This window comes from Homo sapiens, chromosome 11 (genome assembly GCF_000001405.40).
Source record: "Homo sapiens chromosome 11, GRCh38.p14 Primary Assembly".
NCBI classification, from domain to species: domain Eukaryota; kingdom Metazoa; phylum Chordata; class Mammalia; order Primates; family Hominidae; genus Homo; species Homo sapiens.
Genome location: NC_000011.10, coordinates 93,765,631 through 94,016,320, shown reverse-complemented (window position 1 = coordinate 94,016,320; position 250,690 = coordinate 93,765,631). Strand labels below are relative to the sequence as shown.

At 41.9% G+C, this 250,690-nt stretch overlaps 2 protein-coding genes, 1 non-coding gene and 3 pseudogenes across 4 annotated transcripts, besides 8 other annotated features; 3 read left to right on the top strand and 3 right to left on the bottom strand.

Moving 5' to 3' along the window:
• On the top strand, positions 17,089-17,678 carry HPRT1P3 (hypoxanthine phosphoribosyltransferase 1 pseudogene 3; annotated as a pseudogene).
• On the top strand, positions 48,475-152,325 carry LOC101060084 (uncharacterized; annotated as a pseudogene).
• Positions 107,839-108,024: a silencer, noted in NCBI's record as "fragment chr11:93641463-93641648 (GRCh37/hg19 assembly coordinates)". NCBI's record gives its function as "represses an EF-1alpha promoter that drives an FKBP-Casp9 reporter gene in an ReSE screen in HepG2 liver carcinoma cells {active_cell/tissue: HepG2}" and the evidence as "EXISTENCE:reporter gene assay evidence [ECO:0000049][PMID:32094911]".
• A 13,377-nt stretch (positions 152,326-165,702) lies between the features above and the next one.
• VSTM5 (V-set and transmembrane domain containing 5) lies at positions 165,703-198,089 on the top strand. 2 transcript variants are annotated; one of them, XR_001747865.2, is made up of 5 exons: positions 165,703-165,909; positions 194,998-195,324; positions 195,438-195,578; positions 195,709-196,034; positions 197,469-198,089. XR_001747865.2 is itself a non-coding variant. In NM_001144871.2 (4 exons), the coding sequence occupies exons 1-4, from the start codon at positions 165,819-165,821 to the stop codon at positions 195,750-195,752; spliced, it is 603 nt and encodes a 200-aa protein (NP_001138343.1). In that variant the 5' UTR covers positions 165,703-165,818; the 3' UTR covers positions 195,753-198,089. The 2 variants fall into 2 exon arrangements, 1 of the variants encoding a protein (NP_001138343.1); NM_001144871.2 differs by having other exon boundaries at positions 195,709-198,089.
• Positions 176,558-177,058: an enhancer, noted in NCBI's record as "H3K4me1 hESC enhancer chr11:93572429-93572929 (GRCh37/hg19 assembly coordinates)". NCBI's record gives its function as "activates a minimal SCP1, AML or CMV promoter by ChIP-STARR-seq in naive H9 embryonic stem cells {active_cell/tissue: H9 hESC(naive)}" and the evidence as "EXISTENCE:reporter gene assay evidence [ECO:0000049][PMID:30033119]".
• On the bottom strand, positions 201,358-232,039 carry MED17 (mediator complex subunit 17). Its single transcript, NM_004268.5, has 12 exons — positions 231,558-232,039; positions 228,154-228,320; positions 225,528-225,747; positions 222,457-222,593; positions 222,286-222,370; positions 221,261-221,413; positions 219,781-219,911; positions 218,602-218,786; positions 214,349-214,486; positions 208,686-208,803; positions 206,445-206,604; positions 201,358-204,468 (listed from the first exon to the last, which is right to left on the bottom strand). The coding sequence occupies exons 1-12, from the start codon at positions 231,805-231,807 to the stop codon at positions 204,257-204,259; spliced, it is 1,956 nt and encodes a 651-aa protein (NP_004259.3). The 5' UTR covers positions 231,808-232,039; the 3' UTR covers positions 201,358-204,256.
• On the bottom strand, positions 219,008-219,108 carry LOC124902836 (small nucleolar RNA U13). The gene has a single exon (XR_007063021.1). It is a non-coding gene; the product is annotated as a small nucleolar RNA U13 (small nucleolar RNA).
• LOC124902851 (uncharacterized) lies at positions 221,549-221,747 on the bottom strand (annotated as a pseudogene).
• Positions 229,255-229,754: an enhancer, noted in NCBI's record as "H3K4me1 hESC enhancer chr11:93519733-93520232 (GRCh37/hg19 assembly coordinates)". NCBI's record gives its function as "activates a minimal SCP1, AML or CMV promoter by ChIP-STARR-seq in naive H9 embryonic stem cells {active_cell/tissue: H9 hESC(naive)}" and the evidence as "EXISTENCE:reporter gene assay evidence [ECO:0000049][PMID:30033119]".
• Positions 231,307-231,501: a silencer, noted in NCBI's record as "fragment chr11:93517986-93518180 (GRCh37/hg19 assembly coordinates)". NCBI's record gives its function as "represses an EF-1alpha promoter that drives an FKBP-Casp9 reporter gene in an ReSE screen in K562 erythroleukemia cells {active_cell/tissue: K562}" and the evidence as "EXISTENCE:reporter gene assay evidence [ECO:0000049][PMID:32094911]".
• Positions 231,503-231,632: a silencer, noted in NCBI's record as "silent region_3840". NCBI's record gives its function as "represses an Ori minimal core promoter by ATAC-STARR-seq in GM12878 lymphoblastoid cells {active_cell/tissue: GM12878}" and the evidence as "EXISTENCE:reporter gene assay evidence [ECO:0000049][PMID:35858748]".
• Positions 231,763-231,982: an enhancer, noted in NCBI's record as "active region_5400". NCBI's record gives its function as "activates an Ori minimal core promoter by ATAC-STARR-seq in GM12878 lymphoblastoid cells {active_cell/tissue: GM12878}" and the evidence as "EXISTENCE:reporter gene assay evidence [ECO:0000049][PMID:35858748]".
• Positions 231,763-232,218: a biological region, named in NCBI's record as "Sharpr-MPRA regulatory region 5970".
• Positions 231,924-232,218: an enhancer, noted in NCBI's record as "tiled region #5970; HepG2 Activating DNase unmatched - State 1:Tss, and K562 Activating DNase unmatched - State 1:Tss". NCBI's record gives its function as "activates a minimal TATA promoter and a strong SV40 promoter by Sharpr-MPRA in HepG2 and K562 cells {active_cell/tissue: HepG2 | K562}" and the evidence as "EXISTENCE:reporter gene assay evidence [ECO:0000049][PMID:27701403]".

The window sequence follows — 250,690 nt, the reverse complement described above, 5'->3', positions numbered from 1 at the left end:
AGGTAGGCAGATCACTTGAAGTCAGGAGTTTGAGACCAGCCTGGCCAACACAGTGAAACCCATCTCTACCAAAAAATACAAAAATTCGCCAAGCGTGGTGGCACATGCCTATAATCTCAGCTACTCCAGAGGCTGAGCTGGGAGAATCACTTGAACCCAGGAGGCTGAGATTGCAGTAAGCTGAGATCCTGCCACTGCACCCAGCCTGGGAGGCAGAGTGAGACCCTGTCTCAAAGAAAGAAAAAAAAAAAAGAAAAGAAAAGAAAGAAAAAAAAATGTATTGTTTAGTGTAGTCACCTTCATCAGTTATCTTAGCTAGACCTTTCAGAAAACTTACTGCCGCTTCTCCATCAGCACTCACTGCCTCATCTTCACTTCTGTGTTATGGAGATGGCTTCTTTCCTTAACCCTCATGAATCAACCTCTGCTAGCTTCAGACTTTTCTTCTACTACTTCTTCATCTCTCTCAGTCTTCAAAGAATTGAAAAGAGTTAGGGCCTCACTCTGAATTGGGCTTTGGCTTAAAGGAATGTTGTGGCTGATTTGGTCTTCTACCCAGATAGCTAAAACTTTCTCCATATCATCAATAAGGCTATTTCACTTTCTTAGCATCCGTGTGTTCACTGAAGTAGCACTTTTAATTTCCTTCAAGAACATTTCTTGCATTTGCAACTTTGCTAACTGTTGGGCACAAGAGGCCTAGCTTTCAGCCTGTCTCAACTTTCACCATGACTTTCTCACGATGTTTAATCATTTCTAGCTTTTGATTTAAAATAAGAGATGTGTGACTCTTTCTCTTGAACAGGTAGAGGGCTTTGTAGAGTTATTAAATTGGCCTAATTTCGACATTGTTGTGTCTCTGGGAATAGAGACGCCCAAGGAGAGAAAGTGATGGGAGAATGGCAGTCAGTGGAGTGCCAAGACCAGCTCGGTCGTGGAGATGCTAACTCAGTGGTGCTAGAGGAATTAAAGGCACACACACAGAAATATAGAGTGTGGAGTGGGAAATCAGGGGTCTCATAACTTTCAGAGCTGAGAGCCTTGAACAGAGATTTACCCACATATTTATTGATAGCAAGCCAGTGATAAGCATTGTTTCTATAGATTATAGGTTAACTAAAAGTATTCCTTATGGGAAATAGAGGGATGGGCCAAAGTAAAGGGATGGGTCTGGCTAGTTATCTGCAGCAGGAGCATGTCCTTAAGGCACAGATCACTCATGCTATTATTTGTGGTTTAAGAATGCCTTTAAGCAGCTTTCTGCCCTGGGTGGGCCAGGTGTTCCTTGCCCTCATTCTGGTAAACCCACAACCTTCCAGCATGGGCATCATGGCCATCACGAACATGTCACAGTGCTGCAAAGATTTTATTTATGGGCAGTTTTGGGGCCAGTTTATGGCCAGATTTGGGGGCCTGTTCCCAATAGTGGAGCAGTCATCACACACGCATTTATCAATTAAGTTTGCTGTTGTATATGAGCATGGCTTGTGGTGCCCCCAAACAATTACAGTGGTAACATCGAAGATTACTGATCACAGATCACCATAACAGATATAATAGTAATGAAAAGTTTAAAATATTATGAGAATTACCAAAATGTGACACAGAGATATGAAGTAAGCACATGCTGTTGGAAATATGGCACAAATAGACTGAGAAATACATTTTGAGAGATCCCCAACTCTGACTGCAAACTTCTGTCAGCTCATGCTTGATGCAGGGTTGCCTCAAACCTTCAATTTCCAAAAGGCCCAGTATCTGTGAAGTGCAATGACATGAAGTTCACTTGCTATTTCCACCACATCTGCAGTTACTTCCACCATTGAAGTCTTGAACCTCTCAAAGTCATCCATGAGGGTTTGAATCAACTTCTTCCAAACTCCTGTTAATGTTGATAGGACAAGGTGGGCCTGTATGGGCTATATTTTTTAATTAACTTCTATTTTTATTTCAACAGTTTTGGGGGTACAGGTGTTTTTTGGTTACAAGGATATGTTTTTAGTGGTGATTTCTGAGATTTTACTGCACCCATCACCCAAGCAGTGCACACTGTACTGAATATGTAGTCTTTTATTTCTCACCTTCCTCCCAACCTTCTGGCCCCAATTCCCTAAGTCCATTATATCATTCTTATGTTTTTGCATCTCATAGGCTAGCTCCCACTTATAAGTGAGAACACACTGTATTTGGTTTTCCATTCCTGAGTTACTTCACTGAGAATAATGGCCTCCAGCGCTACCCAAGTTGCTGCAAAAGACATTACTTCATTCCTTTTTATGGCTGAGTAGTATTCCATGGTGTATATACACCACACTTTCTTTAACCACTCAGTTGATGCACACTTAGGTTGGTTCCATATCTTTGCAATTGTGAATTGCACTGCTCTAAATATGCATACACCTGTGTCTTTTTCACATAATGATTTCTTTTCCTCTGGGTAGATACCCAGTAGTGAGATTGCTGGATCAAATGGTGGCTCTGCTTTTAGTTCTTTAAGGAATTTCCTTTCTGTTTTCCGTAGAGGTTGTACTAATTTACATTCCTATCAGCAGTGTATAAATGTTCTTTTACCACATTCACACCAGCATCTTTTTTTTTTAACTTTTTAATTATGGCCATTCTTGCAGGAGTAAGGTGGTATCTCACTGTGGTTTTAATTTGCATTTCCCTGGTAATTAGTGAGGTAGAGCACTTTTTCATATGTTTGTTGGCTGTCTGTATCTCTTCTTTTCAGAATTATCTATTCATGTTCTTTGCCCTCTTTTTGATAGGATTATTTGGTTTTACCTTGCTGATTTGTTTGACTTCCTTGTAGATTCTAGACATTAGTCCTTTGACAGATGCATAGATTAAAAATATTTTCTCCCATTCTGTGGGTTGTCTGTTTATTCTGCTGATTATTTACTTTTTTGTGCAGAAGTTTTTTAGTTTCATTAGGTCCCATTTGTTTACTTTTGTTTTCGTTGCTCTTGCTTTTGGGGTCTTATTCATGAATTCTTTGCCTAAGCCAATGTCTAGAAGAGTTTTTCCAATGTTATCTTCTAGAATTTTTATGGTTTCAGGTCTTAGATTTAAGTCTTTGATCCATCTTGAGTTGATTTTTATATAAGGTGAGAGATGAAGATCCAGTTTCATTCTTCTACATGTGGCTTTCCAGTTTTCCCAGCACCATTGAATGGATAGGGTGTCATTTCCCCAATTTATTTATATACAGGCTATTTAAATAAAAAATTATCTTAGCTAGATCTGGGAGAAGTCAATTCAGATGAATAATATTCTACCTAGCCTTAGCTGAAGTGTCATTTTTAAAAATAAGTAAAATGGGAGGGACAAAATTGATTCTCCCATTCTTTAATGTTTTCCTTTTTTGAGAAATACATTGAATTCTCCTTAAAAGACTTCTGATATCCCAAACCGTGACTGCAAGCTTCCATCAGCCCAGCACTCTCCCTGCCCTGCTACAGTAAATCATGGCTCTCAAACCTCACTAGGGTCCCTAGTCCCTTGATAGTAACTTGTTATTCCCCACCTGGAGCCCTGTGGCTTCTCTACTGCTCTGACTGGTGCTAGAATGACCTTACCGATTGCAGACAGGACCAGGTCTCTCCACTGCTTGAGAGTTTTCAATAGTTTTCTATGGCCTTTAGGGTAAGGACTAATGGTCTTGACTTGACTTTTAGAGCTGGTCCTGATTTGTCTTCTGGGAACTGGGGTCACTCCTCAACATTTAGTCATCATCATGGTTGTGCCCTTCCTCTGAGCTCCCACCAGTGCTGTGCATGCCTCTGCCATAGCCTGTCACACAGTACAGTGACCACCTCTTCATCTGCTCTCCCCTACACACTCAATACAGGCTTCTCATAGATGGGGGCTGGGTCTTGTTCACCCCTGCGTCCCCAAGGTCTGACACATCATAGGCACTGGAGAAATGGCGAACTAAGGCATGTGCAAATGAATGAATGAATGAACAAATGAATAAGAGATGCTTGCAAATGTACATTGGCTCTATGTTATGTAGCAGTCTCTGCACTAGATCTTTTATATGAATTATTTAATTTCCTTATTACAACAGCCCTTTCAGGGTGTGCACAAGTTTTACCCCTGTCTTACAAATCAGGAAGCTGAGATTTAGAAAATTCAGATTATTTTCTCAGTACCCCACAACTGGCAAATAGTGGAGGTCTGGAAGACTCCAAAACCAGCATCCCTACAGAGCCCATCCAGACGAGGAGAATGGGGAGTGGTGGGGGGCCCAGAGACCATGGTCGCCTGCTTCATGCTGCAGAGTGGGACCCATGCTCTGCAAAGAAATATGGGCCAGGGCTGTTGAAGGACTGGGCCACTGGAGGAGTATTCCAAAATGCCCCTCCAGCTTAGCCCATCCACCCAGACAGTCCAGATAAAACCCTAATCATTACAGAACCTTAAAGACACCCAAACATACCATTCTGTTTCATTTCTTCATTTTATGTCCCAACCCTCCACCCCCACCTCACCTTCCCCCAGTCTCCACCCCCACTAAATTCCATCTCATCCTCCCAAATCATCCTGGGCTTTTCTTCTCTGAAGTTTTCCTTGGTTCCTCCACACCTACCACACCCTCCACCCAGCCCCTGGCAATTAGTCATTCTCTTCTCTGTGCTTCCTCTGTACTCTGCCCATACGCCTATCCCTGTTTATGTTATTGTTTGCTTACATGTTAGTCTCCTTTAAAAGATCCCGAACTCCTTGAGAATAGCATCTGACCAGGTCTCCACACCGCCCTCCCACTATATCTGTCTCAAGAATTTATTAAAGGAATCTGCAGCTCAGGGGCTGCTCCAGCCTCCCCTGCCTGTAGCCTGGATCCCCAGTTTTTAGACTCTTGCTCTTACCAAGAGACTCTGCTCCAAGATTTGAGGTCTGAAGGCCAGGTTTCCTCACCCTCACACCCAGGTCTGGTGCTTAAGCCATTTCTTATCTAGATCAGGGGATTATCTTGTTCTTCTTTGTGTAGTGGTTATTATAGAACCAGGTGCTCAGCAGGACCTGAGGAAATAATATTAACAATTGTAGCATTTACAGTATGTCAGCCAGTATGCTGTTTTACACATAGTATCACTTTTACTCTGTGCAACCAGAATACCCTATGAAGTAGATGTTATTGTCCTTGTTTTACAGATGAGGAAACTAAGGTTTGGGAAGGTTAATAACTTGCCTGAAGTCATGGCTAGCAAATGGCCAGGCCAGGATTCAAACCCAGGTCTTTCTGACTCCAAAGCCTACACACCAAAGCTCCACAGTCAGTGGGTATTAGTGGAACTGGGCTAACCGGAAAGCCAATGCCAGCTCAGGAGACCCTTTCAGGGAAGGAAACATTAGCATCATACGAGAGGTTTCCTCCAACATAACCAGGACCTAAGAATTTTAAAGGCATAGCATAGAGACTGCACATGGGCAAACACCCCAACAAATAAAAGTGCTGTGATGAAATAATTTATTTAATTGTTTGAGAATATTTACCAAGCATCTGCCTTGTGCCAAACACTGTTCTAGTCAACTGGGAATGAGGCAGACAGTCCCTGTCCTTGAAGAGTTCATAATCTAGTGAAGAAAATAAATTGTAAACCACAAATAGGTTTTCTAGATTAATTAAATATTGTGATGAGTGCAGCAAAGTTCAAAGGTGAATGGTGTGGAGAGAACCTCAAGACTGCACTCAGGAGGTGTCTGGGGAGGTGGCCCAGCAGCCTGTTCTGAAGCATGCTTATAGTTTACAGGGTGAAATAGAGCGTATAGAAGTCCCATCCCTAGAAACCTCACCCATCATCATCAACAGCAACAACAAAAAACAGGACAACTCAGGGTGGTCCTGAAACACACTTTGGTTGAGTTCCCTGAGGAAAGTTAAGAAGCCACGTCCCTGCCCAGTGGGTACATCCACTCTCAGGCATTCATTTTTTTCCTCCACTTGGAAAGTACCTGATGATGTCTCACCTCCCACAAGCCTGAGGCAAACTCTGGTGTCAGAGACTCAGAAAAGCCAGCCTTCAATCATGGACACAGTGAAAAGAAGAACAGAGGAAATTGGCTTCCCTCCACTCTCTCCTCAAGCTCCTCTGTCTACCCCTCCCTTCCCAGCCCAGGAGTTGATTCAAGCCCCCAGTGCTCTTTGATCTGTGGATCTTGATCTGTGGATCTTGATCTTGGGGCCACCTCTAGGAGTGGGAGGTGAATATAAACAACATGAGCACAGTTCTGGTAGCCCAATCTTACAAAAGAAATATCATGCCTGCCAGTAGGAATATTCCGCCAACAAGGCCACCATCCTGAAACTGGAGCTGCCAAAGGGCCCTTGAACAACCCCATAACTCAAGTACTAGAACTCCTAGGACATCTGGATGACCACCTCCCCATGCACAAGCTAGAGGGTTACAAAGCACCCCAAAGGGGGAAAATGGGACTGGAGATCTTCAAAGGCCTAGGAAAGTTGCTGTCTTGTCTCAGAGTAACCTGCCCAGAGGAGCCCAGACAGTCCCAGAGCCCAGAGGGAAACCATCTTTCAGGGCAGCACTTTAAACAAAAGACCGTCTGAGGGCTGTGGCTTGGCACAGGGGCCCCATTGCCCAGATGTAAGGACAATACTGGGTACAGGCATCTAGCTCTCCTCTTGGCTCCAGTGTTTGGGGGTTTTGTTGGGGGAGAAATGGGAGACGTGGGCACAATCTGGCCACTGTGGTTGAGACATAGGATTTTCCCATAGCATTTCATGGGTGACACTTCTGGACGCTTTAGGATGGCACTCTGTGTTTCTCATTCAAAAAGAGAAACAAGAGCAAAGGGCAGGAAAGATCTCAGAGACTCACACCTGCCTCTTTCCATAACTAAAGGGTTAGGCATTCATTCACTCCTCCACAGGACAGGGATCCCCTTCACAATCCCCCTCATACCCTAAATATGCCCTGCTACCCTCCGTGCTCAAACCTCACAACCAGCTGTGTTGTTGCTTGGGTACATGACATATGGTCATAACTTCTCCTAAATCCAGTCACCAAAAGTTTTCGAGATGACCAGGAGTGGTGGCTCATGCCTGTCATCCCAGCACTTTGGGATGCTGAGACAGGAAGATCACTTGAGGCCAGGACTTGGAGAACCCTATCTAAAAAAAAAAAAAAAAAAACTGCTCCCAAGACTTCCTATCAGAAACAAAGAAGGCAATGGCAATGGGCTGACAACTATGTGGGTGATCAGTACAAGTCAAATTCCATTGCGTTAGAACTCTCAGAATTCTTTTGTTGAACCTAGAATTTTTTGTGTGTATCCAATACTCTATTAAAATAAGTGGGTCTTCCCTGATCCTTGAAGCTTGTTTTGTATTGACCTTGGTTGTAATCACAGTCATTTATACTAGTAGAGACATCTCCATTTCCACTTATCATTAGTGACCAGAGAAAAAGTCTTAAAGACAAAGTGACTTCTCTTGTTTGAGGCCTGCAGGTTTCAGCGTGATGTCTGTGTGGAGGCATTTGGCAAATCAGGGCACTCTCTAGAACTGGTTGGTTGAAGGTCAATCCAAACTCTAGATCATCCCTTCTTTGAAGATGAAAGAGCCCCCCTTCTTTCTCCCACTCTTCTATGGTTCTTTTACTAATTTGGCTCAATAGGGCTGTCTTTAGTATACCTCTGTGACCTAGGCTGACAGAATGCAGATGAGCTGGACAGGGAACCCAGGAAGGAGTTTACAGACTCCCAACCTGTTTTCTGGGAAGGTACCAGGTTGCTCACCAGCACTTTTTAAAATATCCCACCCTGAGGAGCAGAGCTCTTTGGGAAATCTTGTTATATGGCATCAATGATGCTGATTAACTGTAGCAAATTTCTGGGTGTGGGTAGCTGCAGGAGGTGAATTCCTGTTAGAAATGAGGTCTCTGGCTCCAGGTGGGAGCTGCTCAGGTGAGACTTCCCTGGGACATAGATTCCCAGAAGCAATGCTTCTGACGATAAAAGCACACAGCCATGCTACAGAGAAGAGCTTTATAGGTAGGGCTTCAGCTCCCAGGTTTAGGCACGTACACATGTAGTATGGATTTTGGAGCATGGCCAAGGCTCCTTGCTCTGACCTGATCCCTGATGCCTGAATTCTGCTGTCAGAGCTTCCTAATTTTGGCTTAAGACTAACCCTGTAAAAATGCAAGTATCTCATGGCATCGGTCTCATCGGTTGCAGCTGCCTTCAATGGATGAGTTTATTAGGTGCTTTCCCATGAATAGGTGAAGACTGGAAGGAGGAACAGAGGGAGCATGAGACACCTGGTCTTCCAGGAAGAGGTACCAGTAAGACTCTGCTACACGTCAGAGGGAATCCAAGCAACTACCTAGTTCAGAAGTTCCAATTTACACCCCACAGGCCAATTCTAGCCTGTTTTGTTGGTCTAAAGTAGTATCTAATTTAAAAAATCTGAATTTGATTTCCTTAATAAGACTATGATCCCTCCAGTTCATCGCAGACCCTATCAGTCCACAGTCTCACATCAGTCTGCTTCATTTGTTCAGGGCACCTGGCCTGCAGGTATGTGAGTTGTTGACATCTGCATTCTAGTCCAGTTTTCCATTACATGCAAAAGCCCTTTCAACAACATTATGTATTCTTTATTTATTCATACATTCATTAAAAAAATATGTGCTGAACAGGTACTACAAGTAGGCTCATAAATGCACAGAATTTTAGAGCAGGAAGAGAGCTTGGAGTTGTTCTAGTCTGACCTGCTCCTGAATGACTGACTACTGAGTAAATAACAAAATGAAGGCAGAAACAAAGATGTTCTTTGAAACCAATGAGAATGAAGACACAACATACTAGAATCTCTGGGACACATTTAAAGCAGTGTGTAGAGGGAAATTTATAGCACTAAATGCCCACAAGAGAAAGCAGGAAAGATCTAAAATTGGCACCCTAACATTAAAAGAACTAGAGAAGCAACAGTAAACAAATTCAAAATCTAGCAGAAGACAAGAAATTACTAAGATCAGAGAGGAACTGAAGGAGATAGAGACACGAGAAGCCCTTCAAAAAATCAATGAATCCAGGAGCTGGTTTTTTGAAAAGATCAAAAAAATAGATAGACGGCTAGCCAGACTAATAAAGAAGAAAAGAAAGAAGAATCAAATAGACATAATAAAAAATGATATGGGGGTATCACCACTGATCCCACAGAAATACAAACTACCATCAGAGAATACAATAAACACCTCTACATAAATAAACTAGAAAATCTAGAAGAAATGGATAAATTCCTGTACACATACACCCTCTCAAGTCTAAACCAGGAAGAAGTTGAATCCCTGAATAAACAAAAAGTTCTGAAATTGAGGCAGTAATTAATAGCCTACCAATGAAAAAAAGTCCAGGACCAGACAAATTCACAGCCGAATTCTACTGGAGGTACAAAGAGGAGCTGGTACCATTCCTTCTGAAACTATTCCAAACAATAGAAAAAGAGGGACTCCTCCCTAACTAATTTTATGAGGCCAGCATCATGCTGATACCAAAGCCTGGCAGAGACACAACAAAAAAAAGAAAATTTCAGACCAATATCCCTGATGAACATTGATGCGAAAATTCTTAATAAAATACTGGCAAACTGAATCCAGCAGCACATCAAAAAGCTTACCTACCACGATCAAGTCGGCTTTATACCTGGGATACAAGGCTGGTTCAACATACGCAAATCAATAAACGTAATCCATCACATAAATAGAACGAACAAAAACCATATGATCATGTCAATAGATGCAGAAAAGGCCTTTAACAAAATTCAACATCCCTTCATGCTATAAACTCTCAATAAACTAGGTATCGATGGAAAGTATCTCAAAATAATAAAGGCTATTTATAACAAACCCACAGCCAATATCATACTGAATGGGCAAAAGCTGGAAGCATTCCCTTTGAAAACTGCCACAAGACAAGGATGCCCTCTGTCACCACTCCTATTCAACATAGTATAGGCAGTTCTGGCCAGGGCAATCAGGCAAGAGAAAGAAATAAAGAGTATTCAAATAGGAAGAGAGGAAGTCAAATTGTATATATATATTGTGTGTGTATATGTATATATACTATATATACAATCTAAATATACAATCATGTCTTCTTCAAACAGGGAATACAGCTTAAAAGGGATGTGAAGGATCTCTTCAAAGAGAACTACAAACCAGTGCTCAAGGAAATAAGAGAGGACACAAACAAATGGAAAAACATTCCATGCTCATGGATAGGAAGAATCAATATCGTAAAATTGCCATACTGCCCAAAGTAATTTATAGATTCAATGCTATCCCCATCAAGCTACCACTGACTTTCTTCACAGTATTGGGAAAAACCACTTTAAACTTCATATGGAACCAAAAAAGAGCCCACATATCCAAGACAATCCTGGGCAAGAAGAACAAAGCTGGAGGCATCACGCTACCTGACTTCAATTTATACTACAAGGCTACAGTAACCAAAACAGCATGGTACTGGTACCAAAACAGAGATATAGATCAATGGAACAGAACAGAACAGAGGCCTCAGAAATAACACCACACATGTACAACCATCTGATCTCTGACAAACCTGACACAAACAAGCAATGGGGAAATGATTCCCTATTTAATAAATGGTGTTGGGAAAACTGGCTAGCCATATGCAGAAAACTGACACTGGACCCCTTCCTAACACCTTACACAAAAGTTAACTCAAGATGGATCAAAGACTTAAACATAAGACCTAGGACCATAAAAATCCTAGAAGAAAACCTGGGCAATACCATTCAGGACATAGGCATGGGCAAAGACTTCATGTCTAAAACACCAAAAGCAATGGCAACAAAAGCCAAAATTGACAAATGGGATGTAATTAAACTAAAGAGCTTCTGCACAACAAAAGAAACTAGCATCAGAGTGAACAGGCAACCTACAGAATGGGAGAAAATTTTTGCAATCTATCCATCTGCCAAAGGGCTAATATCCACAATCTATAAAGAACTTAAACAAATTTACAAGAAAATAAAAAAACAACCCCATCAACAAGTGGGCAAAAGATATGAACAGACACTTCTCAAAAGAAGACATTTATGCAGCCAACAGACACAGAAAAAATGCTCATCACTGGTCATTAGAGAAATGCAAATCAAAACTACAATGAGATACCATCTCACACCAGTTAGAATGGTGATCATTAAAAAGTCAGGAAAGAGATGCTGGAGAGGATGTGGACAAATAGGAATGCTTTTACCCTGTTGGTGGGAGTGTAAATTAGTTCAACCATTGTGGAATACAGTGTGGTGATTTCTCAAGGATCTAGAACCAGAAATACCATTTGACCCAGCAATCCCATTACTGGGTATATACCCAAAGGATTATAAGTCATTCTACTGTAAAGACACATGCACACATATGTTTACTGAAGCACTGTTCAGAATAGCAAAGACTTGGAAGCAACCCAAATGCCCATCAATGATAGACTGGATAAAGAAAATGTGGCACATATACACCATGGAATACTACACAGCCATAAAAAACGATGAGTTCATGTCCTTTGCAGGAACATGGATGAAGCTGAAAACCATCATTCTCAGCAAACTATCACAGGAACAGAAAACCAAACACTGTATGTTCTTACTCATAAGTAGGAGTTGAACAACGAGAACACATGGACACAGGGAGGGAAACATCACACACTGGGGCCTGTTGGGGGGTGGGGGGCTAGGGGAGGGATAATATTAGGAGAAGTATCTAATGTAGGTGATCGGTTGATGGATACAGCAAACCACCATGGCACTTGTATACATATGTAACACAACTGCACGTTCTGCACATGTACCCCAGAACTTAAAGTATAATAAAAAAAAAGGAAAAAATAAAAATAAAATTAAAAATGTTAGTTATGTTAACATTTAATGGGTTTTATGTTAACATTATTCTTCTTTTAAAATGAATTAATAAGTATTTTTTAAACTTCTCAATTTTAACTTCTAATGTGGTAAATATCAATAGCTGTATATAAACTAAAGTTCTTTGGGGTCTCCAGTAATTTTTAAGTGTATAAAGAGGTCCTGAGTTCAAAAGTTTGAGAATTTCTAATTTAATAAACCAAGCAAGGGTAAATTATATTACTTGAATTTTTCCAACAAGCATATAGTCATGTATAAGTTGTGTAATTAAAAAAGAAAAAAGTGAATGGGCACCATTTATTCATTAGAAAAAATTGTAAAGTGGGGCCTTGAGATGTGACTACTTCATATCGCATCAAGGATTGGTCTGACTTGAATTGTTCCACCACCAAAGACTGGCATGAGTAACACTAGCACTGGGGTTATCAAAGAGTGACATTGAGGCTCATGTTACCTAAATTAGTATCTCAGTTCCCAAACCTGCTCCTTCTGTGTCCATCTTAGTGATGGGTACCACCGCCAGGAGCCTAGGCTGGAAACCTGGCTTCCTCTTACATGCCCTCCCCTTAATTTCTGCCAGATTTACTGTTGCTAGCTCCTTTGACAGCTCTGGCTCCATTCCTCTTTACTGCAACAGCCGCTGATCAGGACAGCCATTATCTCATGTGTGGAGATGGCCCCCATGTCTTCACTGGTCTCATGGCCCCTCCAGTCCCCTCCATCATGGCTCCGTGCTGCTCCTGAGTAATCTTTCTCTTACACAAATCTGGTGATGATCCACCTCCTTCAGCCTTCTTTGTGCCATAAATGACCCTTCCTAATACAGCCCCTGAGGACCTAACCAGCCTCACACCTCTCCAACTTTATCCTCCACCATGAAGCGCTCTTTGTATGTTTCCAAACCCACCATGTACAGTGGGGCTTAGGGGCTTTTCCACATGGGGGTTGAAGATCCCTCAGCCTGGAATGCATTTCCTTCCACTTGTCTATCTGATAAACTCCATACTTTGTCTCAAAACAAAAACTTTCTTCTTCTGAAGGAAACCTCAACTCCTAGAAAGGCCAGGTACAGAGTTAAGCACAGAATAAATATTTTTTAAGTAAATAAATGAATCCCTTATTTGAACAAAGAAAAATCATTTGTGGTGTCTGTTAAATGTCCTCACATAATGAACTTAACCAATAATCACCGTCCTAAAGGACGAATGGTTTCACTCTAGGACCAGGCCTTATAGTATGCTCTGTAGGGTAGAGATGAGGACTAGGATGAATGTTCATTGAGCTCAGTTCTTGACCTAGAAGTTATTTCTCTCCTACTATATCTCTAATATCAACTGTTTTCTTGTCTTTTTCTTATTTTTCTTAAAAATGGAATTATAGGACAAGATTGAGATAATTTGTGGTTCTAATAAATTGGTATCTGGTTCATCGGTTCTGTCATTTTAAGATTAACAATACAATATTTATAAAGCTTTTATCTGGTATAAATAATGCATGAATATTATTCTCATCACTTTCTCATTAAAAATAGTACTTCTTTATAACATTAATTCTGGCAGCATCTTCTTTGTAGTGTCAATATAAAATAGGATGGGTTGTCCATAGAGTCTTTGCCTGATTAAAATAGACTGTGATCCTTATTTTTTATTAATAGAGGAAACTTTACAGAAAGAAGAAAATATATTGAAATAAACCATGTCAAGCACCTAAATCAGGATGTGTCTCATGGTAGTGAACAATAAATGCTGTCCTTCTTCCTTCTACCATTAAAGCTAAATTCAGCAAGACTAAGCCTAGAGCTTTCAGCATGGCAAGTAAGTCCCTACAGATTTGATCCCTGCCCACATCTGAAATCTGCAACTCTCTCTGTGAAACTTTACATTGCAGCAATATAATCTGCCAGTAGTTCTTGGATAAATGGTTTTATGCTGTTTCTCATTTATTTGTCTTTACTCATCTGATTCCCCTGCTGGGAATGCTCTTGGCTCATCTAACTCCTTCCCGTCCTGCCTGACTCAGAGCGGGTGTCACCTTCTCTGGAAACACCTCCAATCCTTCTCAGCTTGGATCAGCTGTTCCACCTTGGAACTCCCACAGGACCTTTGGCTTATCTCTATCATGGCCATTTGACCCTGCACAGAACCTGACCTTGCATATCTTAGTTTCCTCATCTGTAAAATGGAATAATAATAGTCTCAACTACACAAGGCTATCAGGATAATTACTCAAGATAAATGCAAAGTGCTTAGGATAGTGCTTGTGTTATATTAATCACACCCTACATTTCTAGCTCTTGTATTTATTTTGGTAGCACTTACCGCATTGAAAATGCCTGTGCTCTTATCACAGTATATGACTATGTCATTTCTCTGTTTCTAAGAAACTACCAGACCTCCTGGTTACTAGCAAGAGCTCTGTAAACTGAACAAATGCTTTATATCATTCAGAAATCTATTGTCTATTAATGTACATGCATAGATTTATATCATAGTAGTCATCAGAGAACAGTATTCCACATTTTGATTTTACTTTACATCAACAACACTTGTTATTTTTAGCAGCTCTATTTATATTTATTTATTTTTTCTTTATATTTTTACAATTGGTTGTATTATAAACATATTTGGCATTAATAAATAAATGTTTCCTTTGGGAGGCTGAGGCGGGTGGATCACTTGAGGTCAGGACTTCAAGACGTGCCTGGCCAACATGGTGAAACCCCGTCTCTACTAAAAATACAAAAAATTAGCCAGGCATGGTGTCATGTGCCTGTAGTCCTAGCTACTCAGGAGGCTGAGGCAGGAGAATTGCTTGAACCTGGGAGATGGAGGTTGCAGTGAGCTGAGATTGCACCACTGCACTCCAGCCTGGGCTACAGAGCAAGACTTCATCTCAAATACATGCATACATACATACATAAAATGTTTCCTTATGGCAGCAAGAATGGTTTGGTCAAAATATATAAACACCTTGAAAGAGATCAATACATTGACCTCCAAAGAGACTAGGCTGATACACGATTTCTCATGAACCTATTTCTTCACAGACTTGTCATCATTGGATGTTATCACTATTTGGTTACTTTAATGGAGATATAATGGTACTTCTGAGTTATTTGCCTTTTTAAATTAGTAGCAAGGGTGGACATTTTATCATGTGATGAGGTACTTTGTTTTTTCCCATCAGCAACAAGACACCTATTCATTTTTTACTACATTCAAAGTGGAAAACAAATAGTAACGTTATATATTTCCATCAAGCCTTTACACTTCTTTGATATAAAATTTCCCCAATCTTTCCCCTTTCTCTTTACTGTGTATCTTACAGCATTTTCTACTCCCATTGATTTCTGTTCATGAATAGTAGTACCCTTGGAGTCATGCAACACAGAAACCCAGACTTTCAAGCTGCCATATGACGGTCCTCAGTAGTATTTGATTATGCTAATTTGTGTATTTCAAGCTTATTTTTGACAGATTGTTTTTAAACAGTTCATTCCTTGACTCATCATGAATCTATTCTAGTGTACAGCTCAAAGTTCATTCTTTTCCCTAGTGATATCCAATTTCCTCAAAATGCTGATTGAATAGTCATTCTTTTCCCTATTGTGATGCTGTTTCTGGAACGTTATAAAGTTCTTACACAATTTGGAATTTCCATCATTTCTGTTCTAGTGCACTGATGAATCTTTTAAATTTCAAGCCATATGATTTTTGACCACAGTTACTTTTTATCATGCTTTGCAGTCTGTTTACAGTGAAAAGGGCATTATTACTAATCTAAAATGGTTTTAGTTTCAATGTTTATTTCCCCCATTTCATCCTTCGAGGGTGAAGAAGTGAGAACCGAGAGCTGGAGAAGTTAGGGAACCTTAACGTTCCTTCCCATCCTAAGAATTAGGAAGCCTGTGATGGTACGGAGCAGACATCAGAAGCTGGCTGCCTGATCTGGCTTACAGTCTTGTTCTGTTTGTCCTACACAGCTGCTATTATTTTGGTTTGCTTTGACTGTGAATGTCTTTGGGTAAAACATGCCTGTTGCAGCTTTCTACAATCCCCACCAATTTCTGTGATCTTACACTTGGGCTGCTTATCTCAGTTTGGTTACCTGCCTGATACCTGGATTTATTTGAGCTTGCAACCCCTGGCATAGTGTGTCTTAATGCTTCCTTAGTTGTAAAATTGGAATAATACCATATCTCATCAGGTTGTTGAAAGGATTACATGAGCTAACCTATAACCATTGCCCACTGGGAGAAATGTTTTACTCCAACAAATTTCCTGTCTTTCTCTACTCGCCCCTGCAGAACAATGATAACTTTGGGTTCTCTGAAGGCAGTGGACGGATCTTGGTGATATTTTCACTCTCACCCATTGCACAGTGCCTGGTACACAGCAGGGGCTCACTAAATATTGGCTAAAATCTGTTGGAATAACTATTACCAGTAGCATCATCTCTGCTTTCAAAATGATTTTTTGTAAAAAAAAAAAAAAAATAGAATGTTAAGAATATGGATATATGCATGTCAAGTGCCCAGGGACCAAACTGTACATATAAGGACCTCGAGTCCCACTTTAAAAGGGCCCACACTCAAGGTCGCCATACCCCAAATACCTGCCCAGATTCTTATGGCCAGTCCCTTGTCATTGGTCAAGGATCTGTTAGAGTATATTGAATTGCTAGCCATGACAGTGCTCATGATAAACTGGTTTCTGCTTTAACTTGGCCTTAATTAACAAATACACTCATTAAATAATGCCTGCTCACCCTATATTCACCTGTATTTAGTCCACCTGGCTCCAGTAGCTATGTCTCCTGTTCAGATAGAAGAACTCATTGTCAAATGAGGATCTAAGTTGTAAAAATGCTCTGCTTTCTAAATTATAAGTAGAGTCAGATCACTAGAATCATCAACAGATATTAAGCTCTATCCATCTATATCTATTTTAAATGATGCCCAAGAAGCCAGGATTTACCTCATATCCTGAGGCAATGCTGCTAAAATGTTTTCGGTCGATTAAATAATACAAATATAGAGAAGTCTTTATTTTACTTAATGAAGAAAGCATTTTAAGATTTATAATATACTGAATTGAACTAACCCATTATTAGCAGTCCTATTACATGAAGCATTATAAAAACGGTCAATAGATATTAGACAAAAATAACAAATAAAGTCCATTATTGTTACCCACAGCCCCAGCATCATGATTAGTGATGATGAACCAGGTTATAACCTAGATTTATATCATATACCTCATCATTACACTGAGGATTTGCAAAAGGTTTTATTCCTCATGGACTGATTGTGAACAGGACCAAACGACTTGCCTGAGATGTGATGAAGGAGATAGGAGCCTCTCACATTGTAGCCTTCTGTTTGTTCAAGGGGGGTTGTACTTTTTTTGCTGACCTGCTAGATAACATCAAAGCACCTGAATAGAAATAGTCATAGAGCCATTCCTATGATAGAGCCAATACAGAGCAAGGAGCTACTGTAATGACCAGTCAACAGGGGATATAAAGGTAATTGGTGGCGATGATCCTTCAACTTTAACTAGAAAGAATGTCTTGATTTTTGAAGATGTAATTGACACTGGCAAAACAATGCCAACCTTGCCTTCTGGGTCAAGTACTATAATCTAAAAATGGTCAAGGTTTGCAAGCTCGCTAGTGAGAAAGCACCCTTCAGAGTGTTAGAAATAGGCCAGACTTTGTTGGATTTGAAATTCCAGACAAACTTGTTGCAGGATATGCCCTTTTCTATTGTCAACCAAAATTAAGGCTGTCGAGGCAAAAATAATTTGATTAAGGTTTAATGGAAGCCAAACGTGAGGATCAACCCGGGAAGATACAGCGAAAAAGTTGGGCATATTCCAAAGTTTGTTTACAAGTTAGAACGCTTCTATAAGAAAGTTTAGGAGAAGGGAAGGGGACTCCTCACATTAGAATTGTCTTTTTTCACTGGAGGATACAATACAGAGGTTTCAATCATTGGCTACATGTTACAACATAAAGGCAAAAATGTTCTATGTGTAAGTCAATCAATATAACTTCATGATTTGGAACAAATCAGTGTCCTCTTATTATCAGTAGTCCTGTACATATTAATCAGTTCATCAACAGTTTGAGGAACTCATGATAAGATTTGAGTGACTCACAATAAGACTTTTATACTTAGGGACACGATGTAAGCAATGAAACATTAGAACTTCCCCAGGCCATTAATTTGTGATCTATAGGTTATCATTTCCCCCTTTTGATACATGAAAACATGGAAGATTAGTCTCTGTTTAGAGTGATAGACATTCTTTATCCCCCAGTGCTGAAAAGGCTCATTTCCAGGAAGTCATGTCTCTCAGTGAAGGAAGAGAACTTGTTATTACAGGTGGATCACATTGTTAGCAGCATTTGGTAGGTCATAATATGAGAAAAATATGTTGTTTTTGTGGATAATGAATCATCTCCAGTCACTGGGTGATATGATTAGGTTTCTGTCCCCACCCAAATCTCATCTTGAATTGTAATCCTTAGGTGTCAAGGGAGAGGGCAGACGGAAGGTGATTAAATCATGGAGGTTGTTTCCCCCATGCTGCTCTTTTGATAGTGAGTGAGCTCCCACAAGATCTGATGGTTTTATAAGGGGCTCTTCCCGCTTTGCTTCGGTCACATGCTCACTCTCACCTGCTGCCATGTAAGATGTGCCTGCTTTCCCTTCTGCCATGATTGTAAGTTTCCTGAGGCCTCCCCAGCCAACCAGAACTGTGAGTCAATTCAACCTCCTTTATTTATAAATTACCCAGTCTTGGGTGGTATATTTATAGCAGTGGGAGAATGGACTAACACACTGGGTGACCATTATTTTGGCCTCAGCCATTGAAGAAAAGTTTTTAAATTCTGGAACAGTTAGTTAGCTTAAGAGAAAGGTAAATGTTATTTTTGTTTACAAATGTATACTTCACTCAATTGTTCTAAGATATAAATAGTATAAGGGAGAAGAATTTTTTTTTACTTTGGAAAACAGAATATAAAAATAATTAGCATTGTTTTCAACAAAAGTAATAAAAATGATTTTAGTTCTCCATTCATTCAGTCCCATGTAATTTTTGCTCTGTTTAATGCTGTGTTGGAATTTTTTAATTTTTTTTGGCAAAGTCTCACTCTGTTGCCCAGGCTGGAGTACAGTGGCAGGATCTCGGCTCTCTGCAACCTCTGTCTCCCGGGTTCAAGTGATTCTCATGCCTTAGCCTCCTGAGTAGCTGGGATTACAGGCATGTGCCACCACACCCAGCTAATTTTTGTATTTTTAGTAGAAACAGGGTTTCGCCATGGTGGCCAGGATGGTCTCAAACTCCTGACCTCAAGTGATCTACCCACCTTGGCCTCCCAAAGTGCTGGGATTACAAATGTAAGCCACTGTGCCTGGCCTGTGTTGGTAATCTTTATGTATCAGTTTTTATTAGAGTTATGGAAGTATTTATTTAGTCCACTTATCTTAAATTATTAGAAATCTGTGTTTAAGAGTATTTATTAGTTTTTCCATGGAAAGCAGTTTCAGATTATAATTAATTATAAATTTTTAGAGAAGAATTTATAACAATAACTGTAAATGACAAAAACTTAAAAGAGTCATGATAAAATGTGATAAAAGTTTCCAACTCACAAGAAAATTTAGTTATTTTTATTACATGTAGCATTTTAAGATAATAACCAGAATTATGACTGACAGTGTCACATCAGAATCACCAGACTTTTACAAATTTTATATTATCTTTAGAATATTCACATTAATAACAGATCCATATAAATATAACTTTAGAAAAGTTAACATAACAATTGAAATTATGACTAATGACACATTATATTTTTATGAACTTATATAATTTTTGGAATAGTTACATCAATAACATACCCATAAATGTAACTGAAAGAAGATCTGGTATCATTTAGCATTTGACAATGTCTCCCATACAATTTAACCAAATCTAATCATTTAATATTTTTACAAGATGAGAAATTTTTTGAGGCTTTCCAGGGCCCAACTAGAAAATCTCAAAGTTAATTTTAGGCCAAGAAGACTTAATTTAAGATTTGGATCCTGGGGAAAACCATCAAAGATGTTCAAATGTTTAAACCATTTGTGTAAAACAGAATCACAGGTCATTGTAAAATAATTGTTATTGATTTGATGAGAGTAACAGTCATAGGGACCTTAAAAGCAATATAGAAGGTAACCTGTATGCAAAAACTTTCACTCTTTTAAGACTCAGTTTTCTTAAGGATTCAAAAATCTTTTAAAAATACAACACAGGAATTATCTTGAGAAAACACCAAATCTTTGTTTTTTAGGCCAGTTACCAAAAGGTAAAGAAAAACTTCCTGTACTGTGATTGTTTTTCCTTCTGGGAAGTGCATTTAGATAATCTGGAAGTCAAATATGATGAAAAGGGTACTTGAATTTAATCAGACACAGAAAAATTGTGTCCAGGGTTATGAGTGAACACTGTATTATAGAGGAATGAAAATAACAAAAAAAATCAAATGAACTTTGATATTAAAAATACACTAATACAAAACTGAAAATCTTAGTCTCCTATGTTAGAACAACAAGATTTTCTCAAAGTTTTGATTTACTCTTAATAAAATTACAAAGAGTTTTGATTTTTTTTTTTTAAGACAGGTTCTCACTCTGTTACCCAGCCTGGAGTGCAGTGGTGCACTCCTGGTACCTTGAGCAGGAAAACGCATGGCTCTTAGTAACAACATAGGAGATTTCCTTATTACATTGAACTATTTAGACATATCAAGAAAAGCCAAAGGTACAGAATCAAGTTATGCTAAAGGAAAACATTGTTTTTTAGAGCTTTAAAATAAAACATTTAGTGTCGGGCCATGATAGTAAAGTTAGAACCAGAGAAAACATTACAGGAGTTTATAAAAAGTTTGAAGAAGAGAGTTAACATTTCACCCAATAAAAAGATAAACCTTTTTACAGGAAAAAGAAACAGAAGGCAATGATATATGTAGAATTAAAAAGTGAATGGCCAGGCATGGTGGCTCATACCTGTAATCCCAGCAATTTGGGAGGCTGAGGCAGGCAGACCACTTGAACCAGGAGTTTGAGACCAGCCGTGGTGACATGGTAAAACCCCATCTCTACAAAAAATTTAAAAATTAGCCAGGTGTGGTGAGTCAGAACTGTGGTCTCAGCTACTCAGGAGTTGGGAGGATAGCTTGAGCCCAGGAGGTGGAGGTTGCGGTGGGCTGAGATTGCACCACTGCACTCCAGGCTGGGTAACAGAGTGAGACCCTGTCTTAAAAAAAAAAAAAATCAAAACTCTTTGTAATTTTATTAAGAGTAAATCAAAACTTTGAGAAAATCTTGTTGTTCTAACATAGGAGACTAAGATTTTCAGTTTTGTATTAGTGTATTTTTAATATCAAAGTTCATTTGATATTTAGAAAGACTGTTAAGTAATTTCTTTTATATAGTCAACTTGATCATGTACAAAATTTCTTTCATAAATTCCTGTTTTATGAGCCATATCGTTGTGGCTTACACAGACTATTTACCACATTTTTGGACTTTTTGTTTTGTCCTATACTTTTTAAAATAAACAGTGGTTTTATTTTAGAACAAAAACTTACCATATAATATTTTTCATACAATATTATTCTCTTTTTTAAACTATTTTTATTAAAAAATATATCTTTATATCCATAACTTTTCTACATCTCTCTCTCTCTCTTGCTTACTGGTTTAGTTCTATCTTGTTTTATAAATAACCTTTACATAACCCCTGAAGTAGATAAAATTACTTTTAATAAAAAACACATTGCTATGTATTTTGTATGCTTTTTATTTTAAAACATATCCTATTTTTGGTATACTTTATATAAAAAATTATATATATATCAGTGAGAATTTAAATTTTTAGTGAAAACCTGGGAAGCAAGAAATCTTGACTTCTCTATCACATACTGGTATTTATAGATGAGAACCATTTTATAATTTTTAGAAACATATTTCCTTATAACATAATTTTTAATTGGAAATGACCCAGACATTTAATGAGTATCTTATTTAACATAACTCTAAGATTTAAAATTACATTAAAATTTATAAACATTTGCTCCATTTATATTTACCTAATTTATTTAATTATTTAATTTATTTAATTTATTTAATAACTAGATTACTTATAAGAACTGAGGTATTAGACAAAGTTAGTCATTATTTTATTTTTCTGTTAACCAATTTTATAGCCTGTAAATATCAGGTGTTTACTTAAGTACGAACTTTAAATATGCAGGCATGTTGTCAATGACTTAGAAAATACAGCTGTTTTTATTAAACCAACAATACTAAATAAGTCTTACCTACCAAAAAATTACACAAAGATTATTTTGTTATTTTCTGGGTTTATGATTTTGTAACTTTTATGTTAAACCCTGACACCTTAAAATATCTATCAGAGACAAACATAAAACTGTCTGACTAATAAATCCAGGCAAAAATATAGGTCAACAATTTTAAAGTTATTTTTATTTTACCAAAAGTTTTATAATTAGTTTAGTAAAGATTTAAGTCATGTGAACCTGGAAAATATTTGGGCTTACTAGTTTCTGAGCATTTATTTATTCATTCATTCATTCATTTAATTAGTATTATTGTTTTTAGAGGCAGGGTCTTGCTTTGTCACCTAGGCTGGAATGCAGTGGTGTGATCATAGCTCAATGCAGGTTTGAGCTCCTGGGCTCAAGAGATCTACCTACCTTAGCCTCCTAAGTAGCTGACACTACAGTTGCACACTACAACCCCCAGCTAATTTTTAAATATTTTGTAGATACAGGGTCTCACCATCTTGCCTAGGCTAGGGTCAAACTCTTGGGCTGAAGTGATTCTCCCATTTGGCCTCCCAAAGTGCTGGGATTATAACATGAACCTAGTCAACTTGCTACCATATAGACATGACATATAACATAATGCATATTGTATTAGTCCATTCTTGCATTGCTATAAAGAACTACTTGAGATTGGGTAATTTATAAAGAAAAGAGGTTTAATTGACTCACAGTTTCACAAGCTTTACAGGAAGCTTGGCTGGGAAGGCCTCAGGAAACTTAAAATCATGGCGAACAGGGAAAAGGAGGGAGGCACATTTTACATAGCAGGAGGAAGAAAAAGAAGGAAGAGGTACTACACACTTTTAAACAACCAGATATTATGAGAACTCACTCACTATCATGAGAACAGCAAGGAGAAAGTCCACCCCCCATGATCCAATCATCTCCCACCAGGCCATTTTTCCAACACTGGCGGTTACAATTTGACAAGAGATTTTTGTTCTCTTTGTTCATTTTGTTTTAAATTTAAATGTGCTTTGCCATTTTCAGAGAAGAAAATGTGTGCATTGTGAAATTTCAAAGTTTCTGCCTAAGAGGTGTATAGGAGCCAAGGGAATAAGCAGAAAGGAATGAGTTTAGATAATAGGTAGAAGGAGTGGGAACAGTTGGAACTTTAGAGGCTTTTGGGTGCTATTGGAAATAAGTCTCGCATTTAATTTGTGTTGTTCTAAAACCAATTTTTTTTCAATTTTGTATGTAAAGATGTTGTTTTAGCCACGTCTAAAACATCCCCACTCTGGCTATTATTGCTTATAACCATCCCAGTTTAGGTTAGTCCACTTATTTAAGTAGAAGGACTGTATATATTTTATGTAAACCCAGCTGGTGCATCCTCAGCCTTAGATGACCCATTTTCTGTTTTGGTTGTTTTGAGTGAGACAAGCTATGTAGTGGAGCAAAAGTGTCCTCATGTGACCATTAAGGAAAAGGTATCTTGCCCCAAGCCTCCTGGAAAACAATTTACAGACTATTTTAACCTGTCTTAGAATTCAACAAAAACCCTTAGGTTGAATTCGTAGCAGTAACTCTCATTCCAGGAGAGTCATTGTACTTCATAGCCAAACAGGAGACTAGCTTCAATAAACCAGGGCTTTGGCTAAGACAGGACATTCATTAATTTTGGGAAGAACTCATCTGTAGCATCCAGCAAGGGAATCCAAGTTTGGAAATGCAATGAATTCATTTCTGTTACCTGCACAAAGGTTGGAAATTGGCTGGGTTGTCCGGGGAGGTCATTCCAAAATCCTGCCCATGACACCATTTTGTTGACCAAAATTAAGGCTTTTAAGGCATAAATAATATGATTAAGGTTTATTGGAAGCCAAATGTGTAGATCAACTCAGGAAGTCACACCAACAAAGTTAAGGATGCTTTGAAGTCTATTACAACTTGGCTTTTTTTTTTTTTTTTTTTGAAACAGGGTCTTGCTCTGTTACCCAGGCTGGAGTACAGTGGTGTGATCTTGGCTCACTGCAACCTCCACCTCCAGGGTTCAAGCAATTCTCGTGCCTCAGCCTCCTGAGTAGCTGAGATTACAGGTACACACCACCACACCTGGCTAATGCCCAGCTAACTTTTATATTTAGTGGTGATGGGGTTTCACCATGTTGGCCAGGCTCATCTTGAACTCCTGACCTCAAGCTATCTGCCCGCCTCAGCCTTCCAAAATGCTGGGATTACAGGCATGAGCCACAGCACCCAGCCCAACAACTTGAAATGTTTTAATAAGAAAGTTTAGGAGAAGCGGGTCTCCTCATATCAGAGTTGTCCTTTTTCATTGGAAGGTATAATTCAGAGGTTACGTTCATTGGTTACAGATGACAACACATAGGCTAAAATGTTCTATGTGGAATGGAGGACATTCACATAGAATCGTGAAGTTTACACTCAGTAAAACTTCATAATTTAGAAAGAAGTAAGTGTCCTTTTCCATGTCAGTAGGTTATGTATTAATCAGTACACCAACAGTTTGAGAAAATTATAAGATATTTTACCTGGGGACAGGATGTAAGCCATGAATCATAAGACCTTCCCCAGCAGTAAATCTGGAACTGTTTTAAGTGTGATCTGTAGGTTATCACTATAATGAGTATTTCAGGGATTTGGATCATGTTTGTGTCATTAATGAAATGGAAAAAGCAGAATACGAAGCCTAAAATGAGAGTTCAAATTCAGTTTGAAAACATCTAGAGTCCCATTGATATCACCAGTAAAATTATCAAACATTCTAGTTCTGTGTCTATCTGCTTAGTAAAGCTTTTGTTGTACCTCCTAAGAATTTTATATTTTTTTGTATTTTAGAAATGTCCATTGCTGCATTCCCAGACACTTTACTTGCACCACGAGTCTATCACTTATCATTTCCTTTGGGTGGATTGTCATTTAACTTGTGAATGAAAAAAATCTCTTAAACTATACTATTATTGAATGAAAATATTAAAGTTGTATCTGTAAGAAACATTTAAGGAGAAGATATATTAGTTTTTAATGGTATCTTATATATTTATATATATGAAAGAACAGAAGTGATTAAATATCATTAATTATACCACCATGTGTTTAGAAAAGTAAGAAGCAGTTAAGTGTTCACATCAATGACAGCATCTAAGAGGTTTTGCTTTGTGGAGTAAATGTATGTCCTGGAATCATTTTGGTAGTGTTTCAGTAGTGTCAACTGTATTTTCCTACCTGTTCAGATTATTACCGTGAACCTTTTCCTGCAGTTCATTTTATTTATTTATTTTTCTGAAAGTCGCCTATAAAATACACTAAAACTTATTCTGACTCCCTCAGCAGTTCTTTTTAAACACAAATTAATAAATTCCAAAAAAATTACCACCTAAAAAAAGAAAGAAAATATATACAACATGAGAGACACAGTCACTTTCTACAAAAACAAGTATTGCTGCCATTACCTTAATAAGTACTAACTGCAGTTTTAAACCCTAAGAGAAAAGACAGAAGAGCAGACAATGGCAAGCCTCCATTTCTTGTAACAGGAAAGCAGTCAGGATCTACCTATGTTCCCCAAAAGTCATATGTAAGAATGCTCATGGCAGTACCAGAAACAACCCAAATGCTCTTTATACAATGGGTAAAAACATGGAGGTAGAGTTGTACAATGAAATGTGACACAGCAATAGAACATACACAATAACAAGCGTATTGTTGAGTACAAAAAAGCCAGAAACAATGTTCAGTTTCCATTACACATGAATAAAAAAACAGGCTAAACAAATATATAGTGTCGGAAGTCAGAGTGGTGCTTATCCTGGTGGAAGTGGGTGAGAAGTGACCTGAGAAGTGACCAGTAATGAACATGAGGGACTCTTCTGGGCTGTGGGTAATTTTCTGTTTCTTCATCTTAGAGCTGATTACACAGGTGTGTTTGTGAAAATTCAAGTTGCACACTCATGGTTTGTGCTGTTCTCTGCATGCATGTTATACGTCAGTAAAAAGTTTATTAAAACAAACCAATAGAATCACTAGGAAATGTCTGAGGTCTGAGCTCTAACTTCTTAGAATCCTGCTCATAGCTTCTCCGTGGAATCTAGAGAAGGCAGGATCTAGAGCTTCTCTGTCCAGTATGGTAGCCACTGGCCACATGTGGTTTAGAGCACTGGAAATGTACCTAGTCTGAACTGAGATGTGCTGTAAGTATAAAATGTAAAGGCTCAGTATGAAAAAAGAATATAAAATATCTACTTTGCAACCGTGATGTGCTGAAAAATTTTTTAAATAATAAAAATGATTTTTTAAAAAATCTTGATAATTTTACATTGGTTACATATTGAAATGATAATATTTTAGCTATATTATGTTAAAGAACACATACTAGTAAAATTAAAATTAACTTTGTTTCTTTTTACTTTTTTAATGTGACTACTAAACTTTTATATATGTGGCTGACATTTGTGGTTCTAGAGCCTCCACTCCTTCTGAGACTTGAAATTGTGACTTTATCATATGCTTACAGACAGGAATGAAGTTAACCCACAAAATAACGCTAAATCTATGGTTATAACTTTTGTCACACTCTAATATGGTTCACAAAATATTCCTGGCCCCATTTTAAGCTTGAAAGCTAAGGATAAATTATTTGCCTTGGAATGTGGAGTCCTTAAAACGTAAGAGTTAGACTCCTAGAAGCTGAGGCTGTTATTCTCTGCTTGCCCACACCAAATTCATTCTCCACTCTTCATACTCAGTCCCAGCTCTTCCTGGGCTCCAGTAATTATTTTTTTCTACCATCTCTTTGGCTCTGACAGAGGTCATTGCTTCTCATGTTGCTAGTCTTTGGTGCCTCAACTTCTCTAGTTTGTTCCTTGTTTTGCCATGCCGCTGTAAGTAGTCCTTTCATTAAAGTCTCTGCATGCAAACCCTCTGCCAGGATCCAACCAGGCTGATAGGACCTTTTCGTCATTTCACCCTGTGCAGTAAACCTACTCCAGTATCTCTGATAGATGGCCGTTTGGCCTCTGCTTAAACATTTGACAAACCCAGCACAACAGCAGTCCCTTTTCCTTATTCTCCCATCCACAAAATGGGGTGGGAGTGATGGGAGGAGTTCTCTTTTGTCTTTTTTCCCACTTTATACAATTTTTATGTTACTGTCTACGGTTCTACCTACATGCTTCTCATCTAGCCATAGTCTACTTAGAGGAGGAATATATTCTTTTTAAAATCCTCTTGGTCATTTTTAAAAATTGTGATAATAACACAACATGAGATCTACTCTCTTAAGTTTGTAAGCACAAAATGCAGTACTATTAACCATAGGCATAATGTTGTAGAGCAGATCTCCAGAACTTATTCAATAATCTTATCTGTTTGAAACCTTATGCCTGCTGTACAGCAACTTCCCGTTTTCCCTTGCCCCCAGCCCCTGGCAACCATCATTCTGCTCTGTGTCTATGAGTCTGACTATTTTGATACCTCATGTAAGTGGGCTTATGTAGTATTTGTCCTTCTGTGAGTGGCTTATTTTATTTCATATAATGTCATTTTACATATAATTCATTTTACAGTTTTCTTACAGTGGCCATGCATAGATTTTTATATTCCCAGGCCAATATTCTCATATAATGAAAGTTATTTCCTGTGATGAAAGTTATTTGCTGGCAAATTTCTATAATTTGGTGTTTGTGAAAATAAAATCCATGGAAAATAATATTAAAATGTTATTAAAGTTCCCTTGAGAAGAGATTTCTTTTTGCCAAATTAAGTGACATCAAAGATTCCTGTTAAGAATACCTTATTGGTATCAGAATAGACATATACATAGAGACAGAAAATATAATAGCTGTTACTAGAGGATACAGATAGGGGAGAGTGAGGAATTATTTTTAAAGAACACAGGGTTTCTATTTGGGATGATAAAAAAAATGTTCTGGAAAAGGATAGTGGTGATTGTTGTACAACATTGTGAATATATTTAATGCCACTGAATTCTGAATTGTACACTTAAAGATGGTTAAAATGGTCAATTTTTATTTTATGAATATTTTATCACAATGAAAAAATTTAATACAAAACTATTCAATTACATTTGAAATTCAAATAAGCAACAAATAATTTTTAGCATAAGAATGTCCCATACAATATTTGGGACATATACTAAAAAATTATTTTTCTGAAATTAACATGTAACTAGGCATCTTGTATTTTATTTGACAACCCTGACAAGAGATGACCAGAGTCTCAACATAGGAAGGGACAAAAAAAAAAAATGAGGATTCCACACACGTATTAGGATTAGAATAGATAGGACTTGGTGACTAGAATGAGCACATGCAGAAGAGGGAAGAAGTAAGAATAGCATTGAGACTTCTGTTTCACAAGGGGTGCCATTGATGGAGATAGAGAGCAACCACAACCATTCAGTCCATTCATTTATTCAACTAATCTGTATACTTTGCCTGGTCTTGATGTAGGGACTGACAAGAACTCAGTGAGTAAGTAAGGAACTTACAGTGCAGTGAGGATGATGAGCAAGTGAGGAGACAGTTGCAATCAGTACAATAAGCTCCATGATGGGGGGAGTACCTACTGCCAGGGGCATATAGGGGAGGCACGGAGAAGGGATCAGATGGTGGCTCACTGGAATCTGGAATGGGGGCGGAACATCATCAGAGGAGCTCTTGGATGAGAACCAAGAACAGTCTTGGCCTCCTTGACAGTCACCAGGGGCGGCCCTGCAGACCATGGGGAATCCTGCTTTATCATTTTCTTCCAAAGACCAATGCCCTTCTACAGAAGGGCTTCACCACTCCTAACCACAGAAGCACCTGTTGTCAGCAAATTCAGATACAATTTGGCAAGCTGGAATGATTACTACGACCTTCCTGGAACAATGATTTTAAAGATTTTTTAAAAAGGAAATAAAATGTATCATTAGGGCTCTTCCCAACCAACCATAGGTTTCCCAGTGCCCAGCATGCTGCAGTTAGCCGAGCCAGGCCTGGGAAACGTGCAGCTTCTAAATCAGGTCAATGTCTGGCTTGGCTTTGGTGCTTGCCAAACTGGCCCCTGCTGTTGCCTCATATACTTTGTACATCCACAAATTATCACTTCATTAGACATATTGTAGCACCACTAAAATTGTGTACACAAAACGCTCCATTAAAGAACTTAGGTTTGTTCAGGAGGAATGAGTCATGAAGATTAAACAAAGGCCATTTCTAAAATCCTGAATTCCCTGGGGCAGCTCAGCAGGAAATTAAATTGCCCTGTTAGTGAGTTGAATTCTTTGTAACTTTCTGAACCTAGAGACATAGCTTCTCATCTCCTTCTGGGTCTTTCTACTGGAGAGGCAGGGTAGATTTCCTGTCAAGTTTGGTGAAGATTTAGTGGTGTCTGGGTAATAAGTCAGCCAAGGTCCTGTGGTGGGGCAAGGTAACCTAAATATATGCTAGACTTTGATTTCAATCCAAGTGAGTGTAACCTTCCTTTATTATTGCATGGGCAGGGGAGGCAAGGAGACAGAGCAAGACAACAAAGGGGCTGCAGACCGATTTTTAGGGCAGCGAGAAGTTCTATATGCTACTATAATGGTGGATACATTATATATTTGTCAAAATCCTCAGAATGTACAACACAAAGAATGCAAATGTAAACTATGGACTTTAGGTAATAATAATGCAGCAATATTGACTCATCATTTGCAACAAATGTGCCACCACTAATGCAAGATGTTAATAATAGGAGAAGCTGAGTAGAGAGTGAAGGAGAATATGGGAACTCTCTATTCTTTCTGCTCAATTTTTCTGTGAACCTAAAACTTCTCCAAAAAATAAAGTCTATTAATGTAAGGGAAAAAGGGGGCTGCAGAGCCCTCACAGGGTAGGAGTGGCATGGAGGCAGGACAGGCAAGAATTGGACAAATTCATAAATGAGTAAGGCTGAAGCAAGCAGGACTGTGAGGTCCATAAGCAGGTTAGGAACTGTTTTATTAATCTCTATGTGTACAGGACATCATAATACATTTGCTGTGTAAATGAATGTTTTAATGAATGAATGAAAGAAACTGATTTTATTATATTTTAAGGCAGTTATCAGCAGGCAAATGAATTAGAAACACAAAGGAATCTTTCTTGAAATATAATGCACACGTGCATACACACACACACACACACACACACACACACACACACAGCTGCCTTACCCCCAACCCCATCCCCTGAATTGACAGCTACAATTTTTAGAGCTCTTCCTTATCTTTCATGTACACAGCCATAGGATAAATGTATTATTGCCCCATGCCACCTGCAGGAGACCCAGGCTAGGAAAGAATCCTATCTTTGCCAAATTAATCTTGCATATAACAAAGTACTGCACACAGGCAGAGAATATGGCTGCCTAGCAGCACAAGAATGGAATTATTTGCTTCGTTGCCCACTGCTTCTTTCTACTCGTACAGAAGCCTTCCTTGAAGTACTTACTGGACTTCATTAAGCGTTCAAAAAGCCTCTAATAAAACACCTGTGTTCTTATTCAAACCCTCTTTTATGCTGTCTACATAGCACCTAAGAGTGATGTATTCATCTGGTGAATTCTGGCTGGTACCTTTCTCCCTGCAAAGAAGGGAGAGAATGAGAGGCCAGCCTGGATTATAAGAAGGAGCAGAGGAGACTAGCAGTGCAAGACTGATCAGAAGTTCATGCCCTAGAAAGTCAGCTTAGAAGGGTGCTGAAGGCCTGGGGTGAGCTTTGGATTCAGGGCCTCACAAGAGAGTTGGCTTTTAGGTTGAGTTTAAAGATAAATAGAACTTTGCATGCAGGGATAGAAGGCAGGAAGAAATTAAAATCAGAATTTTTGACAGTTTCAGAGATGGGCAAGAATTGGCACATTGCCCACAGCCCAAATCTGGCAGCAAGAGATACGCAGTTTGAAGTTACTTAAGCATAGAGCCCAGAGCTTCACTAGCTTTATGCAAAGGGTTGGCCTCAGAGCAGGGCAACTGCCCAGTGAGTTCCATCTCTGAACAGTTTGGGAATTTCTGGCCCAGGTCTCACTCTGGCTAGATGAACTCGGCCAGCCTGCCTGCTTCCTTCTCTTCTTTATTTCTTTTTCTTTTGTCTCTGTCTCTTCTTTTCTTTTTCTTTCTTGCATCTTTCTGTTATTACAAATACCAAAAGCATGTTCCAGTTGTCCAATTTCTTAGCTTGTTAAAGAGATAAAGCAGGCAGGCATAGTGGCTTATGCCTGTAGCCCCAGCACTTTGGGGAGGCTGAGGCATGAAAATCGCTTGAGACCAGCAGTTTGAGACCATCCTGAGAAAATGGTGAGACTATTCTCTACAAAAAAATTAAAAATTAGTCATCCCAACTGCTGCTTGGGAGGCTGAGGTGGGAGGATCACTTGAGCCTGGGAGGTCAAGGCTGCAGTGAGCCATGATCGTGCCACTGTACTCCAGCCTGAATGACAGAGCAAGATCCTGTCTCAGAGAGAGAGAGACAGAGAGAGAAAGAAAGAGAGAGAGAGAGCAGGATGAGCTTATACCATGGGAACTCAAACAAAATTTTCCTAAACCAGGAAATAGCACAGTGTGTCTCATGTAAAGCTTGTGACACTAGCTGAGTAAAGCCTTAACTTTGTGAATTACACTAATGCTTTTCGAACTTTAACATGCATGCAAATCACACAGGGATCTTGTTAAATTGCAGGTTCTGATTCAGGGAAGCTGGACTGGAGCCTGAAATTCTGCCTTTCTAGCAAGCTCCCAGATGTTGCTGATTAATGGAATTCACTCTGAGTAGCAAAGCATACACCATACCAATGTATGGAGGAGTATTTCTTACACTCCTTGGTGGAGTATATGAAATTAATTCTAGACATTATTAATCAAGTACCAATTTCTTAGACCTTGGGAGACATGTTTTGGTCTGACTTATTGGTTTAGGATATACCCATATACACTTATCCCCACCCCCAGAGAGTAGGCATCACTCTGTACTAGATTTCAATAAGTGTATTTCAACTGTGCTACGTATGAACAAAGCAAGATGAGAAAGGCAAAAACGAGGGATAAGGAGTAGAGAGCAATCTACACATCCACAGGCCAACTCGACCAGATACTCAGACAGTCTTCTCAGCATCCCAATGCAGTAAATACAAACTCACTGTCCCTGACACCTAACCTGTCTCCTTCTCCTCCTGGACCCACAGCAAGATTACATGTATCAGCCTCCCTCAAAGTTCTGGCCAACAGAATCTGAACAGAATCATTATCACCATTTCCAGGACTGGCCTATAAAACCCTCCCTAGTGAGATTGTTACACTCTCTCCTCTGTTATCAGAGCAAAAGAGAGAGTTCCAAGGCCCTAAAGGAAAGCAGAGTCACAATGACAAGGATCATGGGCCCTGAACCATGTAGAAGGCTGCCCAATGAACACAAAAAACAAACCTGTATTGTACTAAGCCCTTGAAACTTGGGTACTTAATTTATATTAGTCAGGTCAATCTAACCAGGAAAGAGAAGCAACTCTAAGTGAAGTCTTTCAACAGAGGGATTTAATACAAGGAATTGGTTATACGAAAGATGAAAGAGCTTGGAAACCAACCATGAGATGGTTGAGGCAGCCCGGTGATTAGCAACAGAATACTGTTCCCTCCCTACACCCTGATAGACAACAGGAGAAGGTGGTGTTGTCAGAACTAAAACACAAGCATGGTCTGGCTGGAGCTACAACCATAGTGGGAGCTGCCAGTCAGAGTTGGGATCACAAAGTGAGAGGTAATCTTGCAGAAGTTGGGGCCCAGAGGAGACATCCACTGCCAGAAGTGCCACCCAAAGCTAATCAGGAGAGGCAGAAATATCTTGGCCAATGCATCCTACTGGGCTTGACACCCAGAAGCCAGTCGACAAGATATTTGGGGAAATGTAGTTCTCTACAATATGTAAAAGGGCAAGGGGAAGGTAAAGTATGGTAAAGTGAACAAAGAATTTGTCTCTCCAGCCTGTTACCACAGCAGTGTTACTATTCTTATTATAATAATATATGCGGCATGCTTACAATTGGCCCCCTGGATTGACCCCTGGCTCAATAGTGCCACAAAGATTGTTCAACTTTTGCTTGGCTATTTCCTCAGTGTACCTTTGTCTGTGCTTGTCCAGTTACCCTCCTGTGCCAATGGAAGCAAACCTGTGGAATGCCCATACACCCTAAAATCTCCAGCATACAGGCAAAAATAACAACTAGCCACAAGAAGGTGCAAAGAATGCTTTAGCCTAAGCTTTAATACTTGACAAATATGTTAGCCTCAGCAAGTTATTTAAATAGCAGTCGACCCACCAGTAGAATGGGGCTTAACAAATACTCCCATATTACTGTGAGAAGAAATTGAGATAAATTATGTAAAGAACCTAATGCATACTCTATACACAATATATGATTATTATTATCATTATTCACTCATTCACACACATGCATGTGCTTCATTATTTATTAATAGAAATAATAAACTACTATGTCTGGCTCTCTGCTGATTTGCCTAGATTTTTTTTTAAAAGCCTTCAACCAGGTGCAGTAGCTTACACCTGTAATCCCAGCATTTTGGGAGGCTGGGGTGGGAGGATTTCTTTAGCCTAGGAGTCAGAGGCAGCCTAGGCAACACAATGAGACCCTGTCTCTATTAAAAAAAAAAAAACTTTCTATGTTCATTTCAGAAACTAATCCTAAAATATGTGCCTAACTCTAGTCCAGGGTAGGTATTGTGAGTAAAGTCATGAACAAAAGACAAAATCTCATCCTCCTGAAGCTTATATTTTAGTGAATGTTAATGCATCTTTTGGTCACATGAAAAAAAACGAGTTGAAGTTTTCTAGCAGGCACTTTTCAGCCCTGAAATACATAATTTTTACTTCAGTTTCACTCAAAATACAGCAGAATAACCAACATTTACAAATGTTCAACACTAGACATAAATTAATCCATGAGTTTCATATCACTGGTCACAGACCACATTAACGTAAATGGCACTTGCCAAGGCAATTGTAGCAAGAATTTTTTCATCAGATAAGAAAATTGCAACAGACAGCCTCAAAAATTCCTCCTAAATAATTTACAAGACATATAAGCTAGGCTTGAAAGCTCTTTAAGATCTGTCTTGCCTCACCATCGTATTCCCAACACCCAGCATAGTGCCTGGCATTCAACAGGTACCTACTAAATATTAATACTTGTTAAATAAATGACAGATGGCTCTATGATTTTGGATTTATGATTCCATTACCTGGTACATGAGCCTTATTATAGCACCTACCACATTGTGTTACAGCTGTTATTTATTCTGCCTGTTATCCACACTCATTTCTGACCTCCCCAAGGTCTGGGGCTGCTTTTTGCCTCTCTGCTACCCAGCTCTGCACACAGCAAAAAGCCAATACTAAAAAACTGTCAAAGGGAGGGAGGGACAATATATGAACAAATTAATGAATTATTTGAGCCAAAATATTATGATTTATGAACATATAAACTACACACCTCTTGTTAGAGACTCATTAAAAAAAATCAAGACATAAGGGATAAAGACCCATCAGCAAAGTGGCAGAAGAGATTCTAGGACTACAGGAGAAAACTGGTTATGGAAATAACTGCTAACATTTCCGAGGGGACACTGTATCTTAAATCAATCAGAATAGAGTAGAAACTTACTATGTCCAAATCCCCTTGGTAAGTGCTGAGAGGTGACAACTAGAACTTTCCAGAACTTACAGTCTAGATCATTAGCTCTGTCCCTCAAGAGAACCCTGACAAATACACTGAGAAAGGAGTTAGAGGGCCCTTCTGCAGGGTCAGGAGCTTACTGTCGTCCTCTCATAGAGCAGTGGTCAAGGCTCTCTGCAGAAATAATAGGATAAGATCAGAAGTTCTCCAATTTCTATAAAGCTGTGAGACAATTTTATGCATTTATTGCAGAAATTAATCATAATGCAAAGGAGGAAGAAACAGGGTAGTAATGTAAGAAGGACTAGAAGAGGCAAAAAGGAGAGAACATACAACTCAAGCTCCGTTTGGCCTGCTTTTCTGAAACTGCACAACGTTCTCTAATTTAGGGCCCTTCAGAGTCAGGCAGAAACTCTGAAATCAAATATACTTTCATACCTGCTCTGCAATCAGATGCTGACAATGACTAGAAGATAAACATGGATTTGTAAATTCAGACACATATGAACAAACTAGTGTGTTCTGAGAAGGCTGAAAAGAATTCAAGAGTTAAGTTGAAATGGTTTCCTTAGGTTAGTTAGTATCTTACAAGCATTTCAAGTGCTGTGCTCGGTAAAGATTAAAACACTGTGAGCAGAACTGTGTCTGTGTCTTCAGGAAACTTATAACCTTTTAAGACACAAAAGACTGTCTTTATTCTCTCTCTGACTGAATTTACTCCCTCTGCTCTTGAGTGCATCAAGATAGGCATAATTCTGATTGGAAACTTCCTCCATTTAAGCACTTATTCCTGGCTAACACCCCAAAACAAGCTTCTAAATCTGAGTGTTCAGTATGGTGACCACTGGCCACATGAGGCTAGATGAGCTCTTAAAATATGGCTAGTATAATGGAGAAACTGAATTTTTGTCTCTAATTAATTTAAATTTAATAACTGATACTCAATTCAATTATTGGGAAATGTTCCGGTATGTTTGATACAACCTAAGTATGTGAATCTGCTTTTTCAACTGTAAATTTTATAAATTTTATCTAAACACATATCAAGCATTTCCATCAAAAATTTAAAATCCAAGTTGAGATGTGTTGTAAGTATAAATACACACTGGAATTCAAAGACTTCCTATGAAATCATGTTAAATATTTTATTAATAATTTGTATATTGATTACATGTTTAACTTTTATTTTTAATCATTGGGATAAAACTGGGATATGATAACAAATATGTTATTTAAATGAACTTCATTTTTTCTCTTTGACTATTTCAACTTTTATTATAAGAAAATCTATAATTATACATGTGGCCTGCATTATATTTCTATTGGACAGCACTGCTCTAAAATGATCACAACTTCCAAATTGGTCTCCAAACTCCAGTATTCCCAAGTTTTGCTCTTTTTTCTTTCTGTGCCAGGAAGATCCTTCTTAACCTCTATTTTTCACGTGGCAGTTTTCCACTTAGTGCCTCCCAGTTACCTGTTGTAACCCATCTAAGCTTCTCAGTTTGTAATCAAGACTCTCCAACTATGCAGGCCACACCTCTGCACAGCCCACACCTCTGTAATCTCATATATATTTCCTACCATGCTGCCTATGTTCTAGCCAAACAGATGTTTTGTCAGTTCCATATTAGTGTTCTATACTTCTGTTCCTTTCCCCAACAGAGTTTCCTCAAATTCCATCATTTTTCTTCTCTGCACCTTCCACCTTTTTCAAGGAATGTATCTAAATCCAGCTCTTCTACAAATATTTCCCATAATATCAGCTCTGCCTCCCTTTTTTCCAGATCCCAAATTACTTGGCCCTCAATTTTTTCCACAGAATGTTGCTCTTGTCAATGTGTCAACTCCTGTGCAATCGTTTGTGTGTGAGCTGCCCTGTGCCCAAGACTTGTGTCCCCAACTCTCCAGCAAGCTCCTGCAGAACAGGTGTCATGCCTGCTTAATGTTTTATATCCCCCAGCAACACCTCTGCAGTGCTTAATAAATGTCTGTGAATAAACTGTCAATACCACAATAAACCCTAATGAAAGAGGCATATAGACAGAGAACAGAGTTTTCACATGTGGATACTTCTTCCTACACATTTTTCATGTGGTCTGAGATCTCATCTGGCATGTCATCTTTCACATCATTTGTGGAAGGGTCACACCTTCATCAAAGTGTTCATTTGCCCAAAGCATTTTATAATAAAGTCCTCTTGGTTTTAAAGAAGCCATTTGTACAGGCAGAGCTGTTAGCATTCTGTCTAAAAGATTACTTAGCATTTCTCCATGTCAAAAGCAACCCTTTACTACATAGCATTAGCAATTTCTCAAAATTATTAGTTTTTACTATTGGAATTATTCTTTGTAATTTGTTTTTTAATGGAAGTACTGGGTTAATATGGTGTTAGAAGAAAAAATTCTTATAAATTGCAGTTCAAAGGCATTCTTCCTTATTCATTTATTTAAGAAAGAGGTATTGAGTCTCATCAATGTGTCAGGTTCTGTTCTAGGGACAGAGGATACAGCAAGGAGGAAAACTGATGTGACCTCTCTTCTCACAGAGCTCCCAGTCTAGTGGAGAATAAAGAAATTGAGCAGGAACCAGCTCTTATCACAACTCAGCTTGATTAGAACAATGTTAATGGAAATAAGGGATACTAAGTGGTAAGGAGGCCTCATGAACAAAGACACAGGACCTCAAGCATGGTGTTACTGGATTATTTCCTGGTATCAGGCAGCTTAGTGCAAGAAAATTTTCCTCACACCCCAGGACACATCCTGATACTCATCCTGAAGACCCACTACAAAACAAACCCTAGGATCCAGAAGTTGAATGAAGGTAGAACCCCTCTGAATTCTATTCAAAGGGTTTTTATCCCATGAATGACAAAAACTTTGTTTTACAAACTGCCCTGTCCTGGGCATGAGAAGAGCAAGACTACACCAGACTTAGCATAGAGAAGTTTTACCAGTCTAAGGATGAAACAGAGAGAGGAAAAGGATAGCAGTTGGAGTATGTAGGATGCTCAGTGTTCTGGTGATACCAGTGATGACCTTGATAATCTTTTGTCACCACCTAGGGCATCCATCAGAAAAACCCCTACATGCAAGAACCATCCCAGAAAGCAAAAGTCATTCAACATTTTGGTCTCAGGATCTCTTCACACTCAAAAAGTATCGATGACTCCAAGGGGCTCTTCTTTATGTGGTTTTAATCTATTTAATAATTTTTAATATTGACCTATTAAAAATTAAAACTGATACTTTTAAAGATATTATTAATTCATTTAAAAATAAGTAAATCCATACATGTCATTATAGATAGCACATGTTTAAGAAAATAACCATGATTTCCAAACAAAACAATTAGTGAAAAGGTTAGCATTTTGTATTTTTATAAATCTCTTTAATGTCTGGCTTAAATATATGATATGTGGATTCTTATATCTGCTTCTACATTCAATTTGTTGTGTGTGGAACAATAGTAAATAAATATTTGGCTAGGCATGGTGGTTCACGCCTGTAATCCCAGCACTTTGGAGACTGAAGTGGGCAGATCACTTGTGGTCAGGAGTTCGAGACCAGGCTGGCCAACATGGTGAAACCCCAATTCTACTAAAAATACAAAAATCATCCAGGTACGGTGGCACACACCTGTAATCTCACCTACTCAGGAGGCTGAGGCAGGAGAATCACTTGAACCTGGGAGGAAAAGGTTGCAATGAGCCAAGATTGTGCCACTGCATTCCAGCCGGGGCAACAGAACAAGATTCAGTCTCAGTAAAACAAAAAAAATAGTAAATAAATATTTGGTCTTTGTCCCCCCAGTTCCTGGCACACAGCTCCTAAAACTCTTGGAATCTCTGAAGTGATAAGTGCCTTTTACATGTTAATGAGAAGACTTGTAGCTGGGGGACCCTGGAGAGTTTTAGGATGGGGACTCATCACCAGAAAGATCAAGGATAATTAGAGGGTTGGAACTTTCAGTACCACACTCCAACCCCTGGAAAGGGGACAGGGGCTGGAGATTGAGTTAATCACCAATGGCCAATGATTTATTGAATCATATCTATGTGAGGAAATCTTCATAAAAACCCCTAAATGAAGGGGTTTGGAGAGCTTCAGGGGTGGTGAACACATCAAACTGCTAGGAGGGTAGTGTGCCTGGAGAGGGCATAGACGCTCTGTGTGACCTTTCCTCCACCGTGTCCCATGCATCTCTTCCCTTCAGCTATTCCTAAGTTGTGTATCCTTCATAATAAACTGGTAACAACATGTCAAGTTCTTTCTTGGGTTTTATGAGTCATTCTAGCAAATTATCAAACCCGAGGTGGGGGTTGTGGGAATCCAAATCTCTAGCCAAGTCAGACAAAAGTGTAAGTAACCCAGGCACCAATCCTCATGACTAGCATCTGAAGTGAGGGCAGTCTTGTGGGACTGAGCCCTCAAACCTATGGAGTCTGACACTCACCACCCAAGTCTGACATGAATGCTGGGTAGTTAGTGTCACAATTGAATGCAGGACACTCAGTTGGTGTCTGGAGAGTTGGAGAGCTGGCCACATAAATGTCTTCTTTTAAGAAGTGTCTGTTCATATCCTTCACCCACTTTTTGATGGGGTTGTTTTTTTCTTGTAAATTTGTTTAAGTTCTATGTAGATTCTGGATATTAGCCCTTTCTCAGATGGATAGATTGCAAAAATTTTCTCCCATTCTGTAAGTTGCCTGTTCACTCTAATGATAGTTTCTTTTGCTGTGCAGAAGCTCTTTAGTGTAATTAGACCCTATATGTCAATTTTGGCTTTTGTTGCCATTGCTTTTGGTGTTTTAATCACGAAGTCTTTGCCTATGCCTATGTCTTGAATGGTATTGCTTAGGTTTTCTTCTAGGGCTTTTATGGTTTTAGGTCTTACAGTTAGGTCTTTAATCCATCTTGAGTTAATTTATATATAAGGTGTAAGGAGGGGATCCAGTTTCAGTTTTCTGCATATGGCTAGCCAGTTATCCCAGCACCATTTATTGAATAGAGAGTGCTTTCTCCATTGCTTTTGTCACTTTTGTCAAAGATCAGATGGTTGTAGGTGTCAGGCATATTTATGAGCTCTCTAATCTGTTCCACTGGGCTATGTGTCTGTTTTGGTACCAGTACCATGCTGTTTTGGTTTCTGTAGCCTTGTAGTATAGTTTTAAGTCAGGTAGTGTGATGCCTCCAGCTTTGCTCTTTTTTATTGCCTTGGCTATTCAGGTTCTTTTTGGTCCCATATGAATTTTAAAATAGTTTCTTAAAGGTTAATTTCAATGTGGAATCTGAAACCATATTAGTGAACTTTTCATACTCTCTTATATTAAAATTCATTAATCTACCTTCAAATTTAGATGGAACTTTTGCCTATGCATGATTTTCTAATATCACATTAGTCATTTGGAAAATACCAGTTCACTCAGTTTTGAAGATATTCCAAATATTCACATATTTCATAATACAATATCAAAAATACATTTGCTAATACCATGATTCATCTCACCAGAAAAGTCTTTAATTATTGAAAAGCTGTCAAGTTTATGATGGTGAATACCAATTTTCCAAAATTCTAATTTTCACTTGACAGCTTAAGTTTATCATTGGCAAAAATAATACTGTTATTTTCCTTGAAGTGCTCACTTTGTTCATTTTTAAGAAAAATGCCTGCTAAGTATGCAAGTCGGCATAATTATATTTTGCCAATAATTCTTTTAAATAAAAAAGTATTTCATAAACCAAAGTAGCTCATTTGACTTGAAGCTTAAATAATCACACAAGTGTTTTTCTTTGAGCCAACCAAGTGCTTTTCTTTGTGTCCGTGTGTGTGTATGTGTGTGTGTGCCCCTGGTTGTGTGGGTGTGTGTGTGTGTTCCTGGTCATGTGTGTGTGTGTGTGTGTGTGTGCCCCTGGTGCCTCTCTTTGTGGGTCCAAATTTCCTCTTATAAAGATACCAATCAAATTGGATTAGGTCTTACTCTAATGGCCTCATTTTAACTTAATCACCTCTTTTAAGGCTCTGTCTCCAAATACAGTCACATACTGAGGTTAGGGCTTCAACAGATGAATTTGGGGTTGCAGAGAGGACACATTCATCCAATAATAACCAGTAAGAATTAGAAGGTTAGCTCAGAAAAACAAACAGAAGAAAATAATAAAAGAAGCTATATGAAAGCATTCACCAGGGACAAAAGATATACATTTCTAAATCTAAAGGTCCCACCAAGTCTGTAGCACAATAAAATAGAACCTCATGTGGATATGTCATTATGAAGTTTCAAAATAATAAGAAAAAGAAGAAAACCCTGAATAATTTAAAGTGGAAAAAACCATGTTACCCACAAGAAATAATAATCAGACTAACATCAGACTTCTCACCAGCAACACTGGAAGCTAGAAGACAGTGGAATAATGCCTTCAAAGTTCTAGAAACAGAAAAAAAGATATTTTGAACTATAAATTCTCTACTTAGACAAATTTCTACTTAAATTGAGGGTGGTTTAAAAATATTTCTGGACATTCAAAACACAGAATTTATTTATCTATTTATTAATTTATATTTGAGACAGGGTCTCACTCTGTTGCCCAGGCAAGAGTGCAGTGGTGTGATCACAACTCACTGCAGCCTTGACCTCCCCAGGCTCAAGTGATCCTCCCACCTCAGCCTCCTGAGTAGCTGGGACCACAGGCATGTGCCACCATGCCCAGGTAATTTTTGTATTTTTTCCAGAAACAGGGTTTCTCCACATTTCCCAGCCTGGTCTTAAACTCCTCAGCTCAAGCAATCTGCCTTCCTTGGCCTCCAAAAGTGCTAGGATCACAGGCATGAGCCACCACATCTGGCCCAGAATTTATTTTTAATAAACATTTTTGGTGGGAAAGCAATTGAAAATGTGCCTAGCAAATCAAAGGAGTAAAACAATAACAAGGAAGATGCAGTTCCCAAAATTGAAAGCAGTGAGGAAGGCCCAGAATGATTACTGTGCAGCCTGTGGACAGCAGTTGTTCAGAGGATGCACAGCTCCGGGAGAGAGGGATCTGAGGGAAATGGAGGGAGGGTATTTAATAGAATGCCTATTTCAACCAAGTATTTGAAAAAAAGTTAAGGATGTAATAAAAGCAAACACCACCAGAATAAAAAAGGAATTTGAGACCAAAAGAAAAACTTAAAAGCTTTACAAGGAGAAAATATAATCATAGTATAAAATCAGGCTCTGCACAAAACAGTTAATGCCGGCTCTGACCCACAGATGAAACAGGAATTAAAAGAAATTAAAGAATGTGTAAGCAAAAACTCAGTTGTAAGTAAGAAAACCCAATTCCACCTGAGGAGGAAAAAGAGGTGGCGTCCTTTAAAAATTAACTGCCTGTTTTTCTGTCTGTGGCTAGTGAGCCTTATCTCTCCCTTTCCCAGGCATTGTGAAGACGCTGTTTCTCTAACTGTGCAGCTGCAAGGTCACTAGGCAGATAAACTCAAGTGGTAAAACATGTTTTTCCTTGAAAAGTAAGAAATGATGTAATGCATGTCTCAGTTGAATAACTGTCTTTGTTTCTCATTTCTGTAATATGCTTCCCCCTGCACAGATCTCCCTCCACCCCATGAAATGCTTAAAAGGTAACCTGACTCTTTGTTCAGGGCTCAGTCTTTTTGGATGTTAATCTGACTGGGCTGGTGCACCTAAATAACAATAATAATAATAAATCCTCCTCAACCCCTCAGTCTCTCTGATTCCTAAATTATCCCACTGCACAGACCCTGGCCAAACGATGGATGAAAAAATGTATGCTGACACAGGTATTTTGCCTGACAGCGTGACTAGGGGACTTCACTGCTCAGCACCGCAGGTGAGTCCAGCAGCCGAGACTGAAGCCCCAATAAGCCAGTGATGTTTGTATTTATTTAGTACAGAGGCTTTGAGTCAATACTACTTATGGGTAATTAACATGGTGGCGCCCTTCAGCCAAATTATCTTTCAAAGCTTTTGCAAAACCTCCTGGCCTTCCAAGAAGGTTTGCTTCTTTCTACAATTTTTATAATTTTTCCCACCACCCTGACCAAACTCCTACAAGTTAAAATAATTTTCAGCTCTTAGACTAACCCCATAGAACAGCAGTTCCCAACCTTTTTGGCACCAGGGACCAGTTTCATGGAAGACAATTTTTCCATAACTAGGGTGGGAAGATGGGGGCAGCATTAGTTTAAGTCTCATAAGGAGGATGCAACCTAGATCTCTCACATGAGCAGTTAACAATAGGGTTTGTGCTCCTATGAGAATCTAATGCTGCCACTGATCTGACAGGAGGTGGAGCTCAGGTGGTAATGCTCGCAGCCACTCACCTCCTGCTGTGCAGCCGGGTTCCTAACAGGCCATGGACTCATACTGGTCCACAGCCCAGGGACTGGGGACCCCTGCCATAGACAAAGCACAGAAGAGAGTTATGGTTTCAGAACAGAATGTAAATATTATCAATCTTAACAATATAAAAGTTCAAATGATAGAAATTGGGAAGTGGAAGGCAGGAAGGAGAGCTAAAAGGAAGGATAGAAGTGCAAATGTTCCCATCTTTCAAGGCGGAGAGTGAAAAAATACTATTATTGAACAAGAAATAAAGTGATTAGTTTATGACTTAAAGTTTCAAATGATACTGATTTTTAAAATGAAAGCATGATATAACTACATGAAAAGGTTGAGGGAAGGGGGATGTAGGATGGTAAAACCTTAGATCAATGGCAGAAATTCAATAACTAATATCTAAAATTGATCAATCAAAAAACAGAAATGGAAACATCTTATTCAGAGATATGGAAATTAACACCAAAATAAATAGTAAAAAGATTAAAAGTGGCTATCCTAGGGAAAAGGACAGGAGTTAGGAAAGAGTGAGGCAAGAAACTGTGGCTTTGTATCACAAAAGTTCTACAGTATTTTGACTTGTTAACCAGGATAAGTTATTTTATAAATTTTTTTTTAAATTTTAGTGGATTTTTAAGCTGTCTCTGGGATCACTGACACATTTCTTTTGGCCCTTGTTTCACGTACAGATCCCAGTTCTCATGGGCAACTTCCAGATCCCAACACCAAGAAGTCCTTGGGCACAAGGACTTCTTTTTATCTACCACCTTTTTATCTACCTTGTTGTGAACCCCATAAGCAGTGATGTTTCCATGATCTTCCGTGGGTCAAGGGCCTTTAATAACATGTGGTATTTATATGGTACCTTTCATCCGAAGACTACAGTGCAAGGCATGACATTCTCTCACTATGTTCCTATGGGGAAGGCAGAAGACAGGGGCGATTAACCCTATGATACATACAGGAAAACTGAGACAAAGAGCTCTTATAACCAATCTAGTAGGTTGGTTCTATTACTCAGAATTAAGGGGATAACTGCTGAGCCTTAAGGATTATGGAAGACTTAACCTGCAAATGATTCTTTCTGAAGACATGTGTCAGTTGGCTAATTATGGGCTTCATCTTCTCCCTTTTTTAGTTGAATGATCCAGGGGCCAGGGTGAAGCTCTGGGAAAAGGGAAGTAAGTCCCAGAGAGTGAGTAACGATGGGAGAAGTGAGAAAGAAAGGCCTAGTTAATTGTGGGCTGTGTCTTACTCACTCACTAAATTGATCAGAAATTATTTACGAAGCCCTCTCTTAGGCTTTCAGTTCCATGCCTGGTGCCAGGAAGAATACAAGGAAGGAGCATAGAATGAGTGCCATTTTGTCAGTAGCTTACAATTTCCTTGGATCCACAAGAAATACGTACATTGAACAAGACGAAAACTAATGCTGGGAGGTAGAAACAGAACAGTCAGTGTAATAAGATCCTAGGGGAAAGTAAGGTGAGCAAGGGCTTCGACGGACACTTTTTCTACCTGTGTTTCTTCATTGAGCACCCATAGTCGCTGGGTGTGGTGTTAGAGGCTGCAGATTTGACACTCAGTCCCTGTTCCTATGGGCTCATAGGCCAACGTAGCTGAGAGAAATAGTGCAGCGGGACGGGGTGGTCTGGAAAACCTCCCAGAGCAAGTAACCTCGATAAATGGAGCCTAACTACAGAATGGATGCTGTGCCTGTGAAGTCAAAGGAGAGCTCTGCACAGAGGGAGGGGGCTGCAGATATAGGGGAGGGTAGCAGAGAAAAGAACTCCAAGAAGGAAGGAAGGCTTGGGCTCAATTTAAAAATACTTTTCTGAGGTCCCCCAGATGCTTCTCCTAGGCCAGGACTCTTCCCTTCACTAATACTGTTTTTGCCTAATTGAAGTTAAGGAAAGCACTCCTCCTCCATTTCCTCCATATTTTCTTTCCACTTTCCTTTTCTATCTTTCTCTTCCTGACTTTTGACAGTAGCATCAAGAGAATGTCTATTACCTAAAAAATCTGCCAGTCTTTCCATTTTTTGGTCATTTGTTTAAAAACAGTATTCCTTATTAAGAATATTTTCATTTGTGTGTGACTTCATTGCCCACAAACTGCTTCTATCACCACAAAATTACATCTTAGATATGACAAGAGACACAATGTCAGGTCAAGGGCTTACTTGCAAATCAACAGAGGGACTCCAGGTGAAACTCCAGTTAAATCAGGCAATGGAGCTGTCCAACTACCCAGATGACCCAGGAGAGCAAAAGTCCACGTGGCCTTGGGTTTCAGCAAGGAAGGAGTGTGCAGCATTCCCAGACCCCTTGGTGCCCATGACAGAGGCCAGGAGTCAGAGGGTTGGGACAGCAACTCAGCTTGATTGCTAAGCAGGAATACTCTTCACCTGCCTATGGCCAGGACTCCGGGCCAGAGAAAAGGAAATCACACAGAGTAATGCCTGTCATCAACTGCAATCACATTCTCCACATAGCAAAAGAAATGGGTCCCCAGTCTCTCTTTTCCCAGAACAAGAACAGGTGGCACCTGGCAGCATAACTCGGTGGTTTCTACATGATGGCCTGGTCCTAAAAACCTTTGACATCCCCAGCTTCTCAATGCCCTCCCTCTACTCCCTTATTCTGCCCGTTCCTTGCCCATTCATTCATGCTAAAGATCCAAACTCAGGTATGCTCTCCTCATTACTCAAGACAGGGCTGACCACGTAAACAGAAGCAGATCCCCAGTCTGTGCAGAGCTCGTGCCGAATGCTGGAGCCCAGCCACACACCACCGCAGACCTGACGCCAGCCCCCAGCGGGGCAGCTGTGCTGAGGTTGGCTCCTCAGGGCCACCTCTTGTCTTTACTGCAAGATATATTCTGATTCTTCTAGTGTGCCCAGTGGTAGCTTGTTACATGACTCTGCTCTCCTAGAGAGTTACATGAGTCTCTGCTCTCCTAGAAATAGATGACTGATGTTACTACTCACAGTAAATAAGTTATTATCAATAAATATTTTATCAGTTGTAACTGATATTATCAAAATCATAAATACTTATATTGTAGTCATTACTAATGGTAGTAAATTTAATTGTTTCATAACAATCCTTGTAGAGTTAATGCATATGTCCCTGAGCCCTCAGGATATCAAAATGTTGTTTCTCAGGCATAATATTGTCTTAAGTAATAAAATTAGAAACCATAAATCTATGTCTTGCTGCTCTTTTCATCCAGTTCTCCTTACTTTGCCAGGGTTTTAAGTTCTCACAAGGTTTAGGCTCCCTTTAATGGTCATATTTGGTTACAAAGAAGTTCCTCAGGTTCACCCAGAAATCGGATCTGATCTGCCCCTTGTGGGGCATTTAGTAGCCATGAACAGGGTGTGGTCTATCAGAGGCGGTGCCTCCTATTAGAGGGAACTAGAACCTGAAAAGGTAAAACTCAACCCAAATTCCTCTCGAATCTTTGGAAAAGGAGTGAACATTTAAAAATTTTTAAAACGTGAAAGTTGTTTCAGTAACTTATTAGAGAGGTCGAGGTGATGAGATTTTCATGCTTGATCCAGAAGAGCAATGAAATCATAACTTAACATGAGACAGATCACTAGAGCCTTGGGATAGCAGGGGTGGGAGAGGACCCACGGTCCATCTAATTCATCCGCCCACTTCATCTTCTTTTCCGTCCACCACATCCACCAGGGGAGAACGCCGCCTCCCCAGTCAAAGAAGACAGCAAACAAGCCAACTGTGCTTGGGGCAAAACTGGAGAAGAAGGTCCTATCTATCTATTCTTTCTCTGTTTAAAGTATTATATATATTCTTAATTTTCTATTTAATTATCTAATTTATTAAAGGCAAGCGAATTACACATATGCAGCAAAACTGTAACTAATAAAAGCAAAATCACTATTTCTGAAGTTATTTTCCAGACTGCATCTTCAGTGTCAATCCTGAAAATGATCCAACAGGACTGCCGTTTAAAACATAAGAGACTGTCCACGTGTTTGTCTCTGCTTGTTCCTGGATACTTCCTCCAAAAACAGAGTAAATTAATTTAAAAAGGCAAAAGGAGGGAAAATGAGATCCCAGAGTAGGAAGATGTCAATGTATTTGGGGAAGATGAAAAGTAAATGAAAGTGTGGTACCTAACTTAGAAGGGGAAAGGTGAGTTCTGAACACCTGCAGAGGACACCAATGTGACTCCATGGAGTCCAGACACACAGTCTGGAAAAGCTTAGGAACTAGAAATAATTTGTAAGGTCAGAGTGAAGGACAGAGCTGAAAACATCTTGTGACTCCAGCATCGACTAGGACATCTGCATCCAGTCAGCAGACAAAAAAAAAGAGGGTGTAGAATCGCACATGAGAAATTTCTATGGGCCAAGAAGTAGCACACATCACATCAGCCTATATTCTACTGGCCAGAATTTAATCACATGGCCACACTTACCTCCAAGGGAAGCTGGGAAAGGTGATCTAGCTCTGTGTCCAGAACAAAAAGGAAACAGGTTTTGGTAATCATGTACCAGTTTCTGCCACAGGCTAATTCTAATTGCTAGAGCAAATCATAAAGTTCAAACAAGGAACATACCACTTTCATATCACTTATATCTTCTCCGTGCTCTATTACGGGGTGCTCACTGAATACTGAGTCATAAACCAAAATACCTCTGAGAGGTTGCTTTGTGTGCTTAACAATAATATTGTATAGTGTTTACTCTGTGCCAGGCATGGTTTTAAGTACGCTACATACACAAACTCATTTAATCCTCCCAACAACCCTGTGAAGGAGATATTATCCTCCTCATCCCCATTTTACAGATGAGAAAACTGAGGCCCATTGAGGCTGCATAACTGGCCCTGATCACTTAGCAATTCAGCAGCGGAGCTGAGATGAGAAATCAGCCAATCCAGTTCGAGTCCACGCTTTTAACCTAAATTCTTCTACTCCAAACTGACTCTATACAAGATCAATAGGAATTCCCCAAGTTGAAAGCAGGTGTTTAACGTGCCTCTCAGGATCAGGAGTTGTCCTGATATTCGTGGCTCCTTACAGTGCAGGACCATTTTCAGCTTGGGCCTTAGCCAGGAGGTTCTTCTCCCACCATAGAGCAGCAGTGAATGCGACCATGACACCAATCACTCAGACTAAAGAGCTACGTTTGTGGGGCCCGTATTCAGGCTCTGGCATGGCTCAGGGCACACTGAAGGAAAGCCAGCCACGTGGCAATGCCCTGGGCAGAGGCAATCATAACCATTTGCTCCGAGAGCAACATTAAGGACTCAGGAGTCAGCTCTTTTTAGCGTGATATGAGCGGGTAGCATTTATTGAGCATTTAACCCACCTGAGGCCCTTTCACGCTAGTTTGTGACCAGCATCTTTCTGTTGATAAACATGACTTGCATGTACCAGGAACCTTTAATCCTCACCACAATCTTATGGGCTATGAAATAATCCTGCTATTATGATGATCCCTACTTTAGAGATAAGGACACTGGGGACCGAGAAGTTACGTAACTCACCCAAAGACATACAGCTAGTAAGTAGCAGTGGCAGAGCAAGGCCACTCATGTCCAAAGACTTTTTTTTTTTTTTTTTTTTTGAGACAGAGTTTCACTCTTGTTGCCCAGGCTGGAGTGCAAATGGTACAATCTCAGCTCACTGCAACCTCCGCCTCCTGGGTTCAAGCAATTCTCCTGCCTCAGCCTCCCAAGTAGCTGGGATTACAGGCGCCCGCCACCATGCCCAGCTAAATTTTGTATTTTTAGTAGAGACAGGGCTTCATCATGTTGGCCAGGCTGGTCTCGAACTCCTGACTTCAGGTGATCCACCCTCCTTGGCCTCCCAAGTGCTGGGATTACAGACATGAGCCACTGTGCCCGGCCTGTCCAAAGACTTCTTGCTGTTCAGCAGCAAAAAAACATGAGCTGTGTGGAAAGTGTAGAAAAGGATCAAGGGGGCCTGGGAGAAGGGGAACTCAGACTGGACCCCAGGGAAATGTCCCTAGCTATGAATTTATGTTTTTTTAATTGTTGTTTTGTTTTGTTTTGAGACAGGGTCTGGCTCTATCACCCAGGCTGGAATGCAGTGGCATAATGTCAGCTCACTGCAACCTCTGCCTCCCCGGCTCAAGTGATCCTCCCATCTCAGTCTCCTGAGTTGCTGGGACTACAGGCACACACCACCACGCCAGGCTAATTTTTGTATTTTTTGAAGAGATAGGGTTTCACCACATTGTCCCCGGGCTCAAGCAATCCACCCGCCTTGGCTTCCTAAAAGGGGATTACAGGTGTGAGCCACCACACCTGGCCTGTGCTACTTCTTGAGTGAGATGGAACTGGAAATGTAGAAGTCTATATGGAACTCAGGTCTGGTTATGCACATATTTTGTGTTTATGCAAATAATTATACCACCTAAATCTCTCTGTTATGTCTATAAAATGCCTCCTTGTATTGGATCAATGTCTGGAGAGGGAGGACCTGGACCATTGAAGTCAGAGAGAAGCAGACCTGATAAGCCCATCACCCCCAGTGATGTTTTAACAAGTCGGATGTTTATGGGTGTTCTTTGTGTTTCATATGCCAACGTGTATAATCATGAGTACACATGAATGTGTAATTATGTGTGCAACACTTGCATGTGAGTGAAACAAACATATCCACAACTGGGTTAAAGTGCCACATCTTTCATCTATTAATTATAAGATCTAGTGCAAATTATTTATTCCATCTGAAGCTCAGGTTTCCCCTCTATAAAAGAATAACTTACCAGATTGCTGTATTAAATGTAACTAAAATCTCTATAAATCAAAAAACTTGATTCAAGCATGTACGTTATTATAGGTATATGGATCCGTGTATAAAATGCATCCTTTTTTTGAGACAGGGTCTTGCTGTGTCACCAGGCTGGAGTGCAGTGGTGCAATCACTGCAACTTCAACCTCCTGGGCTCAAGCAAGCCTCCGCCTCAGCCTCCCCAAGTGCTGGAATTGTGTGAACCACCACACCTGGCTAAAATGCCTACTTTAATGGCCTGCTTGAAATTTTATCTTGTTACTTCTGTCCATGGTTTTACAAACACCAGTGAGACTTCTCTGTCTCTCCTTGTGATATGGTTTGGGTGTTTGTCCCTTTCAAATCTCATGTTGAAATGTAATCCCCCATTATCCTTAGCAAACTAATGCAGGAAAAGAAAATGAAATGCCACATGTTCTCACTTATAAGTGGGAACTAAATGACGAGAACACATGGACTCAAAGAGGGGAACAACAGACACTGGGACCCACTCGAGGGTGGAGGATGAGAGGAGAGAGGAACAGAAAAAATAACTATTGGGTAGTAGGCTTAGTATCTAGTGATGAAATCATCTGTACAACAAACCCGCATGACGCAAGTTTACCTATATAACAAATCTGCATGCATATACCTTTGAACCTGAAATAAAAGTTTTTAAAAAAATAAATGAAATCCTCAGTGTTAGAGGTGGGGCCTGGTGGGAGGTGATTTGATCATGGGGGTTGATCCCTCATGAATGGTTTAGCACGATCCCCTTGGTGATAAGTGAGTTCTTGCTCAGTTAGTTCACAAGAACTTTGGTTGTTTAAAAGTCTGGGACCTCCCCTTTCTCCGAGTCTCTTGCTCCCACTCCCTCCATGTGACATGCTGGCTCCCCGTCACCTTCCGCCATGATTGCATGCTTCCCGAGACCTTCACCAGAAGCAGATGATGGCACCACACTTCCTGTAAAACCTGCAGACCGTTGAGCCAAAATAAAACCTCTTTTCTTTATAAATATCAACCTCAGGTATTTATTTAAAGCAATGCAAAAATGGCCTAATATGCCTTTTCTGCTCCTAGAAGCACAATCATTGGAGAATGATGTTAATGCTACTATTTGAAGAAGGTTTGCACTATTTTTGATCCTGAGGAACTGTGCACTCTTGAGGAGAACCATCAAACAGTATAAAGAGATATTTGGTACATCAGGCACCACAGAACAAATCACAGAGTCTCAGCTGGGGGACTTGTGTTTAAATAAACTCATTCAAAGGGCCAGCAACCAAAGATGTGCAGGCAGTGGGTCTAATTATCTGCTGGGTTCACAGTCTACTGTTCCACGATGGGGGAAAAGGCCTCGAAATTACAGCTGGTTCTGTAGCTGCACTCAAAATCACTCGCAGGGAAAGAGAGGCTGCAGGGCCAGAACCTTAGCACAGGTGGGGAGCACAGACCAGCTCAGGGGTGCATGCCTCCCAACCGAGGACCCACTTAGACACGTTGAGGGCTTGACGGAGCAAATAACCAGTGTCCTCTAAAATATGTGTTCACTATTAGATAAAGTGTTATTTCTACTTTATAGACAAAGAAACTGCAACCAGAAGAAGTTCAAGAATTTACCCTCAATCACACAGATAAAGCACCTAGCACAGGGCCTCTACATTGGCAGGTGTGCCAATTATTTCTTCGGCAAATAATCACAGCTCAACAAATGACACTGTGAGAGAAAGGGTCTTTGGCAAGATTGAGAAGAGAGTCTGAGATTCTGTTGGCAAAATCATGCCCAGATACACCATGCAGAGGTGCCCAATATTAGTGATCTCAACTACAGAGACCAAAAGACTTAAGAGTTCTCATCATCAGCATCACTGCCCACTCTGTCCACTTGGTTGCTGCCACTGGTCCAAGGCTTCATCAATGAACAAAATGAATGGAACCATTGACTGAGAGGCAGGGCCCTGGGAGGAGGTTGGGGAAGGATGGTCACAAATAAAAGAATCTTGGGCCAGGCGCGGTGGTTCATGCCTGTAATCCCAGAACTTTGGGAGGCCGAGGCGGGCAGATCACAAGGTCAGGAGATTAAGACCATCCTGGCTAACACAGTGAAACCCCATCTCTACTAAAAATACAAAAAAATTAGCTGGGCGTGGTGGCGGGCACCTGTAGTCCCAGCTACTCAGGAGGCTGAGGCAGGAGAATGGCGTGAACCCGGGACACGGAGCTTGCAGTGAACCGAGATCGTGCCACTGCACTCCAGTCTGGGCCACAGAGCAAGACTCCATCTCAAAAAATAATTAAAAAATAAAGGAATCTGAAGGAAAAGGAATGAAGAAGAAAATATATGCTCACCCTGGGTGAGCTGCGTTGACCAATAGGCATCAAAATGGAAAAAGAAGTGATTTACACCATTAACCTCTTGCAGAGGAAAGCAACTTCAGTAAAAAAGGAAGTTTAAAATTATGATACAAGGCCAGGTGCGGTGGCTCACGCCTGTAATCCCAGTACTTTGGGAGGCTGAGGTGGGCGGGTTACCTGAGGTCAGGAGTTCAAGACCAGCCTGACCAACATGAAGAAATCCCATCTCTACCAAAACCACAAAAATTAGCCAGGCATGGTGATGCACGCCTGTAATCCCAGCTACTCAGGAGGCTGAGGCAGGAGAATTGCTTGAATCCGGGAGGCGAAGGTTGCAACGAGCTGAGATCGCGTCATCGTACCTCAGCCTGGACAAGAAGAGCGAAACTCCATCTCAAAAAAAATCTATATATGTATGATACAGCCAGGCCTCTGGAGCTACATATCTGATTATAGAATCACATGGTTCCATTTTCTCAAAGGTTTTAGCAATATACTCATTGTCAGTGCACAGAAAACATTCAACTTGGTAGATTAAAGGAAAATATGTTCTCTGGGGTAGGAAAGGATTGCTGCAAGACCAAAGACAAAGGAGGCATTGTCCCACAGCCACCAAGATAGAGGAGGAAGCAGAGTCACGGAGGATCACCCCCCTGGGTGATTGGGTGGCCAGACTCCTGGCAAAGTGCTCACTGTGGCTGCTCTCTATCCATCACTCAACACTAGTATCACAGCTTCAGGGGGCAGGGGGACAGGTGATATGGGAGAGAGGGTTCCGTGGACAATCTACTTTTCTTCCTTGGCTGGTTGAGAGACCAAATGCAACAAGAAAACCAAAGCCCAGCCAGGACGCCCCACTGCCCACAGCGTTGTGAAGTGTAGTCATCAACCGTTCCAGACCCTGAGCAGGGGAACTGCAAGATGACAAGATGAAAGATGACAAGGTGATGCTCCAGCCCTCTCAAGCCAATCGTGTGGGTGGTTTACACAGACATTTGCACAGGGCTGGGGACCCACCCAGCCGCCAACATCTGGAGCAGACACAGTGGAAACTCATCCACTGGGAGAACTCCTCTGAGGTTATCAGGAGTGACCCAGAGACCCAGTGACCCAGAGTAAACACAGCACCTCTGCAGCTGAGTTGGCTGGACCCCCTGCCCTGGGACACCTAGCAGAGGAGGCAGTGTTGGCTCTTGCTGAAGGAATCTGAGCCACTTTTTCCACACTGGGAAGAACAGGAGGGAGGTCAGAGCCAGACAGGAAGAGGGAGCCCCGTGCTTCAGAACCCAGGCAAATCTTTGCACTGAGGGGCCACAGAGGAACCTGAAAAGACCTCGGGTTTCAGCCTCTAAAGAGACAAGGGGCCTCCTCCGCAAGGGGGCTTTGGGGAAGACTAAATAGCTGTGGTTAGTTGCTTAAACTGTCCTGTAAGGTGGGTGCCTGGGACTTACTGCTGTTGAACTTACTGTTGTTAGTCTTTCAAGTGGTCACCTCTTGCCTTCTGAAAGGTAGAAGGAACCAGAGCCTGCCCAGAACCCCCAAGATAGCTGATGCATTCTCTGGGACTACACCCCAGCCTGCAGGGCCCCCTCCACTGCCTCTGGGCCATCTGCCGGGGACACTTTGCCCAGGAGAGGCTGCCCAGTGTGCCTGTGCCTGCAGGCCCTGGGTACTGGATACTGGTACTTTCCCAGCTGGTCTAAAACCTTAGTGTAGTGACCATGCTGTCCAAACTCAAACTGAGAGTATAATAATCTAACGGATATGAAGATGATTATATGGGGAGCACTGAGCAGACTATATGAAAGGGAGTCTATAATTAAAGAACTGAGGGGCTTGTGATTATCCTGCCTGTGGAGCATGTTGAGGCCAAAAGATGTGGGATCTGGACAGACTCCAAAGAAAACTGCCCCATTGAAAGTTATGTGACCTCAGGCAAGTTCCCTAGCCTCTCTGGGCCTCAGAATGTTCCTCAGCAGATGCATAAAATAGGTGTAATAACGATGTCTCTGTCACTAGACTATTGAGGAACCAAATGAGATAATACCTGCGAGCACGACTGTTACTATTTTTGCTGTTATTTCTAACTATCTAGCCAGAGAACCTTGAACAAATAATTTCAACTCTTTGGGGCTATGTTTCCTAGAAAATGAAGGAATTAGATTTCCCAGATTCCTTCACAGCTCTTAACATTCTTGGCCATCATCCATGAGAGTAATTGCCTTCCCATAGTTTTATTAAGTGCCAACCTTCAGGGCTGCATGGTCCTCCTTTCCAAATGTGGCCCCAGTCTCTACCCATCCCCTCTTTCCTCTTGAAAAGATCTACAGTTTTCCTGTAGTGAAGTGAGCACGCTGTATTCATTGCAGCAGTAGTCAGAACATCTAGGAAGCAACAGGAGGCTGCTGGCTTTGCAAGTGCCCTCCAGGCACAACCCTGAGAATGGGGGGAAAAGCCCCTTTCACAGACTGAAAGGTTCCACAGCCCTGGATTCTCAGTGCTTCCAGTTTCTAATCACAAGCCCTAACTGGGCATAATTGGAGGTGGAAATGAGCAGACCTACATTTGAGTGTCAGTTCTGTCATTAATCAGCTGGGAGACCCTGGGATCTTATTTAATTTCTATAAACTTGTTTGCTCATAAAGCTATGGAGCTATCACCTCATTGAGTTGCTCTGAGGATTAAATGAAATAATGTCTATAATGTGCCTGGAGCAAGTAGCAATAATTTTATGTGTTTTTGCACATCATAAAGTGTTATTCCCCATTAAGTGTTGTTGTTTTGTTTTTGTTTTGTTTTGTTTGAGAAGGAGTCACACTCTGTCCCCCAGGCTAGAGTGCAGTGGTGTAATCTCGTCTCACTGCAACCTCTGCCTTCCAGATTCAAGTGATTCTCCTGCCTCAGCCTCCCAAGTAGCTTGAATTACAGGTGCACACTGCCACACCCAGCTAATTTTTTGTATTTTTAGTAGAGATGGGGTTTCACCATGTTGGCCAGGTTGGTCTTGAACTCCTGACCTCAAGTGATCCACCTGCCTCAGCCTCCCAAAGTGTTGGGATTACAAGCATGAGTCACTGCACCTGGCCCCCATTAAGTGTTAAATTTTCATTATCACTACTGTTGGTGATCATAATGGGGAATGATGTCACTAGTTTCAACCTCCTTCATCCACAGAAGCCAGAGGCAGGCAGCACCCCACTCAGGCATCAGCTTTCTACAGCCCTGAATTTGGATATTAGATAGAAATAAGACCCCAGGCATTATCAACCTGCTTAAACCATTGTTCATGAATAACTTTAAATCTTCTGTGAGCATAAAAAGCTGATGCTGGACATTTTTCCATTTTATTCCCAAAGAGAGAGAGGTTCCTGGCTCTTCAAATGACTGCAGGTTTCCCCTGTGGGAAGGGCCATTCATTGCACCAGGCCTCCATGTCTAGGGACCTGAGTGGTGAATGGGCAGCCTTGCAGGGAGCACCAGCACCTCATGCTCCCATGGCAGCCTCCACTCAGAAAATGCAATACTGACTTTACTCCAATCTGACTTAAGTTCAGAAAGAGCAAGCACAGAGAAGAAAGCAAGATAGGAAATCTTCCCTTCTCTCCAAGTGCCTCCGTTCTGGCTTCTCTGAAATCTCCAGGCTCAGTACACTCAATCGATGAAGAGAGTGAGAAAGGAAATTTTCCACATGAATAAAATGAGAGGACAAGATGATTCAGATTCCCTTGGCTTTTTATTTCTCCAGCTGTCAAGCATCGAGAGACTTTTTAATGCATTCTCTTATTTTCCCCCTCTAAACAATCCCACAGGTGGGTGCCATGGTAAACTCCATTTTGCAGATGAGGAAATTAAAGTGAAAGAAGTTAAATAACTTGCCCAAGCTCACACATGGAGGCAGGGTTTGGACCCAGGTTTGGGTGGTCCAGGGCCAAGTTCATAATCACTATGGGAATTGCTCTGGGAAAGAACCAGAATAGGCCAGGTGCAGTGGCTCATTCTTGTAATCCCAGCGCTTTTGGAAGCCAAGGCCGGCAGATCATTTGAGGTCAGGAGTTTGAAACCAGCCTGGCCAACATGGTGAAACCCCATCTCTACTGAAAATACAAAAATTAGCCAGTTGTGATGGCGTCGCCTGTAGTCCCAGCTACTCGGGAGGCTGAGGCATGAGAATCACTTGAACCTGGGAGGCAGAGTTTGCAGTGAGCCGAAATCATGCCACTGCACTTCACAGAGCAAAACTCCAGCTCAGAAAAAAAAAAAAGAACCAGAATAACAGTGATTTCCTAAACATTACCTCAGTTCCCCCTGTAGTAGATGTTCAGTAGACTCTCTTTAAAAGATTCCCCATAATCTTTAAAAGAGATAGCTACTATAAGCCAGGTGCTTCCATATTTATTAGACTTCTTTAGTCTATGCACCACTATCCATGAGGTCAGTATTTTCTCTGCATGACAGAAGAAACTGAGGCTCAGAGAGGAAAGTGGCTTCCCAGGTCATCTTGCCTACCAGTGGCACAGCTGGGCTTGATGCATTGCTCGTGCAGGTGTGAGGTTGGAGCACTCTCTCCTGATTCTGCAATGGCTGGAGTGGGGCAGCTTCCTGGTATCAGCTGTTTTCTCTTTCTCTTCCAGGGAAGTTTCACATGTGCTCTGACAATGGCTCCAGGTGCGTGGGCATACTGAGCTTGGCCTTGGCTACCGCAGTCATCATTGCCAACCTCCTGCTATACTTTCCCAGTGGGCAGGTGCTGGAGCCTGCCAAGATCACAGACTTGGTCTGGGTTTTCCATGGCTTTATAGGAGCTAGACTCTTGGTAACAATGAGATTTATCTATTTCTCCTCCCTCAGATGAAGTGTGTCCCTAAGGACTTGTCCAGTCACAAAGCAATAATTTCATCTGGGGGCCACCTTACCTATGCCCCCAGAGCATGGCCGGCTGCTCTTCCTCTGTATCCCACAACATGCTATAAATAAACACACTCCACATTGGCACCTGGCACACTGTATTGCAAGCATCTATTTATTTGTGTGCTCCCCCATTAGGCTGTGAGATCCATAAGAACAGAGCCCAAGTATCATTCACCTTTGCCCTCTAAGTGCCTGCCTAGCAAAGTGCCTGGCTTAGATTAGAGCTCAATAAATAAATTGTTGTTAATTGCATGAAAGATACACTTTAATCAAAAGCACAATAATAGGATATTTGTCAGGTTCATCAAAGATGACCATCTTTAAAAAGTTATGTAGCTATCATCAAGGCTTTCCTAGGTACAAGTAAGGTGTTAGCAAATCTTTTCTGTAAAAGATAAGACAGTAAATACATCCATCTTGGTGGACTATGGGGTCTCTTTTTTTTAACTGCTCAACTTTGCCATAGCCGGGCAAAAGCAGCCATAGAAAATATATAAGCAGATGAGCATGACTATGTTCCAACAAAGCTTTAGCTATAAAAACAGGTAACCTGCCAGAGCTGGTCCACAGCCCATAGTTTGCTGCCCACTGAGATAGGCATGGGGTGTTTTCCTTCCTTTCTACCTTTTGTTTTCATTTGGCTCCTCCTCTTCAAGGTATCCAGTGGTCACTTACGAAAAGACAATTTATTTGTGTGAAATCCCAGTGCCAAGCACTGAGTGCTCAGCAAATGGGTGAATAAATGGATAGGGCATAAGGAATTCTCTCAAAAACAAGGTGACCACCTCCCCTCTGGGTTTTTCTTCACCCTAGTAGGCACAGTGATGTTGCGAATTGCATCCAGTGACCACCAGCCCCTCCCCTACATGGCAGAGGCTGGGGCTTCCTGTGCAAGAGTCTATCTAAATCAGCAAAACTTTGGGAAAAACTGTCTGTGTCTCAGCTCAGCGCCCTTCCTCACAGGCAGCACAGACCTAGGAGTCCAACAGACGCTGCTCAAATCATGAGTCTGTGTCTGGCCTGCTCTGCAATTTCCCTGTGCTTCAGTAAAAAGAATCAAACTATCTTACAACTAGGCGGAGGACACTGAATTAAATAACATACATAAAGTGACTGGCACACACACAGCGGCCAGTAAACATGCATCGGTCCCCTTTCCTGGCCCAGATGACCAGCTCTACCACCTCTGGGGATCCAGCCAAGCACCTGTCTCCTGCTTCTTATCCACCCTATTTTTGAAGGACAGATTTGCATTTCTCAGCTCCACTGCCAAGCAAATTACACAAATCCTTCTAAGCCTCATTCTCATCATCTGGAGAATTTACAAGAACATCACCACCCAACTTCTTTCAATATGTAAATGAACAAATACAGTGCAAACAGCTTGTGGTCACGTAGGTTTCCTAATAGCAGAATCCCAGAGTGTTTACTAAAAAAGAGTGACCCATAGAAAAATATTCTGTGGTCCAGAGGGATGCAGAGTACAGCCTGGCTCACTCATGGACCAGACACTCTGTCTCCATAGCATCCCTTAATACCAACTGGCTTGTCCAGCTCTCACTCCAGCTTTCCAGCAAAACCTCCCCCAGCTGTCCCAGAGAGTGACATGGGAATAATGCAAATAGGACCAAACCAGGCCATGAAGCTCAATAACATAAAATCCAACAAACCAAGCCAGTCTCTCTTTCTCTTTTCCTCCTTCTCTCTCTTTTCTCTTCCTTCCTTTCTTAGTTCATTCAGTCATTAGTATACACTCTATACCCTGACAGGCACCCAGCTAAAGCAAACTAAGGCAGCGGCCATGGAAGTGGAGAGGGGAGGGCATATTTGAGCAATGTTAAAAGATCAGATTGGCAGGACCTGAAGACGTATGGGGTGTGGGGAAGGGGAGCAGTCCAGGTTGGCTCTGGCATTCTGGCCTGGGTGCTAGGGGAAATGATGGTAGCTTTCTCCGAGGCAGGGACCTCAGGGGTGAGCTTGGAGGGAGGGCAGAGGACCCTATTTTGCTCTAGTTTACATCTACACCAAGGGATCAGAGGATGGTTGGGCTGGGACTGAAGACCAGGAAACAAGACGAGATTAAGAGGCACTGCAGAGAGGTGATATGGGAGCCTCCATAGTAGAAGGTGTGTCTGGAGCTGGTGCATAGAATGAGAGGTGAAAAGAACTCAGGTTAAAACCTTAGGAAGCATCAGAAACTGAGGTATACAGAGGAAGAGAAGCCTGTGAGGAAGACTGAAAAATAACTAGAAAGTCAAAGGCAAAGCAGAAAAGAGGAAAATTAGGAAAGCTGAGGAAGGAGAAAGTTTCAAGGAGTGAGAAACTGCAATGTCAATTGCAACAGGGGGAACATAAGCTGGGCCCTGAAAAGCATCCAGTGCACAGCAAGGTGTCCAGTGGATCTGGGCTGGAGCAGTCCTGGGGGAGTGGCTGGAAACAAGATTGCAGAGGACTGAGGAATGAATGGAGGTGAGGTGCTAGGGGCCTGGTATAGCACTAATCTCCCCAGTGGCTCAACTCTGAATAGAGGAAGAAGGGGCAGGAGATTGAGCTGCCCTTTATAATATAAGGAAAGCTAGAACAAGATCTCAAAAGCCACAAGGGACACTCTGAAGACAAAAACAGGCACAGCCATTTATTTAGCATCAGCTTTATGCTTAACATGGTTTAAGGATTGACGGAATAAAACCAGAATTCACAGTTACTGCCCTTTAATAATAATTGTAGCAGGCATTTTCACAAAGGTTTAGACCGTATTAAATCTTGCACACAAATCGTTTATTTCCTTCTCACAACAATTTTGTGAAGTGGGTATCATTATCTCCATCTTATGGGTGTGGAAATGAGGCCCAGGCAGATTAAGTAGTTAGATTATGGCCACACAGCTGGTGCAAGACAGAACTGAGACTCAGACACCCATCTGACTCTGAAGCCTGTGATCTCTCCATTTCTCCACTATTTGACCCATGCACTCACGTAAGATAAGACACAGGGAAAGATGGCATGCATGAAGTTCATGCCAGCAGAGGCCCCGCTCCACATCCACAGTTCTGCAAAATAGCATGTGGAGTGCTTGGGAGGGCTCTCCAGCTAGCTAAGGGTTGGTCCAAGTTTGTTTGGCACAATGTCTATCAGGTGGAATAACACACCTGAGTAGGAAACAGCCATCTTTAGCACCAATCACACGTCAATAATACATGCCCAAGGATATGTCTTCCTCACCATCATGAGAACTGGGGGTTTCCCAGATGTTCACATCTGCAAACACATTTACCAACCATCACACAGGGGGAAGTGATTTTTTTCATGAAGCCAATTCATCCATTGTAGTTAGTTCTTGTTCCTCACCTGTGGCCCTATTGTTCTGCTCTTTCTCCTACCCCACTGCTAGAAGAAACCTGTGGAAATGTGAGCACAAATTTTATCACCTCATCATTGGCTTCTGATTCTGTGCCAGGCACTGTGGTAAAATCTGCTGGTCCACGAGTTCAAAGCCCACCTGAGCAAAGGAGAATGTCATGTGCTCAGTGCAATAGTTGAGGTTAACCTGAAGGAAGGACCTAATAGTTCTGCCTGGCAGGGGTCACTGAAAGCTACAGAGAGGATTTGCATTTGTTTTCTATTGCTGCTGTAACCAATTATCATAAAGTTGGTGGCTTAAAACACCAGAAATTTATTCTCTCACAATTCTGAGGGCCAGCAGTCCAAACTCAAGGTGTCAGCAGGGCCACACTCCCTCTGGTGCTCTGGGGAAAATTTGTTCCTCGTCCTTTCCAGCTTCTCATGGCCGCTGGCATTCCTTGGCTTGTGGCCACATCACTCCAGTCTCTGCCTCCATCTTTCCACGACATTCTCCCTGCCCTCACAACTCCTTATGCTTCACTCATAAGGATACAGGTCATTGCATTTAGGACCCATCCAGATAAACCCAAGACAAGCAACTCCTCTCAAGATCTCTAACCCAATTCTATCTTTTGCCCTATAAAGTAATATTCTCAAGTTCCAAGGATTAGGAAATGAATATATCTTTACAGGAGAGTGCATTTTTTCAAACTATCACAGGAGATAGTATCACCCTCAATGGGGCCCTTTTAGAGTGAGTAGTGGTTTGCCTGATGGCAAAGGGTGAAGAGCGTATTCAAAGGCACACGGGCAGGAAAGTCCTGGGCCATCCTGGGAGCCCACAAGCTGGTGTGTCAGGAGGTCTCAATGAAGGAGAAGTGAAACTCTGACAGCAGGGCAAGACCAGGGCATGAGGGCTCATGTACTGTGTCCAGGGCCTGAGTTTATCCCATAAACAGTGAGGAATTGTTAGACGTTGTTAAATAGGAATAAAAACAAAACAAACTTTGCTCCAAAAAGCTCACATCCCCTTCATTACGAGAGCATTTTTGTGACCACACTAATGTTGCCCTCCCTAATGTTGTTGAGAGGAGGTAAAGAGGGCTACTGCTTTCACAGATGTGCGCTAAGTACAGTGGGGTCTATAGAATTTTTAACCACTCCCAAGATCTACCCCAAAAGGCTTTATTTCCTAGGCTGTGGGCTTTCCCTCTTTTGAAGGGTAGACTATTGACCATCTCCTAGTACTTGTAATTCCTTCCTTTTAAAGCACAGGAGTGTATGCAGGACTCTAGCCAACAGAAATGGGTTGTGCTCCACAAGGCACCAGGAAAAATGAGCCTGGAAGGAGGCTTTGAAGAGAGTCATTGCAGTGGACCCAAACACTTATCAGTGCTGGGAGGCCAGCCTGCTGAGGTATTGTTGTTTGTTTGTGCTTCTGTTGTCTGTGGAGATGTCTAGAACCTTCTCCTCCCTTGGCTTTCTTATTTCCTCAGTAACCAGTGAGATAACACATCATAAAACTGGTATTCCAGCAAGAAGGAACATTGGAGATTGTACAGTCAAAAACTTTCACAGATGGTCCCTCTCAATGGCCCACAAAGAATAAAAAGAGAAAAAAAAAAAAAGGTTCGTCCATGATGTATTTATTTCTCATTTCCAGCCCATGGCCCTATCATGCTACTGCTCTTTCTCCTACCTGGTACTGCTAGAGGAAACCTGTGGAAATGTCACTACAAATTCTACAAACGTATCCCACATTTGACAAACAAGAAAGGAAAAACCCTGAGAGACTGAGTGGCTGCCCAAATTCACATAGCTCTCATTTTAGAGCTGGAGGGCATGTTTAGGATGACAGCTGACCCTTGAACAACACAGGGATTGGAGCACCTATCCTCCTCACAGTCAGAAATTTGCCTATAACTTTTGATTCCCCCAAAACTTAACTACTAATAGCCTACTGTTGACCAGAAGCCTTACCAATAAAAAATATAGTCAATTAACACATATTTTGTATGTTGTGTCTATTATATATTGCATTCTTATTGTAAGAATACAGTATAAGTACAATTAGAATACAGTATATAGTACCCACATCATATAATAAACTAGACAAAACTAGTTTATTGTACTAGTTTTGTCTAGTTTATTGTATGAATACAGTATATAACACACATAACATACAATAAACTAGAGAAAGAAAATGCTATTAAGAATCATGAGGAAGAGGAAATATGTTTACTATTCATTTAGTGGACATGGATCATCATAAAGGTCTTCATCCTTGTCTTCACATAGAGTAGTCTGAGGAGGAGGAGAAAGAGGAGGGTTTGGTTTTGTTGTCTCAAGGATGATAGAGGCAGAAGAAAATTCACATATAAGTGGACCCATGCATTTCAAATCCTTGTTGGTCAACTGCATTTACTCATCCCCAGGTAGATTACAAAGCTCCTTGCTTGGGGACAATCTTATCATCTCTGGACCCCCCCCCCTCCAGACCCTCCACAGATCCTGACAAACAGTGGAGAGCCTGGGGGGTCCAGAGATGATAAGGGCACCCTGAATGAGCGTGTGGCTGACAGGGCTGGGACTCAGTCTAGGTCTCCTGACTCCCAGCATCATGCTCTTTCCTGCACATAAAACTGCCCATGTCTCTGATCACAGTTCTGACAGTTTTTGTTCATACATCTTTTTCCTCCCTTAAAGAACAGAAAAAACTCAAATAGCCAGAGATCATCCTGCTCCAAAGATTCTGTGCCCCAACCCTTGCAGCCCCCAGTCAGAGCCTCCCCAGAGACCTTGGACTCCACATCACCTAGGGCCAGCTGCCTGAGTCATTCCATTCAGCTCCCCCAACCCTCCCTGTGGTGAGAAAGACACAGCATGGATGTGTCAGGAATCAAAGCTCATGCTTTGAAGCAAACGCGTCCTTCAGCTTTGCCCCACTTCAGCAATGCACTAATATGCAGGAAGGGTCACTGGTCTTCCCATGGCCTCACCGTCATACTCACCCATCCAGTCAACAAGTATTTATGGACTTTGTACACTATACAGGCCCTGTTTTGGTCACTGGCTCAGGCATTAGGTAAGTAAGGTAAGTAATTATTCATTTACTCACCCAATCATACAACATTTACTGAACACCCACCACCAGGATGGCAAATAGGCTTCATTTAGAGCTCCAGTACTGATCGATTGGCCACTCTGTTTTGAGAACTGTGAGGCCTTGTCCAGGCTTGATGGGGAAGAGTGCAGGAATCCATTACTGATGTCTGTCATGAGTGCGGATGAGAGGACTGGCAGCACACTTACTTCTATGTGCCAGGTGGCTCACGGCCCCAGGAGTCAACCATGGATAAGTTTCACTTCCTGCTCACAATTTTGTAGCAGATGATTTCATTCTTTCAAATTGCAACTGGGACAAAGGGTTTCTCAGCTCTAGTGCCCCATTTTTACCTACTTGGGAAACAAAACAAGGACACCTACCTAGTCTAGCATCTGGAAGAGAAGATTTGGGCCCTCTTCAATTTACCAGAAAACTCAGTGGATGGATCTTTAAAAAGATAAGTTCCCATCACCTCCCTCACCATTGTTGCACTGAATTTCTGGCTCTTTCCCATTTCTGATGCTGTTCCATGTGCTTTAGGACACACAGGGCACTATGGGGGCAGGTACTGTGTGGCCATTTCTTCACTGGGTTTGCTCAGCGGCCCCTTCTGTGACACAGATAGTGGAAACTATCCCCTTTCAGGAAAGACACTCTGGAGTGAGTAGCATTCACAGTCTTGGAGCAGTGTCTCACATCTGAAGAGGATACAGCTGATGACCACAAAGGGCATATTCTCTTGGTATTGACCGTCCAGTAATGGGGCCAGGTACTTCCATTCATACCTCCTATCTTGTTCCTCTCTCCCTACTTTCTCCCAAATCAACAATGTCTGAGAGATGATTGGTCTAGGAAGCAGCCCTGCATGGGCCCATGAATTAAGCAGTCCACCCAAGGTATTCAACCCAATACCTTGATTTCATTAGCTCCAATTCATGAACTCCACCAAGTAGGTGTCGAGGGAAGGGGTACAAAAGAAGGATAAGACAATTTTACCTGTTTGCAAGAAGCACACAATCTAACTGGGGAGATTTAACTACTAAATTTGGGGTTGCACAAATATTCTGAAGTGGCTGGACCCTGTGATGCACATTTATTTTCCTAAAGGAGTGCAGGAAGAAACCCAGCGGCAGTTGATTTAAAAAGACCCTGCTTCTTTTGTCATTTCATGTTCTCTCCCTTGCAGATTTCATCATCCCCATGGCTTTCAGAGCCATCCATCCATTTATGTATAATCATGACTATGAGTATTCCTCAAGTGTCTCTCTCCAGCCCAGATATTTATTCTACATTTCTGAGCCAAATAACTAATTGCCTCTCTGAAGTTTCCTCTTGAATGTCTCACAGCATTTCAATATGAATATGCCCCAAACCCTTGATGTTCACCCCAAATCCCTTCAGTCCATGCCCTAGATGGCATCTAAAACCTGTGAGTCATCTTTGATTCTTCTCTCTTCTCACTTCCCACATTCAATCCCCTGTGGATTCTACCTCCACAATACATCTTGAATCTGACCACTGCTCCCACCCAGTCTATTGTCACTTTCTTCTAAATGTCCATCACCCTTCGCCTCTGCCCCTACAACAGCCCTCCAAGTATCTCAGTCTCATTTTGCTCTTCAATCCTTTGGCCATAGATCAGCCAAAGAGATTTCTGTAAAATGTAAAGGTGCTGGTGAGCCCCAGAAGTCTTTAATTTAAGGAACTTACAATCTCACTTGGAATTCAGTAGGTACAGATATGGACAGCAGTGAAGGTAGAGATAGAGACAGAGATATCAAAAGATATAGAGGCCTATGAAATATGGCCTGAAAACCTATTTCATATTCTCTTTGTCCAACTAGGGTACTCTGACTCTGCATCCCTTAGGGTTTTTACTTCCACGCTGTTTCTCTGCTGCTAGCCTCTTTCAAGGCCAGGGAACCCCACTTTTCCCCGTGAAGCTTTCTCCAGCTACTCTAGGCCTCTCAGACCTTTCCTTATACTATGTTAATAATTATGACATAACTGAAATAGATGCCTACTCCATGACAGACACTGTGCTAATTATTATCTTACTGATCCTCACAACCATTCTATGCCGTTGATGCTGTTTTAACCCCATTTTAGGCGTAAAGAATCTGAGGTGCAGAAACATTTAGGAAACTTATCTATTTAACAGAACTTCTTAGCGAGAGAGCTGGAATCAAGACCTGGGTCTGTGGGACTTCAGAGTCATTGCTCTTTACCACCCCCACTTGTATCACATGCCTTTCTATCTCCTCCTATGCCCTGTTGAGTGGCTATGTCTGTATTCACAATGCCTTGCTGAGATGTTGTGCTATTAGAGGGAAAGATGTCTGTTCAGCCCTCTCTCTGATGGACACATAATAGGTCTGCTGTCTCTATGAAGGTGAGAGCAATAAAGACCCATAGATCTGTAACCCCCTGTACTAGACTAGTGCTTTTCTGATGCTTGTAAGTGGCAGCTCCCTCCCTTTACTGTCTTTGTTACAGTAACAAATAATAATAGAGCCCTATGAAATATGGCCTGAAATCATATTTGAATTTTCAAATAACTATTTGGAAGTTCTCTAATATAGAGCCCTATGAAATATGGCCTGAAAACCTATTCCATGTTCTGAATTTTCTCCCTTGTACTAGCAGGGACAACTATTCAACCAACCCACCTGGGCAGTCACCAAGAGTCTGTGCATATCATTCTCTGGAATGCGGTCTTACTTTCCATCCTCCTGAGGACTGGTGCTGTGGAAGCTGTGCTTTGCCTTAGCCAAGTTGTCAGTGGACTCTGCAGCCACTGCAGACTCTTCTGTGGTACATGCATCTAAAAAGGACACATCGGTGCTTCTCGGGAATTTCCTATCATTTCCCCTTGCCCTATCCCTTGCTGTCTCTCTGCTGCCCTAACTCCACACTCCCAGAGGTAAGCCAGTAACTGTGAAATGTCTTTTGAAATGGAGAATTTCACTGGCCACTTTTGGCTTAATTGGGTAAACTTAATAGCTTATGGCCAGCCTGAAGAAATTATTGACAGATGCGAAACAGTTTCCCATGGTTCAGAATAACTGGATTTAGTAAATGTCAATTTCCAGAGTTCTTAGAAGCTGAGAAAAAAATCAACTTTCTTACCAGGGCTGATTTTTATAAAGGTCAACAGCTTTTCAACTTCATCTTCTTTGTTAGACTCAAGATCATCATTCCCCCCAAATGATCTCTAAACATGACATAAGAAGTCATTGGCTTTATGATAATTAAAATAATAATTATGATGATGATAATGATAGACACTCACATTTATTGAGTTGTTACTATACCCCAGGCCCTGTGCTAAACACTTTATCTATAGTATTTCAGTTAATCCTCTGAAGCAAGTAGCATTATATTGCTGTCTCACAGATGAGGAAATTCAGGCTCAGAGAGGCTTAGTTACTTATTCAAAGTCAACAAATCTAAGTCTTGAGCCTGATTCTGGCATTTATATTCTTGACCGCTCTCCAGTGGTTCTCCAAGTTTATTGCTTAGACACTAGTTCTATGAATTGTATTTCAATTCATCCTATGAAACAAGGATGAACTGAAATATAACTGAGACAATGGGTTTCTCAGCTGTAGTGCCCCATTTTTTGTCTACTTGGGTAACAAAGCAGGGACACCTACCTAGTCCAGCAGCCCATCATGCTACTGGGCCTATCATGCTACTGCTCTTTCTTCCACCTGGTACTACTAGAGGAAACCTGTGGAAATGTCACCACGAACTTTAGAAATGTATCTCCCATTTGACAAACAAGAAAAGAAAAACCCAGAGAGACTGAGTGGCTGCCCAAATTCATGTAGCTCTCACTTTAGAGCTGGAAGGCATGTTTAGGATGGCAGCTGATCCTTGAACAACACAGGGATTCAGGCACAAACCTAATAATAGATGTTACTCATTTATCAAAGAAAAAAGGAGGGGAGGCTTTAGCCAAATAAATTTGGGGTCACTGGATTAAAACAAAGTTAATAGGTTTCTCTACTGTGAGAGTTGGGAACTTTTACAAAGCGGGTACATTACTAATCTCCAGGAAAAGAAAAGCAAATACAATTCCCCAGTCTTGTTTAACCACAAAAACCATGTTCTCCTGGGACAGTTTTTATGGGGCTAACATCCCATGGGCACACTTGAGAAATATTGCATGACTCACAGTAATGGGGTAGAACCTACCACATTTAACCCTTAGGAATCCAACAGGCGCTCTCCCTCTCCCTCTCCCTCTCACTCTCCCCACGGTCTCCCTCTCATGCGGAGCCGAAGCTGGACTGTACTGCTGCCATCTCGGCTCACTGCAACCTCCCTGCCTGATTCTCCTGCCTCAGCCTGCCGAGTGCCTGCAATTGCAGGCACGCGCCGCCACGCCTGACTGGTCTTGGTGGAGACGGGGTTTCGCTGTGTTGGCCGGGCCGGTCTCCAGCCCCTAACCGCGAGTGATCTGCCAGCCTTGGCCTCCCGAGGTGCCGGGATTGCAGACGGAGTCTCGTTCACTCAGTGTTCAATGGTGCCCAGGCTGGAGTGCAGTGGCGTGATCTCGGCTCGCTACAACCTACACCTCCCAGCCGCCTGCCTTGGCCTCCCAGGGTGCCGAGATTGCAGCCTCTGCCCGGCCGCCACCCCGTCTGGGAAGTGAGGAGTGTCTCTGCCTGGCCGCCCATCGTCTGGGATGTGAGGAGCCCCTCTGCCTGGCTGCCCAGTCTGGAAAGTGAGGAGCGTCTGCGCCCGGCCGCCATCCCATCTAGGAAGTGAGGAGCGCCTCTTCCCAGCCGCCATCACATCTAGGAAGTGAGGAGCGTCTCTGCCCGGCCGCCCATCGTCTGAGATGTGGGGAGCGCCTCTGCCCCGCCGCCCCATCTGGGATGTGAGGAGCGCCTCTGCCCGGCCGAGACCCCGTCTGGGAGGTGAGGAGCGTCTCTGCCCGGCCGCCACGTCTGAGAAGTGAGGAGACCCTCTGCCTGGCAACCACCCCGTCTGAGAAGTGAGGAGCCCCTCCGCCCGGCAGCTGCCCCGTCTGAGAAGTGAGGAGCCTCTCCGCCCGGCAGCCACCCAATCTGGGAAGTGAGGAGCGTCTCCGCCCGGCAGCCACCCCATCCGGGAGGGAGGTGGGGGGTCAGCCCCCCCGCCCGGCCAGCCGTGCCGTCCGGGAGGGAGGTGGGGGGGTCAGCCCCCCGCCCGGCCAGCCGCCCCGTCCGGGAGGTGAGGGGCGCCTCTGCCCGGCCGCCCCTACTGGGAAGTGAGGAGCCCCTCAGCCTGGCCAGCCACCCCGTCCGGGAGGGAGATGGGGGGGTCAGCCCCCCCACCCGGCCAGCCGCCCCGTCCGGGAGGGAGGTGGGGGGGTCAGCCCCCCGCCTGGCCAGCCGCCCCGTCCGGGAGGGAGGTGGGGGGGTCAGCCCTCCGCCCGGCCAGCCGCCCCGTCTGGGAGGTGAGGGGCGCCTCTGCCCGGCCGCCCCTACTGGGAAGTGAGGAGCCCCTCTGCCCGGCCAGCCGCCCGGTCCGGGAGGGAGGTTGGGGGGTCAGCCCCCCGCCCAGCCAGCCGCCCTGTCCGGGAGGGAGGTGGGGGGGTCAGCCCCCCGCCCGGCCAGCCGCCCCGTCCGGGAGGTGAGGGGCGCCTCTGCCCGGCCGCCCCTACTGGGAAGTGAGGAGCCCCTCTGCCCGGCCAGCCACCCCGTCCGGGAGGGAGGTGGGGGGGTCAGCCCCCTGCCCGGCCAGCCGCCCCGTCCGGGAGGGAGGTGGGGGGGTCAGCCCCCCCGCCCGGCCAGCCGCCCCGTCCGGGAGGTGAGGGGCGCCTCTGCCCCGCCGCCCCTACTGGGAAGTGAGGAGCCCCTCTGCCCGGCCACCACCCCGTCTGGGAGGTGTGCCCAACAGCTCATTGAGAACGGGCCAGGATGACAATGGCGGCTTTGTGGAATAGAAAGGCGGGAAAGGTGGGGAAAAGATTGAGAAATCGGATGGTTGCCGTGTCTGTGTGGAAAGAAGTAGACATGGGAGACTTTTCATTTTGTTCTGCACTAAGAAACATTCTTCTGCCTTGGGATCCTGTTGATCTGTGACCTTACCCCCAACCCTGTGCTCTCTGAAACATGTGCTGTGTCCACTCAGGGTTAAATGGATTAAGGGCGGTGCAAGATGTGCTTTGTTAAACAGATGCTTGAAGGCAGCATGCTCGTTAAGAGTCATCACCAATCCCTAATCTCAAGTAATCAGGGACACAGACACTGCGGAAGGCCGCAGGGTCCTCTGCCTAGGAAAACCAGAGACCTTTGTTGACTTGTTTATCTGCTGACCTTCCCTCCACTGTTGTCCCATGACCCTGCCAAATCCCCCTCTGTGAGAAACACCCAAGAATTATCAATAAAAAAATTAAAAAAAAAAAAAAAAAAAAAGAATCCAACAGCCTTTTTTAAACCACCAAAGAAGCAGAGAATAATGGGATAAAACAGGTTAAAAGCTACTCATCTATGTTTTTTAAAAAATAAAAAAGCTTTGCTGTAATAGCCGGAATCAGAAGGGCCTTTCCAGATTTTTTTCATAATTATTTGCCATGATTGCAACAAACATTTTTGAGAATTTAATGGATGGGTAGAAGCTATGGCAGTTCTTAAAGAGTTACCAGACAAGGTCCCTGCTTCAAGAAGCTTGTAAACTAATATGTCTTGCAGTGCTGACTGCTTCCAAAGCAAAATCTAGGGTTTCCGCTAGCCAAAATAGCACCTTTGTTCAAATTAGAGGAAAAAAATTGTGGAGAACACAGCTTGGCAAGCAGACAGAACCACTGGCAACTTTTTAGAGGTGCCTTTTCCTTCAGGCTGATGCAGCCCATACTGGGTTGAGGAGTGTCCCCTAAAAATTCTGTTCAAACAGAACCTTGGAATGTGACCTTGTTTAGAAATTGGGTCTTTGTGGAGGTAATTAGTTAAAATGAGATCATTCTGGATTAGGGACGGCCCCAAGTCTAATATGACTGGCATCGTTATAAGAAGAGGAAAAGAAATACACACAGGCACAAAAGAAGGTCCTGTGAAAACAAAGGCAGAGATTAAAGTGCTGCTGCCACAACCAAGGAATGCTAAAGATTTCTGGTAGCCGCCAGAAGCTAAGAACAGATTCTCCCTCTGAGCCTCCAGAACCCAGATGACACCTTGATTTCAGACTTCTGGCCTCCAAAACTGTGAGAGAAGAAATGTGTTGTTTTAAGGCACCCAGCTGGTGACAGTTCATCACAGTAGCCACAGGAAACTAATACCCAGCCCCATGGCAGGCATAGGTCAAGCCTGGCACAGTCTGGATCTCAGTCCCTGACTCAGACCCTGGATGCTCGCTGCCTTGTACAGAAACAACCTGCTCAACCAAACAGGGTGACCCTGCTGAAGCCGCAAATGTCCAACAGTCCTGCCAACCGTGGATGCTTCTGTAGCTTCCCTTTAGCTCTCACTCCTGGCATGAAACCAGACACAGACTACCCAGAAGATGAACTGAGCACTCTGCAATGGGCCCAGCACACTGCTGCATCTGAGACCATCTTCTCGGCCCTAACAACCCTGGCGGGCTCTTCTCTCTGGTGGGGAAATTGGGCTTAGGGAAAGGACATCTTTAGGACAGTCATCCCACCAAGTAGAATGACTCTATGCAGCCTGAATACTGTTTCCCTGGGAGGAAAAAAATCCAAAGCATAAACTTTTATAAGCTGTTTTAATTAAAACACTCTTTGTAAAGTGATGGATTTGAAGCAAGGGAGGAGAAAGGTTTTCTGGCAAAAGTGTCTTTTGTGGTGTTTCTTTGGTGAGCAAAAGGAACTCAACTGATGAAAACACAAAAGCACAAACATTCTGTGGCCAGTAAAGTGGGTGGAGGGGGCAATGGAGACAACCTCAGGTGGGGCCCAGCTTGTAACGCTGGCAGGGCTCTGTTAATGTGCTCCATAAAGGGCTTTGGAGGGCGGGAGGAGCACCACCAACATTTTAAATGTGAGGCCAACCATAAAACGATTCATGATTAGTCCACTAAAATGTGTTTATTGGCAAATAGGAAAGAGATCCCTGAAAATAAGCAGGAACAGGTGATTTTCAAGGCTGACTTAGGTCTCCTATTCAGCTACTCAACAATTATATCCGAGCTACGTGCAGTGGCTCACCCTGTAATCCCAGCACTTTGGAGGCTGAGGCAAGAGGCGAAAAGTTCGAGACCAGCCTGGGCAACCTAGCGAGACACCATCTCTATGAAAAATTTAAAAATTAGCCTAGCATGTGTCTTGTGCCTGTGGTCCCAGCTACTCAGGAGGCTGAGGTGAGAGGATCACTTGAGCCCCAGAGGTTGAGGTTACAGTGAGCTGTGATCACACCACTGCACTCCAGTCTGGGTGACAGAGTGAGACACTGTCTCAAGAAAAAACAAAAATTAAAACAAACAATAACAACAAAAACACAATTGTTTCCTGAGTTCCTACTATTTGCAAAGCAAAAGTGTCTGGAGAAAGGAGGGATCAAGGGGCTCTCAGTTATAAAAGAAAGGGTTTAAGTGGAGTGAAAAGTCTCAGAACACAACACCCAGACATAAGGCAGAAATGGAGGAGGTGGAATTTCCACTTCAATCTCTGTGTCTTTAAGCATATCTCATCTTTTAAAATTCCTTACTCTCATTAAAAAGACAAAATTTAAAGATCTTAATTCATCATTCTAGAATCAGGCAGCTCTCAGAACCAGAACAAGTTCAAAGGACTCCAACCTGCCACGTGATCAGACAGCACTGACGAACAGAAAATACAAATGAGGTACAGAAATGGAAGTGAGGTATAGAGACAGCCTGATTGGTTACTGCTTGGGGTTTGCCTTATTTGAACTTGGTCTGAACAATTGACCGCCTGTGATTGAATGAAGCTCTCAGCTGCTATGATTGGCTGAGACTCAGCTATATGTTACAAAAGTATATTCCTAAATTAGGCTTCCAGTTAGTTTATGTATGAAGTTAGGCTGCAGTTTGTTATGTGAAGACTCCTGTATGGAGACATCCTCAGGTCAAATTTAGTTTAATTTAACACTCAAAAGAAACCACATGTTTTCCAGACCAGAGTTGACTGATATTGTTTTCCAACTCTCATTCTGTATGTTTATAACAATTTTATATCGGGATACAACAGTGTGCCTATAATGTGATACATGTGCTGTTGGAAGTGTTAAGAATATCTTTCATTAGTGCATTTGAAAAATCTTTCCATTTTACCCTATACACTGTGTGCATAGTATAAAAATTCCCATGTTGTCTAGAATAAGCAAAAATGACTTTTATAAACATATGATTTTTCTAATTAAGCAAAATTATCTAAAAGATTCATCTGTCTGCCAAGCCTGGTGAAAGGCTCTTACAGTCGTGACACTGACTTGAGGGAAATATCATGGTTCAAAGGCGCATTGACAAACCAACATCCAGTATTTCTTTCAAGCCAAGTGGGTAGAAAATAATTTTAAAAGAGGCAGATGCACAGTAGGGAGTGGGGGGAAAATTAAAGCTAATATAAGTAGCTTTAGAAAATTTGGAAAATTATGTTTTGGCTTTGAAAATTTGGAAAATGTTGGAAATTGTAAGGCTAGAGACAAAGGAAATTGTATACAAACACTGTACTTTAAAGTTGCTTCTCACAGGGGTATAAGTTAAGAATTATGAAATTGCTATACATGTATACTAGGGTTGAATGATGGATGGTGAGAGCCAGTGTTCTCACTGTTAGAAGAAGAAGTTACAGATAAGCAGAGACAAGGCTAGAAGGAGTCCATGTGGTGATAGATCAGAGTCAGAGACATCAATCTAAACTCACATTTAGCTTAACATAGATACAGATGGATAGATATAGAAATATATATATGTGTGTATGCATGATTATACATACATACCTATATTTCCTAGCTCTGTCTGCTGCAAAAACTAGAAACAGTTATACCTCAGTACCAATGAGCATACCCAGAGCCAAAATCTTGAACTCTACTGCCATTCTCCAAAAAAAAAAAAAAAAAAACCAGGACTCCTTGAAGAACACAATCTTGATTCTAGCGATGGTGTAATATTGTGACATAATAAGAAATATATATTTGGCCTTCATCCCAGGTTCCTAGCACAGAGCTCCTAAACCCTTAAAGTTTCCTAAGTGATGGGGTGAGAAGAGTGCCTTTTTAAATAATATTTGGTATTTGTTCCTGGTTCCTGACACAAGAGAGTCTAAAACGCTTGGAATTTCCTGAGTGACAGGAGTGAGAGGAGCATCATTTACTTTTCCTCAGAAGCCCCTTTTAACCATACTTGAGTTTATGCTGATGAGGTATCTCTTGGTGGGCCCATACATAGCTTCAGGATGGGAACTGGTTACCAGAAGATCAGCCAGTGATTAGATGGTTGAAATTTTCAGCCACACCCTCTGACCTCCAGGGCTGGAGATTGATTAATCACCAGTGACCAATGATGTAATAGATCATGCCTACAAAATAGAGACTGCAGAAAAAACCTGGGTTGAAAAAAAACAGTTTTTTCAACTGGGTTCAGAGAGCTCCTGGGCTGGTGAACACATCAAGGTGCAGCTTGGGGAGTGCATGGAAGCCTCGCACCCCCATCTTCATGCCTTGCCTTCTGCATCTATGCTGCTCTTCCTGAGTTGTAGCCTTTATAATAAACTGACAATAGTGAGTAAACTGTTTTCCCGGAGGTCTGTCCAGGGATAAGTTCCATTTGGTTATGGTACATAACCCTTTTTATATAGTTCTAGACTTGGCCAGTGCTTTTTCACCAGCCACAGCTACATCTCATAGACTCTTTCCCAAAGCAAATCTCCTGTGGTGGCACTAGATCATATCTCTGATCTTAAAAACTGCTAAGTGGCAAATAATAACCAAAAAGCTGAACACTATTCAGCTGGATTCCTCAGGAGGCCCTCAGAAGCTTAATGAGACAAGCCGTGAAGGTGGCTCAGAGGACAGAGTGGTGGGAACCCCCAATTTATAGCAGGTTAGTCAGAAGTACAGGAGGCCTGGACTTGCAATTGGTGTTTGAAGTGGAGGAAGCCTTGTGGACTGAGCCTTGAACTTCAGAATCTGACTCTAACTCCAAGTAGATAGTGTCAGAACCGAACTGAATTGTGGGGCACCTTTGCTAGTGTTAGAGAACTGGTTAGAGTAGGGAAGAAAAAAACACACAGTTGGTGTCAGAAATGTCATGGGAGTGAAAAACAGATCTTTGTAGATGGGGATGAAGAATACAAGATGAGCTTGAAGCATCTTGTGTCTGAAAGTAAGGAAGTGCTCAAAAACCAAAAGGGTGGGGGCATGCCAAAAGGAAACAGAGGTCAACCTAAAGTATCTCCCCATGGCCAAAGCAGAAACCATTTGAGCAACAAAACAGATAAAGCAATGTTATGTGTAAATAAATATAAAATAAATATTTATAACTGCATACTGATATAAGTACATAATTACATAAATAATAAATGGGAAGGCTAATCTTCCTCACAGAAGAATTCCAAATAATTTATGTAGATTCCTAGGAAATAGAATTTAATTCCCCCATCCCTTTGAGTATGGAGTGCACCTAATGACTCACTTCTAAAGAATGAGAGTATAGAAAGTGGGAGGAAAGTCATTTTACAGTGACAAAAACTAGAAAGGTCCACCTAGGCCAGGTGATAAAGATTAACATCCGTAGCAATGCCATGTTGATAGCATGTACCACTGAAATGATGTGAATGGAATACAACTATGTTAGCTTCACCTCTGTGGTCTTCCTCCCAAAACCCATGACCCCAGTCTAGCTATGAGAAAAACATCAGACAAACCCAATGGAGGGACATTCTACAAAACATCTGACCAGCACTCCTCAAAACTGTCAAGGTCATCAAAAACAAGGACAAGCTGGGAAACTGTCATAGCCTAAAGGAACCTAAGGAGACATGACAATTAAGCATAATGTGATATCCTGGATGGGATCCTGGAACAGGAAAGAACATTAGTGGGAAAACTGGTGAAATGTGAATAAAATGTGGAATTCAGGTAATAGAAATATTCCAACGCTGATTTCTTAGTTGTGACAAGTGGTAATGTCTGATGCTCACAGTAAGGGAAAACTGGGTGAGGGGTATATGGAAACTCCCTGTGCTATCTTTGCAACATTTTTGTAATTCTAAAATAAAAAGCTAATTAAAAAAGAAAAAGAAAAAAAATTGGTTTCCTTGACTAAGGCTTTGAGTTTCCCAGTCTACTCAAGCAGAAGTCTAGGAAACCTGAAATCATTCAAAAATAGAGAGAGACTCAACCAAGTCTTCCTGTGTCTGAGTATCACTGTCTGAGCAGTGGCCCTACCCACAGATGGCTAGAGTGAGCAAAACACAGTGGAGAAACACAGGGCCCTTTATGTGAGGGACACTGATTTGGCCCCTTCCTCCAAGGCAGTATGCTGAGAGTGGTCTAAAGAAATTACGTCATGGAAACGCACCACGCCATCAGACCCCTGACAGGCTAATATTTGGCTGTAGAGTGGCTGAGAACATGAGTTCAGGAATACAGCCATGTCATCTAATGGATTCCTTTGTATTGGATGTTTTCTTACCCTACTACATGCAGTCATATGCCCAGTGTATGCCGTCTTACCTTCCATGCAAACAATGCCCTGAGAATAATTGCTGGTCCCTGGTTTGAGCTAGGTGCCCCTTCTGTTCCCTAGACATATCTTAATTGCTGCATCCATCTTGTTGGTCACATGCCAGCTCCCTCAACCTGGCTGGGTTGCAGGCATGTGCCTTATTCATCTCCTTATTCATCTCTGTATCCACAGTGCCCAGGGCATAATAAACTCTCAATAAATGTTCAGTGGATGACTAAACGTAAGAACAAATGACTGAATGTTCCAAACCCACAAAGGCAATCAGGAAATGTGATTATCCAAAGTAGCTTACACAAACTGAATGCACAGCTCTGTAAAACGTCAGCTTCCTTCTTTTTCTCTTCCTCTCTTTGATCACCCTTTCCCAAATGTGGAAATCCCAAAAGGGAACAAAGCCAGTTCTGAGCAGGATTTCATTTTGCAACTGTAGTTAAAATGTACTCTGTCACTTGCCACCAGCATCACTGGGATTTATATGTTCTTAGTAAGGGCCACGCTGTTCTAGATGAAGCATAAAAAATCCTATAATGATTATGTCTGGGATCTTTGCATACGCTGAATCATCTCCAAAGCTTATTTCCTACATGATCATACCTGACCCTGAAACGGCCTTGTCATGTCTTCCAAGTGCAAATAGTTGTCAGAATTTACTGAGGAGGAAATTGAGGCTCAGAGATGGCTGTCTGATATGAGGCAGATACAAGGCTCAAATCTGAACTTTTGACTCCAAGTCAAAGGTTTCTTCTGTGGAATTTCACTGCTGGTCACTTAGATGAAGAGAGAAAGACCAGTACAGAGAAAGGAATTCGAGGGTACCGTGATGTGGTTGGAGCAGTAAGGGAAGGGCTTTGGACAACAGGGACTTGAACTGGATACGTGGGAAAGAGAGGTTGTCCAGGCAGAAGGAACAGCAGGGGCAAAGGGAGGAAGCAGGAGCTGGCAGGGCCTCTGAGAGCCACCCTAAGGGGGCCAGTGACTGGGACAGTGGGGTAACACAGGCAGACCTGGGAGTAGAGAAGCCCTTCTACCTGTGAATTTCAATGGATGAACACTCACACAAAGCTAAGCTGAACCCTGGTGCCAAAGTGCCCTTGACCCAAACATGGTATGAGCATCCTTTTGCCCTCCACCATATTGTAAGGGCACATTCCCTACGCTAGGATGGTTGTAAGGATTTACCATAACTAATTTTTTTTTCCTGGAGACAGGGTCTTGCTCTGTCACCCAGGCTGGAGTCCAGTGGCACAACCATGGCTCACTGTAGCCTTGACCTCCCAGACTCAAGCGCTCCTCCTGCCTCAGCCACCTACTAACTGGGACTACAGAAATGCACCATGATGACCAGCTAATTTTTTAAATTTTTAGCAGAGATGAGGTCTGACTATGTTGCCCAGGCTGGTCTCGAACTCCTGGGCTCCTGTGATCCTCTGCCTTGACCTCCCAAAATGCTACTACAACAATTAAGAAGAGCATCCTTACAATGGAAACAAAAGTAGCCATTAAAAAGGAGGTTGAAAGTGATAAGGAAAGAACAAATACTATACATCCTAATGTCTGAGGCATTTGACAATACAAATGATTCTCAAAATCAAAGAAAATTCTGCCACATGTGAGAAGTGCTATAACTTTGCAATGTACAGCAGTCAGCTAGATATGAGAAAGAGATGAGTAAAATGCAAAGATTTTGAGTATGCAACTTGAGGATCAGCATGAACTCTAAATACACATTAGACTATTGTTGGAAATAGACTAGGAGTTTACTTATTCAATCATTCCATAAATATTTGTTGAGCATCTACTATGTGCCAAGAACCATTCTAGATACTGAGCATAGAGCAGTGAACAAAATCAAGTCCCTGCCCCCATGTAGTTTTTATTTTATAAGGAGAAATGGATGACAAACAACATATTTATTAGGTGCTGATATGTGTCCTGAAGAAAAATCAATAAGGACAACTGAGTTAAAGAGTACTGGTGTGAGAAGGCCCAAGGAATATTGGTGCTTGTGTTCAGTGGTCAGGAAGACCTCTCAAATAAGGTGGCTTTGATCAGACACCTAACTTCTTTGAGATCCGGAAGTTTAAACATGATGAAAACGCCATCAATGAAACTTTTTGTAAGTTTTAATTTTTTTAATTTTAATTTTAATTTTTTATTCTTTTATTTTTTGAGACAGGATCTCACTCTGTCACCCAGGCTGGAGTGCAGTGACACGATATTGGCTCACTGCAACCTCCACCTCTCGATCTCAAGCAATTCTCCCACATCAGCTTCCCAAGTAGCTGGGACCACAGGTGCACACCACCATGCCCAGCTAATTTTTTTTTCTTTTTACTTTTTGTAGAGATGGGGTCTCTCTGTGTTGCTCAGGCTGGTCTCAAACTCCTGAGCTCAAGCAATCCTCCCGCCTCAGCCTCCCAAAGTGCTGGGATTACAGGCATGAGCCACTGCACCCTGTCAAGTTTTAAATTTTAACTATTTATTTAACTTTTATTTAGTTAGAGAGGCAGTGAACTTATGCTGCAAGACACAGCAAATCCAGTAGGTTCTAGAAGGTAGGTCCCAAAAATGTCATCACGCTCAAGAGACCTGCATGTCAGTCGCGTGCACACCAGAACTGCCAAAGCTTTCTCAGACAGTTGCAGGAATCCTCAAAGAGCAAGGTTACCTGCTTGCCTTGCTCCTGCCTCATTCGACTGCAAAAGGAATAGAAATGCATCTCTTTTGACAAACAATGTGTAATAAAATAGTCACCCCTAATAGGCAATGAGTGTGTCTAAGTTTAAAGCTTACAATTAACTCACATTTCTATTAGGTAGAAATGATCTGGGAGATACAAACTTGAACTCTTTTTGTTCCTTTGCCTTTAAAACCTACGTTGTTGGTGAGCAGGTAAGGCATGGGAACTCATTTTCCTCTCACATAGCCCTTCACAGGACAGACACAGAGGCATCTGCTTTGCTTTACAGAGAACGCTGGTAAATCTCTGAATGCTGGGATTTTCAGGATCTGCCAATGAGCAACATGTGCTCTCAGCTTAGCCCAGAAGGAAAATTCTTTCCAATTTGGAGAGTGTTTTTCACGCATCATGCTGGCATCAGCCTGCCAGTCACTCTCATAATTCAAATCCAGCAGAGCAAAGCAAGCAAAGCTCAGAGGAAACAAACCAGCCCAGCCACAGCCCTCATGGCCTGACTTACGTGCTCTATCCCCAGGGAAGGTGGGTTGGCCCCTAATGAATCTCCCACAAGCCAAACTAAGGACTCTGAGCTAGACTGTTCTGGGAGGGAAATGAGATCTTATCCTTTAATTACTTAATGTCCCTAAACACTCTAAAATCCATCCTCTGTGCTGTTTGGACCACAAGCTCTGGGGTCATTACCTGAATTTCTGACTCAGCTTCACCACTCACTGTGTGACTGTGGGCAAACTGCTCAGTTTCTCCACCTCATAGGAATGTTAGGATAAAATGAAATTAAACAAAATGAGAACCTACTATGTGCCTGGCACATAGCTCAAAATAATGTTAGCTAGTGGTATTATTTCTGCCCTTTGTCTCTTGCCTGGACTATTGCAGTGGTCTCCTAATGGTTTTCTACCTCCAGTCCCCCGCTAAAGCCATCCAAAAAATTGTTGCCAAAGTATTCTTGAAGCACATAAATCTGATTCTAAAACCCTGCAGTGATTCCTCACTGCCCTCAGAATATATCTAGATTCACCTGCAGGGCATATAAAACCCTGTCATCTGACACCTCTGTACACCTGCACTATGCTGTTTGTTCAGCCCAGAATGCCGGTTTCTCACCTTGACCACCTGCTAAGCTCCTGCTCATCCCTTAAGGTTTGCCGTGAGCATCATTTCCTCCAACGTCTCCCTGCCAATCATAGTCAAGCATCTTTTTCTTTGCTTCCTGTGGAACATTCAGTATTGACTTTACGATGGCACTTAGTACACTGTACTGTCATTGTTAGCCTGGATTTCTTCCTTTATAGAATGTTCAGTTTAGCCATAAGAGGCCAAAGGACAAGAGAGAATGACAACCCACAGTCAATGGGATGCCTTTACTCTGTTTTTCCATCACCTCAGCCAGCTAGCAATACACAGAATACATGCAAAGCCATGCCATCCTATGCTTGTGATGTTAAGGATGTCAGACTTTATTGTGAAGAGGCAATAGTTGTAAGTAGGGAAGTAAAGTGGTTGGTTTTGGAGAGACTGACAGATCTTACAGAAGCAGAACTGGCAAGGGTGATGGCTGACTGGAAAGCAAGATAAAGAAGGAGTTGGCTGGAGATGCTACTAATACAGGTAAGCCAGAAAGAGTAGAAGTCTAGGAGAAGGAAATAAATTCAGTTTTAAAACACACACACACACACACACACACACACACAAATTCTGGTGGCATTTACTAGAAATTTAGGTAACGTAAATGTTTAGCCTTACCCAAAGAAAACTAAATATTGTTTTATATTCATTCAATCACGCAATAAGTGTTTCTGAGTGCACATTACATACAGTACATGTCAAACAAATACATATCAAAGAGATTTACAATCTAATGACTAAATGCTATGAATAAGAAAAAATAGCAGGAGGGAATTAAGATTGACAGATGGTGATAATTTTATATATCAGAGAAGGCTTCTCTAAGGAAAATATTTGAATAGATACTCAAATGAATTGAGGTGTTGTGCAGACAGACATCTGAGGGAAGAGAGTTCTCAGCTGAGAGAAGACCAAATACAAAGGCCCTAAAAGAGCTCTGGTTCACATTTTCCTATTTTTGGCACGTCTAGTAGTTTTCATCTGGAAGCTAGATTGTTGAGTGTTGAATTTTGCTCTATAAAAAGAGTCATTATTTTCCTGGCAGGTAGGCAAGTCACTTGAAGTCCAGCCTCATCCTTTTGAGTCTTGTTGTTAAGTTTTGTTAGAGGGTATTGAAAGGAACCTATACTCTAGGGCTGGGACAGCCCCACAACTAAGGCATCGTACTTTTGAAGTCTTCACTGAACGCACCAGGAATTCAATAGTACTTGCCCTTTGCTGATTAGAACACAACCATCTTCTAGCCCTATGTAAGCTCTGGAAATTATTCAGATTCTAGGACTCCAGTCATTCTTTGCCTGGCCTCTTGGAATTATATTCTGTGAGGGCATAGTTTGTTATTCAGCAACACACTCAAGGAGACCACTATGCAATTTCTTGCTCTGTGTGGCTTAATTCTCCTCCTCATTAGTCTGCCTTGCAAATTGTAGCTGCTTCAGCCTCTTCAAACTTCAATCTCTCCTCAGCTCAGTAAGACTGCTTGGATTCTCCCTTCCCACACTATAGTTCAGAAAGTGCTCCCAGGCAGCAGTCTGGGGTAACCATAGGGTTCACCATGTTTGTTTCTACTTCTCTGATTTACAGTTTTAAAAGCCCAGTCTGGCTATTCTGTGGAGAATAGAATGAAGGATGCCAACAGTGGAAACACAAGACCAGTTAGGACACTACTAAAGTAATCCAGGTAAGGTAGGGTGGAGCAATGGAGGAGGTGAGAAAACGTTAGGTTCTGGATATACTTTGAAGGTAGAACCCATAGGGTTTACAGATGATTTAGATGTGAGAGGTGAAGGTCAAGGATGATTCCAAGGCTTTTTGACATGGGCATCTAGACGAATTGCGGCACCATTTAAAGAGATGGAGGATCGTGGAGGAGAAGCAGGCTTAGAGATTGGGAGAGTGATGAAAAGTTGGGTTTCAGGAATGTCAAGTCTGAGATCCTATTGCATCCATGGAGAAATGATACATAGGCAGTTGGTAATGTGTGTCTGGAAAGTAGGGGAAAGGTTGGGATGGAAATGTAAATCTGGATTATAGAATAAATTTAAAGTCAAAACTAGAAGAGATCACCTGGTGAGTGACTGTAAATAGACAGAAAATATTCAAGGCCTAAGGCATGGGTGACTTCAACATTTAGAAGGTGTATTCGTCCATTTTCACACTGTTGATAAAGACACACCTGAGACTGGGCAATTTATAAAAGAAAGAGGTTTAATGGACTCACAGTTGCGCATGGCTGGGGAGGCCTCACAATTATGGTGGAAGGTGAAAGGCACATCTGACATGGCAGTAGAGAAAAGAAAAGAAATTGTGCAGGGAAACTCCTGTTTATAAAACCATCAGATCTCATGAGACTTATTCACTATCACGAGAATAGCATGAGAAAGACCCATTCCTGTGATTCAATTACCTCCCACTGGGTCCCTCCCACAACATGTGGGAATTGTGGGAGCTACAATTCAAGATGAGATTTGGATGGGGATACAGCCAAACCATATCAGAAGGCAAGAAGCCAAGCAAAGCAAATTTATATATTCTCCACAGAGTCATGACATCATTTCTCAGCAGCATCTAAGACGTGAGGTTTCTGGGAAAAAAATACAAGATACACGTCACAATCCAGCCCTGAAGAGCCATATCCTATGCTTAGTAAACCCAGAAAGTACAACCACCCCCTCATGGCCAGTGTCGCCTGAAGATAAGATTGTGTCTGAGATCTGATTTGAAAACAACCCATGCAGAGCCAAGGTGAATTTATAACTAAAGTACAGTGTGTTGAGGTGACAAATGCACAGAAACAAGCATCAAGGGACATGAGTTCCAGTCCAGATAATGACTTTAACTAACTGAACTCAAGCAAACACTAACCTCCCTGAACTTTGGTTTTTTCCCTTGCAAAATGAAGACATTGAATGAAGTGGGCTTTGAAGTTTCTTCCAGTTTTTTATCCTAAAAACCCTGGAGAAACCCTTCGAAAGATTAGAAAAGAGATATTTTCTAATTCCATCCTCCACTGAAAGCTCTTCCCCCTAATTTACCTATGAGATCTCTCCAAATATTCTAGAACAAGCAGTGCCTCTTCAAATATCTATCTGCTCCATGCAACCTGTGCCTTCCTTCGAGAAATCTGGATACCTAGAGAGGAGCCACCAGCTTCTAAAAAGGGAGCAACTTATTATTAGAGCTCTCAGGATTTTCTAAGACTCAGGGTATCAGTCAGAGTGCAAACATCTATGCCACACCAACTACCACATCAGGGATTTTTTAATAGACATTATCTTTAATACACATTTACATTCACAGCAAAATTAAGCAGAAGATACAAAGATTTCCTATATGCCCCCTGCCCCTATACACACACAGCCTCCCCCATTATCAGCTTCCCCTGCCAGAGTGCCACATTTGTTACAATTAATGACACATCATTATCATCCAAAGCCCATAGTTTACATTAGGGTTTGCTCTTGGTGTTGTACATTCTGTGAATTTAAACAAATGCATTAGGACATGTATTCATTATAGTACCATACAAAATAGCTTCATTGCCCTGAAAGTCCCCTGTGCTCCATCTGTTAAACCCCTTGCAACCATTGATTATTTTCCTGTTTCCATAGTTTTGCCTTTTCTAGAATGCCATACAATTAGAATCGTATGTAGACTTTTCAAATTGGCTTCCTTCATTTATTAATGTGCCTTTACATTTCCTGCATGTCTTTTCGTGGCTTGGTAGATCATTTCTTTCTTTCCTTTTTTTTTCTGAGACAGAGTCTCGCTTTGTCACCCAGGCTGGAGCGCAGTGGCACGATCTCGGCTCACTGCGAGCTCTGCCTCCTGAGTTCACACCATTCTCCTGCCTCAGCCTCCAGAGTAGCTGGGACTACAGGCGCCCGCCACCTCACCCGGCTAATTTTTTGTATTTTTAGTAGAGACAGGGTTTCATTGTGTTAGCCAGGATGGTCTCGATCTCCTGACCTCGTGATCCGCCCGCCTCAGCCTCCCAAAGTGCTGGGATTACAGGTGTGAACCACCGCGCCCAGCCCAGCTCATTCCTTTTTAGCACTGAATAATATTCCACCATCTGGATATATCACAGTTTATTTATCCATTAACACTGAAAAACATCTTGGTTTCTTCCAAGTTTAGGCAATTATTAACAGAGCTATGATAAACATCCACGTGCAGGTTTTTAATTTGGACATAGTTTTTAACTCTTTGTGTAAATCCCAAGGAGTATAATTGCTGGATTCTTTGGTAGGGATATGTTTAGTTTTGTAAAAAACTGCCAAACATGTCTTCCAAATTGACTGTACCATTTTGTATTCCCATCAACAATGAATGAGAATTCCTATTTCTCCACGTACTTGCCTGCATTTGGTCTTGTAAGTATTCTGGATTTTGGCCACTCAAATAGGTGTGTACTGGTATCTCATTGTTTTTTAACTTATATTTCTCTGATGACATGATGTGGAGCATCTTTTCATATGCTTATTGCTATCTATAACTCTTCTTTGATGAGGTATATGTTACAATCTTTGGCCCATTTTTTAATTGGTTGTTTTCTTATTATTGAGCTTTAAGAATTCCTTGTATACTTTAAATAACAGTACTCTTTCAGATATATCTTTTGTAAATATTTTTTCCTACCCTGTAGCTTGTCTTCTCATTCTTCTGACATTGTCTTTCACGGAGTAGAAGTTCTTAGTTTTAATGAAGTCTAGCTTATCAATTCGTTCTTTCAAGGATCATGCCTTTGGTGGTTTTTTTTATTTTTTTTATTTTTTATTTTTTATTTTAATTTTTGAGACGGAGTCTCACTCTGTCGCCCAGGCTGGAGTGCAGTGGCACGATCTTGGTTCACTGCAAGCTCTGCCTCCCGGGTTCACGCCATTCTCCTGCCTCAGCCTCCCAAGTACCTGCGACTACAGGCGCCCGCCACCACACCCGGCTAATTTTTTTTTTATTTTTAGTAGAGACAGGGTTTCTCCGTGTTAACCACCAGGAGATGGTCTCGATCTCCTGACCTCATGATCCGCCCGCCTTGGCCTCCCAAAGTGCTGGGATTACAGGCGTGAGCCACCGTGCCTGGCCACCTTTGGTGTTTTATCTAAAAGTCATTGCTATAATCAATGTCATCTAGATTTTCTCCTATGCCATTTTCTGTGAGTTTTATGATTTTGCACTTTACATCTAGGACTGTGATCCATTTTTAATTAATTTCCATAAAGGGTATAAGATCTGTGTCTAGATTTACTTTTTTGTATGTGGATGTTGTTCCAGCCCCATTTGTTGAATGAGCTATCTTTGCTCCATTTTATTGCCTTTGCTCCTTTGTGAGAGAGTTATATTTTACTGTATTTATGTGGATCTATTTCTGGGCTCTCTATTTCGTTCCACTGAACTACTTGTCTATTCTTTTGACAGTATCACACTGTCTTGACCACTGTAGCTTTATAGTAGTCTTAAAGTCAGGTATTGTCAATCTTCCAACTTTGTTTTTCTCCTTCAGTATTGAGTTGGCTATTCGGGGTTTTTTGCATTTACGTATAAACTTTAGAATTGGTTTGTCAATATCCACAAAATCTGGCATTTTGATTAGGATTTCATCAATAGATGCAATAGAATTGCGTTGTGATTGAAACTATAATAGCTAAAGTTGGTGCCGAAAGAAATCATAGATGACACAAACAAATGGGAACACACTCCAAGCTCGTGGATTAGCAGAATCAATATTGTAAAAATGACCTAATTGCCAAAAGCAATCTACAGAGTAAATGCAATTCACATCAAAATACCAACATCATTTTTCACAGAATTGGAAAAAAATCCTAAAATTAATACAAAACAAAAAAGTGCCTGAATTGACAAAGCAATCCTAAGCAAAAAGAACAAATCTGGAGACATCACATTACTGGACCGCAAATTATGCCACAAGGCTATATTTACCAAAACAACATGGTACTGGTATAAAAGCAGGCACATAGACCAATGGAACAGAATATAAAACACAGAAATAAAGCCAGATACGTACAACCAACTGATCTTCAACAAAGCATACGAAAACATAAATTGGGGAAAGGACATCCTACTTAATAAATGGTGCTGGGAAAACCAGCTAGCCACATGCAGAAGAATGAAACTGGATCCCTATCTCTCACCTTATACAAAAATCAAATCAAGATGGATCAAAGACTTAAATCTGAGGCTTGAAACCATAAAAAATTCTAGAAAAATACCTTGGGAAAACATTTCTGGACATTGGCCTAGGCAAATAATTCATGACTAGGACCCCAAAAGCAAACGCAACTAAAACAAAAATAAATAAATGGGATCTAATAAAACTAAAATGCTTCTGCATAGCAAAAGAAATAATCATCAGAGTAAACAAACAACCCACAGAATAGGATAAAACATTTGCAAACTTGCATGTGACAAAGGACTATTATCCAGAATCTACAAGGAACTCAAACAAATCAGCAAGAAAAAAATAATAATAATCCCATCAAAAAGTAGGCAAGTGGCATGAATACACATTTCTCAAAAGAAGATATACAAATGGCCCACAAACATATGAAAAAATGCTCAACATTGCTAATCATCAGGAAAATGCAAACTAAAATCACAATGAGATATCACCTTACTCCTGCAAGAATGGCCATTATTAAAAAGTCAAAGAAAAATAGATGTTGAAATGAATGTGGTAAAAGGGGAATATTTATACACTGCTGGTGGGAATGTAAATTAGTACAACCTCTATTAAAGAAAACAGTATGGGCCGGGTGCGGTGGCTCACGCCTGTAATCCCAGCACTTTGGGAGGCCGAGGCGGGTGGATCATGAGGTCAGGAGATCGAGACCATCCTGGCTAACAAGGTGAAACCCCGTCTCTACTAAAAATACAAAAAATTAGCCGGGCGTGGTGGCAGGTGCCTGTAGTCCCAGCTACTCGGGAGGCTGAGGCAGGAGAATGGCGTGAACCCGGGAAGCGGAGCTTTGCAGTGAGCCGAGATTGCGCCACTGCAGTCCGCAGTCCGGCCTGGGCGACAGAGCGAGACTCCGTCTCAAAAAAAAAAAAAAAAAAAAAAAAAAAAAAAAAAAACAGTATGGAGATTCCTTAAAGAACTAAAAGTAGATCTGCCATTTGATCTAGCAATCTTACTAACTGGGTATCTACTCAAAGGAAAAGAAGTCACTGTGTGAAAAAGACACATGCACATGTACATTTATTGCAGCACAATTCACAATTACAAAAATATGAAACCAACCTAAGTACCCATCGACCAATGACTGGATAAAGAAAACGTGGTATATATACAACATGGAACACTACTCACCATAAAAAGCAACAAAATAATGTCTTTTGCAGCAACTTGGATAGAGCTGGGCGCCATTATTCTAAGTGAAGTAATTCAGGAATGAAAAACCAAATACCATATAGTCTCACTTATAAGTGGGAGCTAAGCTATGAGTATGCAGAGGCATACAGAGTGATATAACTTTGGAGACTCAGAAGGGGGACAGCAGAAGGGGGATATAAAATAAAAAACTAAATATTGGGTACAACACACACTTTGCTGATGCATGCACTAATTTCTCAGAATTCACTGCTATATAATTTATCCATGTAACAAAAAAACACACACATGTATCCCAAAAGCTATTAAAATTAAAAAATTAAAGAAGAAAAAGAAAAAAAAATCATAATAGATCAAATTGGAAAGAACTGACATCTTGTCAAAATTGGGTGTTCCTATCCATGGACATGGAATATCTCTCCATTTATTTAGTTCTTCTTTGATATCTTTCATCATAATTTTGTAGTTGTCCTCATATAGATATTATTCATATTTTGTTAGATTTATGCCTAAGTATTTCATTTGTGTGTGTGCTAATTTAAAGGCATTGGGTTTTTAATTTCAAATTTTGCTTTCTCATTGCCAGTATATATGAAAGCAATTGACTTTGCGTATTAATCATGTATCCTGCAGCCTTGCTATATGTAGGAAACCAATTGATTCTTATATGTTAACCTTGCATTCTGCAGCCATGCTATAATAATTTACTAGTTTCAGAAGTTGTTTTTTGTTTTTGTTATTTTTTTGTCAGTTCTTTATGATTACTTACACAGAGGATTATATCATTTGCAAACAAAGATAGTTTTATTTCTTCCATCTTATTCAGTGTAACTTTTATTTTCTTCTCTTGTCTTACTGCATTAGCTAGGACTTCCAGTATGATGTTGAAAAGGAGTAGTGAGAGGGGGTATCCTTGCCTGTTCCTGGACTTAGTGGGAAAGTTTTTAGTAGGTTGTTACCATTAAGGATGATATTAGCTGTAGGATTTTTCTTAGATATTATTTATCAAGTTGAGAAAGTTCCCCTCAATTGCTAGTTTACTGAGAATTTTTATTATAAATGAGTGTTGGATTTTGTCCAGTAATTATTCTGCATCTATTGATATGATCATGCAATTCTTCTTCTTTAGCCTGTTGATATGATAAATTATATCAATTAATTTTGATATTTTGAATCAGCCTTGCATAACTAGGATAAATCCCATTTGGTGGCGATATATAATTCTTTTTATATATTGATGGATTTGATTTGCTAATATTTTGTTGAGGATTTTTGCATCCAGACTTATGAGAGATATTGGTCTGTAGTTTTCTTTTCTTGTAATGTCCTTGACTGTTTTCATATCATAGAAATGCTAGCCTCACAGAATGAGTGAGGAAGTATTTTCTCTTTTTCTATCTTCTGAAAGAGATGATACAGAATTGGCATAATTTCTTACTTAAATTTTTAGTAGAATTCACCAGTTAACCCATCTGGGCCTGGTGCTTTCTGTTTGAGAAGGTTATTAATTATTTATTCAATTTTTTAATAGATACAGACCAATTTGAATTGTCTGTTTCTTCTTTTATGAGTTTTGGCAGATTGTGTCTTTCAAGGAATTGGTCCATTTCATCTAGGTTATCAAATCTGTGGCCACAGAGCTGTTGATAGGATTCACTAATTATTTTTTTTTATATTTTTGAGACAGTGTCTCCCTCTATCACTCAAGGTGGAGTGCAGTGGTGTGATATCGGCTCACTGCAACCTCCATCTCCTGGGTTAAAGTGATTTTCATGCCTCAGCCTCCCAAGTAGCTGGGATTACAGGTGTGCACCACCATGCCCGGCTAATTTTTGTATTTTTGGTAGAGATGTAGTTTCACCATGTTGGCCAGGCTGATTTCAAACTCCTGGCCTCAAGTGATCTGCCTGTCTCGGGCTCCCAAAGTGCTAGGATTACAGGTGTGAGCCACAGTGCCCAGCCTGATTATTCTTTTTTGTTTCTTTATATATATATTTTTTTATTATACTTTAAGTTCTAGGGTACATGTGCACAACATGCAGGTTTGTTACATATGTATACATGTGTCATGTTGGTGTGCTGCACCCATTAACTCATCATTTACATTAGGTATATCTCCTAATGCTATCCCTCCCCCCTCCCCCCACCCCACAACCGTCCCCAGTGTGTGATGTTTCCCTTCCTGTGTTCAAGTGTTCTCATTGTTCAATTCCCACCTATGAGTGAGAACATGCAGTGTTTGGTTTTTTGTCCTTGTGATAGTTTGCTGAGAATGATGGTTTCCAGCTTCATCCATGTCCCTGCGAAGGACATGAACTCATCCTTTTTTATGGCTGCATAGTATTCCATGTACATGTGCCACATTTTTTTAATCCAGTGTATCATTGTTGGACATTTGGGTCTTTTCACATTCATGGGATCTGTAGCAATTTTCTCTCTTTCATTTCTGTTATTAGTAATTATTGTCTCTCTCTCTCACTCACCTCTCTTATTCATTCTAGCTAGAGGCTTATCAACTTTATTGATATTTTCAAAGAACCAACTTTTGGTTTATTTTCTTTATTGCTTTTCTGTTTTTAATTTTTGGATTTAATTTGCTCTTGTTTTTCTCTTTTCCTATGGTGGAAACTTAAATGATTGACTTTAGATCTTTCATATTTTCTAATATATGTAGTCAATACCATAAATTTTCCTCTAAGAACTGCTTTCTCTGCATCTTACAAATTTTGATAAGTTGAATTTTCATTTTCATTTAGTTCAGAATGTTTTTAAATTGATCTTGAGTTTTTTTTCTCTGGCCCATGTGTTATTTAAAAGTGTGTTGTTTAATCTCCAAGTATTTTGAGATTTTTCTAGCTATCTTTCTGTTATTGATTTCTGGTTTAATTCCATTTGTTCTGAGACCAAATATTGTACAACCGCTATACTTTTACATTTGTTAAGGTGTGTTTTATGGCCCAGAATGTGGTCTATCTTGGTGAATATTACATGTGAACTTGAAAAGAACGTGTATTCTGCTGTTGTTCGATGAAGTAGTCTGAAGATTTTATTTATATCCTGTTGATTGATGATGTTGTTGAGGTTAGCTATATATTTACTGATTTTCTGCCTACTGAATCTGTTCATTTCTAATAGAGGAGTGTCAAAGTCTTCAATTATAATAGTGGAATCATGTTTCTCCTTGCAATTCTATCAGTTTTGCCTCATGTATGTTGACATTCTGTTGTTAGGTGCATACATTTTAAAGACTGTTAAATTGTCTTGGAGAATTGATTCCTTTATCATTATGCAGTGCCCCCTTTATTTTTGATAACTTTCCTGCTCTGAAGTCTGCTGTGTCTGAAATTAATATATTTACTCCTACTTTCTTTCGATTAGTGTTAGCATGATCTTTTATGCTATATTTCTTTCATGCCATTTACTTTTAATCTATATGTTTCTTTATATTCAAAGTGGGTTTGGGGTTTTTGCATACAACAGTACAGTTGAGTCTTGCTTTTTGATCCCCTCTGAAAACTTCTGTCATTAATTGACATTTGGACCATTAATGTTCAAAGTGATTATTGATATCACTGAATTAATATCTACCATATTTATACTATTTTCCATGTTGTTGCCCTTGTTTCTTGTTCTTATTTTTTCCTTTCATGCTTTTTCTGCCTTCCGTGGTTTTTGTTTTTATTTTTTTTAACCACAACTTTTTGTCCAAACCTTCAGTAGTTTTAGTTGGGTATTTTATTATTCCATTTTATGTCCTTTCCTAGTATATCAGTTATACTTTTTTTTTAGTGGTGGCCCTAAATTTACAATATACATTTCAACTAATACAAGTCCCACTTTCAAATAACACAATACTACTTCACGGGTAATGTGAATATCTTATAATAACAAAGTAATCCTAATTCCTTCCTCCTGTGCTTAGTATTATTGCTGTCATTCATTTCATTTATACATAAACCTTCATAAGAATCTACTCTCTTTATAGATGAGAGATAGGGGCCGGGCACACTGGCTCATTCCTGTAATCCCAGCACTTTGGGAGGCCAAGGCGGGTAGATCACTTGAAGCCAGGAATTCAAGACCAGCCTGGCCAACATGGTGAAACCTCATTTTTACCAAAAAATACAAAAATTAGCTGGGTGTGGTGGTGCATGCCTGTAATCTCAGCTACTCGGGAGGCTGAGGCACGAGAATCACTTGAGCCTGGAAGGCACAGGTTGTAGCAAGCTGAGATTGCACCACTGCACTCCAGCCTGGGAGACAGAGGGAGACTCTGTCTCAAAAAAAAGAAAGATAAGCAGGTATTTATAATTGAATATATTGTTGATATTATTACTTTGAATGAGCTATTATCTGTTAGAACCGCTAAGAATAAGAAAAATAAAAGATTTTACTTTAAATAGTTTTTTTCTCTGATGTGACTCCTTTCTTTATGTATATCTGAGTTTTTTACCCATATCGTTTTCCTTCCCTCTAATGAACTCCTTTAACATTTCTTATAAGGCAAGTCTACTAGAAACAAATGCCCTCAATTTTTTTGTCTGAAACATTATTTATTTCTCCTTCACTTTTGAAGTATAATTTTACAGAGTCCAGAATTCTAGGTTGGCGGGGAGTTCGTGCTCAAAACTTTAAATATTTCACTTTACTCTCTTCTTGCTTGCTTGGTTTCTGAGAAGTTGTATGTAATTCTAATCTTTGTTCCTTTATAGGTAAGTTTTTTTTTTTGCCTCTGGTTTCTTTCAGGATTCTTTATCTTTGATTTTTTGTAGTTTGAATATGATATGCCTAGGCATTGTTTTGGGGTTTTTGTTGTTGTTGTTGTTTTTTAATTGTTTGAGGTTTTTGTTTTCGTTTTGTTTTGCACTTATTCTGCTCTATGTTCTCTAAGCTTCCTAGATCTGTAGTTTGGTGTCTGGCATTAATTTTGGAATAATTCTCAATCATCATCATTCCAAATATTTCTATTCCTTTCTCTATTTTCCTTCTGGTATTTTTATTACATGTATGTCACACCTTTTGTAATTTTCCCACAGGTATTGGATATACTGGGGATTTTTTTTGTCTTTTTTCTCTTTGATTTTTAGTTTTAGTTTGATTTTCGTTTTAGATCTCTTTGATCTTCAAGCTCAGAGATTCTTTCCTTAGTTGTGTACAGTATACTAATAAGCCTATCAAAAACATTCTTCATTTCTGTTATAATGTTTTTCATCTCTAGCATTTCTCTTTGGTTCTGCTTGAAATTTCCATCTCCTTGCTTACATTGCCCATCTGTTCTTGCATGGTGTCTACTTTATCCATTAGAGCTTTTAGCATATTAACCATAGTTTTTAAATTCTGGTCTGATAATTCTGACATCTCTGCCATATCTGAGTCTGGTTTTGATGCTTGCTCTGTCTCTTCAAACTGTGTTATTTGCCTTGTAACTTTTTCCTGGTAGGCAGACATGATGTTCTGAGTAAAAGGAACTACTGTAAATAGGCCATTAGCAAGGTGGTAGTATCGTGTGGGGGAAAGGGAAGCATGCTATAGTCCTGTGACTAGGTTCAGTCATTTAGTGAGCCTGTGCCTCTGGACTATGAACTTCACACGTCTCTGCATTCCTCTCTCCCCTTTATGTGGAACAGGATGGCTAGAGTGAACTGGAGGTGGGTATTTCCCTTCTCCCACGTGGAAGGCCAGAAGCAGTTAGAGTTGGATGTTTCCCTTCCCCCAGGTCAGTAAGGCGCTGGAAAACAAAACAAAACAAAAAAAATAACAACAACAACAACAAAAACAACAGGTAAATATTTTACCTGATTAAATAGTTTCTCCTGAAGGCAGACCTTGTTAAGAAGAATGGAAGGCTCTGGTATATTTCAAATGATTCTTTTTTTTCCTCTCCCTGCTGGAAGCCAAAGGGGATTTTTCTCCCATATTCACTGAGAGAACCTGATAGAGCTCCAAGAAGCAAAACTCAAAAAAGCATGGGGGACCCTGCTAACTTGGTCCCTGGAGTTTTTATCTATCAGGCTTGTCCACACTAAGCCTCCAGCAATTGGTCAATTATGATTCAAGTTTTCCTACATTGGCAGTGGTTCCACAGAGGTTTCTGCTAGTGGGTTTCTGCTCCTATAAGTTGTGATTCTGTGTATTTGCCTGTCTGTCTCCAGTTTGGGAAGCACAATTTTCCCAGTGACCTCACTTCTCTTGTGGATCTAAGAAGAGTTAATTTTTTTTTAGTTTGCTCAGCTTTTTACTTGTTAGGATGGAGTGTGACTTCTAGGATTCTAACGTGCCAAACCAGAAATCATAAGTCTCCATGCTAGCTATTTTAACAGAGAGAATTTCATATAAAGAATGGTTAGTAGATTTGGAGGAACTGAAACAGCAAAAGGAGAACACTGAAATTTATCACAAAGGTAGCAAGTGCAGGATGTAGTTCCCATCCCTAGGACTGGGGAAACAAAGGGAAGAGGCTGGAATTATTGAAACCTAGACACTTAGAGGAGAAATTTTGTGGGGCCTAGGACCCTTCTGAGGAAGGGCACCTCTGAGAAAGAGGCACTGGCCACTGGAGCTGGTGGCCCAGGTTAGGCAGAGAGCAACATTGCTGTGAGGCTGATTCTGCAATTGTTGGGGAAACCACTAACTGGATTCAGCTGATGCCACTGAAACAAACTGGCCCTGCCAAGGTGAAGAAGCATTGCTGGGGTATCTGAGAGGCACAATAAGCCAATGAGAAGAGTCATGTTTCTTTCTCTTCCTCCAGCCTTCCTCTAGCACCCTCTACTGGCAGAGTCAACGAGTGAGCAGTTGGTAAAGGAGAAAGGTGATTTGCAGCGTCCCAGCCCCAAAGCCCAAGTATAGAAAGCTGAGAACCCAGCATTTTGAGAGGCTGAGGCGGGTGGATCACGAGGTCAGGAAATCGAGACCATCCTGGCTAACACAGTGAAACTCCGTCTCTACTAAAAATACAAAAAAATTAGCCGGGCGTGGTGGCACACGCCTGTAGTCCCAGCTACTCGGGAGGCTGAGGCATGAGAATCGCTTGAACCCAGGAGGCGGAGGTTGCAGTGAGCCGAGATTGCGCCACTGCACTCCAGCCTGGGCAACAGAGCGAGACTGTCTCAAAAAAAAAAAAAAAAGAAAAAAAAAAAAAAGAAAGAAAGCTGGGAACCAAGAGTTTAATCATTGAAGCTGGCAACCAAGAGTTTAATAATTGACACACTCAATTATTTTGAAATTACTAGAGACAATACTGAATTTATAATCTGTAATAAGCAATGCAGCATTTTAAAAAACTCTCTACTGAGCAACCTAGAGCTTCCTTTGTTTATTCTTTATGGCATCCAAATTCTGTATCTATAGGTACCCTTTTTATGCCCAGTAAATAAATCCTCCCCACAATATCCAGTAGGTGTATACTTAATCACATTCCATTACACACCCAATCATTCTGTCATCCAGTCAACCAATGTTCGATTGCTTATTCTATGCCACATGTTATTTTAGGCCCTGAGTTCTTAGCTATGTTACTTGAGAGTGACCTGAAATGGAGTTTCATCTGAGCATGACAATAAAGGAAGAGTATGGTCTTTAGAAAGCTTAATTAAAATGCAGACATTACCTGGCATGTTGGTTAGACCTGTAACTATATCCCAGCACTTTTTATAAATCCCTTCCTCCATATGGCCCCCTACCATTCACATTCATTATCCAACTGATCCCCAAAACAACTCATGTAGAAATAGTGAGATATCAATGTACTTATGTCACTAAGCAAAAAAGGCAAGATTCAGAGAGGTTGTCAGTCGATGCACAGTTTTGTATGTAATCACATACAAGCAAGCACTCAAACCCAAATCTTCCGATTCAAAATCCAAAGCTCTACCCATCACACGAGGCTGACCTTTGTATGAATTAGCTTATCAGAATGGCTAGTGCTATAGATCTGGGAAAAATTCAGAAACTATTTCATACTCTTCCCCAAGCAGGCAGACAGATCACCTGCAGCCCCACATCATTACATCAAACCATCTTAGCCTCCTCACCTGAGGGAACACAGATAGCCCCTTATCTGAAATGCTCCAAGGAGGAAATGCTGGGGCAGTCTGGCAACTCAATGGGCAAACTAAGGATAATGGAGAGATTCACCATGTTCATGACTCTTTCACCAAGAAAACCCAAGAACTGCCAGAAATGATGGCCTGGAACATACAGGGGTTTTTCTATCAACAATGACATTTCTCGGCCAGTGGAAACAGAAAAAAAAAATTATAATTGGTCTAACCTGAGGCAAATCTTGGGTGAGCAAGCACCATGACTTCTGAGAGACACATACAAGCCTCTAGGCATTGCCTCAGAGGTGCAGTAACCATTCCCAGACCTGGTTTCTTGAGAATAAAACTCTGGCCCAAACGCCTAGCTAAAATTCACTGGCCCTCCCGGACAACTTTCACTGTAGCAATAAATTCTGATTTTCTTAGAGTTGGACATTTTGTTGTTGCTCTACATTTGGTATTCATTACACTTTCACAAACACATACACTCATATCCTTAATGCTAGGAGCTCCTACGCATTGACCCTTCTACACTCTGACTGACATGCAAAAGAAGTAAAAGAAGAGTGCTTCATTCCTCTCCATTTCACCACCCTCCATCCTCCCACCACTCCCCATGTAAACATGCATGGCACCTCATAATTACATATCCAGTAGTTAGAAGAAGGGATTGTCTGAATGAAGAACATCAGAGCCAATAAAGAAAACCAGATCAGAGCCCTCCTCACCTCCATTAATGAAAACAGACATTTAAAGAGCTCCATTATACAGAGGGAACACTGAATTAGGCAGTGAGGATACAAAGAGGCGTATTACATGTCTGATGTGCACAAATTATTTAATTGCCCTCCATCTCCAATAGTAGACAAACAGATCAATGAGAACTAGTAAAACTCCTTAAGAAATAGAGCATAGCCTTTTATCTCAGGGATTTCAAAGAACCTTTGCAAACACTCATTAGGCCCAACCCATTCCATAGTCAGTGGTTAGAAAATCCAACATTGGCCATAAACTGGTCTCTACCTCTGTCTCTTCCAGTTCATTCTCACACAATTACCTCTCGAATAGAGCCCAATTAACTGACCATTTTGCTTTACTCATTTGCTTCTTTTATTCAGCCCTCGGGGAGCTAGCCAGGTACGTTCCTTATGAAAAAGCAGCTATATGGCTGCAGGGTGGCCTTCTCTCTTGGTGAATATCCGAGGAGTACAGGATGATCACTAGGAGAGCATATTCAGCAAGAGAGAGTGGGAGGGACTGAGGCAGTCTCTGGCTTCCATCCTCAGGGCATTTGGTTATCCCCCAAAGCTGAAGAAGTATCAACCCTACCACACTCCATGTATTATATTTATCATGGGTAATAGCTTATCATGAGTGTTTACTTTGTTCTTAGTGCTTGCACATGCCTTCTCATTACAGGGCTGAGAGGCTACCTCTGGAGTCAGAAAGATGTGGGTGTCATATAATAACTATGTGACCTTGGAGCATCAGTTTCCTCATCTGTATAATGAAAATCATAATATTAGTATCAATATCATGGAGTTGGTGTGAGAATCCAATGAAGAAATTCCTATAAAGCACATAACATAATGCCAAGCACCGATTAAAAGCTCAATAAATATTTTCCAATATTAAAGCTCACCACAAGCCCATGAAGCAAGTATTAGATATTATTGTTCCCTTTTTATAGGTGAGAAAATGAAGATTTAGAGATAATATCATTTACCAAGGTCACCAGCTGTAAATGATAGCCTAGACTTCATGGAGGTGTAACTGACCCAAGATCCCATGCTGACAACCACCACAGAATGTACAGAATGGGTAACTGTGCCACAGTGAAGGGAGCTTGTGGTCACCATCTCAACCTGGCCACAGTCCAGTCATCCCAGGAGAAGAGTGCAAAGAGCACTCCAGGCAACACAGAGGTGGGGAAGGCAAAAGATTGGAAGGCTCCGTCATCATGGGCAGGAAGCTGGAACCTTCATATGTAAGTACTAGAGAGACAGCAAGCAAAGACACACCTGACTCTGAAATACTATTGTCATTCATTTCATTAAAATGAGAAAATTGAGGCTCAGAGAGGTAAGCTGACCTTCACTAAGCCACATAGCTAGTAAGTAGTAGAGGCAGGATTAAAATTCAGGCTTTCTGGTGCCAGAGTCCATGCTCTGAACCTCTTCACGTGGCCCTGCTTGGTTTCATGGCTACAACCCCACAGCCACCACTCTGTTGACTCTTCTCTGGATCAGTGGCTGCAGAGTGTGTTTTTGACTCAAATGAAGGAAAAAAGGAATAAAATCAGCATGTATTGAGCACCTCCTGTGTGCTCACATGCTTGATAAATGCCTCACAGACATTAACTTAATCATCACAGCAACCCAGGAGGTAAATTCAATTTTAGAGAGAAGGAAACAGAGGTCCAGTCTCCAATTCAAGTAAATCTCCCCAGGGGACCACCTCGTAAGAGACTGAGAACTTGAAACTCCACTTTTGCCTACCCTCCCTCCCACATTGCACTACCTCTGGGGAAGCCTTTGGGAGAGCACCTTTTATTCCTGAGCATAGCAGGTTCTGGACATCCTTAGCCATTTGGAGGTTTTCCTCTAGAACTGGTGCAGGAACATCTCGGACTGTTGGGAAAAGTAGACTCAAACCACCATTTTGTGCCCAAATGTGAAGCTGTCATCAAACTCATTAGAAAGATAAATAAAACCTGCCACATAACACCAGCCTCTTGGACACTTGAAGCGGAGAGATAAGGTGTCAGGGCTGATATATGACAGCCCCCAAACCCGTAAATTTTTACAGAGAACTCAGGATTTTTATCCTCCTTCCTTTATCTAGCAAATAAGACCAATACATAATGATGGTGTTTACTACGGAAAGCCATGAACTCAGAGAAGTCGACTGACTTAATTCCAAACCTAAAACCACATTTCAGCTGTGATTTTATCTATTATTTTGCTCCAAGATGATTTCCTGACTTTTTCCCCCTTTACTGCAGATGTATCTTTGGCCGTGTGCTATAATTGGAGTCATTAATATGCAGCAGAAATTGGCTATAATAAATTTTTATCCCTTTGGTTTCTGAGTCTTTTCTCTTGAATTATTTGTATTATTTAAAAAGCAAACAAAACAGATAAGCAGAACCAGGTAGAAAAATTGAGAGTCTGAAGTGGGGGAATCTGCTTTAAGCTAGACCCTTCCCCAAGTCATAGCATGGATAATGATCCACATTACAGAATGTTGCTGTGATTTGGGCTTGAGATCTAGACAGCCTGGCTACAATGACAAACAGAGAACCTGTTTTCTAGGCTAAAAAACAGGGCATGTAGTCTGATTTCAGACTACAGAAATTTGAAAATAGGATTGATATAGGAGATTTGGAACACTGGCTCACTAAACTCAAATGCAATTCATGAACATGGCTCTCTTACACACTGGAAGAGAAATAGCAGCAGCATCTCAGTGCTTCCCCTGAGCCACTTTTGTGGCTGGTCTCATCAAGCTTCTGGGGCCTCCTGAGGAATCCAGCTGAATAGTGTTCAGTTTTTCGTTATCATTTGCCACTTAGCAGTTTTTAGATCAGAGATATGATCTAGTACCACCACAGGAGATTTGCTTTGGGAAAGAGTCTATGAGATGTAGCTGTGGCTGGTGAAAAAGCACTGGCCAAGTCTAGAACTACATAAAAAGGGTTATATACCATAACCAAATGGAACTTATCCCAGGAATGCAGGGTTGGTTTAACATCCAGAAATCAATCACTGTAATATACCATATTAATGGAATAAAAGAAGAAACACATGGTCATCTCAGTGGATAGAGAAAAGGCATCTGACAAAATCCAATATCCTTCTATTATAAAAAATATTCAACAAACTAGAAATAAAGGGAACTTCCTCAACTTGATAAAGGGCATCTATCAAAAACCCATGGTTAACAACTTGCTTAATGGTGAAAAGACTGAATGCTATCCCCCTAAGGTCAGGAAGAGGACAAGGATAGCCATTTTTACCACTTCTATTCAACATTGCACAAGTGGTTCTAACCAAGGCAATTAGGCAAGCAAAAGAAATAAAGTCTTCCAGATTAGAAAGGAAGAAGTAAAATTATCTTTATTTGCAGTTGACATTATCTTGTCCATAGAAAATTCCAAGTAATCCCTTAATAAACTGTTAGAACTATTAACTGAATTCAGCAAGATTGTAGGATACAAGAAAATACATTTTAAAATTGTATTTCTATACTCTAGCAATGGGCAATCAAAAATACAATTAAGAAAGCAATTTCATTTATAATAGTATTCTAAAGGATGAAACACTTAGGGATAAATTTAACAAAAGAAGTACAAGAATCATACACCGAAAACTACAAAATATTGTTTAAAAAATTATAGGCCCACAGAAGAAAGAGAAGACCACAAAACAACCAGAAAACAAAAAACAAAATGGCAGGAGTAGTCTTTATTTATCAATAATGATACTGAATACAAATAGACAAAACTTTTCAATCAAAAGACAGAGAGTCTAAACAGATTTAAAAAAAAAACAAGACCTAATGATATGTTGCTTAAGAAATACACTTCACCTATAAAGAAACACATAGGCTGAAAACAAAGGGATGGAAAAAAGATATTCCATGCAAATGAAAACCAAAATATAGCAGAAGTAGCTATACTTGTATCAGAAAAATTAGATTTCAAGACAAAAACTATAAAAAGAGAAAAAGTTGATTATTATATAATGACAAAGTGGTCAATTCAGCAAGAGGATACAACAATTATAGCTATATATTCACCCAACACTGGAGCAGCCAGATCTATAAAACAAATATTATTACAGCTAAAGAGAGAGATAGACCCCAAAACATAATAGCTGGAGACCCCATCACCCCACTTTCAGCATTGTACAGCTCTTCCAGACAGAAAATCAACAAAGACACATTGGGCTTAATCTCCACTATAAACCAAAGGGACCTAATAGATATTTGCAGAACATTTCATCCAGCAGCTACAGAATACACAGTCTTCTCCTCAGCATATGGATAATTCTCAAGGATAGACCCTATGTTAGGCCACAAAACAAGTCTTAAGAAATTTTTTAAAAATTGAAATCATATCATGTATCTTCTCTGACCACAGTGGAATAATACTAGAAATCAATAACAAGAGGAACATTGGAAACTATACAAATACATAGTAATTAAACAATATGCTCCTGAATAACCAGTGGGTCAATGAAGAAATTAAGAAGAAAATCAAAAAATTTCTTGAAACAAATGAAAATGGAAACACAACATACCAAAATCTATGGGTTACAGTTAAAGTAGTACTAAGGAAAGTTTATAGCAATAAGCATCTACTTTAAAAAAAATAGAAAAACTTCAAAAAAACAACCTAATGATGCATCTTAAAGAACTAGAAAAGCAAGAACAAATTAAACCCAAAATTAGTAAAAGAAAAGAAATAATAAAAATCAGAGCTCAAATAAATAAAAGTGAAACAAAAAAAACACACAAAACGTCAACAGAACAAGAAGTTGTTTTTTGAAAAGATAAATAAAATCAACAAACTTTAGCCAGACCAAGAAAAAAAGAGAGAAATCTCAAATAAATAAAATTAAAGATGAAAAAGAAGACATTACAACCAATACTGCAAAATTCAAAGAATCCTTAAAGACATAATCAGAAAAAATGTGAACAACTATGTGCCAATAAATTGGAAAACGTAGAAGAAATAGATAAATTTCTAGATCCACATATCGTACAAAGATTGAACCATGAAGAAATCCAAAACCTGAATAGACTAATAAACAAGTGATGAAATCAAAGCCATAATAAAAAGTCTCCCAGCAAAGAAAAACCCAGGACCTAATAACTTCAATGCTGAATTTTACCAAACATTTAAAGAAGAACTAATATGAATTCTACTCAAATTGTCCTGAAAAATAGAGAAGAGAACACTTCCAAGCTCATTCTATGGGGCCGGTATTACCCTGATACCAAAACCAAACAAAGACACATCAGAAAAAAAGAAAACCTATGGGCCAATATCCCCTATGAATATTGATGCAAAAATTCTCAACGAAATACTAGCAAACCAAATTCAGCAACACATTAAAAAGATCATTCATCATGACCAAGTGGGATTTATTCCAGGAATGCAAGAGTGGTTCAACACATGTAAATCAACTAATTTGATACATTATATCAACAAAATAAAGGACAAAAAAACGTGATCGCTTCAATTGAGGCTGGAAAAGCATTTGATAAAATTCAACATTGCTTCATGATAAAAACCCTCAAAAAAACTGTGTATAGAAGAAACATACCTCAACACAAAAAAAGCCATATACAACAGACCCACAGCTAGTATACTAAATGGGGAAAAACTGAAAGCTTTTCCTCTAAGATATGGAACACGACAAGAATGTCCACTTTCAACACAGTTATTCAACATAATACTGGAAGTCCTAGCTAGAGCAATCAGGCAAGAGAAAGAAAGAGCACCCAAATCAGAAAGGAAGAAGTAAATTATCCTTGTTTGCAGACAATATTATCTTATATCTGGAAAAACCTAAAGATTCCACCAAAAAAACATTAGAACTGATAAACAAATTCAGTAAATTTGCAGGATACAAAATCAACATACAAAAACCAGTAGAATTTCTATATGCCAATAGCAAACAGTCTGAAAAAGAAAATAATCCCATTTACAATAGCTACAAATGAGATTAAAAAGTGAAAGATTTCCACAAAGAAAACTAGAAAGCACTGATGCAACAAATTGAAGAAGACACAAACAAATAGAAAGATATTCTGTGTTCAGGGATTTGAAAAATCAATATTGTTAAAATGTTCATACTACCCAAAGCAATCAATAGATTCAATGCAATGCCTATAAAAATACTAATGACATACTTCAAAGAAATAGAAAAAATAATCCTAAAATGTATATGAACCACAAAAGACCCAGAGTAGCCAAACCATCCTGAGCAAACAATAATAATTAAAGGCCTAAATAAATGGAAAGATATCCCATGCTCATGGATTGGAAGACTTAATAATGTTAAAATGATAATGCTATCCAAATCAATTAACAGATCCCACACTATCCCTATCAAAATCTCACCTGTCTTTTTTGCAGAAATTAGCAGGCTGGTCCTAAAATTAACATGAAAATACAAGGAACCCAGAATACCCCAAATGATCTTGAAAAAGAAAAACAAGCTTGGATGACTCACACTTTCTAATTTTAAAACTTACTACAAAATTATAATAACTTGGCGTAAGGATACACACACAGATTAATGGAATAGAATTGACAATTCAGAAATAAACTCTTATATTTACTGTATAGCCAATTAATTTTGACAAGGGTGCCAAGACAATTCAATGAGAAAAGAATATATTTTTCAATGAAAGGTGCTGGAACAACTAGATGACTGTAAGAGAAAAAATGAACCTGGAACCCTATCTCACATAATATACAAAAATTAAATCAAAAGGAATTATAGACCTAAATGTAAGAGCTAAAACTAGGAAGTTTTAGACGAAAGTATAGAAGCAAATATTTGTAACCTTGGATTAGGCAATGGTCTCCCTACATAAGGGACCAAAAGCACAAGCAACAAAAGAAAAAGTAAATAAATTATACTTCATCAAAATTGAACAATTTTGTGCTTCCAAGGACACTGTCAAGAAAGTGAAAGGACAAGCCCCAGAATGGGAGAAAATATTTGCAAATCATATATCTGATAAGGAATTTGTAACCAGAAATCAAATACAGTTCTTTAACTCTTACAACAATAAAAAGACAAATAATCCAATTTTTAAAAATGCAAAGGAAATAGACATTTCTCTCAAAAAAAAAAAAAAAAGATATACAAGTGGCCAGTTACCATATTAAAAGATGCTCAATATCATCAACCATTAGGGAAATAAAAATCACAACTGCAATGAGATAATACTTCATATCCTCCAGGATGGCTAAAATCAAAATGACAGACAATGACAAATGTTAGCAAGAATTCAGAGAAATCGGGACTTTCACACACTGCTGATGGAAAACTTTGAAAAACAGTTTGGAAGTTTCTCAAAATAAAAGTGGCAATTCCACTCCTAGGTATCTATGCAAGATAAATAAAAACATATGTTTACACAGGAACTTGTACACAAATGTTCATAGAAGCATTATTCTTAATAGCCAAAAAGCAGAAACAACTCAAATGTTCATCAATTGATGAATACATTTTTAAATGTGATATATTCATACAATAAAATATTATTCAGCAATAAAAGGGAGTAAAGCACTCGAAAGAAAGAAAGAAAGAAAAGAAAAGGAAAGAAAGAAGGAAGGAAGGAAGGAAGGAAGGAAGGAAGGAAGGAAGGAAGGAAGGAAAAAGAAAGAAAGAAAGAAAGAAAGAAAGAAAGAAAGAAAGAAAGAAAGAAAGAAAGAAAGAAAGAAAAGAAAAGAAAAGAAAAAGAAAGAAAGGTTGCCAGATGCTCGGGGGATGGAGATTGATTGCTAACAAGTATGGGGTTTTTTTTAGGGTGAGGAAAATATTCTAAAGTTAGTGATAATAGTTGCATAAAATTATTAATACACTAAAAACTACTGAATTGTATCCTTTTTCATTTTCACTTTTTTTAGAGACAGGGTCTGCTCTGTTGTTGGAGTGCAGTAGCCCAATCATAGCTCACCACAGCCTTGAATTCTAAGGCTCAAGTGATCCTCCTGCCTCAGCCACCTGAATAGCTGGGATCACAGGCACAAACCACAAAGCTCAGCTCTGCAATGTATATTTTAAAGAATGCATTTTCTGCTATGCAATAAAACTGTTATTGTGGGGGATGGGGGGAGGAAAGGAAAAGCACTGGACTAGGAGTCAGACACGAGTTCAAATCCCAGCTCTGTACTTTCAACCTTGGGCAAGTCACACTGCCATTCTAAGTTCCTCCTCAGCCCCTTATATATGACACTAGATCCTTTGTAGGAGAGTGTGTGCCGAGGCCTAACTCAGAGAGGTTACTCAGTGCATCTTATTTTCTCTCTTCCATCTTCTGTCATCTGAACCCAATCTTCCCTCCTGGATAACAGAAAAAGGCGTCCCATCTCCCCAGAGCATGGACGATCTTTATAACCATTCACCCAGGCTTGGCACTTACTAGTAGCCATTCAAAACTAAAGATAAGAGAGATAAAAAATTAACTAAAAGACAAATTCATAGAGACATAAAGTAGAATAGTGATTACCAAGGCCTGGGGAAGGAAGGCAATGGGGAGTTGCCATTTAATAGGTACAGAGTTTCAATTTGGGATGATGAAAAATTTTGGGAGATAGATGGCGGTAATGTTTGTACAACAATGTGAATATAATTCATGTTACTGAATTGCATACTTAAAATAGTTAAAATGGTAAATTTTATGTATATTTTACCACAATAAATATTCATTAATTTAAAATGTGTCTTTAGGCCAGGCACAGTGGCTCACACCTGTAATCCCAGCACTTTGGGAGGCTGAGGCAGGAGGATCACTTGAGGTCAGAAGTACCAGACCAGCCTGGCCAACATGGTGAAACCCTGTTTCTACTAAAAATTCAAAAATTAGTCAGGCATTGTGACATGCGCCTGTAATCCCAGCTACACGGGAAGCTGAGGCAGGAGAATTGCTTGAACCCAGTAGGCGGAGGTTGCAGTGAGCCAAGATCATACCACTGCACTCCATCCCAAAAAATTTAAAAAATTTAAAAATTAAAATTAAAATAAGTAAAATGTATCTTTAATTAAAATACACTATTAATCAAAAATAATTTTATTCAAGTCAGCCCCACCTAGTGAGAGAATGTAGCTGAATGAGTAACAGGTAGGCTACCTGGCTCTTAGGAAGGAATAAGGCAACGAGAGAGAAGCCTCTGGATTCGCAGGTTACAAGCTGGGGAAGTGGGTGAGGGCAGAGGTGATTCTGCTTTGATGAACAGAAATTGGGGAGAAACACTATAAAAAGAGTTCAGGTCCTTGTCATAGACTGTGCTATCATAGTACATATCATTTCATCCTGTTAGCATGACAAATTGAATCTCAATACTCTTTCTCCAGTTTTCCTGGGAGATAAAATATGCTAACCTATCCAAAAAAAATACTCTCCAGGAAAATCCACTAACACCGAGTCCCCCATAAACCACATCCAATGCAAAGGGAAGCATGAAAAAACCCGTAACAGCCTTCTACCCAAGGACTAGGGTGGGCAAACAGAAGCTGGCCAATCTCTCCTTTGTTGATAACCCAATAAACACCCTTCTTATCCTTTTAAAACTGGTATTCAGTTTAGGAAGAGATCATTTGGGTTGAAGCTTGCAGATGGGCCAGAGGAGGACTGAAATGGGCTGTGTGAATTTTTACAGTAGACCTGCATGGATGTCTTTGGGGCTTCCCTCATTCTTGGAGCACCAAAATATTTGCAACTTTTTTAAAAATTAGAAAAAGCTGCCTTATTTATTCTCGATGCATTTTTCCAGGAAGTTTCCAAAGCAGTCTTCCATTCATTCATTTATGTAATAAATATTTACCGAGTGCCTGTGGGCATTAGACTCTGTGCTAAGCACTGGGCAATAGTGAGCAAGCCAGCTCAGGTCCTTGCCCTTGTGTTGATTACAATCTAAGAGTGCTCAAAATCTCTAATCCTCCGAATCATTGGCCTTGAAGCTCCCCAATGGATTCTCAGTATTCATCTAAAGCATTAGAGTGTGGTGGTACAGGTATGGGATTTAGAGCAAATAAGACCTGAGTTCAAACCCCAGCACTCTCTTCCCAGCTGTGCTACCTTGAAAAAATGTTTTAACCTCTTGAGTTTTAGTTTGTTGTCTGTGAAGTGTGACTGATAATCTCATCTGCTACACGGGGTTGTTGGAAGAACTGAATGAGGTAATATATGCAGAGTATTTCCAATATCTCCTGGCCAGGTGTGGTGGCTCACTCCTGTAATCCCAGCATTTTGGGAGGTCACTTGAGCCCAGGAATTGGAGACCAGCCTGGGCAATATGGCAAAACCCCATCTCTACCAAAAATACAAAAATTAGTCAGGTGTGGTGGCTCATCCTTGTAGTCCCAGCTACTTAGGAGGCTGAAGTGGAAGGATCATCTGAACCTGGGGAGGCTGAGGTTGTAGCGAGCTATGACTGTGCCACTGCACTCCAGCCTGGGCAGCAGAGTGAGACCCTGTCTCAAAAAAAAAAAAAAAGAAGAAGAATTTTGATGCTGCAACTTTCTTCAGAAGAAGCAAGGCCTGATAGGAGACACAGACTTAGGTGTCAGGGAGTCCAGGGTTTGGTCTCCATCCACATCTTCAAAGGTGTCACAAATTTACCACCTCAGTCTTACCAGACATTAAATGGTAATAACACCCACTGCCTCCTTGCTCTGTTGTAAGGATATTTTAATTACTTCTTGCAGAGCACTTTGAAGCTGAAAGTGCTGAGTAAGTATCCCAAAATAAAAATAAAAAAGTGCATCACTTGTTAGAAAAACACCAAACTGGTGCCTGTCCCTTTGTCATTAGAGATGTGGCCCCCACAACACCAGCTTCTTTTCTTTGACCCACACCAAGTGAGATCAGTTTAAATAACACCACGTGTTATTTCATGTGCATTCCTAAGATGCCAGTGGCCACATCCCAAGGAGTATAGCATTAGTCAGGGTGCTCCAGAGAAGCAGAATGAACAGGATGCTATATATGGACAGAAAGATTTGTTTTAAGGAACTGGCTCATGCAGTTGTGGAGGTACAGCGAGCCCACAATCTGATGATATAGGCCAGCAGGCTGGAGACTCTGAGAAGAGTTGTGGTTCAAGTCCAAAGGCAGTTCACTGGCAGAATTCCCTCTTCTTCTGGGGACATGCCTTTTTCTCTGAAGGCCTTCCACTGATTGCATGAGGCCTACCCACATCATGCAAGGTAATCTGCATTATGCAATCTACTGATTCAAATGGTAGTCTCATCTCAACAACAACAAGAAAAAAGACCTTCATTGAAACATCTAAAATAATGTTTGACCAAAGATCTAGGTATCATGGCCTCGCTAGACCATAAGATCAACCATCACAACTGCATGTTCTCAGACGTGTTGCCAGAACCTGCCTTGGAGGGTCACCATCTTTGCTGCTAGGTCCACCTCTGGGGCCCTGGGTTGCTTGCTCCCACTAGCCATCCACATTGGTGCCTCATGCCTTCGGGAGTTTCTTGCCCTATGTTATCGCCTACCCACAGCCTGCCTGTGCGTGGAGAAGAGCCTGCTCTGGCCCAGCCTCCTGATCTTCTCCCTCCCCAGAGAAGATAGGATGAGTGGAAGACCAGACCAGCTTCCTCCATTTGTTCCCCAAAAACAGTTGGTCTCAAAATGTAGTCCCCAGTCCATCAGCAATCACTTCACCTGGGAACTTGTTAGAAAGGCAAATTCAGGGGCCTCTCCTCAGCCCTACTGAGTCAGACACACTGGAGTTGGACCTCACAATCTGGTTTTAATAAGCCCTCCAAGAGACTCTGATACACACTCGAGTTTGAGGACCACTGGCTTAAGAGAAGTACAAAAAATGCTGCCTGAAAGCAACTTCTAGGAAACTAGTTTTCTTTCTTTCTTTCTTTCTTTTTTTTTCAGAGTCTCATTCTGTCACCCTGTCTGGAGTGCAATGGCACAATCTTGGCTCACTAACCTCCGCCTCCTGGGTTCCAGCAAGTACTTCCGGCTAATTTTTTGTATTTTTTAGTAGAGATGAGGTTTCACCATGTTGGCCAGGCTCATCTCGAATTCCTGACCTCAGGTGATTCGCCCGTCTTGGCCTCCCAAAGTGCTGGGATTACAGGCGTGAGCAACCGCGCCCAGCAGGAACCTAGTTTTATTATCTCCTTTCTCTATCTTTCTTTTCTCCTTTCTGTATCCTTTCTCTGTCTTTCTCCTTTCTACTATCTTGACACTATCTAGTGAACACCTTCCCTTTGCGAGATTTCAGGACTGGCTTCTCAGCACACAAGAGTTTCCTAAAGTGTGAATCGCACTATGGACTAGGCTCTTTTCTAAAGTGCTTTAATTACATTCAATTGATTTCATTTAAAATGATGTTTTTTCTAAGTTTGTGTGTTTATCCTTCTGAAGGGCATATGGCTTAAAACTACACTAAGACATTGGAACATCCCTATCAGTTCCTTTAATCCTCACAAAAATCCCATAAGCCAAGTACTAATACTATTGTCTTTATTTCACAGATCAGGAAACTGACATGCAAAGAAGTTAAGTCATTTGCCAAGGAATCTGATTCCAGAATAACATCTCTAACCATGATACTCTCTTGCATGGGACCCCTCTCTTCACTTCTGAGGTGTGTGTACCTTAGCCTTGAAGGCTGGTTAGACCTTACAGTGGACAAGATAGCCTCCATCCAATGTCACCCACATCTAACCTCGGGCCTCCACTAGCTTGTGGCTTGCTGGGTGTACCTGCTTCTAGAGCATTTCCCAAAGGGTCTGTGAATTCCCTCCAAGGTGTGTTGCCTGCATCAGTAAATCATGTAATTTGTTCAAACTCTTTCAGCAGCTCCTGCCTACAGTGACCAAGGTGGTCAAGGGGAGTGTGGAATTGCTAAAAAGAGTTTGCAACGTGGCCCACTTACCAACTCTGTAGGACCTGGGAGAATAGCTAAATACAAAAGCTCAAGCTCACATGTTTAGCAGTATTTAGTACAAGCAGAAGTTTATGTACTCAGAACTTTAAAAGGTACAAAAAACCCTTCATTACAAGCAATGCCAAGGACTGTTTCATTAAGCAAACATTCTGATTAATAGAAAGCTGCCATATGTTCTATACATGCCTTGTTAATTTAGACAGATTCCAGAATCATAAATCATACATTTTGGAGAGTTGAAAGAGATGTTAGGATTTAAGTCAACATACCTTCTCAGTGTCTATATCCCGCAGTCACCATCCCTGCCTTGTTTATCTGACATTACTTCATGGGAATCCATCCCCAAGGCTGTCCATTCCACATCGGGCAGCCCAGAGAGTTAAAAATGTCTTCCTTCCAATGAGCCAAGATCTTTCTCTCTGCAGCCTCCTACTTTGACCCCTGGGTCTAATCCATCTTCCAGTTACCTTCAAATACTTAAAGACAGTGTTCCTGTCTTCCCCAAGTCTTCCCATGAGCTCTCAGCTCTGTGATTCCTTTCACCAGTTGAGCATCAGCTCCAACTCTCTCCAGTTTTGTCTATATCCCTCTCAAAGTATGGTATCCAGAACTGACCTCCATACTCCAAGGGATGTTCTGATCAAGAAAAAGAACAAAGCAATCCTCCCAATAATGAATTGGGATACAGATGTATCTGATGCCACCTGATATGTCTTTGTGGATACAGATGTGAAGTCCATTTCTGAGTGCACGCATATAAATAAACTCCAGATATTTACACAACACATTGCTGATTCCCACCATTCCTGAGCTCTTTTATGCTTTCTTCTTTCTTTCTTTTCTATTTTTTTGGAGATGAGGTCTTGCTCCAGCCCAGCCTGGAGTGCAGTAGCATGATCATAGCTCACTGCAGCCTCAAACTGCTGGGCTCAAGTGATCCTCCCCGCTCAGCCTCCCGAGTAGCTGGGACTATGAGCATGCACCACTACCTCCTGGCTAATTTTTATGCCTTCCATTTCTATTAGTGTCATGAACACTGAACAGTGGTTGGAAAATTCTGGAATCAGAGGGTTGGAGGGCCACCGCAGGAGCTGCCCCAGGTCTTCCCAACTTGAGTACTGGATTACTGGGTTGGGAGGTACATCTGCCCCACTTCACAATATATAGTCATGCCCTTGGACGGATGAGGCAGCAACAGGACGCATCCTCCCTGGGAAGCCTGTCTTGTGGTCAGGCAAGCTGGACATTTTCCAGCAGCTTTATAAAAGTGGATACAGCTTTCTTCAGGCCCTCTGTGGGGAAAGGGAGGGAAAATGTGTAGAGGACCTATTACATGCCAGGCATGATGGAATTTTACACATTCTCTCTTTTTATAAGGGACATGTGTTGTCCTCAGGGAGTACAGAGTGGTTGTGTAACCTGCCCAAGGCCACATAGATAAGAAGCAGGTGGGAATGAGCCTCCAGGAGGGCAGCCCAGGCTGACACGTCCCTCTGGCAGGCTCCACCTGGGAAGCCATGTGGGTCATCACTCATAATCAAAGCCTGCACTAAACACTGCACTCTGTGAGATGAGCTGGAGGGGTCTGAATGGGAACCACAAATCAGGTCCCTTTTCAGGAGCAGGGATCTGGGCTCTCAGGAACCTCAGGACCCAGTTGGGTCTTAGCTTTGCCCCAAAATGAGTCACTTTGGTTCTACCTTGGGAAATCAGTCCCGCACTGATACACAGATGTCTGGGTTTTCTCTGTGGTCTGGGAAAAGCAAGAGCTGGTGCTGGGGATAGTCAGTACATATTAATTAATGATGATGAACACTGTTCTCCCCTCCCTTCAAAACTGGTGAAATGCTTCGAATTAAACAGATTATTCATAATATATAAAAACTGCCACTTTTCAAGTCAGATCATTTTGGAAGAATGTCAAAAGAGAGGGGTAAGACAGAGATTAAAATCACTTTCAGGATGGCTGTACATTTTCAGGGCTTTAAAGGTTTACTGTGTGGCCAGCCTGGAGGCTGTAATGTCTCTTGTGTGATTGAGGAGCTGAGAGGTGATTAAAGGACTTAAGCCAAAAGGGCTGCCTCCCAGTGTGTTCGAAGAAGAAAAATACCATTAATCATAATAATGATGTGTGTTTATAGAAGGCCTTTCATCTGTGCCTCTCAAAGTGCTTTAACCACCATTAATTATACCTCCCAGTGCACCTCTGAGGTAGATAAAAATTATTATACCCATTTTACAAGTGAATAAAGGCCTACAGGGCGAGTAGGAGTGAATTATTTGGGGTCACACATAAACCAGTGGCAAAGGAAGCAATTCCTGTCCCGGGTCAGGACTGAGATTACCCTATTCTTGGGTGCCCTCCTCTCTGAAGGATCGGGCTTTGAGAGAGAACCAAAGATGCTTTTGTGATGCCACCTCTAAGGGCTAATGGAATTGATCACTCTTAGCCCAGGCTCTTAAAAACAGAAAGTGGCCTGTTGAGAGAGAGCATGAAGGCAGGATCTTCTCATTAATTGGGGCATTGCCCCTTAGGATTCATGTGGCCAGTGATCAACAGGACGTTTCGGACCCGTCTGCCCCAGCTGCCTGGGACGTATGACCCAGCTGCCTGGGTCTCTCCAAGGTGTTCATTTCAGGAGAGTCACTGACATGGTTCCCAAAGTCAGTCTGAGCAAACAGATTACCTGCACAGCAGCTCCTCCCTGTGATGAGCATGCACATCTCTCTGTGGCTCCCCCTTTGCTCTTGCCTTTTGTTCCTGTCACTCACACCACAGGAGCACCTAGCAGAGGCACTAAGCTTGTCTTGGAAGCTTCGGGAGAAGAGCATGAGTAGGTCAGGCTCTTCATGGGGAAAGAAAACATTGTATCTGAGGTAACAATAGGCAAAGGTCCAGCTTTCCAGAGGTGAGAGACAGCCTGGGTGGGAGGAACTCCACCGAGTCCTTTACAGTTGACACCAGTATGCATGAGGAGGAGTGAGTGGCAAGAGCCAAGATAAGGAATTTTATACAGGGGCATCGGTGGAGAGTGGTGAGCTGTGGAAATACGCAATTAAGTCTGTATTTTCAGAATAGGAAGCCCAGGAGGAGGTGCAGGTGCAGGGTGCAGCAGAGATGCTGATTCAGTTGGCACTGTTCACTTTGAGGTGCCTGCAGAGCACCCAGGTGTAGATGTGAAGATGTCCGCTGGACTTTGGGTACTGGAGCCCAGAAGTCAGAATCTGGAATACAGATGGAAATTTATAGCTGGGCGTGGTGGCGTGCACCTGTAGTCCCAGCTACTCAGCTGGACAGGAGAATCGCTTGAACCCAGGAGACAGAGGTTGCAGTGAGCTGAGATTGCCCCACTGCACTCCAGCCTGGGCAACAGAACAAGACTCTCTCTCTCTCTTATATTTATATAATATAAATATGTTCATATATATGTTTATATTATATAAAGTATAAATATATATTTATATTACATACAAATATTATATAAATATACATTAGCCCAAAGCAGAGAATTGTAATATATATTATAAAATGTATAATACTGTATATGTATATATAATAAATATATAAAATAAAAATATATTCTATATAAATATATATATAATAAATAAATAAATATATTTATTTTTGGTATGTATGTTGGACCATTTTCCTCTTCTGCTGGGAACCCTCCAAAGGCTTCCATTTCACTAGGAGTGAAAACCAGAGCCCCACTCGCCTCTAAGCCTGGCCCCTGCATTCTGACCTTCCCTCCCGCTCTTCCCCATATCAGCCTTTTTGCCAGTCTTACTCATGCAAGCTCTGCTCCCGCCTCAGGGCGTTCATCCTTCTGTTTCCTCTGCCTGCAAGTTCTTGCCCCAATAGACATTGGTTGCTCCCTGGCCTCTCCATGCCTATGCTCAGGCATCTCGCCTGGCACATGACCACCTATTTAAAACTTCAGCTTCCTCCTGCCTTTTCATGTACCCCAATCCCTTTGCCAGCCATGTTCTTCTCTCTCACCATGGTACTTCATGTATTTAGTCCCACATACCATTTCCTCATGTATTTTGTTTGCTGTCTTCCTCTACTCTCTACTGTCTCCTGAGCCACTCTCTGTCTCTCTCTATAGCTCTAGAATATAAGCTAGACATGAAGGCAGGGATTTTTACCAATCTTATTCACTGGTAAACAGTGAAAAATAGAACAGTGCCTAGTACACATAAGGTACTCAATAAATACTTGTCAAAAAAATCACTTAACTAAAATTGATCCAACAAAAAAAAGTACAAAGATTATTATTGGAAAAACTGGGAAATTCTAAACATGGATTATAGATTAGATAATACTACTGTTATTACACACACGCCAGTATTAAATGTCTTGAATGTGATGTAGATTATGCAGAATATCCCTGTCTGGGGGAGATACCAGCTATAGTACTTAAAGGGAAAGTGCCATGATATTTACAACTTGCATTCCAATGTTTTAGCAACAAATAAAAATATTTGGGAGTGGATAACACAAAATAATTGATGAATCCAGTGGAAGGGCATATAAATGTCCATTAAACTATTTTTTCAAATTATCTTTAATTTGAAATTCTTTTCTTCAATTGTGGTAAAACACATATAACATAAAACTATGCTTATCATTTCAGCCAGTTTTAAGTGTAAAGCCCTTACAGTTCAGTAGTGCTAAGTACATTCACCCTGCTGTGCCATCTCCAGACCTCTTTTCATCTGGCAAAACTGAAACTCTGTACCCATTAAATAACAACTCATTCCTTCATCTCCACAGCCCCTGGCAGCTGCCATTCTACTTTCTGCCTCTATGAATTTGACTACTCTAGGTATTTCACATAAGTGGAATCATACAGTATTTGTCTTTTTGTTTCTAGCCTAGTTCACTTAGCAAAATGCCCTCAAGTTTTATCCATGTTGTAGCATGTGTCACATTTCCTTCCTTTTTAAGGCTGAATAATACATTGTTGTCTTTCAATGCTTATTAATTCCATTGTGTGCGCATGTGTGTGTGCAAATGTGTGTGTGCTTCTGTGTGTATTTACATATATTTATATATACATACCACATTTTTGTTTATCCGTTCAATCATTGATGAACACTTGGATTGCTTCCACCCTTTGGCTATTGTGAATAATACTGCAATGAACAAAGATATACAAATATATCTTCAAGACCCTGCTTTCAATTTTTGGGGGGTGGTATATGTCCAGTGTGGAATTGTTGGATTATACAGTGGTTCTATTTTTAACTTTTTTTCTTTTTTTATTATACTTTAAGTCCTGGAATACATGTGCAGAATGTACAGGTTTGTTACATAGGTATACACATGACATGGTGGTTTGCTGCACCCGTCAACCCATCATCTACATTAGATCTTTCTCCTAATGTTATCCGTCCCCTAGCCCCCCATCCCCTGGCAGGCCCCAGTGTGTAATGTTCCCCTCCCTGTGTCCATGTGTCCTCATTGTTCAGCTCCCACCTATGAGTGAGAACATGCGGTGTTTGGTTTTCTGTTCCTGTGATAATTTCCTGAGAATGATGGTTTCCAGCTTCATCCATGTTCCTACAAAGGACATGAACTCATCCTTTTTTATGGCTGCATAGCATTCCATGGTGTATATGTGCCACATTTTCTTTATCCAGTCTATCATTGATGGGCATTTGGGTTGCTTCCAAGTCTTTGCTATTCTGAACGATGCTGCAATAAACATACGTGTGCATGTGTCTTTACAGTGGAATGATTTATAATAATGTGGGTATATACCCAGTAATGGGATTGCTGGTTTGAATGGTATTTCTGGTTCTAGATCCTTGAGAAATCGCCACACTGTCTTCCACAAAGGTTGAGCTAATTTACACTCCCACCAACGGTGTAAAAGCATTCCTATTTCTCCATATCCTCTCCAGCATCTGTTGTTTCCTGACTTTTTAATGATTGCCATTCTAACTGGCATGAGATGGTATCTCATTGTGGTTTTTATTTGCATTTCTCTGATGACTAGTGATGATGAGCTTTTTCCATATGTTTGTTGGCCATATAAATGTCTTCTTTTGAGAAGTGTCTGTTCATATCCTTTGCCCACTTTTTGATGGGGTTGTTTTTTTCTTGTAAATTTGCTTAAGTTCTTTGTAGATTCTGGATATTAGCCCTTTGTCAGATGGATATATTGCAAAAATTTTCTCCCATTCTGAAGGTTGCCTGTTCACTCTGATGCTAGTTTCTTTTGCTGTGCAGAAGCTCTTTAGTTTAATCAGATCCCATTTGTCTATTTTTGGCTTTTGTTGCCATTGCTTTTGGTGTTTTATTCATGAAGTCTTTGCCCATGCCTATGTCCTGAATGGTATTGCCTAGGTTTTCCTCTAGGGTTTTTATGGTTTTAGGTCTCTTGTTTAAGTCTTTAATCCATCTTGAGTTAATTTTTGTATAAGGTGTTAGGAAGGGGTCCAGTTTCAGTTTTCTGCATATGGCTAGCCAGTTTTCCCAACACTATTTATTAAATAGGGAATCCTTTCCCCATTGCTTGTTTTTGTCAGGTTTGTCAAAGATCAGATAGTTGTAGATGCGTGGTGTTATTTCTGAGGCCTCTGTTCTGTTCCATTGGTCTATATCTCTGTTTTGGTACCAGTACCATGCTGTTTTGGTTACTGTAGCCTTGCAGTATAGTTTGAAGTAAGGTAGCATGATGCCTCCAGCTTTGTTCTTTTTGCTTAGAATTGTCCTTGCTATATGGGCTCTTTTTTGGCTCCATATGAACTTTAAAGTAGTTTTTTTCTAATTCTGTGAAAAAAGTCAATGGTAGCTTGATGGGGATAGCATTGAATCTATAAATTACTTTGGGAAGTATGGCCATTTTCATGATATTGATTCTTCCTATCCATGAGCATGGAATGTTTTACAATTTGTTTGTGTCCTCTCTTATTTCCTTGAGCAGTGGTTTGTAATTCTCTTTGAAGAGGTCCTTCACATCCCTTGTAAGTTGGATTCCCAGGTATTTTATTCTCTATGTAACAATTGTGAATGGGAGTTCACTCATGATTTGGCTCTCTGTTTGTCTATTATTAGTGTATAGGAATGCTTGTGATTTTTGCACATCGATTTTGTATTCTGAGACTTTGCTGAAGTTGCTTATGAGTTTAAGGAGATTTTGGGCTGAGACAGTGGGGTTTTCTAAATACACAATCATGTCATCTGCAAGCAGAGACAATTTGACTTTCTCTGTTCCTATTTGAATACCCTTTATTTCTTTCTCTTGCCTGATTGCCCTGGCCAGAACTTCCAATACAATGTTGAATAGGAGTGGTGAGAGAGGGCATCCTTGTCTTGTGGCGATTTTCAAAGGGAATGCTTCCAGCTTTTGCCCATTCAGTATGATATTGGCTGTGGGTTTGTCATAAATAGCTCTTTTTATTTCCAGATATGTTCCATCGATACCTAGTTTATTGAGAGTTTTTAGCATGAAGGGGTGTTGAATTTTATCGAAGGCCTTTTCTGCATCTATTGAGATAATCATGTGGTTTTTCTCATTAGTTCTGTTTGTGTGATGGATTACGATTATTGATTTGTGTATGCTGAACCAGCCTTGCATCCCAGGGATAAAGCCAACTTGATCATGGGGCATAAGCTTTTTGATGTGCTGCTGGATTCAGTTTGCCAATATTTTATTGAGGATTTCCACATTGATGTTCATCAGGGATATTGGCCTGAAATTTTTGTTGTTGTTGTTGTGTCTCTGCCAGATTTTGGTATCAGGATGATGCTGGCCTCATAAAATGAGTTAGGAAGGAGTCTCTCTTTTTCCATTGTTTGGAATGGTTTCAGAAGGAATGGTACCAGCTCTTGTTTGTAACTCTGGTAGAATTTGACTGTGAATCCATCTGATCCTGGGCTTTTTTTTTTTTTTTTTTTTTGGTTGGTAGGCTATTAATTACTGCCTCAATTTCAGAACTTGTTACTGGTCTATTCAGGGATTTGACTTCTTCCTGGTTTAGTTTTGGGAGGGTATATGTGTCCAGGAATTTATCCATGTCTTCTAGATTTTCTAGTTTATTTGCAGAGAGGTGTTTATAGTATTCTCTGATAAAACAGACTTTAAACCAACAAAGATCAAAAAAGACAAAGAAGGGTAATACATAATGATAAAGGGATCAATGCAACAAGAAGAGCTAACTATCCTAAATATATATGCACCCAATACAGGAACACTCATATTCATGAAGCAAGTTCTTAAAGAACCACAAAGAGACTTACACTCCCACACAATAATAGTGGGAGACTTTAACACCCCACTGTCCATATTAGACAGATCAATGAGACAGAAAATTAACAAGGATATTCAGGACTTGAACTCAGCTCTGGACCAAGCGAACTAATAGACATATACATAAGTCTCCACTCCAAATCAACAGAATATACATTCTTCTCAGTACCACATCGCACTTATTCTAAAATCGACCACATAATTGGAAGTAAAACACTCCTCAGTAAATGCAAAAGAACAGAAATCATAACAAACAGTCTCTCAGACCACAGTGCAATCAAATTAGAACTCAGGATTAAGAAACTCACTCAAAATTGCACAACTACATGGAAACTGAACAACCTGCTCCTGAATGACTACTGGGTAAATAATGAAATTAAGGCACAAATAAATAAGTTATTTGAAACCAATGAGAACAAAGGCACAATGTACCAGAATCCCTGGGACACAGCTAAAGCAGTGTGTAGAGGGAAATGTATAGCACTAAATGCCCATCGGAGAAAGCAGGAAAGATCTAAAATCAACACCTTAACATCACAACTAGAAGAACTAGAGAAGCAAGAGCAAACAAATTCAAAAGCTAGCAGAAGACAAGAAATAACTAAGATCAGAGCAGAACTGAAGGAGATAGAGACAAGAAAACCCCTTCAAATAAATCAATGAATGCAGGAGGTGGTTTTTTGTAAAGATTAACAAAATAGACCGCTAGCAAGACTAATAAAGAAAGAATCAAATAGACACAATAAAAAACTATAAAGGGAATATCACCACTGATCCCAGAGAAATACAAACTACCAGCAGCTGCTATTTGAATCTGATGGTAGGGATAGAAGAGGTGAGAGGAGCTCCATGTCCCTTCCCTGAGACACTATTTCCCTTTTGATATAGGCTGAAACCTTGAGTCAGAAGAGTAAGGGGCTAATGGTGGAATTTCAGATATGAGTGAGTGACAGGTGACTGAAGAGCTATGAAACAGATTTTTTTTTTTTTTCACATGAAGTTTCACTCTTGTCACCCAGACTGAAGTGCAGTGGCATGATCTCAGCTCGCTGCAACTTCCACCTCCCGGGCTCAAGCGATTCTCCTGCCTCGGCCTCCCAGGTAGCTGGGATTACAGGCACCTGCCACTACACCCGGCTAATTTTTCTGTTTTAGTAGGGATGGGGTTTCACCATGTTGGCCAGGCTGGTCTCGAACTCCTGACCTCAAATGATCCACCTGCCTGGCCTCCCAAAGTGCTGGGATTACAGGTGTGAGCCACCACGTCCAGCCAGCAGATTCTTATTCTTCCAGCTCAGGACCTTCATCCAGGCCTCACCTTCCCAGTGTCTGCTCAGAAACTCCTCACACCTCAAGTTCCCTCCGTTTTGACCCACTTAGCTTTCATCTTAACCTGATTTTCATATAATAGAACCTAGGACTTAATAACCCTGGGCATGGACCTGTCCCAGAAACCCACCAGGTCCTGCCTCCTCTTGTTCCCAGAATCCTCTCCATGTCCTTCTGTGGGTACTGCATGTCCACAACCCTGACCCACCCAGGTATGCTCTGATCCCCCCACACAGGCCATGGGGGGCGCTGACACACAGACACAGGGACAGCATAACATGAGAAATCAGAACTGCCAGCCTGTTGGTGAGCCCTCCTGCCACTGTGCCCTGCAAAGCTCTTCTTTAGGGATCAAGCAGGGCCCCTTCCCATCAGGTACAGGTGATTTATCAGAGGGATTGCCTCCCCAGGTGTGTTTAGTCTGAATCCTTACTCTGAGCCTGAGATACTATTAACTGGCTTGTGAGGAAGAATGGCTTTTGAGGAAGAAATATCAGTTATAGGAACTAAGAAGCTGTGTTGGCCGGGCGCGGTGGCTCATGCTTGTAATCCCAGCAACTGGGAGGCTGAGACAGGCAGACCATTTGAGGTCAGCAGTTTGAGACCAGCCTGGCCAAAATGGCAAAACCCCATCTCTACTAAAAATCCAAAAAAAAATTTAGTTGGGCATGGTGATGTGTGCCTATAATCCTAGCTACTCAGGAGGCTGAGGCAAGAGAATCCCTTGAACCCTGGAGGCAGAAGTTGCAGTAAGCCGAGATTGCGCCACTGCACTCCAGCCTAGGTGACAGAGCGGGACTCCATCTCAAAAACAACAACAACAACAAAAGCTGCATTATCTCAGTACAACTTAGCACAGCATGAGAACATTGACCCCACTTCATCCAGTAGGTTGGTTATTCAATTAACAGCTGTCTCTCCTAGTAGACCTTGTTAGTTGTACTCACTGTTGTATTCCCAGAACCTATCACATAGCAGTGATTAATAAATGTTTGAAGAATGGGTGAATAAATGAACAAATAAATGGAAGACCAGACAGGGGTAGGATTCATGTTGACTACAATCTAAGATACCTCTTCCAGGATCACGGGGAGGGAAACAGAGGACAAATGGGAGTATGGAGTGGTCCAAAGGTGCACTTAGAAAGCTGAGGGAGACTCCACAAGGCGCTTTCCACTTGAAACGTGAATTGGGGCTCAGAGAGTAGAGAGTCACCTCCTGAAACAGCGGGGTGGGATGAGCAAAGAGGGAGGAGGGAGGATTGAGAAGTGAAGGTTTAAAACAACTACTGCAGGTAATGGGACTAGATGCCAACTGGACTCATGGAGAAATTGCTGAGCAGCAGGGTGGCTCTGAAGTTTTAACTCTAATGCTGGGGCCGGCAGACACCATCAACCAAGAAAGGGAATGGAGGAGGAGGAAACTTAATTCAGGGAAGAGTTTATGGGGGTCAGGCTTCCAGATAGAGCTAGCTGTCTCAGTTCAACCAGAATTTATCAATTCTTGTATGGAGTACAAAGTAAAATAGGAGAGCTCTGCCCTAGAGGAGCTAGAAAATGCTCCTCAAATCTGAGGGAATCATAAATGCCTAAGTAAAACCACAGAGGATCTCATACTATGGCTCAACTGTGAATGAAAAGAATGCCAAAACCAAAGGTTTTTCTCATCTCCCTCCCCCTTCTCCTTCTTGCTCCTGTTTTAAACCAAAACGCACAGATTTCAGCTCCTTGGCAGGTGAACAGCATTCTTTTTCACCAAGTGTGAACTACACTAGGCAGTCTTGGAGCACCCCCTGTTGAGTCTTCAAGGTATTAAATAGTTAGCTCTTGGAAGATAAGCTTCTAGATTGTATACGTAGCAGAAAAATGCACTCATTCAGCAAACACTTTTTGCCAAAACATTGTAACAGGCACCATGACTATAAATATATGCCCTCAAGTTTCTTCTGGTCTAATAAGAAAAAAAAATATCACTGTTCATTAGGACTGGCACTCATTTCTAAACAGAAAGCCTGTATCGAAAGCAAATTTAGTGGGAACTGAGATCTGTTGACTGAATTATGGTTCCCCTAAAAAGACAAGTGAGTATAGTATCCTGTTAGGTAGAAAATAGAAAAAATCTAGTCCCTGTAGACTGTTTTTCTTCTAGGTCTACTCTCTAGCTCCCCAAATATTAATCTGATCCGGCACTACAAAACACTGCACGAAGCACTACAAAAACCCACACCTTCAAAGGTGCCAGGTGGTGAGGCAAATGTGGGTCAGGTAAAGAGAACAGACTGAAGTCAATAGTTCTGAACTGGAGCTAAATAAAGCCATGCAAACTTGAGCAAGTCTTTTTTTTTTTTTTACTGTAAATCAACAAATTACAGTTGTTTATATTCATGGAGTACAAAGTGATGTTTTGATATATGTATACAGTGTGGAATAATTAAATTAAGCTAATTAATATATCTATGACCTCAAATACTTACCATGTTTTGTGATGAGAACATTTGAAATTCACTCTCATAACAAGTTTGAAATATGGAATACATTATTACTAATGATAGTCACAACACTGTGCCATGGATATCCAAACACTTATTCCTTCTGTCTAACTAAACTTTTGTACTCTTTGACTAACATCTCCCCATTCCCTACCCCCAAGTTGCTGGTAATCCCCATTCTACTCTCTGCTTCTATGTGTTTGATTGTTTTAGATTCCACATATAAGTAAGATCCGCAGTATTTGTCCTTCTGTGCCTTAGTTCACTTAGCATAATGTCCTCCAGGTCCATCCATGTTGTCTCAAATAGCAGAATTTTCTTCTTTTTCAAGGCAGGCACAATAGTATTTCATTGTGTATATATGCCAAATTTTCTTTATGTGTTTATCCATTGACAGAATGAGCAAGCCTTTTTAGCTCCCTGAAACTGTTTCCTCACTAGTAAGATGGAAATTAAAATGTCTATTTTCAAGATAGTTATAAGGATTAAATAAGATACTAATGTAGGAAACTTTGCTTTTTTTCTGCCCATATGATATACAGGAAAGGGAAACACTTTTTAAACTGCTGATCATGCTATTGAAATGAAATATGGAAAAGAAATTTAAAAAATAAAGTGCTGATCAAGTTTTGGTTATTGCTGTTATTAGTCCATAGAAGGGTACCCTCCATCAAGGAAAAACATGCCTCTGTCTTGCTGGTGAGCCATCACTGACCCAGGTAAATGAGAGGAAGGTGAGGTAAATGCAGAGGTTTTATCAAAGAGTCTTTTTCATTTCACGAATAATCAAAGTTACACAGAAAAATTTTATGTATCTGTGGCAAACAGACTCTACCTTTTTAGCATCTTCAAAAAAAATATGAAGTACCTAGGAATAAGTATGACAAAATTGTGCAGATCTTAATGGTGAAAGTTGTAAAACATATTGAGAGATATTAAAGACAGCTTACTTAAATTAAGAGATATACTATGTTCATAAATTGGAAGACTCAGTATTGTAAACATGCCAATTCTCCCAAATCATTTATAAAATCAATGCAATTCGAGTCAAAATGCTAATCAGTTTTTAGTGGCATTTGAAAAGATGATCCCCAAATTTATGTGAAGATGCAAAGGACAAAGAATAGCCAAGATGCACCAGAAGAAGAAGAAAAAGAAGGAGGAGGAAGAAAAAGAAGAAAAATGTAGGACTGGCACTGTCAAATGTCAAGACTTGATATAAAGTTACAATATTTTAAACAGAATGGATTGGTACATAGATCAACAGACCAATACAATAGAGTCCAGAAAGAGAACTTTGCATTATATGAACACTTGATACATAATAGAGGCAGCACTGCAGGGCAATGGGAAAGAACGGTTTTTAAATAAGTGCTGCTGGGACAATTTGCTATCCATATGGGTTAAACAGAAATCAATTCCAGGTATCCAGTACTTAACAGAAAAGGCAAAACTAGGCCAGGCTCAGTGGCTCATGCCTATAATCCCAGCACTTTGGGAGGCCAAGGCAGATGGATCATTTGAGGTCAGGAGTTCGAGACCAGCCCGGACAACATGGTGAAACCTGTCCCTACTAAAAATACAAAAATTAGCTGGGCATAGTGGCATGCACTTGTAGTTTCAGCTACTTGGGAGGCTGAGGCAGGAGAATCATTTGAACCCAGGAGGCACAGGTTGCAGTGAGCCAAGATAGCACCACTGCACTCCAGCATGGGCAGCAAAGCAAGACTCTGTCAAAAAAAAAAAAAAAAAAAATGAATGAAAGAAAAGGAAAGAAAAGAAAAGAACTATAAAGCCTTCAGAAGATAAAATGGGAGAATATTTTCATGAGCTTGGAGAAGATAGTTTTCTTAAACAGTTACCAAATGGCTGGGCGCGGTGGCTCACCCCTGTAATCCTAGCTCTTTGGGAGGCTGAGGTGGATGGATCACAAGTTCAAGAACAGCCTGGGCAAGATGGTGAAACCCCATCTCTATTAAAAATACAAAAAAATTAGCTGGGCATGGTGGTGGCGCCTGTAATCCCAGCTACTTGGGAGGCTGAGGAAGAGAATTGCTTGAACCTGGGAGGTGGAGGTTGCAGTGAGCTGACATCACGCCACTGCACTCTACCCTGAGTGACAGAGCGAGACTATGTCTCAAAACAAACAAAAAAAATTACCAAATGAACTAACTGTTCAAGAAAATATCAATAAATTTTTACTACATTAAAATTAAGAAGTTCTGCTCATCAAGTCTTCACCATTAAGAGAGTGAAAAGGCAAACTTATATTCACAATACTTATAACTGATTAAAAATTCATATCCAAAATATATAAGGAACTTCTTCAAATCAGTAAGAAAAATGGACATACCAATAGAAAAATAGGAAAGATATTAGAACTGAACCAGTACTTTACAAAAAAAAAAAAGGAAGAAAGAAATATAAATGTCCCACAACCTTTCTTGGTTGCAGGGAAATGCTAAATTAGAACCACGATGATATAACAGTATATAAAAACCAAACATTTGGCCAGGCACGGTGGCTTACATCTGTAATCCCAGCACTTTGGGAGGCCAAGGCGGGCAGATCACTTGAGGTCAGGAGTTCAAGACCAGTCTGGCCAACATGGCGAAACCCTCTCTCTACTAAAAATACAAAAATTAGCCAGGCATGTTGAAGTGCACCTGTAATCCCAGCTACTCAGGAGGCTAAAACAGGAGACTCACTTGAACCCGGGAGGCAAAGGTTGCAGTGGTAGTGAGCCGAGATCATGCCACTGTATTCCAGCCTGGGTGACAGAGCAAGACTCCAACTCAAAAAAAAAGCAAACATTTTTAAAGTTGATAATATTAAGTGTTAGTGAGGATATAGAGCAACTGAAACTCTCACACACTGCTGTTGGGAGTATGATTTATGATTTGTACAACTGCTTTGGAAAACTGTTTGGGGTTGTCTACTAAATTTGAATATGCATATATTAAGTGATCTAGAATTTTTATTTCTAAGTATATACCCTACAAAATACAGGTACATGTGTGCTAGAAAACATGTACAAAAATGTTCAGACCTCCAGCCTGAAGTAGCTTTTGTTAGAAAAAAGAATGTTCACAGCAACATTTCTCAGTACTCAAAAAACTGCAGACCACTCAAATTCCCATCAAGAAGGCAGCAAATAAGTAAATTATGGTGTATTCATATACAGCCAGGGTTGAAAAACTTTTCTTATGAAGGGCCAGATAATAGGATATAGGATTTCGGGTCATATGTAGTCTGCCTCATATTTTGGCCTTTTTTAGGGGGCAGCAGTGGAGAGTTGTTTGTTTTAAAATTTTATAATTGTAAAAAACATTCTTAGTTCACAGGCCATACAAAAACAGCCCACTGGCTGGATTTGGCCCATGGGCCATAGTTTAGCCACTCCTGATATAAAGAGAGTCTACCTATATAGCATCAAAAATGAATGAACTATAGCTACTTAAAACCCTATAGAAGAATCTTACAAACGTAATACTGAGCTAAAGAAGCAAGATATAAACATACACAAATACATAAAAAATCACATATGCAAAAACATCATAAGCAAAAATCACAAAAATATAATTCCATTGATATAAAACAAGTGCAGTGAAACTATGGAGCTTAGGAATGCATAAATAGACCTTAAAACCACAAAGAAAAGCAAGAAAATAGTTACCATACAAATCACAATTATGAATACTTCTGGGTCAGGGAAGGGATTGGAATCTGAAGGGGACCTCTGGGGCACTGGAGACATTCTATTTCTTGACCTGGACAATGGCAATATAGGTATTTGTTTCATAATTATGTAACTTATACATTTGTGTTTATTGTTTATCAAATTGTATGTCTATATTTTATGCATTTTTCTGTGTGTGTCATGTTTAAATGTGTCATCAATTGAATTTACAAAGACAGTGGTACAGATGCAGCCTCGTTGTCTGGGATAACACCCAAGGTTCTTTGTCCCACAGCTATGGAGATCAAGGATGTGGACACACAAAGGGTGAGGTTAAAGCAGAAGTTTAATAGGTGAAAGGAAAAGAATAGCTCTCTGCTTCGGAGAAGGGCCCCAAATGGGTTGCTGTACTGCAGTAAAATGTAAGGGTTTTTATAAGTGAGCTAGTAGGGAGAGGGTACTTTATCTCATAGGGCATGAAAAACCAGTTAGGACCAGGTGCGCCATCTGCATGGAGTGAAACCTCTGGCAGCCCCACCCCACTCTTTTATCATGCAGGCTGGTTCTTACCTTGGACTATTCCATGTTGCTTATCTCCTTCCCACCATGCATGTGCTAAAAAGGGGAGGGGGAGTTTCCATGCCTGGTCCTAGGTACCTCCTTGCAGCTGTAGGCATCTGCCCCACCATGCAAGCTTCCAGCTTCCCTATCTTAGTGTGCTCAAAAAGGGAAAGGAATGTGCTCATTAAGGCCCACTGTTTTTACTGGGATCAATCATATGTATGTGAAGTTTGGTGATTACCCTGGAAGCTCTCCCTTTATGCCAGAGTTGTTTATCTATGTTTTACAGCCCGATCTTCCAGGCTGGTCTTTATTAGAAGAGAAGTGATTTCTTTGAACTGCGAGTGGTTAGAAAGGAAGTAATTTCTCAAGCTGCTTTTTGTTAGAAGAAAAGTTTTGCCGGGGACTCTTTTGCCCTATCTACCCAAATAATTTCCTTCTATCTCCTGTATCAGTACAAAAAAAGAGTTAAAAAGAAAACCATAGGGCAGATAACATAATGCTAAAATAACATGAGAGAGGGTCTGAATGAGAGAGGGTGATACCCCAAGAATGGTGGGAGGCTGGTAATGTTCAAATGTAAGGACAGCAAAGGCAGAGGGGCCGTTGAAACTAGGAAGGGAAGCCTGATTAGAAGCAGCAGCATTCAGTGGAAAGAGGGCTGCCCAGTTCTCATCCCTTTGGGGGTTGGGGCTGCAGAGTTGCTCCCACAGGTTCCACTGGGCACAGACACTGGAGGGGCTGGAAGGGCTGTCCACAGAGGAAGAACAGGTCAGGATGGAACACGTACAAAAGGTGGGAGGTAATAATCAGTTTGTAGCTTCTCTGATGCCTCACCCCTCAGGCACCCTTTCACAGGCACAGGAAAGCAGACAAGGGAGCTGTATACACAGGTGAGAGAAGAAGAGATTTTTAAAAAAGTAGATATTGTTGGCAGGGTATGGTGGCTCATGCCTGTAATCCCAGCACTTTGGGAGGCCGAGGCAGGTGGATCACCTGAGGTCAGGAGTTCGAGACCAGCCTGACCAACATGGTGAAACCTCATCTCTACTAAAAAAATACAAAATTAGCCAGGCATGGTGGCGCATGCCTGTAATCCTAGCTACTTGGGAGGCTGAGGCAGGAGAATCACTTTAACCCTGGAGGCAGAGATTTCAGTGAGCTGAGATCATGTCATTTCACTCCAGCCTGGGTGAGACAGAGTGAGACTAGGCTCCGTCTCATTAAAAATATATATATTTATATTCTTGGGCCGGGTATGGTGGCTCATGCCTGTAATCCTAGCATTTTGAGAGGATGAGGAGGGAGGATCAAGTTTGAGCCCAGGAGTTCAAGACCAGCCTGGGCAACATAGCGAGACCCCATCTCTATTGCTTAAAAAAGGGCATTGTTTATATCTCTGTTACAGATCAAGAAATTAAGAATCAGGGAAGTTAAGACATGTGTCCAAGTTCACAGATTATTAATTAGTAAAGATGGAATGGGACCTAGGTTTGTCAGCCAGGGTTCTCCAGAAAAATAGAACAAATTAAATATATGTAGATTAGGTATTGGTATATATATAGAGAGAGAGAGATTTATTGCAGGCATGAAGTAGAAATCTACCTTGATAATTATGGGCAAAGATTTTCCTTTCCCTTAGAACCTCTCCCCTTTCCTGTCCAACTTAAACTTAATTAGTTAGTTTGTCCCTGAATTTGCCTGGAAGCCCAGCTACCCCAACTAATGAGGACCTTTCACTCTTCCTATCTCTGGGAGGAAAAAAAAAAAAAGCCAGATAAAATCCAGTGTGTTTGCCCCACAGGGAAGAAATCCCAGTGTCCCTGAGGCCTGAAGATGCACAATCTCTACCCTGGCACTCCCACCCCACCCCAGAGCAATCGTGACTTGCTGGAAGGGTCTCAGAAACTTTGATGTTATCACTTTGCTTTTCTCTCTCCAAAATTATTGCAAATTACCATGATGCAATGGAAAGAGTGTGAGCTTTGAAGTGCAACAGATCTGGCTTGAATCCTGGCTCTGACCTTTTTTTGATTCTGTATTTCTTTGACTTTAAAATGGGATAATAATTTTCATCTCATGAGGTGGTTGTGATAGTTAGGTGAAATAGTTTTATAAAGCTACTACATTGGTCCTGGTACGTGGTTCCCACCTCCACCAACATCAATCCTTTCCCACAAAACCCTCAGCTGCTCTCTCCACTGGCCATTACCTAGCCTGAGGGTAGTCATATGGCACAGGGGAACAGGAACTGGATTCGGTATCAGGAGCCCTACATTCTTTAGTACTTCATGTACTAACGTACATGGCTTTAGTACTTCAGTTGGGCGTAACACCCAGCCTGTCTGGCCCTCAATTTCTTCATCTGTAAATGCAGATAATGACTGATGATTATTCCAGCCCTACCCATCTCATAGAATGTATAGGAGATTGAAGAACGCTAGCTAATATGATTTGTAAATACCAGCAAAAATAGACTACATAATTAAGTTCATACTAAAGTACCAGTATGTGACAGCAGCCTGGAGTGCTCCTTCCCTGAGGAGTATTTGCATTTTTCTCTGCAGTGAAATGTAATCAGCCATTCACTTAGAAAAACTGTACTGGGGTCGGGCGCGGTGGCTCACGCCTGTAATCCCAGCACTTTGAGAGGCCGAGGCGGGCAGATGACAAGGTCAGGAGATCGAGACCATCTTGGCTAACACAGTGAAACCCCGTCTCTACTAAAAATACAAAAACAAAATCAGCTGGGCGTGGTGGCAGGCATCTGTAGTCCCAGCTACTCGGGAGGCTGAGGTAGAATGGTGTGAACCTGGGAGGCAGAGCTTGCAGTGAGCTGAGATTGTGCCGCTGCACTCCAGCCTGAGCAACAGAGCGAGACTCCGTCTCAAAAAAAAAAAAAAAAAAGAAAAAGAAAAACCATACTGGGCAGCTACCAATCTATGCAAAGAATTTGTTCATAAATAATCCTATTGGATACATAAGATTAACATTTATTCATTCATTCATGCATTTATTCAATAAATCTTCATTGAATCCCTGACATTTGGAAGAAGCTGCAGCATTTATCTCTTTAAGGACATATTTTAGTCTTATTCGTAATTTATTTGATTGTCACCTCCCACTAACTGGATTGTGAGATTTTTGAGGACAGGTGGGATTCAGGCAAGGGTCAGTGTTTGTTACTGACCAAAAGAACATGAAGAACTGACCAATTCTTTTTTGTTTTGTTTTGTTTGAGACAAGGTCTTGCTCTATTGCTCAGGTTGGAATGCAGTGGAGCAAACACAGCTCACTGCAGCCCTGACCTCATAGGCTCAAGCAATCCTCCCTCCAAAGCCTCTCAAGTAGCTGGGACTACAGGCGTGAGGAACCATGCCCAGCTAATTTTTGTATTTTTTCTAGAGACAGGGTTTCATCATGTCGCCCACACTGGTCTTGAACTCCGGGCTCAAGCGATCCGGCCACCTTGACCTCTGAAGGTGCTAGGATTACAGGCATGAGCCACTGCACCCAGCCAATTCTTAAATAACACAACTACCATAAGCCACTTTTCTCTGACCATTAACCACACCCACAGGGGCTGCTTGTCATCCTGGTCAGGCCAGGAGGACCTGGACTGACCATGTTTTGATCAATCACCTCAGAAGAACTCCTCCATGCCCTCCAGATCACTCAGCAGCCTCCAGGCCCCGGCCAGGCATCAAACCTCAGATTGGCCCCAGGAGGCACCATCTCTGTGAGCACAGCCTGGTGTCTGCCCAACCCACATGTTAGCTCTCCAGTCCCTTTGCAGCCCACACAGCTCAGAGACCATTAAGGCTGGCTGGAGTCTCTGATATTAATGAGGAATACTCTCAGCACAACTTGGCTCTACTTCCCCCATCAGGAGCATAGACGGATCGCGCTGGCAAATGCGTTTTGCTCCAGTCCTGAGCCATTCAAAAGCTGCCTAATGGATGGCGGCATAGGAAGGATTTGGCGTCTCTCCCTCTCTTTTGTCTCCTTTCTGTCTTCATCTTCCATCTCTATCCTTCCCCTTCTCTGTCCCTACTTCACTGTCTTTTTTGTATCCCCCCAACACACACCTCTTCTTAACCCTATTTCTTTATCTTTTCCCCTTTTTCTTTCTTTCTCATTGTCCCTCTACTCCTTTATCCTGTGCCCACCTCCTTTCCCTCACTATCTATTTTTTTAATCTTTGTCTAATTCTACTTCTTTTTCTCTTAACATCATTTTGTGCATTTCCCTATCTTTAAAATTCTTTGAAAAGTATCCCTTTTAGTGGATATTATATATCATCATAAAGCTATATCATAATATACCTAACCATCTCCCTATTGTTGGAAAGTATGGTGTTTCTAATTTTTCCCTATTAGAGATGGTAATGCCATAACAGACATAAATGGAAGTGTGTAGAAATGGGTTTTTACATTGAGTTAGTGATTTCAGAGCATGGGCTCTGGAGCCAGACCAGGTAGGTGTGAATCTCAGTTCTGCCACTAACTAATTGTGTAATCTTGGTAAATGATTAAACTGTCATGGCTTCAATTTCCTCATTAGAAATGGGGGAGGTTGCTTTTATTATTATTTTAATTGACATTTAGTAATTGTACATATTTATGAGATACAGTGTGATATTTTCATACATGTATACAAGGTATAATGATCAAATCAGGATAATTAGCATATCCATCACCTCAAACATTCATTATTTCTTTGTACTGGTAACATTTAAAATCTGCTCTTCTTGCTATTTGAAACATACAACAAATTGTTCTTAATTATAGTCACCCTACAGTGCTATAGAAAGCTAGAACTGGCCGGGCGTGGTGGCTCACGCCTGTAATCGCAGCACCTTGGGAGACCGAAGCGGGCAGATCATGAGGTCAGGAGTTCGAGACCAGCCTGACCAACATGGTGAAACCCCGTCTCTGTTAAAAATACAAAAATTAGCCAGGCATGGTGGTGCATGCCTGTAATCCCAGCTACTCAGGAGGCTGAGGCAGGAGAATACTTGAACCCGGGAGGCGGAGGTTGCAGTAAGCCAAGATCGTGCCACTGCACTCCAGCCTGGGTGACAGAGCAAGACTCTGTCTCAACAAAAAAAAAGAAAGAAAGAAAGAAAGCTAGAACTTGTTCCTCATATCTAGCAGTAAAATTTGCATCCAATAACTAACCTCTGGGTACTGCACCCATCCCCCTACCCTTCCCCAGCTCTCATAACCACTATCCTACTCTACTTCTGAGATCCACGTTTTTAGAATCCACATATGAGTGAGAACATGCAGCATTCATCTTTCTGTTCTTGGCTTATGGAAATGGAGATATTAATAGTAACTTACCTCATAAAATTTTTGTAAGGTTACATGGTATAATAAATGTAAAGCACTCAGAAGAGTGCCTAGCATTTAGTAGGCCCTTAAAAGGTATTAGCTATTATTTGTAATATTATTTGAGGAAAGACATAGAATGAGGTTTAGAACAATTGATGTTGCAAGCAAGTTTTTTTTAAGTATTATTATTGAAGGATGAGGAGAGACTGGAGAGAGTTATTAGACTACTCTAAAAGCCTATATTTGGGTTAGCAGAATCCAGACTTGGGATGGGGATGACAGATCCCACATTTGCCACATCCCTTAACCTTGGCAGATATAACGATTCAATTACCGCACTTTTCTCATAGAGCCCATATATAGCCTCACAATCCCATTCATCACTCCAAGCTTCCATTACTACTTAGTTTGAGTTAAGGTAAGGGATGGGCTTCTTCACGTCCCTGTTCTAGGGCAGTGGTTCTCAGCCCTGGTACACATTTGAACTGAGGCTGGAGAATAGGTCTGGAGGCAGGGAACATAAGGCCAATTCACACTGACTTCCTAGAACTAAATCAAATGGAAACACTTCAGCTACTACCGAAAATATCCTCTTCATTTACATAGGGCATACACCGAGTAAATGACTTTGTAACTTTACTTCGTCATCTTCATTTACATAGGGCATATACACCAAGAGACCAATGGAAACCTCTAGAAGGTATTTAAACCCCAGAAAATTCTGTAATGGAGCCCTTGAGCCCCAATGCTCAGGCCTGTACACCTATGGGGTGTACTTTTGTTTTCAATAAATCTCAGCTTTTGTTGCTTCATTCTTTTCTTGTTTTGTTTGTGCATTTTGTCCAATTCTTTGTTCAAGAAACCAAGAACCTGGACACCTTCAACTGGTAACAGAACCACCTGGGTCGTGGGATAGGCAAATTCCCACAATGTTCTCTGGCATCCCTACCTCTTAGCAGCCACACTTTTGTGTGAGCCTCTCCATGTCTTTTTTTTTTTTTGGAGAGATAAGGTCTCACTGTGTGGCACAGGCTGGTCTCTTAACTCCTGGATTCAAACGATCCTCCTGCCTCCACCTCCTAAAGTGCTGGGATTACAGGCATAAGCCTCCATACCCAGCCAGCCCCTTCATTTAGAGTATGGGCTGGACCTAGTGGCTTGCTTCTAATGAATATGCCAAAAGTAATAAATATCATTTTCATAAATGACTTATAAAAGATCATAGCTTCCATCTTGCTAGCAGACTCTCTTGCTGACTTATGAGGCAAGCTTCCAGGTTGAAGAGGCCCCTGGTGCAAAGGACTGAAGGTGATTTATCAGCCAACAGTAAACAGTCAACGAGGAACAGATATCCTCAAGTGAACAGCCTGTGGGGACCTGTATCCTGCCAACAGCCACTGAGTGAGCTTGGATGCAGATCCTGCCCTGTGGAACCTAGACTGCAGCCATGTGAGAGCCCGTGAGCCAACACCTTAACTACAACTTTGTGAGAAATCCTGAAGCAAGGGACCTAGTAAGTTGCATCTGGATTCCTAAACCACAGAAAATGTGAGATTATAAACATGTGTTGGGGTAATTTGTTACATGGAAATAGATGATTAAAACAAGTAAAAAGGAAGGGCTTAAAAAAAAACTGATGCAAACTAATTAAATCAGAATCTCTAAGGATGGGACCTAATCATTTGTATTTTAAAAATCTCCCCAGCTGATCTTAATATAAATCCAAAGTCCAGAGCCACTGACCGGACTTCTCAAACTTCCAGTGAATGAGAATCACCTAAGGATTTTGTCAAAATGCAGATCTAGGCTGGGACCCAAAGTTTTGTATTTCTAACAAGCTCTCAAGTTATGCTGATGCTCAAGGTCCCTAGAGTACACCAGGAAGCAAGGATCTAGAGACTAGACAAAAGACAAGGTAGGTCTGAGCTAGGTGTATGGCTCTGGAAATGGTGAGAATCAGGAGTAAGTGACTTATTTAAAGGAATAAGCCTCAGGTCTTGAATCATTTATGTGTCAAGGGCTAGGGTGAGGCATGCATGACAGCTGCCTTGAGGTTTTAAGTCCAAAGAACAGGGAGGAAGTAAGCATTTGTAGCTGAGATGAGGATTAAAAGAGAAGTTTGGGAAGAAAAGTAATAAATGCTCAGAGGAAAAGTAATACATGCTGGAAGTAACCTATTAAGGATGATCAGGACATAAATTGTGGTGCCCAATACAAAATAAAAATGCAAGTCCCCTTGCTAAAAAATTATTGAGAATTTCAAGATGGCAATGACAGAACATTAGTTCAAGCATGTGAGGCCCTCTGAGCATGAAACTTGTGCTATTGCTCAGGCCATACTGACATGTAGTCAGCCATGGGACAGATCAGTCAAAATCAAGACTTACCTACTCCAGGAAAATATTTTTCATCCCTGTCACACCCTCTCCCTACCCTCTGCCCTGGAGATGCCATGCTGTGTGCCTGGGACTCTCTCACATATTATTCTATAACTGAGGTCTGGCCTGGTTAGCTGCTGTACCTTGCCAGTGAGACTGGAAGCTGCCAGAGGGCCAAAGGAGTGATTCTTTTGCTTTTTCCCCCGACCTGTCTCAGAGAAGATAGGGTGCGGCTTATACTAGTTCCCCCAAGGTCAGCATGCTGGGAGCAAAGCCAGCCCATTTTTCCTTCATTCTAGCTCCACCCTGGATCCAAAGGCCTCTCCCCAATTGGCCACCAGGTAACAGGCTATAAACAGAGTTCACAGCCTGTAGCTCTAAGAATATCCTCAAATAGTTATTTTTAGCAGAGTGCTGTGTGGTTCAAATTGGAAAATATAACTGCCCAATGAGTTCACGTTGTCCACTGCCTAGAAAGAGCCAATTTATCAAAACAGGGGAACTGCAATAGAGAAAGAGTAATTCACCCAGAGCCAGCTGTGTGGGAGGTGGGAGTTTTATTATTACTCAAATCAGTTTCCCTGAGCATTTGGGGATTAGAGTTTTTAAGGATAATTTGGGGGGTGGGGAAAGGCCAGTGAGTCAAGAGTGCTGATTGATGGGGTCAGAGATTAAATCATAGGAAGTTGAAGCTCTCTTTTTGTGCTGAGTTAGTTCCTGGTTGGGGGCCATAAAATCAGATGAGCCAGTTTATGGATCTGGGTGGTGCCAACTGATCCATCAAGTGCAGGGTCTGCAAAATATCTCAACTACTGATCCTAGAAGCAGTTTAGGGAGGATAAGAATCTTGTAGCCTCCAGCTGCAAGACTCCTAAACTATAATTTCTAATCTTATGGCTAATTTGTTAATCCTACAAAGGCAGTCTAGTCCCCAGGTAAGAAGGAGTTTGTTTTGGGAAAGTGCTGTTATTGTCTTTGTTTTAAACTATAAACTAAATTCTTCCCGAAGTTAGTTTAGCCTACTCCAAGGAATAAACAAAGACAGCTTGGAGGTTAGAAGCAAGAAGGAGTTGGGTAGGTCAGATCTCTTTCACTGTCTCAGTTATAATTTTGCAATGGGGATTTCAAAAATAGCTGATCCATCCCTTAGGGCTGGTACCTGTCCCACACTGATACCTTTGATATTTACTGGTCCCCTGTGGTTCTTGGTGAATTGCAAAGCTAGGCTGACCACTCTCAGGATTAGACCTCACTCTCAGGCCAGACCCAATAATGGGCTTGGGAGACCCTTTCTGGGACATGAGTATGAACAACTGTTCACAACCAATTTACCAAAAAAAATAAAGTCAAACTGATTTATTTGACAAACATACCACACTTCCCCATGCTTATAATCATGTCTCAAACCCAAGAAATTAAAATGTCAAGATGATGAAAATAATACTATATCACACAATCTACAAAATTCTACTGAATTTTACTTGCTACAACCTTTCATATATGATCCCAAAAGTGTAGGTAAATGGTGAGATGTTTGGCATCTCACTCTATGACTTTGTACCTAAGAAAAAAAACAATATTTATTGTGAAGGTAGCATGTGTTGGATACTGTGCTACGCACTTCATATACTATCTCATTTAATAGCATAGAGAAGCAGAATAACAGAATGATGGGGAGAAGAGTTTTATAAGCTAAACAGCCTGGGCTCAAGTGAAGCTCTGCCACTTACTAACTCTGTGCCTCAGCTTTGCAATTTATAAAATAGATAGAATGAAAATAATGGCACTTTTTTGGCCAGGCACAGTGGCTCATGCCTATAATCCCAGCACTTTGGGAGGCTGACGTGGGCAGATCACTTAAGACTAGGAGTTCGAGACCAGCCTGGCCAACATGGCAAAACCCTATCTCAACTGAAAATACAAAAATTAGCCAGGTGTGGTGGGATGTGCCTGTAATCCCAGCTACCTGGGAGGCTGAGGCGCAAGAATCTCGAGTCCAGCAGGCAGAGGTTGCAGCGGGCTGAGGTCATGCCACTGCACTCCAGCTGGGGCAACACAGTGAAATCCTGTCTTAAAAAATTAAAAGGCCAGGTGTGGTGGCTCATGCGTGTAATCCCAGCATTTTGGGAGGCAGAGGCAGGTGGACCACTTGTGGTCAGGAGTTCAAGACCAGCCTGGCAATATGGTGAAACCCCATCTCTATTAAAAATACAAAAACTAGCTGGGTGCAGTGGCCCATGTCTGTAATCTCAACTACTCAGGAGACTGAGGCAGGAGAATTGCATGGCCCAGGAGACAGAGGTTGCAGTGAGCCAAGATCATGCCACTGCACTCCAGCCTGGGCAACAGAGCGTGACTCAGTCTCAAAAAAAAAAAAAAAAGAAAGAAAGAAAAATAAATCACAGTACTTTATTCATGGGGTTGATTAACTGATTAAAGGACTAAATGAGTCATTACAGGTAAGGCAGATAGGACAGCATTGGCTTTCTAGTGTCAGAAATTCACCTTTATCTTCACAACAACCTGGTGAGATTAGTATGATAATACTCAATTTAAAGATTAAGTAACCATAGTTCAGCGAGGTGAAGCAATTTGCTCAGGGTCACAAAGCCGATAATGCCATAGCTAGTATATGAATTCAGGAATGCTTCAAGTATAGCCCAGGAATGAAATTCCCGGAATTAGTTCACACATGAGCTCCTATCATGCACAGGCACTGCAGATAAAGTGAAGAACAAGAAAATGAGATCCTGTTGGCTTAGTTGGGGAAAAAAAGAAAGTCAAATATAAACAAATAGATGAATAAAGTAATTTCAGATAGTAAATAAACAAATAGATGAATAAAGTAATTTCAGATAGTAATAATGCAGTGAAGATGATAAAACAGACTGATGTCAATAAGCAAAAACTAAAATTAACACAAATGTTCATTAAAGATGAATGAATACACTGACTCTACTATATCCATAAAATGGAATAGCAAGGAATACAATATTGATACACACAACATAGTGGATGAATCTCAAAATCATGATGGCAGGAGAAAACCAGACACAAAAACTAAATGCTGTGTGATTCTATGTATATACTGTCACGTGCATCCATGTGAAGAGACAACCAACAGGCTTTGTGTGAGCAACAAGGCTGTTTATTTCACCTGGGTGCAGGTGGGCTGCGTCCGAAAAAGGAGTCAGCAAAGGGTGGTGGGATAATCATTAGTTCTTATAGGTTTGGGATAGGCATACAAAGGACATTCTCAAGCGTGGGGAGAATATTACAAAGTACCTTCTTGAGTGTGGGGGGGAATATTACAAAGTACCTTCTTAAGGGCAAGGAAGAATACTACAAAGTACCTTCTTAAGCGTGGGGGAGAATATATCGTATCAGTTAGGGTGGGGCAGGAACAAATCACAATCATGGAATGTCATCAGTTAAGGCTATTTTCACTTCTTTTGTGGATTTTCAGTTGCTTCAGGCCATCTGGATGTATATGTGCAGATCACAGGGGATATGATGGCTTAGCTTGGGCTCAGAGGCCTGACAATAACATTCCAGAAAATGCAAATGAATCTCTTAACATAAAACAATTCAGTGGTTGCCTAGGGCTGAGGGCAGAGGAAAGAATAGACTGCACAGAGTAAACTTTTGGGGTTGATGGAAATGTTCTGTGAAAGAAAAATAAATCTTCAGGCCCCCAAATCACTAAAGGGAAAAGTCAAGCTGGGAACTGCTTAGGGCAAACCTGCCTCCCATTCTATTCAAAGTCACCCTTCTGCTCACTGAGATAAATGTGTATCTTACTGCCTCCTTTGGAGAGGCTAATCAGAAACTCAAAAGAATGTAGCCATTTGTGTCATTTGTATCACACCTGTAATACCTATGACCTGGAAGCCCCTCCCACTTTGAGTTGTCCTGCTTTTGCTTCAAGCTGTTCCATCTTTTCTGGACTGAACCTACGTTCATTTCACATATGTTGATTGATGTCTCATGTCTCCCTAAAATGTATAAAACCAAGCTGTGCTCTGACCACCTTGGACACATGTCATCAGGACCTCTTGAGGCTGTGTCACAGGTGTGCATCCTCAACCTTGGAAAAATAAACTGAGACCTGTCTCAGATTTTCAGGGCTCACATTCCAGTAACCACAGAGGGATTCTGAGTGGAGATGCCCCTGACTTTTGACAAATCTCTTATCAGTGCTTAGTACCAGCATGAGCTAACTTTATGGTCAAACCAATAGCACAATTTGCTGAGGTCTGGGAGCACCCCCTCCAGAAAGGACCTGATCTCCCAAAATTTGGTCAAGATCTAAAGTTTGTTTTGCTATACAACTCCCTTTTTTGGGAGTTTTATTTGCTTCCAACAAGGAAGGCAAGTTTTCCTGCTTCAATGATGAGGGAAGGCAGGTAACTCCTTTATGCAGTTTGAGCTGGCTTCCAAAAGGGAAGATAGGTTTTTTTTCCTGCTTCTAGGATGGTGGAGAGCAGTCTTCAGCCTGAGACCCATCCCTAAGTAAGTAGCTGAATTGGGGTTTTGTCTTGGCTAAAGTTAACAACCAGCTGGTTTTAATTTCTCCTTACCATAAGAGTACTCAGTAATCATATAAGTTTTGTGATTGTTTGTTTTCCTTAACAGTTTTGTTGTTGTTGTATGTTTCTGATTTTGTGGTTCTTTTAATCTTTTTCCCATTGGGTTTTACCAACACTATCTGACTCACTCAAGTCCAAAGGAAAGTTGCAAATTATGGGGAACGAGTCCTCTGAAATGGTTAAATTTCCCCCAACACATACCAAAAAAGGTGGTGTGGTGGGGAAGAAAAATGGCCAAAAAAAGAAAAAAAAAGAGGAAAGATTTATTATTTTGATTTTGACTACTAAAGGGATTTTATTTATATAACAAGGCCAACATTTTGTGAGCCACGCTAAACTGAAAGCAATGGCTGTTGCCCCACACTGCAGGTCAGTTCAATAGCTAAGGTTCTGCATTATTTTTTCCACCATGACAGGTTGGGTTTGGTTCCTAAATCAAGACCTTTCTGGTTTGATACTTGGTACTTCTGAAATAGTGCCTATTTGTCCTAGCTGAAATATGGTAATAAGATTTTAGAAGATTTTTTTAAGGAGCTCAGTGGTTAAAGTCAGTTTAACAAAAAGCTAACATCCAAGATGTGTGTGTGTGTGTGTGTGTGTGTGTGTGTGTGTGTGTGTGTGTTTGTATTTAAAAGATCATGTTTTTGTTTTTGTTTTCTCTCTCCTAGGACCTTGTCTTTTTTTGAGCAAAAGTTATTTTCTTCTCGGTTGACTGAATTCTATTTTCTTCATTTACTTCTGCTGTCTCTCCTTTCTCTTGCAACTTCTGCTGCACGAAGGACCTAAACTTGTTTATAATAACCTGGGGTTTCTTAAAGAAAATGGAGAAGATGCCAGACTCCCTTTAGGGGAGAAACCTGTTTTTCTTTATGGAACCCCAAGAGTATAAACAGACAAGTTCATCTCAGCTTTTAAACTGCTTCCTTTTGGCCTGATTTATTGACTAAAATCATTATTGCAACACAAGATATTCTTGGTTTTTGTTTGTTTTTTGGTTTTTTGACAGTCTCAATCTGTCAGCCAGGCTGGAGTGGAGTGACCTGATCTTGGCTTACTGCAACCTCTGTCTCCTTGGTTCAAGTGATTCTCCTGCCTCAGCCTCCTGAGTAGCTGTGATTACAGGCACCCACCACCATGCCTGGCTAATTTTTGTATTTTTAGTAGAGATGGGTTTCATCATGTTGGCCAGGGTGGCCTCGAACTCTTAACCTTAAATGATCTGCCTGCCTTGGCCTCCCAAAGTGCTGGGATTACAGGCATAAGCCACCATGCCTGGCCAATATTCTTGGGCTTTTAAAGAAGAGTATAGTTTAGACACTTAGAAATGTCTTTGTTTTTAAAAAAAAAAAATTTTAAGTGCACTATAAAAACATCATGTGGTCTGATCTCATAATAATTCTTCCTTTTTGGAAACCCAGGATTCAGTATGGGCTCTCCCCAGAGCTCAGAGATCCAGTTAAAAGATAAGAAGTCCCTATCTAAATAAAACTGGTCTCCTTATACAATCCTCTGACAGATTTTCATAATTTTATGTTTGATTTGGCATCCATCTTTACTCTCCCACTAGCATACCAGAGTTTTCTTCTCCATACCTTATGATGTAAATTTTGCTACTTGATTTTCACCACAGTTGTTTCCTTTAATATGCAAATATAAGGCTATTTAGCTGACACCTGCCTAGGGTTATAAAATAGGTTATCAAGAATCTGAAAGTCTAAGATAGGGGAAAAAAGGGAGGGTTTTATGAACCTATAAGATGTACTTCTATCAGCATGCCTAATATGTGTATATATTTATGTGTGGTGCACACAATGTTCCACCACTGAAAATATATAAAAGAGCTCTAATTAGTTGGCTTAAAGAAAAATAAAAGTGCTTAAATCAAATACTTTATCAGAAAAAAAAGACAAGTCAAATGCTTTTTCAAGTTTACATGACTTAAGTAAAATCTTTAATAAATAAGCTAGCTTTAAAATTATTCTTGAAATAATAACAGAAACATCTTAAGAATTGTCAGCATACATTTTGGTTTGCATTTATTGATCAAGCAATTTTATATTTATCCTGGCCAAATAATACAAGGTGTCAAAATTTGGCATAGGGGTTACAAAACTATAAACCCAGCCCAAAACACAATGTTCTTCACTTGTATAATTTTTAATAAATAAGATATTGATATTAGTTTAATGAAAATAGCTACACCTAGAATTTAGAAACATTACCATAACTTCTAAGCCTGTTGTTTTAGGTGGTCTAGTCCACAGGCAGTAAGGAAGTTTGCTTTGGGAAAGGACAGCTACCATTTTTGTTTCAAAATTAAACTATAAACGAAGTTCCTTCCAAAGTTAGTTTGACCTGTGCCCAGGAATGAACAAGAACAGCTTGGAGGTTAGAAGCAAGATGGAGTCAGTTAGGGCAGATCTTCTTCACTGTCTCAGTTATAATTTTGCAATTAAAGTTTCATAAATTTAAATGATGACTATTGCAGTTTTCATTAATAATCCAGGTAAGTGATTAAAATAATTAGGTAAATGTAATGAGATAAATACTTGTAAACAAACTCATAATTTAGAAACTAACATTATATAAAATAGTAGAAATTTCATTATTTGAGTATTTACCGATAAAAATATATCCGTAGGAAAACATTCTTTCTTAAAAAAAAAAGTGTGTCCTTTTAAAAAGGTGAACAATTTTTGTCTAATTCAAAGCTTATTTAAAGGTCATGTATAAAACAAGGTAAAAGGAACCAGGAAATAAGAGAGATGTAAAGAAAGTTGTAGAAATAAAGAGGGCTTTTTGGTTTTTGTTTTTTGTTTGTTTGTTTTTAGTAAGAAAGCTTAAAGGGAAGTAATTTCATATGAGAAAGAATCTTGTATGGTAAATTTAGTCCTAGAGTGGAATGACTGGTTGTTTAAGACAAAGGGATATTCAGGACAAACCAGAAAGTCCAAGCATTTCATGAATTGTCTATGTAATTCACAATAAGAGAATTTAGATTTATTAAACAAATAAACAAAAACTTTTATATCAAAAACTTTTAGATCAAGTTGTCTATAATTAAAGAAAAATTATAATGGTCTTTCTAGAGACTGATCTCTATGTAAAGAGAAAATATTTTTTTAATTAAGGTTACAACATCTCTGTATCTTTCTGTACATGCTTTTAAAGTCCTTGTGACATTGAGTTACAGGTCTTTGACTCCTGGGTCTTAAAAGAACACCAAGCCGGGCGCTGTGGCTCATGCCTGTAATCCCAGCACTTTGGGAGGCTGAGGCAGGTGGATCATGAGGTCAGGAGATCGAGACCATCCTGGCTAACATGGTGAAACCCCATCTGTACTAAAAATACAAAAAATTAGCCAGGCGTGGTGGCAGGCGCCTGTAGTCCCAGCTACTCAGGAGGCTGAGGCAGGGGAATGGCATGAACCTGGGAGGCGGAGGTTGCAGTGAGCTGAGATCGTGCCACTGCACTCCAGCCTGGGTGACAGAGCGAGACTGTCTCAAAAAAAAAAAAAAAAAAAAAAAAAGAACACCAAATCTTAAACACAGACAGCAATTAAAGCCTCATCTTCAGTCCCAATAGAAGACACCAATAAAAATAAACTACATTCCAGGGACACAGGGCCAGAAATTAAAGCTATTTGACTCAAGGCCTGGGGACTATCATGGAAGAGATGTACTCATGAGATTGTAAGGGCTGATTTTGAATGATAAAATAAGATACGTTTCTCTATAAATTAATCATTAATGTCAAAGGCACACTGCTATTAAGACCAGCATATGGGCCCCTAGGTCAGATTAACAAGGTTTTCTTGAAGCATTAACTGATTCCTTAATAAATGTTATAAAAGTCTTTCAAGTTGTATCTTATGGTCAAGATTAAACTTTTATAGACTTTATAAAATTTTGAAAAATTAATTGGCATCCTGCTGTTTTTATTAGGGCTTATTATTTGGAAAATTAAGCCTCCTCTCTCAAAGAATGAAGGTATTTTCCCTATTTTTTGAAATCCTTGAGTTATCACTTTGGTTAAATGAATGATCCTATTTTGTGATATCAAGTGTTTTAAACCTTTGATATTTGACAAACTTTTCAAGATCAAATTATAAATGATGTCTTTTTCTGACCTAATTAATCTTTTAATATATTAGTCTCCCTAAAGTCCAAAAATGACATAGTTTGGCTTATTTAGTATAAAAATTTTACGGAAAACATGGTGAAATATGAAATGGTGTTTGGTTCTCTTTGGGCTGTATTTGTTTAAATATGTTATTGGTATGTGTTACAAGATTATGGGAAACTCCCATAATTCTGATATGACTTAGGGTATAATTGTTATGTTAAATTATTGTGTGCCACACACGTAGCAAATTTCCTTGTCAATTGTGTCTTTGACTATGGCTGCCCTAAAACTTTTTGTCATCCACAGACAATTGCTGTCTTGTTTTTGACCTCTTTAGAAGGTGGTTTTATAGTCAGCTACAAGACTCTAACAGGTACTCTTAAATGCAAGTTTCTGATAATTTTGGAGATTGTGACATCAGAGTAGAGGAAAACTTTCAGGATTCATGGAGACCTGAAAGGTTGATGAATATCAAGCATAACAGGAATTAACTGCATGGACCAAACTAATAGAAGTCTGAAGTAATTTTTTAACTTTTTGCTTAAAACATTGCTGATCCTTTGTTTTGCTTTTCAGAGTCAAGAAAACTTTTCTTTTAAGCTATTTACAGATTTTAACAATTGAGTAAAGTATATTCCTATGAACAAAATTTGGAGCATGTTTGCTTTCTCTCTACCTGATTTCTAGATAATTTGGAAACTATTTGTGAGTATCTCAACTTATGACAATACAGTTATTTGCATAAGTGTAATAAGACTCTGTATTCATTTATAACAGTACACAATTGGAGAAACTGGTTATTTTACCAATGCTTTGACTGGAATGGTGTGTTTTCCTTTAAGAAATTAAACCTGACTTGTGGAGCCAATAAAAACCCCTGGGAAAACGGGCCTCATACTGGTCTACACAGTCCCCGTACAGGGTTCTGACCTGTGGTAAGTAAGGAATGTCACTTTCTGACAGGCCTAGGAGACCCACATTTTATCTTGGAACTTCAAGAGGAGAGGCTCACCCAACTGATAGGTATTTGATGGTACAAATCCATGGCTGGGCTCAGCTTTAAAAAAGTCTTATCTGAGATTCCTTCTACAGAACAAAGTTCCATCAAAGCAAATTTAAAAGCCTATGTAAAAAATAATTATCCTTGCTGTACTATATACAAATAATCAGGCCAACTATAATAAAGCAAACCAGCCCTACCATGATTTGCCTTTAGTAAAAATGGGAAACTGGAGAGAGAAAAATTGTGTTTCAGAAACTATAGTATACCTGTTGTTAGATTCTATTCTTTCCTAATGTTTTTCTATTTTTATTATTTTCTACAATTTGGACTGAATTCTAATTTTTCTTGGCTACAAGTCTTCAAAATAATGTTTTCAATTTTTTTCTTCTTTTTTTCGCCGCATTTCCAAATTTGGAGTCACTGAAAACTAAGCTGTGCTTTCTTAAAGTCCTGAGAACTGAAGCTAGACAACTTAAATTTCAGAAGAAAATAACAACAACCTGTTTACATACATAAGCCACTTTCATACCCACCTACTGATGTATGGACTTCAGAGTAATGTAGTCTATATGGTTTCTCCAGGATTTTTTTTGTTTTTGTTTGTTGTTGTTTTTCTCCTCTCCTCCCCCATTGTCTCTTCACAGGACATGAGACTTCACAACCTGCTAATGATGAACTTTCCTAATAATTCGGAACCCACCCATCTAGAAATAAACCATCCTAGCTATGAGAGATCAGACAAAACCTGAGACCAAAGACTCATTTTCTTCTAAAATCCTGTCTCCAAAATATTTTTTAAAAGAAAAGGGAGGAAATGTGAAAGGAAAATATCTTGGGGCCCCCAAATCACTAAGCTAAAGGGAAAAATCAAGCTGGGAACTGCTTAGGGCAGACCTGCCTCTCACTTTATTCAAAGTCACCTATCTGATCACTGAGATAAATGCATCTTTGCTTGCCTCCTTTGGAGAAGCTAATCAGGAACCCAGAAGAATGCAACCATTTGTCTCTTATCTACCTATGACATGGAAGTGCCTTCCTCACTTTCAGTTGTCTTGCTTTCCAGACTGAACCAATGTTCATCTTACACATGCTGACTGATGTCTCATGTCTCCCTAAAATGTATAAAACTAAACTGTGCTCTTACCACTTTGGACAAGTTACCAGGACCTCCTGAGGCTGTGTCATGGGTGCACACCCTCAACCTTGGCAAAATAAACTTTCTAAATTAACTGAGACCTGTCTCAGATTTGGGGGATTCACAAGGTTTACTCTCTTTGTATCCTCTCTACTTGATAATGAAGAGGCTGGGGAGCACATTCATTAAGACTCTGGGTCTGTCTTACTCTGGCTTTGAAGTCAGACAGACCCAGGAAAAACCTAGGTCTTCCACTTGCTAGTTGTGTGACCTTTGGCAAGCTATTAACATTTCTTTAGCAGCAGTTCCCTTATCTGCATAATGGGATTCTAATATTACCAGTTAATAGCACCTTTGTAAGGGTTAGATAAGACACAGGTGTGAAGTGGGATGGTTGTATGGTAAACCCTTGATCCACCTCAGTTATCTCAATATCCAGCTCAGTGCCTGTCATAATAGGTGCTTGGTAACCATTGAATAAATTTCCCTAGTATTATTCATGCTTTTTAGTCTTAGCCTCTAAAACTGCATAATTCTCAAGAGCAGAAACCATATCTTTTACATCTTTTATGGGCTGTCTCTTCTTGTGTTATATAAAAGGTTATATAGAAGGTGCTCAATAAATGCATAGTGGGTGCACTGTGGGGGAATCCAAAGTTTGAACCTAAATTTTGATCATAGTTTTTCCATTATGGACAGGTTTTCTGTCTTTAGGTCTGTTTCTTTATTGGCAAAAATTAGAGATAGGTATTGGATATGTGGTCTGGGGACAATGTCATATGCCTACCTGAGAATATGGTCAGCAAGAGATTTCTCAGTCAAACATAAAAATGAGAAAGACAGTTTTCCTGATTTATCTGGCACTGTGAGCTAGTTGGGCATCAGGGCCTGGCATTACCATCAGGTCCCTGGATGAGCTGGGAATTTCATGCACAAGATGGGAATTGAGCTGTTCAAGACTAATTTCAATAAAAGTTAACAAAAAAGTTATGAAGGAGTACTGCCCAAGAGAAATAGGGTTGATAAAATCTTGTAAGTCACATTCAAAAACTGTAATTTATCACTGTACTCAAGAAAAATTAATATGGCCCATGTGCTGTGCAAAAATTTCTGATGCTGTGGACCATGACTGGAAACATTGGTATAAAAGCTCTCTGCTCCAACAGGGAAGAGTATTTTATCACTGACACTGTCTAGCACTGCCAGTGCACGGCGATGATAACAGCTTTTAGGGGTGTCTATTCTTGATGTTAAGTCCTCCTTAGGCATTGTACCTCCTCATTGACTGTATCAGGGGCCAGATGCTTCCTGCCCATTGTTCTCCATGGATTGAAAATATTTGAGTGTTCTTGGGCTAGAACTGTTTTGTTTCTTACAACTTGAACATTCTTTTCATCATTTAGTTCTCAGCACAAATTTCATCCTGTTCGAGAGGATTAAAGTAGCCCTGTCCCACTCACATTAACAGTTGTCATCCCAGGTTTTAAAGTCAACTTTACTGAAGTTTCATTTATGTGAAGTGAGCTGCACCCATTTAGAGTGTACAATTTGATGAGTTTCGTTATATACATTGTCAACCTGGAATAATCAAAAGGGTCAGAATCCAGTTTTATTAAAGTGTTTATTCAAGCAAAAAGCTGGGAATAGCCATTCTGGGATGCAGAAATTCCAGAGAAATGGGTCAGTGCTCCAAAGCTAAAAGCCAAATTCTTGCTCATATAGGCAGAAAGCAAATAAATTTAACAAGATTATAGCATTTTCTACACAAGGCTCGTTTATGAGTTATAATCAATTGTTTTCTGTATAGCTGGTTTTCATTTCCTTTCTGAAAGGTTCTCCCTGGGTCCTGAAAGTCTGGGGGATGAATAATTCCTCCCTCCTCAGGCCCAGTCCCAATGCACAAGGCCACTTGCACCAGCAGCGTGCATCAGAAAGATAGCAGAAGCAGGAAGAGAGATGGCCAGAAGGCATGGATCCCCTGGAGATCAAGAGAGAGAGGCTGTCCGGGTACCACGTAGCAGTTACATCAGACTAGGACACTTCCTGTTTACAGGAGAATATAAAACGCCTGCCTCATCCTCACTTGGGGCTGACACCATTTTAGGCCTCAGCCCATCTGCACCCAGGTGCTCATTAAAACAGCGTGTTGCTCCACAATGCCTTGTGTTGTTTGTTGGCATGTTCTCGGGGTTCGAACCAATACAAGAGCTTTGCATCTGTTGCCAAAACCTGGGACGGGCTCCAGTCCACATCCCCTGTGGACCTACTCCTCCACCCTGGAGAGCAGGCCACAGCAGTTGGACAAAGGAAGGTCCTCAGCCTCCAGTCGCCTCTCTGTGCACGCACATCGGTCACTGATATTGCCTACTGGTAAGTATCCTGCGAGCCTGGTTAACAGAAACCTGCATAGCCTCTCTTGGTTTCTCCAGTACAAAAATCCAACGTTGGTCCAAGAAGGTTCCAGCATGTGCCAGGCACTTGCTGATAATCTGGTCTTAGGGGGACACCTCCAAGCCATTTGATCCCATTCTGGGAACAAAAAAGGCAGCGGTGATGACTGCTCCTTTTATCATCTCCCTCTGGCCATCCAGGACAGTCTCCTTTTCCCTGTTCTCCCAAGCCTACCCTCCGTTATGGGAAATTCCCTGTCTTCCATTCCAAAGGACAGCCTGCTAGGCTGTATCATAAAAAAACCCTGCAAACCTTAGGCCTCAGGCAAGGTATCCACCCTAAGCATCTTGTCTTTTTTTTGCAATTCAGTCTGGCCACAGTACGAATTGGATAATGGGTCCAAATGGCCCGCAAATGGAACATTCGACTTTACAGTTTTAACTGACTTAAGCAATTATTGCCAACGACTGGAAAAATGGGGAGAAATTCCTTATGTCCAGGCCTTTTTCGCACTCAGATCACAACCAAACCTCTGCAATTCTTGCTCACCTGTTCAAATCCTGCTCCTCCATTCTCACCACCCTGATTGCCTTCTCCTCCTGACCCTACCCCTTTTTCCTTGTTCGATCCAGCAGACTGCTGTCCACCCCTCCCAGCCCCTACCTCTCCCTCTCAACCATCTTCTTTAACCCCCCAAGCCTTCTCTTTGTCTTCCCAGCTGACATCTTCCCAGCCGCCATCTTCCCAGCTGCCATCTTATCAGTCACCACCTTCCCAGCCATCATCTTCCCAGCCAGCACCCCCTCCAGGAGTATGCACTTCTCTTCCTACACCATCCTCTCCTCAGAACAATTCTAGCACTGCCTGTACCCATTCTCCTCCCCCACCACCCTCTCCTGAGGCCTATAAACGCATCCCACCACCTTATGCCCCTATCTATCCTCCACTGCCTATTAACTCAACCCCCCTTCCCCTTCAAACCCTCAACAGGAACCACTTCCAGGTTCTTCCTTTTCTCCCACCCACACTCGCTCAGGTGCCATCTTTGGCCCATGCCCCACCCTTACTTCAGCACATGTGCTAGAGTGCCCCCTTCAGGAAGTAGCAGGAACTGAAGGTATTATTAGAGTTCATGTTCCATTCTCCCTCACTGATCTCTCTCAAATTAACAAAAGACTCAGTTCATTTCCAGAAGACCCTACCTCTTATATTAGAGTTTCAGTACCTCACCCACTCTTATGAACTAATTTGGCATGACCTCTACATTATCCTCTCTTCCACCCTCACCCCAGAAGACCAGGACTGTATCTGGACCCTAGCTCAGGTGCATGCTGATAAAATTCATCACCAGGCTCCTACCCAGCCTACTGGCATAGAGGCAGTCTGCAACCAGGACCCCCATTGGGATTATCAAGATGGGGCCCCTGGGCACCACCATCGAGACAACATGACTGTGTGTCTCCTTGCAGGACTCAAAAAGGGTGCCCATAAAGCGGTAAACTATGAAAAACTTTCAGAAATCACCTACGGTCCTGATGAAAGCCCAGCCCTTTTCCTCTCTTGTTTAACTGAAGCCATGAGAAAACATACCAACCTAGACCCAGCCAGCCCAGAAGGAACCACTATTTTAAACCTTCGGTTCATCTCTCAATCCACCCCTGATATCCAGCACAAGCTTCAGAAGCTTGACGACGGCCCTCAAACCCCACAATAAGACCTTCTTAATTTAGCCTTCAAAGTCTTTAACAATCGTGATGAGGAAGATAAAAGGCAAAAACAGGCAGAATTTCAAATGCTGGCCTCTGCAATCATGGCCCTGCACACCCACAGGGCCACAGCTCCACATGGACGCCTCCTAGTAATCCACCTCCACCTGGCACCTGTTTCAAGTATGGCAATGAAGGCCACTGGTCCAGACAATGCCCAAACACAGGTAAGCACATCAGGCCATGCCCCTTCTGTGGAGGACCCCACTGGAAGTCAGACTGTGAGTGGCCTCTGGAAGGACTACCCCCATCCCTTCCTGAGCCAGCCAAAACCTCCTACTTGGATCTCATTGGCCTTGCCACTGAATACTGATGATGCCCTGGATTGGACACCCTGGCAACTACTATCTCTTCATCTGAGCCAAGGGTAACCCTGATGGTGGCAAGTAGGCCAGTATGTTTTTTAATTGATACCGAGGCAAGCTACTCTGCTTTACCTAATTTTCAGGACCCACCTAGTCCTCCCAAGTCTCTGTTGTGGGAATTGATAGACAAGTCTCCAAACCCTGAGCCACCCCTCCACTCTTCTGCTCCCTTTACACCTTTTCCTTCACTCATTCTTTCTTAGTCCTGCTCTCATGCCCAACTCTGCTCCTAGGCAGAGACATCCTTTCAAAACTCCACACTACTCTCCATGTCCATGTTCCCCATGGTACCAACACCTCCACCCAGACCCCTCCAGTGCTTCTAGCTTTCTTCTACTCCTCCAACCTCCCACCCTAAAACATGCAGCCTTTCCTAATCCCCCATCCATAGTTAACCCTGCTGTTTTGGATACTTCCACACCCTCAGTCATGAAACACCACACCCCTGTCCACATTACCCTTAAAAACCCCACCCAGTTCCTATCACAGAAGCAGTATCCAATCCCCCAAGCAACTCTTATAGGCCTAAAGCCTATCATTTCTTGCCTCCTCACCAGTCACCTACTCCATCCAACAAACTCCTCTTTTAACACACCATTTCTACCTGTTAAGCCAGATGGAACTTGTTGCTTAGTCTAGGACCTCAGGCTCATTAACCAAGCTGTACTCCCAGTATGTCCAGTAGTTCCTAACCCATACACTTTACTTTCTGCAATTCCCTCCAATACCACCCATTTTTCTGTCCTAGACCTAAAGGATGCTTTTTTCACTATTCCTTTGCACCCTGATTCTCAAGACCTCTTTGCCTTTACATGGGAAGACCCCAACACTCACCTTTCACATCAGCTCACCTGGTGTGTAATACCTCAAGGTTTTAGAGACAACCCCACCTTTTTGGACATGCCCTTGCTTGTGACCTCTGTACCTTATCCCTAAAACCATCCATTCTCCTTCGCTATGTTGATGATCTGCTCCTGTGTAGCCCCTCTCAAAAAGACTGGAATGCCCATACTATCTCTCTTTTAAACTTCCTGACAGAGCAGAGGCATCAGATCTCCCCTTAAAAAGCAAAAATATGCACCCCCTCAGTCACCTACCTAGGCCTAGCCCTTACCCTGCAAACCCGAGGGCTCACAACCGACCACATATCCCTCCTCCAGTCCCTCCCACCTCCACAAACTAAGCAAGAAATTCTCTCTTTTCTAGGACTAGTGGGACATTTTAGGCTCTGGGTTCCCTCCTTCGCTCTACTTGCCAAACCTTTATACCAAGCTGCTAAAGGCCCTCTCCATGAGCCTTTAAAACCAGCACAGCCTATTACCCAACCTTTCTGTCTACTCCAAAAGGCTCTCATCTCAGCCCCCATCCTCACCCTCCCAGACCTCACCAAAACTTTCTCCCTGTGTACCGACAAATGGCATGGAGTTGCACTAGGTGTTCTAACCCAGTCCAAAGGACCCACCCTCCAGGTTATTGCCTACCTCTCCAAACAGCTTGAAACCACAGTTCTCAGATGGCCTGCCTGCCTCCAAGTGCTGGTGGCAGCTGCTGTCTTCACCCTTGAAAGCCTAAAACTATCTCTTCATGCCAACCTAACAGTTTATTCAACCCATAACATCAAAGACATGCTAGCTCACCACAGTGTACTAAGTCTCATCTCTGCCTCACTGCTCCTCCAACTGTATGCTTTATTCATAGAAACTCCCCAAATCACCATGCTAACCAGCTCCTGTTTAAACCCAGCCATGCTCTTACTTGAAGCTATTACCTCCCAAGACCCTGCACACTTCTATGTAGACACTGTTCAAACCTTTCTTATACCTTTTCCAAACCTAAAAGACTAACCCCTTCCAAATGCCTCATTTACTTGGTTTGTAGATGGCAGCTCCTTCCTACATCAAGGACGCTGACATGCTGGCTATGCTATAGTGTCACCCCACACACACACTATTGAAGCCAATCCGCTCCCCCTAGGAACCACCTCCCAAAAAGCTGAACTCATCACCCTCACTTGAGCACTCACTCTAGCAGCCGGACAACAAATTAACATATATTCAGATTCTCGTTATGCGTTCCACATAGTGCACTCACACTCATCCATCTGGAAAGAACAGGGTTTCGTAACTGCAAAAAACACCCCTGTCATAAATGGCTCTCTCATCAGCAAGTTCCTTCAAGCTGCCAGACTGCCACAGAAAGTTGCCATCATTCATTGCAGGGGCCACCAAGCCCCAGACAATCCTATATCGGCTGGAAATGCTCTAGCAGATCAGGTAGCCAAACAAGTAGCCCTGCAACCTGTGCAAGGCCAGTTTCCGTCCCTGTCTTTGTTCTCTCCTCTTTACTCCTCAGAAGAAAAGGAGGACTTCAAGCCCAAAACCTTCAAAAGCAAGGACCATGGTATGTCAAGGAAGGGTGCTTCGTTCTTCCTCATTCTCAAACAATCCCTATCCTCCAAAGCTTTCACAACTCTTTCCATGTCGATTACAAACCTCTCTTGCAACTTCTCCACCCATTTTCACTTGTCCTCACCTTTCCAGCCATGTTCGAGAAATTACCCAATCCTGCTCTATCTGCCACTCAATGTCACCCCAGGGTTCCCTCCAGCCACCGCCTCTTCCTACCCACCAAGCCCAAGGCCAGGTACCTGGGCAAGATTGGCAAGTAGACTTCACTCACATGCCACCCGATAAATAGCTCCCCTATCTTCTAGTTTTTGTCTGAGAGGGTAGTCTCCGGGTGGGTAGAAGTGTTCCCAACAACTTCAGAAGCTGCAAATGTCATCACACAAACTCTCATCATGTATATAATTCCCCATTTTGGACTCCCAACATCCATCCAGTCTGATAACAGGCCTGCGTTTAACAGCCAAATTACCCAAGGCATCTCTACATCCTTGGGAATAAAATGGGTTTTCCACACACCCTACAAGCCTCAATCTTCAGGCAAAGTTGAAAAAGTCAGCTCTGTCCTTAAAGCCCAACTCACCAAGCTGGCTCTAGTAACCCACCAGTCATGGACAAAAAATCTCCCTTTTGCCGTCATGAGACTCTGCGCAACAACAAAGGCACCCTCTTTTTATAGTCACTTTGAAATGGTGTACGGATGAACTTTTGTCTTAGGGCCTCCACCCTTACCAGATTCTGAGCCACTCAGGAATTACCTCCCATCCTTAATCCAGACACGGTCTTTCATTCGTGAAGCAGCAAATGAGGCCATGCCTCTCCCTATTGACACCTCCTTGTCCTCTCAACTGTCTTGCAGGCACAGATGTGTTTATCTGCCAACCTGACCCCACAAAAAACTACAACCGAAGTGGACAGGCCCCTACACTGTGCTACTCAGCATGCCAACTGCAGTGAGAGTCCAAGGACTCCCCGACTGGATCCATCGCACCAGGGTCAAACTCACCCCCAAGGCTACTTCTTCCTCTGAAACATTAACAGCTAAGTGTTTGTCTAGGCCAATTTCTTCTACCAAGCTTAAATTAACCAAAAAAAATTTTTCTTAGAACCAAAACACAGGGAAGACTAACCACCTGCTTTTAGAAATGGCCTGTATCTACCCAACTGCCTGCTGTACCTCACTTACAACCAAAAGTCTTAATACAGGAATATCCCTCACCACAATGCTAATATTGTCAGTAGCTGCCCTGCTGTCCACAGCAGCCCCTCTGAGCTGCCGTGAGTGTTATCAGTCTTTCCACTACAGAAGAAAAATGCAACAGTCCTTTATTTACCATACTCGTATAGAAAAATCCTGTTATGGAACCTTAATCGAGGAATGTGTTGAATCAGGGAAAAGTTATTATAAAGTAAAAAATCTAGGAGTATCTGGCAGCTGTGATGGGGCTATATGTCCAAAAGGTAAGCAGTGGCTTTGCTTCACCAAAATTGGACAAAAATGGGGAGTAAACAATCAAGTGCTAGAGGACATAAAGAGAACAGATTACAGCCAAAGCAAAAGCCAAAACCAACAACTCCTTCCCCCCAAATCACCCATGGTATTTCCCTTCCCAAGCCAGGAAAAAACCTGTTTGTAGATCTAGGAGAATGCATCGTGCTTACCATGAATGTGTTCAATTGCTGGGTATGTGGGGGAGCTCATATGAGTTAACAGTGGCCGTGGTATGGGATAGACTTTCCCCCTTACTTACTAACATCCCAAAACCCCAGCCTCACTTTCACTCCTCAGGAACGCCCGCAGTCCTGGACATTTACCAACCCAGTAAGAAGGACAGTGTGCATATCCCACAAGCGGACTGATGAAACCCATCGCACCACAGGTGAAAGCCCCTGTCACCAAACCCTAACAGTCAATGCCTCCACAGCAGAGTGGTGGCCAACGTTACCCCACAGAGCCTGGTCTTCTTCTAACTTAAGCTACCTCGATTGTGTCTTGTCCAAAAAGGCCTGGTACTGTACAAACACCACTAACCCTTATGCCACATACCCCCACCTAAGTGCACTATGGGACAATCCTATGAACACTAGCCTACAATGGATTGCCCCTGATGGATTCTTTTGGATGTGTGGAACCCAGGCTTACTCATGACTACCTTATCACTGGCAAAGTACTTGTTTCCTATGCACAATTAAACCTGGATTCTTTTTACTTCCAAAGCAGGTGGGCAACACCCTTGGAGTCCATGTATATGATAACCTAAACAGAGAAAAATGATCCTTAAAGGTAGAAGGAAGCCAAAGATGGCAAGAGGACAAATGGCTTCCACAATGGATCATTGAATATTACAGCCCTGCCACTTGGGCTGAGGATGGTTCATGGGGTTATTGCACTCCTATATATATGCTAAATAGAATAATTAGACTATAGGCTGTTCTAGAGATAATCACTAACCAAACCGCCTCAGCTCTGGAAATGCTCGCGCAACAACAAAACCAAATGCATGTGGCAATTTATCAAAACATGCTAGCACTAGACTACTTATTAGCAGAAGAGGGTGGGGTCTGTGGTAAGTTTAATATCTCTAATTGTTGTCTTAACACAGACAATAACAAAAAAGCAGTTCTAGAGATCACTTCAAACATCAGAAAAGTAAGCCATGTACCAGTCCAAATCTGGAAGGGATGAGACCCAACGAACCTTCTAGGGCGTGGCTCTCTAATTGAGGAGGATTTAAAACTCTGGTAGGGACAGGAATCTTCACCATTGGGTTTCTCCTGTTTCTCTGCTGTATTATCCCACTGATGACAAAAGCCATTAAAACTCTTGTTGAAACTACAGTTAACCACCAGACAATACAGACGATGCTCCTGCTACAAATGACACGATGGATACCAACCCGTCTCTCAAGAATACCCCAAAAATTATATTTTTCTTTTTTTCGAGGTGCCATTGAGAAAGTCATCCCTTTTCCCTTTTCTATAACCAAACACACAGGAAGGAAAGATTCTCCTGGGGGCCTGAAAGCTTGGGAGGCTGAATAACTCCTCCCTCCTCAGGCCTAGTCCCAAGTGGCCTTGTGCCTGCAGCGTGTGTCAGCAAGATAGCAGAAGCAGGAAGAGAGCTGGCTGGAAGACACGTTCCCTCTGGAGATCAAGAGAGAGAGGCCATCTGGGTACCACATAGCAGTTACATCAGATTGGGACACTTCCTGTTTACAGGAGACTATAAAACCCCTGCCCCATCCTCACTTTGGGGGCTGATGCCATTTTAGGCCTCAGCCTGTCTGCACCCGGGTGCTCATTAAAACAGCATGTTGCTCCACACCGCCTTGTGTTTGTTGGCGTGTTCTCTGGGTTTGAACCAATATAAGAGCCTTGCACTTTCCAATGAAAAAAAGCACATTTCACATTCCATCTTTTCCCCCAAGTTTTAATGAATGATTTTGCGGGTGTGCCTCTTTTTTTAACTTTTATTTTAGATTAAGGAGTTACATGTGCAGGTTTGTTACAAAAGTATATTGCATGATGCCTAGATTTGAAGTATAATTGATTGAACCCATCACCCAGGAGTTGAATAACATTCCATTTTAAGGCAATGTGACAATCATGAAATATTTGTGTGAAAGGTAAGAGAGAGGTTAATCTATAATAAAAGTCAACAGTGGAGAGGGAAGGGGTCTTCCCTGGTGCCCTTTAGCCATTTGCAGCATTTTACAAAATAATGCAGGTAAGGAAAAAGATTCTGTATAGTCAGAGATACTAAGGTTTACAACTTTCTAGGTTATAGCTGCCTGTCATGTGACTCAGGCCCTGAAATTCACATTCCTTTAAGGCTCAAAATAGTTTAGAATTCCAACAGCTTAGATTTTGAATTACTTATTTTCATAATGTATACCCATGAAACTACCCCCAATATCAAAATACAGAAATGTGACAGGTCTCAGTTAATTTAGAAAGTTTATTTTGCCAAGGCTGAGGACGCGCACCTGTGACACAGACTCAGGAGGTCCTGATGACATGTGCCTAAGGTGGTCAGAGCACAGGTTGGTTTCATACACTTTAGAAAGACAAAACATCAATCAACATATGTAAAATTAATATTGGTTCGGTCTGGAAAAGGCAGGATAATTTGAAGTGGGGAGGGGACTTCCAGGTCATAGGTAGTTAAGAGTCAAATTGTTGCATTCTTTGGAGTTTCAGATTAACCTCTCCAAAGGAGGCAATCAGGTATGTATTTATCTCAGTGAGCAGAGGGGTGACTTTGAATAGAATGGGAGGCAGGTCTGCCCTAAGAAGTTCCCGGCTTGATTTTTCCCTTTAACTTAGTGATTTGGGGACCCCAAAATATTTTCATTTCACATTTCCCCCCTTTTCTGTTTAAAGTCTTTTGGATTTTGTAAACTCTATGCCAAATCTTGACACCTTATAGTATTTGGCAGGGATAAGTATGAAATTGCTTGATCAATAAATGCAAACAGAAATGTATGCTGGTAATTCTTAAGGCATTTCTAATATTACTTTACCAATAATTTTAAAGCTAGCTTATTTATTAAAGATTTTACTTAAGTCATGTAATCTTGACAAAACATTTGGCTATTCTTTCATTTTTCTGATAAAGTATTTGAATTAAGTGCTTTTATTTTTCTTTAAGCCAATTAATTAGAGCTCTTTTATATATTTTCAGTAGTGAGACATTGTGTGCACCACACATAAATACATAGACATATTAGATATGCTGATAGAAGTACATCTTAAAGATGTATAAAAACCTTTTTTTCCCCTATCTTAGACTTTCAGATACTTGATAACCTATTTCATAACCCTAGGCAAGTGTCAGCTAAATAGCTTTAAATTTGCACATTAAAGAAAACAACTCTGGTGAAAATCAAATAGCAAAATTTACATCATAAGGTATGGAGAGAAAAATTCTGGTATGCTAGAGGAAGATTAAAGATGGATGCCAAATCAAACATAAAATTATAAATACCTATCAGGATTGTATAAGGAGACCAATTTTATTTAGATAGGGACTACCTGTCTTTTAACTGGATCTCTGAGCTCTGGGGAGAGCCCACACTGAATCCGGGGTTTCCAAAAAGGAAGAATTATTATGAAGCTAGACCATGTGATGTTTTTACAGTGGACTTAGAAAAAATCTTTCTTAAAACAAAGACATTTCTAAGTGTCTAAACCGCACTCTTCTTTAAGAACCCAAGAGTAGCCTCTGTTGCAATAACTATTTTATTCAGTAGATCAGGTAACACAATACAAAAGGAAACAGTTTAAAAGCTGAGACACACTTGTCTGCTTATACTCTTTGGGTTCCATAAGGAAAAACAGGTTTCTTTCCCAAAGGGAGTTTGGCACCTTCTCCATTTTCTTTAAGAAACCCCAGTCTTTTATAAACTAGTTTAGGTCCATCATGCAGCAGAGGGTGCAAGAGAAAGGAGAGACAGCAGAAGTAAATGAAGAAAACAGAATGCAGCCAACTGAGAAAAAACAAACTTTTGCTTAAGGTCCTAGGAGAGAAAAAAAAATAAAAACACAAAGGCCTTTAAACACACACGCATCTTGGATGTTAGCTTTTAGCACATGTCATCAGGACCCCCTGAGGCTGTGTCATGGGCACACATCCTTAACCATGGCAAAATAAACTTTCCAAATTTACCAAAACCTGTCTCAGATTTGGGGGGTTCACATGCTGGTAACCACAAAGGGATTCTGAGTGGAGGTGCCCCTGACCTTTGACAAATATATTGGTGCTTGGTACTAGTTTGAGCTATCTTTATGGCTCAAACCAATAGGACAATTTGCTGAGGCCTGGAAGCACCCCCTCCAGAGAGTCCCTGATCTCCCAAAATTTGGTCAAGATCTAAAGTTAACTTTGTGGTACAATTCCCTTTTTTGGGGGAGTTTTACTTGCTTCCAACACAAGGAAGACAAGTTTTTCCTACTTCCATGATGATGAAAGGTAGGTAAACTTCCATCTTTATGGAGTTTGAGCTCATTTTCAACAGAGAAGATGAATTTTTTTTTTCCTGTTCCTAAGATGGTAGAGAGCAGTCTTCAGCCTGAGACCCATCCCTAAGTAAGTAGCTGAATTGGGATTTGTCTTGGCTAAAGTTAAAATTAACAACCAGCCGGTCTTAATTTCTTCTTACCATTAGAGTGCTCAGTAATCATGTAAGTTATATGTTTGCTTGTTTTGCCTCTCCAAAGGAGGCAATAAGATATGCATTTATCTCAGTGAGCAGAGGGGTGACTTTGAATAGAATGGGAAGCAGGTTTGCCCTAAACAGTTCCCAGCTTGACTTTTCTCTTTAGCTTAGTGATTTGGGGGCACCAAGATATTTTGCTTTCACAGCCTTATAGGGGAACTAAGGTTTGCATGCATCAATCACCATGATTTCTGGTTATAGACACTAAACACGGGCTGCCACATGGTTCAGGCACTTTGTACCATCAGAGTTCAGAGAAGGAACTAGTGACCACCTAGTACTCATTTTCCTTTTACTAGGCTTGGCCTCCACGTGGTTCCAGGATGACGTCAGGAATACAAATCAGCTCAGTTTGGAGACTTAGCATGCTGTATAGCACCATAAAAGCCCAAAGGAACAACTTTAACAAAGGTTTGTATAAACTTCCTTACTGCATGTATGTCTTCTATACAGTAGCATTCAACACAAGTTCCCCTTGAAATTCAGCCACCTGCTTGGCACCATAACACACATCCCATAATAAACAACAAACATATTTTCAAGAAAGATGAAAGCACTAAGAACTTGTGAGCCATCTGAATATGGTGATCTATTTTGCATATTTTCACAAATTCAAATGTACTTACAGGAACAACAGAATAGTATATTTTAATTAGGACTGTTCTCAAAAAGGAGAAATGCATGGGGATGTGCAGCTGTCATAAAGCTAGGTCACTATAAACAGACACCATTTACTTCTCTTAGAAGTGAGAAATATATCCTAGGATTTTGAGAAAACAAACACTGGTGGGTGTTGTTTTTTTCCAGAATGGCTGACTATTGAGAAGAGTTAAAAATACCTAAGGGATACAGCGTGTGCCAAAGATTGCAAAGGAAGAGCCAACATTTCCTACTAATTATGAATCTTGAGTTATATCCTTTCAGCAAAAAACAAGCATTGTGAGGAGTCAGCATACAGACCCAATCTGCTTTTCACACCTCTCTTCCCTGCCTTCACCCCCGCTGACTCCACCAGCTAGTGCCTGCCGTGCCTGAGATCCTGTATGCACTTAATTAATATTTGTTGAATGAATAAAATGGTAAATACAATGTCTTAAATGGACCCATGTGATCTCCTTCCTCCCCTCTATGAAATCCTATACTACAGAAAAGATATAATAAACTTGGACCTAAAAAGGCATCACACATGACTGTGAGAAGCCTCCAATCTAGAGCAGTGGTTTTCTACCCTGGCTGCACATCAAAATCATTCAGGGAGCTTTCTAAAAACACTCATGCCTCAGCCCCACCCTCAGAAAATCTGATTCAATTGAACTGGAGCAAGGCCCAAGCCATGGTGTGTTTGTTTGTTTTTTCTAATGTGCAGCCAGGACAGATAATTTCTGGTACAGTCCAACCACTTCAAAGGTGCAGAGGCTTGATGTCACTTCTCCATAGCCAGAGAGCTTGGAGAAGGCAGAGGCAGGACACAAAATCACAGCATCACTGAGTCACTCCAACATTTATCAGCTCTTTATCTCATGAGCATCTTCCTTCTCACTAACTTACATTTCTGACTTCCATTTTTATCATTCTTATATCCACTTAACAAATTGTTATTAAGCATCTACCATGTGCCAGATGCCAGGTGCCAGGTATATGGCAGCGTGAAAGAAAAATAAATCTTGGGGCCCTTAAATCACTAAGTTAGAGAAGAGTCAAGCTGGGAACTGCTTAGGGCAAACCTGCCTCCCACTCTATTCAGTCACCCCTCTGCTTACTGAGATAAATGCACATCTGATTGCCTCCTTTGGAGAGGCTAGTCAGAAACTTAAAAGAATGCAGCTATTTGTCTCTTATCTACCTATGACCAGGAAGCCCCCTCCCCACTTTGAGTCTTCCTGCCTTTGCTTCAAGTTGTTCCACCTTTCCAGGCCAAACCAATGTACATCTTGCAAATGTTGATTGACGTCTCATGTCTCCCTAGAATGTATAAAACCAAACAGTGCTCTGACCACCTTGGGCACATGTCGTCAGGACCTCCTGAGGCTGTGTCATAGGCATTCATCCTCAACCTTGGCAAAATGAACTTTCTAAATTAACTGAAACCTGTCTCAGATTTCCAGGATTCATGTTTTGGTAACCATGAAGGGATTCTGCATGAAGATGCCCCGACCTTTGACAAATCTCCTATCGGTGTGTGGTACCAGCACAAGCTAACTTTATGGCTCAAACCAAGAGGACAATTTCCTGAGGTCTGAGAGTACATCCATAGAATCCCTGATCTCCCAAAATTTGATAGAGATCTAAAGTTTGTTTTGCTGTACATCTCCTCTTTCTTGGAGTTTTATTTGCTTCCAATAAGGAAGGCAAGATTTCCTGTTTCCATGATTATGGAAGGCAGGTTACTCCTTTATGGAGCTTGAGCTTGCTTCCAACATGAAAGATTAGTATTTTTTCCTGCTCCTAGAATGGTAGAGAGCGGTCTTCAGTCTGAGACCAATCCCTAGGTAAGTAATTGAATTAGGGTTTGTCTTAGCTAAAGTTAAGATTAACAACAAATTTGTCATAAATTCTCCTTACCATGAGAGTGCTCAGTTATCATATATGTTGTGCCATCATTTGTTTTGCTTGTTTTGTTGTTGTTGTTTGTTTCTGTTTTTCTTGTTGTTTTGGTCTTTTTCCCACTGGTTCTGATTAACTCTATCTGACTTGATCAAATCTGAAGGAAAATTTCAAATTATGGGGAACAAGGCCTCTAAAGTGGCTAAATTCTGCCCCCCCCCAAACACACACACACACACACACACACACACAAAGTTGGTGTGGTGGTGGCCGTATTTGGCCAGTAAAAAGGAAAAAAAAAAAAAAGCAAAGATTCTTTACGTTGACTACTGAACGGACTTTATTTACATAACAAGGCCACCTTTTTCTTTCTTTTAAAAGGCTCAAAATAATAATGCTCTCCTTCAACTCATTTTCAACTCATGTAAGTTTTTTTCCTCAAGTTCTGTTTGTTGTGCGTTGATGCTAACAATATTTTCTTAAGCATCTAAAGGAAATGTTTCCTTCTAACATAATATTCTGTACACTACAGAAGGTCTTTTCTTTTGCCTTTTGGTAACTGGCCTAACAGATTTTATGTTTTTTTATCAAAATAATTCCTATGCCATTATTATTGAGTTTTGGTTTGCTTAGGGAAAAACTGAGATTAAAAAAAATTTGAATTAAGGTTATTACATCTGTGTACTTTTCTGTATGTGCTTTTAAGGTACTTGTGACATTAAGTTACAGGACTTTGACTCCTGGGTCTAAAAAGGACACAAAGTCCTTCTAAATCTTAAACACTGCAATTAAAGCCTCATTTTCAGGCCCCATAGAAGATGTCAATCAAGGCTGGCGTGGGGGTTCATGCCTGTAATCCCAGCACTTTGGGAGGCTGAGGAAGGTGGATCAGGAGTTCAAGACCAGCCTGGCCAACATGGCGAAACCCGGTCTCTACTACAAATGCAAAAATTAGCTGGGCGTGGTGGCAGGCTCCTGTAATCTCAGCTACTCAGGAGGCTGAGGCAGGAGAATTACTTGAACCTGGGAGGCGGAGGTTACAGTGAGCCAGGATTACACCACTGCACTCCAGCCTGGGCAAAAGAGGGGGATTCCATCTAAAAAAAAAAACCAAAAGATCCCAATCAAAATAAACTGCATTCCTGAGACACACAGGACCAGAAATTAAAGCCATTCAACTCCTCAAGGCCCAGGGTGTATTGCAGAAGAGGTGAGAGTGTGAAATTATAAGGGCCGATTTTTAAGAGATAAAATAAATTCAGTTTCTCTATAAATTAACCATTAATGTCAAAGACATACTGATGCAAGACTAGCATATGGGCCTCTGTGTCAGATTAACAAGGTTTTCTTGAAGCATTAACCAACTCCTTAATAAAGGTTATAAAAGGCTTATGGAAGCTACATCTTATGATCAAGGCTAACATTTTATAATTGTTTATAAAATTTTGAAAAAATTAATTGGCTTCATGCTGTTTGCATTGGGTCTTATCATTTGGAAAATTAAGTCTTATCTCTCAAAGAAGGAAGGTTTTTGCCTTTTTAAAAAAATCCTTGAGTTATCACTTTGGTTAAATGAATGACTTATTTTACAAGACCTGTAATCCTATTTTGTGCTATAAAGTGTTTTAAACCTTTGATATTTGACAAACTTTCCAAAATCAAATTATAAACTGTCTTTTTCTGACCTAATTAATCCTGTAAGATATTATTAATAGGTACCCTAAAGTCCAAAAAATGACATATATGGCTTATTTATTTGGCATATAAATGCTATAGGAAGGATTGTCAAATATGAAATGTTGCTTGGTTTTCTTTGGGCTGTATTTGTTTAAATATATTATTGGTATGTGTTACAAAATTATGGAAAACTCCTATAATTCTGATATGACTTAGTGTACATTATCAGTAATAACTGTTATGTTAAATTATTGTGTGCCACAGAGGTAACGAATTTACTTGTCAATTGTGTCTTTGACTATGGCTGCCCTAAAACATTTTGTCATCCACAGACAATTGTTGTCTTGTGTTGGTCCTCTTAAGAGGTGGTTTTATTATTGGCTATATGACTCTAACAGGTGCTCTTGAATACAGGTTTCTGATAACTTTGAAGATTGTGACATCAGAATAGAGGAAAACTTTCAGGACTCATAGAGAGCTAACATGTTCATGAATACCAAACATAACAAAAATTATCTACATGGACTAAGCTAATAGAAGTCTAAAGTAATCTTTTCAACTGAAACATTGCTGATCCTTTCTTTTGTTTTTCAGAGTCAAGAAAACTTTTAAGCTATTTACAACTTTTAACAATTGAGTAAAATATACTCCTATGAATAAAATGTGGAGTATATTTGTTTTCTCTCTACTTGATTTCTAAAGAATTTGGAAACTATTTGTGAGCATTATTAACTCATGACAATACACTTATTTGCATAAGTGCAGTAAGAATCTGTTTTCATTTGTAACAGGACAAAATTGGAGAAACTGGTTATTTTGCCAAGGCTTTGACTGGAATGGTGTGCTTTCCTTTAAGGAATCAAACTTGACTGATGGAGCCAATGAAAGCCCTTGGGAAAACTGGCCTCATCCTTGTCTACACAGTATAATGTGGCCTATATCAATTTTTCAGAATTATTTTTTAGTTTGCTGCTTTTCTCCCTTCCTCCCCCTATTTTCTCTTCATAGGACATGAGACTTCACAACATGCTAATAATGAGCTTTCCTAATAACTTGGCACCTACCTGTCTACGAATAAACCATTCTAAGCCATGAGAGATCCAATGAAATCTGAGCCCAGAGACTCGGTTTCTTCTAAAGTGCTTTCTCAAAAAAATTTTTAAAAAGAAAAGGGGGGAAAAGTGAAAGGAAAAAAATTCTTGGGGCCCCCAAATCACTAAATTAAAGGAAAAAGTCAAACTGGGAACTGCTTAGGGCAAACCTGCCTCCCATTCTATTCAAATTCATCTCTCTGCTCACTGAGATAAATGCATATCTGATTACCTCCTTTGAAGAGGCTAATCAGAAACTCAAGAGAATGCAACCATTTGTCTCTTAGCCATCTATGACCTGGAACACCCCTTCCTGCATCGAGTCTTCCCACGTTTGCTTCAAGTTGACCTGCCTCTCCAGGCAGAACCGATGTTCATCTTGCATATGTTGATTGATATCTCATGTCTCCCTAAAATGTTTAAAACCAAGCTGTGCTCTGACCACCTTGGGCACATGTGTTCAGGACCTCCTGAGGCTGTGTCACAGACACACATCCTCAATCTTGGCAAAATAAACTTTCTAAATTGAGACCTGTCTCAGATTTCCAGGGTTCACAGCAGTAAGCAGAACAGCCAGTTTCCTCTCAACTTAGCCTTAGCAGGAGAGACCTCTGTGTCTGGAAGCCTTTCCCAACTTGAATCATTTTGTCTCCACTAGTTTGTGAGTATTTTGAGACTAGGAATCATGAGTTATTATTCATCTTTGGAGCTGCAGTGCCTAGCACATTGCCTGATATGGGGGCAGATTTGATGTTTGATGGATAAACAAATGAATGCAAGTAATTCCTGAAGGCTTTTACATCTAATAAAGAAAACAGAAAAATGTCAAGAAGACTGCTTGCTTTAGCAGGGCATTCTCAATTTTATATCATAAAAATCCAACTTAAATTTGCTGAGTCAAAGAGGGCATTTATTTGCTGATAAATGGCAAACCCAACCATGCAGAATCCCAGAGCCCAACCCGTGTAGTTAGGCCTTTATCCCTTTCCTCAGTTCCCCACTCAGTTTGTCTCATCTTGGTTTCATTCTTAATCCAGGGCCTCTCCACATGACAGACAAGATGGTCCACCAGTACCCCCAGGTTCATATCCCATTTTTAGTATGCCAGCAGTGGCCACACATTTCCAGGGAAGACGCTGATGGCCCTGTCTGCCCATTCTTGAACCAAATACTTTGGTTGGCAGAGAGGGTACTTCAAATGGACAGCATGGTTGACAAGCCCACCCCAAGCCAGTCAGCAGGGTAACACTAGTGTCGGCCTCACCAGGAACACATCGGAATTGGCAAGAAATCTCCTTTAGAAACCAGAAGGAGATAGGAAAGTACAGTGGATTACGATGTCTTCTATGTCTTCCTTCCTATCTTTTTTTTTAAACAGGGTCTCATTCTGTCACCCAGGCTGGAGTGCAGTGGTACATTCATGGCTTACTACAACCTCTGCCTCCTGGGCTCTAGTGATCTTCCTGCCTCAGCCTCCCAAGTAGCTAGTACTACAGACGTGGGCCACCATGCCCAGGCTAATTTTTATATTTTTTTTGTAGAGATGGGGTCTCAGTATGTTGTCCAGGCTGGCCTCAAACTCCTGGGCTCATGCAATCCACCTGCCTCGGCCTCCCAAAGTGCTGGGATCACAGGTGTGAGCCATCACACCCGGCCCTTCTAGGTCTTTCTATCTTCCTGCTCCACCATCCTTACTTAGCATGATGGTTTTTGCATTCATTTATGTAACTTAATGGATGCAAGACACATGCCACAGATCTGAACAGAATAAATGTTTTCAAGGCAGAAAGAAAGGGGGAGGGGAAGTCCCAGCCTTAGCTGTCCTTTTTATGAGGAAAGCAAAAACTTTTCCAGAAACACCTCAAAAAGACTTCCCCTTAAATATCACTGGCCAGCACTGGGTCACACTGCTACCCCTTGTGGCAAGTGAGGCTAGAAATTCTAGTTTTGACAAAGTGAAATATAATTTCATGACTAGTTTGGACCAAAACTGATTGCCCCACCCCTCCATCGACCTCTCCTGGAGACTAATTACACTTGCTCTGAGCCCCCAGAGCATGCTGGGCCTCTCTGATCCTAGCGACATATGCACTGTACAGCGGTTGCTTTTTTTTTTTTTTTTTTTTTTGAGACGGAGTCCCCCTCTGTCGCCCAGGCTGCAGTGCAGTGGCGCTATCTCGGCTCACTGCAAGCTCTGCCTCCCGGGTTCACGCCATTCTCCTGCCTCAGCCTCCCGAGCAGCTAGGACTACACGCACCCACCACCACGCCCGGCTAATTTTTTTTTTTGTATTTTTAGTAGAGACGGGGTTTCACTGTGTTAGCCAAGATGGTCTCGATCTCCTGAACTCGTGATCCGCCCGCCTCGGCCTAGCGGTTGCTCATTTTTTGCAGCCCCCACCCCTTGCTAGGATTTCTAAACAGGTGCCCACATCCTTGTATCCCCAGCACTTAACACAGTGCCTAGCTTCATTCCACCGGTTTATTTGAGTGACTGCCATGTGCGAGGCTCTGTGCAAATAAAGCAGGCGATTGGTGAACATTTCCTGGATGGATGGAGGGATGGATGGATGGACTGATGGGTGGATAGATGGATGGATATCATCACTGTGCAGTGGTTCCCATCAGGGCAGCCTGAGTCTCCCCACCCCCTCCCCTCATCCCTCTCACTCCAGGCTGTCATTTCACTTTCCTAAAAGCCTTCCCTTTGCCCATGATGCCAATGACTAGCTCTGTCCTGAAGCAATAGCTAGTACTTTCCCTCCTTCCTGCCACCTAGCATCCAGCCGAACCTTGAATCAATACCAGTAAAATGGGTGTGAACGGAAGGAGGCTGCTCATTATTTGCCATTATTTACCTCTGAGTCTGTGCATTCCCATTCCTTCCCATATTAATTCTCTCCCGCGCAACACCCCCCCCCCCCCGCCCCCCCATCCTTGGGAACTGGTTCAACCAGAGTACAACCAGCTCATCTGCATCTGGCCCTAAAGAACCTGCGGCAGCCAGAGGCGGAGGAAGAGAGAAGGCTGCATAGGAGCTGCAGCGCGGTGCGGCCAGCACACACCCCGGCCCGCGAGGCCCCGGGCTCGCCCATGAGGCCTCTGCCCAGCGGGAGGAGGAAGACCCGAGGCATCTCCCTAGGACTCTTCGCCCTCTGCCTGGCCGCAGCCCGCTGTCTGCAGAGTAAGCTCCGGGGGACGCCCCGGGTGCTGGGGGAGCGGGAATGGGTAGGGGGGCACGGGCGGGGCCCCGGGGTCTAGCAGCGGCCCCCCTGGCCCTCGCCCACCTTGTCCGGCTGAGGGCGCGCGGTGAGCTCGGCTGGCAGGCACCGCGCCGCTTCCTCGTGGGGCTGGGCGAGGCCTGGAGACCCGGCGCCGACCGTAGCGGGAGGGGCTGGGCAAAGCAGAGGCTACCGGCCGCGGCGCCCCGGCCCACTTCGGGGCGCCCGCCCCACCCGGCGAGCCCGGCCTACGGTTATCAGAGCTGGAAGGTGGCCCAGAGATAACCGGCTCCCAGCCCTGTGGCCGCCGCCTCTGCAACATTTTTTATTTCTTTTTCCTGGAATAACCAGATTGCAGTCCGTGCGCCGCCCCCTACTGTGGGGACCCCTCCATGGCCTTCCTGGTCATCTCCCAGGAGAATAATCAGGCCTCCTTATCAGTCAGACGAACCCACAGCAGCCTGCTCCCGTGAGAAAAACGGTTCTGGGGTTTGGGTTGGGCGTTGTGGCCTGAAGTCCCCAGGCTGGAGGTGGTCCTCGCGACCAGCGCACTGAGTAGATTTGCTTTGGATGGCCGGACCCGGAATCCCCAGCCTGGTGAGCCTGGATGCGAAGCGTAGTCCCAGAGGCTCTCTTGGACACAAACAACAGATCTTAGCACAGTTTTACTTTCTCATTTAATCATTACCATTCGCACTCCCATCTTACACATGGGCCAACTGAGGTTTAGAGAATGACAGAGCAGGGCCGCTGGAGGTGAGAGGCCTTGTAGTAAGAGCCAGCACTTATTAAGCATTTATGCATTCACCATCCCTCAGACTTTACAAGACCTCTCTCATTTAGTCCTTAGGGCAACCCTAATAAACTACTCTTATTCCTGTTTCACAAGTGAGGAAACTGAGGCACAGAAATGTTATAAGCCAATCGCAGGGGCTCATGCCTGTATTCCCAGCATTTTGGGAGGCCGAGGCCAGCGGATCCCTTGAGTCCAGGAGTTCAAGACCAGCCTGGGCAACATGGCAAACTGTCTGTAGTAAAAATATGAAAAAATTAGCTGGGTGTGGTGGCCTGTGCCTGTAGGCCCAGCTACTGGGGTGGGCGGCGGGGGAGCTGAGGTGAAAGGATCACTTAAGCCCAGGAGATTGAGGCTTCAGTGAGCCCTGATTGTGCCACTGCACTCTAGCCTGGGGAACAGAATGAGACCTTCTCCAAAGCGAAAGAAAAAGAAAAGAAGAGAGAGAGAGAAAAAATAATATTATGTTAACTTATACAAGGTGACTGAACGATCTAACATTTTTGACCTTTACACCTCTCTGGCTAGAACCCAGCTGCAGAGGTTGCAAATCTCAGAAACCCAGTAAGACAGAGGCATGTTCCTCTGGCAGCTATGGATCAAGAAAACAGTTGGTTGTTAGTCTCGAGCAGGTGGATGGGTGTGTTTGTCATTGCAGTGGCTTTTTATATTATTTCTCAAACCTTTATCACTTGTTTCTAATCACCATACTTACACATCTGTTCAGATACCCCTCATGCTCAGGGACCAGCCATTTGCAATAGCGTATAATTCATTCATTCACTCACTCATTGACTGTACCCTCTCCCTGCAGGAAGCAGGCCACAGTGGGTACCTAGGATATGGTGGTTCACTGTTTCGTTCTCAGGAAGCTCAGGTGTCATGGAGAAGACAGACATGCAAACAAGAGGGGCAGCCTTGCAATGGCAAGCCTTGAGAGGCAAGAGGTGCCATGTTCTAGAAGCCCTAGCGTCTCAGAATCCAGACTTGAGGAAACTTCCCCAAAACAGCCCCACCTGCCCATACCTGCCAGATGGGTAGGAGCAGCTCGGGGGACAGGACAAAGGGAATGCAGGGTGTACCAGACAAAATGGCACATGCAAAACCTGGAGGCCAGGTAAAAGTTTGCAGTTTTCCATTGAGACCTGTCTCATGGACAGCAGTAAGCTCCAGGAGGGCAAGCACTCTGTTTCAACTCAGGGTCCCTAGCACTTGCCCAGTGCTAGCCAGGGCCTGCGCCCTTAAAAGACGTTAAATGAATGTGTGCCTGCCTGAATGAAGCCTGTGCTTTGGAGCCAGTCATAATGATGAAGAGTAGGCCTCCTCCTTCCTACCAGTTCCCTGCATGCTCTACCTCTTCTGCCTGTGTCAAAAGCTTCATCCAGAACCTCTGATATTCACTATTTACCCTGAAGTCTGAGTTAAAGCATGCCAAACACCCTGCTTTTGAAACCTTTCCCCTACAAATGTATGGGTCCTCCCAAGATTCATATATTCAAGCCCTAACCTCCAATGTGATGGTATTTGGAGGAGGGGATTTAGGGAGGTGATTTGGTTTAGATGAGGTCTTGAGGTGGGATCCCATAATGGGATTAGTGTCCTTATAAGAAGAGGAAGAGAGACCAGAGCTCTCCCTCCCAGCTGTGTGAGGACACAGCAAGAAAATGCATATTAGCAAGCCAGGAAGAAGGCCCTCACCAAAAACTGGCACCTTGATCTTGAGCTTCCCAGCCTCTCCAGAACTGTGAGAAATAACTGTGGTTTAAGCCACATCAGTCTATGGTCATCTGTTACAGCAGCCCAAGCTGACTAGGACAAGGACTTATGGGCTCGGAAAGCTGGCAGGCCTCCCCACCAGACCAGGCACCTTTCTAGAACATTTGTTCATGTCCTTTCCCAGTACATTAGCCATCAGGCTCACGAGTACCCACCCAGTGCTCCCTCTCATTCGGAAGTACTTGATCCAAGACTATAGTAGGATAGTTTAGTTAATGGCCTGGGCCAGAATCAACTTGCTTTTTTCCAATCCCAGTTTCTAAGTAACAGTCAGCTCCCCCAACACACACACATATACACACTGGGGCCAGTCCTCAGAAAAATAGAGGAACAGGGCTAGGGCTGAATCTGAAGCTGAGGAGGGAGTGGACAGACCCAGGGATGCCACAGCCAGAATGGAGCTGTGGGTTCTGGGCTTAGTGGAAGGTGGGGGCGGATGGGATGAGGAGGGAGCCAGTATAGAAGGAATCCTCTCAAGGCCCTTCACGAGACTCTGGGTCCATCACTCCATAAGTCCTCAGCAGCTGCCCAACGCTGCCATCCATGTGGCAAACATCTTAGAAGCACCTACTATGTTGCCGTGGGCCGTGCACTGATCCCTGATCAAACAGAGACACATGAGGTGTGGTCTCACTCTGCACTGTCCTTTCAGATTTATAAAAAATATTTTTGCATACATACAAATGTACCCACTGGAAAAAAAGTGAGTTTCCAATGTACTTTTAAAAAATGCAATCATGGGGCCAGGTATGGTGGCTCATGCCTGTAATCCCAGCACTTTGGGAGGCCGAGCCGGGCGGATCACAAGGTCAAGAGATCGAGACCATCCTGGCCAACACAGTGAAACCCCGTCTCTACTAAAAATACAAAAATTAGCCGGGCGTGGTGGCAGGCGCCTGTAGTCTCAGCTACTTGGGAGGCTGAGGCAGGAGAATCGCTTGAACCCGGGAGGCAGAGGTTGCAGTGAGCCGAGATCATGCCACTGCCCTCCAGCCTGGTGACAGAGTGAGACTCCATCTCAAAAAAAAAAAAAAAAAAATTAAAAAAAATTTTTTAAAAATGCATTCATTCTGTACTGTTTATTCAGCAACTTAGTTTTACACCAATTTTTTTTAGCTCTATCCATGTTGATAAAGGAAGTGCATTCCTTTCAACTTCTCTACATATGTCATCATATAAATATGCTGCTTTTTACTTAGCCAGACCCCACTGATGGACAATTAAGCTTTCAGCTTTTAGCCCTCACTCAGGGGAGAGAAACTCCTCATACAGGGTGATGTGTGCAGTGCTAGTGATGCGCACATCGTATGGAAGAGGTGCCAGCTCCCTGGCTGATGGGCACCCCTGCACACACACTTCCTCCCCATCTCAGAAAATGCCTGAAAGACAAAATTGAAGCTGTTGGGGGTGCGGGCTGGAGTCAACTGGAAAGTCACACAAATGTCTTACTTCCTGATCTCCAAGAGCCTTCCTGAGTATGCTCCCTGCTGGTCTAGGAGCGGGGCAAGGGCCAGGAGACTCTCCTCTCCATTATCCCCAGGACCTAAGGACAGCTATATCCCTTATCTGATGTAAGACTCTTTGGGAAAAAACAAAAAAAAACTTACTATATCTAAAGTCAGAATTCATGTTATAAATCAATAGCTTTGAAGCTGGGCACAGTGGCACACACCTGCAGTCCCAGCTACGCGGGAGGCCGAGGTGGGAGGATCACTTGATCACTTGAGCTCAGGAGTTTGAGACCAGCCTGGGCAACACAGTGAGACCCTGTCTCTAAAACAAACCCACAAAAAGGCTTTAATACAATTTTTGTCAGCCTGGATTGAAGTTGAGTTATTCCAAAGAGAATGTGTGTTGCTTCTGCCAGTCATGGGAGGCATCCTGCCTGGCGAGTCAGAAAACACTTCATGGAGCAGGTGAGGTTGACTCTTGAAAGATGAGTAAGTGTGTACAGCAGGACAGGGTGGAGAAGAGAATTGGAGGCATACAGCAGGTGCTCAAAAAATAGGTGCACAATACCTCTGGGGACCTGGCAAGGGAAGAGGGAGTGGAAGTTGCCCTAGCATGCACCCATGGGAACTTAGCCACTGCCCCACTCAGAGACCCCACTGATGCTGGAGCCCCACTGTGCACCCAAGACGCTGGCTTCTCTGCACCTGGATTTTCCCTGGAAAATGGGCTTGGAGTTGGAAAGTAATTACTTATCCAGCAGGAATGAGAGTGGGAGGGATGGGGATTGACAAGTTTCAAGTTGGAAACGACTCGCCCCTCCTATAACTGGTTTGCTGGGCTGGGAAGTTACCCGTCATCCTTTTAGGAAAAGGAAAAATGACACACTGGACAGTAAAAGGAGCACAGGACATTTTTTGTCCATGTGTCCAGCTGGTCAAGGGAGCATGCTAGGCTTTCTCTCTGCTGAGACACACCCTGGGGCAGTTCAGGTCCGTGCCATGCTGACCCCAGAGGAGCCCTGCTGCAGAGAATCCTCAGCTGACAGCGCCCATGCCAATCCCAGTGGTGTATGTAAGCCCCATATGTGGGGTCATCTTTCTCTGAGTGTACACGGACCTAGTAAGATGCCCACATCCTGCTGTAGACCAATTAGATCACTATCTCTGAGGGCAGGACCCAGACACTGTTTTGTTTTGCTTTTAAGTTCCTCAGTGGTTCCAATGTGTGGCCAGAGAACTACTGCACTAGACTAGACCATTCCCCTCCATTAGTCTGATCCTATGGAAACAGCTGGTTCAGCACATCTCCCTCCTGCTGTTCTCAGAACACCCAACGTTGTGTCTTAGAGTCTCACCTGTGTCTTTGTGGTTTTATCCTGACAAGCCTGAAAATACTTTCCCACAAGGCTGAGGGCAGAAGACAAGGCTGCTTTGCTGGGAAGTCTGGTTTGGCTCAATAAATGGTTCCTGAGCACGCACTGTGCCTGGAACAGCTTGCCAAGAGCTGGGGTAGCAGCGGGGCCCTGCACTGAAGGATTGTAAGTCAAAACCTAAGCAGCTGATTCGCTGTCAGATGCCCTGGGGGCACTGAGAAAGGCAGTTAGCTCGGTTTGGAATGGGAGGAGCTTCTTGAAGAAGAGGCCTTGATGGCAACGTAGGAGGTAGTCAGGTAAGGAGAGAGAGAGAAAGTTCTTAGCACTGGCGAACTGTGAGGACAACCACCTTCTCTTTGTGGGCCAGTAGAAGGGGTGATCATTCTTTACTTTAATCAGGCTTTTCGACTCATGTTAATTTCCTTGTATGCAGTCTAACTAGTTGTCTGATGGTTAAGGGAATGGAGCTTGGGAAGGTTTTGGAGCTTGGGAAGGCTTTGCATCTTGGGTGAAAGGTGCTGGAATAATTCCTCCAGTAGGCCCCTATATTAGTGCCAGAGGAGAAGGGCGATGTGGGTCCTTCAGCACTAGGCACGGGTAAGGGGACCTAATGTCAAGCTCCTCTGACAGTTTGCCCTTCTGTACTCATACAAGATTCCTGCCCCAGACTCACTCTGGGACTGGATCACATTCTTTTTGAAAGCCAATGCCTCAAAGCAGAACACCAGAGCTCCTCTCTCCTCTCCCCATCCACCAAGGCTTCCACGCACTTCGGGATGGGATTTCAGAGGTTCTTGAACCAGAACTTTCTCCCTTATGTCAGGTCAATTCAATTCCACAGCCCATGCTTGTATGAGTCACATCACATACTGCTGTGTGCTGGTGATTCGGACATAAGCACAATGTGATACCTGCCACACTTTCTAACAGGGGAGATGGGCAGTCAGTCATCTAACGTGAGTGGAAGGCTGGTGTGAGCTGTGCTGTGGGAGCCTAGTGGGGCCTGGCAGAGGAGATGACATTAAAGATGGGCCTTGAAGAGTGAGCAGGAACCTGAGAATGGGAAAGCGGTGAGCTGAGCTGAGGTTGAGTGAATAAAGGCCCAGTGGGTGATGGTCTGTAGTTTGGTACAACTGGAATTGGGGGTGAGGAGTCATAGGAGATGTAGATGGAAAAGAAAGTTGGGACCAGATTACTGAGGTCTGTCAGAGCCAGGGAAGACAGCTAGATGTGTGGCTTAGAAAGATCACTGATAATAGCCTCCAGCCAACTGAAGAGATGAAAAGCCAGTATCTCCTCAGTTTTTTATAACTTAATAAATAACAATTACAAGACAATAATAACTGTGACTGCTTACCAAGCACTTCATGACAGGCACTGTAACAGCTGCTTTTGATTCATCTTCAGAGTTAGCCTGCAACGAGATGCCATTAGTCCTTATTTTATAGGTGCAGAAACTGAGGCTCAAAGAAGTTGAGGGACTTGCCTAAAGACATTCATTCATTCATTCATTCATTCATTCAGGTACATATGAGAAGTCCACAGTGCCAGGCACTGTGCTAGGCCCTGGGGATTCAATGGTCACCAAGACAGACCAACCCCTGTGTTCACATAGCTGACGGCAGATCGAGGAGGATGAACCATTCATCAAGAGGAATTACAACAGAGAGGGATAAGTGTGTTGCTGGAGAGAAACAGGGAACAATGGGAACACAGAAATGGGACCCTTAACCTGGTGCTAGGGATTGGGGAAGGCTTCCTGGAGGAAATGATGTTTAAACAGAAACCTTAAAGGATAAAGAGGAATTGGCCTAATAGTTTTTCTGGAGGAGAATTTACTCGAACCTGTGGTATCCAGTTACGCATGTGCCTGAATTCTCTTTTTTTTTTTTAGACAGAGTGTCACTCTGTTGCCCAGGCTGGAGTGCAGTGGCGTGATCTCAGCTGACTGCAACCTCCGCCTCCCAGGATCAAGTGATTCTCCTGCCTCTGCCTCCTGAGTAGCTGAGATTACAGGTGTGCACCACCACACCCAGCTAATTTTTGTATTTTTGGTTTCACCATGTTGGCCAGGCTGGTCTCGAACTCCTGACCTCAAGTGATCCACCTGCCTTGGCCTCCCAAAGTGCTGGGATTACAGGCATGAGCCGCTGTCCCCGGCCCTGAATGATCTTCTGATCACTTTATACCCCTCTTCCAAGTACCTTCAGGCATCCTATAACATCCCCTCAAAAGAATTGTTGGGAGATAACAACACCTCATTTTCTCCCTTATCTTCCTATTCAACACACATTTACTGACCGCACCTTCTAGTTCCCCAGGCTGGCCGCTGGCCCAGGCCTGACTCAGTCTTGCCACCCAGCTTTGCAGACGGCAAACCCAGCCAGCTCCCCAACCCCTTGCACACTGGTGCAGGGTGAGGCAGTGGCTGCTGTCATGCCTTGCTTCCTTGGCATCTGATCAGAATCACGGCAGTGGCTTTTACATACCCTGTGGTCTTTCAGAAAACAGTCCAGCTTTCCAGCAAGGTGGCTCTTGTTGGTGCCTGGAAAAGGTGTGGTAGGAAGATTCTAGAAGGAATTCCACAGGAAAGAATTTCAGGTCGCCCAGTCTTGCCACACTTCAGAAGTGAATCGTAGGTTTACAAGTGCTTATTCCAGTTCCATTATGTGATCTGGAGCAGAAGAACCAGCCTCCTCCTCCAACACTCCCGGTCTCAGATCTTCTGCTTTAATCCCTGGTACAACTCCAGCTTCTGCTTACATACCCCCAAGGATGGGGAGATCATTACCTTACCAAAAAAGCCTGTGCATCTTCAAAGAATTATCATTAATAATACCTACTATTTATTGAGCTATCACCAAGTGTTAGAGACTGATAAGCTCTTTACATATATTGTCTCATTTAAATTTTATTCTGCTGCAGGAGGCGGGCACAGCACTATTATATTATCCTTATTTCCTAGGTACCATAACAGAGACTGAAAGAAGGTAACTCACTTACCCCAGTTCACACAGTTGTTACTGGCACAGCTAAATTTTGAACACCAGTTAGTCTGACTCTAGAATCCATGAATGCATCTGTTCTACACACACTGCCTCAATTCCGTTCACCAGAACCTGTGTCCTTTCACTCTTGATCCATTGACCCTGGTTCTGTTAATGACTGCATGTCCCAAAACTTTCCTTCCCCAAGATAAGAAGTGCTGCATCACAGACTAGCCCCTGCCTGGCAGGTATGGTGTTAGCAGAGCAGTGTCAGAGGAGAGGAGGGCCTGGCCTCCTGGGACCCTGAGGGCATCCTTGGTGTCCTCTTCGCCCTGAGGTCTTACAGAATCCTTTCAGCCAAAGTTCTAAAAGTACAGTTTTGGGACCACCAGCAGTGTCACCCTACTGAATGAGAAACTGGAGACCGGGCCCTGCAATCTGGTTCAGTGATCACCTCCAGGTGGTTCTAATGGAGCCAAATGCTGAGAACCACTGTGTTAGAGTTTTGAAGAGGGTGAAGGAAGCATCACCTAGGTGTTACCAGAAGGAAAGCCTTGAGTGAGTTGTCCAGGTCCTTGGTGTTTTGAACAAAGAATTCAGCAAAACACATGAAGTAACAAAGGAATGAAACACAGGAATGAAGCAGCAAAAGCAGGGATTTGTTACAGCAAGAAAGCACTCTGCAGGGTGGGGGCAGCCTGAGCCAGAGTTTACAATGTTTTCTGGGTTAGAAGTACTCTTTTGAAGTCCCTGTTGGTTACCCCTTACCTGGATGAAGGATTAGGTCCGTGGCTAATTAAAGGCTGAAGTGAATTGGTGGCCTATGCAGATAAAGAGATGACCCATGCTTGGCCAGAGGCCAATCTAAGGCACTCTCCCTTTCCCTCTGAGACCTGGAAGAGGGGGAGAGGTGTAGAGAGAGTAGCCTCTGGGCCTGCGAAGGTGGGGTTTTTCCTTTTGGTTTAGCTTTACTGCGTTTTTGTTAATTGGCCTTAGGTTCCTTGCCCCCAGACCCAGGTGTTTTCCCTTTTATTTAACTTTAGGAAATTATCATGAATTGGCCTCAGATTCCCTGCCCCAGACCTTGGTGTTTTCTCTTGATTCAGCTTTAGGAAGTCAGCACGAATGGGCCCTAAGTTCCCTGCCTATAGACCCTATTCTCCTGCCTCAGAAGCACTTGTTAGAAATGCACTTTTAGGACTCACCTCACCCTACTGAATGAGAAACTGGGGACCGGGCCCTGCAATCTAGTTCCGTGATCACCTCCAGGTGATTCTAATGGAGCCAAATGCTGAGAACCACTGTGTTAGAGTTTTGAAGGGGGTGGAGGGAGCAAATGGAATGACTTTGCCTGCCTGTTCTTCCTCCTAAGCCCCCAGAGCATCCCTAGAAATAGGACTAGCCAGATACAGTAAAATTTGAGTGATGCCAGAAATAGTCCATTTCCCCCAACTGTCTTCCTGAAAGAGCTGTCCCTAGTGTCTCCAACACTGCTCTTTCACATAGTTCTTTGGCTTCAGGCGTTGTGCCTGCTGTAAAGGAATTCTAATAAATGGTCTTCAGCTGCTAACACCTCAGTGTGGATTAGCTCAGTGGTTATCAATCTTGATGCACGCTGGAAACACATGGGAAGTTTTAAAAAATCACAGAGGCCTTGGTCACACCCTCAGATGCTGAGTTCATTGATCCAGGAGAATGTTGTAAAACCTTCCCCAGATGATCTAATGCACAATCAAGTTTTGAAAACAACAGATTAGCTGATTCAGTCCTTTTCAATCAGAAAACTGAGGACAATTATTTCTGGAAATAAAAGCCACAGAAGGGCATTTGCTAGGGTGGCTTATACAACAGAAATTCATTGTCTCCAAGTTCTAAAGGCTAGAAGTCTGGGATCAAGGTGTCAGCAGGGCTGGTTAGTTCTCAGGCCTGTAAGAGGGACTATTCCATGTCGCTCCCTGGCTTCAGGTGGTTTGCTGGCAATCTGGCATTCCCTGGCTTGCAGATGCATCCTCTGATCTCTGCCTTCATCTTCACACGGCACTCACTCCACGTGCATGTATGTCTCTATATCCAAATGTCTCCTTTTTAGAAGGGTCATATTAGATTAGGGCTCACTGTAATGACCTCATTTTAACTTGATTACCTCTGTAACAACCCTATCTCCAAATAAGGTCACGTTCTGAGTTCTGGTTAGGACGTCAACATATCTTTTTGGCGACACACTATTCAAACCATAACAGGCAAAAAGGGCGGGAGCTTTGGGTAGAGCGCAGGTCTGAATGGAACCAACCACTACCTAGATTCCATCCTTACCTGTAGCCTGCAGTTCCCACCCATGCCCTACCAGGCCTGATCACGCCACTGCCCCACTTCCTCAAGCTGGCACTGGTGGACTATGATAATATTTCTTTTTAATGCACCTCATAGAGAGTGCTTACTGCGTGTCATACTCTGAGTTTTCACAACCATGCAAAGCAGGCGTTGCTATTCCCACTTTATGCCTGAAGAAAACAGATTCAGGGAGGCCAAATAACTTCTAAGGAGCAGGAGACACCCAAGGGAAAGTGTATTCAGAGGGAAGTAGAGGTACCTGCCAGGGGCAGAGGTGCCAGGCCTCTCCCTAGACCTGGAACCAGGACCCCAGAAGCCATATGTGTCCACGGCAGCAGCTCCTTTCCCCAGCAGTCCCTGGGCCACGGGAGCCCAGTCTCTCCTGCTGCCCGACAGCCTCTTGCCAGAACCAGCTTTCTCTGTTCCACTTACTGTGGCCTCCAGGAAGCAGCCTGTCTCTTGGGGCCACCACAGGGTCTAAGAGGCCCCGCATCCTAAGTTCACACTCTCGGGACAGAGAATCTGATTGGCCCAGTTCAGATCAGGTATCAGCCTTGGGCCAATCACTGCAAGCGGGTTCTCAAGGCCCTTTCTGCAGGGGCCGGGCTGTAAGAAGAGCCTGGCGTTGCTGGCTGGGCAGCTGAATTCACTCATTAGGGACTCCTAAGTGGGGCTGGAGCATGGGCCCAAGAGCAGGAGCTCCTTAAATGTTGGTCCCCGACCCTGTCTTTCCCCCAAATGCTTCTTGAGTGGAAGGAGACTGAATTCTCTTGGTCTGGAATCAGGGCTTGTGCCCCTGGAATTGTTCTTGGCTGTCAGGCTTTCTTACCTGTATGGTTTTGTTTGTTTATTCATTTTATTTTTTTTAGACAGGGTCTCGCTCTGTCACCCAGGCTGGAGAGCAGTGGTGCAATCTCAGCTCACTGTAGCCTTGACCTCCCAGGCTCAAGTTATCCTCCCCATCTAAGCCTCCCCAGTAGCTGGGAACACAGGCGCCAGCGCCACACCCAGCTTTTTTTTTTTTTTTTTTTTTTTTAAGAGACGGGATTTCACCATGTTGGCAAGACTGGTCTTGAACTCCTGGGCTCAAGTGATCTGCCCACCTCGGCCTCCCAAAGTGCTGGGATTACAGGTGTGACCCACTGTGCTCGGCCTGGTTGCTTTTTTGTTTTTGTTTTTTGTGGGTTTTTTTACGATGGAGTCTGGCTATGTCGCCCAGGCTGGAGTGCAGTGGCCTGTTCTTGGCTCACTGCAACCTCTGCCTTCCGGGTTCAAGCGATTCTCCTGCCTCAGTCTCCCGAGTAGCTATGTCTACAGTTGCCCCAACCACGCCTGGCTGATTTTTGTATTTTTAATAGAGACGGAGTTTCACCACATTGGCCAGGCTGGTCTCGAACTTCTGGACTCAAGTGATCCACCCGCCTTAGGCCTCCTAAAGTGCTGGGATTACAGGCGTGAGCCACCACGCCTGACTTTTTTAAATTGAATCATTGACAGAAAAGCCACGAAGTGGCTCGGAAAGGGGAAGGGGTTTGTGCAGAGTCGCCCAGCTATAGCGTGTGCAGCCCAGATAGAACCTGGGTCTTTCGGCTCCACTGTATGTGCTCTCCCCAGCAGGGATTGGGAAGGGCCTTTTCTGGCTTTCCCTGCACACTCCCACCCCCACCCCCCTGCATCTTGCCCTCCTGTGCCACCCTCTGCACCCACCAGCAGATCTCTTGGCCCCCGTTGCTCTGAATCAGTTGTGCCATGCAGTTGGCTGAGCTTCCTCTTAAGAGTCAGAGAAGCAGCTTACCTGTTTTATTTTAAAAATTCCTTTTTTTATGGGTGTGTTTGCAACAGCCTGAGGCACACCATGTATTATCTTCTGATTAGTCCTAAGATTCTTCTGGGTGTGGCTGGCATATAGCCCTGGTATACCCGTGCCTACCATTTATTGTTTATTTGTGGGGTGAGGGCACTGTGCTAAGCATTCGGCATACTGCATTCACTTTAATTCTTTCTAACATATCCGATCTGTGAGGTATCTATGGACATCCTTGTTTTACACATGAGGAACAGAGAGTCAGTGACTTTGAGCTGACTTGGCCAAAGTCATGATATTAACAAAGGGCAGATCGATATTGGAACCCACTTCTGCTTGACTGATTTCCTCTGAAGCCCTTGCTTCCCTGGTACATTTCCTGGGATTACTTTCCTATGTGGCCCCATTTGCCAGGAACTCAGAAACTGGGCTGTGTGTGCATGAGGGCATACGTAGCAGCATGGGTGCATGCACATGCATGTGTGTGATACAGGGATGTTTAGACGGAAGGATCAAAAATATATTTCAGGCTGGGCAAGGTGGCTCACACCTACAATCCCAGCACTTTGGGAGGCCAAGGTGGGCAGATCACCCGAGGTCAGGAGTTCGAGACCAGCCTGGCCAACATGGTGAAACCCTAGCTCCACTAAAAATACAAAAATTAGCCAGGTGTGGTGGCACACATCTGTAATCTCAGCTACTCAGGAGGCTGAGGCAGGAGAATCACTTGAACCTGGGAGGTGGAGGTTGCAGTGAGCCAAGATCATGACACTACACTCCAGCCTGGGCAACAGAGCAAGACTCCATCTCAAAATATATGTGTGTGTGTGTGTGTGTGTGTGTGTGTGCATTTTTTTTTTCAGGCAAAAAGAAGGAAGCAAATAGGATCCCAAGGGTCACACAAGAACTGGCTGTGGAGTCCAAAGTTCTGATCCTGTGCTCAGCTTGGCATAGTCCTGGGTTCTGTACCCCATACCTCCAGATCAGATGTACAACCCTATAAGGGGAGTCACTGAGCGTAAATTCTCATCCATGTTCCAGGTACTCTGCAAAGTTCTGGGGCTGCAACAGGGAACCAAATAGGCAACTCCTGCCCTCATGGAACTTACAGTCTAAAGGGAGAACAGATGTCAAATACCCACACAAGTGTATACTTACAAACTGTGATAGTTACTATGATGGAAAAGTGCTATGAAAACATACAAGAAGAGACCTGACCTAGCCTGGAGTTGGGATAGACTTCCCAGAAGAGGCGATGATTGAGATCTGAAGGATGAATGAAGGTTAACAGGCAAACGAGGGAGCAGGCAGGGGGAGTAGCCTATGCTAAGTCCCTGCAGTGTGAGAGAACGAGATGAATCCAAGGGGCTGAAGAAAGGGCAGTGTGCCTGGATCTCAGGGTATGAGGGCGTGCTGAGGATGCTGAGGCCTAAGTGATGGGCAGGAGCCAAATGACACCTGGCCAGTCAAGCCTTTGAAGGGGTTTGACTTCATTCCTAGAGCAATGGAGAGCCAGACAAGGGTTTTAAACAGGAGGGTGACAAAATACAATGAAGTTTTGAAAATATCACTCAGGATGCTGTGTAGACAGTAAGTTAGCGGGGATTAAGCAGGCATAGTGAAGCACATTGAGAGACCATTGTCACCATTCATGAATTGGTGGCTTGGACTAGGGTGATGGTAGAAGAAAGAGCACACAAATCAGATTCAAGTTACATGTTGGAGGTAAAATTGACAGGACCCTGTGACAGATGGGATGTAGTGGATGAGGAAGGAGAAGGTGTCAGGATGGTGTCCTGTGGAGCTGACTGGCTGGGAGAGCCTTTCACTGAGGTTGGGGACACCAGACGACCAAATCTGGGAGATGGGATTATACATTTATTGTTTTATTTTAAAATTAATTTGCTTCTTTAGTTTTTGCTTATGTTTGAATAGGTAGTATTTGCACACAGTCCAAAATTCAAAATATGTATCTGTAAAAGCCTCCCTGTCTTGTCCTCCAGCCACCGAGTTCCTCCTCCTTACCCCCTGGAGCCAATAGGTGTTACCAAGTTCTGTATCTTTCCAGATAGTCATGGCTGTAGACTCAATTCTGTGTGCATTTAATTTATCTTTGAAGATGTTGATTTTGAAGTGCCTGTCAACTGGCAGGTGCAGAGGCAAAGCAGACAGTTGGATTAATAATTCTGATACTCAAAGGTGCAGTTGTGTTGGTGATGTGAATTTGGAAGTAACTGGACTCAGAGCTGCATGCATAGATGGGATTACCTAGGGAGAGAATAAAGAATAAAGGACAGGGCCTAGGATCAAGCTCAAGGAATTCTGTGATTTAATGGCAGATCAGAGTATCTTAGCCTATTTTTGGTTGCTATAACTAAATACCAAAGACTGCATACTTTATAAAGAAATTTCTTTTTAATTTTTTTAAATTTTTTTAGACACAGGGTTTTGTTCTTTTGCCCAGACTTCAGAGCAGTGATGCAGTCATAGCTCACTGAAGCCTGAAACTCTTGGACTCAAGTGATCTTCCCCCCTCAGTCTCCTGAGTAGCTGCAACTACAGGTGTACACCACCACACCTGGCTAATTTTTTTTTTTTAAAGAGACGTGTTCTTGTTTTTCTGCCCAGGCTGCTCTCGAACTCCTGGCCTCAAGCATTCCTCCTGCCTTAGCCTTCAAAAGTGCTGGGATTACAAGCATGAGCCCCTGCACCTGGCCATAAGAATTTACTTCTTACAGTTCTAGAGGATGGGAAGTCCAAGATTGAGGGCCACATCTGGTGAGGACCTTTTTGCTGGTGAGACCTCTCTATAGAGTCCTGAGTCAGCAGAGGGCATAGTGTGGTGAGGAGGCTCATTGAGAGCCAAACTGGCTTTTATAACAGACCCATTCTCATGATAACCCACTAATCTATTAACTCACTTATCTATTAATCCATGAATGGGTTCGTTCATTCATGAAGGCAAAGTCTTCATGACCCAATCACCTCTTAAAAGCCCCACCTCTTTATACTATTACACTAGGGATTAAATTTCTTATTTTATTTTTATTTTTAAATTTTTTTTTTTTTTTTTTTTTGAGACGGAGTCTCACTCTGTCGCCCAGGCTGGAGTGCAGTGGCACAATCTCAGCTCACTGCAACCTCTACCTCCTGGCTTCAAGCAATTCTCCTGCCTCAGCCTCCCAAGTAGCTGGGACTACAGGTGCACATCATCACATCCGGCTAATTTTTGTATTTTTTTGTAGACCCGGACTTTACATGTGCCATGTTGGCCAAGTTAGTCTCGAATTCCTGGCCTCAAACAATCCATCTGCCCCAACCTCCTGAAGTACTGGGATTACAGGCATGAGCCACCACACATGGCCAGGGGCTTAAGTTTCAACATGAGTTCTGCAGGGACAGACATTTAAACCACAGCAAAGAGGATGAGCCCTCAAAAGATACTGAGAAGCAGCAACCAGAGAGATGGGAAAAACAGCTGGTGAGTGTGGTGGGCCAGAGCTACCACCAAATCAGAAGGAAGTGTCAGCAGCATCCCAGGAAGAGGAGGGAGCCTGTATAGTAACTGTGGGAAAAGGAAGTGTCAATTTATGCAGTAAGATTGTCTGGCAGGATGGGGCCCTGTTGAGTTTGGTGATCTTGAGTCTATCCTAGAAACAGTGTGCTTTGTTGTGCTGAATAGTGTCTGCCAGGTGACATTCTCTTGCAGGGTTGGCTACTCATGTACAGGCAGAGAAAGAGTAGAACATTGTTAGTCCCAGGACTAGGGCCTTACCAGGTAGATATGATGAAAAGGCAGAAAGTACTGGTGTTGAAAAGATTGACAGGAGTCCTTGGATCCTGATGGGCAATGGAACTGAGGCTGGGTAGGGAGGGAAGTGAGGAAGATGGATTGGGAAAAGTAGAGGGAGTCAGAGTGGAAGGACTGATGAGGCCAAGGGGAGGAATTGAACAGTAAACAAGGAGAGAAGGTGTGGAGGCTGAGGATGACTAGAGGGAGGATGTGCCTGTAGATGAGATCACTGGATGGGCTGTCCACGGGTATGCTGGAGGGACACAGGATGATGCTGTAACTTGCAGTAAAGGGCGCCAACATGTTTAAAGAATGAAGAGAAAGGACTGGGGACAGAGAGCTCACGTTGTTGAGAGAGGAGAGTGTGGAACAATCTCAAAGGAACAAGTTTTGTTTTCTTGGCAAGAGGTTGGAGAAGTGATAGTTTATACCAACATTTTCCAGTAGAAATATAATGCAAGGCTCACATGCAAGCCACATATGTAATACTATTTTATTTTTGAGACAGGGTCTCACTGTGTCACCCAGACTGAAATGCAGCTCACTGCAACCTCTGCCTCCTGAGCTGAAGCTATCCTCCCACCCTCAGCCACTCAAGTAGCTGGGACCACAGGTGCATGCCACCATGCCCAGCTAATTTTTGTATTTTTTGCAGAGATGGGGTTTCGCCATGTTGTCTAGGCTGGTCTTGAACTCCTAGGCTCAGGCGATCCGCCTGCCTCAGCCTCCCAAAGTGCTGGGATTACAGGCATGAGCCACCATGCCCATCCATGTATGTAATTTTAAATGTTCTAGTGGCCATATTAAAAATATAAAAAGAAACAGGTAAAATTGACTTTGAATATATATTTGGTTTAACCTGATATATCCAGAAACATTATCATCTCAACATGTAATCAATGGAAAACAAGTTATTAATTAGATGTTTTATATTCTGTATAACATACTAAGTACTAAGTCTTCAAATTCTGGTGTGCATTTTATACTTAGAGTACATCTCAGTGTGGACTAGTCAGTTTCAAGTGCTCAACAGCTACATGTGGCTAGCAGCTACCATATTGAACAGCCCAGGTCTAGACTTCTGCTTTTTGTCATATCTGTCTCCCAAGTCTTTGCCAGCACTGAGCCATGTGCTATTCTGGGAAACATTAAAGAAATGTAAAACTCCACCTCTATACTCAAGTGCCTTACCTTATTAGGGGCATCTGTGGGACCATGAAAAGAGACTTGGGTTCCAGTCTCAGCTCTGAATTTTTACTTAGCAAAGACTTGGACACTTACGTCTCTGAGCCTTAGTTTTCTCATCTGTAAAGTAGTGATCAAATAAGCAAGTGCCCGGGAAGGGAAAAGCATAGTGCTTTAGTCCAAGTCTCCTGCCTGCCTTCATAGACTGAGGTAATGCTCATGGGGTTGTCCATTGTATATATGTGAAAAACATTTTCAAATGTGAAGAATCTAAGGCTCAGACTCAATCTTGGCATGCAGTATTTGTATTTTTACAGTCACAGTGTATTATTTTTTAAGTAATTCACAAACTTGCTAAAATATTACTATTGTTCAAAAAAGTATAGAGTGAAATGTAAAGTCTTCTCCCATTCCAGACACCCATTCTCCCCAAAGACAACCACAGCTTCTGGTTTTTAGAATAACTTAGAGATGTTCTATGCATTTATATGGATAACTGTATGTCTATCTGTGTATGTGTGACTGTGTGTGTATACACATATAATTACTTTATTTAAGTGGAATCATTCTCTATACACTGTTCTGCCCTCTACTTTTTTCATTATTTTTGAGATCATCTAATGTCAACACATATAGATTTGCCTCATTCTTTTGAACATTTTTGTAATATCCCAAAACATGAATACTGATATTTTATTTAACTGGTTCCTTACCAGTGAACACACAGGTGCATCTCCAGTCTTTTGCTGCTACAATTGACTGTACTGTGCTTTATGACAACAGTGACACATATATCTCTGCATCTATGTGCCCATCTTATCTGTAGGATAAATTATTAGAAGTGGAATTTCTGGGTCAAAAGGTATGTGCTATTTAAATATTTTTACAGATTGCATCATATGCCATCCAAGCAGGTTCCACCCATTTACAATCACCACACTAATGTTTGAGAGTAACTTCCATGCACTCCTGACAACATAATGTTATCAAACTTCTTCATCTTTGCCAGTCTGATAACGGCCCAGGTCAGTCAACTTTCCCAGCATTGGTTTCACTGGGCTGTGATAATATTGTATAATATAACATCTGATATCTAACAGGTGTTAACTGACAGAAATGGTGACTGTTGCCATTTTCGAGTGATTTTCCTGGTTTGGGTACAAATTCTGAAACCTGATGAAGGGGAACAGCCTGGTAGCCTCCACCTAAACCTGCATCTGTTTACGTTGTTTGGGTTTGGCTGACATCTGGGTGACTTCCCAAGGCCATTAAACAGAAAGATCATGGTGAGCCCTCTCCAAGATGAGCTGAGCTTTGGTTTCTGAGCAATCAGGCACTGAGAGGGGGAATTACCACCTGAGCTCACAGGAGGTATGGGTACCTGTGAACTGTGTGCCCAGGGCAGCTATCAGCACTGTTCTTCACCACTAAACAGGAAAGCTATTACTTGGAGGTGCTGTATTGACCTCATACACAAAGCTGTGTTTCCCAAATTACTGGCAGGCAGGTGTTTCAAGAATGGCATGAGTTGGGCAGCAACATGGATATTTTAGTTGTGGCTTAAAACTGTGCCGCCTGTAATCCTAGCACTTGGGGAGGTTGAGGTGGGAGGTTCGCTTGAGCCCAGGAGTTCGAGACCTGCCTGAACACCATGGTGAAACCCTGTCTCTAGTGCACACCTTTTGTCCCAGCTACTAAGGAGGCTGAGGTGGGAGGATTGCTTGAACTCAGGAGGTGGAGGCTGCTGTGAGCCATGATTGCGCCACTGTACTCTAGCCTGGGCAACAGAGCAAGACTGTGTCTCAAAACAAAAAACAAAAAACTACCAGGCGTGATGGCACACACCTGTAATCTCAGTACTTTGGGAGGCCGGGGTGGGCGGACTGCTTTGAGCTCAGGAGTTCAAGACCAGCTTGGGCAACATGGCAAAACCCCATCTCTACAAAAAAAATAAAAATAAAAAATAGCCGGGCCTGGCCAATACGCCTGTGGTCCCAGCTACTCAGGAGCTGAGGCTAGAGGATAGCTTAAGCCCAGGACGCAGAGGTTGCAGTGAGCCAAGATCCCACCCACTGCACTCCAGCCTCAGTAGTGAGACCTTATCTCAAAAAAAAAAAAAAAAGAACCAACCGAAAAACAAACCTGTGCTGTTTCTCCTGCTAGCTGTTTGACTCTCAGCAGACTTGGGGCTGGGAAAGGGGTCCCTCCAGCGCCTTCCCCAGCTAGATCCAGTGACCCTCAGCTCAGCGGAGATACTCCTTTCCTGCTCTCTCCTGGTTGGCAACAGTTTGACAGGCAGGGCACACATGTCACCATTTGTTCATTCATGCAAGTATATTTTCAGCATCTACAAAGTGTCAGGCCCTGTCTTGGGCACTGGGGGTTCTGAGATGAATAGGACAACAATTCTCTCTATAACGAACGATCTTGCGGTCTTGGGCAGACCTGCCCTACACATGCCCACTTCTTACTACCCCTTCTCTCAGAGGCTGGCACAGGGTGGCCAGGGGATGCAGGGCACCACTAGCTGTTCCCGGCTGTTTAGGCTCCAGCCTTAGGTTCTCCCAAAGAGCAAGCACCTGTTAGGGGCCCAGGGCAGTACATGTGATGTATGTAAATGGTAAGATTATGAATTCTGCCAGACCGTCCTTCCAGAAGCCCAGTTCAGATCATGTCATGGCCCTATTTGAACATCCTCGTGGGTCCTGTTCTGCCTCTGCCCTGCCCCCACCCTGCCCCACACTCTGTCAGCTTCCTTATCCCATGGCCACCCTGTACTTCTTAATCACCAAGTCCCAAATCTGAGGAGTCTTGGATCCCTCCTGCCTTCCTGGGTCGTCCTAGTTTTCTCTCAGCTGAGATTGGGCTTCCTCCCTTTCCCACACTTTTAAAATCTTGTTATTTATGCCCCACCTTAAATGAGTGCCTTTCCCTTCCTCACCTTCTGCAAACTTCCCTGGCTCATTACTAGGACAGTGAAAAGTACTCGGTTTTGAATCTCTGCTCAGCCACTTACCGTGACATTGGGCAAATTACCTAACCTCAGGGAACTGCAGGCCAGCACCCGATGAGCCTGTCCCCAGCTGTTGAGGGAGCTGTGGCAAGTGCAGTGCTGAGCTCAGGAACAAGAGTGAGGTCCCAACTGAAATGGGGTGCATGGGATGCTGACCCCTGGAGATGCATTAGGGAGCCAGAGTGTTAGGGAAGACTGGCTTTCCTTCTCCCTCAGCCTGTCAGGGCTGGCTGCCTCCACAACTCCCCTATTGAGCCCCTTTGAACACCTCGGAAATACACAGTGGTATATCTTGGAGTTTTCTCTCTGCTCTTCAATATTTCTTTTTTTCTTTTTTCTTGAGACTGAGTCTCACTCTGTTGCCCAGGCTGGAATGCAGTGGTGCTATCTCAGCTCACTGCCAACCTGTGCCTCCCAGGTTCAAGCGATTCTCGTGCCTCAGCCTCCCAAGTAGCTGGGATTACAGGCGCCAGCCACCACGCCTGGCTAATTTTTTGTATTTTCAGTAGAGACAGGGTTTCACCATGTTGGCCAGGCTGTTCTGAAACTCCTGACTTCAGGTGATCTGCCCACCTTGGCCTCCCAAAATGCTGGGATTACAGGCGTGAGCCACCACAAGTGATCAACTCTGTTGGTTTGCCCATGACGGTCCTGATTTTAGCCCTGAAACTGCCACATCCTGGGAAATCTCTCAGTCCTGGACAAACTGGGGCAGTTGGTCAGTCACCCTGAGGCAGGTGACAGAGACCTGATCAGAGAAGGGTAAGTGGTGGGGGCTGCGGCTCCTGGATGAACACAAAGTTCTGTGTCATTGCCCGGCCTGTTGCTGAGCCTTACATGTGTCATCGACCCTCATCCTCGCAGGAGAGCTGAGGCTCTCATAATTAAGGACTTTTCCAGATCTCCCAGCTAGGAGGTCTCAGGGTAGAGCCTGGGTGTGTCCTGCCCACATCAGGTGTCTCCACTACACCTCCCTGCCACTTGAAATGATCCTTTTGTAATATCACTCGTCACTCACCCACCCTACTGTAACAGTTTTCTGAATTAGGACTCCTGAATCTTAGGCTCTGAGACCTATATGCTAGCTGCTTAACTAAAGGCTTGATAAGGATGACAATGATGCTTAGTTTCTGGTTCTCAGCTGCATCTGACAATCACATTTGCTGAATAAGTTGTTTTCCAGATAAATGAGGTGAAAATGAGTAATTAAGATGTATCTCTATAACTCCTTAACTCTATAACTCCTTAAATGCAGAGACTATGTTGGCAAGATACCTGTCCTATCATTAGTTTATATTCTTGCCATCTCAACAGATGTAATTGTCATCTCAACAGTATTGACCTTTGTTGTGATTTCAAGAAATATATCCCCCTTCTGAATAATCGATTTTTAAAAAAACGAAAAGTACAACCTTTGTAATTTATTTGTAAGAAAAGGAGTAAGTAACCCTTCTGAGTGTTATATTCTAGCCCATTGCTCGGTAGGTGGTTTCAGCTTCCTAGTACTTTTACTATTTCCTCTTGACAGCTTTCTGATTAGTTACCAGAGGGTCTCACCATCTCCAGGAAGTCGGGAAGCCCTTTGGTTCAGGTTCCAGTGACTTCTGTCCTGCTAAAATCTTCTACTATGTGACTTGTTCTTTAAGAGGCATCCCCATCTGTCTTGGAAATGCCTAGAAATTTAGTTCCTCTCTGCTTTTCACAAATAATTCAAGTGAAGATGCAAAGGTAAACTTTTAAACTTTAAATTTTGCTGGCCAAGATTGCATAGTCTAATCAGGAGAACTTAAAAAGACTTTTTAAAGTACATTTTTAAAAATTATTAACTCAATAAATAACTGAAAAATTCAAAATTATATAAATGGCTTACATGGAAAATAAAGTTCTCCTGCCATTTGATCTCTGAGGGGCAATTCCTGTTAACAGTTTAACATATATTACTCCAACACTTTTCCATTTTTCCGTACATAATATGTATATATTAGCACATATTTGCACAAATATAAATGAGATCACATTAGGTATGCTGTTTTACATGTTTATTTTTTTAACTTAGTAACATCACAGACGTCTTTCCTTGCCCATACAAAGCTCATTCTTGTTAATGGCTGCCTGCTGTCCTTTTTTTTTTTTTTTAAGACTACTCAATAGCAGTAGTGAGAAGGGGAGAAAGAGCAGAATAAGGGGTTTCATCTGTAACTGACTGTGAACAATCAGTTGAGATAACTCACTACCTTCAGACCAGCCCATCCATTTTATAAGTGAAAGCTGATGTACTGAACCAACCTCCTTGAATAGAGCACTTGAGCCAGGCCTGAATATTGGCCCAGCTGCTAAGTTTCTCTGGACTCACTCTAGATTAATTTTAGCATGAGATGCAGACGTGGTTACTCATTAATTCAACTTTTTAAATAATCAACAAGCAGTTTGCTTTAAAACCATGAAACTGTTAATTTTTCATCTTTGTTATAGATTATTATTATTATGAGATGGAGTTTTGCTTTTGTTGCCAGGCTGGAGTGCAGTGGCACGATCTCGGCTCACTGCAACGTCCGCCTTCTGGGTTCAAGAGATTCTCCTGCCTCAGCCTCCTGAGTAGCTGGGATTACAGGCATGTGCCACCATGCCTGGCTAATTTTGTATTTTTAGTAGAGATGGGGTTTCTCCATGTTGGTCAGGCTGGTCTTGAACTCCCAAACTCAGGTGATCCACTCGCTTCGGCCTCCCAAAGTGCTGGGATTACAGGCATGAGCCACCGTGTCCGGCCTGTTATAGATTATTTATTCCTAATTATATGTGATAGATTGATGGAAGGAGAAACCGCTTTGTTCCTAACACCTAGTTAAATGCCCGGTTAGTCTGTCTAATTAAGAGGAGGTTTTTCTCAAGGCTTAACAAATTCAAGAAGATTTAAATTATATCAAATGTCTTTCCTGACCACAGTAATATGAAACTAGAAATCAACAGTAGGAGTAAAATTGGAAAATTCTCACATACATAGAAATTAAACAACAGACTCCTAAAGAACCAATGTATCAAAGAAAAGAAAAAAAATCTTGAAACAAATAAAAATGGAACTATAGCATACCATAATTTATAGGGTGCAGCAAAAGCAGTTTTAAGGGGAGAGTTTATAACTATAAATGCTTACATTAAGAAAAAAGATGTCGGGCTGGGCACGGTGGCTCATGCTTGTAATCCCAGCGCTTTGGGAGGCTGAGGCGGGCGGATCACGAGGTCAGGAGATCGAGACCATCCTGGCTAACACGGTGAAACCCCGTCTCTACTAAAAATACAAAAAAAATTAGCCAGGTGTTATGGTGGGCGCCTGTAGTCCCAGCTACTCGGGTGGCTGAGGCAGGAGAATGGCACGAACCCGGGAGGTGGAGCTTGTAGTGAGCTGAGATCGTGCCACTGCACTCCAGCCTGGGCAACAGAGCAAGACTCCATCTCAAAAAAAAAGAAAACAGATGTTGAATAATCAACCTAACTTTACACTTCAAGGAAGTATTAGAAAACTAATAGAAAAAGAAGAGCAGAAGAAAATAAATAATAAAGATCAGGTCAGAAAACTAAAGGTTTGTCAATTTTATTTATTTTTGAATTTTTATTTATTTTTAAATTTTTTAGAGACAGGATCTGGCTCTGTTGCCCAGGCTGGAGTGCAATGGCACGATCATAGCTCACTGCAGCCTGGAACTCCTGGGCTCAGGTGATCCGCCTGCTTCAGCCTTCCAAGTAGCTAGAACTACAGGTGTGCACCACCACACCTGGCTAGTTTTTTGCTTTCTGTAGAGATACAGTTTCACTAAATTATACCCAGGCTGGTCTTGAACTCCTGGCCTCAAATGATCCTCTCCCACACTGGCCTCTCGAAGTGCTGGGATTACAGACGTGAGCCACTGAGCCTGGCCTTTATTTCTTTTTTTTTTAAAATCAACTCTTAGTTTTGTACATCTTTTCTATTATTTTTCTAGTCTCTATTTCATTTATTTCTGACCTTGACCAGGTGGTCAAGGCTGCAGTGAGCCAAGATTGCACCACTGCACTCCAGCCTGGGTGATAAAGTGAGACTGTATCTCAATAACAACAACAAAAAAAGAAAAAAGAAAAGAAAAAGAAAAGGAAGAAAAAAAAAACCTGTCCCATTTACAATAAAATCAAAAATAATAAAATATTTAGGAATAAATTTACAAAGAAGGCGAGAAGTCTATATACTGAAAACTGTAAGACAGTGACAAAGGAAACTGAAGACACAAATAAATGGAAAGATACCCTATGTTCGTGGATGGGAAGAATTAATATCGTTAAAACGTCCATATTACCCAAAGCGATCTGCAGAGTCAATGCAATCTGTATCACAATTTCAATAGCATTCTTCAGAGAAATCAAAAAAGCAGGCCAGATGCAGTGGCTCACGCATGTAATCCTAGCACTTTGGAAGGCTGAGGCAGTTGGATAGCTTGAGCCCAGGAGTTTGAGACCAGCTTGTACAACATGGTGAAAACCTGTGTCTACAAAAAATACAAAAGTTACCTGGATGTGGTGGTGCACACCTATAGTCCCAGCTACTTGGGAGGCTGAGGTGGGAGGATCACCTTAACCCCAGGGAGGTCAAGGATGCAGGGAGCCATGATTGCACCACTGCACTCCAGCCTAGGTGGCAGAGGGAGACCCTGTCTCAAGAAAAAACCACATCAAATTCATATAGAAGCACAAAAGATCCTGAATAGCCAAAGCAATCTTGAGAAAGAAGAACAAAGCTGAAGGCATCATGCCTCCTGATTTCAAAGTAAATTACAAAGCTATAGTAAATTGAAATGGTATGGCACTGGCATAAAAACAGGTACATAGATCAATGAAACAAAATAGCCCAGAAACAAAGGCACTTATATATGGTCAACTAATATTTGACTAAAGTGCCAAGAATACACAATGAAGAAAGGAGTCTCTTCATAAAGGGTGTTGGCAAAACTGAATATTCACATGTAAAATAGTGAAATTGAACCCTTATCTTACATCATTCACAAAAATTAACTTGAAATGGATTAAACACTTAAATGTAAGACCTGAAACCATAAAACTCCTAGAAGGGAAAATAGGGGAAAAACTTCTTGACATTGGTCTTGGCAATAACTTTTTGGATGACACCCAAAACACAGGCAACAAAACCAAAAATGAGTAAGTGGGACAACATCAAACTAAAAACCTTCTGTACAGCAAAGGAAACAATCAATAAAATGGAAAGGCAATCTATAGAATTCAGGAAAATAATTGCAAACCTGGAAAGGGGTTAATATCCAAAATATACATGAAACTCATACAACTCAATAGCAAAAAACAAACAACAACAAAAAAGAAACACATGATTTAAAGATGGGCACAAGGACCTGAATAGTCCTTTCTCCAAAGAAAACAATACAAATGGCCAACAGGTACATAAATAGGTGCTGAACTAATCAGGGAAGTGCAAATCAAAACCACAATGAGATATCACCTAACTCCTGTTAGGCTGGCTATTATCAAAAAGACAAGGTGACAAATGTTGGTCAAGATATGGAGAAAGGGAACCCTTGCACAATGTCGGTGGGAATGTAAATTGATATAGCTATTATGAAAAAAGTATGGAGATTCCTCAAAAAAATTAAAAATAGAAGTAATAGCCGGGCATGGTGGCTCATGTCTGTAATCCCAGCACTTTGGGAGACCGAGGTGGGTGGATCACCTGATGTCGGGAGTTCGAGGCCAGCCTGACCAACATGGTGAAACCCCATCTCTACTAAAAAGACCAAAATTAGCCAGGCATGGTGGTGGGCACCTGTAATCCCAGCTACTCGGGAGGCTGAGACAGGAGAATCACTTGAACCTGGGAGGCAGAGGTTGCAGTGAGCCGAGATTGCGCCACTGCACTCCAGCCTGGGTGACAGAGTAAGACTCTGTCTCAAAAAAAAAAAGTGCCATACAAACCACCAATCCTACTGGGTATATATCGAAAACAATTGAAATCAGTGTATCAGAGATATCTGCATGCTCTTGTTCACTGCACCATATTCACAATAGCCAAGACATGGAAACTATCCAAGTGTCCATAGACAGATGAATACATAAATAAATATATATATGAATATTATTCAGCCATATGAAGAAGAAAATCCTGCCATTTGTGACAACATGGATTAACCTGAAAGACATTATGCTAAGCTGCTAAATGAAATAAGCTAGACATAGGAAGACAAATATTGTATGATCTCACTTATATGTGGAATCTAAAAAAATTGAACTCATAGAAATAGAGTAGAACTGTTGTTGCCAGAGGCTGGGGCCAGTGGGGAAGAAGGAGATGCAGATCAAAAGGTCCAAACTTTGAGTTATAAGATGAACAAATTCTGGGGACTGAATGTTCAGCGTGAGTGGTGATGGATATATTAATTAATTTAATCGTGATCATCATTACGCAACATAGAGATATATCATCAGGCTGTATACCTTGAATGTATACAATCTTTATTTGTCAATTAAATTTAAAAAAAATTTTTAAAGAAGTTTTTCTAGGCCGGACACAGTGGCTCACACTTGTAATCCCAACACTCTGGGAGGTTGAGGCCAGGAGTCCAAGACCAGTCCTAGCAACACAGAAAGACCTCATCTCTACCAAAAAAAAAAAGAAAAGGAAAAAGAGGTTTCTCTGGTCCAGAGAAAATACAAAAACCAGCAAGAACCAGTCAGCCAGTTTCCAGTTGTATCAGCATCTGAGAAACTTGGAGTTGTTATTTTTATTTATTTTTTAGTTTTGCAGTTTCTTGGGCCAAAGTAACCGAAATGCTCAAAGTGAAGTTCCATGAGGGTGTGAAAAGGGCTGGTAGTCTCCCAGGATATTAACCTGTTAGTAACCTTGACCACCATGGTTAACAGAATGTATATGAAATGCGCAGAAGTTATAATATAGATTCGTCACTAGTTCTAAATATAGTTCTCTAAATCTTACAGCAGTAATCACTAGTGCAACTGCTCATATTTGAGGTCAGAGAAATCAGGAAACATAGATACGTGATTGATAGATAGCCACAAAGTAGAGATACGAGCTGGGCATGGTGGCTCATGCCTGTAATCCCAACATTATGGGAGGCCGAGAAGGCAGATCAATTGAGGCCAGGAGTTCAAGACCAGCCTGGCCAACATGACAAAACCCCATTTCTACTAAAACTATTAATGCAAAAAAAATTTAGCCTGGCATGGTGGCACATGCCTGTAATCCCAGCTCAGATAGCTGAGACACAAGAATCACTGGAACCCAAGAGGCGGAGGTTGAGTGAGCCGAGATTGTGACTCAGCACTCCAGCCTGGGCGACAGAGCAAGACTGTCTCAAAAGCAAAACAAAACAGAAAACAAAGTAGAGATCCAGGATTGGAATCAGAGCTGTGCTGAAATCCCTCCTCTTCCGTTATGTGGGCATGTTGGTGTGCCTTTGTAAAAAAAAAAAGGAGATGGCTGGGTGCACTGGCTCATGCCTGTAATCCCAGCACTTTGGAGAGTCCGAGGCAGGCAGATGATGAGGTCGGGAGTTTGAGACCAGCCTGGCCAACATTGTGAAACCCTGTCTCTACTAAAAATACAAAAAGTTAGCCAGGTGTGGTGGCGGGCACCTGTAATCCCAGCTACTTGGGAGGCTGAGGCAGGAGAATCGCTTCAACCCAGGAGGTGGAGGTTGCAGTGAGCTGAGATCGAGCCATTGCACTCCAGCCTGGGCGACAGAGCGAGACCCCATCTCAAAAAATAAATAAAATAAAAGATAATAATTATAAAGTAGATAACATAGTAACTGGCACAGAAAGTCTTAAATATAGTTCTTTTCCCTATATGTATGTTAGCTTTCAGATGTACCTAATTTTTCAAACCACCCAAGCATCAACATTCCTATTAGGAAAAGGCTCATGTTCTTGTTGCTGTAAATATTTGGTCATTCACTTATTCATTTACTCAGCAAACATTTATTGACCAACCACTATGTGCCAGGCATTGTACTGGGTTCAGGGACCATAGGGATAAAGAAAACACGATTCCCACCCTCCAAGGTCTGGCCTGGAATTTGACCTCTGTTTTCTTCTTTATTTCAGTCGTCTTAAACTCTGCACTTTGTTCTGTGTTAAAGAATAACTATGTCACACACTGAGGGCTTGAGTGAGAAGGAGTGATCCAGAGAGTCATGAGAAGAGTCCTTGGGCATCAGAAGGGCTCCCCATATACTGGGAGAGAACCTCTGTAGTCCACCTTGCTACAAAGGTGTCAGATTTCATGTTGAAATAAAAGGGAGCATTCTAAATAGTCTTCAAAATGGAAAAAGGTTGCTCTGTGTGTAGAGAGCTCTATCTCCAGGGAGCCTTGTGTCTTGTTCAGCATTATCGCTTAAGCACCAGAACCTAGAACAGTTCCTGGCATATAATAGGCACACAATAAATATTTGTGTAATAGATCAACAAATTATATAAGTTCACTTCAGTATAAAGCCATATATATGTGCCCAACATCCAGCATATCATCCTGCAGGTCAGGGTGTGTCCCTATACATTCCTCAGGCCACCATCAATGCCACTGTCAAAGAAGACATCCTGCTCTCAGTTGAGTACTCCTGTCATGGAGTGCCCACCATCGAATGGACATATTCATCCAATTGGGGAACGCAGAAGATCGTGGAGTGGAAACCAGGGACTCAGGCCAACATCTCTCAAAGCCACAAGGACAGAGTCTGCACCTTTGACAACGGCTCCATCCAGCTCTTCAGCGTGGGAGTGAGGGATTCCGGCTACTATGTCATCACCGTGACGGAGCGCCTGGGGAGCAGCCAGTTTGGCACCATCGTGCTGCACGTCTCTGGTAAGACATCCCAGGGCCCCGGGCACCCCTCTGAACTGTGAATGTGTGGGAGGCCAATTTCACGATATTAAAAGAAATGTTGTCTTCCCCCTCCCCTCACCCTCACTCCATAGAGATCCTCTATGAAGACCTGCACTTTGTCGCTGTCATCCTTGCTTTTCTCGCTGCTGTGGCCGCAGTATTAATCAGCCTCATGTGGGTTTGTAATAAGTGTGCATATAAATTTCAGAGGAAGAGAAGACACAAACTCAAAGGTAACCCCCTGGGCCTTGTGATAATCCATGAGTGGTTTTGAGGCCAGAGGTGGCATGTGTTATCTTGTTCTCACGAAGAAAGCACTATGTGGCTTGATTTCCAACTCATTGACTTGTCTTTGCTTTACAGAAAGCACAACTGAGGAGATTGAGCTGGAAGATGTTGAGTGTTAGCCAAGGCTGGGCCTGACTGCATTCCTACCTCAAGAGGAAACCATTCTCCAACAAAAAGAGCAAGCACAGCTATTATACCCATTGTGTGTGGTCCTGTTGCAGCCCGCTCCTAACAGGACAGTGGGAGATTAACAACATTGACTGCATGGAGTTGAGGACTGTGGATGGGACAAAGCTAGTATTAGGACTCGCGCTAAGTTCAAGGAGAAGAGTGATTGAGGCTTTGAACCAGGAGCTTCGCTTGGCTGCAGCATCAGGGCCGTGCTGACACATAACCAATGGGTGAGTGCAGGCGTTGGCTGCTTGCTCACGACACTTGCTCTGGTGTGCAGGATGGCCTGTTGTCAGAGTCCCTGTATCAGAGGCCAGAGGATTTCCAGATGGATGTGCAGCCAGCATTAGAACATGCTTTCTGTGCTCCTGTCTGCTCTGCAACTGCTGTGCCAACCAGCCCCCCATCTGGTATCCCACAAGCAAGCACTGCTGTGGGAGCTATTGTGAGAAAACCTGAGGCTTTTAGACAATCTGCTGCCTCAGAGCAGAGGTGGAAAGAGACTGGGGGTGGGGGTTGGTGCTGTTGTGCTGCAGAGTTTTTCATTGGTGAGGCCCGGTGGCTGGGAGTTTTATGGGAGAGGAGCTCAATGGACTCCTGAGAGGCCAGCTTTGGATACAAGGAATAGAGAAAATTATCTTTCTCTTCCTCCCTCATTCCAACGTTAATTGGATTTTCCCTCCCATGGCTCAAACTTAGGCCATTGTAAGTAAAACAACAGCTCATCTCCATTATGGGCAGCACCTGGCCTCCTGACGAGCTGGATGCCACCTGTGTGAAAGCTGAGCTTGCATAGTGGGTGATGCAGCTGGAAAATCAGTCATCTCGGGCTTTGCATCTGTCCCCCTCAGTCACTAACACTTCACGTCTCAAGTCAGGCCCTTGCCCTCTCCTACCTGGGCTGAGGAACGCTTGGCCCTTGCCTACCTCACAGTCAGAGTATCAAGAGAAGCCCACAGTATGCACAGAGTTCTCTGAGCAACTTACGAAATGCATGAGGCTTCTTCAAGGATCTGGAAAGCTATACTGGAAAACGCTATTCTGAGTATTAGAAATTGATAAAATCCTCTGAGGTCTTGGGGCTCCAGGTGAGATTGGGGACTGGACCACAGCTGGCCTTGGCCATTATTCCCTCAGGTTGTTGGTCACCATGTTCACCTGTAAGTTTCTCCATCCCAACTTCCATTTGACAAGCTCTAAAAGCAGGCATGGATTTATTTTCCATTCTCTTATCTCTCCAATATTCATAGCTACAGACCAAAGGTACCATCCGATGATGATGTGTTCCTAGTCCTCAGTTGCAAATTCACCCATGCAAAGGTTAAGAAGTCTTAGAACATTCCTTTCTCTTCTTCCTCCTTTCAGGCCTCCAATGTCCATATCTTCTCTATTTCCTATGTGGCAGAGGAGTTGCTTGGATAAGTTACAGCCCTTTCCCTCAATATTGAATCCAGAGTTTTGGGAAGGGATCTCTCAGAATATTCAGACAGGAACTCTCAGTATCCAGAGCAGGACTCCCAAGGCACTGCTTGATTCAAAAGGCGACAGCAGTTGGTCTACACAACGGATGTGTAGCTCTAGCACCTGACAGGTAGAAGATACCCTCAAGGCGCCTCCTGTAGACACACGGGTAAACTCACACACTATGTCCTATCCCCACGCAGCAGTCGGAGGAACCAGGCTCTGGGCCAGGACAGTTTCCAGTGCTGTGAAGAAACGAGGTGAGCAGTATCCAAGGGGCTCAAGGATAATCTGCTGATTTCTTTCTTGTCTTTCACACAGAGAGGCCACCAGCAGGAAAGCAGTGGGAGTTGGGTAGCTGCTGGGGCCAGCATGTCCTCTTCCACACTACCTGCCTTTCAGAACTCTGCTCTTCCGCTTGTCCCGAAGTCAGGGCTGGCAATCTTCATAATCAAAGGGGAGTTGGAAAAGAACACCCACTAAGAGGCCTCCATGGCAGATGTCAATTAAATTGCCCCCCCGCCCAAATCTCATGACAGTTTATTCACATCAGTAGTGTGGGAAGTTACAATGTTTTTTTTAAAAAAAGCTTCTTTCCTTGGCTTTCCATTTCTTTGAAAAAAGGGTTTCTTTTGAATTTTTAAAGCTCTGCCATACTGAACATTCCTGTGGAAAGGTTTAAAATGCAGAGCCTGAGGTTTTTGCTTTTCAGAAAAATAAAAATCTTAGAGATTAGCTAGTGTAAATGTTAAGCTATAAATTATATTTCAAACTGTGAAAAAAAAAAGTTTTAAAGAATGAATGAAATAAAACCTGAAAATAAAGCCCTGGTCCTTTGTGTGTGTGTCTGCTCCTGCCAAGAAATCAGAGGCTCTGGGTGCTGTGTCCTGTCAGGCTGAGCATAAACAAAACCCTTAATCACAGTCAGGTCTGGCACATATTTTAAGTGACAACGCAACTAATTACACTGGTTCTAACAGTAAACATTATTTAGCAATTCAGAAAAACTACACCTTATCAGCACCACCATTCTCCCCCAATTGTAGCCAGAAGACCAATTTGAAATTTATGCTTTCAGAATATTAACTGTAATTCAATAGCATTCTTCCTGCTTCTGGAATGGGCCAAAAGTAGGATGTGATAATTGTACCACTTGTTCAGCAGTGGATAAGATACCCTACAGAACACACATGCTTTGTCAACAGAATGTCCTTTCAGAGGTTATGATCTTAGAACCCCAAAAGGTATATACTGTACTTTCTCATTTCATGGTGTTCCGTGTATGCAAGGAGAGCTCATGTCCTCTGAAGGCCACATAAGATGGTAAATACCTGAGAGCACTTCATGCATACTCTGATTTGAAGCAATACCTCACAAAGGTGAGAAGCTAAGGCAGTGAGAGAGGTTATCAGGATATCTTGCCCCAGGCAAGAATGCAGAGACAAACCCTACAATTCTGAAGAGCTGGGTAAGTGTTAACAAGGGATTGAGAAGAGATGGCAGAACAGAATGCTGGAGATGTAACCAGGAACAAGGAGCCAAATATGACAGGGTGAATCCCCAGGGACGTGATTCACGTGCTGCCTCCTTGACAACACTGGGGAGGATACTGGGGGAAGTGGAAACCATCTCACCGGCATCAGCTTTTACATATCCAGCATAGGTTTCTTCTGCCCAGTTTCCAGGGAAGCATCAGACACATCCATAGTTTACTAAAAGCAGAGCAAATCCTTGTGATCACTGTTAGCACATCTATCCCCAACTCAATATCCACTAATGGTGTGAGTTGCCAGAGCTTGCATCTCTCTGCACCCCTGAATCCACCCAACCTGGCTGTCAGCTTTTCCAATTCTTGAGAACATTTCCACTGCCCTTTAAAAATTAAGTGGGTATTTTTGGTTTGGCTTAATTACAGAGGTGATAAATCCTTCTTTAAAATTCAGATAGCACTAAAGTCTATATATATTAAAGTATCTTTGGCTAGAGTTAATTAACAAAAACTAAATAAAGTAAAAGATCTCTCTCCTTCCCTCAATCCAGAGGAAACAATAGTCGAATTTGGTGTGTATCCTTCTAGACTTGCTTATGCATATATGAACATATCTGTGTATATATATGCCAAATATACATATTTATCCTATTTTCTTTCTAGTCAAATGGGATTCTATCATATATATTACCCTACAACTCACCAGTCTTTCCTTAATGTGTCGGGAATTATTTCATGTCTACCTATTCCAAAACTTCATTCTTCTTGCCTGCACAATGCAGTCTATAGTATGAATACACTATTTTTTTTTTTTTTTTTAAAGAATTTTGCTCTTGTCACTCAGGCTGGAGTGCAGTGGTGCCATCTCAGCTCACTGCAACCTCCGCCTCCCAGGTTCAAGCGATTCTCCTACCTCAGCCTCCCAAGTAGCTGGGATTACAGGTGTGCACCACCATGCCTGGCTAATTTTTGTATTTTAGTAAAGACAGAGTTTCACCATGTTGGTCAGGCCAGTCTCGAACTCCTGACCTCAGGTTATCGGCCTACCTCAGCCTCCCAAAGTGCTGGGATTATGGGCATGAGCCACTGCGCCGGCTGGGTTTTTTTTTTTGAATACACTGTAATTGTTCACTGAAAAATTACTTTTTATTTCAAATGATATATACAAAAATCATCTTAGGCAAACTTTCTATGTATCAGGCTAGTTCCTTCAACCAAGATGGTTTCCTCCTGTTAAGTAATGCATTCAACTCTACCTCCTGTGAATCTCTTAGTCTTTTAGGGAATTCCATGTTCCACGATTTTGGTGGGTTTTACATAAAATTTATCAGAGATTGAGTATTGGTGGAAGAAAGGGTATTGATAATGTAAAATAAATCTGAAGTTTTAGTGTTAGATTTGGTTTTATAAAGTACACATTATCAAACCAAACTGGGGTCTGCTCATCTGGCACAGCAAAGCCAAGCACTGACGTTGGGACTGCAGCAAGAGGAAGTGAGGCATTTATTGTAGGGCACCAAGCAAGAACTCCAACTCCTCAATGGCTTACAGGTAAAGGTTTTAAAGGTGGGGAGGCAAGCCTGGGTACAATGGTTCACACCTGTAATCCTAGCACTTTGGGAGGCCAAGGTGAGAGTATCCCTTGAGCTGGTTTGAGATGAGTCTGGCCAACATAGTGAGACCCTGACTCTATAAAACATTTTTAAAAATCAGACAGATGTGTTGGTGTATACTTGTAGTCCCAGCTACTCAAGAGGCTGAGGCAGGAGGATTACTTGAACCCAGGAGGTTGAGGATGCAATGAGCAGCTGATTGCACTACTGCACTCTAGCTTGGGTAACAGAGCAAGACCCTGTCTCAAAAAACAAAAACAAGAAAACCCCAAAAAACCCACAAAGGTGGAGAGGCAGAGGTTACAGGCAAAGTCATAAATCAATACACGGAGGCTATATATTGGTTTGATGTAAAAGGTGGGACATCTTGAAGTAGGGGCCAACAGGTCATAGGTGGATTCAAAGATTTTCTGATTTGCAATTGGCTAAGGAGAAGCTTTGTCTAAAATTTGGGTCAACAGAAAAGAATGTTAGCTCCAGCTCACAGGCATGACCTCCTCCAGGCCCCTCGGGAAAAAATTCAGAACAAAGAACGGCAGCCCAAGTTGTCCTTGCTTATCTGAGGTCTACATGCCAGCAAATCCACTTGGTGGGGATCTGAGATTCTGAAAACAACTCAGGGACATATTTTAAGATGTTATCTTTAGTTTCTATAGGGAACCAAGCATCTGGACTCTTAACTTCCTTGGCAATTGTTTTAAACTACACTTACCTTCTTGCTTATCAAGTTGCTTATTTACGTCTCAGCACTACCCTGGAAATTCCCTCAAAGGAATTCAAGATTTTCCTTTATTTTCAGGCTCAGGGCGCCCACAGGCCTTTAAGAAGGGGTCCCGGCTCCATCTCACACACATAGGTAGGTTAAATTCCTTTGATGTTACAGGCTAGTGCTTGCCCAGGTAGTTCTGTCTGTACAAATATTTTTCCCTTGGGTACCTCATGTTCTGAATGGATTTTTTTCCAACTAAACAAAGTGAACTTACTAAATAATGTAGTTGCCCCTGTTTTTATTCATCAGCAATACCTAAGGAGGCCAGGCATGGTGGCTCATACCTGTAATCCCAGCATTTAAGGGCCAATTACAATTCCTGATCAACATGAGATAATCAGGTTATCCCTTTGATTTGATGGTGTTCCAGCAAAGAAATCTGATGAAAAACACTCAATATCTTCACCATATATAAAACATCATACAAATATGAATACAGGACATTCTGAAATGCTTTCTCCTAATAAATACAGCTGGTGTCTCAACCATTTTTTCTAATTGGCTTGACTCTTAGAAGCACACTTGCTTAATGCTTTATATTTATGTAGTACTTTAGAATTTAACATTTATTACCAACGTTACTGAAACTTCTCAATCACCACTGAGGTTAGTAGAGGAGGCACCTCTATCTTCATTTATATATAAGGAAACAAGTTCACAGAGAATCCTTGCCAAGTTCATACAGCAAGCCAGTAGCAGAGCCAAGATTCAAACACAGCTCCTTGCCAACCTGTTAATACTTGTTGAGGGGCTAATTGGTTTTCTTCAAACTGTCTCCCAAGTTTCCATAGCACATCCTTCAAACTCCAGGAAATTCAGGTTAAAACATTAAACTAGAAAATGTAAATAAATACAAGGCATAAGAATTGCTACCACAGCAACTAAGCTACCATTTTCCCACACATTTGCTTTAGTTTCTACAATTCTTTAGGTCGGTACTGGCTACTCACTACAGCGACGTACCAAACAGGGAAAGTAAGACATGAAGAACGTAAAGTCTTCAGTTATCCCACTCTACTCAGATGGGGTTTAAAAGAACAGACGGTAGTATCTGCACATGTATTCTCAGCCATTCTACTCAAGGTGTGGTCCTGGTCCATGATTTGTTACTGATTCATGACAAGCAGAGAAATAAAAAATAAAGCATTCAGAAATGTTTATATTTGGGGGGGCTGGGCACTGTGGCTTATGCCTGTAATCCTAGCACTTTGGGAGGCCGAGGTGGGCGGATCAATTGAGGCCAGGAGTTCAAGACCAGCCTGGCCAAGATGGCAAAACCCTCTTATCAAAATTACAAAAATTAGACGGTCGTGGTGGCACACACCTGTAATCCCAGTTACTCGGGAGGCTGAGGCATGAGAGTCATTTGAACCCAGGAGGCAGAGGTTGCAGTGAGCCAAAACAGTGCTGCTGCACTCCAGCCTGGGGAACAGAGTGAGACTCTGTCTATAAATTCTAGTATTTGATGCAATTTAATCAAGTTATAATCAAATAAATGGGGCTTTTATTTTGTATCTTTTCAAAATTTCATTTTAGGAATTCATTTTTATTAGTTTACCAAAGTATCAATCTGCAATGGGAGAAGTTTATATAAACAAAAACTGGTCATTCAGCAAAAGTCTCAGACTCACTCTTCTAGCCTGAGCCTTCAAAATCACATAAAAGACTCCTTATGTGAGTGGAATTGTGCAGATTAGCCTATTGACCAAGGCAAATTTTGCAGGCAACAATAATTTTTGAAGCACTCAAGATTTTTAAATAACTGCAAATTCATACCAATTATTTTAATTTCCATGGATAGAAAGATGCAAGATCTTGATCAGAAGGGGAAAAAAGCACAAAGTTGTTCTATCGTGGCCCACAAGCTCCATTTTTCTTTAATGAAAACACGGTGGAGAAATACAAAGGACTTTTATTACTGCACAGTCATCTTACAAATTGTTAAAGCAGGATGTCTGTTTTAAAAATTGAAAGCCTTACTTATAAGGAGAGCTTGCCTATATGATACTACTTTCAGTGTTACCAAAAGGCTTATGAGCCTAAATCTATCCTCATATTAATGGGCACACTTTAGGCACTTTTTCCAAGAAGTGCAAACCTGTTCCTTGGAAAAGATAACCCACTAATCCATTAGTTTTTTCGCTTTGAAAAAGCAGAGAGCTGATGGAAAGGCCTTAATTGGAGAAAGCAATCCAGGGCTGCTGGGTGGAGGCTGGAGAATCCCAGGTGGAAGGCTGGGCATGAGCCATACACTAGGTGTCTCAACTGGTGAGGTCAATCAAGTGGGAGAACAGACCAAAAAAACTTGAGGACGCCCTAAAGAGATAATCTGCCTCCTATTGCCTTCAGCTGTCCTTTCTGAGGATGTTCTTAAATTACCTATGTAGGTTAGACCCAGGAAAGCTTAAAGGAGACAACTGGAGGAAGAGGTTATCAATAATTTAGAGTAGGCTGGGCATGGTGGCTCACGCCTGTAATCCTAGCACTTTGGGAGGCAGAGGCAGGTAGATCACTTGAGCCGAGTTCGAAACCAGCCTGGGCAACATGGAAAAACCCTGTCTTTATAAAAAATACAAAAATTAGCCAGGCGTGGTTGTGCATGCCTGTGGTCCCAGCTACTCGGAAGGCTGAGACAGAAGGATCACCTAAGCCTGGGAGGTCAAGACTGCAGTGAACCATGATCACACCACTGCACTCCAGACTGGGCTACAGAGTGAGATACCATCTCAAAAAAAAAAAGTTTAGAAAGTATTTGGGGGGAAAAAAAGGTATTTGGAGATTTTTTTAAACCACATACTTTATTTGATGTCAACATCAAAGAAGGAATATTTTAAAAAGCACATAGAAACCCTTAAGTTAGTAATATTTTAAACTGCATGAAAAACATATTATTTTACATCTTGTCATACTGTATATACAACTGTACATAAACTTCTGCATTTCAAAGCACTTGTCATTTATAAAGTGAAAAGTTTGAAAGTGCTAAATAAACATTTCCTAATTATTATTTTTAAAAACAGCACTCTTTTGGAAGTTATCTCTTCTTTGTGCTTATAGTTGATCTGCAAACATTTCAAGTCAAAGTTTCTGGAAACTTCTTTAGGAAACATCTGGAAAAAATCATAGTAGACAAGGGCTAAGTGCAGACATAAGCAGCTCCATTTTATAAACAAAATTTCGACCTTCCATTTTATTCCACTGAACTTCTTTGAATGGCCCACGAAGATGACTCCATTTGTTATCTTGTAAAACATCACTTTTTGGAAGGTCTTTACATTGGTTACGAGGAAACTGAACCATAATCTTGCTGCCACTTTCAGGTCCATTACGAACTGTGGAGAAAAACCAAAATATCAATACACTCTAGTTTACCAAACTAGAAATAACAAGGATAAATCCCACAACTCCATTCTACTGTGAATACAAAAACTTTGTCTACCAACTTAAATATTCTTGTAAAAAAGTGCTTTTTCAGTTTCAACATGCAAGAGAAAAACTCTAACTTCTATATAAGAGGATGGTATAAATATTCATGAATTATTATTTGTACCACAAAGATTAAGCAAGGTGAGTTTTGACCTAGGAATGTCAAATGTCCTCTATAATTTCAGGAAATCATCTTTTTGTTTGTTTCCACATGCAGCACTGAAAAACACAAAGCTTTTTTTGGGAGGCGGTTAAAGACAAGGTCTCTCTATGTTGCCAGGGCTGGTCTCAAACTCCTGGGCTCAAGCAATCCTCCCACCTCAGCCTCCCAAAGTGCTGGGATTACAGGCGTGAGCCACCACGCCTAGTACACTCACCTATTTTTTTCAATACATTCATTTGATAAGGCAATCATTCAATGAATTGTTAATACATGCCTAATATGTAAAGAAACCTCAACCACTTAAAATCAGGACTGAAAGGGATGAAGGAAAGATTATTCTGAATTAAGAATTTCAGGTTTTAATGAGGTTTTAACTATTATTTGGGAAAGAGGAAAAGGGTATTTTGAAATTCCTAGCAATCAAGATCCAGCAATGACCAAGCTTGCAGATTCACAAGCTGTGATCCTGTGAGGAAATATTTCTAACTACCCACTCTTTCAAATACAGTCATGAGCTGCGTAACATTTCAGTCAACTGCTTTTGTTGTGTTACAACTGCCTATAGTATTCAGTACAGTAACATGCTGTACAGGTTTGTAGCCTAGGAGCAACAGGCTATGCCATGAAGCCTAGATGTGCATGTAGTAGGCTGTACCATCTAGGGCTGTGTAAGTGCACTCTATTATCATACGATGAAATCCTCTTAACAACACATTTCTCAGAACCTGTCCCTGTCATTATGCAACACATGACTGTATTTTTAAAGTAGTCAGAGCAGATATCAGAAACAAAGATCACACTAAAACCATAAGCGCTTCAAATGTAAATTTAAGCTATGTAATACTCATACAAGTGCCTATTAAAGTGCCCACTCGTAGAAGGTGCTTAATAAAATACTTCTCCTCGGCCGGGTGCGGTGGCTCACGCCTGTAATCCCAGCGCTTTGGGAGGCCGAGGCAGGCGGATCATCTGAGGTTAGCCGAGGCAGGCAGATCATCTGAGGTTAGGAGTTTGAGACCAGCCTGGCCAACATGGCAAAACCCCGTCTCTACTAAAAATACAAAAATTAGTTGGGTATGACGATGGGCACCTGTAGTCCCAGCTACTCGGGAGGCTGAGGCAGGAGAATCGCTTGAAACTGGGAGGCAGAGGTTGCAGTGAGCTGAGATCACGCCACTGAACTCCAGCCTGAGCGAAAGAGCGAGACTCCGTCTCAAAAATAAATAAATAGATAAAATAAAACAAAACACTTTATTTAAAATTATTTTTAATTATTTATTTTAGAATATTTTAAAAACTGTTACTATTTTTTTAATGTGAAAAAAGTAGTACCTTGCATTAGATATTCCTCTCTGTTCCATCCCTTTACTATTTTTAGGATCAGATATTTTTCTTCCCATGTTTACAGCAGTATATATTTTTTTTAAAGTTTTTATCCATTAAACTTTGGGACTGCAGGAGTAACAATGCTGATGATACTTTTCAGACTATCTCAGGAAAATGTGCTGCCAATCTAAACATTTATTATAATTACTAGAAAGAGAAATAATAATCTCTTGCTCTGCATAATAGCTATGATCAAATAAACATTCGGTGTAAATACAACATTAACTAATTTATTGCAGAGATAAATTACTCTTACCCATATTTAATTATTAAAACTAAATGTTAAAGCCAAACTCCCAATGGTCCCTTCTCATTCAAAGCAGCAGAAAGTACCTGAAATAGCATAGTCACCACTTGGGGAGGCCACCGTGATGGCAGATGCATTACCAATGCTCTCTATAGGTCCAAGTCCCACATGATTACTGAAGCTCAGTACTTGCCAGCCCATAACCTTGGCGAGTTGCTGAACTGCATGTACCTGGTGCTGTGACATCTGTGAATGAAAAAGGACACTTGACTGACAGTCAGCAGAGATATCTGCAGTGACTTAACATCACGACCATGAAGTAAACTTTTGTTGGGGTGCTCACTGACTACTACAGCAACCCTATCTTAGGTCTGAGGAATCCTCCTGTGCGTAACTTAGGGGGAGGGAATAGGACTCCACCTTCCACTGCCAAAGCTAAAGTTGCCTGATACTTGCTTCTCCTGCCCACTGGCAGCTTAAGCAAAGACATATGACATAAATTTGGCCAACTGAAGACTCTCATCTAGATCACTGAATATGGTGTAACATTTGCCCCTTCAAATCCACTGCCTACCTTATTTTCTGCCCTGGGAGGCTGACACACGTGGTTACATTAATACCTTCTTACATCCTCTGGCTTTGGGCTGGGTTCAGGTAATGGGAGACAGCAGGATGGCAGGGAAGAGTGAGGTCAGGGTATTTATTCCCCTGGCACCCTCCCTGTGAGGTTGTCTAGGCTGGTTGTATCTCTTGACTGGCTGCTAGGCTTCTCAAGATGGACTGTTCTACACGACTCTCCCCCTTAGGGTTCTTGTAATCTGTCCTTCCTCTTAACTTTGGCCTAGGAATGGTGACCACTAAGTCCCTGGGGCCTGGTTACCTGGTTACTACTACTAGCAGCAGGTTACCACACTATCCCTGGTGGCTCACCTACACCCACTTCTTTGTAAATAGATCTTTAGATCCTCCTGAGTCTGCCACCTATTTCTTGTTAAGACTCTGACTGATACAATGGGGGCAATTTAGAATGCATTTTGTCACCAGTGCTGAAGGCAGTAGTGCTGGGACAGCATGAGTGCCATTCCTCTGGCCATGGTTCTCATACCTAGCTTTGATCCCTATCCATTTGCAAGCCTTGTTCTCTAGACCTCCCATTGATTCTGGGACCTACTCAATAGTGTTCTAATATATTTTTGTGTGTGTGCTTAAAGTAACCAAAGCCAATTTAGATGTAATCAGCCAAGAGCTGCCATACCTAACAAATGAATTTTACTTACTTGGCCACCAAAGAAGCAAATCAGTATATAAGATTATTGCTTCTGAGATATAGGGTAGGTTTTTGAAATGCTAATGCAAGATACTATTTTTTTTAATGTGAAAAAAAAATAGTATCTTGCATTAGCATTTCAAAAACCTACCCTATATCTCACAATTCAGTATTTCACTGGGTCATTAAAAACTCCATGAAGAAATTAGGGAAAATACAGTTAGATATGAAAAGAAAGGGCTAGAAATTTGTCTGATGTCACAAAGCAAGTTTGTCGTAGAGCTGGGACTAGAACACATCACCTTTTTTTTTTTTTTTTTTTTTTTAAAAAGAGATGGTATCTTGCTCTGTCACCCTGGGCTGAAGTACAGTGGGACCAATTATAGCTCATTGTAACCTTGAACACCCAGGCTCAGGCAACCCTCCTGCCTCGGCCTCCCTAATAGCTATGACTATAGGTACATACCAACACACCCACTCAATTTTCTATTTTTGTGGAGACAGGGGTCTTGCTATGTTGCCCAGGCTGGTATTGAACTCCCAACCTGAAGTGATACTCTCGCTTCAGCCTCCCAAAGTGCTGGGATTATAGGCGCAAACCACCATACCCAGCCTCAAACCCATCACTTTCTATACTGCCCCTTGGACTTGAGATTAAACTACTTCATTTATTATGGATAATGGTCATTATAGTTTTTTATATGATCTCCCTTTCTCTAGTTTTCTTCACTTTCTACAACAACTCTGGAGATGTTGTAAACCCTAGAGATTTTGTAAACCTTCACAAATATGACATGTGGGAAAAAAAACTTGCTAGTCTCAGAACTGGTCCTTCATCTTAACATAAACTATGTGAAAACCTAGGACAGCTTATCAGTACTTCCAGTTAACCAACAGGTTGTAAAATGTGCATTAGAAATTAAACAGAATTTAATTTCTACTGGAAAAAAATTTTTTTTCTTCTTACACAATTTATTACATTTTAACTACTTTTTAACCAATTTGTTCTTTAAGTAGCTATGCGAAGAAGGGGGCTTAAGACAAAATCTGCAACTGTTACCTGAGACAGAAGAAAATCCTGTAGCTCCTGCTCCTGATAAGACAGTGTAATTACTCTTCCATCTCTATGTACAACTCGAATCTGCTCAACTCCAATATTCAATTGCAGTTGAATGGACCTTTATAGACACACATACTAAAAATCAGAGATGTTCAAAATTATCTTATACAATTTCATAAATAATAAACGTTAACATCAAATTAGAAAATATTATTATTTTTTAGACAAAGTCTCAAAGCCTGTTGCCCAGGCTGGAGTGCAGTGGCGTGATCTCAGCTCACTGCAACCTCCGCTTCCTGAGTTCAAGAGAGTCTCCTGCCTCAGCCTCCCAAGTAGCTGGGATTACAGGCACCTGCCATCATGCCCGGCTAATTTTTGTTATTTTTAGTAGAGACGGAATTTCACCATGTTGGCCAGGCTGGTCTCAAACTCCTGACCTGAAGTGATCTACCTGCCTCGGCCTCCCAAAGTGCTGGGATTACAGGCCTGAGCCACTGCACCCGGCCAAAAAAAAAAGTTTTAATAACCCACACCAACATCCATGGAGGAGATGCAGGTGTCTTCTTAGGTTCAACTAAACAGACTCACCCCAGAATACCATAGACCACACTGAGTACCAGTCTACCCAGAAGCATTTGAAGCGACCACAGCTTGCCAGCAGACCATGCAACTGTCTATATAGCAGCAGAATACCTTTGTTGCAAGGAGATGAGATCCAATTGGGTATATGTGGGCCCTGCCCTAACAGGAGCCATAAGCTTCTGTAACAACTCCATAGGCATGGTTTCCACAAGCCAAGCCCAGTTTTAAAAGTCACCACCATCCAGGAAAATCCAAAGGCATTCCCATCATTTATTTAAAATTTCTCCTGGTTCAGATGCATTTTACCAATTTGAGATCATTTTTACTATAAGCAATGTTGCCTAGTAATACTGATGACATCTTTCCTTATCAGGTTTCCAAGGGATGAGAGCCAGCGTTAACCAAGGAGCAAATTCTCGTACAGAAAGAGAAGCGGTTTTGTTAACTCTTTACCTTCTCTTACTGAAATAATCAGCAAACAAGTCAGAATATATATACTCCATTAATTTGGCTTAGGTCAAATAAAGAAACTCATACAATAGCCAGTAAATAACAAGCACATCACTGCACTCTTCCAAAGCAACTTCTAAAATTTCAGCATGTAATATGTCCAAGAAACTTGAAATCCCTAATAACCTAGATGAACAAAATGCAGGAAAAAACAGCTTTATGTCCTCTCACATTTAATAATGGCTCTTCCTTCTAGCTTTGTTTTAAAGCAAATATTTGAGAATAAAGCATTTTAGTGATTGTCTACATAAAATTGTAATAAAAAAAAATAAAGGCTGGGCACAGTGGCTCACGCCTGTAATCCCAGCACTTTGGGAGGCTGAGGCAGGCGGTCACAAGCTCAAGAGATCGAGACTATCCTGGCCAACATGGTGAAACCCCTACTAAAAATACAAAAATTAGGTGGGCGTGGTGGCACACATCTGTAGTCCCAGCTATTTGGGAGGCTGAGGCAGAATTGCTTGAACCCGGGAGGCAGAGGTTGCAGTGAGCCAAGATCACACTACTGCACTCCGATCTGGCGACAGAGCAAAACTCCATCTCAAAAAAAAAAAAAAAAAAAAAAAAAGAGACAGGGTCTTGCTATGTTGCCCAGGCTGGAAAGCAGTGGTTTTATCCATGGTGCCATCATAGCGCACTGCATCCTTGAAATCCTGACGTTGAGTGATCCTCCCGCCTCAGCCTCCTGAGAAGCTGGGACTTCAGGTGTGTGCAACCATGCCTGGCTTAAGTTGTAATTTTGATGTACTAAAGTTTACATTGTTTTCTCAAAGAAAAACGAAACTCAAAAGGCTTGAAGATATATTAATCTAACCAACATTTTAGAATTCTTTTCTTAAAACAAGGTGTGAAGGAACAGGGTTTCTTATCACTCACTATTGGTGAATGCATACTTGTGGCAACCACTTTGAAAAACAATTTGGTAGTACTAATTAAAAATTTAAATGTCCTTATCTTTTTTTTGAGACAGGATCTCACTCTATCACCCAGGCTGGAGGGCAGTGGCACAATCTCAGCTCACTGTAACCTCTGTCTCCTGGGTTCAAATGATTCTCCCACTTCAGTCTCCCAAGTAGCTGGGACTACAGGCATGTACCACCACACCCAGCTAATTTTTGTTTTTAGTAGGGACAGGGTTTCATCATGTTGGCCAGGCTGGGCTTGAACTCCTGGCCTCAAGTGCTCCGCCCAAAATGCTGGGGATACAGGCATGAGCCACTGTGCCCAGCCAAATGTCCTTCTCTTTTAACCCAGCAATTATACTTGTAGGACTTTACCCTATAAATGGATAGACCTGTGTATGTACAAATTATTTTCCTGGTACTCGACAAAAATGTTCAACAACAGAAGACCGATTAACAGTGTGGGACATACAATGAAATACAAAAAGGCTGTAAGAAAAAAATGAGGTAGATCTATGTGCTAACAAAATAATGTTTACTCACTCATATATGACTACTGAGCAATAAATTATTCATTATGTGTCTTGTCTGCATTTCTGGACCTTATGGCCACATGAATAATTTTAACTGAGAAGAATGCAGAATAATCCACATATTTTAAACCTTATTAAAATAGTCCACATAAAAAGGGTCTACTACTCTGTAAAGCATTTCCTGTATATAGTTTTTCCTAATTGATCCCATTGTATTCTGATCATTAAGCCTACCTGCATAAGTTGAACTAAAACACTACTGAGTTTAAAAATCACGTAAATTACAAATGACTGCTAATATGTAGAGTTTCTTTTTGGGGTGATGGAAATGTTCAATAATTAGACGATGATGGTTATACAACATAGGGAATATACTAAAGACCACTGAACTGTGTCCACTTTAAAATGGTGAATTTTGTTATGTGTATTATGTTGCTAGAAAGCATACAAAACTCTGTAAGACAGGTAGGGTTACATAACTTCTACATGCATATGTAAAAAAAAAGTTTTTAAAGAGAGGTCGGTTACAGGAACAGGTAGGATATATATGCTTGTAAATACATAGACTTTCCTAGAAAGATGTGTAAGAAACTGTTTTAAATGATTGATCCAAAGGAATTCTGATAATTATTTTCAACTTTCAATAGCCTAAGTTGAGCCCAGCTGTGATGGTTAACACTGTCAACTTGATTGGATTGAAGGATACAAAGTACTGGTCCTAGGTGTGTCTGTGAGGGTGCAAAGGAGATTAACATTTAAGTCAGTGGGCTGGGAAAGGCAGACCCACCCTTAATCTGGGTGGGCACCATCTAATCAGCTGCCAGTGGGGCTAGAATATAAACAGGCAGAAAAACGTGAAAAGAGACACTGGCCTAGCCTCCCAGCCTACATCTTTCTCTCGTGCTGGATGCTTCTTGCCCTTGAACAACAGACTCCAGGTTCTTTAGTTTTGGAACTTGGACTGACTCTCCTTGCTTCTCAGCCGGCAGATGGCCTATTGTGGGACCTTCTGATCCTGTGAGTTAATACTTAATAAACTCCCCTTTATGTGTGTGTGTGTGCGTGTGTATATGTGTGTGTGTATATATATATATATATATATATATATACACACACATATATACACACACACACACATATACACACATACACATTCCATTAGTTCTGTCCCTCTAGAGAACCCTAATACACGAGCTATAGAAGATGAGGAAAAGGGCATTCTACTACTGCCTTCTACTTCTCCTTCACTCCTGATTCTGTCAAGGCTACATCATCACTAATCTTTCTTTGTGGAAGTTTACAACGTTTAGATTGGGACCTGTAACCATAATCCCAGTTTTAGTCTTAGTTCTAAGTCTAAACAATTCAATGATGATAATTTTCTCTTTTCTTTTCCATTGCACTCAGTCTCTCTTTTTACTATGGAAAATTTTAAACACAAACAGTAGGAGGGCAAAAGGCTTACTGGCAAATAAATAATAAACACCAACAGAAGTATAATATAATGAAAGCCTATAATCCCATCACCCATTCTTAAGTTAAAAATGCAATCCAAACTTGTTTCATCTATGTTTAACACCTACTTTCTCCCAATCCACCCTCAAATCACCCCAATTATTTTATTCTTTCTTTAGATAAGGGGAAGAAAACTCTATGACTCTACTTTATTCCATCATCTTTCTCTGGAAGTTTCAGGACTAGTTTCCTGTCCATTGTGTATTCTTTCATACTCTGCATCTGCTCTCACACTTATCTACTATGTTTTCATTTTTTAAGTGAATTAAAACCTCTGCATTAAAAATAGTATTATATTGGAAATGACTGTACATAGGAAAAATCAAAAAGAAAGAAAACAATAGCATTATAAATGTATTTTTCTGCCCCTACTCCTAAGGGTCGTTATTTTGTGTTTCACAGTATGCTTTGCTTTACTGTGGCTAGTTACGTCTGCTGAAATAAAGCAACTAAGGGTATCGTAGTGCACACCTGTAGTCCCAGCTACACAGGAGGGTGAAGCAGGAGGACTGCTTGAGCCCAAGAGTTTGAGATCAGCCTGGACAACAGCATTGTGAGACGCCATCTCAAAAACACAAACTGAGACAAAAAGGAAATAAAGCAACTAACACTTTAAAAATAAAATGTAGTCACAGACCCTGACAAATGTCAGGTGTTAAATTTCAAAAAGGCTCAAAAGGTAGGCCAAAAAGTCCTTAAAGGCTACTGGCCAATTGCATTAACTTGTGATTTGTGAATGTAAATCAAGTAGACTGCATTCCTATGAAGCCTGGGGACAAAAACCATCTTACCTCCTTCACAGACACACAGTTATCAACCCAGTTTTTAGGGCATAATCATGAACTTGATTAGACCCAGGATCAACACCAGGTCATGAGAACTATAAAACTTGGGTTATTTTAGGCATAACATGGAGAGTATAGGCTAGAATACAAATGGCCCTATTCACTTCAAATATACTAGACCTGCCATAACCATTAGGCAAGAACTGAAGCAGACCTGGAATCTCAAAAGGTAAGGCAGCCTTCTGCTCAGTGCCGGGGTTCATTGTTTACCCCAGCTCAAATATGTGACATTTACTTAATAAAGACTAGTTTTTAGACATTGTTACCTCTCATTCTTACAATGTTTAAAAACAGACTTTATGAATTTTCTCCTAAGAACTAATTGCCATCAAAAAAACAAAAAAACAAGGGCCGGGAGTGGTGGCTCATGCCTGTAATCCCAGCACTTTGGGAGGCCAAGACAGCAGGATTGCTGGAGTCCAGGAGTTCAAGACCAGCATGGGCAACATAGACATGTTTCTTAAAAAAAATTTTTTTAATTAGCTGGGCATGGGGGCACATGCCTATAGTCCCAGCTACTCAGGAGGTTGAGGCAAAAGAATTCCTTGAACCCCGGAGCTCAAGGCTGTAGTCAGATATGATCATCACTGCACTCCAACCTGGGTAAAAGAGTGAGACTCCACCTATTAAAAAAAAAAACACTCTACAGCTTATATAATTTACAGAAATATTATGCCACCCTAGCAAATAAAAACCAAATGCTTAATATAATTACTCAGCAAACATCAATAGCAAATTAACATATTAAATACAAAACTTTTATTTTGGCCACTTACTTGCATATTTGTTCATAGCCTTGTGATGTGATTAAAACTTTCACACTAGATTCATAAACATCATTGATATTTGACCAATGAGCCTGTATCTGAGGATCCTCAATTCGGCTTGCTAAGCTGTCAATGGTTGCAGCAGCTCTTTTAAATACAAGAAGTTAAAAAACTTTTTAAGTCACCATACAAAATGATAGGAATATAAATGATTCGAAAATTTTATGAAAATTTTAAAACTAACTACTTTTTTAAACTACCACTATGTGTAGGCAGACTTTAAATAAAGGCAGAGGTAGCTCTAAGAACCCTTTCATACTGCTTGAATGTGTAGGTTCTCAGCTTGACATTACAATACACTCTCATCACACACCCCTGATTATCATGATTCATGATGGGTTTATTCCCTTTAACTCTATTCATTTTCTTCCACTCAGAAAAGCTTATCAGGAAATGAGTGAGAAGGATATTCGATATTCTACGGTATAAACCTAATATAAATCATTCATAAATGTCAGTACTTGATCCCTGGTAACAAATGACTTGGGACACACCCACATCTAGACCCATTACTGTAATGAAATTATAATCATATTCAAGAGAAGCTAGAGATTTTTTGCACAATCAAATCCTTATACTCCAAAAAAAGAAAACTATCAATACCAATGAGAAATAAGATTTATCAAGTGTTCATTATACAGCATGCATTATAACAAGAGCTTTCATGAATTATATCATTTAATCTTACTAACATATCATTTAATCTTAACCTTATTAGGTAGGCACTATTATTTCCATTTTTTAAACAGAAAAAACTTTAGCAATGTTAAGCAATTTGCCCAAGGTCACATAGCTATAAACTGGGATACAAAACCTGGGAGTCTAAATCCAGAGCCAAAAACCTGGGAATCCAATTCCAAAGCCAGTAATCTTATACACACTAATCAACAGCCAACACTTAGAACCAAAGCATAAATCATTTAAATTAACCAAACCCTCAGTTTCTAATTATCTGATTTTTAGCACTTTACTGGAAAGAGAAAGAAAGGCCTGGAAGTGGCTCACACCTGTAATCAAAACACTTTGGGAGGACAAGGAGGGACGATCGCTTGATACCAGGAGTTCAAAACAAACCTGAGCAACATATCGACAACCAGTCTCTATAAATAAAAAAAAAATAAGCTGGGCACAGTGGCGTGCACGAGTAGTCCCTGCTACTCAAAAGACTAAGGCAGGAAGATCACTTGAACCCAGCAGTTCCAGGTTACAGTGAGCTATGACTCCACCACTGCACTGCACTCCAGTCTAAGCCAGAGTAAGATGCTGTCTCAAATTTTTTTTTTTTTTTTTTTTGAGACAAAGTCTCACTCTATCACCCAGGATGGAGTGCAGTGGTGCAATCTCAGCTCACTGCAACCTCCACCTTCCAGGTTCAAGTGATTCTCCTGCCTCAGCCTCCCGAGTAGCTGGGACTACAGGCGTGTGCCACCACGCCTGGCTAATTTTTCTATTTTTAGTAGAAACGAGGTTTCGCCATGTTGGCCAGGCTGGTGTAGAACTCCTGACCTCAAGTGATCTGCCCTCCTTGGCCTCTCAAAGTGCTAGGATTACAGGCATGAGCCACCATGCCACGCCTCACCTCAAAATTAAAAAAATAATAATAAAAATAAATTTAATTTTAAAAGACAATGGGAAGAAATGAGAAGAGCCAGTGGGGACAAGGGGCTTTTACATTAATAGACTTAGGGTTTGGTCTGCTGCTGCAGTACCGGCTTCTTACAATACATTCTGAAATTTATTTTCCTTTTTCCTTGATGTGTTTCCCTGACAGTGCTTCATAATTCCTATAGAAGGTAAGTATGTGTGTGAGCATTACGAGAACCATTAAACTGGAAATAAAATTATCTAGCAATGGAAAATTGGGAAAAGAAATCATGAAGTATTTACATTATAGGATATTATACAGCTATTAAAATAGATGAAAAAATTTACAATACAATATTAAATGAATGCAAGGTAAAAAATTTGTTTGTTTTGGTGTCACCCCTGAGGTATGAACTCAGAAGGATATAAAATTTTATAAACTCCGATTTTTCTTTAAAGACACACACACACACTCTGACACATACACATAAAAATATATTAGCATGTCAAGAGATCTCACTGTGCATGTTATCATACACATCAGTCTTTTTGTCTTTTTTAAGACATGGTTTCACTCTGTCATCCCAACTGGAGTGTAGCGGGGTGTGATCACAGCTCACTGCAGCCTCAACATCCCAGGCTCATGCAATCCTCCAGCCTCAGCCTCCCAAGTAGCTGGGACTACAGGTGCACACCACCACATCTGGCTAATTTTTTTTATTTTTTTGTAGAGATGGGCCATGTTGCCCAGGCAGGTCTCAAACTCCTGGACTTGAGGGATCTGCCCAGCCTCCCTGAGTGCTGAGTTTACAGGCATGAGCCACCACACCAAGCCCAGCTACTTTTTTTAAAAAGGCTTCCTGGCCAGGCACGGTGGCCCACGCCTGTAATCCCAGCACTTTGGGAGGCCAAGGTGGGTGGATCACTTGAGGTCAGGAGTTCGGGACCAGCCTGGCCAACATGGTGAAACCCCAACTCTACTAAAAATACAAAAATGAGCCAGGCATGGTGGCGCACACTTGTAATCCCAAATACTTGGGAGGCTGAGGCGGGATGATCGCTTGAACCCGAGAGGCAGAGCTTGCAGTGAGCTGCACCACTGCACTCCAGCCTGGGTGACACAGTGAGACTTCGTCTCAAAAAAAAAAAAAAAAAAAAATTTCTTGTAGAGACAAGGTCTCACTATGTTGCCCAGGCTGGTCTCAAACTCCTGGGCTCAAGCAAGCTTCCCATCTTGGCCTCCTAAAGTGTAGGGACTACAGGGGTGAGCCACCATGCCCAGACAGGGTCTTTTTTTCTTCACTAAGCTTTTTGTACACCAGGAAGAAGTAAAAGTTTTAAAGCTTTGCTGCTTCCAAGGCTACACTTACTACTCTGAAATTTATAATGGTTATAAAAATAGCTGTTTTTATGCTGATCATTTATTTGGGGAATATTTAAATTTATGGTCAATCAGAAATTTGCAAGACTAACGATCTACTCAAATTATCAGCTTTTTAAGTTGAACTGTATTAATGGTAAGAAACAGTAACCTATCATATAATGCTTTATTACTTATAAGAAACTTCTACATACATCATTTAATATGACCCTAAGACCCCACTCCTATACCTGCTATTGACGGGAATAAGTGGGGGACCATAGACACTAAATCCCTTGCTCGAAGTTATTTAGCAAGTGGTTGAGCCTTGGCTTACACACCTTTCACCCCTAGTCCCCTACTCCTTTCACTGCCTCATGCTGTCTTCTCTAACGTGTCTCCCCAATTCCTTTTACTAAAAGCTGAAGGACCTAAATTTCCACTTTAAGACTACAAACTAATGTACTAAAAAAAACTGTATTAACAAGAAAAAAACTGGAAATCAAAAATAAAATATCATCTATTTAATGACAATGCCCATGCCTGAAATTCTGGAGTACTACCAAGGCATAATTACAAATGAAGTAAAAAACAGGCCTTTTCACTAAGTACCAATAATAAAATAGAAAAGCACCCTTTAGCACTGAAAAAGATACATTTATATGTAATCATGCCACGTTATTTTGTAAGCAGTGTATATAAAGGAAAAAAAAGAGCTTTGGCGTTACATAGACCTGGGCATAAATCCTCGTTCTGCAACTTTTTAGCTGTGTAACCTTGAGCAAGGTGCATAACTTCTTTAAGCCTCAATCTTATCAGTAAAAACAGGGTTAACACTACCTGCCGCAAAGAACAAAGATTAAATAAGTTAACATAAGGAAAGTGCCCTCCAAACTCTAAAATGTGCAAGAAACAAAAAATACAGAAACCCTCAAGAAAAAGATGTAAATCAGTTCAGAAATAAGTATCTCACGGCTGGGTTACTGAAGAAAGTATGGTGTTGTAAGGCACATTCCTAGTCAGTTGTCTTTGCAAAAAAGTGACAGTGTTAGAAAGAATACACTGTTAGATCAGAAGTGGATCTAAGTCTTCCCCAGACTTGACAGGACCCAGTCTATGACCGCAAATAAACTCTTACCACCTCCTCTCCCTAAAATAAAAAAGTCAAAAGCATCCCAAAAAAGTGTTATGAAATAACAGAAGAAAACACTGCAATTTCAAAGAAAAAACAGAAAACAGTAACTTTCTTCAACCTTACCTACTCCTTAGAAAAATATGCTTTGCTTGTTTAATTATTTTTTCCAGAAGCCCTTCACTGGACTGTAATGAATTAATTTCATTTTTATCAAAAGCTTGAGGACCCGAAAGTCTCATTCTCTTGTGGCCAAAAGGTGCACTTGCTGGATGAGGCATCATGATGGAACTCAAGGTCTGTTTATGAAACTAACAAAAACAGCCATTTTAAATACCAATATCCACATAGTAAATGCTACATAATATTTAGTCAAAACATGGTTGACAGAAACACTGAAAGGAATGGATTTGAACCACATATGAAAACAATCCAACCTTGGAGAAAAATGCTAGCAACTACTAGGTCACACATAATGCAAGACTGTAAAGAGAAGGGTCGCTCTCAAGCTGTAACTTTTTTCCTTTTCTCATGTCAGATGGGTAATGCGCCGACATCCTAATAAGGTTTGAGGGAGTCACAACTCATGCATAAGCATGAAAGCCCAATCATGCTTTTGAACCACAAAAGGATCTCAAGCTTTAATTTTTATTTTACAAGTTTTAAAATGTAAAACAATCCTCTTCACTGAGTCTCATAAATAGAACGCATGCAATCAGTAAATAGTTCTTTCACTATACCCTAGATTAGAGGTTCCCAAACCCGGCTGCCTATCTGAACCTCCTAAGGAGCTTTTTAAAAACAACTCTTGCATCATCACAATCAACTGAACCAGGTTTTGGGGTGGGGCAAGGGAGGCTGTAATATATAATTCTATGAAATTTCACAGGATATTCTTTTGAAATTACCCTGGCCTGTGAACCAGCTCCCTGTAAACAGTTGTAGATGATCTGTAAGTAGAACATGTCCTAAAATAAAACTAGTCTGTTCACAGACTCTGGCAAGACATTTTCCCTTAACTCCCCCGGTCAGAATCACCCTTCCCTCTGCACTTTAGCATCATGTTTCTTACACCTCTACTTGAAAACCTGTGTATCTCTACCACTAGAAGGTATGTTTGGGAACAGGGACAGTATTGTGATTATCTCTGTATTCCCCTAGCACACAGCAAGGATCTTTCACATCAGACAGTGAATGTTGTTGCTATGTGAATAATCAAGACTCAGCAGACGAGAGGAGCTTTGTGCATACTCACTGCCCTGGACATACTCACCACAGCGCAAAGAAAAACATTTATTTCCTTACCTCTCTAATCAGTAGATGCAAATTATGCTCTAGGACATAAAGGTGGTCCTCCGGACATTGCTTCTCAGTAGCAAATTTTTGGGATTTCTTATCATTTGAGGAATGGCACAAAGAAATAGATAACTGCAAGCCTATTTATAAAAAGAAGGAGGACATATGTAAATAACCTGAAATATGGAAAGGCATAAACTGTCTTCATAAAGTATAATCATAGTTCATTTTCAAAAGATATATTCTAAACTTGAAGATCAGACCTCATGATTAACATCTGTATATCAAGATTACTATTTGGCCGGGTGCGGTGGCTCACGCCTGCAATCCCAGCATGTTGGGAGGCCAAGGTGGGTGGATCACAAGGTCAGGGGATTGAGACCATCCTGGCCAACATAGTGAAACCCCATCTCTACTAAAAACACAAAAAAAATTAGCTGGGCATGGTGGCGTGTGCCTGTAGTCCCAGCTGCTTGGGAGGCTGAGGCAGGAGAATTGCTTGGACCCGGGAAGTGGACAGGTTGCAGTGAGCCAAGATCACGCCATTGCACTCCAGCCTGGACAACAAAACGGAAACTTCATCTCAAAAAAAAAAAAAAACTATTCATGAATATAATAAGCTACCACGTATTTTAACAATTCAAATTCTGTTGACACATAATATGGCTGCTGCCCTTGAACTGGCTAAAGACTGGTGAAAAAGCTATATATTAATTTGTTTTTTCCTTTAAAATAAGAGTAGGTAGGCAGTCTTACTGCGTAAAAGACAGTTAGTCTTCCCTGCTCCCATGAGAAGTAGGATGGAATTTCTCACCACTAAAACCTACTTCCTTCTAAGACGACAGTCCTTAGAATTTATGTAAAAAACAAGTGCAAAGCTAAATACAAACTGATCTCCAGGGCAAGTCTACCTGCTTTTGAATAATATAATTAAAATCCAGTTTCTATAAATTTGAGACTATTACGAGTAAACTCTTTTTTTTTTTTTTAATTTGTTTGTTTGTTTGTTTTAGTAGAAATGGGATTTCACCACGTTGGCCAGGCTGGTCTCAAACTCCTGACCCCAGGTGATATGCCCGCCTCGGCCTCCCATAGTGCTGGGATGACAGGCGTTAAGAGTAAACATTTTTAAATTGGCCTCTCATTTAGATAATAAGGCAGGATCCCTGAAAAAATCTCCCTCAAAGCAACTGTTGCTAAATAACTATAGCTATGCTAGTGCAAATTTTCTTTTCTCTTGACCACAATAATGACTACATAAGTGCAAATTTTTAATATGTAGCTTAAAAATCCAAGGGTCACACTATTTAGGACAGAACAGATTCCACAGTATAGTTTGTGTTACATGCTTTACTGGCTGTCACTATGGATAGCACACTATTTCTTTGCTCTCATTATTCTCCCAATACACCCTAAGAGCTACCTTCTCTGTCCTAGTCCCCCAAAACACAAAGTCCTGTTCATAAAGTCGAAAAAGGGCTGCTCTTACTCGGAAAGGGCTGAGAGATAATCTGGTTTTTCACCACAATGTGAGGGACTTGTGATTTAATTTGAACAGCTTCCCGAGAGAGCTGTGCAAAAATTTCTTTACATAAGAGAACATTCTGTGCCGCTTCTAATTTTGTCTGCCAATGTGGGGAACCTGAAAGACAAGAAATATATGTATCAATTATCTAACCATATTATGCATTAACTAGTTTAAATGGTGATCTGAATACATATGACAAAAGTTTAGGAAAACACTACATTACGGTATATTCTTTTTTTTCCTATTCAGTCTCTATAGAGACTGTCAAAAATTGCCAATGCCAACTGTGTTACAAATCATCCCGGCAGGGTATTGAGAAGTTCCCCACCACCCCAATCTTTCATTCCTGAAGAGGAAAGTTTAAATTCCTGTAGAGGGAAGTATCAATTAGCAATAATCATGCCACAGATAAACCTCACTGGGTTTGATACTGCCACTGTGCAAAGCTATATTCTTTCCAAAATATAAAAATCTCACTTCTTTAACACAAAAAACCAGTAAATAAGTCCAATCTTAAAAAAAGGTGCTGGTGGCTCATGCCTGTAATCCTAGCACTTTGGGAGGCTAAGGCGGGTGGATTACCTGAGGTTGGGTGTTCGAGACCAGCCTGACCAACATGGAGAAACCCCATCTCTACTAAAAATACAAAATTAGCCAGGAATGGTGGCGCATGCCTGTAATCCCAGCTACTCGGGAGGCTGAGGCAGGAGAATCGCTTGAACCTGGGAGGTAGACGTTGCGGTGAGCCGAGACTGCGCCATTGCACTCTAGCCTGGGCAACAAGAGAGAAACTTGGTCTCAAAAAAAAAAAAAAAAAAAAAATTGCACAGCTATTCACTAATAGTTTATTGATAAATTTTAGAAGTATATTTTGAATTGTTCTTACTTCAAACTATCTATTTTTTCCTACCTATATTTATCTTCAGTTTATTTTAAAATGTCAGCTCAAATAAGACCAGAAATTAGAGAATAGAACATAACCATACCTGGTTTGGATTTGGGCAAAGGTCGTTTGAAGAGGTTAACTGTGCCGAGGTCACCTATATCTGGAGCCTGTTTTTGTATTGAAACCTATATGACAACAAAAACAAAAAAAGTTAACAAATTAACTTCAGGCTATTCGTAAGAAATTACTTGAAAAATATTTTGACAAATACCTTGATATATGCAGACCCCTCTAAATCACTAGGAATTTGGACATCAAGAGGACAGTAATCTTCAGGTATCTTTTTATCCAGATCGAGATCTGTATTCTTTATTACTTCAAATGTACCATGATGAGGAAAGAGAGATCCTAATGTTGTATTAAAAATAGGAAAATATAAAACAGTTAACATATTATTCCGACACACATTATTAAATATATAATACTTCACATCCACATCACTGAATCACAAAGTAAGTCCCCACTAAAAAACATATGTTTTGGGGGAAAAGGGTGAGGAATGGTGAACAAAGGAAAGAAAGATAAAGGTGGGGGGTGGTTATTTACCTTAAAAAAAAAAAACACTTCTTAGTCTAATGACATCAACATAATAAGAATTCCACAGAAAATCCAAATTGTTTTATTCCAATGGAGTATTGATAAAAATGGGTGTACTCACAGGGCAGGCATGGTGGCTCATGCCTGTAATCCCAGCACTTTGGGAGGACGAGGCGGATGGATCACCTGAGGTCAGGAGTTCAAGACCAGCCAAGACCAACATGGAGAAATCCCCATCTCTACTAAAAATACAAAATTAACTGGGCGTGGTGGCACATGCCTGTAATCCCAGCTACTGAGGAGGCTAAGGCAGAATTGCTTGAACCCGGGAGATGGAGGTTGTGGTGAGCTGAGATCGCGCCATTGCCCTCTAGCCTGGGCAACAAGAGCGAAACTCTGTCTCAAAAAAAAAAAAAAAAAAAAAGAGGTGTACTCCTAGAAATGAAACCTTGGGGATGAAATACTTCTGGAGCTTAGCCTCTCTACTAAGGTTTCAACTAAGTGCTCTGCATCCAACAACAGAAAGACAGAGGATAGTGCACATAACATCTTTTTTTCAACCAGTTTCCTAGATTTTTTATTTTTTATTATCTTTTTAGAGACAAGGTCTCCCTCTGTCTTCCAGGCTGCAGTGTGGTGGTGTAATCATAGCTCACTGCAGCCTCAAACTCCTAGGATTTAACAATCCTCCCACTTCAGCCTCCCAAGTAACTAGGACTGCAGGTACATGCCATCACACCCAGCTAATTTTTAAGTTTTTTTTCTTAGAGATAGGGTCTATGTTGTTCAGTCTGGTTTTGAACTCCTGGGCTCAAGCAATCCTCCCACCTTGGCCTCCCAAAGTGCTGAGATTACAGGTGTGAGCCCCCATGCCCAGCCCAGTTCCTAGATTTTATGTGATGTGTTTTTGTGTAGGTCAGGAGTTTGGGTAAGTTGTTCTGGGCCATTGAATTACATAAGAAATAGGTGGTTCAATGTAACTGGTTTTATAACAAGGGAAGATGCTAAAGATTTTCTTGCAATTAAAAACAATGTGATCAAATCCTTTCATAATCATGAGTGACTACCCCAAAGAAAGAATTAAAGTTCTTGCACACAAATTATTTGTGGAAAAGAAAATGCCCAAAACCAGAAAGCACTGCTTCTACAGACCACCTATTAAAATTTTTAAATGGTCTTGTCATCTTTAATTCATCTTTATAATGAGATTTAACCTTCAGGATTCAAAATAACCCAACTAATATCAATGCTGAAGCATGTCAGTCCTCCAGTATTTGACTTAACCACCTTAACCTTTTTTTAATTTTAGGATAATGATAGCTTACTCTGGCAAATGAATCTTTCAGATATCACTCTACCATTATCTCAACGATCAAAGCCAAGACTTCTTGCCTCCTCCCCTGATATTCACAGCTTCTACCCCATTGAGCTATGAAGTTTTTCCATATAGCCAGCCCGCTGACTGCCTCAGCAGCTTATAAAACATTGCCATTATTACCTTGTAAAACCTACTATTTATTATAGCTCAACGACTAAGAATTTATACCAAAAAATATGAAGTCAACATCATCAAACTTTAGTATGCCCCCAAAAGTTGCATTCCCTAAGTTAGTGCTGTAGCCCTAGTTTGGTGGGAAAAAGGAAAGCAAACCTTTTTGCCACCCTTTCTCTTCACTCAGGACATAAAAACAGCTGAGCAGATTAATGGGAAAAGAAAGGGCAAAGAATAGAAAGTTTCTTTCCTCCTTTCATGTCGAGTTTTTTTGTTTGTTTGTTTTAATTCTCAGAAGAACACTGAGAATTGCATCATGTCCAGTTTTCGTTTGGTTTTTTTTGGGGTTTTTTTTGAGACAAGGTCAGGCTGGAATGCAGTGGTGCAATCTCGGCTCACTGCAGCCAGGACCTCCTGGGCTCAAGGGATCATCCTGCCTCAGCCTCCTGAGTAGCTGGGACTAACAGGTATGCAACACCACGCCCAGCTAATTTTTGTATTTTTTGTAGAGATGAAGTTTTGCCATGTTGCCCAGGCTGGTATCGAATTCCTAAGCTCAAGCAATCTGCCCACCTCAGCCTCCCAAAGTGCTAGGATTACAGGTGTGAGCCACTGCACCCCGCCATGTTCAGTTTTTAAGGGTTACAGGTAAGGCCTTGATTGAGGAGTGTAGTTCTACCTCATTTCTAACTAAAAAGTCAATTATGCTTCAAGGTGTGTCAGCACATAAACCCCATCTTTGAACTTTCTGTTAAGTGTACCTAAAAGGTTTTGAAATAGAAACTAGGCTATTTATTATAAGGTTCTGATAAGAGTGGTTTTGGCTTATATGAACAGAAATTAAAATTTTGAAACGTAACACATAGCTGAGAAATAATACATTATAGAAGGATGTTTAACATTATACTTACACAGAAAGCATTGTTTTTGTTTGTGTTTTTGAGAGAGTCTCGCTCTGTCCCCCATGCTGGAGAGCAATGGTGCGATCTTGGCTCACTGCAACCTCCACCTCCTGGGTTCAAGCAATTCTCATGCCTCAGCCTCCCAAGTAGCTAGGATTACAGGTGCGTGTTACCACGCCTGGCTAATTTTTTGCATTTTTGGTAGAGATAGGGTTTTGCCATGTTGCCTGGGCTCATCTTGAACTCCTGGCCTCAAGTGATCCAACTGCCTTGGCCTTCCAAAGTGCTAGGATTACACGCATGAGCCACCACACCTGGCCAGAAAGTATAGTTTTTAATAATTATTCATACCTGCACTTCTGTAGCTCAGATCTCCGAGAATTTTATCTCCAACTTTTCGAAGTTTCCAGTGTTGCCGTAATCGCAAAAGCTCAGAATTGAAGTCTCTTTGTAGCTTGTTTTCTTGGTTTTCGGTAACTGATTTAGTCAGTCTTTCTGCCCCCTTCAATAAGATTTGTGCTGCTCCAGCAAGTGACTTCTTTTTAGATATCAATTGCAACGTCTGAGGATTCTGTCAAAAACAACCCAAACATGCAGTTCTGCAGGATTTTTAAATGACTCTAAAATTACACATTTTATCAATAATAAAATGAAGTGAACAAAAAGCAAAAAGGAGGGGCAAGTACACATAACAGTGTTTTTAATAAAATAATAACCTTAACCTATTTCTTTGTCCAACTCACTCAAAGCTTTACTTATGTTAAACCAAAAACACTACAATGGCCTCTACTCAGAACTTACCATTGCATCAACTCTGTCCAGCCTGTTAGGGTCCCCTCTTAATGTACTGCCATTCCTCTCCTTATATATTGCCAGCCCCCTATCCTGTACATACACACATATAGTTATATATAACCTTTTTGGCACTCATTATACTTCTGATTAACATCTATAATCTCTGCTTCAATGGTAACCTGCATGATGGCAGAAATCACTATATCCACAAACCCTAGAACAATGCCTGGCACATAATATTTGATTTAATGAATGAATGAATGACTGCAATGGGTATAACTGTAAAATTATCTTGTATTTTGTAGCTTACCATATTTTGCATCTTACCATAAGCTATTAAAGTGCTTTTGGAATTAGGACTAAAATCACACAGCATTAACTTTTTTTCTTTTGAGATGGAGTCTTGTTCTGTCACCCAGTCTAGAATGCAGTACCACCATCTTGGCTCACCATAGCCTTGACCTACTGGCTCAAGTGATCCTCCTGCTTCAGCTTCTTGAGAAGCTGGGACTCCAGATGTGCAACACCAAGCCTGGCTTTTTTTTTTTTTTTTGGTAGAGACAGGGTCTTGCTATGTTGCCTGGGAAAGTCTCAAACTCCTGGCTTCCTGCTTTGGTTCCCCAAAGTGTTGGAATTACAGGCATAAGCCACCGTGCCCTGCCATTGTTAATATTAAATGTACTTCACTGAATCCTAATTTTTTGGAAAACTGATCAGAAGTCACTATCTATGTATCACATATGCATATATAAATATCCACAATCACCATAATTTGTGTATTTTACTAACCAGTTTAATACAGTTTTCTGGCTGTATGAGAGTCAAAAATCACATAAAAAGCTTCATAAACATATCAAAATAATCTTTTGATTGTATTAGGGAACGTAAATAAAAGAGTTCCTGGAGATATTAAGAAATTCCTGGAGACTCCCTTCTGGGAAAAGCACAGAATAGTAGAAAAGGCAGTGGGGCTATGAGTTAGGTGCTGGAGTTCTAGTCTTGGCTCCCTAACTACTGGCTTGACAGCAACTTGAACATATTACAAATCTCTTTAAGCTTTAGTTTTCTCTCTATAAAATGAAGAATGCAGATTTAGGGAACTCTATTAGTCCCCCAGCACAATGTTTCTAGATTCTGAAACTATTACTATGTGAGTAATTCTATTCAATTAATTTTATTTACAAATGGGTTCTAACAGTCATTACTTCTTCTCCATGACTAATTTGGTTATGGTCTTGACACTTGTTTTCCTTAAGGACCCAAGTAGCCTCAATGATTTCAGACTATTCACCAACTCATCTTCCTGCTACTTCTCTTTCATCTTCAAATGTTCAAAAATTGAATACACTGTTTATGAAATAGCAGCAATTCTACCCAGCTCTCAATATGCTCCATAATTTCGCCTAACTTTTCTAATCCATCCCTTAAAAAAAAAGGGAAGGAAGGATTAGATGGAAAAACAGGGACTTAAGAGAAAATAACTTGCTTAATTTAAGGTCACACAGTTAATGAAGGCAGAGGCAGGATTCGAATCCAGGTCTACCTGATTCCAAAGCCATTATATCATCACATTTTTGTGTAATATATCACAGACCAAGGACCCAGGCTATAAGAATTTGTTAAGATTTGGTAACCTTTAAAGTATTACATTCTTTTTTTTTTTTTTTTTGGGATGGAATCTCGCTCTGTCGCCCAGGCTGGAGTGCAGTGGCGCGATCTCAGCTCACTGCAACCCCCGCCTCCCAGGCTCAAGCAATTCTCCTGCCTCAGCCTTCTGAGTAGCTGGGACTACAGGTGCCCACCACCACGCCTGGCTTATTTTTGTTATTTTTAATAGAGACAAGGTTTCACAGCATTAGCCAGGATGGTCTCGATCTCCTGACCTCGTGATCTGCCCGCCTTGGCCTCCCAAAGTGCTGGGATTACAGGCGTGAGCCACCACGCCTGGCCTTAAAGGTATTACATTCTTAATGAAACTTAACTCTTCCAAGGATCATAGGTATATAATAAAAAAATAAAGGAAATGCAGTTGTATGGCTTTGTTTTAGACCAGTTAGTCTTTAAATCTTCATCTGGACTTAATTTTGCAAGAAAGGAAAATGGAACAACAGGCACAAAGCCAAAAAAGGGTCCTGGGATTTAATAAATAAAATTTTATTATTCAATTAAAGTCCACAAATACCTGTTTTGGAGGAAGTGCATCCTGAGAGACAGGATCAAGAGTCATAAATTTTTTATCCCTAACAATACTGAGAACATCATAGAGAACACACATCTCTGTCAGGGCACTTCTCAAATTGTTCCTCACTGAGTCCCAAGGCCAAAGGGAAGGCTGAAATTTTACCACTCCTAAAAAGAGAGAGAGAAAAAAAAGAAATACAGAAGTATTCGTTACATTGAATGGCAGACAGCTCACTTAGGTTTAAAAAGTACTAAAAGGAGAAATAATTAATTAAATTTCAAATTGTTCTCTTATTTATGCCATCTCCTCTACCGTTTCTTAAAACTTTGTTAACATTCACATTAGCATTCCTACAATCGCAAAATGAATATGACATCTATTTCCACAGGTTAAATTTATCATTACAACATTATAGACTCAAATCTCTTTTCAAATTTATGTAAACCTTTTTAATAATCTTCTTACAGTGTTTAGAACTTGAATTTACAATTGTACAAAATTTCCAAAATACAGAAAAGTACAAAATGAAAATGACCTGTAAGCCAGCCACTATTAGCATATCTTCCTTTTAACCATTAAAAAAAGTATTGTGATTAAATACATGAACATTCACTATATAGAGTTCACACAATAAAGAATTAGAGGGTAAAAAGTGAAAGTTTTCCTTCATTCCCCACCCGATTCTCTCCCCTCCTGAGAGGTAACCACTATTAACAGATGGAGCGTAGCCTTTCTTTTCTTTTTTTTTTCTTTTTGAGACAAAGTCTTGCTCTGTCACCCAGGCTGGAGTGCAGTAGCGCGATCTCAGCTCACTGCAAGCTCCACCTCCCGGATTCATGCCATTCTCCTGCCTCAGCCTCCCCAGTAGCTGGGACTACAAGCACCCACCACCACGCCCAGCTAATTTTTTGTATTTTTAGTAGAGACGGGGTTTCACCATGTTAGTCAGGATGGTCTTGATCTCCTGACCTCGTGATCTGCCTGCCCCGGCCTCCGAAAGTGCTGGGATTACAGACGTGAGCCACTGCGCCCGGCCCCAGTGAGTGTACCCTTTCAAAGGTTTTTCTATGCACTTACATACATCTATTTCCAATTTTCTATTACTTGCCTTTCCCCCGCCCCCACTTAATATTTCCTAGAGACACTTCCATGTTAGTACTTATGAGTCTACTTAATTCTTCTAACACTGTATGATATTCTGGAACATGGATGTACGGTATGTTTAACCACTTGTATTTAACGGACATGTAGATTGCTTCCAACAAGTAAACTGCTTCCAACAATGCTAGCAGTGGTAAACATCTTGAATATATACCCTGTATATGTGCAACTTTTTCTGCAGGTTAAATTTTTAGTCGTGGTAATAGTGAATCAAAGGAGATATACATTTAAAAGTTTCGGCTGGGTGCAGTGGCTCAGGCCTGTAATCCCAGCACTTTGGGAGGCCGAGGCAGGGTGGATCACCTGACATCAGGTATTTAAGACCAGCCTGGCCAACATGGTGAAACTCTATCTCTACTAAAAATACAAAAATTAGCCAGGCATGGTGCCGCACGCCTACAGTCCCACATACTAGGGAAGCTGAAGTGGGAGAATCGTTTTGAATCCAGGAGGCAGGGGTTGCAGTGAGCCGAGATTGCACCACTGCACTCCAGCCTGGCCGACAGAGCAAGACTCCATCTCAAAAAAAAAAACAAAACAAACCAAAAAAAGTTAAAATTAAATGTTGGCACATATTAAACTGCCAAATTGTCTTTCAGAATCACTACCAGTTCACATTCCTAACCCTGAATATTAACAATCTTTTCAATTTCTGTCAATTTTGTGCATGGAAAGAGTATCTTAATCATGTTTTAATTTCCCAGTCCCTAGTAATGAGATTGAGTCTATGTTCTGTTTATTGGTATCTGAAGTCTCTCCTCTATGAGCCTTCAGATACCTTTGGCCTATTTTTCCAAAGTGTCATTATTTTCTTTTCAGTCTGAAGGGACTTTTTGAATAGAGAAGATATCAACTAAATTTGTGTTATATGTGTAGAACTTCTCCCAGTCTGTCATTTATCTTTTTACTTTGCTTATGGCATCTTTTCCCATTATTTTTAAATTTTATGTAAGTAATATATCTATACTTTGTAAGGTAGGTAGGTGTGTGGTTGTGTGTGTGGATGTTAGAGTCTTGTTCTGTTACCCAGGCTGGAGTGCGGTGGCACAATCATAGCTCACTGCAGCCTTGATCTCACTGGCTGAATCCATCCTCCTCCCTCAGCCTCCCCAGTAGCTGGGACCACAGACGTGCACCACCACGCCCAGCTAATTTTTTTAATTTGTAGAGGCAGGAGCTCCCTATGTTGCTCAGGCTGGTCTTGAAGTCTGGGCTCAAGTGATCCTTCCACCTTGGCCTCCAAAAATGTTGGAACTACAGGTGTGAGCCACCATGCCTGTCCTGTTATTTCCGAAATTAAGAAGATCTATCCGACTCCCAGAATAATACAACTATTCTTTCATTATTTCTTCTAACACTTTGTTTTACTTTCTTCATTTGGCACTTCAATCCTCAAAAATTACTGTGGAAATAATTTTTGTGTGAGGTATAAAGTAGTATTTACCTTTTTTTGCAAATAGACCCCTAATAATCCTAACAGCACTGCCCTGAAATGACATCTTTAAATTCCCATTTACACTGGGTGTGCTGCATAACTAAATTAAGAATTTTGATTTTTTTTTCAAAAATCCTTGACAATAATGAGAATCTGAAACCCACTCATTATTTCTTCACTTCCCTCCTAGTCTCCTCCCTTCCAGTTTTGCTTTCCCTATAATTCATTTATTAGAAAGCATCTAGAGTAAACTTTAACAAAACCATCTCTACTTATCCTGCAAAAGCTTTCAGTGGTCTTAACACTAGTCAAACGCTTATCCCGGCCTACTGGGTTCTACATGATCTGGACCCGCCTACCTCTTGGACCTCGTCACACATTTCAGTCAAAACAGACCTCTTTTCTGCAGGTGCTACTATCATCATTCACACCGCACAAGGATGCAAAGTAACTCGCCCAAGGTCACACAGCCGGCAAGGGGCAGAGCCCCGATCTAGGGCTCTTTTAGCCACTAAGTGTGCTACATTAAAGGCCCTCTACAGAGAAGCATTCATTTAAACATTTCACGGTTTGACAGTGTCTCTAAACGCTGCCATTCAAGGAGACCCGCAGGAGTATTACGTAAAGTCGTGTCCTACCTTGTCCGGCAGCAACAAAAAGATGACGACCAAGTATCCTTACGCTTCCGCTAGAGGGACACTCAAAAGTTCTCGCACGCACAAGATCACCCCCATCGCGGGAGAGGCGGAGGCCCGCGCGGGTGCTGGGACCCAGACCGGGGGACTCGGGCAGCGGATGCAGGCCTTACCTTCCTCGTCGTCCTGGTCTGCGCTGGACCCGGCGCCCGGCCACTCCTGCGCGTCGCCCTCGGTCCCCGCCGCCTCCTCCTCCTCGGAGCCCGAACCCTGGCTGAAGTCTATCCGCTGGGCCAGACGCGCCAGATTCTGCGACATGGACAGCGGGGGCAGGTACGTCTCGGTGCCATCCAGGCCCACCTCATGGACCTGCTTCTCGCAGGCCGATTCGATGCTGATCCGCACTGCGCGCACCCCGGACATGCTGGCTGCGTCGGCCAGCGGTGGGAGGACCCCCCACGAGCCAAAAAACGAGGTACGAAGAGGAGGCTTCCCTGCGGAGAGCCGGGAACTCAGAAGCCCGCAGCCGCGGTGCCTCAGAAGACCCTCGGGAAACCGAACGCAACGCTCAGACTGGAAACAAAGGAGCTGGCCCAGCAACTTTCCCAGAACGCACCGCAAGCTCCCTCCTCGGTAAGTCTTTCGGAGCAAAACTGGGCAGGCGCGGAAGCTCCAGGGTTCCCTAGAGCGCTTCCGGTGAATCACGGTGCAGGGTGGGGTAAACTTCCGGGCCTATAAGAGGCGTGGCCGGCAGAGGGAGGGAAAGAGCGGTTTGGGAGCCGAGAGTGTGGCGGGTATATTCCTTGCTTTTTAAGCCTGCGTTTGTTTAAAAAGTGGATGAGGAAAGAAAGCTGCAGAGGCTAGAAGAGTTAAGGAAAAGGAAATTAATGGATCCTTGGATCTTAGCAATGAGAGTCCTGTTGAGAGAACTGAGATCTGGTGGCGCGCGCCTGTGGTCCAGCTACGCGGGTGGCTGAGGCGGGAGAATGGCTTGAGCCCTGGAGATGGAGGCTGCAGTGAGCCGAGATCTCACCGCTGCATTCCAGCCTAAGCAACAGAGTGGGATCCTGCCTCAAAACAAAAGTTATTTTAAATTAGCAAGAAATTTTTTAAAGAAACACTATCTGAAGAGTTAGAAATTAAGGGCATGGCTTGGGGGAAACAATCGTGCTTATCACCACTTAAAATTATACTACGTAATTATTTGGTTTCCTGTTAGTTATAACTCTATGACAGCCAATATCTGCAGCAGACATAATAGACTCTGGCATGTAGTAAGTGCTTAATATTTATTTTATGCCCGAGTAACAGAATAAATAATGTTGATCTCGCTTTTTTATTAGTGATGGGGTCCCACTATGTTGCCCAGGCTGAGTGCAGAGGTTATTCACAAGTGCTGTCAGCACGCTACAGCCTGGAGCTCCTGGGCTCCAACGATGCTCCTGCCTTAGCCTCCTGAGGAGCTGGGACTATAGGAGCGTGTCACCATGCCTGGCCTGCAAATAATATTTAAAAGATTAAGAAGAAGTGGTATAACTTCAGTCTTTGGGTCTCCAAGAACGTATTTCATTAGTAGGAATTCCACAGACAAAGATGGATTATTTTATATTACAAACCTCTATATTTCGTTTAAGGAATTATATATACCGTTTATCATGAGTGTTTGCCAGGTTTTGTTCTGACCAAGATATATCTAGGTTTTGAACTACTTTCCTAAGGTATTTAGGAAAATACGGTTGCCCTGGTGTCAGTCCCTGCTGAAGAAGAAAGTAGATGGCCGTGTGTGGAGGGGGTTGAATTTTCATGAGAGAAACCTATTTCTGGCAAGCTGTACAGTCTGTCGCCCAATCATGTTCGAGAACCACTGTACTTGCTTTTCGTGTAAATTTGTTTAAAAATTTTTTTTAACTTTATTTTAAAATCTGATTAATAGCCAGGCGCAGTGGCAGTCTAATAGTGCAGACAAAAACAAGACAACAACAAATGATTATGATTCCTAGAATAAGCAAAGCTTTTGCCACCAAGTCTTCAAGATCAAAACTAGCTGCTTAGCCAGTTGTTTAAAGATGTGTTGGATCTGAAAGGTTAGTTGTTAAGGTTTTCATATTATCCATTAACGTAGTGATATTATCTGATTCATCTGGGATACAGACATAACACACAGTTTTTATGATAATGCAAGTTCCTCCCTGGGCTTCGGTGAGTATGTCAAAAGCCATACGGTTTTGTAATAATGGCCTTTTCCATAAGAATAACTATTGTTTAATAATGGAATACTTATGTAGCTATCTTTTGGGTATAATTGGTTAGGACCTCTATATGCCAAATAACATCTTCAACACTCAGTTGTGGTATGAAGATGGAAGCTAAGTGATCATACCAATGAAACACAGGATGAACCCAATGAGATCATAAATAAGGAAAATTTGCAGGTTTTGGCAAAGTACAAACTACTCAAATATATGATTAAGCATAACCTGAAAAACATCATCCTAACTATCCTGGAAGTAACCATGGTCATAGGTTAGTGCCACATAGCCAAAATGTTCCATTTGGAGCTAATCAATAAATACATTAAATGGCATGCCAGTCAGTACTTTGTAATATAATGGTGTGAATACACAGTTCTTTGGGTATCCATGCCATATCTCCAGTGCTTTTGGGCCAGATATCTTTGGTATGATTTCTTTGTTCCCAACATAAAGGGGCAAAGTGGCCAGGCACGGTGGCTCACGCCTGTAATCCTCCACTTTGGGAGAATGAGGCGGGTGGATCACCTGAGGTCAGGAGTTCGAGACTAGCCTGGCCAACATGACGAAACCTCGTCTCTACTAAAAATACAAAAACTAGCTGGGCGTGGTGATGCATGCCTGTAATCCCAGGTACTCAGAAGGCTGAGGCAGGAGAATCACTTGAACCCAGGAGGCAGAGATTACAGTGAGCCAAGATCTCACCACTGCACTCCAGGCTGGGCAACAGAGTAAGACTCTGTCTCAAAAAAAATAAATAAATAAAAAGTTGGGGTGGCAAGGACAAGGTGGCTGGGCTGACAGAAGGAGGGATAAGCCAGATAAAACCATCCCCAATTTGTGTTATACCATTCTGAAATCAAGGTGTCTTATCTCTTAATTGGAACAGTGTCGTTGTTTCATTACTTAGTTGGGACAGTGCCAGCATTAAAGTTAACAAACTAGTTTCTTTTACTAAGAAGCTCCTTCCATGGCTTTTACTCTGTAAAGGTTTTGTTTCGTTTTGTTTTGTTTTGTTTTTGTTTTGTTTTTTGAGATGGAGTTTTGCTCTGTCACCCAGGCTGGAGTGCAGTGGTGCGATCTTGGCTCATTGCAACCTCCGCCTCCTAGGTTCAAGTGATTCTCCTGCCTTAGCCTCCCGAGTAGCTGGGACTACAGGTGCACACCACCACGACTGATTAATTTTTGTGTTTTTAGTCGAGACAGGGTCTCACTTTGCTGGCCAGGCTGGTCTCAAACTCCTGAGCTCAGTCGATCTGCCCGCCTTGGCTTCCCAAAGTGCAAGGATTACAGGTGTGAACTACTGCGCCCAGCCTTTAAAGTATTATTAATAGGCTAGTGATGTACTTTATCCTTCATCATACTACTGTCAAGCACCATGACTGTTTTTAAGAAACACAAATATATTTCTGATATTCTATGCAATATCTTCTCTCCTTGGAGCAATATATTTCTTTCCTTGGAGAGAAGATACCCACCAGGAAAGCCAGAACTACTGGAAAGGGGCATGAGACCACATGTTCAATCAGCATTTTTTTAAATAATCTATTAGCATAGTCCTAAGCCCATTGCAAAAAGAGGTTTGCTTTATGGGCAACAGTTAATGATAGTAGTGCCGAGACATGAAAACTAAGGACAAAAAGAAAGAAGTTTAATGGGAGCTTGTAAAGGAAAGTCTTCCCCATGTATTAACATTTGCTAATATTAAGCATTTGTTTAGATACAGGCCTGGTTTGGAGTCTTGGGTTTTAGCCACCTACATCAGATGTTATCTTGTTCTAGACCTGTCATTGACTTATTTTGAAACAGAGATCACCTTCTGGGGAAACAGTCCCTCAGGAGATGGAGCCCTCTTCAGATCCAGACATGGATCCAGGAGTCTATTCTAGTTTCTGTTTTTTGTTTTTTTGAGATGGAGTCTCATTCTGTCACCCAGGCTGGAGTGCAGTGATGCAATCTCAGCTCACCGCAACCTGTGCCTCCAGGGTTCAAGTGATTCTCCTGCCTCAGCATCCCCAGTAGCTGGGATTACAGGCAGGTGCCCACCATCACACCCGGCTAATTTTTGTATTTTTAGTAGAGATGGGGTCGCGCCATCTTGCCCAGGTTGGTGAACTCCTGAGCTCAGGCGATCCATCCACCTTGGCCTCCCAAAGTGCTGGGATTACAGTCATGAGCCACCACACCCGGCCAGGAGTCTATTCCTTCTAATATAATAGCAAAAGGATTACTAAGAAGCACTTGGTAAGAGCCCTTCCACTTGGTTGGAGACAGTCCTTTAGAGGATGTTGTTCCCAGTAGATACAGTCTCCTGGATGAAAATTGTGGGTCTTGAATTTTTCATATCCCAAGAGCCCATTAGGAAATAATCTTTCACTAGGTAATAATTTTTAGTTAATTATCTCATAAGGTTAGAACAACAAAGGAATATATCTCCTCTTACAGTTAAGGAGTTACCATTTCCTGGGACAGATTCATAGCTATGTGAGTTATTATTTCAAATGGGTACAACTGATGTATTCCAAAGGGGTTGATCTTGGGTTAAGCAAAGCCAATAGAAGCCTTTGGCCATGGGATCTTAAAAATTTGTGTTATTGGCCAGGCAAAGTGACTCACGACTGTAATCCCAGCACTTTGGGAGGCTGAGGTGGGCGGATCACAAGGTCAGGAGTTCGAGACCAGCCTGGCCAATATGGTGAAACCCCCTTTTCTACTAAAAATACAAAAATTAGCTGGGCGTGGTAGTGAGCACCATTCCCATTCACAATTGCTTCAAAGAGAATAAAATACCTAGGAATCCAACTGACAAGAGATGTGAAGGACCTCTTCAAGGAGAACTACAAACCACTGCTCAACAAAATAAAAGAGGACACAAACAAATGGAAGAACATTTCATGCTCATGGATAGGAAGAATCAATATAGTGAAAATGGCCATACTGCCCAAGGTAATTTATAGATTCGATGCAATCCCCATCAAGCTACCAATGACTTTCTTCACAGAATTGGAAAAAACTACTTTAAAGTTCATATGGAACCAAAAAAGAGCCCTCATTGCCAAGTCAATCCTAAGCCAAAAGAACAAAGCTGGAGGCATCACACTACCTGACTTCAAACTATACTACAAGGCTACAGCAACCAAAACAGCATGGTACTGGTACCAAAACAGAGATATAAACCAATGGAACAGAACAGAGGCCTCAGAAATAATACCACATATCTACAACCATCTGATCTGTGACAAACCTGACAAAAACAAGCAATGGGGAAAGGATTCCCTATTTAACCAATGGTGCTGGGAAAACTGGCTAGCCATATGTAGAAAGCTGAAACTGGATCCCTTCCTTACACCTTATACAAAAATTAATTCAAGATGGATTAAATACTTAAATGTTAGACCTAAAACCATAAAAACCCTAGAAGAAAACCTAGGCAATACCATTCAGGACATAGGCATGGGCAAGGACTTCATGTCTAAAACACCAAAAGCAATGGCAACAAAAGACAAAATGGACAAATGGGATCTAATTAAACTAAAGAGCTTCTGCACAGCAAAAGAAACTACCATCAGAGTGAACAGGCAATCTACAGAATGGGAGAAAAATTTTGCAATCTACTCATCTGACAAAGGGCTAATATCCAGAATCTACAAAGAACTCAAACAAATTTACAAGAAAAAAACAACCAACCCCATCAAAAAGTGGGCGAAGGATATGAACAGACACTTCTCAAAAGAAGGCATTTATGCAGCCAGCAGATGCATGAAAAAAATGCTCATCATCACTGGCCATCAGAGAAATGCAAATCACAACCACATTGAGGTATCATATCACACTAGTTAGAATGGCGATCATTAAAAAGTCAGGAAACAACAGGTGCTGCTGGAGAGGATGTGGAGACATAGGAACACTTTTACACTGTTGGCGGGACTGTAAACTAGTTCAACCATTGTGGAAGACAGTGTGGTGATTCCTCAGGGATCTAGAACTGGAAATACCATTTGACCCAGCCATCCCATTACTGGGTATATACCCAAAGGATTATAAATCATGCTGCTATAAAGACACATGCACATGTATGTTTATTGTGGCACTACTCACAATAGCAAAGACTTGGAACCAACCCAAATGTCCAACAATGATAGACTGGATTAAGCAAATGTGGCACATATGCACCATGGAATACTATGCAGCCATAAAAAATGATGAGTAGGGACATGGATGAAGCTGGAAACTATCATTCTGAGCAAACTATCGCAAGGACAGAAAACCAAACACTGCATGTTCTCACTCATAGGTGGGAATTGAACAATGAGAACACTTGCACGCAGGAAGGGGAACATCACACACCGGGGCCTGTTGTGGGGTGGGGGGAGGGGGGAGGGATAGCATTAGGAGATATACCTAATGTAAATGACGAGTTAATGGGTGCAGCACACCAACATGGCACATGTATACGTATGTAACAAACCTGCACGTTGTGCACATGTACCTTAGAACTTAAAGTATTATTTAAAAATATATATATATATATATATATATATATATATATATATATATATATATAAAGATTCTATAGAGTAACCTGGCTGGGCGCGGTGGCTCACGCCTGTATTCCCAGTACTGTGGGAGGCTGAGGTGGGTGGATTGCCTGAGCTCAGGAGTTTGAGACCAGCCTGGGTAATATGGCAAGACCCCATCTCTACTAAAAATACAAAAATTAGCCAGCTGTGGTGGCGGGCGCCTGCCTGTAATCCCAGCTACTGGGAAGGCTGAGGCAGGAGAATTGCTTGAACCCGGGAGGTGGAGGTTGCAGTGAGCCAAGATCGCGCCTCTGCACTCCAGCTTGGGTGACAGAGCAAGACTCTGTCTCAATAAAGAAAAAAAAAAAAGATACTACAGCGCAATCTGTGCAATAAGTCCCAGGTTTATTCTTTAGGTAAGATCCATCTGTAAGCCAAACAACATCAGCGTTAATAAGGGGAATCTATTTCTAAGCCAAACAATGTCAGCGTTAATAAGGAGAATCTCTTGCAGGTCTGTTATAGGAGAGAGAAATTGATCGGTTAAGATTATGCACTTATGGGCGGGCACGGTGGCTCACGCCTGTAATCCGACACTTTGGGAGGCCGAGGTGGGAAGATCACGTGTGGCCAGGAGTTCGAGACCAGCCTTCGCAACATAGTGAGACCTCGCCTCTAAAAAAAAGAAAAATCAAAAAATTAGGCGGAAGGATTGCTCCAGGCCAGCAGGTCAAGCCTACAGTGAGCTGGTGAGCTGCGCTTGGGCCACGGCACTCCAGCCTGGGTGACAGAGCAAGACTCTGCCTTGAAAAAAATAAAAATAAAAATAAAGATTATGCAATCTCATCTCGAGGCAGAAGAATGGCAGAGTTTAGATTATTGCACCTAGAGATTGTAGTATGAGGTACGGAAAAAAGAACTTCATAAGTAGTCTGATGACCGAATAATGTTGAATGTGGTGCCAATTTTGAAGTGCTTTCACAGAATGTGGAACTAAGTGACAGGAAATTCGCATCACTATTTCTCTGGTGGCTCTTACTAACAAAGCAGTGGAAGTTATTGCCCTCATGCAAGGGGGCAGTGCTTTAGTCAAAGGGTCCAGTTACTGACTATAGTAGCCTATAGGTCTGTTTTGGGCTCCCTGTTTTTATGTCAGAATGTCTAAGGCGTTTCCCTGATTTTCAAAAACAAATAATGAAATGGAATATTATAACTTGGGGATCCCATCCTGGGGCATCTCTAAGGCCCCTTTTAATCCCTTTCAGCATTAACTGATTTTCTTTAGTCCATTGCAGGGTGTCTGGCTTGTTTTGTTTTAAAAGAATACATATGCTAGGTGTGGTGGCTTATGCTTGTAATCGCAGAACTTTAGGAGGCCTAGATGGGAGGATCCCTTGAGGCCAGGAGTTTGAGACCACTGTGGGCAACATAGCAAGATTCCATCTCTACACAAAATTTTTTAAAAAAATTAGCTGGGCAGCCAGGTGCAGTGGCTCACACCTGTAATCCCAGCACTTTGGGAGGCCAAGGCAAGTGGATCCCTTGAGCCCAAGAATTCCAGACCAGCCTGGGCAACATGGTGAAACCCCATCTCTACAAAAAAAAAGAAAAAATACAAAAATTAGCTGGGTGTGGTGGTGTGCGCCTGTAGTCCCAGCTACTTGGGGCGCTGGGGTGGAGGATCACTTGAGCCCCAGAGGTTGAGGCTGCAGTGAGCTGTAACTGTGCCACTCTACTCTAGTGTGGCCAACAGAGCATGACCCTGTCTGTTAAAAAAAAAAAAAAAAAAGTTAAAATCAGGAACCCATTGGATAGATTGTTTGTTTGTTTTTAGAGACAGAGTCTCGCTCTGTTGCCCAGACTGGGGTGCAGTGGTGTGATCAGAGCTCACTGCAGCCTGGAACTCCTGGGCTCAAGGGATCCTCCCACCTCAGCCTCCCGAATAGCTGGGACTAACAGGTGCATGCCACCATGCCCAGATAATTAAAAACAATTATTTTGTAGAGATAAGGTTTCACCATCTTGCCCAGGCTGATCTTGAATTCCTGGTCTCAGGTGATCCTCCTGCCTCAGCCTCCCAAAGTACTGGGATTACAGGTGTGAGTGACCATGCCTGACCTGTTTTTTTTGTTTTGTTTTTTGTTTTTGTTTTTTTTTTAAATAAACAACAGAAAGTTATTTCTCACAGTTCTGGAGACTGAGAAGTTCAAGATCAATGTGCCAGTAGATTTGGTATCTGGTGAAGACCCATTTCCTGATTTATACACAACACCTTCTTGCTGAGTTCTCACTTGGAAAAGATAAACAAGCTCCCTCAGGTCTCTTTTATAAGGGTACCAATCCCCTTCATGAGGGCTCTGCCTCCATGGCTTCATTGCTTCCCAGCAGGCCCCACCCCCTAATACCATCACCTTAGGGGTTAGGATTTTGACATTTGAATTTTGTCATTGGATAGGTTTAATAAAAGATTTGATACAGTAGAGAACAGGATTAATGAACTCAAAGGCTAGTCAATGGAAAAATCCAAACCAAAGCACAAAAATAACAGAACAGAGTGTAAGATAATTTGGGATTCACGTTCCAAGTCATTACAAGAATTAAAGTGTTAATAAAAGGATACTATGAATCACACCCCTTTTCTGCACTTCCTCTGGCCAGTGTATCTTAGTTTTAGCGCCCCCTGTGATGCAGTTCTGTATTACTGGGACCACCCTCCATATACAGTAGTAAAAGAGGGAGAAAATAGGATCACAAGAGGCTCATTTCCTGATTCCTCTGGCCCAAGAGATGTGTTTTTCTCTCAGACTTTTAGATAACAGCTTACCTGCTGCCACTGATGCAGCAGAACAGCTTTGCCTGCAATGGGGCTAGTCAAGGGATCCTCCCACCTCAGCCTCCCAAATATCTGGGACTAACAGGTGCATGGAGAGAACAGAAGAGGGCCAGGAGAGAACAGAAAACATAAGGAGAAAAAAGGGAGACTTCTTTTTTTCTTTTCTTTTCTTTTTTTTTTTTTTTTTGAGATCGAGTTTTGCTCTTGTTGTCCAGGCTGGAGTGAAATGGCGTGATCTCGGCTCACTGCAACCTCTGCCTCCTGGGTTCAAGCAATTCTCCTGCCTCAGCCTCCCAAGTAGCAGGGATTACAGGCATGTGCCACCACGCCCAGCTAATTTTGTATTTTTAGTAGAGATGGGGTTTCTCCATGTTGGTCAGGCTGGTCTCAAACTCCTGACCTCAGGTGATCTGCCTGCCTCGGCCTCCCAAAGCGCTGGGATTACAGGCATGAGCCACCACACCCAGCCAAAAGGGAGACTTTTCTCCATGTGGTTACATGGGGCTCCTTTTCCTGGTTCTCTGGTGAGAAAGAGGGACTGTCTCTTGGGAGCTTTTGTTCTCCATGCTGGTTGCGTAGTTCCTCCAATGCAAGCTGCCTTGGGTCAAATCCAGAAGATAAAAGAGGAGAGGAAAAAGAGGAAACTCATTATCATATTGTTCATTCTTTCAGTTTTGACTTGTCTTCTCAACTTGCCTATTGGTTTTTTTGTTTGTTTGTTTTGTTTTGTTTGAGACAGGGTCTCACTCTGTTGCCCTGACTGGAGTGCAGTCACCTGATCATGGCTCACTTTAGCCGTGACCTCCGGGGCTCAAATGATCCTTCCACCTCAGCCTCCCTAGTAGCTGGGACTACAGGTGTGCACCACCACACCTAGTCAATTTTTAATTTTTGTAGAGACAGGATCTCACTATCTTGTCCAGGCTGATCTCAAACTGATGGCACTGGCAGGCCATCCAGAGTGGCCACTGCCATTGAGCCCTGGCTATGGGGAGGGCATGGGGAGGAGGTGGTCAGCCCTCCTGCAGCCTGCTGCCCTGGGGGCCACTACAATGGGGCCAGGCCTGGTTGCCCACCAGTGGGGGAAAACCACAGTAGGGCAGAGAGGTGCCCTGAGGTGGAGCTGGGCTCCAGGCGGTGCTGCGCTTGCAAATGGAGTATAGGGCCCAGGCCCAGGGTGCAGAGTTGGGGCCATGCTTTGGGGGCCTGGGGTGGGAAGTGGGAGTGGCACCCGCTTCAGGGACCTGGCCAGTGGCCACCATTCCCACCCCGCTGATGGCTCTGGGTTCCTGCACCTCAGGAGGAGGCTCTGTGTAGGGCCCCCTGGAGCCACATCCCCAAGGTCTGCCCCACATCAGGGTGACTGCTGAACCTGACACTCCTGATAGCTGGCCCTGGCCTGCACGTGTGATCTGGTCCCAGAAGCCCCCCACCGAGGGAAGGGCCATGAGCTAGGCAGAGGGGAGCCCCAGGTCACCCCTGAGTGCCAGGGCCATGTGGGGAGCTCACAGCAACATCACCCCTGCCCCGACGCTGGCCCGGGCCCAGCAAGGACCTGGAGCTCCTGCCGCAGACTGCAAGGGACCTGGCTGGGGCTGCATGCTCCACAGAACTGGTGGGAGCTGGGAGCAGGCAGCAGCCCCCATCCCCCCCACCCCAGGTGCAACTGCAGCTGCCCAAGTTGGGGCTGTGGACTCAGGCCTTCCTGTGTTCTTGGGGGCCAGAGCAGGCAGGCACCCTGCATGCCTCACACCTCCAGACCTGGGCCTCTCTGCACTCTTGGAGGCCTGGGAAGTCCCCCAACCCCATGGTCTCAGAAGTGACTGCTCCTACTGACTGGCTTCTCCCTGCTGTTGGCACCTGCTCTGATCTTGGAGCAACATGGGGCCAAGCTGGGGTACTGTCACAGCCCAGCCAGGTGTGCACACACTTGGGGCAGTGCTGACATGCTGGCCCCCTGCTGCCTTGGCCCTGCCAGACTTTGGGTACCAACAAGCATAGTGGGGAAGCCGAGGGGAGTGCTGCACTCCAGTCAGGGCAACAGAATGAGACCCTGTCTCAAACAAAACAAAACAAACAAAAAAAATCAATAGGCTCAGCACTGGCCTACAGGTGACCCTTGACTTGAGCAGCCTGGGAACCATGGACAGCGGCAGGAGGCAGACAGGCTTCTGGGCAGAAAAGGGTGGGTCCCCGGTGAGGCCCCACCTTCAGGTCAGGGAGGGCCTGAATGCTGGGGGCCAAACTGCCAGTCCTGGGAACCAGAGTGAAGACTTGTGGTGCCTTTTCTTGGCCTATCCATGGCCGCCCTTGGACCAATTAGCGCACACTTCTTCCCCTCTGAGGCCCATAAAAGCCCCAGGCTCAGCCAGAGCAAAGCAAAGGACAGAGAGATGACAGGACAACCTGCCTACAGAGAGGAGCCACCAACTCTAGGGCCTCCTCTCTGGTGAGAGCTACAGATGGCGAGACAACCCACTGCAGAGAGGAGCTACTCTCTCTGCTGAGAACTGAACAATTGTTGGGACGACCTGCCTGCAGAGAGGAGCTACCCTCTCTGCTAGGAGCTGAACACTCATCAGGACACCCTGTCTATGGAAAGGAGCTGCCCACTGCAGGTCTTCTTTGAGCTGTTCTAATGCTCATTGAAGCTCCTTTTCATCTTGCTCACCTTTCACTTGTCTGCATACCTCATTCTTCCTGGTTGCAGGACAAGAACTTGGGACTCGCTGAAAGGCAAGACTAAAAGAGCTGTAACACAAACAGGGCTGAAACATGCCCCTTGCTCACCACATTGTGGGTGGAGAGAAGAAGAGCGGCAGCCCTTTGGGGAGGCCAGACCTGGAAACTCCCTGAGCCAGGGCTGTGACTCCCTCTTTGAGGCCCTGCAGTTTCTGATGTCTCCAAGCTTCCGGACACCACCGCATTCCCCAATGCCAGCTGGGGAAGCAGCTTGTAGTGCACCTGGTGCAGCCAGCATGTCTGACTGTGCAGTGGCTGGATCCCATACTTGCTCAGATACCCCTCACCTCTCCATGCCTGACTCACAGTCTTTCTTGGAGGCATGGGATCCCAGCCAGTAGCATGAGCTGAGCACAGCCTGCCAGGCTGAATGGGTGGAATGAGTCCAGTGTGCCTGAACAAAGCTCAAGCAAAGGCACTACCAGCCACAGGTTTCCAGCCAGAAAAGTGACACCCCAAAGATCCCGTAACAAAACTCCTGGGCTTAAGCAATCCTCCCACCTGGGCCTTCCAAAGTGCTGGGCCTACTGGCATAAGCCACCATGCCCAGCCCATTGTTTAATTTTCAACTGTTCTGAAAGGGATGCTTTTTTTCATGCAAAGTTCTATATTTTGTAATTGTGTGGGAAACAGGTTGTTGTGCTAAGTCTTGGTGCTGGCCAAGGCTTATTCCATCTTGGCCAGCACCAGAAGTTCAAATTCATGTTTGTTTGTTTGTGTTTTTGTTTTTTTTTAAAGATGAGGTACATTAGTCAGAGTTTTCTAGAGAGACAGAATAGGATAGATGTATATATGAAGGGGAGTTTATAAAGGAGTATTGACTCACACAATCACAAGGTGAAGTCTCATAATAGGCCGTCTGCAAGCTGAGGAGCAATGAAGTCAGTCTGACTCCCAAAACCTCAAAAGTAGGGAAGCTGATGGTGCATCCTTCAGCCTGTGGCCAAAGGCCCAAGAGCCCCTGGAAAACCACTGGTGTAAGTACAAGAGTCCAAAAGCTGAAGAATTTGGAGTCTGATGTTTGAGATCAGGAAGCATCCATCACGGGAGAAAGATAAAGGGTGGAAGACTCAGCAAGTCAGCTTCTCCCACCTTCTTTTGCCTGCTTTTTTTCTAGCTGCACTGGCAGTTGATTGGACGGTGCCCACCCACATTGAGGGTGAGTCTGCCTTTCCCAGGCCACTGACTCAAATGTTAATCTCCTTTGGCAACACCCTCACAGACACATTGAGGAACAATACGTTGCATCTTTCAATCCAATCACGTTGACAGTATCAACCATCACACAAGGTCTCACTCTGGTCACCCAGACTGGAGTGCAATGGCAGGATCTCAGCTCGTTGCAGCCTTTGCCTCCTGGGCTCAAGCGATCCTCCAGCCTCAGCCTTCTAAGTAGCTGGGACTACAGGCATGCACTACCACATCTGGCTATTTTTTTGTGTTTTCGGTAGAGACAGAGTTTCTCCATGTTGCCCAGGCTGATCTCGAACTCCTGGGTTTAACAGATCTGCCCACCTCAGCCTCCCAGAGTGCTGGGATTACAGGTGTGAGCCACTGTGCCTGGCCCATGTATTCTTTAGTAAATTTCTCTTGTTATGATATTCAGTTTCCTTTAACATGTTGTTAAAAGAAAAATTTTAGACAAATTAAACGGAGCTTAATTGAACAAAGAACAATTCTTGAATTGGGCAACCCCCAGAACAGAATAGGTCCAGAAGTGACTCCAGTGCTGCCAGATGGTTGGAGAGGATTTAAGGACAGAAAAAGGAAAGTGGCCTACACAAAATGGAAGGGAGGTACAGGAACAGCTGGATTGGTTACAGCTCAGCATTTGCCTTATTTGAAGGTGGTTCGAACAGTTGGCCGCCTGTGAGTGGTTGGAGTATGGCTGCTGTGATTGGTTGAGACTTGGCTACTTGTTACAAGAGTAACAGTCTGTGAACCCAAAATATCTGAGACAGGTCTCAGTCAATTTAGAAAGTTTAATTTGCCAAGGTTAAGGATGCACTGTGACATAGCCTCAGGAGGTCCTGACAACATGTGCCCAGGATGATCAGAGCACACGTTGGTTTTATACATTTTAGGGAGACATGAGACATCAATTAATCTGTGTAAGATACACATTGGTTCCCTCAGATAAGGCAGGACAACTCTATGTGGGGACTTCCAGGTTAGAAGTAGATAAGAGATAAAAGGAAAAGGTTGCATTCTTTTGAGTCCTTGATCAGCCTTCCACTGAATACACAATTTAGTCTGGCTCAGTGACTGTGCATATTGTTTTTACATAAACAATAGGGCAGAGAAAACAATCAGATATGCATTTGTCTCAGGTGAGCCTCAGAGGGATGACTTTGAGTTCTGTCTGTCCTTTGTCCACAAGGTATTGTGGACAATTGTGAGGGAGGTATATAGCTTCTTCTCTTTGTAGCTGTCTTATTTAGGAATAAAATGGGAGGCAGGTGTCTGACATAGTTCCCAGCTTGACTTTTCTTTTGGCTTAGTGATTTTGGGGTTCCAAGATTTATTTTCCTTTCACAAGTCCATTTACACATCCAGTTAGATTACATTTCACTAGGTATGGAGAAACTTTTAGGCCAAACTTAAAATATGTAAGGAGGCAGCTTTTAGGCTAAACTTAATTTAACAGTGTACAGTACAATATAGGGCAATACTGGCCGGGTGCAGTGGCTCACGCCTGTAATCCAAGCACTTTGGGAGGCTGAGGCAGGCGGATTACCTGAGGTCAGGAGTTCGAGACCAGCCTGGCCAACATGGCAAAACCCCGTCTCCACTAAAAATACAAAAATTAGCTGGGCCTGGTGGTGTATGCCTGTAGTCCCAGCTACTCCAGAGGCCAAGACAGGAGGATCACTTGAACCTGGGAGGCGGAGATTGCAGTGAGCCAGGATTGCACCATTGCACTCCAGCCTGGGCAATGGAGTAAGACTCCATCTCAAAAGACAAAAAACAAACAAAAAACAATATAGGGCAATACTGATAGGATTTATTCTATTTTATTTCAATTATTTTTTCACCTGAGTTGGGGCTTAGAAAACAAAATTGTAAAATATAGCACTTTGGCATGCTGAATGTTTTGAATTAAGGAATATTAAAAGGTCTCAGAAATAAGCCTCAGAACCAAGGGATCTCTCTGACCTTCCTCAGCTTCCCCATCTCTCTGATCTTCTTCCTTTTCTGAAGCTTCTGGAAGGACTCTGGAACTTCCTTTTGTGAGCAGGGAAGCTTCTTTCCAAAAAAAAAAAAAAAAAAAGCAGTGAATCCCCTCTCTAGGAATCTCATCAAATAACCAGAACAGGTTAACCACCAAAAAGATGACACTGGGAGTTGTCACCATGTCCAGGCAGGCTTTTTTTTTTTTTTTTTTGAGACAGAGTCTCACTCTGTCACCCAGGCTGGAGTGCAGTGGCATGATCTCAGCTCACTGCAACTTCTGCCTCCCACGTTCAAGTGATTCTTCTGCCTCAGCCTCCGGAGTAGCTGAAATTACAGGTGCCTGCCACCATGCCTGGTTAATTTTTGTATTTTTAGTAAAGATGGGGTTTCTCCATGTTGGCCAGGCTGGTCTCAAACTCCTGACCTCAGGTGATCCACCCGCCTCGGCCTCCCAAAGTGCTGGAATTACAGGCATGAGCCACCGTGCCCGATCTGGATTTTTCATTTATTCTTGTGAGTGCAGCTCCACGAGGATTACCTGGGAGACATTATCTATGTAAGATAACCTTTGCTCACAGTAAAGTTCTGCCCCTCATCTTCCTGCCACCTCCCCCAGAGTTCAAAATAACTTTCTTCCAGGCCATTGTTCTTGGAGCTCATTCATTTTCCCTAAAAATCTTTTACTCCTATACCCCCGTGCCCACCATCTCCCCTTCCTCTATGAAGAAGGGTATATAAACATCTGGACCTCATTGGATTATTGAGTAGTCATTCTCCTGAGGTTCCCTCATGCTTATGCACACTAAATAAAGTTTGTATGCCGTTTTCTCCTGTTAGTCTGCTTTTTGTCAGTTTATTTTCAATGAGCCTTCAGAAAGAGTGAAAGGGAAGCTTGGTCTTCTCCTCTATGCATGTCAGTGTCCCCACTAGACCAAGCTCTTCCAGGTCAGGGACTATGTCTTATTCATCTTTGTATTCCTAGTACCTGGCACAGTATGTACCAGTACAATATGTACCATATATACCAGTAGAGTACATACTACTATATACTAATACCACTACAGCATGTACCAGAGCACCTAGTATAGTATGTAATAGTAAATTGCTACTGAATGAAAGATTAGGCCACACAGAGGCTTTACAGGTAAACTAAAAGGAAGCTGAGCTTTAAAACCAAAAGCAAATGGAAATCTGCATTTCGGTGTTGTATCAGTCTGTTCTCGCATGCTGTAAAGACATACCTGAGACAGGGTAATTTATAAAAAAGGTTTAATGGGCTCATGATTCTGCAGGTTATACAGGCTTCTGCTTCTGGGGAGGCCTCAGGAAACTTACAATCATGGGGCAAAGGCAAAGGGAAGCAGGCAGGATGGGAACAGTGGCTCATGTCTGTACCCAGAATTTTGGGAGGCTGAAGTGGGAGGAGCACTTGAGTCCAGGAGTTCGAGACCAGGCTGGGCAATGTGATGAAACCCTGCCTCTAAAATAAAAAAATAAAATAAAATAAAATAAAAATTAGCTGGGTGTGGCATGTGCCTGTAGTCCCAGCTACTCTGGAGGCTAAGGTGGGAGGATGGTTTGAGCCTGGGAGGCAGAGGTTGCAGTGAGCTGAGATCATGCCATTGCACTCTAGCCTGGGTAACAGAGCCATACCCTCTCTCAAAAAAAAAAAAAAAAAAAGGAAAAAGAAAGAAAAAAAAATTTTTTTTTTAAGACGGAGTCTCACTCTGTCGCCCAGGCTGGAGTGCAGTGGCGCGATCTCGGCTCACTGCAAGCTCCACCTCCCAGGTTCACTCCATTCTCCTGCCTTAACCTCCCTAGTAGCTGGGACTACAGGTGCCCACCACCACACCTGGCTAATTTTTTGTATTTTTAGTAGAGATGGGGTTTCACCATGTTAGCCAGGATGGTCTCGATCTCCTGACCTCGTGATCTGCCCACCTCGGCCTCCCAAAGTGCTGGGATTCCAGGCATGAGCCACTGCAAAGGGGAGGCAGGCACATCTTCACATGGCCAGCAGGTGACAAAGAGAGGGTGAAGTGGGAGGCGCTTTCAAACAAGCAGATCTTGGGAGAACTCTATCACGAGGTAGCACCAGGGGGATAGTGCTAAACCATTAGAAACCACACCCATGATCCAATCACCTCCCACAAAGCCCCACCCCCAAGCCTGGGGATTACAGTTCAACCTGAGACTTAGGTGGGGACACAGAGCCAAACCATATCAGGTATTTACTGTAGTGACAAATATTAGGTTGCCAATGCAAATAATATCAAGTGTTAGTCTAAATTTGAAGAAGTTAATCCTCGTTGTGGTTAATATGAGTCAGAAAAACAGCATATCAGAGAAATGAGGCTAAAGGTAGGAGTTCTAGGAAGAGTAATCATAGATTTAGCCAATGAATATACCAGATTTTCTGTGGAAAATTCAGTTTTTAATATTTCATTATTTTAGTCACATAATTGCCCTGTCAGATTGTGTTCTGTTATCTGGAAGACCAAAATGGATGCTCCTTTATCAACTAAGAAGAACCCTAAAGTTAAGAAAACGAAAGTTACCTATGGGTGGAGGGTTCAGGGCTTGGTTGGCATGGGAACTTCGCAAATTCCTAAGGCTACAAGAAAAAACACAATCTTGCTAAATTTGCTAAAAATAGGAGCTATTGGGAAAATTGTCAGAACCTTACCAAACCTGATTTACAATCCAAACCACTATAGCTCTGATTGGACAAAGGACCAGCCTTACAAAAATTCTTTCCTGATAAGCAACCGAAGACCTCGAGCCAGTGTCAGCCAGTTTATAGAGACTGCATGCAAACTTTGTGTCCAATAGTTCACCTTTTGACATGAAGGGCCAAGTTCCACCTTATTTTAATGTTAAAACCTTACCCCAAAGTGAACGTGGGATTTGTGTTACATATGTTTATCCATTGCACGTGTGTTCAACTTCCCTCATAGATATGTATAACTTTTCTCCCAAAACTGCTGAATATGTTTTACTCTATTGTGTGATACAGGCCCTGTGAGGCATAAAAACCAATCTGCCCTTTTCCCTCTGGGAAGAGAGCACTTTTGGCATAAGCTGGAGACTGTCTCTTCCCGCTGTGCAAACTGAAATCACCAATATAGCTCTCCTTTCTACTATTTAGCCATCCTGGTGGTCTTTTGGATGACATATTCTTCTTCTTTAAAGGAACATGGTCTGACTCTGTTGCCAAGGATGGGCTGAGGTGGTGCCATCTGGATTCACTATAGCTTCAGCCTCCAGGTCTCAAGTGATCCTCCTGCCTCAGCCTCCCAAGTAGCTGGGACTACAGGTATGTGCCACCATGCCCAGCTAATTTTTTAGTTTTTGTAGAGATGGGGTCTCACTATGTTGCCCAGGCTGGTCTCAAACTCCTGGGCTCAAGCAATCCTCCCACCTCAGCCTTCCAAAATGCTGGGATTACAGGCATGAGCCATTGCACCTGGTTGGATGACAATTCTTTAGGTTTATCTGTGTTCTTATTTTAGGTTTGGAAAGATGGTATGACACTGTGATGTATAATAAGATATGCAGTATGTATAGATAGTCTTAGTCCCAGTATTCTGGCACACAGCTCCTAAAACCCTGGGAATCTCCAAAGTGATAAATGGTTTTTTGTATGCTAATGAAATGACAGTGATAAGTGGGTTTCTGCATGCCAGAAGCTCCTGGATAGCTTCAAGATAGGGGCTCCTTGCCCAGGAACTAACCACGTGATTAAAGAATTCCGGCTTTCAGCCCCAACACCAACCTTGAAGGAGAGG

Excerpts from the sequence above, each read along its gene's own strand:
- VSTM5 (NM_001144871.2), top strand. The coding sequence starts at position 165,819 with ATGAGGCCTCTGCCCAGCGGGAGGAGGAAGACCCGAGGCATCTCCCTA. Across the intron at positions 165,910-194,997 it reads CGCAGCCCGCTGTCTGCAGA|GTCAGGGTGTGTCCCTATAC; the intron begins GTAAGCTCCGGG and ends ATCATCCTGCAG. Across the intron at positions 195,579-195,708 it reads GAGAAGACACAAACTCAAAG|AAAGCACAACTGAGGAGATT; the intron begins GTAACCCCCTGG and ends TTTGCTTTACAG.
- MED17 (NM_004268.5), bottom strand. The coding sequence starts at position 231,807 with ATGTCCGGGGTGCGCGCAGTGCGGATCAGCATCGAATCGGCCTGCGAG. Across the intron at positions 222,594-225,527 it reads TCTGAGCTACAGAAGTGCAG|GATCTCTCTTTCCTCATCAT; the intron begins GTATGAATAATT and ends ATACAACATTAG. Across the intron at positions 204,469-206,444 it reads TGGTGACTATGCTATTTCAG|TTCGTAATGGACCTGAAAGT; the intron begins GTACTTTCTGCT and ends TTTTCTCCACAG.